Source organism: Denticeps clupeoides, chromosome 15 (assembly GCF_900700375.1).
Source record: "Denticeps clupeoides chromosome 15, fDenClu1.1, whole genome shotgun sequence".
NCBI lineage: Eukaryota > Metazoa > Chordata > Actinopteri > Clupeiformes > Denticipitidae > Denticeps > Denticeps clupeoides.
The window spans coordinates 18,154,722-18,361,520 of NC_041721.1; the positions used below are offsets into that span (position 1 = coordinate 18,154,722).

At 42.0% G+C, this 206,799-nt stretch overlaps 3 protein-coding genes, 4 long non-coding RNA genes and 9 gene segments (V, D, J or C); 2 read left to right on the plus strand and 14 right to left on the minus strand.

Annotated features, from left to right (window-relative positions):
• Positions 1-2,823: 2,823 nt before the first annotated feature.
• LOC114764869 (Ig kappa chain V-V region MOPC 21-like) lies at positions 2,824-8,109 on the minus strand. The segment is given in 4 exon segments: positions 2,824-3,396; positions 4,479-4,512; positions 7,592-7,902; positions 8,018-8,109. Coding segments are annotated over 4 exon segments (717 nt in total).
• Positions 8,110-9,153: 1,044 nt separating this feature from the next.
• LOC114764868 (Ig kappa chain V region Mem5-like) lies at positions 9,154-22,903 on the minus strand. The segment is given in 4 exon segments: positions 9,154-9,470; positions 10,541-10,574; positions 22,387-22,697; positions 22,812-22,903. Coding segments are annotated over 4 exon segments (717 nt in total).
• A 778-nt stretch (positions 22,904-23,681) lies between these two features.
• LOC114764867 (Ig kappa chain V-V region MOPC 21-like) lies at positions 23,682-38,740 on the minus strand. The segment is given in 4 exon segments: positions 23,682-24,162; positions 25,137-25,174; positions 38,245-38,560; positions 38,664-38,740. Coding segments are annotated over 4 exon segments (726 nt in total).
• Positions 38,741-40,115: 1,375 nt separating this feature from the next.
• Positions 40,116-55,520, minus strand: LOC114764353 (Ig kappa chain V-V region MOPC 21-like). The segment is given in 4 exon segments: positions 40,116-40,589; positions 41,710-41,743; positions 54,993-55,312; positions 55,415-55,520. Coding segments are annotated over 4 exon segments (726 nt in total).
• Positions 46,565-47,023, minus strand: LOC114764354 (immunoglobulin kappa variable 3-20-like). The segment is given in 2 exon segments: positions 46,565-46,884; positions 46,973-47,023. Coding segments are annotated over 2 exon segments (366 nt in total).
• Positions 55,521-56,427: 907 nt separating the features above from the next.
• On the minus strand, positions 56,428-66,455 carry LOC114764459 (Ig kappa chain V region Mem5-like). The segment is given in 4 exon segments: positions 56,428-56,911; positions 57,948-57,982; positions 65,995-66,310; positions 66,405-66,455. Coding segments are annotated over 4 exon segments (717 nt in total).
• A 1,532-nt stretch (positions 66,456-67,987) lies between these two features.
• LOC114765325 (immunoglobulin kappa light chain-like) lies at positions 67,988-74,977 on the minus strand. 2 transcript variants are annotated; one of them, XM_028955480.1, is made up of 4 exons: positions 74,772-74,977; positions 74,351-74,670; positions 69,331-69,364; positions 67,988-68,336 (listed from the first exon to the last, which is right to left on the minus strand). In XM_028955480.1, the coding sequence occupies exons 1-4, from the start codon at positions 74,932-74,934 to the stop codon at positions 68,020-68,022; spliced, it is 834 nt and encodes a 277-aa protein (XP_028811313.1). In that variant the 5' UTR covers positions 74,935-74,977; the 3' UTR covers positions 67,988-68,019. The 2 variants fall into 2 exon arrangements, with proteins under 2 accessions (XP_028811313.1, XP_028811312.1); XM_028955479.1 differs by having other exon boundaries at positions 69,331-69,368; positions 74,355-74,670; positions 74,772-74,963.
• Positions 74,978-77,684: 2,707 nt separating this feature from the next.
• Positions 77,685-110,532, minus strand: LOC114765183 (Ig kappa chain V-III region MOPC 63-like). The segment is given in 5 exon segments: positions 77,685-78,190; positions 79,167-79,222; positions 86,290-86,296; positions 110,061-110,348; positions 110,450-110,532. Coding segments are annotated over 5 exon segments (723 nt in total).
• On the minus strand, positions 79,232-82,813 carry LOC114765185 (uncharacterized). The gene is made up of 3 exons (XR_003742588.1): positions 82,775-82,813; positions 82,642-82,694; positions 79,232-79,289 (listed from the first exon to the last, which is right to left on the minus strand). It is a non-coding gene; the product is annotated as an uncharacterized LOC114765185 (long non-coding RNA).
• A 943-nt stretch (positions 110,533-111,475) lies between the features above and the next one.
• LOC114764997 (Ig kappa chain V-V region MOPC 21-like) lies at positions 111,476-119,345 on the minus strand. The segment is given in 4 exon segments: positions 111,476-111,956; positions 112,996-113,033; positions 118,837-119,152; positions 119,255-119,345. Coding segments are annotated over 4 exon segments (726 nt in total).
• Positions 119,346-120,514: 1,169 nt separating this feature from the next.
• Positions 120,515-128,229, minus strand: LOC114764995 (Ig kappa chain V region Mem5-like). The segment is given in 4 exon segments: positions 120,515-120,917; positions 121,947-121,980; positions 127,755-128,074; positions 128,176-128,229. Coding segments are annotated over 4 exon segments (717 nt in total).
• Positions 128,230-138,615: 10,386 nt separating this feature from the next.
• Positions 138,616-148,078, minus strand: LOC114764497 (immunoglobulin kappa light chain-like). The gene is made up of 4 exons (XM_028954189.1): positions 148,002-148,078; positions 147,614-147,920; positions 140,086-140,141; positions 138,616-139,078 (listed from the first exon to the last, which is right to left on the minus strand). The coding sequence occupies exons 1-4, from the start codon at positions 148,054-148,056 to the stop codon at positions 138,762-138,764; spliced, it is 735 nt and encodes a 244-aa protein (XP_028810022.1). The 5' UTR covers positions 148,057-148,078; the 3' UTR covers positions 138,616-138,761.
• Positions 148,079-159,443: 11,365 nt separating this feature from the next.
• On the minus strand, positions 159,444-161,188 carry LOC114765328 (uncharacterized). The gene is made up of 3 exons (XR_003742597.1): positions 160,812-161,188; positions 159,901-160,464; positions 159,444-159,820 (listed from the first exon to the last, which is right to left on the minus strand). It is a non-coding gene; the product is annotated as an uncharacterized LOC114765328 (long non-coding RNA).
• Positions 161,189-163,802: 2,614 nt separating this feature from the next.
• Positions 163,803-171,103, plus strand: LOC114764971 (uncharacterized). The gene is made up of 3 exons (XR_003742567.1): positions 163,803-163,835; positions 169,274-169,360; positions 171,074-171,103. It is a non-coding gene; the product is annotated as an uncharacterized LOC114764971 (long non-coding RNA).
• An 11,871-nt stretch (positions 171,104-182,974) lies between these two features.
• LOC114764504 (cilia- and flagella-associated protein 43-like) lies at positions 182,975-205,912 on the minus strand. Of its 2 annotated transcripts, XM_028954197.1 has the most exons (38): positions 205,862-205,912; positions 205,525-205,778; positions 204,572-204,668; positions 204,295-204,462; positions 203,480-203,630; positions 202,210-202,372; positions 201,797-201,885; positions 201,550-201,681; positions 200,986-201,102; positions 200,731-200,811; positions 200,022-200,170; positions 199,812-199,915; positions 199,546-199,710; positions 198,717-198,880; positions 198,338-198,502; positions 197,796-197,926; positions 197,472-197,628; positions 196,929-197,030; positions 196,205-196,282; positions 195,991-196,116; positions 194,157-194,261; positions 193,336-193,452; positions 190,193-190,384; positions 189,558-189,764; positions 189,355-189,441; positions 189,025-189,105; positions 188,781-188,906; positions 188,281-188,400; positions 188,084-188,191; positions 187,822-187,908; positions 187,628-187,716; positions 187,185-187,392; positions 185,734-185,846; positions 185,502-185,661; positions 185,181-185,345; positions 184,246-184,326; positions 183,464-183,617; positions 182,975-183,152 (listed from the first exon to the last, which is right to left on the minus strand). In XM_028954197.1, the coding sequence occupies exons 1-38, from the start codon at positions 205,888-205,890 to the stop codon at positions 182,983-182,985; spliced, it is 4,992 nt and encodes a 1,663-aa protein (XP_028810030.1). In that variant the 5' UTR covers positions 205,891-205,912; the 3' UTR covers positions 182,975-182,982. The 2 variants fall into 2 exon arrangements, 1 of the variants encoding a protein (XP_028810030.1); XR_003742516.1 differs by lacking the exons at positions 182,975-183,152; positions 183,464-183,617; positions 184,246-184,326; positions 185,181-185,345 and having other exon boundaries at positions 185,647-185,661; positions 185,734-185,854.
• Positions 205,913-205,965: 53 nt separating this feature from the next.
• Positions 205,966-206,667, plus strand: LOC114764509 (uncharacterized). The gene is made up of 3 exons (XR_003742517.1): positions 205,966-206,057; positions 206,203-206,254; positions 206,510-206,667. It is a non-coding gene; the product is annotated as an uncharacterized LOC114764509 (long non-coding RNA).
• The last annotated feature ends 132 nt before the right edge of the window (positions 206,668-206,799 follow it).

Genomic DNA, 206,799 nt, shown 5'->3' on the forward strand with positions numbered 1-206,799 from the left:
CTTTAGAAATATTATATAACTGTCCTAAATTTAAGCCCACAGACCATAGTACAGAATAACTTGGATAATAACTTGTGTGCACAGGATATTTTTATGCATTTCACTGGAACTTAAGTTGCTCCATAGTAGTGATCTAGCTTGCAAAAAAACTAAATATCTCCCCTTTAACAAGCAACTGTACTATGCATGCATACACGATATACTGTTCTGTGAGGATGTGCTGTTTTCTCTATTTTTCCCCATCCCATCAAGACCGCTATGTCCGAAACAAGACAAGGCCGAGACCAAATAGTCAAGACCGAGACCACAAAAAATGTGTCCCTAGACCAAGAGCATTCTTGAGTTATTGAAATGAGTGGTGGAAACTAGTTTAAGCAGAGAGGTGGTGATCAATGGGCAGCACTTCAGATGCCATGTTCGCTCTCAGGGTGTTGATGGAGAAGTACAGAGAAGGTTAGAGGGAGCTGCACTGTGTCTTTGTGGACTTAACAAAAGCATAAGACAGGATGCCTGGAAAGAAGCTGTGGTTTGTATGAGGATGTCAGGAGTGCAGAGGTATGTAAAAGTGTATGAAGACAGTGACAGTAGGAGTGACAGACATGTTAAAGGAGGAGGTGGATCTACACCAAAGATCAGGTCTGAGGTCCTTCTTGTTAGCTATGGTGAAGGACAGGTTGATAACATACAACACTAATAATAAAAATATTAATGAACACACACCATTCCTGAGGCCCATCCATACATCCATTGTCAGGGCGGTCAAAGGGGACACGGCGGGTTGGGTTTGACTTTTCTCTTTTCTAATAGGTGTTTGTAACACATTCACTGGGTTAAATAGAAAATAGATTAAAATTAGAGGTGGTCATAGATTAATTTTCTTAATCTAGATGAATCTCATTGTAATCTTGGAATTAATCTAGAATCTATAGCAATCTAAATTAATCTATAGCAATCTAAATTAATCTAGATTAATCTTAAAAATAAATTTTCCCTGAAGCAAACCCGGCGGCTTCATATCTGCATCCATGTTTCCACGACACGTGATATGGTAATTTCTAGAGCTGTGCGATTCATGACTCACCCGGGTTAATTGCCCAGATCCTTTAAATGACTCATGAGTCACGAATCTGAGGTCTCCATTGAACCGCATCCTTCGAGTCCTAACTACACCATGTCTAAATTGTAAACTCCAATATATTGGCTTACATGAGTCCGGTTGTAGAGGAAGTTAACCGCCAGGAGCGCTAACCCGCTCTCTGATCCGGGTGCGTACTGACTCAAGTGACTCACGCACCCGGATCAGAGAGCGGGTTAGCGCTCCACTCAAGTGACTCAAGTGACTCACACACCCGGATCAGAGAGCGGGTTAGCGCTCCACTCAAGTGACTCAAGTGACTCAAGTGACTCACACACCCGGATCAGTTCAGTGAGTGACTCAGAGGGAGCCGAATCCTAAAAAGGATCCGAGTATTACAGCTCTTATTTCCTAAAGGTCTTTAGGAAATAAGAAACTAAAAGACACAAGAAAGAAGAAATATACTTATAAATCTAGTGTAACCATTTAACTCCGGCACAATAGCTTGCGTTGTATAGACCCAGCTCCCAACCCAACTTTGTGAATAGATTAACGGCGATATATTTTTTTTTATCGCCGATAAGAGTCTCACGTTAATGCAGCACGTTAACGCCGATAACGGCCCACCACTAATTAAAATACAATTTCATTGAATAAAACTGGACTAAAGTAGTTAGGTATAATTCTGACTAAAGTAAGATCAAAGTAAGATTTAGTCAACTGAATCTTGACTTGACTAAAATGAGTCTGGATGTGACGAAGATTAATAATAACTAAAATGACAGCTGGATGCAAAGATTAGATTTAGATTAAAACTAAAATTAAAACAGACTGCAAATAAGAACTATACCTAGTAGGAGGTTTATGAATGTGGTGAGAGGACATGCTGGTGGTTACTACATCCACTGTAGTAAACCGTAATGGGAGCAACTGAAAGTAAAAGAAGGGAACTCTCCTCTTGTTTGTCAGCAATTTGATTTAACATTACGGATGAAACGGGAAATACTAGCCTGATCTTGAGGACCGTCCTCCCCAGTTCTGCCACTAGAGGTTAGCAAGACACAACGTTTGAAACTGAAAGGGAAGTGATTGTCATTGTGATACACCGCAGAGGACACAGCTGTGTCCTCTGCTTTTACCCTTGCTGAGCAGTGGGCAGCCATAAAAGGTGCCCAGGAAGCAGTGTGTGGGGACGGTACTTTGGCCAGTGGCACCTCAGTAGCCCTTTGGCGGCTTGGGATTCAAACCCACAGCCTTCTGATTATGGGTCCGTTTCCTTACCTGCTAGGCCACCACTGCCCCGGATAATGAACAAACACTCCAGGGGCAAAGATCCAGAATGACATTTAACCTTTACAGCAAGACCATAAACATATTTTATGTACAGATTTAGAACAAAAGCCACTTGGCTGAAAGTGACTCTTAAGTCTATACAAATATATTTACTCCATATTTATTCATTATGTAATTTTGCCGTTTTATAGTATATGAAACTAGTCACTGCAGGTTTTGGAGTAAAGTAAACAACAGCGCTGAGTTGATGTTCACATTTGCATTGGTACGGTTAGATGGTTCTGAAACTCCCACAATAGACTCTGAAACCAGATGCTCATCAGTCCAAACAGACAAAACCAATACCTAGCAAAAAATAAAGTGCATATTTAAAATATCTGCAGTGTGGGTCATAATTCAATGCAATTCCAAATGAATAGTATTTGTGAGCAAGTAAACAAGAACACTATTTGAAATAATTTTAGACCACCAAGCTTTATTAATTCCAGGAACTCAAATATTTATTCAAAAATGATTTAGCTTTTTTATGCATTAGAATAACAAGCATTGATATGACCGTGAATTAAAATAACATTATTATTGCATACTACATCATAGTCCATTAACATGAGAGAACATTTGATTTGCCTCCCCTACTTAAAAGCGATCAGTAACAAAAAGAGAACTAAACAGACTAAAGAGCAGGTAGCTGCTGTGAGGGGTGAGCAGGTTCTACTCAGAACAGTTGCTTCTCCTCAGTGTCCCAGTAACAGCAGGCTGGGAGCTGTAGGTGGCGTCACAGGTGACTGAGGTGACCTTGTTCCAGTCGCTGACACTGAGAGTCAGGGTGCTGCTCCAGCTGTACAGGCCGTCCTTCTGCAGGACCCCACGACCGGCCTCCCCACTCTTACTGCTCCCATCCACCTTCCAGCTTAGACTCCAGCCAGAGGGGAAGCCCTTGTTGGCCAGACACACCAGCGTGGTGGAACCCTTACTGGACACCTCGTCTTTAGATGGGGGGAGGACTGTCAGTGTAGGACGGGTGATTGCTGGGAAAGAAAAAAGGACAATTTAGATCAATAAATAATGAAGTTATGAAGTGTTTCTGATGTAGACACGTCTCATCATATAACCTCACCATAATCTCCACAATCATAAAACATACACTGGGGTCTCTGCACTAGAGGTTTTAAAATAATTACAATCCATCTTCATTTTCTTAAATCATTGCTGATCTCACATTAGATCTGATCTGTAAATGTGAAACATGCAGGTTCAGCCAAATTAGATAAAAGACAAATTATTTTACTACGACATTTATTTCTAAGAGTGTCAGATGGATTTACATTTTTTCATATAATTTCACTTATTATCAGGTGTGTAAGTAGACGGGTCCAGTCTGGTACTGTTTACCAGTAAAAGATTAAATGCTGGTACACAGTACTGGAAAGAAGGGAAAGCAGCTGCCAAAACCCACAATCCAAACCAGTCAGAGTCACATGTTCAACAAGCAAACACACCAGATAACGTTCTGTCATCTGAAACTACCTTCTGAAGCACTTCTGAAGCGTCCGAGCTGGACGGAGCTGAGCTGCCTTTCATTACTACCAGTTTATGTCTGATGTTCCTCCATAAAATCATTTACTGTCTTATTAAATATATTTAATACATAAAATATTAACTTATTAGATATATTAAGTGTGAAGCTTGTTGTTGTTTAACCATCAAGAATTTAAAACTACTTTCACTCCTGCTTATTAGGGGATGTTGATTCTATTAATACACAGATATATTAAAGTATAAACCAGAGCAAGTGTAATATTAAAACATACTAGTAACACGCACAGAAATCAAACATAATCTGCACAGTACAGATACTCGTATCTCGTTTTATGTATTTATAATTTACAATTTTTACATGATTCAGGAAATTATTTCAGATATTTTAACACATGAAAACACACAGACTATATCATCATCTCAAAACTACTACTGAAGTATTAGTTTTAGTAATAAAGCATCAAACTAGATGTATAATTATAATTTTTTTTTCTGTTTATTCATTATTAATTTTAAACAGGAAACACATAAATAAACAAACCACATTAAAGTAGAACAAATTTTTACTTACTGCCAAGTTCCAGCTTGGTGCCGCCACCGAACGTCCACCACAGTGATGGAGTGTAACTGAGACGTCGTACAAAAACCTCTTCATGCTTCAGTGCTGGTGTCTCTGTATGAAATAGCAGCTCCTCTAATTTCTCTATTTTGGGACTTTATTCTTTTATTAGTTTCTCCATCTTCTCTGGTTCTGGTTCTGGTGTCATGTGGCTTTTAATTTGTATAGAATGCACGTTTCTTTTTGAAAGATTCTCCTGTTAAAAATGAAACAGAACAATGACCAAAGACACCAATCATGACGTAAACTGACCAGATTTACTTTTATAGTCCTGTAAATTAGGTTATGAATCTAAACCTGTTCATTAATTTACTACTTTTTTTTAGTATGTGATATTTTACATGGAGGATCTTATTAATGTCTGTGTCTATTAGTAATATGTGATGAAGCACATTGATGATTAAACAGATTTCTATTTGAAGTACATATGAAATAAAATACAATAAAAACATTAAATAATCCTTTATGTCCACCAGTACCTGACTGCAGGAAATGCAGATTGAGGTAAAACTGCCGTAAATGTACATAGAGGTGGGGTTTTGCATACTTATACTTATTTAATTATAACTGTAGTTGTTCAGGACACACAGCTTCTCCTACACCTTCACCAACAATGACCTTCATCACCATCTTCATCTTCTTTCTTATCTGCTGGATTCATGGTGAACATTATTTTTACAGCATGAGAAACTTTCACTATTATATTAAATATAACATCTAAGTTTTTAATTTGTAAGATGTAAGGTGATTTTTATCTCCTCATTAGATTCCAGTGGACAGGTTACTGTGACTCAGGATGAAGTCCAGCTCAGTTAGGAGACACAGTGAAGATCAGCTGCAGACGTGCTGGACACATCTGTCAGTATTGACTGAAGCTGGACTCATCACCAGTGGCCAATCCTGATGGCGCATAAAAGCCGGAGATTTCCGCCTCTTTCGGCAGCGCTGACATTTTCGTGAACTCCGTCATGAACTTGACTTCTGTGAGTGAATGTTTTGAGTTCTGGCAATCGCCACACGCCTGCGGGTTCGTTTATGTTCTTTCATTAAGTTAAATTGTTTTCGGCCACCGAGCCGCGTTTATTTTTATAATAAAACCCCTTCCCAGCATGTCCTGCTTCTGCGCTTCCCTTCCCCGTCAGCAAGCGGTTGGGACAACATCACTAGCGAGTGTAGTCCACAATGTATCTCCTGGTACCTGCAGAAACCTGGAGAAGCTCCTAAACTTCTTCTCTACTATATTAACCGCCTCCAGCCTGGGACTCCATCTCGATTCAGTGGCAGTGGATCCGGTGATGAATTCAGTCTGACCATCAGTGGGGTCCAGGCTGAAGATACAGGAGATTATTACTGTATGAGTGCTCATGTACCCAGCAGTAGCTGGGAGTTCACACAGTGCTAGAGAGCTGAACAAAAACCTCCTTCAGTCACAGTGCAGGTGCTGAGGGGGGAGAAGTCAGAAAGACTCTCATAGTAAAGAGGAGATGAAGCAGATACACAGAAACTAAGTGGATTCAAAGGGTCTTTCCTGCCAACCGCTGTAAGACTCAGGTATTAAATAGATGCCACCTCAGTGGCATCTTGGCGGATCGGGATTCAAACCGACAACCTTCTGATTACAGGGCTGCTTCATTAACCGCTAGGCCATCACTGCCCCTAACCAAGTAGTCTGATAATTGGAAGGTTGCAGGTTCAAATCCCATTTGCCATTGCGGTCCCCTTGAACAAGGTACCGTCCCCACACACTTTTCCCCGGGCGCCTGTCATGGCTACTCACTGCTCACCAAGGGTGATGGTTAAAAGCAGACGACACATTTTGTTGTGTCACCGTGTGCCTATGCTGCAGTGTTTCACAATCATAATATTTTTATTTTCAAGATTTTAGTGATTTGTGCTTCATGACTAATCTCAATTTCATCAGGCTTTCATGTTTGTTGTTGGAGAAGCACTGCGCAGTCCTGGTGGGTATGATGTTATCCACAGAGATGTTAAAGTAGCACGTGATGCAGGTGACAAGGTTGTTGATGTCCTCCCCGTGGTCATAACAAAGCACCTCCCACACAGTAGACTCAAAACAGTTCTTTAGAGGCTCCTCGCTCTCCTTCAACAATCTCTGTCCTGTGCAGGTGACTGGTGGCTCGTACACAGGGACAAGGTGTGTCATGTACAGCGGCTTGTAGTGCAGTGTTGTGGGTTGTAATGTGTTTTGGATTTTGCTGACTGGTGCTCGTTTGGTGGGTCCTGGACTAAATGAACACTAATAATAACTGGCTATGTTCCTACCAGGGACTGGTGTGTTGAATCAGCCTGGTTCTGAATGACTCTGATGGACTAATTGGTGGAGACTGGGTATTGGTTGTGGGTAGGTACAAACCAGCACTCCACCTCCACCTTGCTGGCGTCTGAGTCGGACTGGAGCTCTCTGCCTTTTACCAATCCAGCCATGGGCCCATCAAGACTCACTCTCATTTCATCAGTCCGTAAAACCTTAGAAAAATCACTCTTGAGATTTCTTGGCCCAGTCTTGACGTTTCAGCTTGTGTGTCTTGTTCAGTGGTGGTCGTCTTTCAGTCTTTCTTACCTTGGCCATGTCTCTGAGTATTGCACACCTTGTGCTTTTGGGCACTCCAGTGATGTTGCAGCTCTGAAATATGGCCAAACTGGTGGCAAGTGGCATCTTGGCAGCTGCACGCTTGACTTTTCTCAGTTCATGAGCAGTTATTTTGCGCCTTGGTTTTTCAACCCGCTTCTTGCGACCCTGTTGACTATTTTGAATGAAACGCTTGATTGTTCGATGATCACGCTTCAGAAGCTTTGCAATTTTAAGAGTGCTGCATCCCTCTACAAGATATCTCACTATTTTAGACTTTTCTGAGCCTGTCAAGTCCTTCTTTTGACCCATTTTGCCAAAGGAAAGGAAGTTTAAGTGGCCAGCCAGCAAATTCATAGCACAGAACATGAGATGTTCCTCTCTCAGCAGCACCTGCAGTAGGAGCAGCTGCAGCAGTGCAGTCACTGTACAGTCTGACTGAGGGAGGTTTTTGTACGACTCTGTATCACTGTGTGAACACACCACCGCTATGATAACTCTGACAGTAATAATCTCCTGCATCTTCAGCCTGAATGCTGCTGATGGTCAGAGTGAAATCAGATCCACCATCGGATCCACTGCCACTGAACCGCTGTGGAGTCCCTGTGTATCGTCTATTAATATCATAGATGAGGAGTTTAGGAGCTTCTCCAGGTTTCTGCTGGTACCAGGCTAAGTAGTCATTATGAATCCCAGAGCTGGTTCTGCAGTTCAGAACGACTGTATCTTGTGGCTGAAAAGTTATTTCTCTGGGAGTCTGTGTTACAGTAACCTGCCCACTGACCTCTGAAAAATAGAATCGGACAAAACATTTTAGAAAGTATATTTAATAAAATAATAAAATATTAAAATTAAAATGCTCAGTTTACAAATATTTATTCCTGTATTAAATGTAATTTACCTTGTACACACAGAGCAAACACCCAGAAAACAATGATGAACGTCATTGTGATCATTTCTGTTGTTGTGAAGCATGAAAGTGCGTCACCTAAATCAGCTATAAACTCTGTGAGAGCACTGAGGCATGTGGTGACAATGCAAAGTGTCCCCTCTATGTAAATCATGCTGCTGCCGTAGCTGGATGACCAGATTCATGTCAGGGAGGAAACTTTCAGCTTCTTCACGTTTTACAAAATACTCAAAAACTGAAGGTGTCCTCTGCTTGGCTAAATAGTTCAGTTATTCTTGTAGTTTGACTGGTTTGTTTCCTGGATTGAAAAACTTGTCCTGCTGTCTTACATTAACATTTGGTGGTGTAGTGGTGAGTATAGCTGCTTCCCAAGCAGTTGACCCGAGTTCGATTCCCAGCCAATGCAGTCGACCTTTGCAAAGCACCGTCTCCACACACTTCTCCCCGGCGCCTGTCATGGCTGCCCACTGCTCACCTTTTTGGAACTGAATTGAGTACTGAAAATAAGTTAAAGTAGACATGGTACTTGGTTTTAAATATATTGAATTTTTCATATTTTGTTGAAAAGATAAAGTGTATATTCTATAACAGTTTAATAATTCCCATTACAGCTGCTGTAATGCACAGACTGTGTGGTTATAGGAGGATACAGAGTTTATGAGTTGAGAATCATATTTGCATTGGTACAGTTGGTTGGTTCTGAGCGCAGATGTTCATCAGTCCAAATGGACAGAACTGAGCAGGACAGTTTGAAGACGAGGGGGATCTGCTGCTGTGTTGTACTTATTCTACAGATTTCTGTGTAGGCCACATGTTCCAGTTTAATCATGAATTTTTGTCATTTTTATTTAACGTCTGTCAGCATTTTGAGGAATTTGTCCAGAATTAGTTTTCCAGCCAAGATTTGCATTCATGTTTTTCTTTATGAATGTTTACATGAAAGAACAGGCAAGAAGAAGCAGGTTCGTGATAGAACAGATAAAACTTTTATTATTGCATAAATCATCAGAGTCTACCAATAAGAGAGCACTTAAGAAGACTTGGTTTAAATTGTGAATTCATGAAGTTATCAGTAATAAAGACAGAAGACTAAAGAGCAGGTAGCTGCTGTGAGGGGTGAGCAGGTTCTACTCAGAACAGTTGCTTCTCCTCAGTGTCTCAGTAACAGCAGGCTGGGAGCTGTAGGTGGCGTCACATGTGACTGAGGTGACCGTGTTCCAGTCGGTGGCACTGAGAGTCAGGGTGCTGCTCCAGCTGTACAGGCCGTCCTTCTGCAGGACCCCACGACCGGCCTCCCCACTCTTACTGCTCCCATCCACCTTCCAGCTCAGACTCCAGCCAGAGGGGGCGCCCCTGTTGGCCAGACACACCAGCGTGGCGGAACCCTTACTGGACACCTCGTCTTTAGATGGGGGGAGGACTGTCAGTGTAGGACGGGTGATTGCTGGGAAGGAAAACAGGACAATTTAGATCAATAAATAATGAAGTTATGAAGTGTTTCTGATGTAGACACGTCTCATCATATAACTTCACGTTAATCTCCACAAACATACACTGGGGTCTGTGCACTAGAGGTTTTAAAATAATTACAATTCATCTTCATTTTCTTAAATCATTGCTGATCTCACATTAGATCTGATCTGTAAATGTGAAACATGCAGGTTCAGCCAAATTAGAAAAAGACAAATGCTTTTACTACAACATTTATTTCTAAGAGTGTCAAATGGATTTACATTTTGTTCATACAATTTCACTTATTATCAGGTGTGTAAGTAAACTGGTCCAGTCTGGTACTGTTTACCACACGTTCAACAAGCAAACACACCAGATAACGTTCTGTCATCTGAAACTACCTTCTCAAGCACTTCTGAAGCGCCCGAGCTGGACGGAGCTGAGCTGCCTTTCATTACTACCAGTTTATGTCTGATGTTCCTCCAGAAAATCATTTACTGTCTTATTAAATATATTTAATACATAAATATTAACTTATTTATTAATATGTTTTCAGAGATGTATGAAGCTGTGGAGATGTGAACAATATTAAGTGTGAAGCTTGTTGTTGTTTAACCATCAAGAATTTAAAACTACTTTCACTCCTGCTTATTAGGGGATGTTGATTCTATTAATACACAGATACATTAAAGCATAAACCAGAGTAAGTGTATTATTAAAACATACGGGTAAAGCACACAGAAATAAAACATAATCTGCACTAGATTAAATTAAATGAAGGACAGATACTCGTATCTGAGGAACTGTAGTGAACAGGTTTATAATATCTTATATGTATTTATAATTTGCACTTTTTACAAGATTTAGGAAATTATTTTAGACATTTTAACGCATGAAAACACACAGACTATATCATCATCTCAAAACTACTACTGAAGTATTAGTTTTAGTAATAAAGCATCAAACTAGATAAATGCTTTTTTCTGTTTATTCATTATTAATTTTAAACAGGAAACACATAAATAAACAAACCGCATCAAAGTAGAACAAATTTTTACTTACTGCCAAGTTCCAGCTTGGTGCCGCCACCGAACGTCCACCACAGTGATGGAGTGTAACTGAGACGTCGTACAAAAACCTCTTCATGCTTCAGTGCTGGTGTCTCTGTATGAAATAGCAGCTCCTCTAATTTCTCTATTTTGGGACTTTATTCTTTTATTAGTTTCTCCATCTTCACTGGTTCTGGTGTCATGTGGCTTTTAATTTGTATAGAATCCTCGTTTCTTTTTGAAAGATTCTCCTGTTAAAAATGAAACAGAACAATGACCAAAGACACCAATCATGACGTAAACTGACAAGATTTACTTTTATAGTCCTGTAAATTAGGTTATGAATCTAAACTTGTTCATTAATTTACTACTTTTTTTTTAGTATGTGATATTTTACATGGAGGATCTTATTAATGTCTGTGTCTGTTAGTAATATGTGATGAAGCACATTGATGATTAAACAGATTTCTATTTGAAATTACATATGTAATAAAATAAAATAAAAACATGAAATAATCCTTTATGTCCACCAGTACATGACTGCAGGAAATGTAGATTGAGGTATAACTGGTGTAAATTTACATAGAGGTGGGGTTTTGCATACTTATACTTATTTAATTATAACTGTAGTTGTTCAGGACACACAGCTTCTCCTACACCTTCACCAACAATGACCTTCATCACCATCTTCATCTTCTTTCTTATCTGCTGGATTCATGGTGAACATTATTTTTACAGCATGAGAATCTTTCACTATTATATTAAATATAACATCTAAGTTTTTAATTTGTAAGATGTAAGGTGATTTTTATCTCCTCATTAGATTCCAGTGGACAGGTTACTGTGACTCAGGACACAGTACGTCCCGTTCAGTTAGGAGACACAGTGAAGATCAGCTGCAGACGTGCTGGACACATCACTAGCGAGTGTAGTCCACAATGTATCTCCTGGTACCTGCAGAAACCTGGAGAAGCTCCTAAACTTCTTCTCTACTATATTAACCGCCTCCAGTCTGGGACTCCATCTCGATTCAGTGGCAGTGGATCTGGTGATGAATTCAGTCTGACCATCAGTGGGGTCCAGGCTGAAGATACAGGAGATTATTACTGTATGAGTGCTCATGTACCCAGCAGTAGCTGGGAGTTCACACAGTGCTAGAGAGCTGAACAAAAACCTCCTTCAGTCACAGTGCAGGTGCTGAGGGGGGAGAAGTCAGAAAGACTCTCATAGTAAAGAGGAGATGAAGCAGAAACACAGAAACTAAGTGGATTCAAAAGGTCTTTCCTGCCAACTGCTGTAAGACCAGGTATTAAATACTTAGTGGCTAAGTGAAAGTGAAAGTCATCGTGATACACTGCAGCACAGCACATGATGACACAACAAAATGTGTCCTCTGCTTTTAACCCATCGCCCTTGGTGAGCAGTGAGCAGCCATGACAGGTGCCCGGGTGCAGTGTGTGGGATCTTGGCAGTATTCAAATCGGCAACCTTCTGATTACTGGGCTGCTTTCTTAACCGCTAGGCCATCACTGTCCCTATGGAAGTGTTCTCATAATTGGAAGGTTGCAGGTTCAAATCCCATTTGCCATTGAGGTCCCCTTGAGCAAGGTACTTTCCCCACACTCTGCTCCCCAGGTGCCTGTCATGGCTGCCCACTTCTCACCAAGAGTGATGGTTAAAAGCAGAGGACACATTTTGTTGTGTCACCGTGTGCTGTGCTTGTGTGTTTCAAAATCATTTTATTTTCAAACATTCACTAAGCTTTTAATGATTTGTGCTTCATGACTAATCTTAATTTCATCAGAAACACAGACAAACATGTGTTGGATAAACCATGACAGGACGTCCCCTTCACGGTGCACTTCTCTTAAGATTTACATTCACTCTTAATATACATACAAGTCGGACCATCAGTGGGGTCCAGGCTGAAGATATGGGAGATTATTACTGTATGAGTTATCATAAGAGCAGCAGCTGGGAACCATGGTCCAGGCCACGCCCCCTCCTGATTCCCCACACCTGTTTTCCCTCCATTAAAAGGAAGTCCTGCACCAGTGTTCTTTATCCGGTCTCTTGTCTGTATGTCCTTGTTCCCGGTCTGCCTGTTGCATTTCTCCATGTGTCTAGTTTTTCGACCACACGTTCTATTTTCTTTTCTACTTTATTGTAAAGAATGTGCTTCCAAAGATCACTTCCAAAGATCACAAAGATCACCAGCCATCTGCTCACCCATCAGATGTATTCTGAAATCTAATTAATGCTGCGGATGCATGCTGCGACAGAATGGGAGAAACCGCAATATAATAACATGATTAAACAAGAGGAGCCATCTTGTGAACCATATTAATCTGTTTTTATTCATCAACAGTATTACATGATATATTTTGTTATAGTTATCGTCACATGACCAGCATTTATGTCTCTTCCTTATACGACAGGAAATTCCAGGTCTATGACTTTTAATGCTTTAATGACGACAATGATTACAAATGATTACAAAACAAATAGCAAAATAATGAAAGAACACACAACTAAAAACATCAAAATGTACTACTCCAGCAAGGATTTAAGGTAACTTATCATAGACACTCGTATTAAAAACAAACAAGATACAGAAATTATATATCTTTTTTTTGTCCTCATATGAGTCAAAGTCAAAACAGGATACATCATAATGTATAATAGCTTCATCATTAGTCATATACTAGAAGAAGCCTGCATAGTCTACTGCTTTATGTCCCTTATAGGACAAACAAATTAGTGGAACTGAGATGGTGGCACAAGAGTTAATGGAAAAACATGATTAATACCACCTTTTGAAATGTTAGGAAACACTTTGGCTGATCTCTTCCTTCTTGACTGAGGGAAACAAAAAGAGATATCGGGCTTAAGGAGAGGCCAGAGTTGGTGGGGGCAGGTGTGAGGCTAAGTGTTAGCTTATCATATATGCAAAAAGGATGCTAGGAGCAAGGTTGATTCATGTTGGTAGCTTCGCACGCTACATTGGTAGCTTCGCACGCTACGTGTTACAGTAAGGACACAGATTTCCCTACTGTTCTTGCTCGGGTACGCTGAAGTCTCCTGGCTGGAAGCTATGGAGTTGGATCTCAGCTGGTTGTGTAAAGGCAGCAACAGAATGAATATCTAACAGACGTGTGTTGAGAGACAAGCAATAGGTTAGTATGTCGTTTTCACATAGGGCAGTGTTCAACAAAGGATCCTCCTGAACCTGAGTCAGAAGAAGAAGTAATAAAAGTCAAATGAAACATGAATTCTCAGAGGAAATCTGCAACAAAATGTGTAGAATTCATGTTTGTGTAATTTACGTCAGTGTACGTCCGTTTCAGTATGTGTTAGTGTGGATGTGTATAACTTTATGTGGAACTCCAGGGCTTTAGCCATGCCTTTGTCTGGAACTCCACCTCGCGTCACCCATCAATCCAATTGGAAATGCCCGTGGTGGACTTGTCCTCTTCTGTGTTCACGTTTTCCACCATAGGCGATGCCGTGTCCTTTTTCTCTGCTTTTGTTGGGGCATTCTCTCACCCAATATCCTCTTCGGCCACAGCAAAAGCACACATCATACTGTTTTTCGCTTTGTTGACGAGCCAGGCCATGATGTGGAGTAGGGGCTGCAGCAGCATGTTGCAGAAGTATAAGTTCTTTGGTCTTTGCTTGGGCGTGGCGCAGAACATCAGCGAGACGCACCGAAGCATCAGCCCACATAATGCAGGTCATAAAAGCAACTTGTAGGCGAACCAGAAAATCTTCTGCCGGTTCCGTGGACAGCTGTATACAAGTGCTGATTGGGGTGCAGGGCTGGTGATGGGCAAAACAAAGAGACAGCAGCAGCGGCAGAAAATCTAATGCTAAGAGTTTAGTCCCAACACAACACAAGATGAAAACGATAGAGAGAGAGAGAGGAGGGGCTCACTCACACACACACACACACACACACACACACACCCCAAAGAGAGAGAGAGAGAGAGAGAGAGAGGGGGTCTGCGATCATACACAGACAGGCATCACCATGGTTTTCTTTAATTTTTTTTTTTAAATCATTTTTATCATTCTATAAGTTTCAAAACTAATAGGAGCTTCACTTGGGGTGATGGGGTGGTAGTAGCCTAGTGGGTAACACACTAGCCTATGAACCTGAAGACCCAGGTTCAAATCCCACTTACTACCATTGTGTCCCTGAGCAAGACGCTTAACCCTAAATTGCTCCAGGGGGACTGTCCCTGTAACTACTGATTGTAAGTCGCTCTGGATAAGGGCGTCTGATAAATGCTGTAAATGTAAATGTAAATTCACTTTTCCCATTTCACTGGTCTTGTCATTCAGGCTCACAGGATATTTAAAACGTAGGTTTTTCTTTGTTTTTTTTTTATTACAGAGATTAACTTGATCTTGCCTGGGACTCACAGTTTTAACAACTGATCTTGCTAAAAAAGCTCAGAGTGTCAGGATTGGCTCCAGATGAAGCCATTTCTGACCACTGTTTAAAAGTCTGTGACTCCGCCCTTTCTGCAGCTCTGACATTTTGATGAACTCTTGTGGACCGTGCAACTGTTTGGTTTTGAGTTCTGGCAATCGCCTCACGGCTGCGGGCAAGTTTATGTTGATCCCCTTTATTTCCCTTTTCGGCCATTGTGCCTTGTTTGTTTGTATTTATTAATTAATCATTGTTTACCGAATGTCCCGCCTCTGCGCTTCCCTCCCCCGTCAACTCGCCCTCGTGACAGAATGTCGGAGCTCCCACCAAAAGCGCAGAGGAAGAAGGCAGAGAAAGAGCGCCACGAAAGACGCTGGCAGGCACGGTGAAAGAGAGCGCCAGTGGGGAGACCAGGTGGTAGTAGCCTAGTGGGTAACACACTCGCCCATGAACCAGGAGACCCAGGTTCAAACCCCACTTACTACCATTGTGTCCCTGAGCAAGACACTTAACCCTAAGTTTGCGCGCGGAGCGGAGTGAACACACTCGTTCTCTCTCGCGCACAGATACTAGCAGAGTTTGGCGCCTCATATACAGCGCGGAGCAAAAAAAAAAAAAAACGAGTGGAGGTAGAGGACAGATACATGGTGGAGGCAGAGAAATCTGTGTGAAAATATGCAAAAGCGACATGGCACGGCATGGGAGCACCATGGCAATGATCCAGCACCTGAAACGCAAACATGTTGGAGTGTTCAGCAGCAGGGTAAGTCGCTACAGAATCCTACTTTTGTTCCGTTTTGAAGTGAGGAACATAATGTCCCTGGTGCTGGTGTTTACTCGTTATCCAGCTTCACAAGCATGACAAGTTAGCGTTAGCGCGTTAATAACAGTAATAAAGCAGGGGTGCTATAGTTACTTTGCATTAAAAGACTAAAGACATGTTTTTATTCACTAGCCTGTCTTGGACCATTCATTTTTCAATCTGTTGTCATGTATAGCTACACTGCAAAAAAGCATTTCTTACCTAGTAATTTTGTCTTGTTTCCAGTCCAAATATCTAAAAAATCTTAAATCAAGATTACTAGACAAGAAAAAGGGCATGAGAAAATTAAGTGATCCTTAAAATTCCTGTTTGAGATTATATCTCATTAAGATTAGTTTTCTTACCCCATTGGCAGATAATTTTGCTTGTTTTAAGCAATCACTTAATTTTGAGGTGTTTTTTCAGAAAACAAGACATAATTTCTTATGCTATTTCATGTGTCGAGTAAATGTATCCTGATTTAAGCTGTGTTTAAATGTGGTGTATAAATGAACCTTGCACTTACTGCATTGATGGTAATAATTTAATGAATAAGCTTCAAGTGATCTTGAGAGGGAGAGAGAGAGAGATTAATCTGATTAATCAAAAAAAAAATCGACAGATTAATCAATTATTAAAATAATCGTTAGTTGCAGCCCTACTGCTGATGGCTACAGCTGAAGCCAATTCTGACCACTGTTTAACACTAGAACTCCCAGTATTTTCTGACCCTCTCAGCCCTACCAGAGGTAGGCCAAATGGCCCCTTGATTTGAAACTAAGAACTCAATCACCGACAATTGTCACTCCCCATCCCCCCATTACCTGAAGAACCCATTACCCGTGAGGCCTGGCACATTTTTTTTTTTTACTCAGAATAGCTCAAATCAAAGGCAGGCCAAACCTCTGTGTATGACATGGAAGGCTTCACAAAAGACTGCCATCTATACAAAATATCCCACACACTGACTGACCTGCAAATATGAAAGACAAACATTCACAAAATATATGGAAACACAAGTCTGTTTTATTCATAAATAATTGAGTGTTTCAAACTTTGCAGTGTTTGCAGACCCAGTGACAATTGTCCCTGCAATTGGTGCAAGTGAATTTGTAATACTTTGCACAGGTAAACCTGCTGTGATTTCTGGTGCAGTTCTCTTGTACCTGGTACTGAGTTGTCCATACAAGTCCTGGCACAGCAGCAGCCTTCCTCTCTGTCTCCATTGCCTTTTGTTGCATAAATTGGCAATGGAGTTCCTTGGCTAGAGGACTCAAAAAGAATATTCTTTTGCCTTCCCACCCTGTACATACCTTGTACAGAACGTAGGAATTTGCCACCACCAGGTCCAGCATGTTGTAAAATACAGTTACTGACAAACACCTCGGGACCAGAAAATAAGAACTCGGTAAATCTATTGCTAAAGTACTTCACGCATGGCTGTGGTATGGTTACGGGTACAAACAAGCCACAAAGATTACACTGCTGCCACGGCTTTGGCTCTGCTGCAAAACCTTTGACTCGGGTGGCGGGGAAGTATCCATTCAATTGCAAGAGAGTTTGGACTCTGACATGTCTTCAGGTGATGAGAGTAGAGAGTAGAAAGTAGAACTCCTCCTCTGAAGAAAGGTCAGCTGGAGACACAGCCCACACAGAAAGATTCCAAGTATGAGACGGCAAAAGATGGCACAGTGTGGGTTGAAGAAGTAGGGAGGCCACTCCCTCACAGCCAATTGAAACATATACATGTGATGGAGAGTCAACAGAAGAAGTCAGAAGAACTGTCAAAAATCGCTTGCAGAGCTTCTTGTTTTTGATGAGTTGGGACATCCTTCACACTATAAGAGAATGTACAGTTGAGCATGGCCGCAACATGGAAGCAGAATGGGACATGTCTGTCTATGAACTGATGGCCTGCAAATCGATACATTTGCACAACAAAGGCAACCATTCACACATGATTAAGGATATTATGTAAAAACAACCAGGCCAAATGGCCCCTCTCCGCACCTTCAAGGGCTCCAAAATTTTGATGAACTCTTGTGGACCGTGCAACTGTTTAGTTTTGAGTTCTGGCAATCGCCACACGCCTGCAAGCAAGTTTATGTTGATCCTCTTTATTTCCCTTTTTGGCCATTGTGCCTTGTTTATTTGTTTTTATTAATAAATCATTGTTTCCCGAATGTCCCGCCTCTGCGCTTCCCTCCCCCATCAGCTCGCCGTCGTGACACACAGATCACAACATTGATCTTGCACTTGGCTCACAATTCTCCTGTTTTACATTTTCCCTTTTTTAATTTCCACGATCTCGACTCACAGCTTTTGCCTTTTTCTTTTTAACTAATTCTCATGTGTCTCACGTGTCAGAGTACTCTTATTACTGTAAAACTTGCCTATCATCCAAATAATGGAATCTGATATGACGGTGAAGGGTTTAGCATGCATGACGGTTTTTGACGCAAAATAATATAACGATTATAGAAAACTAATCTATTTATCAACCGGATAAATAGTTTTAGATCAGTGTTATCTGACTCCAATATAACTACCAAGACTATTCACTTTAAACGGGTAGTTGGAATGAAGAGGCCAGTTAGTAAATCAAGTATAATTAATAAAATAACTTTTTTTCCATGCAGATTTGCACTGATCACACCAGGGGTAGGAAGAAAGGAACTGTCTATGGTTCACACAAAATTCCTGCTTACGTGCTATAGGATCAAGAAGTTCTTTAAACGTTCATAAATCTAGCTTGTTGTCATATGACCAGAAAGTTCCCCCTATAACCAACAACTTTAGTTGACAGAATATTCTATAACAAGACTGGAGATTACAGATATCAATATTTACATTTATTATGATACATAATCTTCACACAGAGATAGTAAATACAGTTCCTGAATTGTCCAAAAACAAGATAGAATGATAGAATGAAAATCAATCCAACATACCCAACAGATGTTACACACAACACTGGATAAAAAGACAGGTAGCCGAGTTCTTAAAACCGAGTATGTGTGGGAGAAACTGAATGCAGTGACTGCATTGATTGATCAATATTGATTGTTGCCATACATTTTCTAAATTATCACATGATGTTTCTCAATGCAAGAGTTAATATTTTCCAATACAAGAGTTGTATGCCTATGTGGACACTCTATTGTTTCTATTGTTCTCTTCCAAGATGGCGGCCTGTAACCACTAGTAACATTTTGTTATGTTACAGCCATATTCCAAATTAGGATTAAAGGCTTTTTTCCCTCCAGAATTCTACAGACAACAGACAAGGATAACGTGAAAAAAGGTTTACTTGAGGTTTAGCCAATTTTATTAAAATAAAAAAAAAACTGAGAAATCACATCAGCATAAGTATTCACAGCTTTTGCTAAATATTTTGTTGATTTACCTTTTGGCAGCAATTACAGCCTCAGGCCTTTTTAAATATGATGGCAAACCTATGGCACACCTATCCTTGGCCAGTTTGGCCCATTCCTCTTTGCAGCACCTGTCAAGCTCCATCAGGTTGGATGGGAGGGATTGGTGCAGCCATTTTAAATCAGATTCAAGTCTGAGCCACTCAAGGACTTTCACAAACTTATCGTGAAGCCACTCCTTACATATCTTGGCTCTGTGCTTTGGGTCGTTGCTCTGCTGAAAGTCGCTCCAGTCTGAATTCAAGAGCGCTCTGGAGAATTTTTTCATCCAGGATGTCTCTGTACATTGCTGCGGTCATCTTTCCCTCTATCCTGACTAGTCTCCCAGTTACTGCAGCTTAAAAGCATCCCCACAGCATAGTAGGGTGGTAGTAGCCTAGTGGGTAACACACTTGCCTATTAACCAGAAGACCCAGGTTCAAATCCCACTTAGTACCATTGTGTCCCTGAGAAAGACACTTAACCCTAAGTTGCTCCAGGGGGGGGACTGTCCCTGTAAGTCACTGATAAATGCTGTAAAATGTAAATGTAAGTTGGATTGTTAGAGTGTATCCACAGTATGATACTATTACCACCGACCGTGCATCACTGTAGGTGATGAGTGGTGCCTGGTTTCCTCCCTGGTTTCCATAACGTCTGGCATTCACACCAAAGAGTTAAATTTCTCTCAACAGACCAGCGAATTTTGCTTCTCATGGTCTGAGAGTCCTTCAGGTTCCTTTTGGCAAACTCCTGGTGGGCTGCCATGTGTCATTTACTAAGGAGTTGCTTCTATCTGGCTACTCTACCATACAGCCCTGATTGATTAATTGCTGCAGAGAAGGTTGTCCTTCTAGAATCAAAAATCAGAGTTCACACCAAACACACGTTTACCAACCGCAAGTGAAGCACCACAAATGCACATTTTAAGAGGGTTGGGTGGATAATAAAATCAGTATGGTGACAAACCAGGCTGGTTATCTTAACTCCCAGCCCGGCTAGCCTGTGCCTGGCTAGCTCAGTTGGTAATCTCAGGGTCGTGGGTTCGAGCCACGCGTTGGGCGTCTGTTTGGGGCAGTGGTGGCCTAGCGGTTAAGGAAGCGGCCCCGTAGTCAGAAGGTTGCTGGTTCGAATCCCGATCTACCAAGGTACCACAAAGCATCGTCCCCACACACTGCTCCCCGGGCGCCTGTCATGGCCGCCCACTGCTCACTCAGGGTGATGGGTTAAATGCAGAGGACAAATTTCACTGTGTGCTGTGTATCACGTGTGAAATCACTTCACTTTCATACACACACACACACACAACATTACAATTATCAAATAACATACCTATATAAAAATATCTAATAATAAGAAGAAGATATTAAAAACAGTCAATACTGGTCGGCTCCCCCCGACCAGAATGAAAACTAATCTACCCAAACCCACGAAACAAATGGTCACACGAATTGTTCACGCCTCGGTCTCCAAGCGCTCCACCCGCAGCTGCGCCGGATCACGCAGTCCAGGATCCCGCGAACAAGCTCCGCCCAGTTCCCGGCCAGGCAACAAGCTCCGCCCAGTTCCCGGCCAGGCAACAAGCTCCGCCCAGTTCCCGGCCAGGCAACAAGCTCCGCCCAGTTCCCGGCCAGGCAACAAGCTCCGCCCAGTTCCCGGCCAGGCAACAAGCTCCGCCCAGTTCCCGGCCAGGCAACAAGCTCCGCCCAGTTCCCGGCCAGGCAACAAGCTCCGCCCAGTTCCCGGCCAGGCCGTATGAATGAAACCGTAACAAGAGCAGGCGCCGTTCCACTCTGTCCACGCTTCCTTCCCTCGTCGGCCGCCGTCGCTATACGCCGATCCCGCTGCAACACAAACACCGTCGGGCTGCTAGATGGAATGATTCAGGTCCACATACAATAACGCGTTAACCGGAAATTACGACGTCCCTTGCGGGGTACTTAACACGCGTTGTCGGTTACTGGCTGTAGCGCCGCTGGCCACTCCGCCCTTTACTACGCCGCCGGTCACGGTCCGGCGTCTGGTCGCGTCGCCGCTGGTGACGTCACGAGTCCCGGTTCCAGTTCCTCATCACCGTTCTCTCCGCCCCCCCCTCACGATGCAAGGTGGGCCCTATTTATAAGGCATACAAACCTACCCACAACCAATACCAAGTCTCCTCCAATTAGTCCATCAGAGTCATTGAAAACCAGGCTGATGCAACACACCAGTCCCTGGTAGGGACATAGCCAGTTATTATTAGTGTTCATTTAGTTCAGGACCCAGTAAATGAGCACCAGTCATTAAAAACCAAAACACATTACAGCCAATAACACCGTACTACAATCCGCAGTACTTGAACTGTCAGCTGTGGGTCTTTCCAAATTATGTCCAGTCAACTGTTTTTTCCACAGGTGGACTCCACTTAAACTGCAGAAACATCTCAAGGATGATCAGGGGAAACAGAATGCACCTCAGCTCAATTTTGAGCCTCATGGCAAAGGCTGTGAATAATTATGTATATATGCTTTCTCAGATTTTTTATTGTTAATAATAATGAATGCGCTACACTTATTTCACTATAATTGTTCATGACACACAGCTTCTCCTACACCTTCACCAACAATGACATTCATCATCATCATCTTCTCTCTTATCTGCTGGATTCATGGTGAACATTATCATTACTCTTACAGCATGTGAATCATCTAAGATTTTGTAAGATGTAAGATGATTTTTATCTCCCCATCAGATTACAGTGGAAAGGTTACTGTGACTCAGGATGCAGTAAATCCAGTTCAGTTAGGAGACACAGTGAAGAGCTGCAGACGTGCTAGACACATCACTAGACACACACACACACTGACACATTTTTTATATTCATCTTTCAAAACATTTGTTGACACATAAATAGTTCTTTATATATAATTGTCTTTAGATCCCATTACTACATATATAATACATACATGAATTATATTTTAATCATACACAATCAGATTGGGCCGCATGAAAGCACAGTGGTTACCAACGGGACCTCACATCTTCATGTTTTTTAATTAGAATTTCTGTGTGTGACAGACCTGCATAAGAATCTTGAGTGAAGTGATTTCATAGCACAGAACATGAGATGTTCCTCTCTCAGCAGCACCTGCAGTAGGAGCAGCTGCAGCAGTGCAGTCACTGTACAGTCTGACTGAGGGAGATTTTTGTACGACTCTGTATCACTGTGTGAACACACCACCGCTATGATAACTCTGACAGTAATAATCTCCTGCATCTTCAGCCTGAATGCTGCTGATGGTCAGAGTGAAATCAGATCCACCACTAGATCCACTGCCACTGAACCGCTCTGGTGTCCCAGTGTATCGGCTATTAATATAATAGATGAGGAGTTTAGGAGCTTCTCCAGGTTTCTGCTGGTACCAGGCAAGACGGTCATTATAAATCCCAGAGCTGGTTTTGCAGTTCAGAATGACTGTATCTTGTGGCTGAAAAGTTATTTCTCTGGGAGTCTGTGTTACAGTAACCTGCCCACTGACCTCTGAAAAATAGAATCAAACAAAACTTTTGAGAAAAGTATTAAATTAGTAAAAATTAGTTAAATTAGTAAATGCTCAGTTTATAAATATTTATTCCTGTATTAAATGTAATTTACCTTGTACACACAGAGCAAACACCCAGAAAACAATGATGAACGTCATTGTGATCATTTCTGTTGTTGTGAAGCATGAAAGTGCGTCACCTAAATCAGCTATAAACTCTGTGAGAGCACTGAGGCATGCGGTGACAATGCAAAGTGTCCCCTCTATGTAAATCATGCTGCTGCTGTTGCTGGACGACCAGATTCATGTCAGGGAGGAAACTTTCAGCTTCTTCACATTTTACAAAATACTCAAAAACTAAAGTTGTCCTCTGCTTGGCTAAATAGTTCAGTTATTCTTGTAGTTTGACTGGTTTGTTTCCTGGATTGAAAAACTTGTCCTGCTGTCTTACATTAACATTAGAGACACATGCAAGACACTGACCATGTCCCATTAAATTACAAGAAGTGTTCCTTAAATCTTTTACTTCATGTTTTAATTAATTGATGCAATTTGTCATTTGCTTTTTTTGCTGAAAAGATAGTGTATATTCTATAACAGTTTAATAATTCCCATTACAGTTGCTGTGAGGCACAGACTGTGTGGTTATAGCAGAGTTTATGAGTTGAGAATCATATTTGCATTGGTACAGTTGGGTGGTTCTGAGCGCAGATGTTCATCAGTCCAAATGGACAGAACTGAGCAGGACAGTTTGAAGACGAGGGGGATCTGCTGCTGTGTTGTAGTTATTCTACAGATTTCTGTGTAGGCTACATGTTCCAGTTTAATGATGAATTTTTGTCATTTTTATTTAACGTCTGTCAGCATTTTGAGGAACTGAAAGTCATTTCAATATTTGTCCAGAATTAGTTTTACAGCCAAGATTTGCATTCATGTTTTTCCTTATGAATTTTTACATGAAAGAACAGGCATGAAGAAGCAGGTTTGTGATGGAACAGATAAAACTTTTATTATTGCATAAAATATCAGAGTCTACCAATAAGAGAGCACTTAAGAAGACTTGGTTTAAATTGTGAATTCATGAAGTGATCAGTAATAAAGACAGAAGACTAAAGAGCAGGTAGCTGCTGTGAGGGGTGAGCAGGTTCTACTCAGAACAGTTGCTTCTCCTCAGTGTCCCAGTAACAGCAGGCTGGGAGCTGTAGGTGGCGTCACATGTGACTGAGGTGACCGTGTTCCAGTCGGTGGCTCTGAGAGTCAGGGTGCTGCTCCAGCTGTACAGGCCGTCCTTCTGCAGGACCCCACGACCGGCCTCCCCACTCTTACTGCTCCCATCCACCTTCCAGCTCAGACTCCAGCCAGAGGGGGCGCCCTTGTTGGCCAGACACACCAGCGTGGCGGAACCCTTACTGGACACCTCGTCTTTAGATGGGGGGAGGACTGTCAGTGTAGGACGGGTGATTGCTGGGAAGGAAAACAGGACAATTTAGATCAATAAATAATGAAGTTATGAAGTGTTTCTGATGTAGACACATCTAATCATATAACCTCACCATAATCTCCACAATCATAAAACATACACTGGGGTCTCTGCACTAGAGGTTTTAAAATAATTACAATTCATCTTCATTTTCTTAAATCATTGCTGATCTCACATTAGATCTGATCTGTAAATGTTAAACATGCAGGTTCAGCCAAATTAGATAAAGACAAATGATTTTACTACAACATTTATTTCTAAGAGTGTCAGATGGATTTACATTTTTTCATATAATTTCCCTTATTATCAGGTGTGTAAGTAAACTGGTCCAGTCTGGTACTGTTTACCACACGTTCAACAAGCAAACACACCAGATAACGTTCTGTCATCTGAAACTACCTTCTCAAGCACTTCTGAAGCGTCCGAGCTGGACGGAGCTGAGCTGCCTTTCATTACTACCAGTTTATGTCTGATGTTCCTCCAGAAAATCATTTACTGTCTTATTAAATATATTTAATACATAAAATATTAACTTGTTGTTGTTTAACCATCAAGAATTTAAAACTACTTTCACTCCTGCTTATTAGGGGATGTTGATGATATTAATACACAGATACATAAAAGCATAAACCAGAGCAAGTGTAATATTAAAACATACTAGTAAAACGCACAGAAATAAAACATAATCTGCACTAGATTTAAATAAATGAAGGACAGATACTCCTATCTGAGGAACTGTAGTGAACAGGTTTATAATATATTTTATGTATTTATAATTTACACTTTTTACATGTTCAGGAAATTATTGTAGAAATTTTAACGCATGAAAACACACAGACTATATAATCGTCTCAAAATTAGTACTGAAGTACTTTTTTTTCTGTTTATTCATATTAATTTTAAACAGGAAACACATAAATAAACAAACCGCATCAAAGTAGAACAAATTTTTACTTACTGCCAAGTTCCAGCTTGGTGCCGCCACCGAACGTGTACCACAGTGATGGAGTGTAACTGAGACGTCGTACAAAAACCTCTTCATGCTTCAGTGCTGGTGTCTCTCTATGAAATAGCAGCTTCTCTAATGTCTGTATTTTGGGACTTTATTCTTTTATTAGTTTCTCCATCTTCACTGGTTCTGGTGTCATGTGGCTTTTAATTTGTATAGAATGCACATTTCTTTTTGAAAGATTCTCCTGTTAAAAATGAAACAGAACAATGACCAAAGACACCAATCATGATGTAAACTGACAAGATTTACTTTTATAGTCCTGTAAATTAGGTTATGAATCTAAACTTGTTCATTAATTTACTAGTTTTCTTTAGTATGTGATATTTTACATGGAGGATCTTATTAATGTCTGTGTCTATTAGTTAATATGTGATGAACATTGATGATTAAACAGATTTCTATTTGAAGTACATAAACAAAAAACATGAAATAATCCTTTATGTCCACCAGTACATGACTGCAGGAATTGCAGATTGAGGTAAAACTGGTGTAAATTTACATAGAGGTGGGGTTTTGCATACTTTGTCACGTCCATGCAGGCATGACGCGGTGGGTGCACGGAGAGGACGAAGAGTGACGAGAAGACGTGGAATGAAGGACGCTTTTACCTGACATCACGAAACCGGGGTTTAATTGGTGAAACACAAGAAAGGGGAGACATCCGAGACGTATACACTGGTGAACATGGAACATAACGTTAAAGACCTGACAGCGGACAGAAACGAACAGGGCAGCTTTATACAATTAACACAGGTGAAAACGATTAGGGAACATTACACAGGACAACAATGAATGGACAGGAGTAACCCCATTTCGGACCGGATCGTGACATACTTATACTTATTTAATTATAACTGTAGTTGTTCATGACACACAGCTTCTCCTACACCTTCACCAACAATGATCTTCATCACCATCTTCATCTTCTCTCTTATCTGCTGGATTCATGGTGAACATTATTTTTACAGCATGAGAACCTTTCACTATTATATTAAATATAACATCTAAGTTTTTAATTTGTAAGATTTAAGGTGATTTTTTATCTCCTCATTAGATTCCAGTGGACAGGTTACTGTGACTCAGGATGAAGTCCAGCTCAGTTAGGAGACACAGTGAAGATCAGCTGCAGACGTGCTGGACACATCACTATAGAGTGTAGTCCACAATGTATCTCCTGGTACCTGCAGAAACCTGGAGAAGCTCCTAAACTTCTTCTCTACTATATTAACCGCTTCCAGCCTGGGACTCCATCTCGATTCAGTGGCAGTGGATCCGGTGATGAATTCAGTCTGACCATCAGTGGGGTCCAGGCTGAAGATACAGGAGATTATTACTGTATGAGTGCTCATGTACCCAGCAGTAGCTGGGAGTTCACACAGTGCTAGAGAGCTGAACAAAAACCTCCTTCAGTCACAGTGCAGGTGCTGAGGGGGGAGAAGTCAGAAAGACTCTTATAGTAAAGAGGAGATGAAACACAGAAACTAATTGGATTCAAAAGGTTTTTCCTGCCAACTGCTGTAAGACCAGGTATTAAATACTTAGTGGCTAAGTGAAAGTGAAAGTCTTTGTGATACACAGCAGCACAGCACATGATGACACAACAAAATGTGTCCTCTGCTTTTAACCCATCGCCTTTGGTGAGCAGTGAGCAGCCATGACAGGCGCCCGGGGTGCAGTGTGTGGGGACGGTGGCACCTCAGTGGCATCTGGGCGGATTGGGATTCAAACCGGGGGCAACCTTCTGATTACTGGGCTGCTTTCTTAACCGCTAGGCCATCACTGTCCCTATGGAAGGGTTCTCATAATTGGAAGGTTGCAAGTTCAAATCATGTTTGCCATCGAGGTCCCCTTGAGCAAGGTACCGTCCCCACACACTGCTCCCCAGGGTGCCTGCTCACCACTTACCAAGGGTGATGGTTAAAAGCAGATGACACATTTTTTTGTGTCACTGTGTGCTGTGCTTGTGTGTTTCACAATCATTTTATTTTCATACATTCAGTAAGCTTTTAATGATTTGTGCTTCATGACTATTCTCAGATTCATTAGGTTTTCTGTGAAATGACACAATACTAAAGTTGACTCTGAATACACATGAGAATAATGAAGTCAAAGGAACTGCCTGAAGAGCTCAGAGACAGAATTGTGGCAAGGCATAGATCTGACCAAGGTTACAAAAACATTGCTGCTGCCTTTAAGGTTCCTAAGAGCACAGTGACCTCCATAATCCTTAAATGCAAGACTTTTGGGACGACCAGAACCCTTCCTGGTTTCCGGCCAAACTGAGCTATCAGGGGAGAAGAGTATTTGTGAGAGAGGTTAAGAAGAACCCAAAGCATCCACTGTGGCTGAGCTCCAGATATGCAGTCGGGAGATGGGAGAAAGTTGTAGAAAGTCAACAATCACTGCAGCCCTCCACCAGTTGGGGCTTTATGGCAGAGTGGCTCCAAAAAATACCTGAAGGACACCAAGATGGTGAGAAGTAAGATTCTCTGGTCTGATGAGGCCAAGATAGAACTTCTTGGCTTTAATTCTAATCAGTAAGTGGAGAAAACCAGGCACTGCTCATCACCTGTCCAATACAGTCGCAACAGTAAAGCATGGTGGTGGCAGCAGCATAATGCTGTGCAAGGACAACTGGTTTCAAGCGAGGGTCAGGAACACAACATTGGTGCAGGCAGGACACATTCTCAAGACTTTCACAAGATGGGGGACATAAGCACATAAAACAGTACATTGGAAACACATAGACAAACATGTGTTGGATAAACCATGACAGGACTTCCCCTTCACTGCGCACTTCTCTTAAGATTTACATTCACTCTTAATATACATACAAGTCAGACCATCAGTGGGGTCCAGGCTGAAGATATAGGAGATTATTACTGTATGAGTTATGATAAGAGCAGCAGCTGGGAGCCATGGTCCAGGCCACGCCCCCTCCTGATTCCCCACACCTGTTTTCCCTCCATTAAAAGGAAGGCCTGCACCAGTGTTCTTTATCCGGTCTCTTGTCTGTATGTCTCTGCGACTATTGCCTGCACGTTTCTTGTCTCATGTCAGCCTTGTTCCCAGTCTGCCTGTTGCATGTCTCCATGTGTAGAGTATTTCTACTAAACATTCTATTTTCTTTTCCACTTTATTGTAAAGAATGTGCTTCCAAAGATCACTTTGTCATTTTCTCACAGCCATCTGCTCACCCATCAGATGTATTCTGAAATCTAATTAATGCTGTGGATGCATGCTGCGGAAGTGATGTCATTTGTGCGACAGAATGGGAGAAACCGCAATATAATAACATGATTAAACAAGAGGAACCATCTTGTGAACCATATTAATCTGTTTTTATTCATCAACAGTATTAAATTATATATTTTGTTATAGTTATCGTCACATGACCAGCATTTGTGTCTCGTCTCTTCCTTATACGACAGGAAATTCCAGGTTCATGATTTTAATGACGACCCCCTGTTTTATCTCCAAGCTGAGGCCTTGCTCTCGCAAACAAGAAGAATCACCAGGTTGCCAAAAGGTGAGGTGCCATTGTTGTGGAAATTATTTCCATCACTGAGCGTCTGAGGAGCCACAATGAGAAACAGTTAAATGAATTTAGTCAGCCTTTATTTATGGGAAGACTCGCTATAGGAATCTCCAAAGGTCTGAACACAGTGACGTGTATATATAGTCAGACAAGTCCTTATTCTCTAAGGTCCAGGCTCCCTGTCTGGAGTTGGACTTTTTCTCCTTCCATCCCTGCCATGCAAACTATTGATGTTCAATGTTCTCCTGATGTTGGACTCATGAACATTGACATTAACCAGTGTAACAGAGGCCTTCAGTTGATTAGAAGTTACCCTGGGGTCCTTTGTGACTTTGCTTACTTCACTGGTCTTACGATTCGATTCGATTACGGTTATCAGTGCCTCGATATTGAATTTTGCCATAAATTTTCTAAATTAGCACATGATGTTTCTCAATGCAAGAGTTAATATTGTCCAATACATGAGTCGTATGCCTGTGTGGACGCTTTGGTTTTCCCCCTCAGAATTCTACAGACAACAGACAAGGATAGAGTGAAAAAACTTGAGGTTTAGCCAATTTTATTATAATAAAAAAAAAACTGAGAAATCACATCAGCATAAGTATTCACAACTTTTGCTCAATATTTTGTTAATTCACCTTTTGGCAACAATTACAACCAATTACAGCCTCAAGCCTTTTTGAATATGATGCCACAGGCTTGGCACACCTATCCTTGGCCAGTTTGGCCCATTCCTCTTTGCAGCACCAAGCTCCATCAGGTTGGATGGGATGTATTGGTGCAGCCATTTTAAATCAGATTCAAGTCTGAGCCACTCAAGGACTTTCACAGACTTATCCTGAAGCCACTCCTTTGATATCTTGGCTCTGTGCTTCGGGTCATTGCTCTGCTGAAAGTTTCTTCAGAGAAGAGTTCTTCAGTTTCTTCAGAGTTCAAGAGCATTTTTTCATCCAGGATGTCTCTGTACATTGCTGCGGTCATCTTTCCCTCTATCCTGACTAGTCTCCCAGTTACTGCAGCTTAAAAGCATCCCCACAGCATGATGCTCTTACCACCATGCATCACTGTAGAGATGGTATTGGCTTGGTGATGAGTGGTGCCTGGTTTCCTCCAAACATAACATCTAGCATTCACACAAAAGAGTTCAATTTTCTCTCAACAGATCAGAGAATTTTGCTTCTCATGGTCTGAGAGTTTTTCAGGATCCTTTTGGCAAACTCCTGGTGGGCTGCCATGTGTCATTTACTAAGGAGTTGCTTCCATCTGGCTTCCACTCTACAGCAATTAATCAATCAGGGCTGTATGGTAGAGAAGCTTGTCCTTCTGTCCACAGAGGACCTCTTGAGCACTGACCAAGTGACCATTGAGTTCTTAATTACCTCCCTGTGCTTCTCCTCTGATCGCTCAGTTTAGGTGTCCAGCCAGCTGTAGGTAAAGTCCTGGTGGTTTTGAACTTGATGATGGAGGTCACTGTGCTCATTGCACCTTCCCCAGATTTGTGCCTCGAGACAATCCTGTCTCAGAGGTCTACAGAAAATTCCTTTGACTTCATAGTTGGTCTTTCCAAATTATGTCCAGTCAACTGTTTTTCCAGAGGTGGACTCCACTTAAACTGCAGAAACATCTCAAAGATGATCAGGGGAAACAGGATGCACCTCAGCTCAATTTTTTAAAAATTTTGGGCCTCATGGCAAATCCTTATTCTTAACCAGATTGAGAAAAGCACCCCAAATGTTTTTAAATGTCTTAAGGGAACCCCTAAGAGAAAGTCTTCTTTTCCAGTTTAACGAAATAAAGAATATCTCGTATCCAGTTAAATTGGCTGGGAGGTTTAGAGGATTTCCAGTTTGTTTTAATGAATCTTCTCACCAGTATGGTAGAAAAGGCCAGAACGTCCCTTTGATGAGCAGACCCAGAAGGAGGTGTCAGGATTGCCTGCAGCTGGGCTCCACACCTGACTCCAATCCTGACGCCCCATAAATGCCGGAAGTTTCCGCCCTTTCTGGGTCTCTGGCATTTTCGTGGACTCTCTGCACGAACTTGACCTGGTTTAGTTTCATCTGTTTTGAGTTCTGGCAATCGCCACACGCCTACGGGTTATTTTCAGTTCTTTATTTAAGTTAAATCGTTTTCGGCCACCGCGCCAGTCTTTATTTGTATTTCTTTGAGTTTATTGTTTGTTTATAAATAAAACCCCTTCCCAGTATGTCAGACCTCTGCGCTTCCTTCCCCCGTAAGTCCGTAGTCGTGACAGAATGCCAGCGACCCACCCAAAAGCGCAGAGGTAAAAAACAGAGGAGAAGAAACGGCGCGAAGGACGCAGCGCGGCGCGGCGAACGCGGATGCCAGGGGAGAGACGCGACACCCGTTCTGGTGGAGCGTTTTCTCCCCGAGAAGCCGTGGTACGCGGCGCCGAGTGATGACGTCACCCCCGGGAAACTCCGCGAAACCCGGCGGGTGAGTGGGCGGAGCGAGGACTTTGGCGTCGGCAGCAGCGAGGAAGTGACGTGGGCAGCGAGCGCAGAAGATGCGACCCCCACAATCTTCGGCATGTCGAGCCAAGAACTCTGCGCTCTGCTGGCAAGGCTCCCCGTGGACTGGGACGACACGGACGACGACGAGAGCACGGGAGACAAGAGTTGGGCTCCGCCCATCGCGCCAGTCTGCGATCGTCGCAAGGTCCGTGGGGACCCACGTCACTTCCAGGGGGGTGAGAAGCGACAACGGCGGCGTTCCTCCAGCGAGGAGGTGGGCAGCCTCCAGCCCGAATGGCCAGAGTACTGCCCATGGGAGCTTATCGCGCCATGGGTCCAGGATGTCCGCAGGGTGGACGACCCTCGGAGTCACCGGTGGGAGGACACGGATGACGAAAGCGATGATGACGTGGATTTTCGGTGGGCGGTCGTTGCCGGGATGGCTCCGCCCAGCGTGCGCGTCCGAGATCATCGCAGCGTCCGTGATGACCCATGTGACTTCCGGGGGTACGACGACCAGGATGACGCCGTTTGGGCCGTCGGTGCCGGGATGGCTCCGCCCATTGCGCCCATCCAGGATCGTCACGAGGTCCGTGGAGACCCACGTCGATCCCAGCAGTGTGAGGAAAGCTGGTGGAAGAGGGCGACGGGAGGTCGCCAGCCAGCAACTGCGCTGCCGGGACTGCCTCGCAGGGAATCCTCCATTCCTGCTCCAGTCGCCGACCCGCCTTCCCTCTGCCCGGACGTTCCCCAGCGAAATGGCAGCGCAGCACCAGCGTCCACACCTGCTGGAGAAGACGTCCGCCCCCCTCCACACCACACACCTACCACCATCTCCACCCACGAGCCCAGCCCCGTGTGGGACAGCCCAATTGTCCCAGGACCCTTCAGTGGGGCAGCAGACACTGATAAGACCACCACCATCCTCGCGTGTCTGCTTGGGTCAGCATGGGGCTGGAGCGCAGCCCTCTGGCAGCAGGGAGAGACAGACAGCAGTTTTCGGGACTTCCAGCAGAGACTGAGGGCGGAGTTTGATAGGCCAGAGCCTTAGCCAGGGATCGAACTCTGCCCCTCCACCACATCCAGCGCCAGTCAGGATCCGGGGCAAGAAGACCAAGCAATGGTGGGCGACGAGAAGGTCGCACCTCCCGAGATCCTGGCTGTGCCCCCTGAGGAGGTCCCGGAGAGCCCAGAGAGGGAGCCAGACGACCCTCTCTTCTGTCTGTCTCTGTCTGTGTGTGTCTGTGTGGCATATGTGTCCGTATGTCGCCCCCACTTCCCCTCTTTGTGTCCACCAGATGGCGACCCAGCCGCGGAGCCGAACCCCAGGGAGGAGGTTCCTGACCCGAATGTGCTGGTCCAAGGCGAGGTGGACAAGCCCCAAGGTACCCCTAAGTCCAGCCGGGGGGGGGTGCTCCCCCAAATAATTTTTTGGGGGGGTGCAGTTGGGGTTGGGGACTCCTCCTGAGGGGAGGGTAGGTGGGGAAGCGATGGAGCTGGGTCCTCCGGTAGCCAGTGAGGAGGGCGGGCCAGGCATGGGCCTGCGTCTGCCTCCAGAGGGGTGGAGCGCCATAGAGCCCCCGGGTAGGCATGAGGACCCAGCTGGGACAGGCAGGAAGAGGGCCTGCTTGTCCCAACGGACGCAGAAGGGGCTAGCCGGATGGTCTGGCAATGCCCCCCCCTTGGCACCAGGGCCGGGCAGCGAGAGGGGCTGCATAGTCCCAGAAGGCACCAGCCTGGGGTGCCTGGAACAGTCGCCGGAGGCTCTGGGACAATCTCCCTGCGCGGTGCAGGGGGTGACACAAGACGTGTCAGAGGGGACATGTGGAGACAGGGCCCACACGTACCCAGATGGATCGGCCCTGATTATTGTGTGCAGGTACGGGAGTCCGGGGCCGCCATGCAGGACCACGCCGGGGAGCCAGGCCGAGGGTCCGGGGCCGCCATGCGGGACCACGCCGGGGAGCCAGGCCGAGGGTCCGGGGCCGCCATGCGGGACCACGCCGGGGAGCCAGGCCGAGGGTCCGGGGCCGCCATGCGGGACCACGCCGGGGAGCCAGCCCGAGGGACCGGGTCCTCCAAGGGGATGATACAGCAGGGCAGGAGCCCTGTGGTTGCCGCCGTCCGCCCCGCCGCCTCCACTGATGGTACTGTTGGGGCTCCGAGGACGTAGCCCTTGGAGGGGGGGGCTCTGTCAGGATTGCCTGCAGCTGGGCTCCACACCTGACTCCAATCCTGACGCCCCATAAATGCCGGAAGTTTCCGCCCTTTCTGGGTCTCTGGCATTTTCGTGGACTCTCTGCACGAACTTGACCGGGTTTAGTTTCATCTGTTTTGAGTTCTGGCAATCGCCACACGCCTACGGGTTATTTTCAGTTCTTTATTTAAGTTAAATCGTTTTCGGCCACCGCGCCAGTCTTTATTTGTATTTCTTTGAGTTTATTGTTTGTTTATAAATAAAACCCCTTCCCAGTATGTCAGACCTCTGCGCTTCCTTCCCCTGTAAGTCCGTAGTCGTGACAGGAGGTGAGGAGAAAACCCCAAACAATGCCCCAAGCGGGTTGGGCTCTACTCTTTTCCCCACAAATTCTGACAACATGTCAAATATCTCAGTCCATTACTGGTGTAAAGAACATATGAATAATATTGGCAGAGGACTGCTGACATCGGTCACACAATGGACTGATGCCCTCATAGATTTGTGACAACCGCAACTTAGTGTAATATGAACGGTGTAAGATTTTAAACTGTATGAGGCCAAATAGATGATCCATGAACTCGCAACAGAACCTCTTCCCAAATCTCATCAGGAATTTCCTGTCCCAAATCCTCCCCCCAAAGTATCTTCAGAGGGGTTAGTAAATTAGCACACAAATAATTTTTTTTATTATAAATGTAAGAAACTGAACCTTTCAGAGATGGAGTTGGTTTAAGAAGGTCATCTAAAACAGAGTCTTGGGTTAGACTGGGAAATGTGGGAAAAGTATGATGAGCAAAGCTACGCACCTGCAAGTATGTAAAGAAATGCTGCTGAGGAAGAGAATATTTATGAAGCAGTTGTGAGAAAAAGGCAACAACATTGTCTATGTATAGTTCTTTAAAACAGTGAATGCCAGCTTTTGACCACATAGCGAACAGATCATCAACCAAAGATGGACGGAACTGGAGATTTACTGCTAGCAGGGCATAGGTGGAAGAAGTTTTTATAACCCAATGTAACCAATATAGAAGTTTTAACAATCCTATTCTTGCTATAAGGCAAATAGAATAGGAGAGTGCAGTAAAGCTTTCAGAGATACAGGTTTGATCGAATTTGCTTCTGTTGCCAACCAATTCATTTGAGCATCTGAAACCAGTATTTGAGGATCCTAGTATATATGCCCAATAAAAAAACCTAAAATGTGGTAAGGCTAACCAAGTTTTCTTGGTGTTTTTAAGTACTGTCTGCATAGTCTCAGAACCTTCTTATTCCAGATTCAACTTTGTAAAAAAAACTGAGGCAGAAATATTGGTATTCATTTGAAATAAGTAAGAAAAACATGGTATTAACACGTGCAGTCAAGGACAGATTAAGAATGTACCACCGTTCACAATCCTCTCGAACCTTAGACAGCAGGGAAACAAAATTAGCCTTTAAAAGATCCTCGAATTTCATGGTGACAGAGATACCAAGATATGTAAAGTTATGATGGGCAATTTTGAAGGGTAAGCTATAAAGATGGTAATTCTTAGCAGCAATACTAATGGGAAATAATTCACTTTTATTCAAATTCATTTTAAACCAGAAATCAGAGAGAATTGAGCAGGGATTGAGACCAGTGTGTTAGAGATATATAACAAGAGATCATCTTCATAAAGGGACACTCTCACCTACCGCAATTCCAGTAAATAATAATGGGATTAAAGGGCAACCCTGTCTAGTCAAACGATAGATGGGGACATTTTCAGATTGAGTATTATTGGTTCTAACAGATGCTTGCGGTGAGGAGTAAAGTATCCTAATCCATGAAATGAAGTTTGTTTTAAAACCAAACCTCCCCAGTGTATGAAAAAGATAGAGCCATTCCACTCTATCAAAAGCCTTTTCAGCATCCAGTGATATGAAGGCCTCCTGAGCTTCGGGATCTGGAGTGTTATAAATTGAATTAAACACACATCTAAGGTTAGAGAAAGAGTGTCTATTTCGGATGAATAGACACAGAGATGATGCTCGGGAGGGTAAATTCAGCATTCAACAACCTTATTGGGCGGTAGGACGAACAACACAAAGGATCTTTGCCCTTTTTCAAAAGCAGTGAGATGGTGGCTTGTGAAAGGGTTTGAGCAATAATGTCTAGCAATAATGGAGCCAGTTAGTGTTTAAGTGTTTCTCATGCAGAACCAACATAACAACGCTATAAATTTTTGGGTCTTGCTGTCCCCTGTTTGGGTCTTATCTCTAAGGATGTATGAGATCATGGCTGCCTGGACAAGCACAGAAAAACACCTGTTGCGAAATCACTTGACCATATACATACAAGTCACTGTGTTCAGATTTTTGAAGATTTGTATAGCGAGTCTTCCCATGCGCGCATGTAAATAAAACCTAAATTCATTTAAATTAATCCACAAAACATTTTTCTAAGAGCCTTCTGGCTTGTCCATGTGATCTGCAGTCAAGCAACAATGTTCTTTTTCTCATTCCATCCCTGCCATGCAAACCATTGATGTTCAATGTTCTCCTGATGTTGGACATTAGCCAGTGTGAGAGAGGCCTTCAGTTGATTAGATGTCCCCCCGGGGTCCTTTGTGACCTTGCTTACTATTACACGCTTTGTCAGGACCATGCTTCACTGGTCTCACGATTCGATTTGATTACGTTATCAGTGCCTCGATATAAATTTTTGCCATACATTTTCGAAATGATCACATGATCATTTTCAATGCAAGAGTTAATGTTTTCCAATACAAGAGTCGTACGCCTGTGTGGACGCTTTGATTTGCTATGATGTTTAAAAAAAAATTTATATTGTTCTCGTCCAAGATGGCAGCCTGTAACCACTAGTAACTTTTCAAAACTAAATAACTTCACTGCAGTGACAGAAAGTAAAGAATTGAACTGACATTATTGTTCTAATGTAATACAAATCAACAGTGAATAAGTAAATGTCGGTTTTTCAGTGTTTTATCGTCTCAGTCACAGCATAGAAATTAGACGTTTTCTTTTGAAACAAGTTACAGGCAATCACTTTGAAAGAGAACAATACAAAGATTCCATTCAAGGCCTCTACTGTCAAGATTAAATTAAATAACATTTGGAATTGTAAACAATTTCATGTAACTATAAACCTGATTTATAACATAATCATTTATTTTAATGTCTAATACTGTTCCATTAACATTATTTTTCTTATTAAATCAGGTTGCATGTCAAAACCTTTATTCAAATATAAACAGTGAACAGTAATACTGAGTGTTAAAAATATCCAACCCTGACGTTATTGTCACATCTGAGTTCAAAACAGTATTCTTTACAGAAATCACATTTTTTTAATTCAACTGAATTAATTTCACATCACCCTGATGGGACTATTTAGACTCTGTACAGATTGAGAACTGTACACGCGTGAGAGCTGTACACCGTGTGGACGCTTTAATTTGGTAGAATGAGCAGAAAAACGATCTGTGTTCAGCCTGCGCTTCCCTGACACCAAAAACGGCAAAAAACACCTGGTTTAGACGTCCATGGCATCATATAAAGCCGTTTTCAGGGTGTCGCGGGGCTCAGCGGGATCCGGACCGGAGTTTCATTGTTGTCCTGTGTAATGTTCCCTAATCGTTTTCACCTGTGTTAATTGTATAAAGCTGCCCTGATTGTTTCTGTTCGCTGTCAGGTCTTTAACGTTATGTTCCATGTTCACCAGTGTAAACGTCTCGGATGTCTCCCCTGTCTTGTGTGTCACCAATTAAACCCCAGTTTCGTGATGTCAGGTGAAAGCGTCCTTCATTCCACGTCTTCTCGTCACTCTTCGTCCTACTCTCTGTGCACCTGCCGCATCATGCCCGCATGGATGTGACACAGCGTGAAAATAGTGCGTTTTTCTAAACTCCTGGTAAGACGATAATGTCACGTTGTAGGTCTCTGGACACTCAGAGAAAGATCAGCTTTTCCTCCAGTCCCGCTTCGAGTGTGTTTCAAAGTGGTAGAAAGAAAACTCTTCTGCTTGGATTCTATTGGTTGCACGAAAATACGTCATGGGCGACCCGGAGTGGCGCTGTTCTCTGTAGATAAGGCCACCACAGTCACTACCTTCACTAATTTCACCAAGCAACGTCATTATGATATGATCGATTATGTTCTTCTGATGAAGATTCTCAGTCATCCAGGTGAATTTGTCTGAAAGTTGAGTCATGGCAACTGAACTTGCTTTCTTTAAGGTAGAGACGTTTCATCCTGCATCCACAGAACTTTGTCAATCTGAGGGAAGTTGGTTTGTGCCCACAAATTTATCCTCCAGATTGGTTTCACCTTAATCCAGCCTTGAATAGGATCGTTACGTAGAACAAAGGCAGGAGGAGGGGGTGGTTGGATGTGACATCTGTGGATGCAGAAAGAAACGTCGCTACATTAAAGAAAGAAAGTCCAGTTGCCATGACTCAACTTTCAGACAATATGTTCTGCACTGCATCGATGCAATATCAATGCACATCTGCATTGTGATGCACCAATTATACGATTATATAGGGAGGGTCTTGAATTTCCTCCATTTGTACACAAACTGACTGTGGATTGGTGAAGTGCAAACCTTTTAGAGATGGTTTTGAAAACTTTTCCAGCCAGATTAGCATCAATCAGTCTTTTTCTGAGGTCGTTGATCATGCCATGATACACTGTAGAAAGCAGACGTTGATAGATAGACCTGCACAAGAAGTGAATTCATAGCACAGAACATGAGATGTTCCTCTATCAGCAGCACCTGCAGTAGGAGCAGCTGCAGCAGTGCAGTCACTGTACAGTCTGACTGAGGGAGGTTTTTGTACGACTCTGTATCACTGTGTGAACACATAGCTGCTACTGATAACATGAAAACTCTGACAGTAATAATCTCCTGCATCTTCAGCCTGAATGCTGCTGATGGTCAGAGTGAAATCAGATCCACCACTAGATCCACTGCCACTGAACCGCTCTGGAGTCCCAGTGTTTCGGCTATTAATAGCATAGATGAGGAGTTTAGGAGCTTCTCCAGGTTTCTGCTGGTACCAGGCAAAGTAGTTACTATAAATCCCAGAGCTGGTTTTGCAGTTCAGAACGACTGTATCTTGTGGCTGAAAAGTTCTTTCTCTGGGAGTCTGTGTTACAGTAACCTGCCCACTGACCCCTGAAAAATAGATTCAAACAAAACTTTTGAGAAAAGTATTAAATTAGTAAAAAATTAAATGCTCAATTTTTACATATTTATTCCTGTATTAAATGTAATTTACCTTGTACACACAGAGCAAACACCCAGAAAAATATGATGAACGTCATTGTGATCATTTCTGTTGTTGTGAAGCATGAAAGTGTGTCACCTAAATCAGCTATAAACTCTGTGAGAGCACTGAGGCATGTGGTGACAATGCAAAGTGTCCCCTCTATGTAAATCATGCTGCTGCTGTTGCTGGACGACCAGATTCATGTCAGGGAGGAAACTTTCAGCTTCTTCACGTCTTACAAAATACTCAAAAACTGAAGGTGTCGTCTGCTTGGCTAAATAGTTCAGTTATTCTTGTAGTTTGACTGGTTTGTTTCCTGGATCAAAAAACTTGTCCTGCTGTCTTACAAAAACATTAGAAACACATGCAAGACACTGACCAATCACAGCACAGCAAGATCTCTGTGCTGAAGTGACTAATTCAGGTCTTGTTAACTGAAATGGTATTTTACAAATACTGTCCTCCTTGACATGGACAATCTTACAAAAAAAGTTACAAAAATGTATGTATTTACACAGGGTGACAATGACAAGGCTGTCCCCCATCCATGAGTGTAAAGTTTCTATTCTTTTCTAAAAGATACATTTTGTTCATCTATATTTTTATTTAAGAATAATGCTTGAGTGAATTATTTGCATAAAACAAAGCACCATGTCCCACTTTTGTTTAATTAAATTTCAAAAAGTGTTCCTTAAATCTTTTTTTTCATGTTTTAATTAAATTATGTAATTTGTCATTTGCTTGTTTTTGTTGAAAATATAAAGTGTATATTCTATAACAGTTTAATAATTCCCATTACAGCTGCTGTGATGTACAAACTGTGTGGTTATAGCACACATATCTTAAAGATATATTCACCTCATCTATATTTCTATTTAAGAATATAAAAAATAAGTTTAAATTACTTATATATATAAAACTAAGCACCATGCCGAGTATTGCTTATTTTCAGCAAAAATATTTTTCATATTTTAATGAAATGAATGAATTTGTCAATTTGCTTTGTTTTTGTTGAAAACATAAATTGTATATTCTATAACAGTTTAATAATTCCCATTACAGCTTCTGTGATGCACAGACTGTGTGGTTATAGCAGGATACAGAGTTTATGAGTTGAGAATCATATTTGCATTGGTACAGTTGGGTGGTTCTGAGCGCAGATGTTCATCAGTCCAAATGGACAGAACTAAGCAGGACAGTTTGAAGACGAGGGGGATCTGCTGCTGTGGTGTATTTATTCTACAGATTTCTGTGTAGGCTACATTTTCCAGTTTAATGATTAATTATTGTCATTTTTATTTAACGTCTGAAATTTTTGTCATTTTTATTTAACGTCTGTCAGCATTTTGAGGAACTGAAAACCATTTCAACATTTGTACGGAATTAGTTGTACAGCCAAGATTTGCATTCATGTTTTTCCTTATGAATGTTTACATGAAAGATCAGGCATGAAGAAGCAGGTTCGTGATAGAACAGATAAAACTTTTATTATTGCATAAAACATCAGAGTCTACCAATAAGAGAGCACGTAAGAAGACTTGGTTTAAATTGTGAATTCATGAAGTGATCAGTAATAAAGACTAAAGAGCAGGTAGCTGCTGTGAGGGGTGAGCAGGTTCTACTCAGAACAGTTGCTTCTCCTCAGTGTCCCAGTAACAGCAGGCTGGGAGCTGTAGGTGGCGTCACAGGTGACTGAGGTGACCGTGTTCCAGTCGGTGGCTCTGAGAGTCAGGGTGCTGCTCCAGCTGTACAGGCCGTCCTTCTGCAGGACCCCACGACCGGCCTCCCCACTCTTACTGCTCCCATCCACCTTCCAGCTCAGACTCCAGCCAGAGGGGGCGCCCTTGTTGGCCAGACACACCAGCGTGGCGGAACCCTTACTGGACACCTCGTCTTTAGATGGGGGGAGGACTGTCAGTGTAGGACGGGTGATTGCTGGGAAAGAAAACAGTACAATTTAAATCAATAAATATTGAAGTTATGAAGTGTTTCTGATGTAGACACGTCTCATCATATAACCTCACAATAATCTCCACAATCCTAAAACATACACTGGGGTCTCTGCACTTTAGGTTTTAAAATAATTACAATTCATCTTTACTTTCGTAATTTAATTGCTGATTTTCTCACATTAGATCTGTTCTGTAAATGTGAAACATGCAGGTTCAGCCAAATTAGATAAATACAAATGATTTAACTACGACATTTATTTCTAAGAGTGTCAGATGGATTTACATTTTTTGATATAATTTCATTTATTATCAGGTGTGTAAGTAGACGGGTCCAGTCTGGTACTGTTTACCAGTAAAAGATTAAATGCTGGTACACAGTACTGGAAAGAGGGGAAAGCAGCTGCCAAAACCCACAATCCAAACCAGTCAGAGTCACACGTTCAACAAGCAAACACACCAGATAACGTTCTGTCATCTGAAACTACCTTCTCAAGCACTTCTGAAGCGTCCGAGCTGGACGGAGCTGAGCTGCCTTTCATTACTACCAGTTTATGTCTGATGTTCCTCCAGAAAATCATTTACTGTCTTCATTTACATTAAATATTAACTTATTAGATATATTAAGTGTGAAGCTTGTTGTTGTTTAACCATCAAGAATTTAAAACTACTTTCACTCCTGCTCATTAGGGGATGTTGATTCTATTAATACACAGATATATTAAAGCATAAACCAGAGCAAGTGTAATATTAAAACATACTAGTAAAACGCACAGAAATAAAACATAATCTGCACTAGATTTAAATAAATGAAGCACAGATACTCCTATCTGAAGAACTGTAGTGAACAGGTTTATAATATATTTTATGTATTCATAATTTACACTTTTTACATGATTCAGGAAATTATTGTAGAAATTTTAATGCATGAAAACACACAGACTATATCATTATCTCAAAACTTCTACTGAAGTATTAGTTTTAGTAATAAAGCATCAAACTAGAAGTATAATTATACATTTTTTTTCTGTTTATTCATTATTAATTTTAAACAGGAAACACATAAATAAACAAACCGCATCAAAGTAGAACAAATTTTTACTTACTGCCAAGTTCCAGCTTGGTGCCGCCACCGAACGTCCACCACAGTGATGGAGTGTAACTGAGACGTCGTACAAAAACCTCTTCATGCTTCAGTGCTGGTGTCTCTGTATAAAACAGCAGCTCCTCTAATGTCTGTATTTTGGGACTTTATTCTTGTGGCTTTTAGTTTGTATAGAATCCTTGTTTCTTTTTGAAAGATTCTCATGTTAAAAATGAAACAGAACAATGACCAAAGACACCAATCATGATGTAAACTGACAAGATTTAATTTTATAGTCCTGTAAATTAGGTTATGAATCAAAACGTGTAAATTTATTTATTTATTTTCAGTATGTGGTATTTTACATGGATCTTATTAATGTCTGTTTTTATTAGTAATATGTGATTAAGAACAATGATGATTAAACAGATTTCTATTTGAAGTACATATGTAATAAAATAAAATAAAAATATTAAATAATCCTTTATGTTTATCAGTACATAGAGGTGGGGTTTTGCATATTTATACTTAATTAATTATAACTAGTTGTTCATGACACACAGCTTCTTCTATACCTTTACCAACAATGATCTTCATCACAAGCTTCATATTCTCTCTTATCTGCTGGATTCATGGTGAACATTATTTTTCAGAATGAGAAGATGTAAGGTGATGTTTTATCTCCTCATTAGATTCCAGTGGACAGGTTACTGTGACTCAGGATGAAGTCCAGCTCAGTTAGGAGACACAGTGAAGATCAGCATCACTAGCGAGTGTAGTCCACAATGTATCTCTTGGTACCTGCAGAAACCTGGAGAAGCTCCTAAACTTCTTATGTACTATATTTACCGCCTCCAGTCTGGGACTCCACCTGTGGCAGTGGATCTGGTGATGAATTCAGTCTGACCATTGGTGACCATAAAGTTGACTTGACTTGACTTGACTTGGTGGGGTCCAGGCTGGAGATACAACAAAATGTGTCCTCTGCTTTTAACCCATCGCCCTTGGTGAGCAGTGGGCAGCCATGACAGGTGCCCGGGGTGCAGTGTGTGGGGACGGTGGCGCATCAGTGGCATCTTGGCAGATTGGGATTAAAATCGGCAACCTTCTGATTACTGGGCTGCTTTCTTAACCGCTAGGCCACCACTGTCCCTATGGAAGTGTTCTCATAATTGGAAGGTTGCCCTTGAGCAAGGTACCGTCCCCACACACCGCTCCCCGGGCACCTGTCATGGCTGCCCACTTCTCACCAAGATTGATGGTTAAAAGCAGAGGACACATTTTGTTGTGTCACCGTGTGCTGTGCTTGTGTGTTTCACGATCACAATCATTTTATTTTCATACATTCAGTAAGCTTTTAATGATTTGTGCTTCATGACTAATCTCAATTTCATCAGGTTTTCTGTGAAATGACACAATACTAATATTGACTGAATACAAATGAGAATCATGAAGTCAAAGGAACTGCCTGAAGAAATAAGATTCTCTGGTCTGATGAGGCCAAGATAGAACTTCTTGGCTTTAATTCTAAGCAGTAAGTGGAGAAAACCAGGCACTGCTCACCAGCCTTGTTGATTATTTTCATACATTCAGTAAGCTTTTAATGATTTGTGCTTCATGACTAATCTCAATTTCATCAGGCTTTCTGTGAAATGACACAATACTAATATTGACTGAATACAAATGAGAATCATGAAGTCAAAGGAACTGCCTGAAGAAATAAGATTCTCTGGTCTGATGAGGCCAAGATAGAACTTCTTGGCTTTAATTCTAAGCAGTAAGTGGAGAAAACCAGGCACTGCTCATCACCTGTCCAACACAGTCGCAACAGTACAGCATGGTGGTGGCAGCAGCATCATGCTGTGGGGGTGTTTTGCAGCTTCATGGATAGGACGACTGGTTGCAATCGAGGGAAAGATGAATGCGGCCAAGTACAGGGATATCCTGGATGAAAACCTTCTCCAGAGAGCTCAGGACCTGAGACTATGCTGAAGGTTTTCCTTCCAACAAGACAAGGACCCTAAGCACAAAGCTAAAATAATGAAAGAGTGGCTTTACCACATTTCTGTGACTGTTTTTGAATGGCCCAGCCAAAACCCTGACTTAAACCCAATTGAGCGTCTCTAGGGACACCTAAAAATGGCTGTCCACCATCATTTACCATCCAATTAACCTGCCAGAACTGGAGAAGATCTGCAAGGAGGAATGGCAGAGGATCCCCAAATCCAGGTGTGAAAAACTTTTCCCAAAAAGACTCCTGGCTGCATTAGATCAAAAGGCGTCTACTAAATACTGAGCAAAGAGTCTGAATACTTAGGACCACGTGAAATTTTAGTTTTTTGCTAGTAAATCTGCACAAATGTCAACAATTCTGTGTTTTTCTGTCTGTATGGGGTGCTGTGTGTACATTAATGAAGAAAAAATGAACTTCAATGATTTTAGAAAATGGCAGCAGTATGAAATATATATGAAAACTTTAAGGGGGTCTGAATACTTTCTGTACCCACTGTACTGTGGTTGGTTGGTGAGGTAGTCCAGTATCCAGGTGATGATTCACTCCTGTGTCCTCCAGCTTGTCCCTCAGGATTGTGGGAAGGATGGTGTTCAAAGAACATGATTCTCACAGCGCTCCCAGTGGTCAGAGAGAGGGAACAATGTAGGAGGTGAATGATGGCATCATCCACACCTGTGCCAGGCTGGTAAGCAAACTGAAGTGGGTCCAATGATGAGTTCACCAGGGACCAAAGCTGAGCCAGGACCAGCAGCTCTAGAGTCTTCATCAGGGATGTCAGTAACTGCGGAGGTCTTTGGGTCATGGAGTCTTTGGCACTGGTACACACAAGAGTTTTTCCAGAGCTGCGGAACTCTCCCCAGCTTCAGACTCAGGTTAAAAATGTGTTTCATAACCGCACACAGTTGATCTGCATGAGACCTGATGACCCCTGAGCTGATGCCATTTGGACCATCTGTTTTATGCCTATAATCCTCCTCAGTATCTTCCTTACCTGGGTGGTTAAGAGAGACAGTCTGGATGTGTGTTGGATGTGCACTGGATGGTTGGGGATGAGGTGCACTGAGGGTGGAGGATTTAAGTGGCTGAGCTGAATGAGGTGGAACAGCAGTGGGGGTGGGGGTGTCTGCAACTGATGTTGAAGACTGCATTCTGGATGAATCAAACCGTTGAAGAAGTGATTCAGTTCATTTGCTCACATCACATCCCCTACTGACACAGAGTTTTGATCTCTGTGGCACAAGATGGTTCTAAGGCCTCTCTATACTTCACTCACATTGTTGAGTTGTAGCTGGTTCTCCATCGTCTGCCTTTAGCTGTCCTTTCCCTCCCTGATCAATCCTTTCAGCTCCCTTTGCTCCTCAGCTTCCCTTTTTTAGCTCCTCTTTGTCTCCAGCTTTGAAGGCCCTCCTTTTATGCTTGAGGGTGGCTTTAATTTCTGGTATAATCCAGGGTTTGTTGTTGGAGAAGCAGAGCTTTCGCTCTGTCTCTAAATAAAATTGCAATTTCTGCTCTCAAGCTTTCTGTCAGGAACAGGACAGCCGCCACTTGTCCTAATGAACTTCCTCCCCCTTTGGGTTTGGTTTTGGTTTGTCCAACACATGTTTGTCTATGTGTTTCCAACGTACTGTTTTATGTGCTTATGTGCTTAAAGCACGGCTCATCCGTGGGGGACCGGCATCTTTTCCGCCGTCCACAGGCACCCGTCACTCCGTCAGTCTCCAGCTCGCCCCGCTGGGAAGTGCACAACTCTCCTCGTCTCGGAGCACACAAACTGTGCAACGGGTCTCCTCGACCCCACGGTAGCTTTCGTAGGCCGCCAAGGTGCTCCCTGCCCCGTCCAAATTTGGTCGGGTCATTGTCTGGTGATGTTCGTTCTGGTCAGTTATGTATTAAACCCCCGTTTCGTGACGTTGTGCATATGCGTCCTCCTTCCATGTCCAGCCATTGTGACATAAATTTAAACAGTGAACAGTAATATTGATACAGTAATACTAAAATCCAACCCTGACGTTATAGTCACATCTGAGGTCAAAACAGTATTCTTTACAGAATTAAGTTTTTTTTATTCAACTTAATTAACCTAAACACCTTATTTCACATCACCCTGATGGGACTATTTAGACTGTGTACAGTTTGAGAACTGTACACGTGTGAGAACTGTACACTGTGTGGACGATATGGTCAAATGAGATGAAAAACGATATGTGATCAGTCTGTGCTCCCCTGACACCACAAATGTCAGAAAAACGGCTGGTTCAGATGTCCGTGGCATCAGGTGAGCGCGGACTGAACACAGACACAAAAAAATCTAAAGCCATTTTCAGGCCGAACACGCTGCGGGTGCCACGGGGCTCAGCGTGAAAAAGGGTCCATTTCTAAACTCCTGGTAAGACGATAATGTCATGTTGTAGATCTCTGGACAGTCAGAGAAAGATCAGCTTTTCCTCCATTCCCACTTCGAGTGTGAATGAAAATTCACCGCTTGGATTCTATTTGTTGCACAAAAATATGTACCCTGTATATAAGGTTGCCACAGTCACTACCGGCACTAATTTTTTACTTTCCTCCATTTGTACACAATCTGTCTGTGGATTGGTGGAGTTCAAACTTTTTAGAGATGGATTTGAAACCTTTTCCAGCTGTGTGAGCATCAATCAGTCTTTTTCTGAAAACTTTGATCATGCCATGATACACTGTAAAGAGCAGATGTTGATAGATAGACCTGCACAAGAATGTTGAGTGAAGTGAATTCATAGCACAGAACATGAGATGTTCCTCTCTCAGCAGCACCTGCAGTAGGAGCAGCTGCAGCAGTGCAGTCACTGTACAGTCTGACTGAGGGAGGTTTTTGTACGACTCTGTATCACTGTGTGAACACATAGCTGCTATGATAACTCTGACAGTAATAATCTCCTGCATCTTCAGCCTGAATGCTGCTGATGGTCAGAGTGAAATCAGATCCACCACTAGATCCACTGCCACTGAACCGCTCTGGAGTCCCAGTGTAGCGGTTATTAATATAATAGATGAGGAGTTTAGGAGCTTCTCCAGGTTTCTGCTGGTACCAGGCAAAGTAGTTACTATAAATCCCAGAGCTGGTTCTGCAGGACAGAACGACTGTATCTTGTGGCTGAAAAGTTCTTTCTCTGGGAGTCTGTGTTACAGTAACCTGCCCACTGACCTCTGAAAAATAGAATCAAGCAAAACATTAAAATATTACAATTAAATGCTCAGTTTGCACATATTTATTCCTGTATTAAATGTAATTTACCTTGTACACACAGAGCAAACACCCAGAAAACAATGATGAACGTCATTGTGATCATTTCTGTTGTTGTGAAGCATGAAAGTGCGTCACCTAAATCAGCTATAAACTCTGTGAGAGCACTGAGGCATGTGGTGAAAATGCAAAGTGTCCCCTCTATGTAAATCATGCTGCTGCTGTTGCTGGACGAGCAGATTCATGTCAGAGACGAAACTTTCAGCTTCTTCACGTTTTACAAATACTCAAAAAGTGAAGGTGTCTTCTGCTTGGCTAAATAGTTCAGTTATTCTTGTAGTTTGACTGTTTTTTTTTCCTGGATTGAAAAACTCCTGCTGTCTTACATTAAAATTAGAGACACATGCAAGACACTGACCAATCACAGCACAGCAAGATCTCTGTGCTGAAGTGTCTAATTCAGGTCTTGTTAACTGAAATGGTATTTTACTTTTATTTATACTGTCCTCCTTGTCATGGACAATCTGGTCAACTTAATCTGACCACAAAGTTACGAAAAATGTATTTATGTATTTACACAGGGTGACAATGACAAGGCTGTCCCCCATCCATGAGTATAAAGTTTCTATTCTTTTCTAAAAGATAAATTCAGTTAATCTATATTTCTATTTAAGAATTCTGATAATGATTGAATTAATTAAATGCATAAATCAATGCACTTTTGCTTAATTTTACCATTTAATTAAATTACAAAAAGTGTTCTTTAAATCTTTTAGTTCATGTTTTAATAAAATTATGTAATTTGTCCTTTGCTTGTTTTTGCTGAGAAGATAAAGTGTATATTCTATGATAATAATTCCCATTACAGATGCTGTGATGCTCAGACTGTGTCGGATACAGAGTTTATGAGTTTTAATTACAGCCTCAAGCCTTTTTGAATATGATGCCACAGGCTTGGCACACCTATCCTTGGTCTGTTTGGCCCATTTCTCTTTGCAGCACCTCTCAAGCTCCATCAGGTTGGGATGTTTTGGTTCAGCCATTTTAAAATCTCTCCCTAGATGTTAAATCGGATTCAAGTCTGGGCCACTCATGGACTTTCACATACTTCCATCTGGCCACTCTACCATAAAGTCCTGATTGATGGATTGCTGCAGAGAAGGTTGTCCTTCTACAATGTTCTTCTCAATGTTCTCCTCTGATTGTTCAGTTTAGGTGGCCAGCCAGCTCTAGGTAGAGTACTGGTGGTTTTGAACTTGATGATGGAGGTCACTGTGCTCATTGGACTGTGCTTCAAAGCAGCAGAAGTTGTCCTGTAACCTTCTCCAGATTTGTGCCTTGAGACAATCCTGTCTCGGAGGTCTACAGACAATTCATTTGACTTTATAGTTGGTTTGTGCTCTGACATGAACTGTCAGCTGTGGGTCTTTCCAAATTAAGTCCAGTCAACTGTCACAGGGTGACTCCATTTAAACTGCAGAAACACCTCAAGGATGATCAGGAGAAACAAGATGCACCTCAGCTCAATTTTGAGCCTCATGGCAAAGGCTGTGAATAATTCTGTATATGTGCTTTCTCAGATTTTTTATTGTTAATAAATAAAACCTCAAGTTTGTATGCACTACACTTATTTCATTATAATTGTTCATGACACACAGCTTCTCCTACACCTTCACCAACAATGACATTCATCATCATCATCTTCTCTCTTACCTGCTGGATTCATGGTGAACATTATCTTTACTCTTATAGCATGTGAATCTAAGATGGTCGCCTGGTCATTTGGAGCCCCAATCACACGGATGGTAATCAGCATCAGCCAGGCACAATCGGGGCTCACTCCTCAGCTGCACCTGCACCCCGTAGCATCCAGTGGCGTCCAAGTATGTGTAAGATTGGACATCCATGGGCCATGACGTTTCAGCACCTTTGTTTTGCGTGGAGATTCAACACCTCCGTTTTCCATATCTTTGTCAAATGGCAAGAGGTGTGAAGTGCCAGCCACGGGTTTTTGCGATACCCCGGCCTGCCTTTGTCTGCCCCAGATGGGAGACACCGGGGGCGGGACAAGACAGAAACAACAAATTCTGATTGATCTGTGACAACTTCCTGTGGGTCGAATGTATAAAGGATATTCACTTGTGGTAGCTGGGCTCTTTTTTCATCTTCTTTTCCATCGGGAAATGAGCCTTACAGCTCCTGTCTTCTCTCTACCCATTTTTCTCCTGGATCAGATGATGTCTTTTTCTCTATCTTTTCCTCCTGTCTTTCATTTTGGTTTTCTCTGGTTAACATTGGTACCTTTTTTACATACAATATTCACATGTAACTGCAATAATAATCTACTGGTTTTAATAAATTAGAAATTGTTCATCCTTTTAACCTCTGTTGTGCCATGCCTCTTTCTGCCAGGTAACATCAGGTTGGAGTGGTTTTAATACAGTGCTTTTATGTGTAGAGAGAGAGTTTTTTTTAGCCTATTCTCTACAGTTTTACATATGTATAACTTTCCTTTCAATTCATGTACTTATTCTCATCATTTTCATTTATTTTGAGTGTAATGGGGCAGTGGTGGCCTAGCGGTTAAGGAAGCGGCCCTGTAATCTGAAGGTTGCTGGTTTGAATCCCGATCTGCCAAGGTGCCACTGTCATGGCTGCCCACTGCTCACTCAGGGTGATGGGTTAAATGCAGAGGACAAATTTCACTGTGTGCACTGTGTGCTGTGCTACCGTGTATCACATGTGACAATCACTTCACTTTACTTTAAAGGGTATAACTTAGAATACAACATCTTACATTGTTGTACTGCTGGTAGTCAGCCTGATTATAATCGGTGAGAAGTACTGATTTTGATCTGATGCTTTGGCTGCTTGTATTGTGCCTGTTGTGCTTTAGATCCTCTTGGATATAAACTGTGATGAATTCTTTGTTTTCATACATTCAGTGCGCTTTTTATGATTTGTGCTTCATACCTTAATCTCAATTTCATCAGGTTATCTGCGAAATGACACAATACTAATGTTGACTTGTTATCTCTGAATGGAATGTAAGATGAACATTTATAGTCCCACAAGGGGGAATTTACATAGTCATGACAGAAAGTGAACAGTACAAGAGTAGCAAAAATATAATAGCAGACAATACGCCGACAGTATAATATAAAATGTTCAATATACAAATAAATAGTTTGGAATAACAACATGGATGTGAGTTTTTGAAAATATCAGTATATACATGAAAAAAATATTTTTGAATGTCTTTTTTTCCCCTGCCTGTCAGTAACACAGTTGACTCATGAAAGTGTGTATGTGTATCTGTGCAGTCCTCATTCACTGCCTTTTAAAAAAATAATTATGTATTTATTTTTCTTATTTTAGTTGCTACAATAACGACTGGAGCATGAAGGAAAAGGAGAGAGAAAAAGAGAAGTAGATATCAACATATGAGGAGAGGAAAAAATAAAATTAAATAAAGGGGAGTGTTGGTTGGTGAAGGATGGTAAATGAACACAGGCCATCTGCTTTGGTACCTGCTTAAACAGACAAAAATAATAAATAAATAAAACCCACAGCAGCAAGCAATATTTGTATAAATCACAATAAATACTGAATATTAAACATTATTTAACAATGCATAGTACTAATAATACTAACAATGTTCCGCTGCTCCAGACAATGTGTCTGTGAGTACATGTTTGTGCGACTGGGTGAGCCCGTATGTGTAGGGCTCAAATCCCATGTAAGGTTCAAATCCCATTGTGTCCCTGAGCAAGACACTTAACCCTAAATTGTCCCTGTAACTACCCTGGATGTGGGAAGCCACATTCCACCGGCTGCCGGACGAACCCGGGCAGACCAGGTAATGAGCCCAGCAACCCAAAGATCCAAAACTCCATGCCAGGGACCCAACAGAGCCAGGAGGGCCAGGACCCACCAAGCGGTCCCCGGGAGTGAGCCACACTCTTCATACTTACTGTAATATCCCAGATCCAGGGACCACAGGCCCCAGATGGCCAGTCTACCCCAGATCCAGGAGACTGTCTCCTGTCAACAACATCAGTAACTACAACAATTCTTTCTTATATAGCCCATAATCACATACAGTATGTCTCAATGGGCTTTGACAGGCCCTAAAGTTTACACCCCAACACTTGACCCTTCCTTTCAGGGTAGAGTGAGCCTGAAATTGGTCTCAGTGCAGGGTTGGGGTGCACTGGGGTGGAGGGAAGAAGACCGCCCAGTCCCGCAGCAACAAGGAAGCCCACCAGCCTAGACCCCAGCCGGGCGCCAGATTGTCCTCTCAGGCCCCAGTCGGCAAACAGAGAGCGATGGAGTGAGAAGACCCCATGGTTCCCCTCACCTGCGGTATTGGTATTAGCGTGTGTAGCAACCCTTGGATCCTAAAAGTTAGTCACTCAACAATCAACACTTGGTGGCTGCATTAATTAAGCTCTTCCTTCCTCTGGCTTTACCAACAGGACAAAAGACAAGACCACAGGGACACATACCACATGTCACAAATACATAAACAACCCACATTATAGAAATATTTATAAATACATATAATTATAAATGTTATAAAAAATATAGTATTTTGTATAGAATATTGGATTGTACATATTGTCAATAAATATTTAAAATATATATTTATATTATTTTATCAAGAAAAAAAACAAAACCATAAAAAGAACAATTGTGCTACTTTACAGTGTATGTTCTATAAATGCTTTCAAAACAGGGGAGGGGTATGGAGCTGAATGTCTGTATATATGACGCGCTCAAAAGTTTGGTCATAATTAGGTGTTTAGTTTCTTGTATTTTATCCCATATCCAGGAACACACTCAGGGAAGAATTCGGTCTTACCACCAGGGGGCGCTATCACTGGAAGGGGGAATTGGCGTTAACTCTCGCGGTATTTTCATTAGGTAAAGAAATGCCTGCACGAGCGAACGACACTAACGATTCCTGCCTGTGTTTTCTCTGTTAAATACAGGTAAGTATAGTGCACCACTATTTCTAAATACACCCACTGGGTATAATAGAGAAATTACTCATAAGAGCTGTCAGAAAACGCGACAGGTATCACATGGTTCGGAGTTAGTAAAAGTGTAAGACACGTGTAATTCAGTGAAATGGTGGCCGCGCCATGCGCGTTTCTTTGTTCATGTTACTACTGCCAGGTAGATTGAGTGTATTCTTTATGTGTATGTGTACACATGTTAAGACCACTGATGTGCTGTGGGATGGGAAAATACTGGAAAGATTCTGTTCAAGGTGTATTTGAAAGTAATTATTGCATTTATGTTAAGTAAAACTGGTTTGTACTATTATGAAAATGGTTGTTCGATGGGTTTAAAGCACAAGTATGTGGGTTGATTCTGTAAAAGGGATAGCAGATATTGAACGAATGTAATATTGAAATAATATGTATTTCTGTTGACATTAACCTGTGAGAAGACTGAAAATGTAATGTAATTCAGGAACTGAGAATATGTAAATTGTTTGTAAAGTTGAGTGTAAAATCTATTTTTCTTGAGATAAAGAAATGCCTGCACGAGCGAAAGACACAAACGATTCCTGCCTGTGTTTTCTCTGTTAAATACACAAATACACTTTTTAAAATCTGCCACAGTACCGGGGTGCTGGGATCTGTAACATATACATAGACTATAAGTAAGTGTACATATGTACAGAGTGGATATATTTACACATATTACACATAAAGAAAAACAGAAATGTGTATTGTATGTGTTTGACGGCAATATTCTACATTTAGCCACCATTCTCCTGTCACTCACCACCTCCACTGGGTCCAGAGGGCATCTTAGAACAGAGCTGGCCCTCCGGATCAGCCTGTTCAGTCTCTTTCTGTCCCCAGCAGACTACACCATAAAGGCCACCACAGAGTCATACAAGGTCTTCAGAAGTGGAACCTTCACTCCTAAAGACCCGAGTGTCCGCAGCAGGTACAGTTGTGAGTCCAGTCCAGGTTATTGTTCAGATGAACACCAAGGTACCTGTAGCTCTCCAGAGCCTCAATGTCTACAGCAGCCTGCTCCATTCATACAAGTCCTAATCCAATCATCATTTGTCTAATGTCATCAGATTTACCTTAATTGCAAAATACAATAAACTGCACCTTACATTTTCATATGCTGCATATTTCAAACAGGTTCTTAAATTTGTAATCTTGCAGTACTCCTTGTTGTCCTCACTCATGATGAGGCCAAGTATTGCAGAGAACTTCTGTAGGAAGCAGTTGGGGAAGTTGTGAATGAAGTCTGTAGTGTAGATGGTGAAGAGGAACGGTGCCAGAACTGTTGCCTGTGGGGCTCCTGTCCTGCAGACCTCCCTGTCCGACAGACAGCCCTGAGTTATATCTTATTTAGCAAACGTGTTTTTACCCGGCTGTCCACTCCCATGTATGCAGCAGGTTGCCAAATTTGAAATAAAACGTTGTAGTTCAGGACCCCTAGAGAAGATCTCAGCTGACTGACATTTCACAGATGGCTGGAAAATCTGACATTTTTCTTTAAGAACTCACAAACCAAATTCTACCAGTCTGTGTAGAATTGCATCCAAATTGTGGAGGTGTTCCTCATCTGTACCTGTACATAAAATATCATCCAGGTAGCATTGCACTCCTGCTAGACCACTCAGGATTTGGTCCATGGCTCGCTGGAACGTTGCCGGAGCTGAGGTGGTGCCAAAGGGCAGTCTGGGATATCTGAAAAGCCTCTTGTGGGTGTTTATGGTTAACATTTCACATAACTGTTATTCCACATGCATTTTCAGGTAAACCTGATTAAGATCAATCTTGCTAAACGTTTGACCCCCGCTCATCCCTGACTGACAAAATGATTGTCCGATGAAGAAAAGGTGAACGCTACCATCAGTCCTCTCTCATGCCAACAGTAAAGCATCCTGAGACCATTCATATGTGGGGCTGCTTCTCATCCCCGGGAGTGGGCTCACTCACAATTTTGCTTAAGAACATGAATAAAGATTGTCCAAAATGTCCTCCAACCACAACTTATGTGTTTAGGGTCGTTTTTTTGAGATTCGGTTTATGGACTGATGCTCTGAAATTTACATTCTCTGTGAATTATCATGAACGCAAACAGTCCTGACCCAGATGCAGCAAAACCTGCACAAACCATGATAATAAAACTTGTTTCTCAGATGGGATCATATGCTGAAATGCAGTCTTGATGTTTGCTGTAGTTGTATTGTGCAATTTTTAATACAAAGGAATCTAGATACAGAACCGATGCAAACAATTTTTTGGTCCATTTAAGGGTATTGTCATGTGACCTGGGGAAAGGGGTTTTCCAGAAAACTGTAAAAAGAAAGGTGTGAGCCGTGAAGTGTGCAGATGCCGGAGTGTGTCTGTATTGTTCTGTTACAAGTGCTGACAAAGGTGCAACATGGTTTCTCTTCCTTCAAACATAATGCTTTGCATTTAAATCAAGTTGGTCTAAGCATCCACAAAACATTTTTCCAAGAGCCCTCTGGCTTGTCCATGTGATCTTTAGCAAACTGCAGACAAAAAATAATGTTCTTTATCTCCTTCCATCCCTGCCATGCAAACCATGTTCAGTGTTCTCCTGATGCTGGACTCATGAACAATGACATTGGCCAGTGTAACAGAGGCCTTCAGTTGCTTAGAAGTTACCCGGTGTCCTATGTGACCTTGCTTGCTATTACATGCTTTCTTCTTGGAATGTTCTTTGTTGGTTGACCACTCTTGGGAGGGTAATAAGTGTCTTTAATTTCCTCCATTTGTACACAATCTGTCTGTGAATTGGTGGAGTGCAAACTCTTTACAGATGGATTTGAAAACTTTTTCCAGCCAGATGAGCATCAATCAGTCTTTTTCTGAGGTCGTTGATCATGCCATGATACACTGTAGAAAGCAGATGTTGATAGACCAGCACAAGAAGTGAATTCATAGCACCGAACATGAGATGTTCCTCTCTCAGCAGCACCTGCAGTAGGAGCAGCTGCAGCAGTGCAGTCACTGTGCAGTCTGACTGAGGGAGGTTTTTGTACGACTCTGTATCACTGTGTGAACACATAGCTGCTACTGATAACATGAAAACTCTGACAGTAATAATCTCCTGCATCTTCAGCCTGAATGCTGCTGATGGTCAGAGTGAAATCAGATCCACCACCAGATCCACTGCCACTGAACCGCTCTGAAGTCCCAGTGTTTCGGCTATTAATATCATAGATGAGGAGTTTAGGAGCTTCTCCAAGTTTCTGCTGGTACCAGGCAAAATCGTCACTATTAATCCCAGAGCTGGTTCTGCAGTTCAGAACGACTGTATCTTGTGGCTGAAAAGTTCTTTCTCTGGGAGTCTGTGTTACAGTAACCTGCCCACTGACCTCTGAAAAATAGAATCAAACAAAACATTTCAGAAAAGTATTAAATTAGTATAAATTAAATGCTCAGTTTATACATATTTATTCCTGTATTAAATGTAATTTACCTTGTACACACAGAGCAAACACCCAGAAAACAATGATGAACGTCATTGTGATCATTTCTGTTGTTGTGAAGCATGAAAGTGTGTCACCTAAATCAGCTATAAACTCTGTGAGAGCACTGAGGCATGTGGTGACAATGCAAAGTGTCCCCTCTATGTAAATCATGCTGCTGCCGTAGCTGGACGACCAGATTCATGTCAGGGAGGAAACTTTCAGCTTCTTCACGTTTTACAAAATAATCAAAAACTGAAGTTGTCCTCTGCTTGGCTAAATAGTTCAGTTATTCTTGTAGTTTGACTGGTTTGTTTCCTGGATTAAAAACTTGTCCTGCTGTCTTACATTAACATTTGGTGGTGTAGTGGTGAGTATAGCTGCTTCCCAAGCAGTTGACCCGAGTTCAATTCCCAGCCAATGCAGTTGACCTTTGCAAAGCACCGTCCCCACACACTTCTCCCCGGCGCCTGTCATGGCTGCCCACTGCTCACCTTTTTGGAATTGAATTGAGTACTGAAAATAAGCAAAAGTAGACATGGTACTTGGTTTTATATATATTGAATTTTTGATTTTTTTTAATTAAATGATGAAATTTGTCACTTGCTTCTTTAGTTGAAAAGATAAATTGTATATTCTATAACAGTTTAATAATTCCCATTACAGCTGCTGTGATGCACAGACTGTGTGGTTATAGCAGGATACAGAGTTTATGAGTTGAGAATCATATTTGCATTGGAACAGTTGGGTGGATGTTCATTAGTCCAAATGGACAGAACTGAGCAGGACAGTTTGAAGACGAGGGGGATCTGCTGCTGTGTTGTACATATTCTTCAGATTTCTGTGTAGGCTACATGTTCCAGTTTAATGATTCATTTTTGTCATTTTTATTTAACGTCTGTCAGCATTTTGAGGAACTGAAAGTCATTTTAATATTTGTCCAGAATTAGTTTTACAGCCAAGATTTGCATTCATGTTTTTCCTTATGAATATTTACATGAAAGAACAGGCACAAAGAAGCAGGTTCGTGATGGAAGAGATAAAACTTTTATTATTGCATGAAACATCAGAGTCTACCAATAAGAGAGCACATAAGAAGACTTGGTTTAAATTGTGAATTCATGAAGTGATCAGTAATAAAGACAGAAGACTAAAGAGCAGGTAGCTGCTGTGAGGGGTGAGCAGGTTCTACTCAGAACAGTTGCTTCTCCCAGTAAGTGTCCCAGTAACAGCAGGCTGGGAGCTGTAGGTGGCGTCACAGGTGACTGAGGTGACCGTGTTCCAGTCGGTGGCTCTGAGAGTCAGGGTGCTGCTCCAGCTGTACAGGCCGTCCTTCTGCAGGACCCCACGACCGGCCTCCCCACTCTTACTGCTCCCATCCACCTTCCAGCTCAGACTCCAGCCAGAGGGGGCGCCCTTGTTGGCCAGACACACCAGCGTGGCGGAACCCTTACTGGACACCTCGTCTTTAGATGGGGGGAGGACTGTCAGTGTAGGACGGGTGATTGCTGGGAAAGAAAACAGGACAATTTAGTTATGAAGTGTTTCTGATGTAGACACGTCTCATCATATAACCTCACCACAATCTCCACAATCATAAAACATACACTGGGGTCTCTGCACTTTAGGTTTTAAAATAATTACAATTCATCTTTACTTTCGTAATTTAATTGCTGATGTTCTCACATTAGATCTGATCTGTAAATGTGAAAGATGCAGGTTCAGCCAAATTATATAAAGACAAATGATTTTACTACAACATTTATTTCTAAGAGTGTCAGATGGATTTACATTTTTTTCATATAATTTCCCTTATTATCAGGTGTGTAAGCAGACGGGTCCAGTCTGGTACTGTTTACCAGTAAAATATTAAATGCTGGTACACAGTTCTGGAAAGAGGGGAAAGCAGCTGCCAAAACCCACAATCCAAACCAGTCAGAGTCACACGTTCAACAAGCAAACACACCAGATAACGTTCTGTCATCTGAAAAACATTCTGAAAATAATTATTAATCTTTTTTTCAGAGATGTATGAAGCTGTGGAGAGGTGAAAAATATTAAGTGTGAAGTTTGTGGTTGTTTAACCATTAAGAATTTAAAACTGCTTTCACTCCTGCTTTTTAGGAGATGTAGATGGTATTTATACACAGATACATAAAATTATAAATCAGAGCGAGTGTAATATTAAAACATATGGGTAAAGCACACATAAATGAAAAATAATATGTACTAGATTTAACTGTAGAATAAATGAAGGACAGATACTCGTACCTCAGGAACTGTAGTGAACAGGTTTGTAATATCTTATATATATTTATAATTTACACTTTTTACATGATTCAGGAAATTATTTTAGAAATTTTAACACATGAAAACACACAGACTATATCATCATCTCAAAGTAAGTAATAAAGCATTAAACTACATGTATAATAAATATTTTATTCCGTTTATTCATTATTAATTTTAATCAGAAAACAAATAAATAAACAAAACATATCAAATAAAGGTGGAAGAAAATACAAACTACAAATTTTTACTTACTGCCAAGTTCCAGCTTGGTGCCGCCACCGAACGTCCACCACAGTGATGGAGTGTAACTGAGACGTCGTACAAAAACCTCTTCATGCTTCAGTGCTGGTGTATGAAACAGCAGCTTCTCTATTTTGGGACTTTATTGTTTTATTAGTTTCTAAATCTTCGCTGGTTCTGCTTCTGGTGTCATGTGGCTTTTAATTTGTATAGAATCGTCGTTTCTTTTTGAAAGATGTTAATAATGACACACAGAAAAATGACCACAGACACCAATCATGACGTAAACTGACAGGTTTTAATTTTCTTGTACAGTAAATTAATCTAAACTTGTTTATTAATTTAATATTTTGTTCTCTAATTATGTGATAATTGTGATAATCTTATTCTTCTCTGTCTATTAGGAATATGCTGTGCGTCTGGAAAGCATTCACAGTGCATCACTTTTTCCACATTATGTTATGTTACAGCCTTATTCCAAAAAAGGATCAAAGGTCCCCCCCCCTCAAAATTCTACAGACAACACCCCATAATGACAATGTGAAAAAAGTTTACTTGAGGTTGTCAATCTTCTTAAAATAGAAAAAAACCCTGAGAAATCACATCTACATAATTATTCACAGCTTTTGCTCAATATTTTGTTGATGCACCTTTTGGCAGCAATTACAGCCAATTACAGCCTCAGGCCTTTTTGAATATAATGCCACAGGCTTGGCACACCTACAGTACAGTCCAAAAGTTTGGATACACCTTCTCATTCAATGTGTTTTTTTATGTTCATTTACATTGGTAGATTCTCACTGAAGGTATTAAAACTGTGAATGAACACATGGGCAGTGGTGGCCTAGCGATTAAGGAAGCGGCCCCATAATCAGTTTGAATCCGCCAAGGTGCCACTGAGGTGCTACTGAGCAAAGCACTGTCCCCACACACTGCTCCCCGGGCGCCTGTCATGGCTGCCCACTGCTCACTCAGGGTGATGGGTTTGTAAAACTGTGGAGAATGGAATAAAAAACTCAACACTCAAAAGCACTGTATTCAAACCACTCCAACTTGATGTTACCTGGCAGAAAGAGGCATGGCACAATAGAGGTTGAGAGAATGGACAGTTTCTAATTTATTAACACCAGTAAATTATTATTGCAGTTACATGTGAATATTGTATGTAAAACAGGTACCAATGTTACAGAGAAAACCAAAATGAAAGACAGGAGGAAAAGATAGAAAAAAGACAGATAAGCCTGAACCAAGCTTCAGAGACATCCCCTGATCCAGGAGAAAAATAGGTAGTGTAACATTCCTGCCACGGGTGCTTAGCGGGATAATGACTTCTGATCGGTGATTGGTTAGTTTAGCGGTAATGGGTCTGTCCACTCCTCTTTATAACCAGACGGTTCCTTTAATCCTGCGTTTGGTCTCCCTCACACAACCTGAGTTTATCGCTGCACCGCATGTTGTCTGTAATGACAGTGAACCCCACGGTAGGACAGGACCTCTACTCTCCCCTCTGGGCTCGCTACAGCTCTGCCACTCCGCAGCTCCAGGGTCTCCCCTGCTCTCTCTGTGTGTGTGCTTGTATCCAGCATTCTCTGTGCAGAACTCCCGGATGCTGTGTATCCCAGGCAACATACCGGTGCGTGAGTGGCGCAACAAGCAAAGACGCTCACGCTGTGTACGGAGGGTCTGGGTTCGAATCCAGCGCATGGTGATAAAAGCACGCCCGGGTCTAAGCGAAGACAAGGAACATGGAGACACTGGTTTGAGGCCTGTGCAAGATCTCTAGAGGAGAGGCGTGGCACTACGATCAAGGACATTTGTTATTTCATTTCAACTTCCCTGAGTTTCAATAAAATACTCATTTCAACCTGCTTCCTCCATTTTATCACCAGAGCTAGAGGGGAACGTGACGGGTAGAGAGAAAAGACTCAGAGTCTTATGGGAAAATTCCCCTCAGTTCTCGATGGAAAATGAAAATGGAAGTCCCCAGACCACAAGAGAAATTTGACACCCAGGAAGTTGTAACAGACCAATCAGAATTTGTTTGTCATCACACCCCCGGTGACAATCACTTCTTTTTCACGTTCAACTTTCACATGCGGAGTTATGTACTTAACAAAAAGTGGAGACCTGGCCTCCACAGTCAATGAACCTGAACCCAATCCAGATGGTTTGGGGTGAGCTGGACCGCAGAGTGAAGGCAAAGGGGCCAAAAAGTGCTAAACACCTTTGGGAACTCCTTCAAGACTGTTGGAAAAACATTTTAGGTGACTCGTCAGTAAGGTAGTAAAAGGCCAGCACATCCCTTTGATGGGCAGACGCAGAAGGAGGTGAGAAGAAAACCCCAAACAATGCCCCAAGCGGGTTGGGCTCTACTCTTTTCCCCACAAATTCTGACAACATCTCAGTCCAGTTCTGGTGTAAAGAAGGGCAAAGTCAGAACATATGAATAATATTGGCAGAGGACTGCTGACATTGGTCACACAATGGACTGACACCCTCATAGATTTGTGACAATCGCACCTTAGTGTAATATGAATGGTGTAAGATCTTAAACTGTATGAGGCTAAGTCTAGCGCAAATAGATGATCCATGAACTCGCAGCAGAACCTCCTCCCAAATCTCATCAGGAATTTCCTGTCCCAAATCCTCCTCCCAAAGTGTCTTCAGAGGGGTTAGTGAATTAGCACACAAATTAAAAATCTGATTATAAATGTAAGAAACCAGACCTTTGATGGAGTTGGTTTAAGAAGGTCTAAAACAGAGTCTGGGGTTAGACTGGGAAATGTGGGAAAAGTAGGATGAGCAAAGCTATGCACCTGCAAGTATGTAAAGAAATGCTGATGAGGAAGAGAATATTTATGAAGCAGTTGTGAGAAAGAGGCAAAGACATTGTCTATGTATAGTTATTTAAAACAGTGAATGCCAGCATTTGACCACATAGAGAACAGATCATCAACCAAAGATGGAGGGAACTGGTGATTTGCAGCCAGCAGGGCATAGGTGGAAGAAGTTTAATAACCCAAAGTAACGTTTAAATTTAGCCCAAATTCTGAGAGAAGTTTTAACAATCATATTCTTGGTATAAGGCAAAGTGGAAGACAGAATAGGAGGGTGCAGTAAAGCTTTCAGAGATACAGGTTTGATGAATTTGCTTCTGTTGCTAACCAATTCATTTGAGCATCTGAAGCAAGTATTTGAGGATCCTAGTATTAGATGCACAATAATAAAACCTAAAATGCGGTAAGGCTAACCAAGTTTTCATGGTATGTTTAAGTACTGTCTGTGTAGTCTCAAAACCTTCTTATTCCAGAGTCAACTTTCTATAAAAAAGACTGACACAGAAATATTGGTATGCATTGAAATAAGTAATAAAAATGTGGTAGAATAGTCATTTTCACCATATTAACACGTACAGTCAGGGACAGATTACGAATGGATGTTACGTCCCTGGACATATGCTCCCACATGTTCTGTGTGTCTGGCTGTGTTTTTGTGTCCTGTCTCTTTTAGGTTGACTTCGTGACAAATGGGGGCTCGTCCGGGATATTTTTTTTTTTTGCTTTGGTGTTTGTGATCAGAATCATATATCCGGTACGTTAGGGTGTCTCTTGGGGTCTTTGCTGTGGCAATGCCCTCCCTGAAGAGCACCACTTTTGTTATTTTTCCTTCCTTTCTTTTGGAGCTACTCCGGGTGGGGGTACGCCGTCACATGAACAGCCTCTGATTGAGTCTGCCGGGATGACGTTCGGCGTTCAAAGTTGCCTCCAATCGGTACCCTCCGAAGAGCAGGTAGGTTAAGGTAGCTTGTGTTAGGCAGGTTTAGGACCGGATTTACAATTTTGCTTCTGTGTTTGTGTAGGTTTGGGTGGTTGTTAGTATTCAGCTTTTTGTTTTTTGCCATACAAGTTTGTGTGGGGCAGTTGATCTGTTTGAGCACAAAGGTGTGGGTCTAAAGTTAGCACAAGATACATTTTGTGTGTGGTCACTGTGTTGTAGAATTTTTGTGGACATTCGTTAGTTCTCCTTCTGCATTCGTTTGGCACAGTGTTTGAAAGAGACGCTGTTTGAATTGCTGTGGTGTTCGCTCACTCAGTAGTGAGGTTCTTTTTGACGGAAGGATAATCCGTTTCAGTTGTGGAGCGTGTTGGTTAATTGTAACGTTGTTTTTTCATGGCCCTGCCTGCTGATATGCTCTCGTTGAGCATTTCTGCCGATCCGGCGAGTGACTCTGATGCGGATGTAAAAATCCGTGAGTGCTCATTGGAGGAGCGTGAGTGGCTTGATTCAGCGAGAGTTTGTCCAGAATGCGAATACCATAACTACGGGCTCGCAAGATAGTGCAGGAGCTTCAGCTTTTGCCAACTGGAGTGTCAGCGTGAGCTTGAGCTCAGAAAGTTGGAGCAGCAGGCTGGAATGGAATGTGACTAAGTACCAGTGTAGGCACTGAGTGTGCTTTTGTGTAATGCTCCCGTTCGGGTTAAGTCAAGGACGGCTTTTGTATGGCGGTGTGTCTGTTGTGGGCTTACTGTCTCTCAGGTTAATAGTCCCCAGAGCAGTGTGGAGTGCCCAGTTTGTCCTATTATTTTTCCCATCACTGACATTTTGAATTTTTGTGGAAGTGGGGGAAATATTTCATTGGACCATAGTTTGCTTAAGTTTTATTATATAACCACCATCATTTTTGCTTATGAGTTAGAAATTGGAGTAATATAAGTGTACACGGTTTTGCTTTACACCGCTTGTTTTTGGACCTTTTGTAATCTTTGATGAGAGATTATTTGAGATTAGAGATTCCTCATTGAATAGTGCAGATATTCAGCTATCGCATTTGAGGGGGGAATGCTTTATCTTTTGCACTTTTGGATCAACCGAAGTGTTGATATTTGGTGGTGTTACGTCCCTGGACGTATTCTCCCACATGTTCTGTGTGTCTGGCTGTGTTTTTGTGTGTCCTGTCTCTTTTAGGTTGACTTCGTGGGAGGAGTTGAGGCCTACCAGCTCCATCTGCCATTGGTCACCTCCACCTATATAAAGAGAATTCGGATTGTGTTCGGGAGGTCCCCAGGGTCTGCTAGGCCCTTATGCTTTCGGGAGGTGCCCAGGGTCCACGGAGATCTGCATGGAGCTCCGTTGGGGATCTCATTTGTGTGTCTTGTTGCTTTGTGTGATAGACCCTTTGTTGTTTGCCTGTGTTAGCCTGTTAGCTGTTAGCCTGTTATGTGTCCTTTTTGTTAACTTGTGTGTGTTTGAGTTGGACCATCCCTTCCTTTAGGCTGTTTTAATGTTGGTTAGCTGTGTTGAGTCTGCTGTTTTATTGTACTTGTTAGCTCACTGTGAATAAAAGCACTGTTTGTACGCTTTGTTTGCTGGTGAGTGTGTAACAGTGGACATCCTCCTCTCCACACCCTTGTTGCGTTTCTGAGACCTCTAGACTTAGGACCACCATTCACAATCCTCTCTGACCTTAGACAGCAAGGAAACAAACTTAGCCTTTAAAAGATCCTCAAATTTCGTGGTGACACAGATACCAAGATATGGTATCTGATATCAATTTTGAAGGGTAAGCGATAAAGAGGGTAATTCTTAGCAGCAATACTAATGGGAAATAATTCACTTTTATTCAAATTCAATTTAAACCAGAAATCAGACAGAATGATTAAAGGGTAGTAAGAGCAGCAGGGATTGAGACCGGTAGGTTAGAGATATATAACAAGAGATCATCTCCATAAAGGGACACTCTCACTTCCCGCCCATTCCTAACAATTCTAGTAATCTAAGTGCAATTGAAAGAGGTTCAACTGCAAATGCAATTATAATGGGATTAAGGGGCAATCCTGTCTAGTCAAACGATAAAGGGGGAAATATTCAGATTGAGTATTATTTGTTCTAACAGATGCTTGCAGTGAGGAGTAAAGTATCTTAATCCATGAAATGAAGTTTTTTTTAAAACCAAACCTTCCCAGTGTATAAAAAAGATAGAGTGGAATGGCCCTATCAAAAGCCTTTTCAGCATCCAGTGATATGAAGGCCTCCTGAGCTGAGGGATCCGGAGTGTTATAAATTGAATTAAACAGACATCTAAGGTTAGAGAAAGAGTGTCTATTTCGGATTAATAGACACAGAGATGATGCTCGGAAGGGTAAATTCAGCATTCAACAAGCTGATTGGGCGGTAGGACGAACAACACAAAGGATCTTTGCCCTTTTTCAAAAGCAGTGAGGTGTTGCCTTGTGAAAGGGTTTGAGGAAGGCAGCAGGAGTCAAAAGATTCATTATACATGTCTAGTAATAATGGGGCCAGTTAGTGTTTAAGTATTTCTCATGCAGAGCCAACGTAACAAGGCTATACATTTTTGGGTCTTGCAGTTTTATCTCTAAGGATGTATGAGATCATGGCTGCTTGGTTGCGAAATCACTTGTCCATATACATATACACGTCACTGTGACTAAATTTATTTAACTGTTTCTCATTGTGACTCCTCAGACGCTCGGTGATTGAAATAAGTTCCATAACACATCCACAAAACATTTTGCCAAGAGCCTTCTAGCTTGTCCATGTGATCTTTAGCAAACTGCAGACAAGCAACAATGTTCTTTTTCTCCTTCCATCCCTGCCATGCAAACCACTGATGTTCAATGTTCTCCTGATGTTGGACATTAGCCAGTGTGAGAGAGGCCTTCAGTTGATTAGAAGTTACCCCGGGGTCCTTTGTGACCTTGCTTACTATTACAAGCTTTGTCAGGACTACGATTCACTGGTCTTACGATTCAATTACGATTATCAGTGCCTCGATATCGATTTTCGCCATACATTTTCGAAATGATCACATGATATTTTTCAATGCAAGAGTTAATGTTTTCCAATACAAGAGTCGTACGCATGTGTGGACGCTTTGATTTGCTATTATTCTCGTCCAAGATGGCAGCCTGTAACCACTAGTAACTTTTCAAAACTAAAAAACTAATTTCACTGCAGTGACAGAAGGTAAAGAATTGAACCGACATTATTGTTCTACTTTAATAAAAATCAACAGTGAATAAGTAAATGTCAATTTTTAGTGTTTTATCGTCTCAGTCACAGCATAGAAATTAGACGTTTTCTTTTGAAACAAGTTACAGGCAATCACTTTCAAAAGAGAACAATACAAAGATTCCATTCAAGGCCTCTATTGTCAAGATTAAATGAAGTAACATTTGGAATCGTAAACAATTTGATTTAACTATAGACTTGATTTATAACACAATCATTTATTTGATTTTCTAATACCGTTCCAGTCTGCTCTCCCCTGATGCCACAAACGGCAGAAAAACGCCTGGTTCAGACGTCCATGGTGTCATTTTTCAGGCCGAACACGCTGTGTGGCTCCTGGTAAGACGATAATGTCACGTTGTAGATCTCTGGACACTCAGAGAAAGATCAGCTTTTCCTCCAATACCGCTTCGAGTGTGTTTCAAAGTGGTAGAAAGAAAACTCCCCCGCTTTAATTCTTTTGGTTGCACCAAAATACGTCACAGGCGACCCGGAGTGGCACTGTACTCTGTAGATAAGGCCACCACAGTCACTACCGGCACTAATTTTAAAGAAGAATTTTTATTCCACCCCCAGAACATCACCAAGCAACGTCATTATGATATGATCGATAATGTTCTGCACTGCATCGATGCAATATCAATGCACATCTGCATCGCGGTGCATCGATTAAACGATTATTTTCAAGACCCCAACTCCTTAGGAGGTTAACAAGGGTCTTGACCTTCCTCCATTTTTTACACAATCTGTCTGCCTGTGGTCTGGTGAAGTTCAAACCTTTTAGAGTTGGTTTTGAAACGTTTCCCAGCGGAGCATCAATCAGTATTTTTCTGAAGATCTTGATCAGGCCATGATACACGGTAAAGAGCAGACATTGACAGATAGACCTGCACAAGAAGTGAATTCATAGCACAGAACATGAGATGTTCCTCTCTCAGCAGCACCTGCAGTAGGAGCAGCTGCAGCAGTGCAGTCACTGTACAGTCTGACTGAGGGAGGTTTTTGTACGACTCTGTATCACTGTGTGAACACATAGCTGCTACTGATAACATGAAAACTCTGACAGTAATAATCTCCTGCATCTTCAGCCTGAATGCTGCTGATGGTCAGAGTGAAATCAGATCCACCACTAGATCCACTGCCACTGAACCGCTCTGGAGTCCCAGTGTAGCGGTTATTAATAGCATAGATGAGGAGTTTAGGAGCTTCTCCAGGTTTCTGCTGGTACCAGGCAAGACGGTTACTATTAATCCCAGAGCTGGTTCTGCAGGACAGAACGACTGTATCTTGTGGCTGAAAAGTTCTTTCTCTGGGAGTCTGTGTTACAGTAACCTGCCCACTGACCTCTGAAAAATAGAATCAAACAAAACTTTTTAGAAAAGTATAAAAAATTAAATGCTCAGTTTACAAATATTTATTCCTGTATTAAATGTAATTTACCTTGTACACACAGAGCAAACACCCAGAAAACAATGATGAACGTCATTGTGATCATTTCTGTTGTTGTGAAGCATGAAAGTGCGTCACCTAAATCAGCTATAAACTCTGTGAGAGCACTGAGGCATGTGTTGACAATGCAAAGTGTCCCCTCTATGTAAATCATGCTGCTGCTGCTGTTGCTGGATGATCAGAATCATGTCAGGGAGGAAACTTTCAGCTTCTTCACGTTTTACAAAATACTCAAAAACTGAAGGTGTCCTCTGCTTGGCTAAATAGTTCAGTTATTCTTGTAGTTTGACTGGTTTGTTTCCTGGATTGAAAAACTTGTCCTGCTGTCTTACATTAACATTTGGTGGTGTAGTGGTGAGTATAGCTGCTTCCCAAGCAGTTGACCCGAGTTCGATTCCCAGCCAATGCAGTTGACCTTTGCAAAGCACCGTCCCCACACACTTCTCCCCGGCGCCTGTCATGGCTGCCCACTGCTCACGAAGGGTGATGGTTAAAAGCAGAGGACACATTTTGTCGTGTCACCAATCACAGCACAGCAATAATTTTGTGCTGATGTGAAATTCAGGAACTATTATTTAAAATTATATTTTACAATTACTGTCCTACTTGACATGAACCACCCGGTCACCTTAATCTGACCACAAATTACAAAAAATGACAAGAACAGAGCAGCAGCAGGAGAAAAGTGGGCTAGAATCCTAAATTTTGGGCATCAGAATATGTAGCATAATTTCCTGAAATTTAGAGGTTTGTTTCAGTAAGCAGTCTTCACACCAGGCCTGCTTACACAGGGTGAAAATGACAAGGCTGTCCCCCATCCATGAGGGTAAATCTTTTCTTAAAGATATATTCTCCTCATTCATATTTCTATTTAAGAATTCTGATAATGTTAAATTACTTATGTATAAATCTAAGCACCATGACAATTTTGCTTATTTTCAGTACTTAATTCAATTACAAAAAAGTCTTTCTTTTTTCATATTTTAAATAAATGATGACATTTTTCATTTGCTTGTTTTTGTTGAAAACATAAATTGTATATTCTATAACAGTTTAATAATTCCCATTACAGCTGCTGTGATGCACAGACTGTGTGGTTATAGCAGGATACAGAGTTTATGAGTTGAGAATCATATTTGCATTGGTACAGTTGGGTGGTTCTGAGCGCAGATGTTCATCAGTCCAAATGGACAGAACTGAGCAGGACAGTTTGAAGACGAGGGGGATCTGCTGCTGTGTTGTACTTATTCTACAGATTTCTGTGTAGGCTACATGTTCCAGTTTAATGATTCATTTTTGTCATTTTTATTTAACGTCTGTCAGCATTTTGAGGAACTGAAAGTCATTTCAATATTTGTCCAGAATTAGTTTTACAGCCAAGATTTGCATTCATGTTTTTCCTTATGAATGTTTACATGAAAGAACAGGCACGAAGAAGCAGGTTTGTGATGGAACAGATAAAACTTTTATTATTGCATAAAACATCAGAGTCTACCAATAAGAGAGCACGTAAGAAGACTTGGTTTAAATTGTGAATTCATGAAGTTATCAGTAATAAAGACAGAAGACTAAAGAGCAGGTAGCTGCTGTGAGGGGTGAGCAGGTTCTACTCAGAACAGTTGCTTCTCCTCAGTGTCCCAGTAACAGCAGGCTGGGAGCTGTAGGTGGCGTCACAGGTGACTGAGGTGACCTTGTTCCAGTCGCTGGCTCTGAGAGTCAGGGTGCTGCTCCAGCTGTACAGGCCGTCCTTCTGCAGGACCCCACGACCGACCTCCCCACTCTTACTGCTCCCATCCACCTTCCAGCTCAGACTCCAGCCAGAGGGGGCGCCCTTGTTGGCCAGACACACCAGCGTGGCGGAACCCTTACTGGACACCTCGTCTTTAGATGGGGGGAGGACTGTCAGTGTAGGACGGGTGATTGCTGGGAAAGAAAACAGGACAATTTAGATCAATAAATAATGAAGTTATGAAGTGTTTCTGATGTAGACACGTCTCATCATATAATCTCCACAATCATAAAACATACACTGGGGTCTCTGCACTTTAGGTTTTAGAATAATTACAATTCATCTTTACTTTCTTAAATCATTGCTGATGTTCTCACATTAGATCTGATCTGTAAATGTGAAACATGCAGGTTCAGCCAAATTAAAGACAAATGATTTTACTACAGAATTTATTTCTAAGAGTGTCAGAATGATTTACATTTTTTCATATAATTTCACTTATTATCAGGTGTGTAAGTAGACGGGTCCAGTCTGGTACTGTTTACCAGTAAAAGATTAAATGCTGGTACACAGTACTGGAAAGAGGGGAAAGCAGCTGCCAAAACCCACAATCCAAACCAGTCAGAGTCACACGTTGAACAAGCAAACACACCAGATAATGTTCTGTCATCTGAAAAATATTCTAAATATATTTATTAATCTTTTTAGAGATGTATGAAGCTGTGGAGATGTGAACAATATTAAGTGTGAAGTTTGTGGTTGTTTAACCATCAAGAATTTAAAACTACTTTCACTCCTGCTTATTAGGGGATGTTGATTCTATTAATACACAGATGCATAAAAGCATAAACCACAGCACGTGTAATATACGGGTAAAGCACACAGAAATAAAACATAATATGCACTAGGTTTAACTGTAGAATAAATGAAGGACAGATAATTGTACCTCAGGAACTGTAGTGAACAGGTTTGTAATATATTATGTATATTTATAATTTAGACTTTTTACATGATTCAGGAAATTATTTTAGAAATTTTAACACACGAAAACACACAGACTATATCATCATCTCAAAATAAGTAATAAAGCATCAAACTACATGTATAATAAATATTTTATTCCGTTTATTCATTATTATTTTCAAATAAAGGTGGAAGAAAATACAAACTGTCCAAATTTTTACTTACTGCCAAGTTCCAGCTTGGTGCCGCCACCGAACGTCCACCACAGTGATGGAGTGTAACTGAGACGTTGTACAAAAACCTCTTCATGCTTCACTGCTGGTGTCTCTGTATAAAACAGCAGCTCCTCTAACGTTTTCATGTTGGGACTTTATTCTTTTATTAGTTTCTCCATCTTCACTGGTTCTGGTGTCATGTGGCTTTTAAGTTTGGACACACCTTCTCATTCAATGTGTTTTCTTTATTTTCATGACCATTTACATTGGTAGATTCTCACTGAATGCATCAAAACTATAAATGAACACATGGGCAGTGGTGGCCTAGCAGATAAGGAAGCTGTCACGTCCATGCCGGACCGGAGTAACCCCATTTCGGACCGGATCGTGACAGAATCCCCCCTCCTATGGCACGACCCCTGGCGGGCCGACAAAGCAGTCCATGAAGGAGGAAGGAAAGTCCAAACACAGTCTTAAATAGTCCGAGTGGACAGGAGGAATCAAACGGAATCGATTCGAAAAACAGAAAAGATGAAATTAACAGAGCGGAATGATAAATGACTGAATGAATGAGTGGTCCGGTATTCCAGATGGCCGCTCCTCACCTTCAACGCCGCCAGACATGGGACTGAGAGGCAGGGGTCGGGACCCTGCAGGACAAGAAGCCGTGGAAGGCCAGGGACAAGGAAGCTCGCGGCTCCTCCAATCTCAGCGTGGCTGCATCAGGTGGCGTCCAAATGTGGGTCAGGTCTTTCTGTCACGTCCATGCGGGCATGACGCCGCGGGTGAACGGAGAGGAGGACGAAGAGTGACGAGAAGACGTGGAATGAAGGACGCTTCATTCCACAAATTTCACTGTGTGCACCGTGTGCTGTGCTGCTGTGTATCACAAGTGACAATCACTTCACTTTCACGTTCACTTTCACATGTGGAGTTATGTACTTAAAAAAAGTGGAGACCTGGTCTCCACAGTCACTGGACCTGAACCCAATCCAGATGGTTTGGGGTGAGCTGGACCGCAGACTGAAGGCAAAGGGGCCAACAAGTGCTATAGACCTCTGGGAACTCCTTCAAGACTGTTGGAAAACCATTTCAGGTGACGACCTCTTGAAACTTTTGGCCTGTACTGTATCCTTGGCCAGTTCGGCCCATTTCTCTTTGCAGCACCTGTCAAGCTCCTTCAGGTTGGATGGGATGCATTGGTGCAGCCATTTTAAGATCTCTCCCGAGATGTATATATTTTTTTTCTTTACATTTTCATATTACATTTCATATTTCCTTATTCTTAACCAGATTGAGGTTTAGAAGATTTCCAGTTTGTCTTAATTCATCTTCTCGCCAGTAAGATAGAAAAGGTCAGCACGTCCCTTTGATGGGCAGACCCAGAAGGAGGTGAGGAGAAAACCCCAATCAATGCCCCAAGCGGGTTGGGCTCCACTCTTTTCCCCACAAATTCTGACAAATCTCAGTCCAGTACTGGTGTAAAGAAGGGCAAAGCGGTGATAATTGAAAGATGGAGGGAACTAATGATTCGCAGCCAGCGGGGCATAGGTGGAAAAAGTTTGTAACACAAAGTGACGTTTCAATTGTGCCCAAATTCTGAGAGAACTTTTATAATACTTTTATTCTTGGTATAAGGTAAAGTGGAACACAGAATAGGAGAGTGCAGTAAAGCTTTCAGAGATACAGGTTTGACCGAATTTGCTTCTACCTCCAACCAATTCATTTGAGCATCTGAAGCCAGTATTTGAGGATCCTAGTATTATAATAATAAAACCTAAATTGTGGTAAGGCTAACCAAGTTTTCTTGGCCTTTGTAAGTACTGTCTGTGTAGTCTTGGAACCTTCTTATTCCAGAGTCAACTTTCTGAAAAAATGACTGAGGCAGAAATATTGGTATGCAATGAAATAAGTAAGAAAAACGTGGTAGAAATATAATTCACAGTATTAACACGTGCTGTCAAGGACAGATTGAGAATGGACCATGGTTCACAATCCTCTCGAACCTTAGACAGCAAGAAAACAAAATTAACCTTTAAAAGATCCTCAAATTTTTAAAAGAACCTCAAAAGATCCCCAAAAGTTATGATGGGCAATTTTGAAGGGTAAGGTATAAAGAGGGTAATTCTTAGCAGCAGTAGTAAAGTAGTAATTCACTTTTATTAAAATTCAATTTAAACCAGAAATCAGAGAGAATGATTGAAGGGTAGTAAGAGCAGCAGGGATTGAGACCGGTAGGTTAGAGATATACAGTAAAACAAGAGATCATCTGCATAAAGGGACACTCTCACCTCCATCCCATTCCTAACAATTCCAGTAATCTGAGTGTTAGACCTAAGTGCAATTGAAAGAGGTTTAACTGCAAGCACAAATAATAATGGGATTAAGGGGGAACCCTGTCTAGTCGAATGATAGAGGGGGACATTTTCAGATTGAGTATTATTGGTTCTAACAGATGCTTGCGGTGAGGAGTAAAGTATCCTAATCCATGAAATGAAGTGTGTTTTAAAACCAAACCTCCCCAGTGTATGAAAAAGATAGGGCCATTCCACTCTATCAAAAGCTTTTTCAGCATCCAGTGATATGAAGGCCTCCTGAGCTGAGGGATCCGGAGTGTTATAAATTGAATTAAACAGACATCTAAGGTTAGAGAAAGAGTGTCTGTTTTGGATAAATAGACACAGAGATGATGCTCAGAAGGGTAAATTCAGCATTCAACAAGCTGATTGGGCGGTAGGACGAACAACACAAAGGATCTTTGCCCTTTTTCAAATGCAGTGAGATGGTGGCTTGTAAAAGGGTTTGAGGAAGGCAGCCAGAGTCAAAAGATTCATTATAGTAAAGTGTAGTGATTGTCACATGTGATACACAGCAGCACAGCACACGGTGCACACAGTGAAATTTGTCCTCTGCATTTAACCCATCACCCTGAGTGAGATGTGGGCAGCCATGACAGGCACCCGGGGAGCAGTGTGTGGGGACGGTGCTTTGCTCAGTGGCACCTCAGTAGCACCTTGGCAGATTGGGATTTGAACCTGTAACCTTCTGATTACGGGGGCGCTTCCTTAACTGCTAGGCCACCACTGCCCCAAAATTGCATGTACACAGTCCAACAAGCTTTGCCAATACCAGGGATTGAACCAGCGACCTTTAGATCTTCAGTCTAACGCTCTCCCAAATGAGCTATTTCGGCTCATACATATCTGGTAATAATGGGGCCAATTAGTGTTTCTCATGCAGAGCCAACATAACAAGGCTATAAATCTTTGGCTTTGCAGTTTTATCTCTAAGGATGTATGAGATAATGGCTGCCTGGTACGGACAAACAGAGAAAAACACCAGTTGCGAAATCACTTGACCATATATATATATACACGTCACTGTGTTCAGACTTTTGAAGATTCGTATATGTAAATAAAACCTAAATTCATTTAACTGTTTCTCATTGTGACTCCTCAGATGCTCAGTGATGGAAATAATGTCCATGACACATCCACAAAACATTTTGCCAAGAGCCTTCTGGCTTGTCCATGTGATCTTTAGCAAACTGCAGACAAGCAACAATGTTCTTTTTCTCCTTCCATCCCTGCCATGCAAACCATTGATGTTCAATGTTCTCCTGATGTTGGACATTAGCCAGTGTGAGAGAGGCCTTCAGTTGATTAGAAGTTACACGGGGTCCTTTGTGACCTTGCTTACTATTACACGCTTTGTCAGGACCACGCTTCACTGGTCTCACGATTCGATTACGAATATCAGTGCCTCGATATCGATTTTCGCAATAAAATTTAGAAATGATCACATGAAATTTTTCAATGCAAGAGTTAATGTTTTCCAATACAAGAGTCGTACGCATGTGTGGAAGCTTTGATTTGCTACAATGAGCAGAAAAATGTTTGTATTGTTCTCGTCCAAGATGGCGGCCTGTAACCACTAATAACTTTTCAAAACTAAATAACTAATTTCACTGCAGTGACAGAAGGTAAAGAATTGAACTGACATTATTGTTCTACTTTAATAAAAATCAACAGTGTTTTATCGTCTCTTGTTTCTTTTGAAACAAGTTACAGGCAATCACTTTGAAAGAGAACAATACAAAGACTCCATTCAAGCCCTCTATTGTCAAGATTAAATTAAATAACATTTGGAATTTTAAACAATTTGATGTAACTATAAACCTGATTTATAACAATCATTTATTTTATGTCTAATATCGTTCCATTAACAATACCTTGATGGGACTATTTAGACTGTGTAATGATTTAGAACTGTACACGTGTGAGAACTGTACACCGTGTGGATGCTTTGATTTGGTAGAATGAGCAGAAAAACGTCTGGTTCAGACGTCTGTGGCATCAGGTGAGCGCGGACTGAACAAAGACCAAAAATCTAAAGCCGTTTTCAGGCCGAACGCACTGCGAGTGTTGCGGGGCTCAGTGGGAAAAGGGTGTGTTTTTTTAAACTCCTGGTAAGACGATAATGTCACGTTATAGATCTCTGGACAGTCAGAGAAAGATCAGCTTTTCCTCCATTCCCACTTCGAGTGTGTTTCAAAGTGGTAGAAAGAAAACTCGCCCGCTTGGATTCTATTGGTTGCACGAAAATACCTCATGGCGGGCACGGAGCGGCGCTGTACTCTGTAGATAAGGCCAATACAGTCACTACCGGCATTCATTTTTAACCAGAATTTTTATACCGCCTCCAGGAAATCACCAAGCAACATCATTATGATATGATCGATTGTGTTTTACACTGCATCAATGCAATATCAATGCATATCTGCATCGCGATGCATTGATTGTACGATTCATTTCCCCTAATCCCTGGGAGGGTCTTGAATTTCTTGATCCTGCCATGATACACTGTAAAGAGCAGACGTTGATAGATAGACCTGCACAAGAAGTGAATTCATAGCACAGATCATGAGATGTTCCTCTCTCAGCAGCACCTGCAGTAGGAGCAGCTGCAGCAGTGCAGTCACTGTACAGTCTGACTGAGGGAGGTTTTTGTATGACTCTGTATCACTGTGTGAACACATAGCTGCTACTGATATAGTGAACACTCTGACAGTAATAATCTCCTGCATCTTCAGCCTGAATGCTGCTGATGGTCAGAGTGAAATCAGATCCATAATCAGATCCACTGCCACTGAACCGCTCTGGAGTCCCAGTGTAGCGGCTATTAATATCATAGATGAGGAGTTTAGGAGCTTCTCCAAGTTTCTGCTGGTACCAGGCAAAATCGTCACTATGAATCCCAGAGTTGGTTCTGCAGTTCAGAACGACTGTATCTTGTGGCTGAAAAGTTCTTTCTCTGGGAGTCTGTGTTACAGTAACCTGCCCACTGACCTCTAAAAAATAGAATCAAACAAAACATTTCAGAAAAGTATTAAATTAGTCAAATTAAATGCTCAGTTTATACATATTTATTCCTGTATTAAATGTAATTTACCTTGTACACACAGAGCAAACACCCAGAAAACAATGATGAACGTCATTGTGATCATTTCTGTTGTTGTGAAGCATGAAAGTGTGTCACCTAAATCAGCTATAAACTCTGTGAGAGCACTGAGGCATGTGGTGACAATGCAAAGTGTCCCCTCTATGTAAATCATGCTGCTGCTGTTGCTGGAAGACCAGATTCATGTCAGGGAGGAAACTTTCAGCTTCTTCACGTCTTACAAAATACTCAAAAACTGAAGGTGTCCTCTGCTTGGCTAAATAGTTCAGTTATTCTTGTAGTTTGACTGGTTTGTTTCCTGGATTAAAAAACTTGTCCTGCTGTCTTACATTAACATTTGGTGGTGTAGTGGTGAGTATAGCAGCTTCCCAAGCAGTTGACCCGAGTTCAATTCCCAGCTAATGCAGTTGACCTTTGCAAAGCACCGTCCCCACACACTTCTCCCCGGCGCCTGTCATGGCTGCCCACTGCTCACCAAGGGTGATGGTTAAAAGCAGAGGGCCCGTTTTGTTGTGTCACCGTGTGCTGTGCTGTGTTTCACAATGACAATCACTTCACTTTTACTGTGACTTGAGAGACGCATGCAAGACACTGACCAATCACAGCACAGCAAGAACTTTGTGCTGATGTGAAGTTCAGAAACTATTATTTAAAATGGTATTTTACAAATACTGTCCTTCTTGACATGAACAACCTGGTCACCTTAATCTGAACACAAGTTACAAAAAAGTTTTGAATTGCAATTGATTTTCTAGCGCTCTCTAGTGGCTAGCATTAGTTACAGTCCAGGATCCAAAACCAGAACAGAGCAGCAGCAGGAGAAAAGTGGGCTAGAATCCCAAATATTGGGCATCAGAATATGTTGCATAATTTCCTGAAAATTAAAGGTGCGTTTCAGTAAGCAGTCTTCATACTAGGCCTGGTTACACAGGGTGACAATGACAAGTCTCTCCCACATTAAAGATATATTCTCCTCATCTATATTTCTATTTAAGAATTCTGATAATGTTTAAATTACTTATATATATTTAAAAAACCAAGCACCATGTTGACTTATTTTGCTTATTTTCAGTACTTAATTCAATTCTAAAAAGACTTTATTTTTTCATATTTTAATTAAATGATGTAACTTGTCATTTGCTTATTTTGTTGAAAAGATAAAGTGCATCTTCTATGATAATAATAATTCCCATTACAGCTGCTGTGATGCACAGACTGTGTGGTTATAGCAGGATACAGAGTTCATGAGTTGAGAATCATATTTGCATTAATACAGTTGGGTGGTTCTGAGCGCAGATGTTCATCAGTCCCAATGGACAGAACTGAGCAGGACAGTTTCAAGATGAGGGGGATCTGCTGCTGTGAGAGAAATGGGCAAAACTGGCCAAGCGAGGTGTGCCAAGCCTGTGGCATCATATTCAAAAAGGCTTGAGGCTGTAATTAAAACTCATAAAGTCTGTATCCTGCTATAACAACACTGTGCATCACAGAAGCTGTAGTAGGAATTATTATCATAGAATATACACTTTATCTTTTCATAATTTTATTAAAATATAAAGTAAAAGATTTAAAGAACACTTTTTTTGTAATTTAATTAAATGTTAAAATTAAGCAGAAGTTGGACATGATGCTTTGCTTTGTGCAAATGATTCATTCAAGCATTTTCAGAATTCTTGAATAGAAATATAGATGAACAGAATATATATTATCGAAAATAATGGAAACTTTACCCTCATGGATGGGGGACAGCCTTGTCATTGACTTTCAGTTCCTCTAAATGCTGACATCAGTTCATCAAAATGCTGACAGCCTCCAGTACTGCTCGCCTGGTCCCTCCATCTCTGAAGGTAAAAGGAAGACATTTATCTAGACTCTTCTCCGTCTTGGCCCCTCGGTGGTGGAATGAACTTCCCCTCGAGGTCAGAACAGCTCAGTCACTGAGTACTTTCAAATGGCAGCTCAAGACCTTCCTCTTTAGAGAATATTTAGATTAACTTGTAACTTTCTTGTTTTCTAACTTATGTACAGAATCTACAACAGAGTGAATAAAAAGATTGTAATCATAGTTGAGGGTCCTAATGAACCAGAACTGTTCACTTCATCGACGGTAACTTGAAAGCACTTTGTAAGTCACTCTGGATAAGGGTGTCTGCCAAATGCCTTAAATGTAAATGTGGTAACTTTAATATTAAGGTAAAAAAATAAGTTTGTATTTAAATTTAAAACATTTATTTTCTAGCCCTCTCTAGCAGTCAGCATTAATTGGTGTTAGTTGTTGAAAATGAAAGGTGCGTTTCAGTAAGCAGTCTTCACACCAGGCCTGGTTACACAGGGTGACAATGACAAGGCCGTCCCCCATCCATGAGTGTAAATCTTTTCTTAAAGATATATTCACCTCATCTATATTTCTATTTAAGAATATAAAAAATATGTTTAAATTACTTATATATATAAAACTAAGCACCATGCCAACTATTGCTTATTTTCAGCACTTAATTCAATTACAAAAAGTTTTCATATTTTAATTAAATGAATGAATTTGTTAATTTGCTTAGTTTTTGTTGAAAACATAAATTGTATATTCTATAACAGTTTAATAATTTCCATTACAGCTGCTGTGATACACAGACTGTGTGGTTATAGCAGGATACAGAGTTTATGAGTTGAGAATCATATTTGCATTGGTACAGTTGGGTGGTTCTGAGTGCAGATGTTCATCAGTCCAAATGGACAGAACTAAGCAGGACAGTTTGAAGACGAGGAGGATCTGCTGCTGTGTTGTACTTATTCTACAGATTTCTGTGTAGGCCACATGTTCCAGTTTAATTATTAATTTGTCATTTTTATTTAACATATGAAAAATGTCAGCATTTTGGAAACTGAGTCATTTCAATATTTGTCCAGAATTAGATTTACAGGGAGATTGGCATTGTTTCAGGCATGAAGGTAAAACTTTTATTATTGCATAAAACATCAGTCTACCAATAAGAGAGCACGTAAGAAGACTTGGTTTAAATTGTGAATTCATGAAGTGATCAGTAATAAAGACAGAAGACTAAAGAGCAGGTAGCTGCTGTGAGGGGTGAGCAGGTTCTACTCAGAACAGTTGCTTCTCCTCAGTGTCCCAGTAACAGCAGGCTGGGAGCTGTAGGTGGATTCACAGGTGACTGAGGTGACCGTGTTCCAGTCGCTGGCTCTGAGAGTCAGGGTGCTGCTCCAGCTGTACAGGCCGTCCTTCTGCAGGACCCCACGACCGGCCTCCCCACTCTTACTGCTCCCATCCACCTTCCAGCTCAGACTCCAGCCAGAGGGGAAGCCCTTGTTGGCCAGACACACCAGCGTGGCGGAACCCTTACTGGACACCTCGTCTTTAGATGGGGGGAGGACTGTCAGTGTAGGACGGGTGATTGCTGGGAAAGAAAACAGGACAATTTAGATCAATAAATAATGAAGTTATGAAGTGTTTCTGATGTAGACACGTCTCATCATATAATCTCCAAAATCATAAAACATACACTGGGGTCTCTGCACTTTACATTTTGAAATAATTACAATTCATCTTTACTTTCGTAAATCATTGCTTATGTTCTCACATTAGATCTGATCTGTAAATGTGAAACATGCAGGTTCAGCCAAATTAGATAAAGACAAATGATTTTACTACAACATTTATTTCTAAGAGTGTCAGATGGATTTACATTTTTTTCATATAATTTCATTTATTATCAGGTGTGTAAGTAGACTGGTCCAGTCTGGTACTGTTTACCAGTAAAAGATTAAATGCTGGTACACAATAATGGAAAGAGGGGAAAGAAGCTGCCAAAACCCACAATCCAAACCAGTCAGAGTCACACGTTCAACAAGCAAACACACCAGATAACGTTCTGTCATCTGACCAATATTTATTAATCTTTCTTCAGAGATGTATGAAGCTGTGGAGATGTGAACAATATTAAGTGTGAAGTTTGTGGTTGAACCATTAAGAATTTAAAACTGCTTTCACTACTGCTTATTAGGGGATGTTGATTCTATTAATACACAGATACATAAAAGCATAAACCAGAGCAAGAGTAATATTAAAACATGCTAGTAAAAAGCACAGAAATAAAACAATCTGCACTAGATTTAAATAAATGGACAGATATTCGTATCTGAGGTTTATAATATCATTTATGTATTTATAATTTACACTTTTTGCAAATTTTATTGCATGAAAACACACAGACTATATTATAGTCTCAAAACTACTACTGAAGTATCAGTTTTAGTAATAAAGCATCAAACTAGATGTATAATAAATATATTTTTCTGTTTATTCATTATAATTTTAAACAGGAAACACATAAATAAACAAACCGCATCAAAGTAGAACAAATTTTTACTTACTGCCAAGTTCCAGCTTGGTGCCGCCACCGAACGTCCACCACAGTGATGGAGTGTAACTGAGACGCCGTACAAAAACCTCTTCATGCTTCAGTGCTGGTGTCTCTGTATGAAATAGCAGCTCCTCTAACATTTTCATGTTGGGACTTTTATTAGTTTATCCATCTTCACTGGTTCTGGTGTCATGTGGCTTTTAATTTGTATAGAATCGTTGTTTCTTTTTGAAAGATGTTAAAAATGACACACAGAAAAATTACCACAGACACCAATCATGATGTAAACTGACAGGATTAATTTACTGGACAAGAAAATTAAATCTAAACTTGTTTATTAATTTAATATTTAGTTCTCTAATTATGTGCTAATTTACATGGAGAATCTTATTCTTCTCTGTCTATTAGGAATATGCAGTACATCTGGAAAGCGTTCACAGTGTATCACTTTTTCCACATTTTGTTATGTTGCAGCCTTATTCCAAAATAGTATTAAAGGCTTTTTTCCCCCTCAAAATTCTACAGGCAACACCCTATAATGATAATGTGAAAAAGGTTTACTTGAGGTTTTGGCAATTTAAAAAAAAAAAAAAAAAATCTACATAAGTATTCACAGCGTTTGTTCAATTTTGTTGGTGCACCTTTTGGCAGCAATTACAGCCAATTACAGCCTTTTTGAATATGATGTACACCTACAGTACACAGTCCAAAAGTTCGGACACCTTCTCATTCAATGCGTTTTGTTTTTCATGACGATTTACATTGGTAGATTCTCACTGAAGGTATCAAGACTATGATTTAACACATGGGCAGTGGTGGCTTAGCAGATAAGGAAGCGGCCCCGTAATCAGAAGGTTGCCAGTTTGAATCCGCCAAGGTGCCACTGAGGTGCTACTGAGCAAAGCACAGTCCCCACACACTGCTCCCCGAGCGCCTGTCATGGCTGCCCACTGCTCACTCAGGGTGATGGGTTTGTAAAACTGTGGAGAATGGAATTCTAAATATGTGTGCTACCCAAATAATGACTAAAAGTAAGTCTTTGATAACGGGTTTCTCAAGCCAGGTGGCGCACTAGACCAGGGGCTCATCTCCTGTTTCCAAAATGCATCACAAACTGCTTGAGAAAGTTGTTCTACTATGATAGTTGGTGATGAAAATAAATTATGTTCAATAAGATGTACTTGTGTTTACCAACTGTTTATTCAGTTAAATAGCTGCATCCATGTTACCACGTCACGTTTGATGTGGTAATTTCACAGTTTGAAGACTCATTCTCGCCCCCTACAGTGCAATTCGGCTAGGTATACATCCGCGCTAAAATATCAAGGTGAAAGTCATCATAGTGTAGCGGTTCTTCTTCTGCATTGTGGAACTTTTTGATTTCGTTTCTTGAACCGTAAATGATGAGCTGACACCCAAGAGATTTTCTGTGCAAAGTGTATTCTGTACAAAAAGCAAGGTCGCGTCGGGGGGAGGCTGCTAAATGCTGTAATGCCGTTTGACAAAGACATGGAGAACAAATAGGTGTTGGACTCCACATGACAAAAGCTGCAGAAGTATCGTGGTCCTGAAGAATGTCCCATTTTACAGGTTAAATGCAGAGGAAAAAATTCAATGTGTGCACCGTTTGTTGTGCGGCTGTGTATCACAAGTGACAATCACTTCATGTTCACAGTTATGTACTTAACAAAAAGTGGAGACCCGGCCTCCACAGTCACCAGACCTGAACCCAATCGAGATGGTTTGGTGTGAGCTGGACCGCAGAGTGAAGGCAAAGGGACCAACAAGTGCTAAACACCTCTGGGAACTCCTTCAAGACTGTTGGAAAACCATTTTAGGTGATGACTCGCCATTAAGGTAGAAAAGGCCAGCACGTCCCTTTGATGGGCAGACCCAGAAGGAGGTGAGGAGAAAACCCCAAACAATGCCCCAAGCGGGTTGGGCTTGACTTTTCCCCACAAATTCTAACAACATGTCAAATATCTCAGTCCAGTACTGGTGTAAAGAAGGGCAAAATCAGAACATATGAATAATATTGGCAGAGGACTGCTGATGTCAAGTATAGCGCCTTGTAGTACGGTGTTAATGGCTGTGTTTTTGATTTTACTGACTGGCGCTCATTAATGGGTCCGGGACTAAATGAACACTAATTACCGTCTATGTTCCTACCAGGGACTGGTGTGTTGCATCAGCCTGGTTTTCAATGACTGATAGACTAATTGGTGGAGACTGGGTATTGGTTGTGGGTAGGTTGGTATCTCTTATCTCACGGTGACGAGGACCCGTGACATCGCCAATGACAGCAGCGTGAAAGGCGGCGACGCGACCAGACGCCGGACCGTGACCGGCAGCGTAGTGGAGGGCGGAGCGGCCAGCAGGGCTTCAGCCAGTGACAGACAACGCGAGCTAAGTACCCCTCAAGGGACGTCGGAGTTGTAATTTCCGGTTGAGGCGCTATTGTGTGGACCTGAACCATCCCATCTAGTAGCCTGACTGTGTTGCAGTGGGATTGTCGTATAGCGATGCCGGCCGACACCAGAAGGAAGTTTGGACAGAGTGCAACGCCGCCTACTCTTCTGTTACGTTTCCATTCATTCGGCCACTGCTGGGTGGAGTTTGTTGCCGGGCATTCCGGAGGGCGACTTAGGCGTGTTCACGGGATTCTGGACTGCGCGCTTTGGTGCAGCTGCGGAGTGGAGCGCTTTGAGACCGATGTGTGCACAATTCCTGTTTAAATTGTACTTTGCGTGTTCCCTGTGTCTGGGGTGGACAAAGTGGGAGCATCAAGTAACCTTTCGGTCACGACACTGACATTGGTCACACAATGGACTGACGCCCTCATAGATTTGAGACAAGCGCAATTTAGTGTAATGCGATCAGGAATTTCCTGTCCCAAATCCTCCTCCCAAAGTATCTTCAGAGGGGTTAGAGGGGTATCTTCAGAGTGAATAAGCGCACAAATGAAAAATGTGATTATAAATATAAGAAACCAGACCTTTCAGAGATGGAGTTGGTTTAAGAAGGTAATCTAGAACAGAGTCTGGGGGTAGATGTGGGAAAAGTATGATGAGCAAAGCTACTGAGAAATGCTGCTGAGGAAGAGAATATTTATGAAGCAGCTGTGAGAAAGAGGCAAAGACATTGTCTTTAAAACAGTGAATGGCAGCTTTTGACTACATAGAAAACAGATCATCAACCAAAGATGGACAGAACTGGTGATTTGCAACCAGCAGGGCATAGGTGGAAGAAGTTTTATAACCCAAAGTAACGTTTTGTCACGTCCATGCGGACATGACAAGGCGGGTGCACGGAGAGGAGGACTAAGAGTGATGAGGAGACGAGGAATGTGTCACATGATTCCATCATGCGACTGGGAGAAACACGGAAATGAGGTAACGTGACTCCTATAAATTGGCTAGAGAGCAGCTGCCAGACACATGTCATTAGACTCGGCTCCAAAATCCTCAACCAAAGTAAGACCGTACCTGTCCTCTCTATTATCCTGAACTCAGTCATCCCGTTCTGTCCTGTCTTGTGCCTCAAAACATGAACGACAACATCAGTGTGGTGTTGCGGCTCAGGCCGTCCGCGTTCGCAGATAAACGCGGAGGAACTTACCTGCCTCCCGCCGCACCGAGGTTTCTCGTCTCCTCCTACACGTCTCTCTCGTTCTGGTCCCGGTTCGTGTGACAGAATGAAGGACGCGATCACCTGACATCACGAAACAGGGTTTTAATGGTGAATCACAGGACATGGGGAGACATCCGAGACGTTGACATGGGTGAACACAGAACATAACATTAAAGACCTGACGGCGAACAGAAACAAACAGGGCAGCTTTATACATTTTACACAGGTGAAAACGATTCGGGAACATTACACAGGACAACAGTGAAACTCCGATCCGGATCCCGGATCGGAGTAACCCCTTTTCGGACCGGATCTTGAAACGTTTAAACTGAGCCAAAATTCTGAGAGAAGTTTTAACAATCATATTCTTGGTATAAGGTAAAGTGGAAAACAAAATAGGAGAGTTCACTAAAGCTTTCAGAGATACAGGTTTGACCGAATTTGCTTCTGTTGCCAACCAATTCATTTGAGCATCTGAAGCCAGTATTTGAGGATCCTAGTATTAGATCCCCAATAATAAAACCTAAAATGTGGTAAGGCTAACCCACCAAGTTTTCTTGGTCTTTTTAAATACTGTCTGTGTAGTCTCGGAACCTTGTTATTCCAGATAAACGTTCTAAAAAAAAAAAGACTGAGGCAGAAATATTGGTATGCATTGAAATAAGTAAGTAAAACATTGTAGAAAATTAATTTTCACCATATTAACACGTACAGTCAGGGACAGATTAAGAATGGACCATCGTTCACAATCCTCTCGAACCTTAGACAGCAAGGAAACAAAATTAAGATCCTCAAATTTCGTGGTGACACAGATACCAAGATATTTAAAGTTATGATGGGCAATTTTGAAGGGTAAGATATAAAGAGGGTAATTCTTAGCAGCAGTACTAATGGGAAATAATTCACTTTTATTCAAATTCAATTTAAACCAGAAATCAGAGAGAATGATTGAAGGGTAGTAAGAGCAGCAGGGATTGAGACCGGTAGGTTACAGATATATAACAATAGATCATCTGCATAAAGGGACACTCTCACCTCCATCCCATTCCTAACAATTCCAGTAATCTGAGTGTTAGACCTAAGTGCAATTGAAAGAGGTTCAACTGCAAGCACAAATAATAATGGAATTAACGGGGAACCCTGTCTAGTCAAACGATAGAGTGGGACATATTCAGATTGAGTATTATTTGTTCTAACAGATGCTTGCGGTGAGGAGTAAAGTATCCTAATCTATAAAATGAAGTGTGTTTTAAAACCTCCCCAGTATATGAAAAAGATTGGGCCATTCCACTCTATCAAAAGCCTTTTCAGCATCCAGTGATATGAAGGCCTCCTGAGCTGAGGGATCTGGAGTGTTATAAATTGAATTAAACAGACATCTAAGCTTAGAGAAAGAGTGTCTATTTCGGATGAATAGACACAGAGATGATGCTCGGAAGGTAAAATTCAGCATTCAACAAGCTGATTGGGCGGTAGGACGAACAACACAAAGGATCTTTTTCAAAAGCAGTGAGATGGTGGCTTGTAAAAGGGTTTGAGGAAGGCAGCAGGAGTCAAAAGATTCATTATACATATCTAGTAATAATGGGGCCAGTTGATGTTTAAGTGTTTCTCATGCAGAGCCAACATAACAAGGCTATAAATCTTTGGGTCTTGCAGTTTTATCTCTAAGGATGTATGAGATCATGGCTGCCTGGTACGGACAAACACAAAAAAACCCCAGTTGCGAAATCCCTTTATCATATATATACACGTCACTGTGTTCAGACTTTTAAAGATTCGTATAGCGAGTCTTCCCATGCGCGCATGTAAATAAAGTCTGACTAAATTCATTTAACTGTTTCTCATTGTGACTCCTCAGATGCTCAGTGATGGAAATAACTTCCATGACACATCCACAAAACATTTCTCCATCCACAAAACATAATCTCCTGCAAAACATTTTTCCAAGAGCCTTCTGGGAAATAAAGGGGAAATTAAGCCTCATTTTTCTCATGGCTCCTTCTCTCTCTCTCTACTCTTTCTTCTTATTTTTATTTTCTCTGTAACCTTGGTACCTTTTAACATATAATATTCACATGTAACTGCAATAATTATTTACCGGTGTTAATAAATTAGAAACTGTTCATTTTTTAATCTCTATTGTGCCATGCCTCTTTCTGCCAGGTAACATCCAGTTGGAGTGGTTGAATACAGTGCTTTTGTGTGGAGGGAGAAAGAGTTTTTTACACTCTGTTCTCTCACCCCACCACGGTCTTTTTACAGTTTTACACTGCATCGATGCAATATCAATGCACATCTGAGTCGCGATGCATCGATTGTACGATTCATTTCCCCTAATCTTTGGGAGGGTCTTGAATTTCCTCCATTTGTATACAATCTGTCTATCTTTGGGTTCAAACTTTTTAGAGATGGTTATGAAAGTTTTTCCAGCCGGATGAGCACCAATCAGTCTTTTTAGGAAAGTCTTGATCCTGCCATGATACACTGTAAAGAGCAGACGTTGATAGATGCACCTGCACAAAAAGTTGAGTGAAGTGAATTCATAGAACAGAACATGAGATGTTCCTCTCTCAGCAGCACCTGTAGTAGAGTCACTGTACACTGTACAGTCTGACTGAGGGAGGTTTTTGTACGACTCTGTATCACTGTGTGAACACACCACCGCTATGATAACTCTGACAGTAATAATCTCCTGCATCTTCAGCCTGAATGCTGCTGATGGTCAGAGTGAAATCAGATCCACCATCAGATCCACTGCCACTGAACCGCTCTGGAGTCCCAGTGTAGCGGCTATTAATTTAATAGATGAGGAGTTTAGGAGCTTCTCCAGGTTTCTGCTGGTACCAGGCAAAGTAGTTACTATTAATCCCAGAGCTGGTTCTGCAGTTCAGAACGACTGTATCTTGTGGCTGAAAAGTTCTTACTCTGGGAGTCTGTGTTACAGTAACCTGCCCAAGAATCAAACAAAATATTTTAGAAAAGTATAAATTAGTATAATTAAATGCTCAGTTTACACATATTTATTCCTGTATTAAATGTAATTTACCTTGTACACACAGAGCAAACACCCAGAAAACAATGATGAACGTCATTGTGATCATTTCTGTTGTTGTGAAGCATGAAAGTGTGTCACCTAAATCAGCTATAAACTCTGTGAAAGCACTGAGGCATGTGGTGGCAATGCAAAGTGTCCCCTCTATGTAAATCATGCTGCTGCTGCTGTTGCTGGACGACCAGATTCATGTCAGGGAGGAAACTTTCAGCTTCTTCACGTTTTACAAAATACTCAAAAACTGAAGGTGTCCTCTGCTTGGCTAAATAGTTCAGTTATTCTTGTAGATTTGGTTTGTTTCCTGGATTGAAAAACGTGTCCTGCTGTCTTACATTAACATTAGAGACACATGCAAGTCACTGACCAATCACAGCACAGCAAGATCTCTGTGCTGAAATGTCTAATTCAGGTCTCATTTACTGAAGTAGTATTTGACTTTTATTTATACTGTCCACCTTGACATGGATGATCTGGACACCTTAATCTGACCACAAGTCGCAAAAAATGTATTTAGTATTTACACACGGTGACAATGACAAGGCTGTCCCCATCCATGAATGTAAAGTTTCTATTCTTTTCTAAAATATATATTCTGTTTATCTATATTTCTATTTAAGAATTCTGATAATGCTTGAGTGAATTATATTCATAAAACAAAGCACCACGTCCCACTTTTCTTTAATTTTTAACATTTAATTAAATTACAGTGTTCCTTAAAAGACTTTTTGTTTTAATGAAATTATGTAATTTGTCATTTGCTTCTTTTGCTGAAAACATAAAGTGTATATTCTATGATAATTATTCCCTCTAGGATCCCCATGGAGGATCTTATAATGTCTGTCTGTGTCTTTTAAAGTACATATATAATAAAATAAAATGAAAACATTAAAGAATCCTTGATGTTCACCAGTACATGACTGCAGGAAGTGCAGATTGAGGTAAAACTGGTGTACATTTACATAGAGGTGGGGTTTTGCATGTGCTATACTTATTTAATTATAACTGTAGTTGTTCAAACTAGATGTATAATAAATAAATAACTAGAAGCCAAAATTCCAGGGGAAATTTTGATGGGTCTGTCCGGGCATTGGTCACAGCTGCGGGCATGGGATTTGTAAAATGGGGCTTCTTTACTGTGGTAAGTTTTATTTTACAAATCCGTTGTTTCTTTACGTTTGACGGTCTTCGCGTGGCGGTCTTTAATGTTCTTTAATGTTCTTTTTTGCCATTCTCAGCACAATAATAAATGGTCTGTCTTCCTGACAGACCCAAAAAAGGCAGTGGTGGCCTAGCGGTTAAGGAAGCGGCCCCATAATCAGAAGGTTGCCGGTTCGAATCCCGACCCGCCAAGGTGCCACTGAGCAAAGCACCGTCTCCACACACTGCTCTCCGGGCGCCTGTCATGGCTGCGCACTGCTCACTCAGGGTGATGGGTTAAATGCAGAGGACAAATTTCACTGTGTGCACTATGTGATGTGTTGCTGTTTATCACAATGACAATCACCTCACTTTCACTTCACTTCATGACACACAGTTTCTCCTACACCTTCACCAACAATGATCTTATTCATCTTTTCTCTTATCTGCTGGATTCATGGTGAACATTATTTTTACAGCATGAGAACCTTTCACTTTTAAATACTTAGTGGCTAAGTGAAAATCATTGTGATACAGTGTAGCACAGCACACAATGACACAACAAAATGTTGTAAGATGGGACATCTTGGACACATGACATTCCTGTGCCTTTGTTGTGCATAGAGATTCAACACCTCCGCATCCCTTTGTCAAACTGCACTGCAACATCCCCCGAGCCAAACGTGTGAGGTGTCGGCCATCGGGACCACCCACTCTCTTTGTCTTCCCCAAACGGGAGGCACCAGGGGTGTGACGTCAGAAACAACAGGTTCTGATTGGTCTGTGACAACTTCCTGTAGGCCAGGGGTATAAAGGTCTGTTCACATGTGGGAAATGGGACTTTTTTTTTCCCCATCTGGCTTTCCATCGAAACCGGTTTTCGAGTCTGCTCTATCATCTCATTTTCTCTCTCTCTCTCTCTCTCGCTCTCTCTCTCTCTCTCTCCCTTTACTCTTTCTTCTCATTTTTGTTTTCTCTGTAACCTTTTTACATACAATATTCACATGTAACTGCAATAATAATTTACCGGTGTTAATAAATTAGAAACTGTTCATTTTTTAACCTCTATTGTGCCATGCCTCTTTCTGCCAGGTAACATCCAGTTGGAGTGGTTTGAATACAGTGCTTTTGTGTGTAGAGAGAGAGTTTTTTACACTCTGTTCTCTCTACCCACTTTTTTACAATGTGTCCTCTGCTTTTAACCCATTGCCTTTGGTGAGCAGTGAGCAGCCATGACAGGCGCCCGGGGTGCAGTGTGTGGGGACAGTGGCACCTCAGTGGCACCTTGGCGGATCGGGATTCAAATCGGCAACCTTCTGATTACTGGGCTGCTTTCTTAACCGCTAGGCCACCAATGTCCCTATGGAAGTGTTCTCATAATTGGAAGGTTGCAGGTTCAAATCCCATTTGCCATTGAGGCCCCTTGAGCAAGGTACCGTCCCCACACACTGCTCCCCGGGCGCCTGTCATGGCTGCCCACCAGGCACCAGTGGTGGAATGTAACAAAGTATTTGTACTTCGTTACTGTACTTAAGTACATTTTTACATATCTGTACTTTACTTAAGTAAAAATAATAATGCATACTTTTTATTTTACTCCACTACATTTTGCTGCATTTATCTGTACTTTCTTCTCCACTACATTTCTACAATTTATGCCGTTACTCGTTACATTTTATGAACAAAATTTCCTCAAAATCTTGCATGAAAAAATAGTTCGCCTATCGCGTTCTGGCGTTGTTTGCCATTTTCTACCAATCCGGCTTTATTAGCTCCAATGATGGCAGAGCGCGCGTCAGTTCGCAGCACGAGCTGGTAGACCGGCTTGATGAACATATAGAGGTAAGCTATGCTATGGTATGCTATGCTTTTGGGTATGTTATGACATGATAAGATACTATATAGATAGATAGATACTATACTAAAATGTAAACAAACTGCTTCTGCAGAGGCGTCCGGACTCGAAGCACCAGCCATGCTAGCCTGTAACCAGCAAACTTTAAAACGTGAGCGGTGTTCAGTCTCGCCAGAGTGAACGTCACTCACGTTCACATTCATCAATTGTAAACTGATTCGTTCAGTTCAGCGTTCATGAAAAATAGGAACGTGTTCAATGAACGCCGTTCATTGAATGCGTTCATGCACAACACTGGTCCAGCTTGGCTGGAAGTGGTGCTTTCCGCCTGTTTCACGATCAGTAGTCATCTCTGACTAGAGATGTGATCACAATAGACCAACAGTCCTGTATTTCCTGGGTTTCTCACATATTTCAGGACCCCCTCCAATTTGGTTTTGTATTCACTTAAATGCAATCTCTCGTAATTATAAGGTTTATATACATAGTTTAACACAGTAAATAGGTCTAATAATATACTTGATTGTGCTAGTTACTTTGTTACCACTGGTGTTTGGTTACTGTTGTGTACTAAGCTTCAGTACTTCCTCCACCACTGCCAGGCATGTGCAGAGGGGGGGTTTGGGGGGCGGAGAGTGCTTGAGCACCTGCCCCTTTTGTCTTTGATGCCCCAAGTGCCCTTTTTATCTGCGTTTTTTAAAATAATTTTTAATAAATGTATTATTAACAGTGTATGTGTAGGCCTGCCTGTGCCCCGCAACAATAACATTTAACTATTAAAAACAATTCTAGTTCAATAAAATCATCAACAACAACAACATTTATTTCTTATATAGCCCAAAATCACATACAGTATGTCTCAATGGGCTTTGACAGGCCCTACAGTTGACACCCCCCACACTTGACCCTTCTGCACACAAGGAAAAACTCCACAAAAAAAACTCTAGGAGAGAGAAAAAAAAGAGAAGAAGAAACCTTGGGAAGGAGTGATACAGAGAGGGACCCCCTTCCAGGGTAGAGTGAGCCTGCAAATGGTGTCAGTGCAGGGTTTGATATGATATAATGATAAGTCCTACGGTTGTAGGGTTGGAGAAGTCCAGGATGTAGTCAGTGTCATGGTCTAGATTACGTATCCATAATCATGTTACTGGTCCATTTGAAGATCCCTGAAGCTGTAGTTGTAATGGTGGTGGTGGCTGTGGTGACCCTCTGGTTTGTTTCATGTTTTGTCCTTGTAAACCAGTTGTCAGGAACCAGGATTTATTTGCTGGTCTGATCACTGGGGTCTGCCAGTAGTCTGGGTGCTTGATTCCGTGTCTCGGAGAAAAACAAACAGAAGCAGCGGCAGACGGTTGGACTGTACGACCGATACTGAAATATGTGGTTATAATGGTATATTGGTGCTACAGAGGCCCGGTACCCTAACTAGGACAGCCTAACTGGTGAATTTAACTTTGTCTGTGTCTGTGTCATCAGGACGCCTTCAGTCACATTCCGGGCACGAGTTTCCGGAAATGAGCTAGTAAATAATACGCAATGTGGAGCTGAGCAGCTGAATGTGAATAATTAACGGCGCAGCAGAGTAAAACCGCCGGCAGGCATGGGTCTGTGGGACTGGGACATGTGGGTATTTTAACACCCAGGTTTTTTCAGTGAGATAGTTTAACCCCAGTTTATTCAAAAATGGCTATTCTTTCTCCATTCAGTGTGTGTCCCCCTCCCCTTCCCTGTTTATCCCATCTTCTTGAATCACTAAAATTCCTCATCCCCATATCTTGTGTATTTAGCTCAGGCTAAGTTAGATGACACAACTCCAGTACTACTGACACTGAAGTTGCTTATTTGGTGCTTTCACCGTACGTTCTACTCGCTAATTGTCGTTGCTTTACTAGCGAACAGCTACACAAGCCTCTCTCTTCTCTAGTCTCGTCCTGTGAGACACACACGCACAGCCTGCTTCAGTTCAGACAGCTCTTGTTGCATTCAAGTTCATCACGTAACTTTCACCTGCTGAACGTTCAGATCAAAATGAAAGAATATATTCACTCCAGTCTCCAGTCCAGTGTACTATAGTATTTCTGAACGACGTGTTAGCAGATGTTTGTTTTTTAAGTCAGATTCATCATGTCACTGCCAAGCTTTTAATTGCCTTTTTTCCACTGATGCTGAAAAGAAAAAGGCAGACATCCTTTAGGTGAAATTACTGAAAATCATTTGCAATTAAAAATATAGTAATTTGTGGTATTAAACATTTTTGTGTAAACTGAACCGTAAATAATTCAAATCATTCAAAGCTTGTTGGTTTACAGACTTTGGGTTTAGGACAGGAAGCTGCAGGAGACATCTGGTTCAGAGACCTATATTCAATAAATATAGGTTTAATACAGTGTTTTTTAGTTATAGTTTGTGAACGAAGTCAATTAATGCATACTGTGTGTGTGTGTGCAAACACATGTGTGCATGTCAGCTGTAAGTGCCCAGTCCCCACATTTTTAAAAAGGTTGCTATACCACTATACTACACATGAGTATCAGGCTATTATGCATGTTGTTAAGACATTACCTGTCATTTTAAGTTCTGAAGTGTGGTTCTGGTGACCATTTTAAGTAAGGTACAGGTTTTTTCCAGCCTTTCTGGGGGGGCCTATATTTCACTAAAACTATCAAATATGCATACTCACATAATGCAGTTAGCTTGTGGCCATAGTATATACAGTATTCTGGAAACAGTATGAAATGTCACTATCTGTGCAAGTGTGTTTTTGTTGTGTATGACATTTTTATTAATCATGATTTAACATTGTCCAGACATGCCTCGTAAGGAGAGAAGGTGGAAACAGCGACAAAAGGAGCTATATGAGGCTGCTAAATGCAATGGATCTCTTACCAGCTGGATTAAAAAGAGAACAGGTAAGAATACCACATGTACCAGTTGTTGCATTGCAGATATTTTTAAGTATAAAATACATAAATAAACATAATAAAAACAGCAGCTATGTTTTTGTTTTATATCATTTATCGATCATTACGTTATTATGGACTAGGTGCAAGAGTTGTTTAGTGTGGATAATGAAATAGTAGATTAATGCTATAGAAAAATTTGCCTTGTTCTCAGATGGACAGCAGGTGGAAAGTGATAGATCAGAGGAGGAGATGGAAGGAAAAAGAGAGGAGGAGGAGATGGAAGGAAAAAGAGAGGCAGAGAATGAGTCACAGGCAGCGCCTAGAGATGATGTAGAGGAAAGGACAAGCCAGGAGACAGAGGTTGGAGTGAAAGAATCAGAGTCAGAGCCCAGAGAAGAGGAGAGTGAAACCATAGAGAGGACATTCTCACATCTACTTGGACTTGCACACCCAACTGATCCTTCCCATGTCCTGCAACTCCACATTAAGTATAATGAAGCCTTTATTCAAATGTGTGATAATATTGGACAATGCCAACCAGTACTGTCATCATACCCAAAGAATGAAGTGGTATGAGAATGGCTAGAGTATTCTCTAATGTTTTGTTTCAGCTGCCGTCTTTTCTTAAATGATGAAAAATACACAAGCCACAAAGCCTTGAAAACTGAAGGGTTTGATCAGTGGAGAAAGGCTTTACAAAAGGTTAAAGAGCTCACTGTTTCAGAGTCTCACATGTGTGGTATGGTGAGGTGGAATTCATTTAAGAAAAAATCATTGGAGGCAGCTTTTGAAGTGCAAAAGACAAAGAGAGAGAGAGAAACAGGGAAATTTTGTCTCGTTTGATATCCATCACTCTTTACCTAGCCAGACAGGGTATGCCTTTCAGGGGAGATGATGAGACCTTGTCAAGCCAAAATCGAGGAGTTAGTTGAGTTGTTCAGCAAGTATGACAGTGTAATTAAATTACACCTTGATGCCATATAAGAGCAGCAGGGACCTGGAAAAAGACCTCTTGTCTCTCTCCTCTCTCCTCTCCTCTCTTGTCTCTCTCCCTGATCAGTGCCCACTGGAGCTGCAGAAGCTGTCAGACACTAGGTGGGCCTGCAGAGAAAGTGCCCTCAGGACAATAAGGAAAGTCCTCCCAGCTGTCATGCAATTTCCTGAGGAAATAACACAGCAAGATCCCCCAGACTCTTCAGCAGGTGATGCAAAGATCCTTTAAAATTGATCCAGAAGCATCAATTTTGAATTCCTCCTGTGTCTGGAAATCACTTGTCCAATCTTCCAAATGACTGCTACTGCATCAGATGCATTGCAGCAGAAAGACATTGACCTAGCTGCATAATTGATGGAGTTTTGCAGAGGCTGGCCCTGAGCAGAACAGAGGAAGAGTTTGAGAAAATGTATGAACAGGCTACAGAGAAGGCTGCATCAGTGGGCCTGGACCCCCCATCTGAGGTGCCTGGACAAGCTAGAAGGAGGAAAGTGCCAGCAAAGTTTAAGTTTGTTGCCACAACAGCTACTGCTGACCATGCTTTTTCAACTCCTCAAGAGTACTACCGCATTAAGGTGTACTACGTTTTTGTGGACACAATGACACAGGAGCTTCTGAGGCGCTTTAAAGGAGGAGATAATTCCACATGGGAAATCTTGAATGCCTTCCATTGCCTGACGGTTCCAGAGAACTGGAAGACAGCAAGACTCTCAACAGAGACCCTCCAAGCTGTGAAGAAACTCTGCCAGTTCTTGTCACGATCCGGTCCGAAAAGGGGTTACTCCGGTCCGGGATCATTGTTGTCCTGTGTAATGTTCCCTAATCGTTTTCACCTGTGTTGAATGTATAAAGCTGCCCTGTTCGTTTCTGTCCGCTGTCAGGTCCTTAACGTTATGTTCCGTGTTCACCACTGTCAATGTCTCGGATGTCTCCCCTGTCCTGTGATTCACAATTAAACCCGGGTTTCGTGATGTCAGGTGAAAGCGTCCTTCATTCCTCGTCTTCTCGTCACTCTTCGTCCAGCTCTCTGTGCACCCGCCGCGTCATTCCCGCATGGACATGACAGTTATATAGCATTGAGGAGGAAGACAAACTACAGACAGAACTTAAGGTCTTTCATGCTTCATACTAATGCCCCCCACCAATCAATGTGACATCCATTCTTTCCGTGGTGAAAGAAAACAATGCACATTTGATCTTCCCCAACATGACAGAGCTGCTGAAGACATATGGCACACTTCCGCTGTCCACAGCAACTGTGGAACGTTCTTTCTCAAAGCTAAAGCTAGTTAAAACCAAACTTCGCTCCCTTTGCTCAGAGGAGAGGTTGTCAGAGCTTCTTTTATTGGCAGTTGAGAAGGATATTCCAGTCGACCACAGTGAAGTCACTGACATTTTTCGCGATATGGCCAACAGAAAGTTACCATTATGATTTGGGACAGGACATGATTAGCATCTTGCTTCTTCCTGCCCTTTCCTGAACACACCACTGTTTTTGTTTTATTATTAATAAAATGTTCTTCAGTTCTTATCCACGTTTGGTAATTTCTACTGTTGTGTTGTTACCTTTGATGTTTGAGAGAAGGAAGGAAGGAAGGAAAGATAGATAATGAAGGAGAGCTCAACAATCCAATCCCCTCAGTTGCTGGTAAGGTTGAGGCTACTCTGTGATGTTTAGACGATGCCAACAGGACACAACAGGACACATTCTGTTATCTCATAACACTTGTTTAATCAGCTAATATCTCACTATTGTCTTTCTAATGTCTAGAGTCTTAGATCAACCCAGGTCTGCTCTGCAGCACTGTCCACAGCAGTATCAAGAGCAACAATCCATCAACAGCATCAGGTAAAACAGGCTACTTTAGTTTTGTATTGTCCACACCTGATGACACTGATAAAGCATAGAGCAATTACACATTAGATATGAATATGGATTGTTTATTCAGCTTGGTATACTGTAAGTTATATTGTTATATGGTCTTATAAAATCTTGTTTGTGCCCCTTTTTTAATTTTGAGCACCTGCCCCTTCAAGGGTCTCTGCACATCCCTGCTCACCAGGGACTGAAGCTGTGCCAGGACCAGCAGCTCTAGAATCTTCATCAGGGTCATCAGTGAGACCTGATGACCCCTGAGCTGATGCCATTTGGACCTTCTGTTTTATGCCTATAATCCTCCTCAGTATCTTCCTTACCTGGGTGGTTAAGAGAGACAGTCTGGATGTGTGTTGGATGTGCACTGGATGCTGTGGTTGGGGATGAGGTGCACTGAGCAGGGTGGAGGATTTAAGTGGCTAAGCTGAATGAGGTGGAACAGCAGTGGGGGTGGGGGTGTCTGCAGCTGATGTTGAAGACTGCATTCTGGATGAATCAAACCGTTGAAGAAGTGATTCAGTTAATTTGCTCACATCCCCTACTGACACAGAATTTTGATCTTTGTGGCACAAGATGGTTCTAAGGCCTCTCTGTTGGAGAAGCAGAGCTTTTGCTGTGTCTCTATATAAAATTGCTTTGGAAGCACTCTTAAACCATTCTGCTCTCAAGCTTTCTGTCAGGAACAGAACATTGGTGCAGGCAGGACTTTTACAAGATGGGGGACATAAGCACATAAAACAGTATGTTGGAAACACATAGACAAACATGTGTTGGAAAAACCATGACAGGACGTCCCCTTCAAGGCGCACTTCTCTTAAGATTTACATTCACTCTTAATATACATACAAGTCGGACCATCAGTGTGGTCCAGGCTGAAGTTATAGGAGATTATTACTGTATGAGTTAACATAAGAGCAGTAGCTGGGAGCCATGAAACCACAATATAATAACACGATTAAACAAGAGGAACCATCTTGTGAACCATATTAATCTGTTTTTATTCATCAACAGTATTACATTATATATTTTGATATAGTTATCGTCACATGACCAGCATTTATGTCTCGTCTCTTCCTTGTAAGATGGGAAATTATTGCTTTAATGATGACCCCCTGTTTATCTCCAAGCTGAGGCCTTGTGCTCGCAAACAAGAAGAATCACCAGGGTGGCAAAAGGCCAACAGATGGCCTGAGGTGCCATGACGGGAAAGTCTTGTGGGGGGTATATTACCACTGTGTTCCTGAATCAGGAGTTCCCTTTGGACAAATCAGAACGATCAAACGGCAATCTGATGGTCTGTGCCAATCTTTTTGCAACTGAAATGCAGAATATAAAAGAGGTTTTCTTCACAGCTGCTGGCGCTCTCTTTTTCTACCTTCATGTGGGCTCTTTCTCCTTAGGCTTCTGGGCTCTGCTGCTCTATTCCACCCTTATTCTCAAAGGTCCAGGCTCCCTCTCTGCAGCTTGAACCCCTGCTCTCTCTTTCTAATTTCCTTTGGATTTTTCTGTAACCTTGATACCATTTTACATACAATAATTCCATGTAACTGCAATAGTAACCTAACCAAGTTAATAAATGTTCAGTCCTGATGAAGGTGCAACAAGGTACTTTGTCCCAACATAATGCTTTGCAATTAAAACAAAAGGTTCTAAGTTGGTCTCATCCATCCACAAAACATTTTGTCCATGTGATCTTTAGCAAACTGCAGACAAGCAACAATGTTCTTTTTCTCCTTCCATCCCTGCCATGCAAACCATTGATGTTCAATGTTCTCCTGATGTTGGACTAATGAAAATTGACATTAGCCAGTGTGAGAGAGGCCTTCAGTTGATTAGAAGTTACCCCGGGGTCCTTTGTGACCTTGCTTACTATTACACGCTTTGTCAGGATCACGCTTCACTGGTCTCACGATTCGATTACGATTATCAGTGCCTCAATATCGATTTTTGCCATAAATTTTTGAAATGATCACATGATTTTTCAATGCAAGATTTAATGTTTTCCAATACAAGAGTCGTACGCATGTGTGGACGCTTTGATTTGCTTCAATTAGCAGAAAAATGTTTTTATTGATCTCGTCCAAGATGGTGGCCTGTAACCACTAGTAACTTTTCAAAACGAAATAACTAATTTTACTGCAGTGACAGAGAGGAAATATCTAGAATTAATTATAACTAGTTATAATTAATAATAAACATTTAGATTAGATTTTGGGATAAACTGTAGCAGAATTAATGTTACAATTACTTGATCTGTCCGTCCACGGAGCAGATAATATAATTATTTATCAATTCTGGGAACGATTATCCCCCCTCTTGCCAGGAAAGGTAGCTTTCCCACTCTGCGTGCTAGCAGTAATTTAGCATGTAGCTTAAAGGGTCAAACGTTCAGTGACTCCAGATGTGAGCAGCACACAGAAACAAACGATTGTGAATTTAAAGAATTTAATAAACACGGCTATAGGTAACATACAACAATTAGACAAACATATACATACAGGGTAAAAGAAAGTGATGAAAAGAGAATGGCAGTATTACACATCAATTAACCACAGCCTAATGAGAATCGTCAGAGAATTCTTATGTTCACCTTAAAAAGGGGTTTAGACGTGCATAGTTACTTGCATTGGTCCTTATTTCATGCAAAGAGTCCTGATGCTGTAGGGTCACGATCCTTGATCCTTAGGTCTGGCGTTGGAGGTTCTCCTTGAAGGTAAACTTGCCAAAAAGGTCAAAGTGTTGAAAAGAGGTGTCTCGGGAGGGAGAAGGGAAGTTCTGAGCGATTCGTGCCTGTGTGACGCTCTTTTTTGAATGCTTTCTGGCACGCCCATCATGTGGCCTGAATAGCCAATCACAAGCGTGAAATTTTGGCGGGAGAAGTTCCCTTTGTCTGGGTTTACGACTGACTGGAATTTTTATGGCTGGCCCAGAGAGAAACTGTAGTTCGTTGCAGTTACAATTTCTACCTAATAGAAATTGTATGATGTATTTTGTGATCACATGGTATGCATCACTGTTCCAGTAGTAAAGAGAAGTTCCTTCTGACACCAAGAAAGGGACCTTTAGGAAGTAGGGAAGTGGAAATACACTTATACACTTAATTATAGGTAATTAGAGTTTACCTAATGTAAAATAGAAAGTTGTAACTAGTATAATTCATACAAGGGAACGTACACACAACGCGTGCATATACGGGATCCACTTATAATCACATATTCCTAGCACAAGATACAGACAATATGTTTAAGTGTGTGCGTGATTGTGTATTGCAAAGGTGGGGCCAGGCAGGAGGTCTTTGGAATGCTTTGAAGCTTGGAGCCCCGATGAGCAGTTTGCAGACCCCGTCTGTTTAGCATCACTTTGTGACAGTGGGGGAAGACGGGACAATCAGGCTGAGGGTCCAGGGTTGTAATTGGTATGTAAATGTCAAAGGTTAAAAGGTTCTTTGAAGATCAACCATCTGTGATCCTACGCAGACGCTACACACCTCAGTGGCCTCTTGGTGGATTGGGATTCAAACCGGCAATCTTCCGATTACAGGGCCGCTTCCTTAACTGCTTGGCCACCACTGTGCCGTTGCATTGTTGTACTTCAATACAAATCAAAAGTGAAATAAGTAAATGTCAGTTTTTCAGTGTTTTATCGTCTCAGTCACAGCATAGAAATTAGACGTTTTCTTTTGAAACAAGTTACAGGCAATCATTCCGAAAGAGAGTGTCATTTTTCAGGCCGAATGCGCTGCGGGTGCCACGGGGCTCAGCGTGAAAATAGTGCATTTTTCTAAACTCCTGGTAAGACGATAATGTCACGTTGTAGATCTCTGGACACTCAGAGAAAGATCAGCTTTTTCTCCATTCCCGCTTCGAGTGTGTTTCAAAGTGGTAGAAAGAAGACTTGCCCGCTTGGATTCTATTGGTTGCATAAAAATATATCACGGCCGACACGGAGCGGCGCTGTACTCTGTAGATAAGGCCACCACAGTCACTACCTTCACTAATTTTAAAGAAGATTTTTTATTCCGCCCACAGAAAATCACCAAGCGATATCATTATTAAATGTTCGATTATGTTTTGCACTGCATCAATGCAATATCAATGCACATCTGCATTGCGGTGCATTGATTATACGATTATATGATTATTTTCAAGACCCCTACTCCTTAGGAGATTAACAAGGGTCTTGACTTTCCTCCATTTATACACAACCTGTCTATCTGTGGACTGGTGGAGTTGTAAAACCCGCCTATCAGCCCAATAACGGAACCTGATACGATGGGTTGAAGGGTTTAGTGTGTATGACGTTTTTTGACGCAAAATAAAATAACGAATCTACAAAACTAATTTATTTATCAACCGGATAAATAGTCTTAGATCTGTATTATCTGACTCCAATATAGCTACCAAGACTATTCACTTTAGATGGGTAGTTGGAATGAAGAGGACAATAGGGATTGAATAATGTATAAAGCTAGGGAGAACTAAAGACTCTGCAAATTTGCATTGACTTAACAAATCTTGATCAGCAAAAAAGTGGCCAGTTAGTAAATCAAGTATAATTAATAAAATAACTTTCTACCATGCAGATTTGCACCAACTGACAGGCTGATCACACCAGGGGTAGGAAGAAAGGAACTCTCTATGGTTCATACAAATTACCTGCTTACATGCTATAGGATCAAGAAGTTCTTTAAACATACATAAATCTGGCGTGTTGCCATATGATCAGAAAGTTCCCCCTATAACCAACAACGTTAGTTGACAGAATATTCTATAACAAGACTGGAGATTAAAGATATCAATATTTACATTTATTATGATACATAATCTTCACAGCTCTTACAGATGTAAAAAAGACCATGTGGTGTGGGAGAAGAGAATAGAGTGTGTAGAAAAAATTATTTCTCCCTCCACACAAAGCACTGTATTCAACCACTCCAATTTGATGTTACCTGGCAGAAAGAGGCATGGCAAAGTAGAGGTTAAAAATGAACAGTTTCTAATTTATTAACACCGGTAAATAATTATTGTAGTTACATGTGAATATTGAATGTAAAAAGGTACCAAGGTTACAGAGAAAATAAAAATGAGAAGAAAGAGTAAAGAGGGAGAAGAGAAAGAGAGGGGAGAGAAAGGCTCAGAAGCCTTCCGGCTTCCGATGGAAAACCCACTGAGCAAGAAAGCTCAGAGGTCCTTTTTCCACATGAGCAGACTTTTATACGCCTGGCCTACAGGAAGTTGTCACTGACCAATCAGAACCTGTTGTTTCTGAAGTCACGCCCCCGATATCTCCCATTTGGGGAAGACAAAGAAGGTGGGCGGTCCTGACGGCTGATACTTCACACGTTGCCGTCAGACAAAAGACATGTAAAACAGAGGTGCCGAGTTCTTAATAACCGCAGCATGTGTGGGAGAAACTGAATGCAGTGACTCCTCGAACGGCATGTTACCTTCCCTTTTGTATCCTCGATCTGAATCACTTTGGGGGGGTCACTATACACAGGGGACATTGAAAAAAAAAAAAAAGTGAAGTGATTGTCACATGTGATACACAGCAGCACAGCACACGGTGCACACAGTGAAATTTGTCCTCTGCATTTAACCCATCACCCTGAGTGAGCAGTGGGCAGCCATGACAGGCGCCCGGGGAGCAGTGTGGGGGGATGGTGCTTTGCTCAGTGGCACCTCAGTGGCACCTTGGCGGATCGGGATTCGAACCTGCAACCTTCTGATTACGGGGCCGCTTCCTTAACCGCTAGGCCACCACTGCCCCATTGAGCCAATGAGAATAAATCTAAACATGCATGTATTGTCATGATACATCCATATATAAATTGTACTCAAATTAAGCACCCAAGGAACCCTTCTGCTTCCCCCAGAGGTGAGAGGGGCTTTCCCGCCATCCTCAGGATGAAGAGTCTGTGGGAGAGATCTCATCCACCCGTTCTCGTGACCATTTGGTAATAATTGTCCGTGGGGGTCAATCTTTGATCTTGTGACCATTTGGTAAATAATAGTCTGTGGGATCGATTACGTTTCCTGGTTCTCGTGGTTTTTCTGAGGTGTCAGGATGTCCCCTGCTGGGTCAGGCTTGGTCCTGCCGGGTACCTTACAGAGTTCATTTACATTACATTTACAGCATTTATCAGACGCCCTTATCCAGAGCGACTTACAATCAGTAGTTACAGGGACAGTCTCCCTGGAGCAATTTAGGGTTAAGTGTCCTGCTCAGGGACACAATGGTAGTAAGTGGGATTCGAACCCGGGTCTTCTGGTTCATAGGCGAGTGTGTTACCCACTAGGCTACTACCACCCTAGTTCAAACTTTTCCCAGCCGGATGAGCATCAATCAGTATTTTTCTGAAGATCTTGATCATGCCATGATACACTGTAAAGAGCAGACATTTATAGATAGACCTGCACAAGAAGTGAATTCATAGCACAGAACATGAGATGTTCCTCTCTCAGCAGCACCTGCAGTAGGAGCAGCTGCAGCAGTGCAGTCACTGTACAGTCTGACTGAGGGAGGTTTTTGTACGACTCTGTATCACTGTGTGAACACATAGCTGCTACTGATATAGTGAACACTCTGACAGTAATAATCTCCTGCATCTTCAGCCTGAATGCTGCTGATGGTCAGAGTGAAAACAGATCCACCTCTAGATCCACTGCCACTGAACCGCTCTGGAGTCCCAGTGTATCGGCTATTAATATCATAGATGAGGAGTTTAGGAGCTTCTCCAGGTTTCTGCTGGTACCAGGCAAGAAGGTTACTTTGAATTCCAGAGCTGGTTCTGCAGTTCAGAACGACTGTATCTTGTGGCTGAAAAGTTATTTCTCTGGGAGTCTGTGTTACAGTAACCTGCCCACTGACCTCTGAAAAATAGAATCAAACAGAACATTTTAGAAAAGTATTAAAATATTAAAATGAAATGCTCAGTTTATACATATTTATTCCTGTATTAAATGTAATTTACCTTGTACACACAGAGCAAACACCCAGAAAACAATGATGAACATCATTGTGATCATTTCTGTTGTTGTGAAGCATGAAAGTGCGTCACCTAAATCAGCTATAAACTCTGTGAGAGCACTGAGGCATGTGGTGACAATGCAAAGTGTCCCCTCTATGTAAATCATGCTGCTGCTGTTGCTGGACGACCAGATTCATGTCAGGGAGGAAACTTTCAGCTTCTTCACGTTTTACAAAATACTCAAAAACTGAAGGTGTCGTCTGCTTGGCTAAATAGTTCAGTTATTCTTGTAGTTTGACTGGTTTGTTTCCTGGATGGAAAAACTTGTGCTGCTGTCTTACATTAACATTTGGTGGTGTAGTGGTGAAGCAAAAGTAGACATGGTACTTGGTTTTATATATATTGAATTTTTTCATAATTTAATTAAATGATGAAATTTGTCATTTGCTTGTTTTTGTTGAAAAGATAAAGTGTATATTCTATAACAGTTTAATAATTTCCATTACAGCTGCTGTGATGCACAGACTGTGTGGTTATAGCAGGATACAGAGTTTATTAGTTGAGAATCATATTTGCTTTGGTACAGTTGGGACAGAACTGAGCAGGACAGTTTGAAGACGAGGGGGATCTGCTGCTGTGGTGTGGCTTGCTGCCCTGGTGCACGGAAGCCGCACAGGTTCTGAGAAGGAGTGACACCAGGGGAATCACCTTTGATACTGAAACATGTTTTTCAGCTGATATCTCCTTCCTCAAATGGTCTCAGTGCAATGAGGGAGAGACTGATGACAGACCATTCTTCCTCACTTAAGCAAAGTGAGCTCTTACTAAGGAGACAGAGGGCTGTGGTAACTGCCTCCTTCTGCTCAGACAGAGTTCCACCTTGTTTGAACAGCTTGAATAATTTTTTGTTCAGAGACTTATGCTGCTTCTGAATTTCTTTGAGCTTCTCAGTAGATTTAGTGCAATGGTGAAAGAAAGAAACAATAGCGCTGCTTTTTTGCTGAATCTCAATCAAGTCAGGGTGAGCCTTGAAAGAGTCTGTCACTACCAAATTCAAAGTGTGTGCAAAACATGGGTAGTGTGCCCAACCTATGTTGGCGCCATTATCAGTTATCACAGCTAAAATCTTGTTTGTTAGTCCCCATTGGTTAACATGTTGGTTAACAGTGAACAAATATTGTCTGCAGTGTGTTGTCCGGTAACGAAGCACGTTTCTAGCACGTATGCCAGCATTTACCAGTTTTCATCTATGATGTGGCATGACACTGTTAAATATGCCTCTGTGGCTCTTGATGTCCACATGTCAGTTGTAAGCACAACATTGTCCACATCACTCAATGCCTTTCTGACTTTATAGCAGCAGTCTTCATAAAGAGCTGGAAGTTTCCCCTCCATTAAAGACTTTCTATTTGGAATTTTGTACCATGGGTCAAGTGTCCTCACATAATTCCTAAAGCCGTCATCTTCCACCATGGAAAGAGGTTGCAGGTCCTTCACAATCATTTCTGCCAGCCTCCTCGTAATCTCCACTGCTCTTGTGGAATCAGCTAAGTGGAATAATAAAAATAATTAGCTATGTAGTACATCCACTTGTAGTTTAAATTGCGTGATAAAGTATTCTTTCACAATAAACACAAAAGGCTAATGTCACAGCCAATACACCTCCAGCCCACCAGAGAGCACCAGACCAGACAGAGAGACGGCGACCCGGAAGCGGAAACGAGAGCGGGCAGCGTAGAGTATAAAAGTCAGGTAACCCCGAGGAGACGCTGCCCGCTCTTTGAGTTGAATCTATTTCCCAGAGACGCTAGCCTTGTTTTCCCACGCCCAGCTGACTAGAATCCACGACCTTTGCCTGTCCCTGACCACGAGCCTTGCCTGCCCCCTTTATTACGAAGATCTCCTGACGGATTCTACCTCGACACCACGACCTTCGTCTGCCACTGACACTGAGTTTGCCTGACCCTTGTGACAAGACCCCCCCTACCCCCCACGAAGCCCTAGTTCCCTCCACGCCGCGCTGCGGCGCGTCCACGATTACACTCCCGTCCCAACTTACCTCCGGCCTCCCTCTCCCCGACCAAACGCCTCCGGTCCTCCTCCCCAGCGCGTCCTATGTCTGCTCCCTGTGCAACGACTTGTCCCCTTGCTCCCAGCATGCCTGCAAATGCGTCCCTGAACTCCAGCAGTGACAGTAAGAGCGGGCCATCTCCTGACGCAGCAGGCATGTCCACCATGCAAGAGACGCTCGGTCAGCTGACCGCGTTCCTACAGCTGCAGCACATCGCCATCCAGGATCACCAAGACATGCAGCTCCAGCAACAGCGCGCACTTCTCCAGGTCAGCTCCGCTCTCGCTGACCTGTCGGCACATGTCCACTCGCTGCAGTCCCAGCCCAGCTGTCCCGGTCCTGCAGTCTCCACTCCAGAGTCAGATATGTCCACCCTGGCGGGATTGGCCCCCCCTGCCACTTTATGACGGTGATTCCAAGAGTTGTCGCGGATTTGTCACGCAGTGCCGGCTGCTTCTCCGCCTCCAAGCCGCCCACCTCCCTGACGAAAAAACGGCGGTCGCGTATATAATTACCCGGCTGACCGGACGCGCGCTGGACTGGGTCACGCCGCTGGTAGAGCGACGCGACCCGATCTGTCTGTCTGTCCCCGCCTTCCTGGACCGCCTCCAGACCGTGTTTCAGGGAGAGACCGGGCGGCGCGCGTCGTCTTTGCGGCTCCTGTCACTACGTCAGGGAAATCGGAGCGTAAGCGATTACGCGATTGAATTCCGAACCCTGGCGAGCGACAGTGGGTGGACTGACACCGCGCTCCCCGCCGCGTTCTACCACGGCCTCCGGGAGGCGGTGAAAGACGACATGGTAAATCGCGATTGGGGAACCACGCTGGACAGTATAATCACGCTGGCCACGTCCATAGACAGACGTCACGCTGAGCGCGACCAAGAACGGCGTAGCCACGCCCCTTTCCACTGTGCCCCCGCCGCGCACCTGCATGACGCCCCTAGGGCTCCGCCCCCCCCGTGGATCCTACAAACCCATGTAAATGAGCCGAGCCCGACCCCCACTCACTCCCCAGGAACGAAAGCGGCGAGAAGAGCAGAAACGCTGTTATTACTGTTAGGAGAACCTAACCACCTCAGCGCCGTCTGCCCCAACCGCCGAATCAAACCACACCCATCTGGAAAAAACCCACGCTTCCCTGAGGTCCAGAGCCCCCTGGCGAGGACAAAGGCCATTCCCAGAGCCACCACCCGCTGCTCACTTCCCATCATCGTCTGCTGGAATAAACCCAGACCCGGCCACCATCAGGGGCGAGCGCTGGTGGACTCCGCGGCGGCCATGAACTTGATCGACGTCGATCTGGCCACCCGACTCCAGCTCCCCGTCTCCCAGTGTGATCCCCCCCGTGCGGTTATGGGACTGGATGGCAGCCCGTTGGGCTCAGGCAGAATCCTTTTCCAAACCGAACCCCTACTAATCTGCCTTGAGCCCAATCATGTGGAAACCATGACATTCTACTTAACCACGACCCCCCATGACCCAATTGTGTTAGGATACCCATGGCTTACCACCCACGAGCCCCACATTGACTGGACCACAGGCACCATCAAACAGTGGGGACGCCAATGCATCCACCACCAACCCTGACAGGCCACGCCCCCGAACCCCTCTGGACCCACACGGTGAGACTCGGCCACACCCCTCAACCCATGCCATGCTCCCTGCCTAGGACCAAGACCCCGGTCCAAGACTGCAAACCATGCCCATTAGCTGAAACCATGCCCCTTAGAGACGATGTGACCCAAAAACTGCCAGAGACCACACCTCGATCTCCACATGACACCACCTCATCCTTACTGGGGGTCCCTGACTGTTACCATGAACTTGCTGCGGTATTTTACAAGGACAAGGCAGCAGAGCTGCCCCCCCATAGACCTTATGATCTGGCGATTGACCTGCTCCCTGGCGCCTTACCACCACGAGGCCGACTGTACTCGCTCTCACTTCCAGAGCGAAAGGCGATGGACGAGTACATCACGGCATCCCTGGCTAGCGGCATAATCCGTCCTTCCACCTCTCCAGCTGCTGCCCCGTTCTTTTTTGTGGGTAAGAAAGACGGGGGACTGCGGCCATGCATTGATTATCGGAAGCTGAACGCGATAACTAAAAAGAACTGGTACCCCCTCCCACTTCTGAGCCGCCTTCCAGGCGCTCGTTACATTTACATTTTACATTTATGGCATTTATCAGACGCCCTTATCCAGAGTGAATTACAATCAGTAGTTACAGGGACAGTCTCCCTGGAGAATTTAGGGTTAAGTGTCTTGCTCAGGGACACAATGGTAGTAAGCGGGATTCGAACCCGGGTCTTCTGGTTCATAGGCGAGTGTGTTACCCACTAGGCTACATCCCTGCTAATGACGTCCTCAGAGACATGTTGGATCAATTTGTGTTCATCTACCTAGATGACATTCTAATTTACTCACCCAACCTCTCGACCCACATCTCCCACGTCATATTATATGAAAGTATTAATTTATACTTTTATACTTTATTTACATAATTTATACTTCTGAGTTGGCTAAAGTAACAAATGACCAGTTGCACTTTGAAAATGAATATCAAAAAAGGGCGAAGATGATATTGTTCATCACCATTCATCTACCTGGATATTCTTTGCCATACTGAAAGGCCTCTACCAATGACCTCTGCCTCTGGGTTGGGGGTGTGGGTCTGTCAGGGGGAGGGGGATTTCTCCCCGACTTTCTCCGGCGAACTTTCCAGCGGGGCGTGTCGGAGACTGACCAGAGTGACGGGTGCTGCAGACGGCGGACAGGATGCCGGACCCCCACGGACAAGCCATGCTTTGGCCCGGGCCTGACGACGCCAGTGCAGGACAGCCGCCACTCGTCCTTATGGACTTCCTCCCCCCCTTTCGGGGACCGTTTTGTGGGGCACTCCCAGGAGGTAGTGCCTTTGAGGGGGGAGTACTGTCATGATCCGGACCGGCAGGGGTGACTCCGGATCCTGAGTCCGGACCGGAGTTTCATGTTCGTGTTGTGTAATGTTCCCTGATCGTGTTCACTTGGTGTCTACTTATAATATTGTATAAAACTATCCTGTTCGTGTCTGTTTGCCGTCGGGTCATTGTGCGTGTTCATGTTCCCTTGTCTCGTGTATTTTGTATTAAACCCCTGTCCTGTGAAATCGTGCGAATGCGTCTTCCTTCATCGCCATGTCCAGCCCACCTGTGACATACATCCTTTTTACACGAGACGGATTAATCAGCTTGCAGTTGTTTCATTTTCAGCCTGAAAATATAGCCACACGGCGCTCCTTTTCTTCTTTTCTACTCTGTCTCTGTCTCAGTCTGTAGTACTGCTGCTTGTGCGCGATGCCGCCGGCCTACCTGCTTGCTTGTTTACATGGTGGCGCCGCTAAGTCATGTGACGGTACAACGTCAAATCCCGGGGGGCGGGGGGTAGGAGCGGTGCTTAGGCAAACACATGACAACACAGTGGATGCATGAGTCTGCTTAGTGCCACATTGATGTGGGAGGTATTTGTACAAGCAAGTTTAATTTCTGATGAAACATTTGCACTGTAAGTAAAAGATAGGGAGTATCGATCCCATCATCCTTGTATCAATCCGATATCAATACCAACTTGGTATCGATCCGCCCACCACTAAATGTTTGCTCTAAAAGATGATTGCGGTGAGGAGTAAAGTATCCTAATCCATGAAATGAAGTTTGTTTTAAAACCAAACCTCTCCAGTGTATGAAAAAGATAGGGCCAGTAGGAAAACAAGATTAGTAAAGGAAACATAAACCTACAACTTGAAGACACCGGCCATTATAATTCACATTCACAATACCTAAAAGGAGGCACCGTATATCTTCATAGATAATATCTAAACACAAAATCTAAATTTCAATATTTTTAAAGGTAGAACAAATAAAAAAGAATAATAACATCATAGCTCTTTTAGAGTAAATAATCAGATCTTCTAAAAGTAGAAAAGAACATAAAGCTAACCTTGTGAGTAAAAGTGAGTTCAACACCAGGAACATGAATTTCGCGACGTTAACTCCCAGCAACAATGGCAAGTTAGCTAATTAGCTAGAGGGAGTCTGGAACCACCACCTTTTTCAGTTTCTTCTCAATTAAGTCCAGGGCCAGTGTAATACGCAGTGTAGCCGGGTAGAGAAGTTCAAACTTAATGTTCAGGCAGCAGTGGAGCTCCTTCTTCACATTAGCAAATGCCTATTTTGTCTTCACCACCGCCGCTGTAAAGTCCGGAAAAATATAAATGTTCTTGCCCATGTAGAGAAGAGGAGACATTTCTCTTTGCAGGATCTGGTTCCGGTCCTGGAACAGGAACATGCTAATAATGAGTGAACCTGAAGGTTCACCAGCTTTGGGCCTGGGATGTAAAGTACGGTGGGTACGATCCAGTACAGGTTTCTCACCCAGTCCATGGAGGTCCTGCAGGAATTAAGCCACAAACTCCGTTGGTCGTGGGCCCTCCAGACCCTCGGGCAGTCCAACCAAGCGAACATTATTCCATCTGGAGAGACTTTCCAGGCCTTCACATCTCCTGGACAGGTAATCGACCTGTGCTGATAGTGTGCTAACATTAGCTTGGAGCTCAGTTGTGCAGCCAGCTTACCGTTGAAAACCTCCAGAGCCACCGTTACCTCCCTTTGGACAGTTTCAGAAATAATGGAGTCAAATTTGTCAATGATGTTGGTTCGCATTTTGTACATCGTTTGTCTCATACCGAGCAGCAGACTTTCGTTATCGTCCGACTGTGGAGTAACTTCTAGCTCAGGAGAAGACCGATGTTTACTGCAGCCTGACTTAGACGGCTTGGTTTTTCTGTGGTTAGCCATTGTGCCATACACTAAATAGGTAAAAAATAGGACAGCAGCTTTGGCACAAACCTTGGTAAATAAAGAGGATAAACCAAGAACACTTAAAATATAAATATTATATAAAATTCACCCTTCTGAGAAGCTACTGGATATCTTGGCTCTATGATGAACCGTCGCAAGTACAAGAGCGCTCTGGAGCAGGTTTTCATCCAGGATGTCTATGTACATTGCTGATGTCATCTTTCCCTCTATCCTGACTAGTCTCCCAGTTACTGCAGCTTCCCACAGCATTATACTATTACCACCATGCATCACTGTAGAGATGGTATTGGCTTGGTAATGAGTGGTGCCTGGTTTCCTCCAAACATAACGTCTGCCATTCACACCAAAGAGTTCAATTTTCTTTTTGCTTCTCATGCTTCTCTGACAGAGTGACCATTAGGTTCTTATTTACCTCCCTGTGCTTCTCCTCTGATCGCTCAGTTTAGGTGGCCATCCAGCTCTAGGTAAAGTCCTGGTGGTTTTGAACTTGATGATGGAGGTCACTGTGCTCATTAGACCTTCAAAGCAGCAGAATTTTTTCTGTAACCTTCCCCAGATTTGTGACTTGAGACAATCCTGTCTTGGAGGTCTACAGACAATTACTTTGACTTCATGCTTGGTTTGTGCTCTGACATGAACTGTAAGCTGTGGGTCTTTCCAAATCATGTCCAGTCAACTGTTTTTTCCACAGGGTGACTCCAATTTTACTGCAGAAACATCTCAAGGATGATCAGGAGAAACAGGATGAACCTCAACTCAATTTTGAGCCTCATGGCAAAGGCTGTGAATAATTATGTATATATGCTTTCTCAGATTTTCTATTGTTAATAAATAAAACCTCAAGTTTTGCATGCGCTACACTTATTTCATTATAATTGTTCATGACTAACAGCTTATCCTACACCTTCACCAACAAGGACATTCATCATCACCATCTTCTCTCTTATCTGCTGGATTTATGGTGAACATTATCTTTACTCTTACACCATGTGAATCATCTAAGATTTTGTTAGATGATTTTTATCTCCCCATCAAATTACAGTGGAAAGTTTACTGTGACTCAGGATGCAGTAAATCCAGTTCAGTTAGGAGACACAGTGACGAGCTGCAGACATGTTGAACACACTAAAGCACACACACACACACACACACACACACATACACACAGACAGTCACATTTTTAATCTTCATCTTTCAGAACCCAACAATTTGTTGACACATAAATAGTTCTTTATATATATTCAGAACCCATCACTGCATATATAATACATACATTAATTCTATTTGAATCATACACAATCAGATTTGGCCGCATGAAAGCACAGTGCTTAGCAACGTGACCTAAAATGTTTGAGTTTGAATTTCCGTGTGTGACAGACCTGCACAAGAATGTTGAGTGAAGTGATTTCATAGCACAGAACATGAGATGTTCCTCTCTCAGCAGCACCTGCAGTAGGAGCAGCTGCAGCAGTGCAGTCACTGTACAGGCTGACTGAGGGAGGTTTTTGTATGACTCTGTATCACTGTGTGAACACATAGCTGCTATGATAACTCTGACAGTAATAATCTCCTGCATCTTCAGCCTGAATGCTGCTGATGGTCAGAGTGAAATCAGATCCACCACTAGATCCACAGCCACTGAACCGCTCTGGAGTCCCAGTGTTTTGGCTATTAATATAATAGATGAGGAGTTTAGGAGCTTCTCCAGGTTTCTGCTGGTACCAGGCAAACTCGTTACTATTAATCCCAGAGCTGGTTCTGCAGGACAGAACGACTGTATCTTGTGGCTGAAAAGTTATTTCTCTGGGAGTCTGTGTTACAGTAACCTGCCCACTGACCTCTGAAAAATAGAATAAAACAAAACATTTTAGAAAAGTATTAAATTAGTAAAATTAAATGCTAAGTTTATACATATTTATTCCTGTATTAAATGTAATTTACCTTGTACACACAGAGCAAACACCCAGAAAACAATGATGAACGTCATTGTGATCATTTCTGTTGTTGTGAAGCATGAAAGTGCGTCACCTAAATCAGATATAAACTCTGTGAGAGCACTGAGGCATGTGGTGACAATGCAAAGTGTCCCCTCTATGTAAATCATGCTGCTGCTGCTGTTGCTGGACGACCAGAATCATGTCAGGGAGGAAACTTTCAGCTTCTTCACATTTACAAACTACTCAAAAACTGAAGGTGTCGTCTGCTTGGCTAAATAGTTCAGTTATTCTTGTAGTTTGACTGGTTTGTTTCCTGGATTGAAAAACTTGTCCTGCTGTCTTATATTAACATTTGGTGGTGTAGTGGTGAGTATAGCTGCTTCCCAAGCAGTTGACCCGAGTTCGATTCCCAGCCAATGCAGTTGACCTTTGCAAAGCACCGTCCCCACACACTTCTCCCCAGGCGCCTGTCATGGCTGCCCACTGCTCACTTTTTGGAACTGAATTGAGTACTGAAAATAAGTTAAAGTAGACATGGTACTTGGTTTTATATATATTGATTTTTTCATATTTTAATTAAATGATGAAATGTGTTATTTGCTTCTTTTTGTTGAAAAGATAAATTGTATATTCTATAACAGTTTAATAATTACCATTACAACTGCTGTGATGCACAGACTGTGTGGTTATAGCAGGATACAGAGTTTATGAGTTGAGAATCATATTTGCATTGGTACAGTTGGGTGGTTCTGAGCACAGATGTTCATCAGTCCAAATGGACAGAACTGACCAGGACAGTTTGAAGACGAGGAGGATCTGCTGCTGTGTTGTACTTATTCTACAGATTTCTGTGTAGGCTACACGTTCCAGTTTAATTATTAATTTTTGTCATTTTTATTTAACGTCTTTCAGCATTTTGAGGAATTGAAAGTCATTTCAATATTTGTCCAGAATTATTTTACAGCCAAGATTTGCATTCATGTTTTTCCTTATGAATGTTTACATGAAAGAACAGGCATGAAGAAGCAGGTTCGTGAGAGAACAGATAAAACTTTTATTATTGCATAAATCATCAGAGTCTACCAATAAGAGAGCACGTAAGAAGACTTGGTTTAAATTGTGAATTCATGAAGTGATCAGTAATAAAGACAGAAGACTAAAGAGCAGGTAGCTGCTGTGAGGGGTGAGCAGGTTCTACTCAGAACAGTTGCTTCTCCTCAGTGTCCCAGTAACAGCAGGCTGGGAGCTGTAGGTGGCGTCACAGGTGACTGAGGTGACCTTGTTCCAGTCGGTGGCTCTGAGAGTCAGGGTGCTGCTCCAGCTGTACAGGCCGTCCTTCTGCAGGACCCCACGACCGGCCTCCCCACTCTTACTGCTCCCATCCACCTTCCAGCTCAGACTCCAGCCAGAGGGGGCGCCCTTGTTGGCCAGACACACCAGCGTGGCGGAACCCTTACTGGACACCTCGTCTTTAGATGGGGGGAGGACTGTCAGTGTAGGACGGGTGATTGCTGGAAAAGAAAACAGGACAATTTAGATCCAAGAAATAATGAAGTTATGAAGTGTTTCTGATGTAGACACGTCTCATCATATAACCTCACGTTAATCTCCACAATCATAAAACATACACTGGGGTCTCTGCACTTTACATTTTGAAATAATTACAATTCATCTTTACTTTCGTAATTTAATTGCTGATTTTCTCACATTAGATCTGATCTGTAAATGTGAAACATGCAGGTTCAGCCAAATTAGATAAAAGACAAATGATTTTACTACAACATTTATTTCTAAGAGTGTCAGATGGATTTACATTTTGTTCATATAATTTCACTTATTATCAGGTGTGTAAGTAGACGGGTCCAGTCTGGTACTGTTTACCAGTAAAAGATTAAATGCTGGTACACAGTACTGGAAAGAGGGGAAAGCAGCTGCCAAAACCCACAATCCAAACCAGTCAGAGTCACACATTCAACAAGCAAACACACCAGATAACGTTCTGTCATCTGAAACTACCTTCTGAAGCACTTCTGAAGCGTCTGAGCTGGACGGAGCTGAGCTGCCTTTCATTACTACCAGTTTATGTCTGATGTTCCTCCAGAAAATCATTTACTGCCTTATTAAATATATTTAATACATAAAATATTAACTTATTAGATATATTGTGAAGCTTGTTGTTGTTTAACCATCAATAATTTAAAACTACTTTCACTCCTGCTTATAAGGGGATGTTGATTCTATTAATACACAGATACATAAAAGCATAAACCAGAGCACTCCTATCTGAGGAACTGTAGTGAACAGGTTTAAAATATGTATTTATAATTTACACTTTTTACATGATTCAGGAAATTATTTTCGAAATTTTAACGCATGAAAACACACAGACTATATCTTCATCTCAAAACTACTACTGAAGTATTAGTTTTAGTAATAAAGCATCAAACTATATGTATAATAAATATTTTTTTCTGTTTATTCATTATTCATTTTAAACAGGAAACACATAAATAAACAAACCACATTAAAGTAGAACAAATTTTTACTTACTGCCAAGTTCCAGCTTGGTGCCGCCACCGAACGTGTACCACAGTGATGGAGTGTAACTGAGACGTCGTACAAAAACCTCTTCATGCTTCAGTGCTGGTGTCTCTGTATGAAAAGGCAGCTCCTCTAATTTCTCTATTTTGGGACTTTATTCGTTTCTACATCTTGGCTGGTTCTGGTGTCATGTGGCTTTTAATTTGAATAGAATCCTTGTTTCTTTTTTAAAGATTCTCCTATTAAAAATGAAACAGAACAATGACCAAAGACACCAATCATGATGTAAACTGACAAGATTTACTTTTATAGTCCTGTAAATTAGGTTATGAATCTAAACTTGTTCATTAATTTACTACTTTTTTTTTAGTATGTGATATTTTACATGGAGGATCTTATTAATGTCTTTGTCTATTAGTAATATGTGATGAAGAACATTGATGATTAAACAGATTTCTATTTGAAGTACATATGTAATAAAATACAATAAAAACATTAAATAATCCTTTATGTCCATCAGTACATGACTGCAGGAAATGCAGATTGAGGTAAAACTGCCGTAAATTTACATAGAGGTGGGGTTTTGCATACTTATACTTATTTAATTATAACTGTAGTTGTTCAGGACACACAGCTTCTCCTACACCTTTACTAACAATGATCTTCATCACCATCTTCATCTTCTCTCTTATCTGCTGGATTCATGGTGAACATTTTTTTTACAGCATGAGGACCTTTCACTTTTATACTAAATATAACATCTAAGTTTTTAATTTGTAAGATGTAAGGTGATTTTTTTCTCCTCATTAGATTCCAGTGGACAGGTTACTGTGACTCAGGATGCAGTAAGACCAGCTCAGTTAGGAGACACAGTGAAGATCAGCTGCAGACGTGCTGGACACATCACTAGAGAGTGTAGTCCACAATGTATCTCCTGGTACCTGCAGAAACCTGGAGAAGCTCCTAAACTTCTTCTCTACTATATTAACCGCCTCCAGCCTGGGACTCCATCTCGATTCAGTGGCAGTGGATCTGGTGATGAATTCAGTCTGACCATCAGTGGGGTCCAGGTTGAAGATACAGGAGATTATTTCTGTATGAGTGCTCATGTACCCAGCAGTAGCTGGGAGTTCACACAGTGCTAGAGAGCTGAACAAAAACCTCCTTCAGTCACAGTGCAGGTGCTGAGGGGGGAGAAGTCAGAAAGACTCTCATAGTAAAGAGGAGATGAAGCGGAAACAAAGAAACAAAGTGGATTCAAAAGGTTTTTCCTGCCAACCGCTGTAAGACCAGGTATTAAATACTTAGTGGCTAAGTGAAAGTGAAAGTCTTTGTGATACACAGCAGCACAGCACATGATGACACAACAAAATGTGTCCTCTGCTTTTAACCCATCGCCCTTGGTGAGCAGTGAGCAGCCATGACAGGCGCCCGGGATGCAGTGTGTTGGGACGGTGGCACCTCAGTGGCATCTTGGTGGATCGGGAACCTTCTGATTACTGGGCTGCTTTCTTAACCGCTAGGCCACCACTGTCCCTATGGAAGTGTTCTCATAATTGGAAGGTTGCATGTTCAAATCCCATTTACCATTGAGGTCCCCTTGAGCAAGGTACCGTCCCAACACACTGCGCCTGTCATGGCTGCCCACTTCTCACCAAGAGTGATGGTTAAAAGCAGCTGCCACTGAAGGAGCTGTTCAGTGCTGTCAGCTTAGCCACCATTCTCCTGTCACTCACCACCTCCACTGGGTCAAGAGGGCATCCTAGAACAGAGCTGGCCCTCCGGATCAGCCTGTTCAGCCTTTTCCTGTCCCCAGCGGAGATGCTGCTGCCCCAGCAGACCACACCAAGAAAGATGGCTGATGCAACTACAGAGTCATAAAAACTCTTCAGGAGTGGCCCCTGTACTCCAAAATATCTGAGCCTCCACAGCAGGTACAGCCTGCTCTGCCCTTTTTTATAAAGTGCATTAGTGTTATGAGTCCAGTCCAGTTTATTGTTCAGATGTACCAAGGTACCTGTAGCTCTCCACAGCCTCAATGTCCATACCCTGGATGTTCAGTGGTTGCAGTGGAGGATGTTTGTGCCTGCGGAAGTCTACCACCAGCTCCTTGGTTTTTATGGTGTTGATCTGGAGGTAGTTCTGCTGACACCAGTCCACAAAGTCCCTTGTCAGTTCTATGTACTCCCTTATGTTAAAAATGAAACACAGAAAAACGACCACAGACACCAATCATGACGTAAACTGACAAGATTTAATTTATAGTCCTGTAAATTAGGTTATGAATCTAAACTAGTTTATTCATTTATTACTTATTTTATTTAGTATGTGACATTTTACATGTCTATTAGTAATATGTGATGAAGAACATTGATGATTAAACAGATTTCTATTTGAAGTACATATGTAATAAAATAAAATAAAAATATTAAATAATCCTTTATGTCCATCAGTACATGACTGCAGAAAATGCAGATTGAGGTAAAACTGGTGTAAATTTACATAGAGGTGGGGTTTTGCATGCGCTTCACTTATTTAATTAGAACTGTAGTTGTCTACTAACTACTGAGCAAAGGGTCTGAATACTTACGACCATGTGATATTTCAGTTTTTCTTTGTTAATAAATCTGCACAAATGTCAACAATTCTGTGTTTTTCTGTCAGTATGGGGTGCTGTGTGTTCATTTTCACAGTGCTCCCAGCGGTCTCCAGGTGAGAGAGGGAACAATGTAGGAGGTGAATGATGGCATCATCCATAGCTGTGCCAGGCTGGTAAGCAAACTGAAGTGGGTCCAGTGATGAGCTCACCAGGGACTGAAGCTGAGCCAGGACCAGCAGCTCTAGAGTCTTCATCAGGGATGTCAGAGCCACCAGCCTGTAACTGTGGAGGTCTTTGGGTCATGGAGTCTTTGGCACTGAACTCTCCCCAGCTTCAGACTCAGGTTAAAAATGTGTTCCATCACCCCACACAGTTGATCTGCGTGAGACCTTATGACCCCTGAGCTGATGTCATCTGGACCTTCTGACTTTTTGGCTGTAATCCTCCTCAGTATCTTCCTTACCTGGGTGGTTAAGAGAGACAGTCTGGATGTGTGTTGGATGCGCACATGATGCTGTGGTTGGGGATGAGGTGCACTGTGCAGGGTGGAGGTTTTAAGTGGCTGAGCTGAATGAGGTGGAACAGCAGTGGAGGTAGAACAGCAGAATGAGGTGGAACAGCAGTGGGTGTCTGCAGTTGATGTTGAAGACTGCATTCTGGATTAATCAAACCTTTGAAGAAGTGATTCAGTTCATTTGCTCACATGACATCCCCTACTGACACAGAGTTTTGATCTTTGTGGCACAAGATGGTTCTAAGGCCTCTCTATACTTCACTCACATTGTTGAGTTGTAGCTGGTTCTCCATCGTCTGCCTATAGCTGTCTTTTCCCTCTGCTTGTCTCTGCGATGCTTGCCTGCATGTTTCTTGTCTCATGTTCCCAGTCTGCATGTCTCCTTGTGTAGCATTTTTCTACTAAACATTCTATTTTCTTTTCCACTTTACTGTAAAGAATGTGCTTACAAAGATCACTTTGTCATTTTCTCCCAGTCATCTACTCACCCATCAGAAGTATTCTTAAATCGAATTAATGCTGCGGAAGTGATGCGACCGAATGGGAGATACAGGAAACAGAAACCGCAATATAATAACACGATTAAACAAGAGGAACCATCTTGTGAAATGTATTAATCTGTTTTTATTCATCAACAGTATTACATGATATATTTTGTTATAGTTATCGTCACATGACCAGCATTTATGTCTCGTCTCTTCCTTGTAAGACAGGAAATTCCAGGTCCATAACTTTTAATGCTTTAATGACGACCCCCTGTTTATCTCCAAGCTGAGGCCTTGCTCTCGCAAACAAGAAGAATCACCAGGGTGCCAAAAGGCCAACAAATGGCCTTTGTGCAACTGAAATGCAGAATATAAAACAGGTTCTCTCTTTTTCTACCTTCATGTGGGCTCTTTCTCCTTAGGCTTCTGGGCTCTTCTGCTCTATTCCCCCCTTATTCTCTAAGGTCCAGGCTCCCTGTTCTGTCCTGATGAAGATGCAAAAAGGTACTTTCTCCCAACATAATGTTTTGCAATTAAAACAAAAGGCTCTAAGTTGGTCCATCCATCCGCAAAACATTTTGCCAAGAGCCTTCTGTCTTGTCCATGTGATCTTTAGCAAACTGCAGATAAGCAACAATGTTCTTTTTCTCCTTCTATCCCTGCCATGCAAACCATTGATGTTCAATGTTCCCATGATGTTGGACCCATGAACATTGACATTAACCATCGTAAGAGAGACCTTCAGTTGATTAGAAGTCCCCCCGGGGCCTTTGTGTCTTTACTTACTATTACATGCTTTGTCTGGACCACGCTTCACTGGTCTCAAATGAAATTTTCCAATACAAGAGTCATACGCCTGTGTGGACGCCATGATTTGCTACAATGAGCAGAAAATGTTTGTATTGTTCTCATTCAAGATGGCGGCCTGTAACCACTACAGTGACAGAAGGTAAAGAATTGAACCGACATAAAAAAAGTGAAGTGATTGTCACTTGTGATACACAGCAACACAGCACACAGTGCACACAGTGAAATTTGCCCTCTGCATTTATCCCTGAGTGAGCAGTGGGCAGCCATGAAAGGCGCCCGGGGAGCAGTGTGTGGGGACGGTGCTTTGTTCAGTAGCACCTCAGTTGCATCTTGGTAGATCGGGATTAGAACCGGCAATCTGATAACGGGGCCGCTTCCTTAACTGCTTGGCCACCACTGCCCCGTTGCATTGTTGTACTGTAATACAAATCAAAAGTGAATAAGTAAATGTCAGTTTTTCAGTGTTTTATTGAAATTAGACATTTTCTTTTGAAACAAGTTACAGGCAATCACTTTGAAAGAGAACAATACAAAGATTCAATTCAAGGCCTCTATTGTCAAGATTAAATGAAATAACATTTGGAATTGTAAACAATTTGATGTAACTGAAGACTTGATTTATAACACAATCATTTATTTTAATGTCTAATACCGTTCCAGTCTGCACTCCCCTGATGCCACAAACAGCAGAAAAACGCCTGGTTCAGACGTCCATCGTGTCATTTTTCAGGATGCCGCGGGGCTCAGTGTGAAAATTTTTTGTAAACTCCTGGTAAGACGATAATGTCACGTTGTAGATCTCTGGACACTCAGAGAAAGATCAGCTTTTCCTCCATTCCCCTTCGAGTGTTTCAAAGTGGTAGAAAGAAAACTCTTCCGCTTGGATTCTATTGGTTGCATGAAAACACGTCACAGGCGACCCGGAGCAGTGTTGTACTCTGGAAATAAGGCCACCACAGTCACTACCTTCACTAATTTTAAGGAAGAATTTTTATTCCGCCCCCAGAACATCACCAAGCAACGTCATTATGATATGAATGATAATGTTCTGCACTGCATCGATGCAATATCAATGCACATCTGCATTGCGTTGCATCGATTATACGATTCTACGATTATTTTCAAGACCCCAACTCCTTAGGAGGTTAACAAGGGTCTTGACTTTCCTCCATTTTTTACACAATCTGTCTGTCTGTGGTTTTGAAACGTTTTCCAGCCGGATGAGCATCAATCAGTCTTTTTCTGAAGATCTTGATCCTGCCATGATACACTGTAAAGAGCAGACGTTGATAGATAGACCTGCACAAGAAGTGAATTCATATCACAGAACATGAGATGTTCCTCTCTCAGCAGCACCTGCAGTAGGAGCAGCTGCAGCAGTGCAGTCACTGTACAGTCTGACTGAGGGAGGTTTTTGTACGACTCTGTATCACTGTGTGAACACATAGCTGCTACTGATATAGTGAACACTCTGACAGTAATAATCTCCTGCATCTTCAGCCTGAATGCTGCTGATGGTCAGAGTGAAATCAGATCCACCACCAGATCCACTGCCACTGAACCGCTCTGGAGTCCCAGTGTTTCGGCTATTAATAGCATAGATGAGGAGTTTAGGAGCTTCTCCAGGTTTCTGCTGGTACCAGGCAAAGTAGTTACTATAAATCCCAGAGCTGGTTTTGCAGTTCAGAACGACTGTATCTTGTGGCTGAAAAGTTCTTTCTCTGGGAGTCTGTGTTACAGTAACCTGCCCACTGACCTCTGAAAAATAGAATCAAACAAAACATTTGAGAAAAGTATTAAATTAGTAAAAATTAAATGCTCAGTTTATACATATTTATTCCTGTATTAAATGTAATTTACCTTGTAGACACAGAGCAAACACCCAGAAAACAATGATGAACGTCATTGTGATCATTTCTGTTGTTGTGAAGCATGAAAGTGCGTCACCTAAATCAGCTATAAACTCTGTGAGAGCACTGAGGCATGTGGTGACAATGCAAAGTGTCCCCTCTATGTAAATCATGCTGCTGCTGTTGCTGGATGACCAGATTCATGTCAGGGAGGAAACTTTCAGCTTCTTTACATTTTACAAAATACTGAAAAACCGTCTGCTTGGCTAAATAGTTCAGTTATTCTTGTAGTTTGACTGGTTTGTTTCCTGGATTGAAAAACTTGTCTCGCTGTCTTACATTAACATTAGAGACACATGCAAGACACTGACCAATCACAGCACAGCAAAATCTCTGTGCTGAAGTGTCTAATTCAGGTCTTGTTAACTGAAATGGTATTTTACAAATACTGTCCTCCTTGACATGGACAATCTGGTCACCTTAAACTTAAGGTAAGTTACAAAAAAAAATATTTGAAAATGAAAGGTGCGTTTCAGTAAGCAGTCTTCACACCAGGCCTGGTTACACAGGGTGACAATGACAAGGCTGTCCCCCATCCATGAGTGTAAAGTTTCTATTCTTTTCTAAAATATATATTCTGTTCGTCTATATTTCTATTTAAGAATGCTGATAATGCTTGATTGAATTATATGCATAAAACAATCACCATGTCCCACTTTTATTTTAATATTTTTATTTAAATTACAAAAAGTGTTCCTTAAATCTTTTACTTCATGAAATTTGTCACTTACTTCTTTAATTGAAAAGATAAAGTGTATATTCTACAACAGTTTAATAATTCCTTTTACAGTTGCTGTGATGCACAGACTGTGTGGTTATAGCAGGATACAGAGTTTATGAGTTGAGAATCATATTTGCATTGGTACAGTTGGGTGGTTCTGAGCGCAGATGTTCATCAGTCCAAATGGACAGAACTGACCAGGACAGTTTGAAGACGAGGAGGATCTGCTGCTGTGTTGTACTTATTCTACAGATTTCTGTGTAGGCTACATGTTCCAGTTTAATTATTAATTTTTTAAATTTTTATTTAATGTCTGTCAGCATTTGTCCAGAATTAGTTTTACAGCCAAGATTTGCATTCATGTTTTTCCTTATGAATATTTACATGAAAGAACAGACATGAAGAAGCAGGTTCCTGATAGAACAGATAAAACTTTTATTATTGCATAAAACATCAGAGTCTAACAATAAGAGAACATGTAAGAAGACTTGGTTTAAATTGTGAATTCATGAAGTGATCAGTAATAAAGACAGAAGACTAAAGAGCAGGTAGCTGCTGTGAGGGGTGAGCAGGTTCTACTCAGAACAGTTGCTTCTCCTCAGTGTCCCAGTAACAGCAGGCTGGGAGCTGTAGGTGGCGTCACAGGTGACTGAGGTGACCGTGTTCCAGTCGGTGGCTCTGAGAGTCAGGGTGCTGCTCCAGCTGTACAGGCCGTCCTTCTGCAGGACCCCACGACCGGCCTCCCCACTCTTACTGCTCCCATCCACCTTCCAGCTCAGACTCCAGCCAGAGGGGGCGCCCTTGTTGGCCAGACACACCAGCGTGGCGGCACCCTTACTGGACACCTCGTCTTTAGATGGGGGGAGGACTGTCAGTGTAGGACGGGTGATTGCTGGGAAAGAAAAGTACCATTTAGATCAATAAATAATGAAGTTATGAAGTGTTTCTGATGTAGACACGTCTCATCATATAACCTCACGTTAATCTCCACAATCATAAAACATACACTGGGGTTTCTGCACTTTAGGTTTTAGAATAATTACAATTAATCTTTACTTTATTAAATCATTGCTGATGTTCTCACATTTGATCTGATCTGTAAATGTGAAACATGCAGGTTCAGCCAAATTAAAGACAAATTATTTTACTACAGAATTTATTTCTAAGAGTGTCAGAATGATTTACATTTTTTCATATAATTTCATTTATTATCAGGTGTGTAAGTAGACGGGTCCAGTCTGGTACTGTTTACCAGTAAAAGATTAAATACTGGTACACAGTACTGGAAAGAGGGGAAAGCAGCTGCCAAAACCCACAATCCAAACCAGTCAGAGTCACACGTTGAACAAGCAAACACACCAGATAATGTTCTGTCATCTGAAAAATATTCTAAAAATATTTATTAATCTTTTTAGAGATGTATGAAGCTGTGGAGAGGTGAACAATATTAAGTGTGAAGTTTGTGGTTGTTTAACCATCAAGAATTTAAAACTACTTTCACTCCTGCTTATTAGGGGATGTTGATTCTATTAATACACAGATGCATAAAAGCATAAACCACAGCATGTGTAATATACGGGTAAAGCACACAGAAATAAAACATAATATGCACTAGGTTTAACTGTAGAATAAATGAAGGACAGATAATTGTACCTCAGGAACTGTAGTGAACAGGTTTGTAATATATTATAGATATTTATAATTTACACTTTTTACATGAAATTATTTTAGAAATTTTAACACATGAAAACACACAGACTATATCATCATCTCAAAATAAGTAATAAAGCATCAAACTACATGCATAATATATATTTTATTCCATTTATTCATTATTATTTTTAATCAGGAAACAAATAAATAAACAAACCATATCAAATAAAGGTGGAAGAAAATACAAACTGTCCAAATTTTTACTTACTGCCAAGTTCCAGCTTGGTGCCGCCACCGAACGTCCACCACAGTGATGGAGTGTAACTGAGACGTCGTACAAAAACCTCTTCATGCTTCAGTGCTGGTGTCTCTGTATGAAATAGCAGCTCCTCTAACGTTTTCATGTTGGGACTTTATTCTTTTATTAGTTTCTCCATCTTCACTGGTTCTGGTTCTGGTGTCATGTGGCTTTTAATTTGTGTAGACCCCTTGTTTTTTTTTTGAAAGATTCAAAAGTTTGGACACACCTTCTCATTCAATGTGTTTTCTTTATTTTCATGACCATTTACATTGGTAGATTCTCACTGAATGCATCAAAACTATAAATGAACACATGGGCAGTGGTGGCCTAGCAGATAAGGAAGCTGTCACGTCCATGCCGGCAGGTGCACAGAGAGTAGGACGGAGAGTGACGAGAAGACGTGGAATGAAGGACGCTTTCACCTGACATCACGAAACCAGGGTTTAATTGGTGAAGCACAAGACAGGGGAGACATCCGAGACGTTTACACTGGTGAACACGAAACATAACGTTAAAGACCTGACGGCGAACAGAAACGAACAGGGCAGCTTTATACAATTAACACAGGTGAAAACGATTAGGGAACATTACACAGGACAACAATGAAACCCCATTTCGGACAGGATCGTGACAGAATCCCCCCTCCTATGGCACGACCCCTGGCGGGCCAGACGAAGCAGTCCATGAAGGAAGGAGGAAAGTCCAAACACAGTCTTAAATAGTCCGAGTGGACAGGAGGAATCGAACAGAATCGATTCGAAAACCAGAAAAGATGAGATGAACAGAGCAGAATGATAAATGACTGAATGAATGAATAGTCCGGTATTCCAGATGGACGAGCGGCGGTTCTCCGGCGCAGATGGCTTCGGGCCAGTTTGGTACCGGCACCTCGTCCGCCGTCCCTGTCAGTGTCCGGCTCGGCCCGCTGAATGGCCGCTCCTCACCTTCAACGCCGCCAGACATGGGACTGAGAGGCAGGGGTCGGGACCCTGCAGGACAAGAAGCCGTGGAAGACTCCCGGCGAGATGCGGCTCCTCCGATCTCAGCGGGGCTGCATCAGGTGCCGTCCAAATGTGGGTCAGGTCTTTCTGTCACGTCCATGCGGCCATGACACGGCGGGTGAACGGAGAGGAGGACGAAGAGTGACGAGAAGACGTGGAATGAAGGACGCTTCATTCCACAAATTTCACTGTGTGCACCGTGTGCTGTGCTGCTGTGTATCACAAGTGACAATCACTTCACTTTCATGTTCACTTTCACATGTGGAGTTATGTACTTAAAAAAAGTGGAGACCTGGTCTCCACAGTCACTGGACCTGAACCCAATTGAGATGGTTTGGGGTGAGCTGGACCGCAGACTGAAGGCAAAGGGGCCAACAAGTGCTAAACACCTCTGGGAACTCCTTCAAGACTGTTGGAAAACCATTTCAGGTGACGACCTCTTGAAACTTTTGGCCTGTACTGTATCCTTGGCCAGTTCGGCCCATTTCTCTTTGCAGCACCTGTCAAGCTCCTTCAGGTTGGATGGGATGCATTGGTGCAGCCATTTTAAGATCTCTCCCGAGATGTATATATTTTTTTTCTTTACATTTTCATATTACATTTCATATTTCCTTATTCTTAACCAGATTGAGGTTTAGAAGATTTCCAGTTTGTCTTAATTCATCTTCTTGCCAGTAAGACAGAAAAGGTCAGCACGTCCCTTTGATGGGCAGACCCAGAAGGAGGTGAGGAGAAAACCCCAATCAATGCCCCAAGCGGGTTGGGCTCTACTCTTTTCCCCACAAATTCTGACAACATGTCAAAAATCTCAGTCCAGTACTGGTGTAAAGAAGGGCAAAGCGGTGATAATTGAAAGATGGAGGGAACTAATGATTCGCAGCCAGCAGTTTGTAACACAAAGTTACGTTTCAATTGAGCCCAAATTCTGAGAGAACTTTTAACAATCCTATTCTTGGTATAAGGTAAAGTGGAAGACAGAATAGGAGAGTGCAGTAAAGCTTTCAGAGATACAGGTTTGACCGAATTTGCTTCTACCGCCAACCAATTCATTTGAGCATCTGAAGCCAGTATTTGAGGATCCTAGTATTATAATAATAAAACCTAAATTGTGGTAAGGCTAACCAAGTTTTCTTGGCCTTTGTAAGTACTGTCTGTGTAGTCTTGGAACCTTCTTATTCCAGAGTCAACTCTCTGAAAAAATGACTGAGGCAGAAATATTGGTATGTAATGAAATAAGTAAGAAAAACGTGGTAGAAATATAATTCACCGTATTAACACGTGCTGTCAAGGACAGATTGAGAATGGACCACGGTTCACAATCCTCTTGAACCTTAGACAGCAAGAAAACAAAATTAACCTTTAAAAGATCCTCAAATTTCGTGGTGACACAGATACCAAGATATGTAAAGTTACGATGGGCAATTTTGAAGGGTAAGCTATAAAGAGGGTAATTCTTAGCAGCAGTAGTAAAGTAGTAATTCACTTTTATTCAAATTCAATTTAAACCAGAAATCAGAGAGAATGATTGAAGGGTAGTAAGAGCAGCAGGGATTGAGATCGGTAGGTTAGAGATATTGTCACGACTACGGACGTACGAGGGAAGGAAGCGCAGAGGTCTGACATACTGGGAAGGGGGTTTTATTATACAATAAACAAAGAAATACAAATAAACAATGGCGCGGTGGCCAAAAACGATTTAACTTAAATAAGGAACTGAAACTAACCCGTAGGCGTGTGGCGATTGCCAGAACTCAAAACACATGAAACTAAACCAGGTCAAGTTCGTGCAGAGAGTTCACGAAAATGCCAGAGACCCAGAAGGGGTGGAAACTTCTGGCATTTATGGGGCGTCAGGATTGGAGTCAGGTGTGGAGCCCAGCTGCAGGCAATCCTGACAGATATACAGTAAAACAAGAGATCTTCTGCATAAAGGGACATTCTCACCTCCCGCCCATTCCTAACAATTCCAGTAATCTGAGTGTTAGACCTAAATGCAATTGAAAGAGGTTAAACTGCAAGCACAAATAATAATGGGATTAACGGGGAACCCTGTCTAGTCGAATGATAGAGGGGGACATTTTCAGATTGAGTATTATTGGTTCTAACAGATGCTTGCGGTGAGGAGTAAAGTATCCTAATCCATGAAATGAAGTGTGTTTTAAAACCAAACCTCCCCAGTGTATGAAAAAGATAGGGCCATTCCACTCTATCAAAAGCCTTTTCAGCATCCAGTGATATGAAGGCCTCCTGAGCTGAGGGATCCGGAGTGTTATAAATTGAATTAAACAGACATCTAAGGTTAGAGAAAGAGTGTCTGTTTTGGATAAATAGACACAGAGATGATGCTCGGAAGGGTAAATTCAGCATTCAACAAGCTGATTGGGCGGTAGGACGAACAACACAAAGGATCTTTGCCCTTTTTCAAATGCAGTGAGATGGTGGTTTGCAAAAGGGTTTGAGGAAGGCAGCCAGAGTCAAAAGATTCATTATAGTAAAGTGTAGTGATTGTCACATGTGATACACGGTGCACACAGTGAAATTTGTCCTCTGCATTTAACCCATCACCCTGAGTGAGATGTGGGCAGCCATGACAGGCACCCGGGGAGCAGTGTGTGGGGACGGTGCTTTGCTCAGTGGCACCTCAGTAGCACCTTGGCAGATTGGGATTTGAACCTGTAACCTTCTGATTACGGGGGCGCTTCCTTAACTGCTAGGCCACCACTGCCCCAAAATTGCATGTACACAGTCCAACAAGCTTTGCCAAAACCAGGGATTGAACCAGCGACCTTTAGATCTTCAGTCTAACGCTCTCCCAACTGAGCTATTTCGGCTCATACATATCTGGTAATAATGAGGCCAATTAGTGTTTCTCATGCAGAGCCAACATAACAAGGCTATAAATCTTTGGCTTTGCAGTTTTATCTCTAAGGATGTATGAGATAATGGCTGCCTGGTACGGACAAACACAGAAAAACACCAGTTGCGATATCACTTGACCATATATATATATATATACACGTCACTGTGTTCAGACTTTTGAAGATTCGTATATGTAAATAAAACCTAAATTCATTTAACTGTTTCTCATTGTGAGTCCTCAGATGCTCAGTGATGGAAATAACGTCCATGACACATCCACAAAACATTTTGCCAAGAGCCTTCTGGCTTGTCCATGTGATCTTTAGCAAACTGCAGACAAGCAACAATGTTCTTTTTCTCCTTCCATCCCTGCCATGCAAACCATTGATGTTCAATGTTCTCCTGATGTTGGACATTAGCCAGTGTGAGAGAGGCCTTCAGTTGATTAGAAGTTACCCGGGGTCCTTTGTGACCTTGCTTACTATTACACGCTTTGTCAGGACCACGCTTCACTGGTCTCACGATTCGATTACGATTATCAGTGCCTCGATATCGATTTTCGCAATAAAATTTAGAAATGATCACATGAAATTTTTCAATGCAAGAGTTAATGTTTTCCAATACAAGAGTCGTACGCATGTGTGGAAGCTTTGATTTGCTACAATGAGCAGAAAAATGTTTGTATTGTTCTCGTCCAAGATGGCGGCCTGTAACCACTAATAACTTTTCAAAACTAAATAACTAATTTCACTGCAGTGACAGAAGGTAAAGAATTGAACCAACATTATTGTTCTACTTTAATAAAAATCAACAGTGTTTTATCGTCTCTTGTTTCTTTTGAAACAAGTTACAGGCAATCACTTTGAAAGAGAACAATACAAAGACTCCATTCAAGCCCTCTATTGTCAAGATTAAATTAAATAACATTTGGAATTTTAAACAATTTGATGTAACTATAAACCTGATTTATAACAATCATTTTTTTTATCTAATATCGTTCCATTAACAATACCTTGATGGGACTATTTAGACTGTGTAATGATTTAGAACTGTACACGTGTGAGAACTGTACACCGTGTGGATGCTTTGATTTGGTAGAATGAGCAGAAAAACGTCTGGTTCAGACGTCTGTGGCATCAGGTGAGCGCGGACTGAACAAAGACCAAAAATCTAAAGCCGTTTTCAGGCCGAACGCACTGCGAGTGTTGCGGGGCTCAGTGGGAAAAGGGTGTGTTTTTTTAAACTCCTGGTAAGACGATAATGTCATGTTATAGGTCTCTGGACACTCAGAGAAAGATCAGCTTTTCCTCCATTCCCACTTCGAGTGTGTTTCAAAGTGGTAGAAAGAAAACTCGCCCGCTTGGATTCTATTGGTTGCACGAAAATACCTCATGCGGGCACGGAGCGGCGCTGTACTCTGTAGATAAGGCCAATACAGTCACTACCGGCATTAATTTTTAACCAGAATTTTTATACCGCCTCCAGGAAATCACCAAGCAACATCATTATGATATGATCGATTGTGTTTTACACTGCATCGATGCAATATCAATGCATATCTGCATCGCGATGCATTGATTGTACGATTCTTTTCCCCTAATCCCTGGGAGGGTCTTGAATTTCGTCCACTTGTACACAATCTGTCTATCTGTGAGTTCAAACTTTTTACAGATGGTTTTGAAAGTTTTTCCAGCTGGATAAGCATCAATCAGTCTTTTTAGGAAAATCTTGATCCTGCCATGATACACTGTAGAAAGCAGACATTGATAGATAGACCTGCACAAGAAGTGAATTCATAGCACAGAACATGAGATGTTCCTCTCTCAGCAGCACCTGCAGTAGGAGCAGCTGCAACAGTGCAGTCACTGTACAGTCTGACTGAGGGAGGTTTTTGTACGACTCTGTATCACTGTGTGAACACATAGCTGCTACTGATAACATGAAAACTCTGACAGTAATAATCTCCTGCATCTTCAGCCTGAATGCTGCTGATGGTCAGAGTGAAATCGGATCCACCAATAGATCCACTGCCACTGAACCTCTCTGGAGTCCCAGTGTATCGGTTATTAATAACATAGATGAGGAGTTTAGGAGCTTCTCCAGGTTTCTGCTGGTACCAGGCAAACTCGTTACTATAAATCCCAGAACTGGTTTTGCAGTTCAGAACGACTGTATCTTGTGGCTGAAAAGTTATTTCTCTGGGAGTCTGTGTTACAGTAACCTGCCCACTAACCTCTGAAAAATAGAATCAAACAAAACATTTTAGAAAAGTATTAAATTAGTAAAATTAAATGCTCAGTTTATACATATTTATTCCTGTATTAAATGTAATTTACCTTGTACACACAGAGCAAACACCCAGAAAACAATGAAGAACGTCATTGTGATCATTTCTGTTGTTGTGAAGCATGAAAGTGTGTCACCTAAATCAGTTATAAACTCTGTGAGAGCACTGAGGCATGTGGTGACAATGCAAAGTGTCCCCTCTATGTAAATCATGCTGCTGCTGTTGCTGGACGACCAGATTCATGTCAGGGAGGAAACTTTCAGCTTTTTCACATTTTACAAAATAATCAAAAACTGAAGGTGTCCTCTGCTTGGCAAAATAGTTCAGTTATTCTTGTAGTTTGACTGGTTTGTTTCCTGGATTGAAAAACTTGTCCTGCTGTCTTACATTAACATTAGAGACACATGCAAGACACTGACCAATCACAGCACAGCAAGATCTCTGTGCTGAAATGTCTAATTCAGGTCTTATTTACTGAAGTAGTATTTGACTTTTATTTATACTGTCCACCTTGACATGGACAATCTGGACACCTTAATCTGACCACAAGTTAGAAAAAAATGTATTTAGTATTTACACACTGTGACAATGACAAGGCTGTCCCCCATCCATGAATGTAAAGTTTCTATTATTTTCTAAAATATATATATTCTGTTCTTCTATATTTCTATTTAAGAATTCTGATAATGCTTGAGTGAATTATATGCATAAAACAAAGCACCAATTGCCCCAAGTGCCCTTTTTATTTTAAAAATTATTTTTAAATAAATTCATTATTAACAGTGTATGTGTAGGCCTGCCTGTGCCCCTCAACAATAACATTTAACTATTAAAAACAATTCTAGTTCAATAAAATCATCAGGACGCCTTCAGTCACATGATGACCAATAACCAATGAATGCTTATTGTTGGCCGAGCGGGGGAACATGTGGGAATTTTTACACCCAGGCTTTTTCAGTGAGATTGTTTAACCCCGGTTTATTCAAAAATGGCTATTCTTTCTCCATTCAGTGTGTGTCCCCCTCCCCTTCCCTGTTTATCTGACCGGATTAGTTTTCCCATCTTCTTGAATCACTAAAATTCCTCATCCCCATGTCTTGTGTATTTAGCTCAGGCTAAGTTAGATGACACAACTCCAGTACTACTGACACTGAAGTTGCTTATTTGGTGCTTTCATCGTACGTTCTACTCGCTAATTGTCGTTGCTTTACTAGCGAACAGCTACACAAGCCTCTCTCTTCTCTAGTCTCGTCCTGTGAGACACACACGCACAGCCTGCTTCAGTTCAGACAGCTCTTGTTGCATTCAAGTTCATCACGTAACTTTCACCTGCTGAACGTTCAGATCAAAATGAAAGAATATATTCACTCCAGTCTCCAGTCCAGTGTACTATAGTATTTCTGAACGACGTGTTAGCAGATGTTTGTTTTTTAAGTCAGATTCATCATGTCACTGCCAAGCTTTTAATTGCCTTTTTTCCACTGATGCTGAAAAGAAAAAGGCAGACATCCTTTAGGTGAAATTACTGAAAATCATTTGCAATTAAAAATATACTAATTTGTGGTATTAAACATTTTTGTGTAAACTGAACCGTAAATAATTCAAATCATTCAAAGCTTGTTGGTTTACAGACTTTGGGTTTAGGACAGGAAGCTGCAGGAGGCATCTGGTTCAGAGACCTATATTCAATAAATATAGGTTTAATACAGTGTTTTTTAGTTACAGTTTGTGAACGAAGTCAATTAATGCATACTGTATGTGTGTGCAAACACATGTGTGCATGTCAGCTGTAAGTGCCCAGTCCCCACATTTTTAAAAAGGTTGCTATACCACTATACTACACATGAGTATCAGGCTATTATGCATGTTGTTAAAACATTACCTGTCATTTTAAGTTCTGAAGTGTGGTTCTGGTGACCATTTTAAGTAAGGTACAGGTTTTTTCCAGCCTTTCTGGGGGGGCCTATATTTCACTAAAACTATCAAATATGCATACTCACATATTGCAGTTAGCTTGTGGCTAACTGCTAACTATATACAGTATAGTTAGCAGTTAGCAGCTAGTTATAGCTAGCAGCTAACTATATACAGTATTCTGGAAACAGTATGAAATGTCACTATCTGTGCAAGTGTGTTTTTGATGTGTATGACATTTTTATTAATCATGATTTAACATTGTCCAGACATGCCTCGTAAGGAGAGAAGGTGGAAACAGCGACAAAAGGAGCTATATGAGGCTGCTAAATGCAATGGATCTCTTACCAGCTGGATTAAAAAGAGAACAGGTAAGAATACCACATGTACCAGTTGTTGCATTGCAGATATTTTTAAGTATAAAATACATAAATAAACATAATAAAAACAGCAGCTATATTTTTGTTTTATATCATTTATCGATCATTACGTTATTATGGACTAGGTGCAAGAGTTGTTTAGTGTGGATAATGAAATAGTAGATTAATGCTATAGAAAATTTTGCCTTGTTCTCAGATGGACAGCAGGTGGAAAGTGATAGATCAGAGGAGGAGATGGAAGGAAAAAGAGAGGAGGAGGAGATGGAAGGAAAAAGAGAGGCAGAGAATGAGTCACAGGCAGCGCCTAGAGATGATGTAGAGGAAAGGACAAGCCAGGAGACAGAGGTTGGAGTGAAAGAATCAGAGTCAGAGCCCAGAGAAGAGGAGAGTGAAACCATAGAGAGGACATTCTCACATCTACTTGGACTTGCACACCCAACTGATCCTTCCCATGTCCTGCAATTCCACATTAAGTATAATGAAGCCTTTATTCAAATGTGTGATAATATTGGACAATGCCAACCAGTACTGTCATCATACCCAAAGAATGAAGAGGGACGCTCATTTAAAAAGAAGTGGTATGAGAATAACCATGGCTAGAGTATTCTCTAATGTTTTGTTTCAGCTGCCGTCTTTTCTTAAATGATGAAAAATACACAAGCCACAAAGCCTGGAAAACAGAAGGGTTTGATCAGTGGAGAAAGTCTTTACAAAAGGTTAAAGAGCTCAGTGCTTCAGAGTCTCACATGTGTGGTATGGTGAGGTGGAATTCATTTAAGAAAAAATCATTAGAGGCAGATTTTGAAGTGCAAAAGACAAAGAGAGAGAGAGAAACAGGGAAATTTTGTCTCGTTTGATATCCATCACTCTTTACCTAGCCAGACAGGGTATGCCTTTCAGGGGAGATGATGAGACCTTGTCAAGCCAAAATCGAGTCAGTTGAGTTGTTCAGCAAGTATGACAGTGTAATTAAATTACACCTTGATGCCATATAAGAGCAGCAGGGACCTGGAAAAAGACCTCTTGTCTCTCTCCTCTCAAATAAAAGTCAGAACGACATCATCAAAGCTTTGGCCATATCAGTAAGACGCATAATCCAAAAAGAAATGCAAGAGTGTGAAATCTTTTCTATATTGATGGATGAAACCACAGATATGTCACACACTAAACAGGTTTCCTTTGTTGTCAGATATGTTCACAACATGGAAATCAAGGAGCGCTTCCCTAATGGCTCTACTGGAAGAAAATAACCTGAAGATGGACAACATCCGAGGTCAAGGTTATGATGGGGCTGCAAACATGAGTGGACGCTTTAAGGGACTGACAGTGCCTTGTACGTTGCCTTAATCTGGTGTTAGTGGAGACTTAGTTGAAAGACTTTACACTTTTGTAGCCAACTCATATAAACGACACTCTGCATTTATTAAAATGCAGAAGAAGTTGTACCCTGATCAGTGCCCACTGGAGCTGCAGAAGCTGTCGGACACTAGGTGGGCCTGCAGAGAAAGTGCCCTCAGGACAATAAGGAAAGTCCTCCCTGCTGTCATGCAATTTCCTGAGGAAATAACACAGCAAGATCCCCCAGACTCTTCAGCAGGTGATGCAAAGATCCTTTAAAATTGATCCAGAAGCATCAATTTTGAATTCCTCCTGTGTCTGGAAATCACTTGTCCAATCTTCCAAATGACTGCTACTGCATCAGATGCATTGCAGCAGAAAGACATTGACCTAGCTGCATAATTGATGGAGTTTTGCAGAGGCTGGCCCAGAGCAGAACAGAGGAAGAGTTTGAGAAAATGTATGAACAGGCTACAGAGAAGGCTGCATCAGTGGGCCTGGACCCCCCATCTGAGGTGCCTGGACAAGCTAGAAGGAGGAAAGTGCCAGCAAAGTTTAAGTTTGTTGCCACAACAGCTACTGCTGACCATGCTTTTTCAACTCCTCAAGAGTACTACCGCATTAAGGTGTACTAAGTTTTTGTGGACACAATGACACAGGAGCTTCTGAGGCGCTTTAAAGGAGGAGATAATTCCACATGGGAAATCTTGAATGCCTTCCATTGCCTGACGGTTCCAGAGAACTGGAAGACAGCAAGACTCTCAACAGAGACCCTCCAAGCTGTGAAGAAACTCTGCCAGTTCTTGTCACGATCCGGTCCGAAAAGGGGTTACTCCGGTCCGGGATCATTGTTGTCATGTGAAATGTTCCCTAATCGTTTTCACCTGTGTTAATTGTATAAAGCTGCCCTGTTCGTTTCTGTCCGCTGTCAGGTCTTTAACGTTATGTTCCGTGTTCACCACTGTCAACGTCTCGGATGTCTCCCCTGTCCTGCGATTCACAATTAAACCCCGGTTTCGTGATGTCAGGTGAAAGTGTCCTTCATTCCTCGTCTTTTTGTCACTCTTCGTCCAGCTCTCCGTGCACCCGCCGCGTCATGCCAGCATGGACGTGACAGTTATATAGCATTGAGGAGGAAGACAAACTACAGACAGAACTTACGGTCTTTCATGCTCCAAACTCATGCCCCCCACCAATCAATGTGACATCCATTCTTTCCGTGGTCAAAGAAAACAATGCACATTAGATCTTCCCCAACATGACAGAGGTGCTGAAGACATATGGCACACTTCCGCTGTCCACAGCAACTGTGGAACGTTCTTTCTCAAAGCTAAAGCTAGTTAAAACCAAACTTCGCTCCCTTTGCTCAGAGGAGAGGTTGTCAGAGCTTCTTTTATTGGCAGTTGAGAAGGATATTCCAGTCGACCACAGTGAAGTCACTGACATTTTTCGCGACATGGCCAACAGAAAGTTACCATTATGATTTGGGACAGGACATGATTAGCATCTTGCTTCTTCCTGCCCTTTCCTGAACACACCACTGTTTTTGTTTTATTATTAATAAAATGTTCTTCAGTTCTTATCCACGTTTGGTAATTTCTACTGTTGTGTTGTTACCTTTGATGTTTGAGAGAAGGAAGGAAGGAAGGAAAGATTACATTTACACTTACAGCATTTATCAGACGCCCTTATCCAGAGCGACTTACAATCAGTAGTTACAGGGACAGTCCCCCTGGAGCAACTTAGGGTTAAGTGTCTTGCTCAGGGACACAATGGTAGTAAGTGGGATTCGAACCGGGTCTTCTGGTTACCCACTAGGCTACTACCACCCTGGAAAGATAGATAATGAAGGAGAGCTCTACAATCCAATCCCCTCAGTTGCTGGTAAGGTTGATGCTACTCTGTGATGTTCAGACGATGCCAACAGGACACAAAAACATTTACACTTTTGTCTGTATCATTTTTTTGTTACATTCTTATCCCTACCATGTCCTACTAAGGTGGTCTTTTCGGTTTATTTTCCTTTTTTTTTTTTTGTTGTCTTACAGTTCCATGTTTTGTCATGAATTCTTGCATTCTGTTATCTCATAACACTTGTTTAATCAGCTTATATCTCACTATAGTCTTTCTAATGTCTAGAGTCTTAGATCAACCCAGGTCTGCTCTGCAGCACTGTCCACAGCTGGGGTTGGGGATGAGGTGCACTGAGCAGGGTGGAGGATTTAAGTGGCTGAGCTGAATGAGGTGGAACAGCAGTGGGGGTGAGGGTGTCTGCAGCTGATGTTTAAGACTGCATTCTGGATGAATCAAACCGTTGAAGAAGTGATTCAGTTCATGAATCACTTCTGTGCCTACTGACACAGAGTTTTGATCTCTGTGGCACAAGATGTTTCTAAGGTCTCTCTATACTTCACTCACATTGTTGAGTTGTAGCTGGTTCTCCATTATCTGCCTATAGCTGTCTTTTCCCTCCCTGATCAATCCTTTCAGCTCCCTTTGCTCCTCAGCTTCCCTTTTTTAGCTCCTCTTTGTCTCCAGCTTTGAAGGCCCTCCTTTTATGCTTATGTGTGATTTTTATTTCTGGGATAATCCAGGGTTTGTTGTTGGAGAAGCAGAGCTTTCGCTCTGTCTCTATATAAAATTGCTTTGGATGCACTCTAAACCATTCTGCTCTCAAGCTTTCTGTCAGGAACAGAACATTGGTGCAGGCAGGACTTTCACAAGATGGGGGACATAAAACAGTATGTTGGAAACACATAGACAAACATGTGTTGGACAAACCATGACAGGACGTCTCCTTCACGGTGCACTTCTCTTAAGATTTACATTCACTCTTAATATACATACAAGTCAGACCATCAGTGGGGTCCAGGCTGAAGATATAGGAGATTATTACTGTATGAGTTATCATAAGACCAGTAGCTGGGAGCCATGGTCCAGGCCACGCCCTCTCCTGATTCCCCACACCTGTTTCCCCTCCATTAAAAGGAAGTCCTGCACCAGTGTTCTGCGTCCAGTCTCTTTCCTGCTTGTCTCTGTGATGCTTGCCTGCATGTTTCTTGTCTCATGTTCCCAGTCTGCATGTCTCCATGTGTAGTGTTTTTCTACCAAACATTCTATTTTCTATATTACCACTGTGTTCCTGAATCAGGAGTTCTCTTTGGACAAATCAGAACGATCAAACGGCAATCTGATGGTCTGTGCCAATCTTGTTGCAACTGAAATGCAGAATATAAAAGAGGTTTTCTTCACAGCTGCGGGCTCTCTCTTTTTCTACCTTCATGTGGGCTTTCTCCTTAGGCTTCTGGGCTCTGCTACCCCCCCCCCCCCCCCCCCCCCCCCTATTCTCTAAGGTCCAGGCTCCCTCTCTGCAGTTTGGACCCCTGCTCTCTCTTTCTCATTTCCTTTGGATTTTTCTGTAACCTTGATACCATTTTACGTACAATAATTCCATGTAACTGCAATAGTAACCTGACCAAGTTAATAAATTAAAAACTGTTCAGTCCTGATGAAGGTGCAACAAGGTACTTTCTCCCAACATAATGCTTTGCAATTAAAACAAAAAGTTCTATGTTGGTCTCATTCATCCACAAAACATTTTTCCAAACTGCAGACAAGCAACAATGTTCTTTTTCTCCTTCTATCCCTGCCATGCAAACCATTGATGTTCAATGTTCCCATGATGCTGGACTCATGAACATTGACATTAGCCCGCATAAGAGAGGCCTTCAGTTGATTAGAAGTCCCCCCGGGGTCCTTTGTGACCTTGCTTACTATTCCATGCTTTATCAGGACCACGCTTCACTGGTCTCACGATTCGATTCGATTACGTTATCAGTGCCTCGATATCGATTTTCTAAATGATCACATGATATTTTTCAATGCAAGAGTTAATGTTTTCCAATACAAGAATCGTACGCATGTGTGGACGCTTTGATTTGCTACAATGAGCAGAAAATGTTTGTATTGTTCTCGTCCAAGATGGCGGCTGTAACCACTAATAACTTTTCAAAACTAAATTACTAATTTCACTGCAGTGACAGAAGGTAAAGAATTGAACCGACTTAAAAAAGTGAAGTGATTGTCACTTGTGATACACACAGCATACACTTCTGCTCATGGTGCACACAGTGAAGTTTGTCCTCTGCATTTATCCCATCACCCTTGGTGAGCAGTGGGCAGCCATGACAGGCGCCCGGGGAGCAGTGTGTGGGGACGGTGCTTTGCTCAATGGCACCTCCACTGCATCTTGGTGGATCAGGATTCGAACTGGCAACGTTCTGATTACGGGGCCGCTTCCTTAACTGCTAGGCCACCACTGCCCCGTTGCATTGTTGTACTGTTACACAATCATTTATTTTATTAATTCCGTTCCAGTCTGCTCTCCCCTGATGCCACAAATGGCAGGAAAGCGGCGGGTTCAGACGTCCATGGCGTCATTTTTCAGGCCGAACGCGCTGCATGTGCCGCAGGGCTCAGCGTGAAAATAGTGCATTTTTCTAAACTCCTGGTAAGACGATAATGTCACGTTGTAGGTCTCTGGACACTCAGAGAAAGATCAGCTTTTCCTCCAGTCCCGCTTCGAGTGTGTTTCAAAGTGGTAGAAAGAAAACTCGCCCACTTGGATTCTATTGGTTGCATGAAAACACGTCACGGGCGACCCGAAGTGCCGCTGTACTCTGTAGATAAGGCCACCACAGTCACTACCTTCACTAATTTTAAAGAATAATTTTTATACCGCCTCCAGAAAATCACCAACAACGTCATTTTAATATGATAGATTATGTTTTGCACTGCATCGATGCAATATCAATGCACATCTGCATCGCGGTGCATCGATTATATGATTATAAGATTATTTTCAAGACCCCAACTCCTTAGGAGGTTAACAAGGGTCTTGACTTTCCTCCATTTGTACACAACCTGTCTGTCTGTGGTCTGGTGGAGTTCAAACTTTTTAGAGATGATTTTGAAACGTTTTCCAGCCGGATGAGCATCAATCAGTATTTTTCTGAAAACCTTGATCATGCCATGATACACTATAAAGAGCAGACGTTGATAGATAGACCTGCACCAGAAGTGAATTCATAGCACAGAACATGAGATGTTCCTCTCTCAGCAGCACCTGCAGTAGGAGCAGCTGCAGCAGTGCAGTCACTGTACAGTCTGACTGAGGGAGGTTTTTGTACGACTCTGTATCACTGTGTGAACACATAGCTGCTACTGATATAGTGTACACTCTGACAGTAATAATCTCCTGCATCTTCAGCCTGAATGCTGCTGATGGTCAGAGTGAAATCAGATCCACCACCAGATCCACTGCCACTGAACCGCTCTGGAGTCCCAGTGTATCGGTTATTAATATCATAGATGAGGAGTTTAGGAGCTTCTCCAGGTTTCTGCTGGTACCAGGCAAAATCGTCACTATAAATCCCAGAGCTGGTTCTGCAGTTCAGAACGACTGTATCTTGTGGCTGAAAAGTTATTTCTCTGGGAGTCTGTGTTACAGTAACCTGCCCACTGACCTCTGAAAAATAGAATCAAACAAAACATTTGAGAAAAGTATTAAATTAGTAAAAATTAAATGCTCAGTTTATACATATTTATTCCTGTATTAAATGTAATTTACCTTGTACACACAGAGCAAACACCCAGAAAACAATGATGAACGTCATTGTGATCATTTGTGTTGTTGTGAAGCATGAAAGTGCGTCACCTAAATCAGCTATAAACTCTGTGAGAGCACTGAGGCATGTGGTGACAATGCAAAGTGTCCCCTCTATGTAAATCATGCTGCTGCTGTTGCTGGATGACCAGATTCATGTCAGGGAGGAAACTTTCAGCTTCTTTACATTTTACAAAATACTGAAAAACCGTCTGCTTGGCTAAATAGTTCAGTTATTCTTGTAGTTTGACTGGTTTGTTTCCTGGATTGAAAAACTTGTCTCGCTGTCTTACATTAACATTAGAGACACATGCAAGACACTGACCAATCACAGCACAGCAAAATCTCTGTGCTGAAGTGTCTAATTCAGGTCTTGTTAACTGAAATGGTATTTTACAAATACTGTCCTCCTTGACATGGACAATCTGGTCACCTTAAACTTAAGGTAAGTTACAAAAAAAAATATTTGAAAATGAAAGGTGCGTTTCAGTAAGCAGTCTTCACACCAGGCCTGGTTACACAGGGTGACAATGACAAGGCTGTCCCCCATCCATGAGTGTAAAGTTTCTATTCTTTTCTAAAATATATATTCTGTTCGTCTATATTTCTATTTAAGAATGCTGATAATGCTTGATTGAATTATATGCATAAAACAATCACCATGTCCCACTTTTATTTTAATATTTTTATTTAAATTACAAAAAGTGTTCCTTAAATCTTTTACTTCATGAAATTTGTCACTTACTTCTTTAATTGAAAAGATAAAGTGTATATTCTACAACAGTTTAATAATTCCTTTTACAGTTGCTGTGATGCACAGACTGTGTGGTTATAGCAGGATACAGAGTTTATGAGTTGAGAATCATATTTGCATTGGTACAGTTGGTTGGTTCTGAGCGTAGATGTTCATCAGTCCAAATGGACAGAACTGAGCAGGACAGTTTGAAGAAGAGGGAGATCTGCTGCTGTGTTGTACTTATTCTTCAGATTTCTGTGTAGGCTACATGTTCCAGTTTAATTATTAATTTTTGTCATTTTTATTTAACGTCTGTCAGCATTTTGAGGAACTGAAAGTCATTTCAATATTTGTCCAGAATTAGTTTTATAGCCAAGATTTGCATTCATGTTTTTCTCGATGAATGTTTACATGAAAGATCAGGCACGAAGAAGCAGGTTCATGATAGAACAGATAAAACTTTTATTATTGCATAAAACATCAGAGTCTACCAATAAGAGAGCACGTAAGAAGACTTGGTTTAAATTGTGAATTCATGAAGTGATCAGTAATAAAGACAGAAGACTAAAGAGCAGGTAGCTGCTGTGAGGGGTGAGCAGGTTCTACTCAGAACAGTTGCTTCTCCTCAGTGTCCCAGTAACAGCAGGCTGGGAGCTGTAGGTGGCGTCACAGGTGACTGAGGTGACCGTGTTCCAGTCGGTGGCCCTGAGAGACAGGGTGCTGCTCCAGCTGTACAGGCCGTCCTTCTGCAGGACCCCACGACCGGCCTCCCCACTCTTACTGCTCCCATCCACCTTCCAGCTCAGACTCCAGCCAGAGGGGGCGCCCTTGTTGGCCAGACACACCAGCGTGGCGGAACCCTTACTGGACACCTCGTCTTTAGATGGGGGGAGGACTGTCAGTGTAGGACGGGTGATTGCTGGAAAAGAAAACAGGACAATTTAGATCCAAGAAATAATGAAGTTATGAAGTGTTTCTGATGTAGACACGTCTCATCATATAATCTCACCATAATCTCCACAATCATAAAACATACACTGGGGTCTCTGCACTTTACATTTTGAAATAATTACAATTCATCTTTACTTTCGTAATTTAATTGCTGATTTTCTCACATTAGATCTGATCTGTAAATGTGAAACATGCAGGTTCAGCCAAATTAGATAAAGACAAATGATTTTACTACAACATTTATTTCTAAGAGTGTCAGATGGATTTACATTTTTTTCATGTAATTTCACTTATTATCAGGTGTGTAAGTAAACGGGTCCAGTCTGGTACTGTTTACCAGTAAAAGATTAAATGCTGGTACACAGTACTGGAAAGAGGGGAAAGCAGCTGCCAAAACCCACAATCCAAACCAGTCAGAGTCACACGTTCAACAAGCAAACACACCAGATAACGTTCTGTTATCTGAAACTACCTTCTCAGAGATGTACGAAGCTGTGGAGATGTGAACAATATTAAGTGTGAAGTTTGTGGTTGTTTAACCATTAAGAATTTAAAACTGCTTTCACTCCTGCTTATTAGGAGATGTTGATTCTATTAATACACACATACATAAAAGTATAAATCAGAGTAAGTGTAATATTAAAATGTGTAAAGCACACAGAAATAAAACAAAATATGCACTAGATTTAACTGTAGAATAAATGAAGGACAGATACTCGTATCTCCGGAACTGTAGTGAACAGGTTTGTAATATCTTATATGTATTTATAATTTATACTTTTTACATGATTCAGGAAATTATTTTACAAAACATACAGACTATATCATCATCTCAGAACAAGTAATAAAGCATCAAACCAGATGTATAATAAATATTTTTTTGTGTTTACTAATTTTAATCAGGAAACAAATAAATAAACAAAACATATCAAATAAAGGTGGAAGAAAATACAAACTGTACAAATTTTTACTTACTGCCAAGTTCCAGCTTGGTTCCGCCACCGAACGTCCACCACAGTGATGGAGTGTAACTGACACGCCGTACAAAAACCTCTTCATGCTTCAGTGCTGGTGTCTCTGTATGAAATAGCAGCTCCTCTAACATTTTCATGTTGGGACTTTATTCTTTTATTAGTTTCTCCATCTTCACTGGTTCTGGTTCTGGTGTCATGTGGCTTTTAATTTGTGTAGAATCCTTTTTTTTTTTTTTTGAAAGATTCAAAAGTTCGGACACACCTTCTCATTCAATGTGTTTTCTTTATTTTCATGACCATTTATGAAGTGGGTGGTAGTAGCCTAGTGGGTAACACACTCGCCTATGAACCAGAAGAAGTGGGTGGTAGTAGCCTAGTGGGTAACACACTCGCCTATGAACCAGAAGACCCGGGTTCGAATCCAACTTACTACCATTGTGTCCCTGAGGAAGACACTCCAGGGAGACTGTCCCTCTAACTACTGATTGTAAGTCGCTCTGGATAAGGGCGTCTGATAAATGCTGTAAATGTAAATGTAAATTTACATTGGTAGATTCTCACAGAAGGCATCAAAACTATAAATGAACACATGGGCAGTGGTGGCCTAGCAGATAAGGAAGCGGCCCCATAATCAGAAGGTTGCTCAGTAGCCAAGGTGCCACTGAGGTGCTACTGAGCAAAGCACCGTCCCCACTCCTGTTATGGCTGCCCACTGGTTAAATGCAGAGGACAAATTTCACTGTGTGCACCGTGTGCTGTGCTGCTGTGGATCACAAGTGACAATCACTTAACTTTCACGTTCACTTTCACATGTGGAGTTATGTACTTAAAAAAAGTGGAGACCTGACCTCCACAGTCACTGGACCTGAACCCAATCGAGATGGTTTGGGGTGAGCTGGACCGCAGACTGAAGGCAAAGGGACCAACAAGTGCTAAACACCTCTGGGAACTCCTTCAAGACTGTTGGAAATCCATTTCAGATGACAACCTCTTGAAACGTTTGGCCTGTACTGTATCCTTGGCCAGTTCGGCCCATTTCTCTTTGCAGCACCTGTCAAGCTCCTTCAGGTTGGATGGGATGCATTGGTGCAGCCATTTTAAGATCCCTCCCGAGATGTATATATATTTTTTCTTTACATTTTCATATTACATTTCATATTTCCTTATTCTTAACCAGATTGAGAAAAGCACCCCAAATGTTTTTAAAAGTGAAAGTCTTCTTTTCCAGTTTAACGAAATAAAGAATATCTCGTATCCATTGAATTTGGCTGGGAGGTTTAGAGGATGTCCAGTTTGTCTTAATTCATCTTCTTGCCAGTAAGGTAGAAAAGGTCAGCAGGTCCCTTTGATGGGCAGACCCAGAAGGAGGTGAGGAGAAAACCCCAAACAATGCCACAAGCGGGTTGGGCTCTACTCTTTTCCTCACAAATTCAGCCAGCGGGGCATAGGTGGAAAAAGTTTGTAACACAAAGTTACGTTTCAATTGAGCCCAAATTCTGAGAGAACTTTTAACAATCCTATTCTTGGTATAAGGTAAAGTGGAAGACAGAATAGGAGAGTGCAGTAAAGCTTTCAGAGATACAGGTTTGACCGAATTTGCTTCTACCGCCAACCAATTCATTTGAGCATCTGAAGCCAGTATTTGAGGATCCTAGTATTAGATGCCCAATAATAAAACCTAAATTGTGGTAAGGCTAACCAAGTTTTCTTGGTCTTTGTAAGTACTGTCTGTGTAGTCTTGGAACCTTCTTATTCCAGAGTCAACTTTCTGAAAAAATTACTGAGGCAGAAATATTGGTTTGCAATGAAATAAGTAAGAAAAACGTGGTAGAAATATTTTCACCGTATTAACACGTGCAGTCAGGGACAGATTGAGAATGGACCACCGTTCACAATCCTCTTGAACCTTAGACAGCAAGGAAACAAAATTAACCTTTAAAAGATCCTCAAATTTCGTGGTGACACAGATACCAAGATATGTAAAGTTATGATGGGCAATTTTGAAGGGTAAGCTATAAAGAGGGTAATTCTTAGCAGCAATACTAATGGGAAATAATTCCCTTTAATTCAAATTCAATTTAAACCAGAAATCAAAGAGAATGATTGAAAGGTAGTAAGAGCAGCAGGGATTGAGACCGGTAGGTTACAGATATATAACGAGAGATCATCTCCATAAAGGGACACTCTCACCTCCATCCCATTCCTAACAATTTCAGTAATCTGAGGTGCTAGACCTAAGTGCAACTGAAAGAGGTTCAACTGAAAGCACAAATAATAATGGGATTAAGGGGCAACCCTGTCTAGTCAAACGATGGGGGGGGTTCAGATTGAGTATTGCTTGAAGCTGCTGTCTGACGTATCCGGTGTGCTAATAACTTGCTGGCCTTGTCTCCATGTTCATAATAGTTAGATCTGAATTGAAGTATCATTTTTTTTAGCTTGATGTGTCCTAACAGCTTCATACTTTGTTTGCACAGAGAGACGCTCCTTGTATAAGTCTGGGGATTGATTGATTGATGCCATATTCATTATCCAAATGAGAAATACGCTGCAACAGCTCAGTCTGTTTGCGCTTTGTTTTTTCTCATAACCTAAGTAAGCGTTAATCTCCGCCCCTTATATAAGCCTTCAGGGTTTCCCACAACAGAGACGCTGATATATCAGGGGTTTTATTCAAGCTAACAATTATGTCAATCTGTCGTGAAATTAACATGTTAAACTCTTTGTTCAAAAGAAGCCGAGTATTAAGTAGAGCTGTGCGATTCGTTAATCACCCGGATCCTTTAAATGACTCATGAGTCACGAATCTGAGGTCTCCATTCGAGTCCTAACTACACCATGTCTAAATTGTAAACTCCATCACATAAATACATCTTATAATAATTAAAACATCAATTACTACCATAAAAGTTACATAACTTCCAGTTTCTTTGCACGACCACACAATGAGGTCTATCCTACAAACCTACAAACGTCCCGCAACGTTGAATCCTCCTAGTGGACTCCTTGTGTCAGTCAGAGCCGAAAACAGCCCTGCAGGTGAATCTGAATCGCTCACAGACAGGTTAGCGCTCCTGTAGCACAGACCAGAGTCACGAGTGAATCCACCGGTTACCTTCCTTTACAGCCTCAAGTGACTTACTGACTCAAGTGACTCACGCACCCGGATCAGAGAGCGGGTTAGCGCTCCCGAAGCACATTGGCCGAGTCATGAGTGAATTCCTCCACGGTTCCTCCACAGCCGAAAACATGAAGCCGAATCTGTACCGCTCAAACGAGCAGGTTTATCACTCACATGAGTGGGATAGCGCTCCCTGAACAACAGTAATGAGTGAATCCACCGATCAAATACAGCTGAATCGCTCATATGAGCGGAAGGGGGATTCAGACCAGCCGCAGCGCAAAGCACATGAGTTCCACAGACTTGTTCACACACTCATCACTGATTAGACTTCATTAACTGAAAGAATGTAGCCCAATCCTTCATTTGACCACACTGCCTTTATTTCACGTTCAAAATATGCACACCCCAAAACCACAATGTCTGATGAAAAAAAAATATTAAAAATAACAGCAAAATGATTCATGCATACATTTTATTTGGACTATATCCATGGAAGATTTTTTTGTCAGTCTGTGTGCAAAATAACTCGAAAAGTACTGCATGGATTTGGACGAAATTTTTGGAAAATGTGGGTATTAGGACAGTGAAAAGGCGATTAAATTTTGGTGGTGGTCCAGAACACCGTCTGGAATGATATAAATTATAGGCTAATTATAAGACTCAACATTAAAAAGATTAGAAAAATAATTATTAGACGCACATTATGGTCTAATATTACCCTAAATCATGCCTTTGGGCTTTAGGTTTGATTATCTTGGTCATTTCTCTCACTAACTTGTGTGAGTGTATGTAGGCTGGGTCAGGTTGCCATGGTAATTTGACCGGCCCCTCACCTTTAACCCAGATAATAGACCAATCTTACAGGTAAGGCGTCATCCCCCATCCTCCCTGTACCCCATCCCCCATAAGATTCTCCGAAAACCTCAGAGGGAAGTGACAAGAGAAGGAGTAAGCAGCAAATCTAAGGATTTCATTGTTTCATTGTTGAACATGAGCAGTCGTGTGAAAAGTAATGTTTGGATGCATTTTGACAAGGTAAATCCAACACAGGCAAAATGTCATATTTGCAAGAATATGATATCAATCCATGGAGGCAGCACATCCAACATGCGGAGGCATTTAAAAAATAAACCCCACTGCACTTTTGGAACATACGGACTGCGCAGTAGCAGAAACAACAACAACAACAGCAGTAACAACATCTAGCTCTGTGGCATCAACTAGCGGAGTTTCGGGGACAGGTGCCACCACTGCTGTAGGCCCAATTACAATAACTACTGCACCAGCACCACAGGTTACTAGAAGATGGCCAACACAAACGTTTATGAGACCACCCATTCAGCCACTACAGCAGAATAAAGTCGACGAAGCGCTTGTGAAAATGATCGCAATCGACTTCCAGCCATTTTCTATGGTTGAAGATAAGGGCTTCAGAGCTTTTACACAAGCACTAGAGCCTTCATATGTCCTTCCCAGTAGGATAACCATTTCAGAACGATTGCTGCCCAACTTATATCAGAGGGTTATATCTCCAAAACTGAACAAATCATCTCAGACAGGAGAAGCAGCCTCAGCACTTCAAAAGTACAAGAGCTGGTATTTTTAAATGCTATTACATAGGACTTTGTATATAGTTACTTATTTCCAGTACTTATTTAGGCATTTCTTAATCTTGGTTTCAGTTGCACATGTTGCTTGTTTACTCCAATTGGTATTTTATATTTAATTACTAAATGCTCAGCACTTTGCACATTTTGCCCTTTTGCCCCATTTGTTGTTGTTCTTATACTTAACACATTTCATACTATGTTGAAAGACATTTGCAAATTCTGCATTTGCATGTAGCATTTTATTTGGCCAACTACGGATTTTGCACATTTAGCTTGTTTTCTGCATTCGTTTGGTGTTTTTATCTGTAACATTTTATATTTTATGAAAGGATTTACATTTTCTTTCAACTGCAGATCTTAGTTTGCATATTTATTCCTAATTTGCACATTTTGCCTTTTTGCCTATGTGTGTTTAAGTTTTGTATTATTCCTTTTTTCATGTGTTTAAATAAATCTTTGAAAGTGATTCATTCTCATCACAAGGCATTTTACTTTCTTTTACAAGATGATTCAACCGCTTCAGTTGACTCACAGCTGTCGATTTGGCAATACTGAGTCAAGTGACTCAAGTGACTCAAGTGACTCACACACCCGGATCAGTTTAGTGAGTGACACAGAGGGAGCCGAATCCTAAAAAGGATCCGAGTATTACAGCTCTAGTATTAAGTCGCCACAGTGTTCTTGTGTGATTAAATTTCTTGAAAAAAATATTAATTGAGATTGATGCACGGTTTGATAAAGTCTCTTCTTGTGCAGCCAGCATGCCGTCAAAAACTTCCGGAGCCACCGTTATCTCCCTTTGGACAGTTTCAGAAATAATGGAGTCAAATGTGTTAATGATGTCCGTTCGCATCATTCGTCTCATACCCAGCAGCAGACTTTCATTAGCGTCCGACTGTGGAGTAAATTCTAGCTCAGGAGAAGACCGATGTTTACTGCGGCCTGACTTAGACGGCTTGGTTTTTCTGTGGTTAGCCATTGTGCCATACACTAAATAGGTAAAAAATAGGCGAGCAGCTTCGGCACTAACCCTTGGTACAATAAGGAGGGTTAATCAAGTGCCCTTAAAATATAAATATTATATAAAAAGTCACCCTTCTGAGGAGCTAATGGAAAACACATCTACGTCCTCCTGTCTCTGCAGTTCTGCCCCCAACATGTTAAATAAGATTCAAGTCTGGGCCACTCAAGGTTATTCACAGACTTGTCCTGAAGCCACTCCTTTGATATCTTGGCTCTGTGCTTCGGGTCGTTGCCCTACTGAAAGATGAACCGTCGCCCCAGTCTGAGTTCAAGAGCGCTCTGGAGCAGGTTTTCATCCAGGATGTCTTTGTACATTGTTGCCGTCATCTTTCCCTCTATCCTGACTAGTCTCCCAGTTACTGCAGCTTAAAAGCATCCCCACAGCATGATGCTCTTACCACCATGTATCACTGTAGAGATATCACTGTATTGGCTTGGTGATGAGTGGTGCCTGGTTTCCTCCAAACATAACGTCTGGCATTCACACCAAAGAGTTAAATTTTCTCTCATCAGATTTTGCTTCTCATGGTCTGAGAGTCCTTCAGGTAGCTTTTGGCAAACTCCAGGTGGGCTGCCATGTGCCATTTACTAAGGAGTGGCTTCCCTGATTGATGAATTGCTGCAGAGAAGGTTGTCCTTCTAGAATGTTCTTTTCTGCCCACAGTGGACCTATTGAGCACTGACAGAGTGACCATCAGGTTTTTATTTACCTCCCTGTGCTTCTACTCTGATCACTCAATTTAGGTGGCCAGCCAGCTCTAGGTAGACTCCTGGTGGTTTTGAACTTGATGATGGAGGTCACTCAAGACAATCCCGTCTCAAAGGTCTACAGACAATTACTTTGACTTCATGCTTGGTTTGTGCTCTGACATGAACTGTCAGCTGTGGGTCTTTCCAAATTATGTCCAGTCAACTGTTTTTTTCCACAGGGTGACTCCATTTATACTGCAGAAACATCTCAAGGATGATCAGGAGAAACAGGATGCACCTCAGCTCAATTTTGAGCCTCATGGCAAAGGCTGTGAATAATTCTGTATATGTGCTTTCTCAGATTTTCTATTGTTAATAAATAAAACCTCAGGTTTTGCATGCGCTACACTTATTTCACTATAATTGTTCATGACACACAGCTTATCCTACACCTTCACCAACAAGGACATTTATCATCATCATCTTCTCTCTTATCTGCTGGATTCATGGTGAACATTATCATTACTCTTACAGCATGTGAATCTAAGATTTTGTAAGATGTAAGGTTTTTATCTCCCCATCAGATTACAGTGGAAAGGTTACTGTGACTCAGGATGCAGTAAATCCACTTCAGTTAGGAGACATAGTGAAGAGCTGCAGACGTGCTAGACACATTACTACACACACACACACACACACACACACTGACAGGCACATTTTTCATCTTCATCTTTCAGAACCCAACATTCTTCACGCATAAATAGTTCTTTATATATAAATGTCTTCAGAACCCTTCACTGCATATATAATACATACATTAATTCTATTTCAATCATACATAATCAGATTGGGTCGCATGAAAGCACAGTGGTTAGCAACGTGACCTCATCTTCAAGTTTTTGAATGAGATTTTCCGTGTGTGACAGACCTTCACAAGAATCTTGAGTGAAGTGAATTCATAGCACAGAACATGAGATGTTCCTCTCTTAGCAGCACCTGCAGTAGGAGCAGCTGCAGCAGTGCAGTCACTGTACAGTCTGACTGAGGGAGGTTTTTGTACGACTCTGTATCACTGTGTGAACACACCACCGCTATGATAACTCTGACAGTAATAATCTCCTGCATCTTCAGCCTGAATGCTGCTGATGGTCAGAGTGAAATCAGATCCACCACTAGATCCACTGCCACTGAACCGCTCTGGAGTCCCAGTGTAGCGGTTATTAATAGCATAGATGAGGAGTTTAGGAGCTTCTCCAGGTTTCTGCTGGTACCAGGCAAGACGGTTACTATAAATCCCAGAGCTGGTTCTGCAGTTCAGAACGACTGTATCTTGTGGCTGAAAAGTTCTTTCTCTGGGAGTCTGTGTTACAGTAACCTGCCCACTGACCTCTGAAAAATAGAATCAAACAAAACTTTTTAGAAAAGTATTAAAATTATTCCTGTATTATTCCTGTATTAAATGTAATTTACCTTGTACACACAGAGCAAACACCCAGAAAACAATGATGAACGTCATTGTGATCATTTGTGTTGTTGTGAAGCATGAAAGTGCGTCACCTAAATCAGCTATAAACTCTGTGAGAGCACTGAGGCATGTGGTGACAATGCAAAGTGTCCCCTCTATGTAAATCATGCTGCTGCTGTAGCTGGATGAGCAGATTCATGTCAGGGAGGAAACCTTCAGCTTCTTCACGTTGTAGTTTGTTTCCTGAATTGAAAAACTTGTCCTGCTGTCTTGCATTAACATTTGGTTGTGTAGTGGTGAGTATAGCTGCTTCCCAAGCAGTTGACCCGAGTTTGAGGGTGATGGTTAAAAGCAGAGGACACATTTTGTTGTGTCACCGTGTGCTGTGTTGTGTTTCACAATGACAATCACTTCACTTTCACTGTGACTTGAGAGACACATGCAAGACACTGACCAATCACAGCACAGCAAGAACTTTGTGCTGATGTGAAATTCAGAAACTATTAATCAAATGGTATTTTACAAATACTGTCCTTCTTGACATGAACAACCTGGTCACCTTAATCTGATCACAAGTTACAAAAAATTAGTTTTGAATTGGAATTGATTTTCTAGTGCTCTCTAGTGGCTAGCATTAGTTACAGTCCACGATTCAAAACCAGAACAGAGCAGCAGCAGGAGAAAAGTGGGCTAGAATCCCAAATATTGGGCCTCAGAATATGTAGCATAATTTCCTGAAAATTAAAGGTGCGTTTCAGTAAGCAGTCTTCACACCAGGCCTGGTTACACAGGGTGACAATGACAAGGCCGTCCCCCATCCATGAGGGTAAATCTTTTCTTAAAGATATATTCACCTCATCTATATTTCTATTTAAGAATATAAAAAAATAAGTTTAAATTACTTATATATATATAACCAAGCACCATGTCGACTTTTGCTTATTTTCAGTATTTAATTCAATTCCAAAAATACTTTTTAAAAAAATGCTTATTTTGTTGAAAAGATAAAGTGCATCTTCTATGATAAAAATTCACATTACAGCTGCTGTGATGCACAGACTGTGTGGTTATAGCAGGATACAGAGTTTATGAGTTCAGAATCATATTTGCATTGGTACAGTTGGGTGGTTCTGAGCGCAGATGTTCATCAGTCCCAATGGACAGAACTGAGCAGGACAGTTTCAAGACAAGGAGGATCTGCTGCTGTGAGAGAAATGGGCAAAACTGGCCAAGCGAGGTGTGCCAAGCATGTGGCATCATATTCAAAAAGGCTTGAGGCTGTAATTAAAACTCATAAACTCTGTATCCTGCTATAACCACACACTGTGCATCACAGTAGCTGTAATGGGAATTATTATCATAGAATATACACTTTATCTTTTCAGCAAAAACAAGCAAATGACTAATTACATAATTTTCTTAAAATATGAAGTAAAAGATTTAAAGAACACTTTTTGTAATTTAATTAAATGTTAAAATTAAGCAGAAGTTGGACATGATGCTTTGCTTTGTGCAAATGATTCATTCAAGCATTTTCCGAATTCTTAAATAGAAATATAGATGAACAGAATCTATATTTTAGAAAAGAATGGAAACTTTAAACTCATGGACAGCCTTGTCATTGACTTTCAGTTCCTCTAAATGCTGACATCAGTTCATCAAAATGCTGACAGCCTCAAGTACTGCTCGCCTGGTCCCTCCATCTCTGAAGATAAAAGGAAGACATTCATCTACAGGGAGTGCAGAATTATTAGGCAAGTTGTATTTTTGAGGAATAATTTTATTATTGAACAACAACCATGTTCTCAATGAACCCACAAAACTCATTAATATCAAAGCTGAATGTTTTTGGAAGTAGTTTTTAGTTTGTTTTTATTTTTAACTATTTTAGGGGGATATCTGTGTGTGCAGGTGACTATTACTGTGCATAATTATTAGGAAACTTAACAAAAGAACAAATATATACCCATTTCAATTATTTATTTTTACCAGTGAAACCAATATAACATCTCCACATTCACAAATATACATTTCTGACATTCAAAAACAAAACAAAAACAAATCAGCGACCAATATAGCCACCTTTCTTTGCAAGGACACTCAAAAGCCTGCCATCCATGGATTATGTCAGTGTTTTGATCTGTTCACCGTCAACATTGCATGCAGCAGCAACCACAGCCTCCCAGACACTGTTCAGAGGTGTACTGTTTTGCCTCCTTGTAAATGTCACATTTGATGATGGACCACAGGTTCTCAATGGGGTTCAGATCAGGTGAACAAGGAGGCCATGTCATTAGTTTTTCTTCTTTTATACCCTTTTTTGCCAGCCACGCTGTGGAGTACTTGGACGCGTGTGGTGGAGTACTTGGACGCGTGTGATGGAGCATTGTCCTGCATGAAAATCATGTTTTTCTTGAAGGATGCAGACTTCTTCCTGTACTTCTGCTTGAAGAAGGTGTCTTCCAGAAACTGGCAGTAGGACTGGGAGTTGAGCTTGATTCCATCCTCAACCCAAAAAGGCCCCACAAGCTCATCTTTGATGATACCAGCCCAAACCAGTACTCCACCTCCACCTTGCTGGCGTCTGAGTCGGACTGGAGCTCTCTGCCCTTTACCAATCCAGCCACGGGCCCATTTATCTGGCCCATCAAGACTCACTCTCATTTCATCAGTCCACAAAACCTTTAAAAAAAATCAGTCTTGAGATATTGCTTGGCCCAGTCTTGACGTTTCAGCTTGTGTGTCTTGTTCAGTGGTGGTCGTCTTTCAGCCTTTCTTACCTTGGCCATGTCTCTGAGTATTGCACACCTTGTGCTTTTGGGCACTCCAGTAATGTTGCAGCTCTGAAATATGACCAAACTGGTGGCAAGTGGCATCTTGGCAGCTGCACGCTTGACTTTTCTCAGTTCATGGGCAGTTATTTTGTGCCTTGGTTTTTCCACATGCTTCTTGCGACCCTGTTGACTATTTTGAATGAAACGCCTGATTGTTCGATGATCACGCTTCAGAAGCTTTGCAATTTTAAGAGTGCTGCATCCCTCTGCAAGATATCTCACTATTTTTGACTTTTCTGAGCCTGTCAAGTCCTTCTTTTGACCCATTTTGCCAAAGGAAAGGAAGTTGCCTAATTATTATGCACACCTGATATAGGGTGTTGATGTCATTAGACCACACCCCTTCTCATTACAGAGATGCACATCACCTAATATGCTTAATTGGTAGTAGGCTTTCGAGCCTATACAGCTTTGGAGTAAGACAACATGCATGAAGAGGATGATGTGGACAAAATACTCATTTACCTAATAATTCTGCACTCCCTGTAGACTCTTCTCAGTCTTGGCCCCTCGGTGGTGGAATGAACTTCCCCTCGAGGTCAGAACAGCTCAGTCACTGAGTATTTTCAAATGGCAGCTCAAGACCTTCCTCTTTACAGAATATTTAGATTAACTTGTAACTTTCTTATTGTCGAACTTATGTACAGAATGCATAAAATGTGCATAAAAAGATTGTATTCAAAATTGGGGGTCCTAATGAACCAGAACTGTTCGCTTCATCGACGGTAACTCGAAAGCACGTTGTAAGTCGCTCTGGATAAGGGCGTCTGCCAAATGCCTTAAATGTAAATGTGGTCACTTTAATCTTAAGGTAAAATAAATAAATAAATACGTTTTTATTTCTTTAAATTTAAAACATTTATTTTCTAGCCCTCTCTAGCAGTCAGCATTAATTGGTGTTAGTTATTGTTTTCCAGAATCCAAGACCAGAACAGAGCAGCAGCAGAAGAAAAGTGGGCTAGAATCCCAAATATTGGCCTGGTTACACAGGGTGACAATGACAAGGCCGTCCCCCATCCATGAGGGTAAATCTTTTCTTAAAAATATATTCACCTCATCTATATTTCTATTTAAGAATATAAAAAAAAGTTTAAATTACTTATATATATAAAACTAAGCACCATGCCGACTATTGCTTATTTTCACTGCTTAATTCAATTACAAAAAGTCTTTATTTTTTTCAAATGTAATTAAATGAATGAATTTGTTAATTTGCTTTGTTTTTATTGAAAACATAAATTGTATATTCTATAACAGTTTAATAATTGCCATTGCAGCTGCTGTGATGCACAGACTGTGTGGTTATAGCAGGATACAGAGTTTATGAGTTGAGAATCATATTTGCATTGGTACAGTTGGGTGGTTCTGAGCGCAGATGTTCATCAGTCCCAATGGACAGAACTGAGCAGGACAGTTTGAAGACGAGGGGGATCTGCTGCTGTGTTGTACTTATTCTACAGATTTCTGTGCAGGCTACATGTTCCAGTTTAATGATGAATTTTTGTCATTTTTATGTCAGCATTTGTCAGCATTTTGAGGAACTGTCAGCATTTTGAGGAACTGAAAGTCATTTCAATATTTGTCCAGAATTAGATTTACAGGGAGATTGGCATTCAAGTTTTTCCTTATGATTGTTTCAGGCATGAAGAAGGTAAAACTTTTATTATTGCATAAAACATCAGAGTCTACCAATAAGAGAACACGTAAGAAGACTTGGTTTAAATTGTGAATTCATGAAGTGATCAGTAATAAAGACAAAAGACTAAAGAGCAGGTAGCTGCTGTGAGGGGTGAGCAGGTTCTACTCAGAACAGTTGCTTCTCCTCAGTGTCCCAGTAACAGCAGGCTGGGAGCTGTAGGTGGCATCACAGATGACTGAGGTGACCGTGTGTGTACTGTGTGGTGTGTATTGAAAGGTAAATTGTGTTTAAGCAGCACCAAGTGTTGTCATTATTATCTTACTCAGCTGGTCAATCACTGATAATTTAGGGTTCCCTGAGGTGTAAATTAGGGGGCTGGATTTAGGGATTTATAGTGAAGGTCACTCCTAAAACAACAGCTGTCAAATCCAAACCTGGCATCTTTCCTTAATCCTCCTTTTCCATTTAGCCTGTAACTTCACGGTAACAATGTGTCTGAAACCTATTCCAGTAACCATCTCTTACAGGCCTAGGAAAACATACTCACGCTGCAGAGGCTCTGTTACAGACAACCTAATCTACCCCACCCTGTCATCTACTTCTCAAACAAATCCTACACTACCCTCTGAAAATTCCAAAACTGATCTAAATCAATTTTCCAAGCTCACATCTGATTCCTATAATATCTACAGGCAATCCAACATGAACTTCCCCTCGAGGTCAGAACAGCTCAGTCACTGAGTATTTTCAAACGGCAGCTCAAGACCTTCCTCTTTAGAGAATATTTAGATTAACTTGTAACTTTCTTATTGTCTAACTTATGTACAGAATCTACAACACGAGTGAATAAAAAGATTGTATTCATAGTTGAGGGTCCTAATGAACTAGAACTGATTAATTCATCGATGGTAACATGGAAGCATGTTAAATGTAACGTAAATGTAAATGTAAAACCCACAATCCAAACCAGTCAGAGTCACACGTTCAACAAGCAAACACACCAGATAACGTTCGGTCATCTGAAACTACCTTCTCAAGCGTCTGAGCTGGACTGAGCTGAGCTGCCTTTCATTACTACCAGTTTATGTCTGATGTTCCTCCAGAAAATCATTTACTGTCTTATTACATATATTTAATACATTAAAATATTTTTTTTTTTTTCAGGTGTAGGAAACCTCTTCAGTGCTGGCGTCTGTGTATGAAACAGCAGCTTCTCTAATGTCTCTATTTTGGGAATTTATTCTTTTATTAGTTTCTCCATCTTCAATGGTGCTGGTTCTTTGTGAAAGTGAAACAGAAAAATTACCACAGAGACCAATCATAACTTAAACTGACAATATATACTTTTGTAGTCCTGTAAATTAGGTTATGTTTATTAATTGTTTATTAATTATTATTAGTTTGTAAACATTTTTTAAATATTAGATTACACTGGACAGGTTACTGTGACTTACTGTTACTGTGATGCATTAAGTCCAACAGCTGATCTTCACTGAGACACAGTGAAGATCAGCTGCAGACGTGCTGGACACATCACTAGAGAGTGTAGTCTACAATGTACCTGCAGAAACCTGGAGAAGCTCCTAAACTTCTTCTCTACTATATTAACCGCCTCCAGTCTGGGACTCCATCTCGATTCAGTGGCAGTGGATCCGGTGATGAATTCAGTCTGACCATCAGTGGGGTCCAGGCTGAAGATACAGGAGATTATTACTGTTGTGCTCATGTACCCAGCAGTGGCTGGGAGTTCACACAGTGCTACAGAGCTGAACAAAAACCTCCTTCAGTCACAGTGCAGGTGCTGAGGGGGGAGAAGTCAGAAAGACTCATGTCCAAAACATGTCCATTTGTCCTCTTCCAGAACATTGTTATTCATCTTTTTGTATTTAACAGACTGAAGTCTATCAGTGTTCACTCACTCTTCTTATATCCATGCTGGTCTGGGTACAACCAAAGAAGAAAAAAATGGATCCAATGGGTGCTCTAGTGTCTCCTCTGATGCGGCCACCTGGGTTTCCGCTTCCTCTTTGGCCATATCTTGTTTAACTTTGGCCATTGTGCCCTCCAGAGCCGTTATGGCATTAGTTACGACTATTATCAATACTGTCTAATTTTGTGTCAAACTATGTGCAAACTTTAACTGTCTGTGTATGCATGAGGGAGCACAGATAAATAAGATTGTTGCCGATATATAAGCCCTGATTTGCTGCAGGGTCAGTCAACTGGCTGGCTGTTGTCTTGTTTGCTTATTGCAATAAACAATTGTCCACAATGCATTTTAGTGATTTTTAAATGCATTGCAGTAACTGTGAGGATGAAAAGGCTATATTGGTTAACTTCAAGGGTTGTCCCATATTGTCAATGTGAATTGTGTCATAACCATGGATACCTGCCAACCAATTTGCTATAACCCGAAAACATTAAGACACAAGACAGGGCAGGACAGGGTGACAGGAAGGAGTTCGTGGATCAGGAGAACAGAGAGGACAGGTACGGTCTTACTGGGTTGAAGGTTTTCGGGGCCGAGTCGAATGGCGTGCGTAATTCAATGACTGAGCAATTGGCAGCTGCTCTCCAGCCTAATATATAGGAGTCACGTTACCTCGTTTCCGTGTTACTCCCGGTCACATGATGGAATCATGTGACAGTACCCCCCCCCTCCAGGGCCGACCCCCGACGGCCCCGGAGCGGCGGCGGTACGCTGCCGGTACTCAGCCACCAGAGAAGGGTCCAGGATGAAACGACTCGGGATCCAAGACCGTTCTTCTGGTCCATAGCCGGTCCAATGCACCAGGTACTGGACCCCCCGACCTCTGCGGCGAGAGGCAATAATGCGCTCCACAGTGTAGGCGGGACCCCGTCGACGATGCGTGGCGGTGGCGGATCCGGAGCAGGAGGATGAAGCGAGGATCGGACAAAGGGTTTGAGTTTGCTGACATGGAAGACTGGATGGACACGGATGGCAGGAGGGAGTTGGAGACGATATGTGAGGGGGTTGATCCGACTGAGGATCCGGAATGGTCCGATGTATCGAGGGGACAGTTTGTGTGACTCAGTCCTGAGACGTAGGTCTTTGGTGGACAGCCACACCCTTTGTCCCACTCGGAAGTGCAGTCGACGAGGGTGCCGGCGATCGTGCTGGGTGGACATCCTTCGGGAGGCGATGAGGAGGGCCGACCGCGCAGATTTCCAGGCCTTTCGGCAACCGCGGATCATCTGACGGGCCGAGGGGACCCCACCTGCAGGCACCTGGTGCGTGAAGATGGGGGGCTGATATCCAGGGCAGATCTCAAAGGGACTATGGCCGGTGGCGGAGGAGATTTGCAGGTTGTGGGCCAGCTCCGCCCACAGGAGAAACCCGGGCCAAGTGCGTTGGTGTTCTGACGCAAAGAACCGCAGGTATCGTCCCAGCTGTTGGTTGGCCCTCTCCACCTGACCGTTGGTCTGGGGATGGTAGCCAGAGGAGAGGCTGCAGGTTGATCCAATAAGGCGACAAAACGCCTTCCACACAGCTGAGACGAATTGGGGTCCCCGATCAGAGACGATGTCCTGGGGGAACCCATGGAGGCGGACCACGTGTTGAAGCACGAGGTCAGCGGTTGTGGCAGAGGACGGTAGGCCGGGCAGGGCGACCAAGTGGACCGCTTTGGAGAAACGATCCACTATGGTCAGGATGGTGGTCATACCACTAGCTTCAGGGAGGCCGGTGATGAAGTCCAAGGCGAGGTGGGTCCAGGGGCGATGAGGAATGGGAAGGGGACGCAGGGGCCCAGCAGCCGGAGTGTTGGGAGTCTTGGCCCGGGCACAGACATCACAGGCATCCACGTAGGCCTGTACGTCCCGTCGTACTGAAGGCCACCAGAATGCTCGGCGAATGAAGGAGAGGGTCCGTTGGCGTCCTGGATGGCCTGAGAGGACGGAGGAATGGCCCCAATGCAGTACATCGGGCCAGCAGGTATTTGGGACGTACAGGCACCCGTGTGGGGTGTTGTCTGGGCCAGGGTCGGATGCCTGGGCTGCCCGGACCTTCGTCTCGAGGGACCACCGGACCGGCCTAGGATGCGATGAGGAGGAAGAACGGGTTCGGGGTCAGAGGATGGTGAGTCTGGGGCGTGTTGACGGGAAAGAGCATCGGCTTTTTGATTTTTGGACCCGGGACGGTAGGAGAGTTGAAAGTTGAATTGCTCGAAAAATAATGCCCACCTCGCCTGGCGGGGATTCAGTTGTTTGGTAGCTTTGATTGATATGAGGTTTTGGTGATCGGTCCAGACCAGAAAGGGGGTGTCACTGCCTTGTAGCCAGTGCCGCCACTCCTCGAGGGCCCACCTGACTGCCAGCAGCTCACGGTCCCCCACCCCGTATCGCCGCTGTGCAGGGGTGAACTTCCGCGAGAAGAAGCAACACGGGTGCAATTTCTGGTCCGGACCGCGTTGAGAGAGGACGGCGCCAGCACCCACCTCTGACGCATCCACTTCTACAACAAACGGAAGGGTAGGATCTGGGTGTTGAAGAATGGGGGCGGTGGTGAAATGACGACACAAAGATTTAAACGCTTGAATGGCCTCCGGGGTTAGGCGAAACGGACCTGGTGAAGGTTTGGTGAGAGCAGTGAGGGGTGCTGCGACCGTACTGTAGCCACGGATGAAGCGACGATAGAAATTTGCAAACCCAAGAAACCGTTGCAGTTGCTTCAGCGTTGTGGGTAGGGGCCACGACGCCACTGCTTCCAGCTTCTTGGGCTCCATGGCCACACCCTGGGACGAGATGGTAAAACCCAGAAATGTGGTGGAGCGCTGGTGGAAGGCGCATTTCTCCAGCTTACAGTACAGTCGGTGGGCGAGCAATCTCTTTAGTACTGCTCTCACGTGTTGAATATGGGATTCCAGAGTGGGTGAGTAAATGAGTACGTCGTCCAGGTAGGCATACACCCACCGTCCCAGCATGTCCTTGAGAGTATCATTGATGAACTGCTGGAAGACGGCGGGTGCGTTGCATAGACCGAATGGAATGACAAGGGATTCAAAATGACCAGTGGGGGTGATGAATGCGGTTTTCCACTCGTCGCCCTCTCGGATACGAATCAGATTGTAGGCCGACCTGAGATCCAACTTCGTGAAGTATTTGGCTCCCGAGAGGGCGTCAAGGGCGGTGTTGGTTAGAGGTAAAGGTGTTCGATTTTTGACTGTGATTTTATTGAGTCCACGATAGTCCACACACGGTCGCAGGCCACCATCCTTCTTTGTCACAAAGAAGAACCCTGCCGCGGCCGGGGAAGTCGATGGGCGGATGGTGCCGTTTTGAAGCGCCTCTGCCACAAACCGCTCCATGGCCAATTGCTCTGCCTTCGAGAGGGAGTAGAGATGTCCTTTCGGGGGAGTGGTTCCTCGCAGCAGGTCAATGGCCATGTCGCCTGGTCGGTGGGGAGGCAGCTGGGCAGCTTTGGCTGGACTGAAGACGGTGACTAGGTCGTGATAGCAGGAGGGGACATGGTCTAGGACAAGACGGGTCGGTTCTGGGTTCGAGGAGGCAGACAGGGAGGGCTGTGGCAGAAGGCAATGGCGATGGCAGTGCGCTCCCCACTCCAACACCACGCCCGATGACCAGGAAAGGTGGGGTTCATGGAGGGACAGCCAGGGGAACCCGAGGAGGAGTGGTGAGGTGATAATATTGGTCACTAAAAACTGGATCTTCTCCACATGCGAGTCGAGCCGGAGATGAAGAGGGACCGTGCGGTGAATGATGGGTCCTGCTGAGATAGGATGACCATCCACGGAGGTGATTGTGAGAGGACTTGGGAGGAGTTCCAGGGGAATGTGATGTTGTCGGATGAAGGAGTGGAATCATGTGACAGTCACCTTGAAAAGCAAAGAGGAAGAAGTCCTTGCTTCAGTGTTGGGGAAGAGTGCCTTATTTTGGACAACTTACTGCACAGCAATAAGAAGATCTCTTGCAACTGCTGGCTCCTGTGTAAAACAAATGGGGTTTAAAATAGCTTTTCTCTAATGCAGAACAGTTATTTTAACATAGCTGACCACTAAGAGAAAAAATGCTGTGCGGTGGGGAGCACTGCTGGGGAGCGTGGCTCACCCTGCCATGGTGAAACCCAGTCACACGGGTGACACCACTCTCGCTGATCACAGGGGTCGTTCCCTCAACACGGCACAACCCTCTCCCACGACGATGACCGCTCTGGTGTCCATAGCCATCGTTGCCAGGTGTGCTGCTCTTACATGCTCGTCGTCTTCTTCTCTGCTTATTGGGCTTTCTGTTCTTTGGGTTTGGGCTGCAACATTTGGTCACGACTTGGGTTGAAGGGAGAATGAGGCACAGAAATGGGACATCAATATGATTATTGTTGTTGTTGCAGTCAGTTTCTGTGGTTGTTTCCCTCTTTTATAAACCCCTGGTCAATCAGGCCTGATTGGTCTCAGTTGTGACTAGGGCTGCACGAAAAAAGTCATATTGCAATTATTGAGATCAATATTTTGCAATATGATAAAGGGCACTTGCTTGTATATCAATGAAAAGTCGCATACAAATTACTAATGGTGAAATGTTTAATTTCAAAGTGAAACATACAAACTACTTATAACAACTTGAAATGCCCAGTGCTTTCAAAATACAATATTCTACTAAATTAAATAATCACAAAAAACTCTTTACATTACTGCAAATGTTATTTTCCTAATACTGCAGTTTAGTGGAAATAAATAAAATAAAACAATAAATAAGAACTTACTTTTTCTTATAAAGAAAACATTTTTGTCAAAAATAAAAGGTACATTTTAAGAAAGACATACAACATACTTGCTACAGTTACTTGAAAAATCAACTGGTGGATATAAATGGAATATATTAGTTTTTTCACATCTCAAGCTTATTGGAAATAACCAACTTTTGCTTAGAAATCTCTCAGAAACGTTCCATGTATTTATTCACAGATTCCTTGCCAAAAAAACAAGCATGTCCACCTAATCTGGTTTCAGACAGGAGCGATGAGCTGACACTACATTACCACCAGTGCTAAAAGCTCTCTCTGATGCAGAGCTGGTTGCTTGTATGCACAGATATTTTTGTGCTAGTTTGCACAGCCTTGGGAAGTTTATTTTGTGGCCCTTCCACCATTTCAATGGATCTTCCACCATTTCATGGTCTACACATGTAAATGTAAGCATTCAGTTCAGCAACCACTGCTTCTTTAAACTGTGCAATGGGATCAAATGTTGCTGACAGTGATGCTGTGTGTGTACTTCTTCTTGGCTTTAGCTGCAGGTGGGTTTTCCACGTCATCCAGGTTATCTTTCTCCATTGTGGCAGTCCTTTGTGCTACAGGCTGCAGATGGAGAATCTCCTAAAACAAATAAAACAATCTTTTAGAAATCTCTTACACTGAGTTATTAGAAGTTAAGTAAACTCAGTGGTTTCACTCACTGTCAACTCTGAGATGACCCGTTCTTTCAAGCTTTGGGTTTCTTCTGCGGATATGTATTGGGTCTAGGAAGGTAGTCATGTTCAACAGGTCTTGTGGTCCTTTATATTTCTGGTTGAGGTAGTTAAGAATTTTTTTATTTCAGTGATTTGGTCAGATCGGTGACCCTTCCTCTTCAGCCAGAACTGATCAGAAGATGCAGGCTTCACCGAAGATATGCTCACATAACTTTCACCAGAGAGGGCATCTGTGAAGTCCTGGAGTGGACCAAGTGCCTTGTTAACAGATTCCAGGACCTCCAAGTCTTGCCATGAGGGTAGTAGGTGTCGAAATTTGCCGTCTGTAGAGAGAACCTTGGACAAAGCATTTTGTTGTTCCAGGACTCTTGCTATCATTTTCTGAGTAGAACTCCATCATGTTGGGCAGTCTGTCACCATGGCATGCTCTTAGAGGTGCTTCCTTCAAAGCCCCTCTTTTCTTCCAGCTATGGGAGAAGTGGCCCACAATCTTTCTGCATATTCCAGTAGCCCTGCTGATGCGTTGTGCATCATCTTTCAAAGCATTTTCTGTGAGATACATGCAGATAAGAATGGAAGACAAAACATTTGGTTACTACAGTGAGACTGGCAAACATTAACTTTGATTATAATTTGGTTATAATCTCACTAATGGCATAAAAACAACAATACATAAATTACAACATACAGTTAATATTCATATGTCATATCTGAGGCAGATGTTTAGACATTTGTTTAGAACAAAATGTTTTTCCTTATAATTAGCTCTAAATGCAATGGGTCTCTGGCACACAGATAGCATTCAATTCTAAACTTATTTCATTCTAATGCTTCAAAATACAGTTGTATAAAATATTTGCTGTAACCTAACAAAATATATAACCAATTTCTCTTACCGATGGCAAGATGAAGTCTGTGCCTTAGTTAAACTAATATACTAATTCAGTCGTTCTGCTTGACCACAGGTCTGTAGTGGTTGAAAAGAACTTCACCGTATTCATTTCCAGGTGAACCTCGCCACGACATTTGTTGTAAAGCTCTGGGACTGCAACTTGAGAAAAAAATTATTTTGCGATGGTAGCTGGTACCTCTTGTCCAGTGTGCGAATCATTTTCTGAAATTGCTGACGGTGTAAATGGGCATCATATCTTTTGCCAAGCAGTGTGTTATTGAGTCAGTGATGTCTTTGAACCTCTGCGAAGACTCATCATATGGTGTGAAACTTTGAAACCTTCAAAGTTTGAGAAAGTTAACTAAACAGTCTAAATAGTTAATGCCTACGTTTAGCCAAAACGTTGTTTGGAGGCTGACTTGAACACAGGAATGCATAGCTTCACTAGCTTAGCCTAGCTTAGCTAAGGTTAAGACTTATAAAACGGGATTTTATAATGGCCAAATATATTCAAAACAATTGTCCAGCCTTACCTATGAAACGTAATCCCCCGGGATCTTGTTTGGAGCGTACAGCGGTTTGTACAGCCCCAAGCAGCACAAGAGTGAGGCATTTTTATGCACTTCTCTCCATAGACGTATATGATTCACGCCACAGCAGAGCCTATCGCAATATGGCGGCAACGTTGACGTACGATGCAGCTCGTCATGCGGCATCTACTCATATGTCTATGTGAGTCATGAATCTGAGGTCTCCATTGAACCGAATCGAAAGTCATGTGGGTGGTAGTAGCCTAGTGGGTAACACACTCCCCTATGAACCAGAAGACCCAGGTTCAAATCCCACTTACTACCATTGTGTCCCTGAGCAAGACACTTAACCCTAAATTGCTCCAGGGGGGACTGTCCCTGTAACTACTGATTATAAGTCGCTCTGGATAAGGGCGTCTTATAAATGTTGTAAATGTAAATGTAAATGAAGTGAGACTTCAGTCAGCTCGCAAACTTTGAGAGAATGAGTGATATGTTGCTGATTCAATCCATTTACTAATCATTTAAATCACAGCTTTTTGCATTCATGTAATCGCACAGACTGACATCGCGATTATGATTGCGATTAGATTAATCGTGCAGCTATAGTTGTGACTGATAAGGGCTACATTAGGCACTGCTTAGCACGCTGGCAGCAGTCAACAGCCTGACAATGGAGCCCTGATCAGTCACAACTGAGACCAATCAGGCCTGATTGACCAGGGTTCCATAAAAGAGGGAAACAACCACAGAAACTGACTGCAACAATAACAATTATTTCAAAGTGCTGAGAGTCTTATTCCACTGACCACATTGTGGGGGAAGAGAATGTACTAGACAACAGATTAAATTGAAATGGTGAGATGAAATACATCTTGGACAATACGCAAAAAATTATTTTGCAGAAATAACGTGTTACACAACAAGCGCAGACTAGTTAATTTACTACAAATACGTTATGAACGACACATTTGCAAAGGAATGATTGTCCCATTGTTACGGTGGTTGGTCACTATACCCACAATTGCAATATACGGTTTCCAATGTTTCTAGGCTATATTAAGGTTTGCCATACATCATACATGGCTCAAAAAATAAAGGGAATATAAAAAGAACACATCCTAGAAATGAATGCATGATATATTCTTGTTTTTCTTTACATAGTTGAATGTGCTGACAACAAAATGATTTATTTAGCAAAAAAAATATTGATGGATATCAGAATTTATCAACCCATGGAGGTCTGGATTAGGAGTCTTGATGAGTCATGATGTCCCAGATGTGCTCAATTGGTTCACTATTCCCAAAGAAGTGAGGCTTCCAGCAATCGAACCTGTTGTCACACAGAAAGCACAAGGTGCAAATGCAAAAGATAATTTTTTGAAATTAAATAACACATTTAAAAAGTCCATCAGCATTTATATACGGCCTGGAGCAAGTGAATAAGGTACAGGTGAACTAAATTAACGACAAGACATAACAAGGAAATGGCGCCACCTGGTGGGCCAGTAAGCAGACAGACTCATCACATAGGCTTTGATTTCCATGGTCAGCTTCAAGAAAGAACTAGATAAAATAAAGTGTGCTGCTAGACATCAACAAACATCAAGCTAGGCTAGAGCTAGAGCTAAAAAGCTTCCACACCTGGCCCAGTCTGACCACATGTCACTGTTGTGGATTCCTGCATACACCCCCGTCTGCAAATCTGCTCCAACAATCACACGATCAATCACAATGTGGCCTGAGGATGCCTCTGTGCAGCTGCAGGACTGCTTTGACAGGAATAACTGGGACGTTTTTGAACATCCTGACCTGGAATTCTACAGTGTAGTGTGCTATGACACTGTGACAGTAAAGAAACATATCCGGCTAGGTCTATCCTAACCAGAACCAGTCTATCCTAAAGGAGGTCCAGTGGCTGCAAAAGGAGAGGAACACCAGCTTCAGGTCTGACTATAAGGCTGTCTACAATATGGCACAAAACAACCTGAAGAGAGGTGCCAGGAAGGTGAAGAGGGCTTGAGGAGAACCTGGGCAGGAACCTGCAGCAGGGAGGTATGACAGGGAGTCCAGCACATCACAGGAGCAGTCATGGAGTTGCAGAAGGTGATGCCTCAATGGCAGAGGAGCTGAACCCCTTCTTTGCCCACTTTAAGGTGGAGCCACCCAAAGCAGCTGTTACATAAGCAGCAGCAGCTCACATCACCCCTACCCTTAAGGTGGAGTATTATGAGGTAAGATGGTTGCTCCAGGTTTTTAACCCCAGGAATGTCGGCAGGTGTTTATGGCGTTCCTGGACGTTTGCTGAGGAACTGCGCAGTGCAGCTGGCAGAGCAACGGCCTGAATGACTATCGCCCAGTAGTGCTCACCCCAGTGCTGATGAAGTGCTGTCAGAGATTCACGGGCACACGTGCAGGAAGTAAAGGACGCTTCTGTGACACAGCCGTGTATGGGGAGGACGCATGTCATCGTCTGGAGCATGGGAGAGCACTCAGAGGTGAGAGAAAGTTGCACTGTGTTGCTGAGTGTGCGGCCTCTCTAGGCTGGGGCAGGTGATGGCATAGGTGAAGTCGTGGGTGGTGTGGGTAATTCACATTGGCGGCTGCACTGTCAGAGGCAAAGAGGATCTCTGTGTCGTGGATGGAACGTGGGTCATTCACATCTGTGGCTGGTCTGTCAGAGGTGATGACGATTTCGGTTTCGAAGGCAAACCAAACAATGAGCGTGCAAGGATGATGTGGGATGTGGTGTCTTTATACTAGTTGACCTTGGCTTCTTCCCCTGATGGTGTGCCAGTGGCCATGACAAAAGACACTGGTCCAGAGTCATATCATGCCCTTCATCCCTCTCACCTTTGACGCACACCAATTTGCATTTAGGGCCAACAGGTCTACTGTGGATGCTGTAACTGTTGCTCTTCATGCTACCCTGTCCCAACATTAAGGGAGCTACTCACTCCTCCGTTCTATATATTTTACGTCTGCCTTTCACACCATCCTCCCTCAGAGATTGGTGTGTAATCTGTCTCTCTCTTTAAATTTTTTTTTATTTCAAACAATGATGTTTTGCATTTGCACCTTGTGCTTCCTCTATGACAACTGTGAAATTTTTTCCTCTATCCGTTCTTTGATCATCTTGCTGTTCCCATATTTCACCTGTCTTTGGATTAAGGACTTCCTGACAAACTGTACACAAAGGGTCAGGGAGGGGTGGGCCCTCGAATCTCCTCAGCAATCAGCATCAGCACTGGCTCTCCTCAGGGCTGTATGTTGAGCCCCCTGGTCTTCACGCTGTACACACGACTGTGCCCCCCACTTACAACAGCAACACCATTATCAAAAACCACAGTGGTGTGGCTCATTTCTGGGGGAGCTTCAAGCCAGGAGCTGTGGATGACTGCAGAGGTACGTGAACTGCTCAAAGCTCAAGACTCCACTTTCAGTAAGGGTGATAGTTTGGCCCTCGCTCTTCTTAGGGCCACCGTGTCTCCAGCCATTAGAGCAGCAAAGCGTGCACACAGGCAGAAAATCCACAACCACATCCAGAACACGTAGTGCATGTAGCAGGGCATGCAGGCAGTCAGAAACTACAGGAGAACAGCCTCTGCCTGTAACAGTGACCAGATGCAATGAATGACTTTTATGCACGGTTCAACAGATGGACCAACCTGACTGCAAGGAAATTCAACTCTCCTTCCAGCGATCAGGTGCTGTGTCTAACCACAGCGGACGTGAGGAAAACCCTTAACATTATTAGCACACGAGAAAAGACAACATCCCTGGAAGATGCTCGGAGAATGTGCAGACCAGCAAGCAGATGTCCTTACTGACATCTCACTGAGCACTGCCATTTTTCCAACATGTCTCAAGGCCACCATCATGCCTAAAAAGTCTTCAGTGTCATTTCTTAATGACTTACACCAATCACGATGAAGTGCTTCGAGAGGCTGGTCATGAAAGAGAAGTGATGTCATTGTGAAACCTGCATCTGACCCTCACCCACCTAGACAATAAGGATACTTGAACGACGCAAGAACAATGAGTCAGCATACAAAGAGGAGGTTCAACGACTGATGGACTGATGTAAAGTCAACAATATGTTTTTTAACATAGACAAAAGGAAATTAATGATTGTTGACTTCAGAAGAAAACAGGGACCACACTCCACTGAGCATCAAAAGATCTGTTGCCACTGAATGACATTAAATCTCCACCCCCAATTCAATTTCTATTCCATGTGCAATAAAGTTTCGTGTACAATGATGATTCATGTGTGATAAGGTTTCTACCTCATCCTTTAAATAAAAACCTGATCCAGAGCGCTCTTGAACTCAGACAGTTCATCTTTCAGCAGGCCAATGGCCCTAAGCACACAGCCAAGATATCAAAGCAGTGGCTTCAGGACAATTCTGAATGTCCTTGAGTGGCCCAGGCAGAGCCCAGATTTAAATCTGTCTCCATCTCTGGAGAGATCTTAAAATGGCTGTGCACTGACACTTCCCATCCATCCTGTGCCTTATAATAATTTCGGCTTAAATATTGCCAAAAGAAAATCACTGGAGAAGCAGAACACAATTACATACAAACCCGCCATAGGTGCACCAGCTGCCTTAATGGCTAATGAGGTTAATCAGAACAATTGAGAAGACATGAGCAAGAAATGTTCGTAAATGTTCGCAAAAAACAACCTGAAAAAAGGAACAAAACCTAATTAAACAAAAAACAAGAAGTATTGCCTTTGTTCACTGAATTTTGTTTCACATCACTTTGTCAAGACCTTGTTGTCAAGACATCAAGATTTGTGCATTAGGAGGATTACAACTGAAACAATGGGTTAGTAACAATGACAAAGTTCTAGAGTCTGAGCTTGCAGGTGAAATGAGAACATTCCAGGATGGACCAGGATAAACTTCCTCTAGAAAGAGGCCTGGGACGTCCAGTCGGACACCTTTAAATTCAAAATTAACATCAGAGAGAGACCTTACACAAAGAGAGGACAAAGAGAGTGCTATCATGAATTTATGACCCACTAGGTATACTGGCGCCTGTGATTCTGCCAGATAAGATGATGCTGGAAATGTCAAGTACTGTGGCTTGTAGTGCAGTGTTGTTGGTTGTAATGTGTTTTGGTTTTTGCTGACTGGTGCTCGTTTGGTGGGTCCTGGACTAAATGAACACTAATAATAACCGGCTATGTTCCTACCAGGGACTGGTGTGTTGAATCAGCCTGGTTCTCAATGACTCTGGTGGACTAATTGGTGGAGACTGGGTATTGGTTGTGGGTAGGTTTGTATGCCTGATAAATCGGGCCCACCTTGCATCGTGAGGGGGGCGGAGAGAACGGTGACGAGGAACCGGGACTCGTGACGTCACCAGCGGCGCGAACTGCGGCGACGCGACCAGACGCCGGACCGTGACCGGCGGCGTAGTGGAGGCGGAGCGGCCAGCGGCGCTACAGCCAGTAACCGACAACGCGAGCTAAGTACCCCGCAAAGGGACGTCGGAGTTGTCATTTCCGGTTAACGCGTTATTGTATGTGGACCTGAACCATTCCATCTAGCAGCCCGACGGTGTTTGTGTTGCAGCGGGATCGGCGTATAGCGACGGCGGCCGACGAGGGAAGGAAGCGTGGACAGAGTGGAACGGCGCCTGCTCTTGTTGCGTTTTCATTCATTCGGCCTGGCCGGGGAACTGGGCGGAGCTTGTTGCCTGGCCGGGGAACTGGGCGGAGCTTGTTGCCTGGCCGGGGAACTGGGCGGAGCTTGTTGCCTGGCCGGGGAACTGGGCGGAGCTTGTTGCCTGGCCGGGGAACTGGGCGGAGCTTGTCGCAGAGTATTCCGGAGGGCGACGTGGGCGTGTTCGCGGGATCCTGGACTGCGTGATCCGGCGCAGCTGCGGAGTGGAGCGCGCGGAGACCGACGTGTGAACACTTCCGGTTTGACAATTCGTGCGACCATTCGTTTCGTGGGTTTGGGTAGACTAGTTTTCATACTGGTCGGGGGGAGCCGACCAGTATTTTTAAGATCTTTTCTTATTAGATAGGTATTTTTACATAGGTATGTTTTAGGTAATTAGTAATGCTGTGTGTATGGGGGTTAACATAACCAGCCTGGTTTGTCACCATACTGATTTTATTACCCACCCAACCCTCTTAAAATGTGCATTTGTGGTGCTTCACTTGCGGTTTGAAAACATGTGTTTGGTGTGATTTCTGATGAATTGTGAGTTTGTATGTGTGCTCTGAATTGTTGTCACGATTTGCTGTGTGTACTGGGGAGGGTGGCTTTAACCCGGCAGTACTAGTGAGGTGTAACCGTTCCTGGCAGTGTTATTCTCCTACGCCCCCAACATGCATTTTGTCTGGTATTTAAATATTAAATAAAGTGTATTGTTTGAATTATACTTTGCGTGTTGCCTGTGTCTGGGGTGGACAAAGTGGAAGCAATAAGTAACCTTACGGTCACGACACACATGCTGTGCAGACTGAAAGTAAGATGGGATGATGACCTACCAGAGAACGTCAAGGTACAATTGTCAGATTGGCTATCGAGCCTGCCAGCTTTAGAGCACTTCTTGGTGGCGAGATGTGGACTTGGAGATTGCACGTCAACGCAATTACATCACTTTGCGTATGCAAATGAGGAAACGTATGGCTATCCGCTATCTTTGGCTGAGAAATACTAATGGTGAGAAACACTGGGAGGTCCAGAGTGGCACCACTGAGGACACCTACTATTCCACACATGGCATTAACTGCTGCTACATTGACTACTAAGGTGAACTTTATTCTGTGGTCATAGTTACTGCTGTACAAAGGGTCAGTAAAGAGCTACAGTAAAAACGGTTTAAAAAAAAAAAAAAAAGTGAATTCTATAAAAATCTTGGAAGATGTTAATCCATTCAGGAAGCTGATCAATCATTTCTCCTCATGGATTAAGTTGAAACGAGTGGTGGTATGGTTCCTGAAGTTCAGAGCCTTCTAGCAATGAGGCCAAGACATAAAGCGCTGTGCACTGTGGAAGAAAAAAGTGATCAAGTGATTCAGCAGTAGATGGAAAGATTCAGGAGAACCTTTAAGCACTCAGAGAATTCAGCTGATAATTTGGATGTCAAAATTGATATACTCAAATTCTGTCAGATGGAAAAATTTCCAGAAGAAATCACAGCTCTGACCAAGAGACAGACTGCGAAATGCAGTAGCCAGTTGTACAAGCTGAACCCAGTTTTGCAAGACAGTTTGTTGCGGGTAGGAGGAAGACTTAGTCGTACTGCTATGCCAGAAAGTTGCAAACAGCCTGTTGTATTGTCTAAAGACATTTCGATTGTTGAATTGATTCTCTGCCAGATTCATGAAAATATTGGATACGGAGCCCAAAACCATATGCTTTCTGAGCTAAGAGCTGAGCTAAGGTATTGGATCACAAGTGCTAACACAGCTATCAGAAGGATTGTCTCAAGGTGTGTGATGTGCTGTTACTTGCATGGAGCAGTGGGCAGACAGTTAATGGCGGACCTGCCATGAGACCGAGTGACGCCAGATGATCCACCATTCACTAGGGTTGGTGTGGATTATTTCGGGCCTTTCAATGTAAGACAAGGAAGAACTCTGTCACATGATTCCGTCACGTGACCAGGAGTGCAATAGAAACAAGGTGATGCGGCTCCTTTAAATAGGACAAGATGGCCGCTCCCAGATCGCTCAGTCATTGGAATCCTTTGTTTGGACTAATTGACCCAGTTCTACTCACCACCACTTTCACAAGTTCCTTTTCCCTGCCTGTTTTCCTGTCCTGCCTCCCTGCCTCCTGTTTTTTACGCGAGTTTCAACATCCGTGGATGTGGAAATTCACCGGCCTCCTTGTGCTTTCTCCGCACCAGGGTTTTCATTATCACGTACAGGTGCTCACTGTACTGTCTTGCCTTGTTTTCGTGACAGAATGACTGAGCCGCACATTAACCCTGCGGAGTTCCCGGCTTTGTGTGATCAGGTTTCACTGGAGGCCACATTGAGCGTCTGTGACAGGTGAGGTCACCTGCAGCAGCGTTTATATGAAGTGGCTGCCGGTTGCCGGCCTCTGCCAGCACCCACTTTGCATCTGTTTAATTTTATATTTAATTTGACTTAAATAAGTAAAGTGATAGAGAAGGCAAAACAGAGAAAAAGAAAAATCCTCAAACTCATACCACCCTCGTCATCACTGATGCATTAGACGTTATTAATGTAACCATCGTTTTCTGTTGAGGTGTATTAGTGGAAATTTTTTTTTTTCCTTGACCGCTAGGCCACCTCTGGCTCTTTACGCAGACTGTTTGTGAGCGTGGTTTCACCCCATTCACACAGCTAGCCTTTACCAAGAGGATTTATGGGCGTGGCTATGCTCAGGAGAATACTTCAACTGTAAATTTGAAATGTCCAAATGCTTAAAAAAGCAGATGATTATGAGCCAAAGGTGTGTGTGAAATTTGGACAATGTAAGCTCAAGGACTAGTTGCTGTTACAAAATCAAGTGGAGAATAAGAAGAATAATAATAAGAAGAAATAAAAGTAGGAAAAGTTTTGCTGATGTCATCAGCCAACTCAATAATAAAAAAGAAGAAAAATAAATTAAAGAATAAAACATTTTTCTGATTTCATCAATAATGATAAGTAGAAGAAAGTCGAAGAACAATATGTTAGCTTTGCCAAGCCAATAATAATACTATTAATAATTAATAATAATAATAATAATAATAATATTAAAAACTCTAAGAACAAAAAGGTCGGCCAACTTAATTAGGTGACATCTGAAGGCAATTGCTTGCACTGGATTCCATTGAACGCTTTCTGATTTAAAACCGTTAAAAAAATTTCTGTCAGCATTATGTGCTACTTTGTACTGGTCTATCAGGGAAAATCCTAATACAATACATTCTAATAAAGAAATATTAATTTTTAACCAGCCAATCAGAATTCAAAAGCCAAAAAAAAGAATAATGCAAAAAAGTATTTAAACAGAGTGTGTTGTAAATTTCTTCATTTGAATATTAGACAAAATGTCTGTGTTAGAACATAAAAAAACCTCAGACTCCACGGTTATGACGGAACACACAGAGTAGGTCTTGAGTCTTGGCAATCTCCATCCCAAAGTGGCAGAAAGTACAGATTTTAGACAGTTACACTTCTACAAAAGGCAGGCCGACTTAAAAAAGAAGAAGGGCGTGCTGCAGCAAAGAGAGCAGGAAAAGAAAAAGGCAGTATGTGATTTTGACAAGAAGGAGGCCGACCAAGAAATAGAACATGAGTGCTACAAATATAAGGCCAACTTAAAAAAGAGGGAGGACATACTGCAGCAAAGAGAAGAGGCCTACCAAAAGTTAGAACATGAGTGTTTCAAAAAGGTGGCCGAGTTAAAACAGTGGGAGGAAGTGCTGCATCAAAGAGAGGTGGCCTACCAAGAGTTAGAACATGAGTGTTTCACATGGAGGGATGACTTAAAAAAGAGGGAGGACGTGCTGCATCAAAGAGAGATGTCCTACCAAGAGTTAGAACATGAGTGTTTCACATGGAGGGATGACTTAAAAAAGAGGGAGGACGCGCTGCAGCAAAAAGAGGTGGCCTACCAAGAGTTAGAACATTAGTCCGACAAAGGGAGGGATGACTTAAAACAGAGACCTTGAATATCTTGTTATGTCTTGTTATGTCTAATAAAGAACTAAATTCTAACCTGATGAGAAATTCACTTTTTTCTTTCAACAGCCAATCAGAATGCAGGACATCATTCCAAAAAGTATTTAAAGAGAGCATGCATTATATTTTCATCATTTGAATATTAGCCATGACAGAAAAAAAAGCAGTCCGACCAATCAGAAAGGTCGTCACAGAGAAGGTAGCGAGTCGTGGTCATCCTCGAGCCACAATCCCAGAAAGTGCAGAAAAGTGCAACAAAAGGGAGGCCTACTTAAAACTGAGAGAAGAAGTGGTGCAGCAAAGAGAGAGGGATAATCTATAGGTGGAATGTGACCTTAAGAACAGGAATGTCGACTTAGAACACAGAGAGAACTCACTGTAGCAATACGAGGAGTCCTGCAAAGAGTTGGAAACTGAGTGCCAGAAATGGAGGGCTGACTTACAACTGAGGGAAGACACGATGCAGCAAAGAGAGTTGGACAACAAAGAACTGAAACATAAGTACTACAAATGGTGGTCTGGCTTACAACAGAAGGAGGACGTGCTGCATCAAAGAGGAGAGGCCAACCAAAACTGGAATGCCAACTTAAAATTGAGGGAGGACGTATTGCGGCAAAAAGAAGAGGTCTACTAAAGGATAATGCATGAGTGCTACAAATCAGAGGTCAACTTTAAAAAGAGGGAGGACACGCTGCAGAAAAGAGAGGAGGAACACCAACAGGCAGTATGTGACTTAAACAAGAGGGAGGCCGACCAAGATATGGAACATGAGTGCTACAAATATAAGGCCGACTTAAAAAAGAGGGAGGACATGCTGTAGCAAAGAGAGGAGGAAAACCAACAGGCAAAATGTGACTTAAACAAGAGAGAGGCACACTTAAAACAGAGGTGGGTAGAGCTGCAACGCAAAGAGGCGGCCTACAGAGAGTCTGAACGTGAGTGCTTTAAACGGACGTTCGATTTAAAATAGAGGGAGAGCATGCTGCAGCTAAGAGAGGAGGTCTACCGAGAGATTGGCCTATTACTATAGTCAGTGAACAGCTAAGATGCACAGAAGAGTCAGTGAATGAGTGCTACAAATGATGGGCTAACATAAAACAATGGGAACACTTCAGGAATGTGCGGCAAATACTAACGAATCACCAAGACTGGAAGAACCCCAAAAATGGTTAAGTGGCTTACAGTATTTTGGGATTTTCAGGAACAGTAGACCAGTAGAGCAAGTAGAAGCCCAACATCCAGGGTTGCCACCCACATCACAGACAGAGACAATGTGGCGTATTGAATACGAAGGAGCTGTGTCAACACTACACATTAGAAAAATTTCAATTAAAAGACTAAGTTCGGGGCGCTGCTGAGCGTGTTATGGAGTAGACGCATTAGTGTGGAGCTCTGCCGAGCGTGATTTAAACTGTATAATTTTTGGCATTTTTCATTGGTGAACCGTCGGTTTTGCTTTGGTCAGAAAGGACTCTACACAGATATAACCCGGAGAAATGGCAGGTAAATCGACCAGAGGAAAACAAACTACTCTTCAGATTACGAGGCCTGCGGCGCCACCTCTGACCTCGGGCTCGCCTGTTCAGGGCCGCGCGGAAGATTCTGGAACGGGCACAGCCGCGTTAGCGATTAACGTCGAATCTGTTAAAGCTGAACTTCTGTCCGCGCTGTGAGTGGATTTGGTCCGGGGCGGTGTTGGAGAGTGGCTTCTATTAAATCGGACATAAGAGCGGTCCGGTCCGAGCTGAAGGAATACAGCTGTCTGGACATGCACTGACGATATTACACGTCTGCAGAAAGAAGCAGGTCGCATTACAACACTGACGGAAATGTTGCAAAATAAGTGCGACGACGCGGAGGAACAACGTCAGAATAATAGGAGTTCCTGAGGCTCAGATCTGACCCACAACCTTCGTCTCGTCACTACTTCAGCAGGCTTTTGAGTTGAAAGAAGCGCCACTGCTGGACAGGGCGCACCGATCTTTTCTTCCGGGAATCCACCCCGCGTCATCGTGGCCCGCTTCCATTACTGCCAGGACTGTGAAAATATCCTGCGTCTTGCCAAAGAGAAGCATCGTATAAAGATAAAAGACATGTCCATCTCGGTCTTCCCAGACTTCGCGGCTAAAGTAGCTAAGGCTCGAGCTGCATTTAATGACATCAGACGGCAGCTCCGCGGGATGGAGGGGGTGAAGTTCGGCATCCTGTATCCTGCTCGACTCAGAATCACCCATCTGAATACCGAGAAAACGTTCTCCTCTCCAGAGGAGGCCCGAGCCTTCATCTCTCGACGCTTTGAGGGACATCCAGGGGGTGAATGACTTTTCTTTTCGCCTGTTTTGAATAAAAAATTCAGCTGATCCTGAAAGTTATTTATTTATAAGCTATTTAGGTATTTTCTATAAAACTGGTCTGATTCATGATTGACAATTTTAAATAACACAGTTTCAGTACATGTTCAATTTCAGTTGATTTATTGGTGTGCTCAGTTATTACTGCTTACTGACTGTTTATTGTTATCGATGACGTTACCATAATTGCCATAATTTTTATATTTTGCTGTTACTGCTCGGCGGTGCTTATTAGAGCGTGGTAGTTCACCCTGAGTACTGTTGTGCTCAGGGTGAGCGATAGCTCACTAGGAGTGTTGATGCGGTCCCCTGCTTTATGGGGGGCAAGCATAGGTTTTGGGGTTTTAAGTTTGCTCAGAATTCATTTATTTTTTTAGCATTATTTTTTTATTTATTTACTTTCTTTTTCTCCCTCCCCCTTCTCCTACTCAGTGTGTGGGACTGCTTAGGCTATCTACGATATGGCTGGTCTTAACAGGTCAGGGCTGGGCTCACTGCGTTTTGTAAGCTGGAATATTAAAATATTAAATATTAAGCCCTGGCCCCTGAGATTATATTTCTACAGGAGACTCATCTTCGAGTTAATGAACACTCAAAATTAAAGAGAGGCTGGGTAGATCACATCTTCCACTCTGAATATGGGGACAGATCAAGAGGCGCAGCGATATTGATAAGAAAGGGGGTTCCGTATGAAAATGAGTCTGTAATATCAGATACCAAAGGCAGGTTTGTCATAGTTATAGGGAAGCTGTGTGGATTTAATGTAGTTTTAGCAAATGTCTACGGCCCCAACTGGGACGACCACAGTTCTTTTGCACCCTTTTTGCTAAGCTCCCACACCCAGACACATATCACTTAATTCTGGGGGGTGACTTCAACCTGGTCCTGCAGCCAAATCTAGACAGATCGAATCCCACACTGTCCAAGATTGTGTCCAAGTCTGCATCAGCTGTTTTGTCATTTATGGAATCCTACAAATATTTTGATCCCTGGAGGTATACTAACCCCACCTCCCAGCAATATTCATTTTTCTCACCTGTCCATCATTCATACTCAATAATAGACTTTTTTTTTTATTGATAGTAGGTTTCTCTCTTGCGTAACAAATAGTCAATACCACCCTATCATGATCTCGGATCACTCCCCCGTGCAACTCTATATGTGCTTTCCTAGCAACATCGCAACTCGTCGAATGTGGCGCCTCGACTTATTACTGCTTTCTCATAAATCATTTCAAGACCATATTTCAGAGCAAATTGACTTCTTTCTTGATGTCAATTTCACGCCTGGTATGTCCTTCACCACTATTTGGGAGGCTCTTAAAGCATTTCTTAGGGGACAAATCATTTCATATACAGCCCATGTGAGGAAAATGCATAATCGCCAGCTAGTGGACCTGTCCAAAAAAATTCTGGAAATAGACAAAAAAATGTGCTGGTTCCTCTAATCCAGAGAGGACAGGCTGCTTTTGCAATCAGAATTTAACAATCTTTCTATTGCTGAGACTGAAAGGCTGCTTTTGAAGACTAGATGCACATATTATACAAAACTATACACTTCTCAGGTCCATGCCAGTCCATCTGAAATACATTTCTTGATAAATTCGAAATTCCTAAGATTACCTGTGAAGACCGGTCACGTTTAGGCCTTGGAATCTTGCGAAGATATAACACAAGCTATAAATTCCATGCAAAATGGTAAATCTCCCGGCCCAGATGGATTCCCAATTGAGTTTTATAAAGTTTTTTCAGCCAAGCTGACCCCTCTTTTAAACAAACATTTCGAGGAAATTCTCTCCCAAAAGAAACTGCCCTGTACAATGACCCAGGCAGTCATAGTGGTTTTACTAAAAAAAGATAAGGACCCACGTAAATGTGGTTCATACCGGCCAATAAGTCTCTTTCCATGCGATTGTAAAATTCTTTCAAAGGTCCTGTCCTGCCGCCTGGATTCAGTGATACCTAAAATAATTGACTTGGACCAAACGGGTTTTATACCAGGCAGGTAATCATTCTTTAATATGCGCCGTTTGTTTAATATATTATATTGTTCACACTCTACTGTCCAGCCTGAAATTGTTATCTCTTTAGATGCCGAAAAGGCGTTTGACTGGGTTGAGTGGGACTATTTATTTGAGGTCTTGGAAAGATTCGGTTTTGGTCCGACATTTATATCATGCGTTAAAATAATGTATAATTCACCACTGGCCTCTGTACGAACTAACTCTGTAATATCAGATTATTTCCCTTTGCATCGTGGTACAAGACAGGGTTGCTGTCTGTCACCTTTCCTTTTTGACTAAGCTATAGAGCCTTTGGCGATTGCCCTTAGGAAAGAGGAGAGGATTACAGGTGTAACCAGGTTCAATAAAACTCATAAGGTGTCACTTTATGCAGATGACCTTCTAATATATTTGTCTAACCCTTTAGAATCTATACCAGTCCTCATGGAACTATTACGGTCATATAGTTTAATTAAGGAAAAAAAACTGCGATGCAATCAAGCTAAACGTCAGGAAAAGTTCAAGGAGATATGGTCACCATTTATTGATTATGTTAAATCATCCAGTTTAAGTCCAGCATAGACATGTCATTTCTTAATGCATATTCAAAGTAAAATACTACAACACTGAGAGGAGACAGCTTCCCTTCCCCCTTTTTATTATTATTTTGTTTTGTTTTTGTTTTATTATTATTATTTATTTATTTCTCTTCTTGCTGTTTGATGGGTGGGTCTGAGGGTGGGGGGGTGTATATTGGTCAACAGCTATTATTTGTTTGTTGTTGAAAAAATTGAAAATCACAAATAAAGCATTAAAAAAAAGACTACAATATAAATGTATATCTGCAAAATATTGTCTGTTGTTTTTGTCTACATGGGTCACAGTTTGTTTTGCCAATTGTGCTCCTTGTGCTATATTTGTTTCCTTTTTTTATTGGATTTTAAATGACAAGAAATTCACTGGTGAACTTTTTCAGCATTAATGAAAAGTCAATCCTTTGTATTTCCTCTCTGCTATGTTTCGACCGTATAATGGCCGTTCATTAGGACGTTTCACGTTTGGATGAAAGTGAAAGTGAAGGGATTGTGAAACACTGCAGCACAGCATACGGCGCACACAACGAATTGTGTCCTCTGCTATTAAATATCACCCTTAGTGAGCAGTGGGCAGACATGACAGGCACCCGGGGAGCAGTGTGTGGAGACGATACTTTGCTCAGTGGTACCATGGTGGTTCGGGATTCAAACCAGCAACCTTCTCATTACGGGGCCGCTTCCTTAACCGCTAGGCCAGCACTGCCCCGTCCGATGTTCAGATGCGAAAAGGCGAAGCTGGATAAAGCGAAAAAGCTGGATAAAGCGAAAAACAAGAGGCAGCGATGCATATGGCTTCACTTTAGAAAGAGGGGAGAAAAGTCTCAACTTTTTTTTCCGGTCATAAGTGGACGAGGCCACATTAAAAAGGCTTGCATGTGTTGCTGCCAAAGCTAAACAAGATCGGATGTCTTGATCCGATCCGGGGTTACTTTCACTGTTTCACGTTTGTCATGTGTAATGTTCCCTAATCGTTTTCAACTGTGTCAAATGAAGAAAGCCGCCCTGTTCGTTTCTGTTCCATGTTCACCAGCGTCTCGGATGTCTCCCCTGTCCTGTTTCGTGATGTCATGCGATTGCGTCCTTCTTCTTCGTCTTCCTCTTTACCTATTCTCATCGTCTCCGTTCACCTGCCTCATCATGCCAACATGGTTGTGACAGAAAGACCTGACTGCGCATTTGGACGCAGCTGACGTAGCCCACTCAAAGGAGATCAAAGGAGCCGCGACTCGCCTGGAGGACGCCGCCTTCCTTATCCATGGCCATCCTTTTCCGCAGGGTCCCTACCCCTGCCTCTCAGTCCCGTGTCTGGTGGTGTTAAAGGTGAGGAGCGGCCATTCAGGTGCCGGGACCAATTTGCCCCGAAGCCATCATGAACACTGGACCAGTCATCCTTCATTTATCATTCCTCTCGGCTGTTCATCTCATCTCATCTCTTCATCTTATCTACTCCTCCACTCAAATCATTAAGACTCAGAGGACAAATCTCACTACGGGCGAGAAATTTCAAATAGTTTTGATATTCTCACAACAAGCCGATTAATTTGGTTAGTTGATTCAGTTTCAGAGTTAGACTGTTCCTGAAGAAACACATTAGAATACACATGGTGGTATGAGTATTTAATTTCTGAATGTCATTAGTTTGGTCTTTTAAAGTGTACTATTTTCCAGGGATCCCAAAGCATGACTTACAAGGGGAAGATGAAAAACCTATCCTGGACTCTCTCTGAGTTTAACAATTACATCTATCAAAGCTTTCCCATCATTAGCCTAAATGTAATTGGATTTCATCTAGCAAAGCTGATAAGTCCAGAGTTCTGACAAAAATTCAGTCAAATAGTCTTAAGGAGTTGAAGTCAGTTGGTAAATATATTATTCCCCTGACCAATATTACATTGCTGTTGCAGGTAAGTTATTTTTTTGTACGTAACTCTTCCTTTGACACTTATATATGTAATCAAGCTCTTTATTTATCCTGTAAAGGTCTCGGAACATGAAAGGACAGACCCACTAGTGGAAACCACACTTTCAGATGGATTACTACCTTACTCATCAATCACACAACTTGTGTGCATGCACGATGCTTCAGTGCAGCCTGCAGCCTTTTAAATGAGATATGTAGGATCTATACACTCATTCAGGCTCTTTCTCTGCATTTCACTATTCCTTTGTGTCCACTGTGGATCCTGGTAGGGGCGTCGGCACACGTGCTCTGTGGAATGATAATTCTGTTCCCATGTAGGACTAAACCTTGGGAAATGGATAGATGGTGCATACCTGGGCCATCCAGTGCTGACGTAATGTTTCACCTTCTCCATATCCTTGTCCTTCTCTGTCTCCAGACGTACCTTTTGTAGTTTAGTGTAGGAAGTAGACCAGGCACTGCTGAATCCTCCTTCATATGCTTCCACCTCTTGGATCAGTTCACAGACATCCGCTGTGGCAACTGGTTGAGGGTGTCTGGAAAGTGCATCTGCCACTATAAGGTCTTTACCAGGTACATATGGTGCAGTAGAGTCGGGGATCATTCGCATGAGTAATCTTTGAGTAATGAGTCTTTGTGTTAATCTGTGGTACAGGTGGTTCTTTTTCTATCTGCGCATAATGCTTCTCTGCATTTGGTTAGTTTAGTTAGTTCTCAAGCAGTAAGCAATTAGTTTCAACACCCCCTGGTGGTCCTGCCCATAACTGCTGACATCTGTGCTTGGTAACGGTGTAGAATACTAATAAAATTTGATTACTTCAGTAATCAAATGATCTACCTTTGAAATGCTTGATCTTGTGATAGGGGTGTAACGATATATCGCAGTACAATATTTCGCGATGCTAAAATGTTACGATACGTATCATAGAGTGTTGGCGATACATTTACGATATGACGGCAGTTTAATCCTATTGGTTGAGCTGCCGACATGACCTACTCTGCAACAGCGTCGCGTGTGCTTTCATCGCAGCCGCAGAAATCGCTTGAACATTAGTAGGGCAACATGAGTTCGGCTGAAAGTGGAATTGAAGACGCCCCGTCTTCTTATAAGTCCATCATCTGGTTTTCCAGTCACGCGACAGGACGACGGTAAAAAAATGGAAGCAGACCTTCGTGTGTTACAGCTTGAAAAGGAAGTAACTGCAGCAGTTAGAGAAGCGGAGGTGTATGCGGCTGCGCCCGGGCTGAAGACGGAGCAGCAACCCGCTCTTGGAGAAGAAGAGAGAGCTCAGTGCACCAAAGACTATGTACAGTGCAACATGCTCAGCAGCCTTTTCCTGAATTGCACCATGTCTTCCCCCTCCAGTCACCCTTCAGTCCCCTCCTCAGATCCATACACATGCAGTTAACTTCACACAGCAAGCCGGCGTCGACTGTGTGGACCGACAAAACAATGCAACAACAGTACAGTAGGCCTCAGGCCCCTCCTCTCGCACATCAGTAGGCTACTCAGACATTCCACTCCAGTCACCCGATTTCGCCACTTACTTGATATGGAGAGAGATGGTGAGCTTACATTTCTTGACACCTCACTGTGTGTCAACCCCATATACAACTCCTATACAACCTGCAGTAAAGGTAGGTCACGTAAGGCACAAAGAAGAACACAAAGTAGCCTTTCCACCATTTTATTTTTATGATGTTTATCTTCGTCCAGCTGTTGAAACAGCATGAAACAGGACAGAGCAGTTAATCTAAAAAAGCCATCTTTGTTAAGAAAACTGACATGTCAGCAACTATCGCAGATTCTCTGTTCAGTCAGTCTAAGAAGCTAGATGGGACAGACAAACATTGTCCCGATCACAACAAGTCACACGTACTGATGTTGTGCTTCTATTGGACATGTTGCAAAGTGCAGAGAATGTGGCAGACATGTTCAGTTTTACAGTGGAACGAAAGACATCTGTATGAAGTCAGAACAAAGCATACAGTAAAAGGTCAACTGATCACATGTGTCTGGATTTCATTCAATCCATTCAGTATCTGCCAATACTTTGCGAATACACATTGTTAGGGCAGAATAATGTCCAATCAACTGTTTTTTTTTTTTCAAAAAGGGTCTGGCTGCAGATCCACTGTGATGCCGGAATTCATAACCCAATAATTTGCTGAATCGGCATCACTTTGAAGGCCCGCCCATCTGAATGCACGCGCACGTTGTTGAACAGGTGCAAATCGCCGGTGTGGTAAGGAAAGGTAAGTGCATTTTTATGTATGTAATTATTCTTCTACATGGATGTCAGCCTTTAAATAGCCATAGATTTTTTTGCTATTTGTCAGGATTCGGTATGGAAGGGGCTGCTCCGGATCCAGGGTTCGGACCAGAGTTTTGTTTTGGTCCTGTGTTATTATGTTTCCTGATTGTTTTCACCTGTGATTGTATAAAGCTGCCCTGTTCGTGTCTATTCGCCGTTGGGTCATTATTTGGTGAGGTTTCCCCTTGTCTTGTTTTCAATGTAATAAACCCCTGTCTTGTGATGTCGCGTGTATATGTCCTCTTTCTGTGCCATGTCCAGCCCTTGTGGCTTTATTTTATCTGGGTAAGTACACTTTGGGCTGTGGTTTGGGCTCAGCTTAGTTCTCAATGGTGTGTTTTCATACCATTTAGAAGTATAGCAGTATGGTTTGTAGTATTTTTTTTTCTTTTAGAACACTGCTAATTTTTATGACTGTTATATTTACTTTTGTGTTGTTCTTTTGATGATTCGATGCATCCATTGACATGGTAAAAGCCTGCTGAGCCAGAGTTTAAAAGGTGCTATTCCTGCTGTCGCTGTTTCCACTGTCCTTTGTCCTGTGTTGTTCCCTCTCTCACCTGGAGGCCGCTGGGAGCACTGTGAGAATCATGTTCTTTGATTTCTCCAGTGCCTTCAACACCATCCTTCCCACAATCCTGAGGAACAAACTGGAGTGAAGCAAAACCTAACAACGTGGATCCTGGACTACCTCACCAACCGCCGACAGTATGTGTGAGCTCAGGGCTGTGTGTCAGACACGGTGATCTGCAGTACAGAAGCCCCAGAGGGAACGGTTCTGGCACTGCTCTTCTTCACCATCTTCACTGCAGACTTCACTCTTGGAGACCTTTTATGACTCTGTGGTGGCCTCAGCCATCTTTTATGGTGTGGTCTGCTGGGAAGGTAGCATCTCTGTTGTGGACAGGAAGAGAATGAACAGGCTGATCCAGAGGGCCAGATCTGTTCTAGGATGCCCTCTGGACACAGTGGAGGTGGTGAGTGACAGGAGAATGGTGGCTAAGCTGTCATCCCTGCTGGACAGCATCTTCTACCCCATGCAAGAGACCCTGACAGCACTAAGCAGCTTCTTCACTGGCACCCACAATGTGGGATGGAGGGACTCAGAAGGTCTTTCCTGCCAACCGCTGTCAGGCTCTACAACAGCTCCATTTCATTTCAAGTGCAATATGTGTATATCTACCCACTCTGTGTGTAAAATCTTCCAGTCTAGCACCAGCCACTCTTGCTCCCCAGGTCATAGCCTATGATTCTTAATTAAGAGGTGCAGAACTTTCCTCACATGCAGGCAGAAATTCAGGCAGACTGCAGAGCCAGCTACTTGGTACCAATATTATTGAGGATTGCATTATTTCCACAGTAGTAGCACTATTCGTGGGGCAGTGCTGGCCTAGTTGGCGGATTTGTAATTGAAAGGTTGTGGGTTCAAATTCCAAACCACCAAGCAAGATGCCACTGAGGTACCCTTGAGCAAGGTACTGTCCCCACACACTGGTCCCCAACTCAATATCTAGAGTTTTCAGGATCCAAACATTTCCTGGAGCTCTGGGGCAAACTTTCCATGTGTTCCTTGTCCTGTGTTCCCAGATTGCCATGATTGTTTCCACCTGTATGTATTACATACAGTGGTGGCCTAGTGGTTAAGGAAGCGGCCCCATAACCAAAAGGTTCGAATCCCGATCCGCCAAGGTGCCACTGAGCAAAATACCGGGTGCCTGACATGGCCTCACTATGCTTTGGGCCACGACTGTAGGTTGGTGTTACATGCAGGTGTGTTTGTACATCTGCTTGTGTGAGTGCTCTTTTTTTTTTTTTTGTCCTAGGCTCCTCACTCTGCCCTGCAAGCTATTGGAAGCATGTCTAGACCGTGGAGGTGGTCATTCATTTTATGAATGAAACCAAATCGTAACCCTGGGAAAATGACTTGTATTCCTGTTGCCTTTGTGTCATGGTTGTGTTAGTATCATAAAGTGAAGTGATTGTCATTGTGATACACAGCAGCACAGCACGGTGCACACACCGTGGGGACGGTGCTTTGCTCAGTGGCACCTTGGCGGATCAGGATTGGAACTGGCAACATTCTGATTATGGGGGTGCTTCCTTAACCGCTAGGCCACCACTGTGCAATGGCCAAAGAAGAGCGAATGTCACAAACCCGAAAGCTCAGCACCATGAAGATTCAAGTTATCGATACCAAGTATCAGAATCAGATCGATACTAGCACAATGGAATGCTCTTCTTCTTTCAGTACAACGTTCCAACTGAAAGTAAATGTGCTGGTAGAACTACTGCTCCTCACACTTCAACGTGAATCATGGCAGAAACGTGCTGTTTTGCGTAATTGCTACTGGTGTGCAAGAGATCCTACATATTTATAGTCCTGAATCAATTAGATTTGGGAAATCACAGTAGTTTAACAGGAACACAGTGGAAAGTAACTATACTACCAGGAACATCTAAAGCAACCTTGAACACACAGAGAGCCAATCGGTTATAACAGTTTACGACAACAGAGCGCACAGGTTCTAGTTACCCTTGGTAATCCATTCAAAGCGACGCGCTGGAGGCTTGGTTGGGGGATGTGAGCAAGATTGGGACCTGGGGAATTGAAACAGACCCAGGGGTAAAATCCACAAGGCGACGTTCAGGGGCAAACAACCTTTTTTTCCCCCAGTATTTTTTGTAACTGTCAACTGTCCTGGTCTGAAAGAACAAGTATAGGGATATGTGAATTGGAACCTTAAAAAAGAAATAAAACAGTAGTCTTTAAAGCAGTATTGGTCATGCTTAGTTTTATTTGAGCTGGTGGAAGCACGGGAAGCTCCTCATCCTCCACCTATTCAGCTCTGCCCGGAGTGCCTCCACCTCTTCTCCCTGAGTCCTGGCCAGCTGAATCAGCCTCTTCCTCTCGAGTATCTTCTGGTGTCGTGCTTCTGCCTCTGCCACCTGCATGGCCTCAGTGTCTTGGTGGGTGGAGCATACAGCAGTCAATTATAGAATACTAGTCAATATAAAATATAAAAAAAACAATCTTTCATAAGAACATTAGGCTGCAGAGCGTCCCAGCCTACCATCCTACAGGTAACCAAGCCTGGGTACTGGGTCAGACTAAAGATGTCTCAGTATGAGTAGGAGGTTGACAATTACATGCCTCATATTCAGTAAGATCATTTCAAATTATTTCTATCAAAAATTTGATCACTTCTAAATCTAGATTATGTCATATTTTCTTCCCTGCTAATTTACTACAGCGACTTTTTAGTTGATACATTACCTGTTCCCTCACAGATGGCTCTCCTCTCTGACACGGCCATCTTGAGTACAGAAAGCCGATGGTCCAGGTCTTCCACCTCTTTCGCTTTCATTGACGCCTGCATCTCAAGCTGCTTTATGAGCTTCTGACAACTCTGCACTCTCTTTGCATGGTTCTAAGAGTATGAGTACACACTTTTAGTTTGTTGATGATTGTATATCGGACTCAACTGCACTCAACTACGACAACCAATAAAGTCTAAATTCATCCCAGTACTCCTTTTGTAAGTCTCAGAATGTCTCTACAAGCTTGCGTGTTATGATGACAAGATCTAGAATATATCAGAAAAACATTCTGCCTTTGGGCTAATGATGGCCACACCTAGATCTGCAGTTCTTTACTGAGGTTCTTTGTGGTCTCATATCATTCTTAATCAAGATAATCACTGGAGAAGAGCGGTTTTACAGTCAACACAAATATTCATTGACTCTGCTTTCTTGGATTTTAATGGACCTTCCTCATACAGTTCTTTTAGCTTTTTTACTCTTAGATGAATGCTTTAGAGATAATTTATATTTTATCAATTTTGTATGGTAAAATACATTCTGACACCACATTTGAACAGCCCAATCATTAGGAATGATACCTTTCATCATTTATGGAAGAGATCTGATGTTCCTGGCATCATTTATTCATAAACAACCCTCCATGCCACCCCCTTTATCAATGCATTTTTGAAACATACAGCAGCAGGAGCTGGCAAGTTCTTTGTGCTGTGATGACTTGTGATGGGACAGAATTACCTTTTCCTGCAGTGAAATGATTTTCTCAGAAAGAGAATCCTGTTTTGATATCTTGTGGTCATGATCTTTTTCCCTCAGGTGCTTGGAAGAGAAAAAGGCAAATCAGTTGAGGAAAAAGGCACTATGAGTAAGATAGTATAATTTAACAATAATAAAAATATGAATACATTTGATCATAGAAATTGGTAAATGTAGTGTGGAGAAGGGGTGTATTTACATTACACTGTAATATGCTGATCAGATTGTACTGGATTAGGGCTGAAACACATCAATTAAATCGATAAAAATCTATTACTAAAAGAGTCAGCAAGGTTTTTATGAAAAAAGTGCAGCTTTGAACAGTGTTTCTAACAACAGATGTGTCAGAATAAAATGTTTTTATTCATTTATTTTTTAAATCTGAATCTCTGATAAAAAACAAAAAAAAAACAATAATCGATAAATTGATTATTATAATAATCGTTAATAGCAGCACCATACTGGAGGTATTGGCAGTAGGGGGGGTTTTAAAAAAATTCAGATTTGCATTTGTGTGTCTTGGATTTTTTGGCCAGCGTGCCATTTTTGTTTCAGTTAGAAAAGCTTTTCATTTCTCACAATGTCAAGCATTTGTGCCTCCTCACTCCTTCAGCCACGTGGCATTACAGGGTGGTAGTAGCCTAATGTGTAACACACTCGCCTATGAACCAGAAGACCCAGGTTAAAATCCTGCTTACTACCATTGTGTCCCTGAGCAAGACACTTAACCCTAAGTTGCTCCAGGGGGGACTGTCCCTGTCACTACTGATTGTAAATCGCTCTGGATTAGGGCGTCTGCTAAATGCTGTAAATGTAAATTACACTGAAGACAGACTTAGCAATTTACGCAGTGATAGTATCCAATGGAGAAAAGCATTTTGGCTGTTTTTTCAACCTGTCCGACTGAAACTCTGTACCTCCAGCAGGTTCTGAGACACGTGCAATGTCTGAATGTCTCTAGCTTTGTTATAGAGGTCCTCCATCAGCATTCCCATTTTGCGGTGTTCCCATTCCTGCTGGATTATCCCCTTGCGGAAGTCCTTGATCTCTGCCATTATGGATATCTTCTGTTTACCCAAAGTCTGAAAAGGAGATACACCATTTTAATACACAAAGTTATTTACATCATTGACTAGCTTATGTGTGGTCAATGTATTTGTTGATTTTGCTTAGTAACAAAATGTTAATATTTTAAAATGAATTAAATTAACCAACGGCCTTGGGTCTGGACCACATACCCTAATTTTTGTGTTGAGGTCCTCCACCACACTACGGTGTAGCAATAGTGAGTTAGAATAGTCATTGATGAAGTCACCAGACTCCACCTCCACCTGGCCCTGCTTCAGCAGGATCTGAACCATGAGGTCCTGTTGAAATCTTATCTTATCGTCACAAAGGCTGTGGAAGCACACAACATGCATTAATATAATAAATATTTGCTTTGGAGTGAATGCAGTCTAGCGATCTGACCTGCTAATATCTTGTGTGAGTTTTTCAATCTCCAAACTCAAGTTCTCATCTTCAGCAGTCATCCTCTGCAGGAAAGCCTGCATCTCTGCCAGGGTCAGGGCCTTTATTTTCACCTGTGAAACTCAGAGATGTTTGAAATTTGAATTGTGTTTGACACCTCTTGATTCATGGCAGTTTACTAGGGAGTGGAATTAATGCCACTGATGTGAAGAAATGACTCATGTCAACACAACCTCAGGGGTCTCATTTATAACCATTGCGTACACACTAAATGGGGAATGCGTACGCCTCTTCCTACGAATACGGTGCAATATATAGAAACAAACTTGCCAGCAGAATGTGTGGAATATTTACGCAAATTCTGACCCATGAGTGCAAACATTTTAGAAAAATGGGAAAATGGGAAATTGTGGCTACGGTGAAGAGGCTGACCAAAAGTGGCATGAGAGCCATATCCTTAGGCTAGTGAGTAATACACCGTAGTGAATATATAAGTAAAATATTTTGAATAAAATCTTTAATCTATGCACCGCAGCTGTTGAATTGTAAATGGATAAGTGGTGGCCGTGATTATCACAAACATTTTGACATGGTGCGAAACACTCCATCTGATTGCTGAGAACACATAAATGCCGCAATCACACTCGTGCGTAATGTAACATAATGGATGTGCTGGCATTGTTAGTAGATTATGCCAATGGCAGGATTTGGTTTTCAGGGACAATGAAGATTTTTTTGTCTGATGATGATTCCTGGTTCATAAACCAATTTAGATTACCAAGATGTATGCTTTTGGAGCTAATCGCATGTTCCACAACAGCACACGCACGAGTGTGAGTATCATTATAGCAATTTTTCCAGCCACGTTTGTGTCCCCCTTTTTCTCAGACACTGCTCTACATGCACCTGTTTCCCCCAGTATTGAAGCCATCCGGGTTTCCAGAGGTGTGAAAGGAGATTCTCTGACTGGAACGGCATCTAATAACCCTCTTACAAAATAAAACATGATGCTGAAGTTAGTTCTTTATTTGAATTGTCAATTCCACCTTAAATATTGCTCAGCAGGCTGCAGCATCTGTATTGTGCCTGTAGGCTTACAGTCAGGAAATCTGTTTCAGAAATAAATCTGTATATAGTGATGATCTATGTGCCCACGCAACAAGTGTTACCTGTCTGGCCCAACACAGTTTTCACTGAAATGGCATTAATTTACATGAAAAAATCTATAGTTTAAAAGCTCTGGGCTACTGAAAAGCACTTGTTAAAGGATGACTAGCATGTGTAAAATTATCAACTGGCCCAAAACATTTTTTGACCTGGGATCTTTGCTCATGTGCACATAGATTCATGATGATTATTGACATTTTCACGTAAAATAAATTGTATTGCAGCCTGCAGTATTTAAGGTGGAATTGGAAATTCTAATAAGGAGTCAAGATGCCACAACATACTTGTTGCTCTTTCTCCAGCTTTGCTCTTCTGACCAAGCAGAAACGCTCCCATATGGCAAGGTCCAGTCCTTCAGGCATGTTCTCTGGGGAGTCTAGTTCTTCCATGGCCTTCATCATGAGAGTGGGGCCCTCATTGGGTGCCTGGTTTGATGGGAGGTGGTCTTTCAATGGAATGGTGCTGTCTGTCTGTGTCCTCATTCGCTGGACTCTGCAGAATATTGATAGATATTTTACTGGCCTTAACGTTAGCTGAATGAGTTAATGATCATTTGTTAGTTTTAGTTCTTCAGTAATTTATTCATACAGTTATAGACTTCCTGTACTTGACAACATGCAAACTTCTAGAATTATGCATCAAGTATGAACAATCCTGGCCTATTTGGCCATTCATGCATTTGTATGCTGTCACATGTTCATTAAGTTATTCCCTTTATGTACAGTACCTTGGTCTGCGCTTGTAAAGCTTGTAGAGTTGATCAACTAAGTGTCCAGGAACATCAAAGAACTCTTTTCGAAATCCTTTGTCTAGTAGCTTCATAATCAAATGGCACCACAAAAGTGTGACAAAACAATATTTGCAGTAATTTTAAAATATAATTTTCGGCTATATTAGTCATCATTATTAGGGAGTTTGGACCTTGTCTTCTGCGACAGCATTGTCATAAGTCTCTCTGAAGGCCTCCACTTCCTCTGTGTGATTTCCAAGGTCTGCCTTAATGTTCTTCTGCGCAGAGAACACAGTGACTCACAGAAAGGAACTTATCTACCTCTAGGTCAGAGGGACTACCGTGTCACACATGTTTATTCTTGTGATGTTCTAACTAGATGTCTAGCTCACCCACAGGAATACGTAATGTAAACATCAAAGCAAGCGTCTTGGATTCTGGACTAAATCTTACCTTTAGTGTTTTTGTCTGCTGAAGCTTGTAGTTGAGATCATTCTCCCTGTTGAGAATTTCCTCTTCAGTGAGAATGGAGTGTGCTAGATTAGCAATCTTCAGATCTTCCTAAGGAGATTTTCAAGAATGAACAATTATCTAATACAGGTGACGCATTTTCAAAAGCTTTAGTCACGCACTGAAAAGCACCAGTTTACCTGAGATATAGCAATATCTGATTTAATCTTCTTTTCAAACAGCTTATTCAAAGTTTCATCAAATGCTACTGTTGTTTCCTTAATTGATTCATGGTGCTTCTTCATCTCACTTTCCAAAATCTAAAAAGACAACATATATCTTATAAGTGATGAAGTGTAGCTCTACTTATCACATAGTTTCAACAGAATAAAATATCTATATATATTCTGACCAAATTAATCTGACTAAAATCTCAATATGATTGAAAACATCAGGATCAATGCAAAATAGCAACCTCCAACATGATCTTTTTTTTCTTTTTTAAAACTTCACAGTGTCTCATGAATTCATATTTGGCTTCTTTTTTAAAATATAAAGTCAGTAACATTATAACAAGGTATAACCTTACCAATGATTTTAGCCCATTGTATATGTGATTATTTCTAGTCCCGAATATTGAAAATGAACAGTCTATATCTAACAAACCAGATGTAACAAGATACAGCCCACTCCATCTGACCTTCCTGAATTTTTCTTTTTCTTCGTTTAGCTCCTTCACTTTCTTGTCATAATCTTTAAACATCCTTTTCTCTTCCTCTGTCCACTGAAGCTCAGGCTTGGATATGAATTCTGGCTGAGGGACTTCCTGGAATGTTCAAGCAGATGTTCCACCAATTGCATTGTCTTAAATTTGCAGATTCTAATTAAGGAAACGAATTAAGAAAATACATCTGTTTCCCATTTTAGACACATTTTTTTGGTACCATTTTTAAGATGCCTTCTTTTCTGAGCTGTAGAACTCCACCCATCATGTAACCAAGTGCATGTTCTCTTGATTTGTCGCCCTTCAGGATAAAACCAGAACACACACAGCTCCACCGTTTAAACTTTAACATGTTATTATCGCAGAAGATTTCATAATACAATGTCAAAATGTGAAAGCAATGATCTGAACAGATTTTAAAGTGAGGAATCAGGAAAACTATTTTGTAGAAAAACGAAGGGACATTAAAGATGATAATGTACAGGGCGAATTCAACAATATCAGTGTGTGAGTGCATGTACATGAAAGGTACAGGAACGTATATTCAAACCTTTGACGTTAGCTGCTGCTTCTCTGCTTTCTTCTCCTCCTCCTTCCTCTCTCTCTGCTCAGAGGTCAGATACAGCTCTACTTTTATCTGACAAACACGCACAGACAATCTCATTAGACTGCTGTTTTGAAGATATTATATTTACTTATTTATTCAAAGATTGTGTGATGATGTTATAGTGCTATAGTCTATAGGCACTATACCTCTGAGTCCTCTACAGTCAGGGATCTCTCTGGTCTCTCATCGTCTGACATTGTGGTCTCCCAGAGGTTCTCCCTTATGCCCAGTTCATCCATTATCTTAGAAATACGCTTGTTTTTTTCTCGAACCCAATTTATCTCCTGTTGTTTCTGTTTGTATACAGCATCAAACTCTTGGTTGAACGCAGTTTTGACTTTGTAGATGACATCCTTTAAGAAACAAAAAACACATTGTTAAAGTACAAGGTATCATAATTCTGTTTCAGTTTGAAGGTTGAATTGTTCCATTGCCTCACCAGAATAAAAGCCGCACTGGCAATAAAAAAAATTGTGATCATCAGTGAATTATTGCAATCAATCTACAATCAATCGGTTCATATTTCAAAATTTACCTCCAGCTTCTATATGGAAAGCGGGTTTGGCTGCAACATCATTCAGGCTGCAGTTCGTCACATGACATTGTGACTGTTCATTACATTCTTTACATTCAGTGTATATTGACAATCCCAGAAATCCTCTCAGCAAATCAAAAGTCAGATCAGAGCTAGCTGTTGTAAATTCTGTGTAGGCCACCCGCTGTAAGGTGTTGGGCATCATGTATCAGGGCCATATCAGGTAGGTGAGTGTGAGTGTGTTACCTGCAGCAGAGTGATCTGGTTGATTTTCTGTTCTCGAAGGTACACACTGAACTGGCTGTAGAGGAACTCATTGCTACTGTACAGAGAACTGATGCTTCCCTTCAGTGCTGTACCTTCTGCCTCAGAACCTTCCTCATCATCCTTTTCACTTTTCTCTACCAACACCCGGTTCTGATGCTCCAGGATCTGCAGCTAAACAAATACAGTCGGGGGAAAAATATTTTAACCCCTGCTGATTTATTAAGTTTGCCCACTAAGAAAAAATAATCGGAAAAAACAATGCAGTTCAAAATATTGATAAATTAATTCTAATTATGATTGAAACATTTTATCCTTTTACAAACCATCCTTAAGTGCACATATCTCAGGGGATTTTGTCCCTCTCCTCTTTGCTGATCTTCTCCAAGTCAGTCCTTTATTGTCTTTGACACGTGTTTGGTTCAATACTCACCCATGACTGCTTTCCAATCCCGTGGCTAAAGAAAGGAGGTTCCCTCCTTTAAGGGTGAGTCAGGGTCACATGTTTTTAGAAATTGGTTTTGAGGGTGTTTGTTTTGTATTTTCAAGTGGTGTGGTTGTGCGTGGAGTGTCCCCCATGTGAGTGATCCTTTCTTTTCCCCGTTTCCACTTCCCCAAAGTAGATTCATTTATGTCCCGTAATTCCTTGGTGCCTGGGTCCTCCTCCTTGTGTTGTGACAGCAGGATTCCAATTTTCTGTTTCTCCCGAGTAGATCTGGGCTGGTTCCACAATGTTCTCATATCATTGAAACTGATAATGAGAACCTAAGGAGCTATGCACAGACATCGTTATGCTGCAGGCCCATTAACGAGATGCGGTGAGGGGTACCAGGGTTTCCAAACAAACATTTGCAACCGACTCCACCGCTTTGGCTTTGGCCAACTTTCTGTTCATGGATGGTAATGCTCTGCCACATCGTGGCAGAAATGTCACCGCTCATATGGTACGCCATCAATGTCCCCTGACCTGAACCTCATAGAGCACGTCTGGGACAAGTTGAAGCAGAGACTAATGATCGTACCCCACCCCCACATGACCTGGCAGGGACTGTGTGTATCACTTGTGGAAGAGAGGAACGCATCGCCTCAGAACAACATCATGAGGCTGGTGAGGAGCGTGAGATGTCGCTGTCAAGCTGTCATTGCAGCAAATGGATGGAAACACTCGCTACTGTTTTTGTTATTTGGGGATATCCCTATTATTGTCTACATTTTTGGGTAATAAATATTAAACCAATGAAAATGGTGTTTCTTCTCACACATTATTAGTAGTATCAAAAGGGAACGTTCTTATTTCATTAAAATTCGTGCACAGGTACTGTAAATAGTTAGCCATGTTATGTGTAAATGTGTTCTGTTGGGGTTCGGGACATGTGAGTTCTGGGGATTTCATGTAGCGTGTGCAAGGGGAGAAGCGGCACACTGGGGAGTAGACATACGGGGTCAGAGGAGAAGAAAGGCTGCCTCCCTGTTGTCTGTAAGCCTGAGAAGTAGGTATTGCTTGTTGGCGCCCTCTACTGGCTCGAGTTCAATAAAAAGTGAATTGCTGGACCCCTGGAGATGGACAAGACATCGTGGCGACGGCTTGTGACAATATATTCTTAAATATGTACACTGGAAAAAGTAATCTTTTGTATTTACTTCAATATGGCCAACTGACAATATTTCTGTCTCTCAATTAATTGTTACTCTTCAAAGCTAAATATTAAATTAATTGAGATTGTTTTGAAAAATCCTGTTCAGTCAACATAATATTCAGTCCTTAATTCCAATTTAGTTCCTTAATATCAGAATCGATCCTAAAAGTCAATACAATTTTGTCTTACAAGAATTCACCATCTAAAACTAAGGAACTGGTAGAGGTACGATTTGATTCTAATGGAAATTTCTGATGGCTAGTTAGCCAAAACAGTTTTGTGAAACGCCGCTACTATAATGGCAGTAGCAGGCTAAAGCTATTTGATCAATTTCCCTTCTATGCTGTGTTAGTCGTTATTATTTTATAATATAGAATGTTTTCAGTGTTGCCAGAAGTATTGTACCAGCATCTAATAATTAGCGTATTTTGAGAAAAATAATTGTTCACATGCAATTTCCATTCAGACATTGATCAGGGAAATCTGCTTCAATAACACATATTATAAAAGACTATTATGTGTAATGTAGTTGTAAAACATTTACATTCAGCACTTCATATCACCAGGCCATAATAATAGATCTACATTAAATGATGTTGAGTTTGACACCTGCATTACATTGTGCATTGATAGGCTGTAAGGGCACATGAGACAACTGCGAGAAAAATATGTGTAATCATGCAATCACATTATCAATCAGTTTTCAAAAAACTGTCCATATCATGGACTCTTTTCTTCAAAACGTACAGATTCTGGAGTTTCAGCGAGGGAACATATTTTGCACGTACAAGTCGAAATAGATTTAGGTGATTGTATTTACAGTCTTTTCAAATACGTAGACCAGAAATACTGTCTATTAAAAGTGAAGTGATTATCATTGTGAAGCAAGCAGCACACGGTGCACACAACAAAATGTGTCCACTGCATTTAACACATCACCCTTAGTGAGCAGTGGACTGCCATGACAGGTTAGCGGCTCGGGATTTAAACTGGCAACCTTCCGATTATGGTTTGCTCATATATGTACATATATGATAATTTTAATAGTTATCAGTGGCAGAGTAATTAATGGCTATTCCAATAAAACATTATCACAAACATTTCCTTAAAATGAATTGAATTAACCAGTAACTTAAAATTAGACATTGGAGCCACAATAAATCATTGTAATTTTACTTTTCATACTTAAGTACATTTTGACAGGCAAATACTTTTGTACTTTTACTTTTATTGGAGTAAAATTTTACCTGGGTAAGTCCACTTTTACTCAAGTACCTAGTTTGTGTACTTCATCCACCATTACAAAAGAACAATATACTTATTGTGTTAAATTTACTAAAAAAATGTTTTATATTTAAAGACTCTCTTTCATTTATTTTAGTGTTTGGTGGGTAATAAGTGAGTTAACTTTCTGAAAAATAAGCCCTTGGAGACAAGTGACGTTTTCTCCTTTGTGTGACTATTGTGTGTATTGTGACTATAACTCACATTGGTGTTGATGAGTTCAGACTTTCTAATTTCTTCAACTCTGTGCAGCTTCTCCAACTCCTCCTGTGTGCGCTCTGTCATGGGATAGTTCTTAATTTCACAGTGAGTGTGGAAAGCCTGTTGGAAAACACACACATGGTAAGAGGATGCCATGAATGAATCACATGCACAGTCGTGGCCAAAAGATTTGAGAATGACACAAATTCTGGTTTTCAAAACGTTTGCTGCTTCAGTGTTTTTAGATCTTTTTGTCAGTTGTTGCTGATGTGTATTGAAGTATAATTACAAATATTTTATACGTTTCAAAGGCTTTTATTGACAATTACATCAAGTCAATATTTGCAGTGCTGGCCCTTTTTTTCAAGACATCTGCAATTCACACTGAGCTGCTGTCAATCAACTTGTGGGTCAAATCCTGACTGATGGCAACCCATTCCATTCATAATCAGTGCTTGGAGTTTGTCAGAATTTGTGGGTTTTTGTTTGTCCACTCATATCTTAATCCAAATTCTCCAAATTGGATTAAGGCACAGCCTTGTGCTCCTCTCACTTGTGTTAATGAGAGGATCACTGAAATGATCCTCAGCAGGTCCTTTTGGGATTTAAATTCATTTTCATGGAAAATGGTGACTTTGCTATCTGATCACTCTTCATAACATTCTGGACTATATGCAAATTACCTAAATAAAATTGGAAGCAGCAAAACCAGCATTTGTGTCATACTTCCAAGAATTTATACTAAACCATAAATGTTAATAACAATAATGAGATGCATGCCTGGAAAATGTACATTTACATGTGGTTTGTTGTATTGTCTCTACCTTGATGCTTCGTCCTTTGACCTTCAATGAGTCCCAGCACTCTTTTCTCAGGACGTCCTTCAGGTAACATTTAGCAAGATTTTCCAGCTCAATCTCATTTTGTATCTTGACATAAAGAAATGTAGCTGATTAATGACTCCACATAACTAAGTGGCAGAGTATGCTAAGCAAGTGTATGCCCTTGTATATATATATTGTATATATACTACATACTGTAATCATTTATGTTTTCAGTCAATCATAAGCAGGTATCCTGTAACCATACTGATCCTACAGCTACTGATTTTTTAGGCTGAAACCTGGCCTTGTATTTCCAATATGTCTAGGAATAAATGCAGGTAAATACATGGATGAATGTTCTTACAACACCTTGCTAGACTGAAGTCTAGTATGTTGAAAAAGACGAGTGAATAAAGATATCAACATACTGCTAGGTGCTGTAATTGTCGACTGTAATATCCCACTGGGTAATCTCAATCATTACGTGCCCTTGCCCATAAACACTGAAATGAAATAAGTCAGTGGTCCTACACCCAGCCACGAGATATTGATGAAGCCACTTGTGTGGCCTGGATATCTTGATGACAGCATGTTTGCCGTGTTTATACGTTTCTGTTTTTACATTCTGTTGTAATTCTTAAATGGATTAATTTTGCTCAGAATTCTATACATAACACCCCATAATGATGACATGAAAAAAAGTTATTTGAGGTTTGGGAAATTCATTAAAATAAAAAACTTAGGAAAGTACATGCACATAAGTATTCACAGCCTTTGCTAATTACTTTGTTGATGCACCTCTGCACCTCAGCAGTTACAGCCTCAAGTCTTTTTGAATATGATGCCACAGGCTTGGCACACCTATGCTTGGCCAGTTTCACCCATTCCTCTTTGCAGCGCCTCTCAAGCTCCATCGGGTTGGATGGGAAGCGTCGATGCACAGCCATTTTAAGATCTCTGATCTTCACTGTAGGGATGGTATTGGCTTGGTGATGAGCAGTGCCTGTGTCCTCCAAACATGACACCTGGCATTCACACCAAACGTTTCAATCTTCTCATCAGAATTTTCTTCTGATCCTTCAGAAGTTCTTCAGGTGACTTTTGGTAAAGGCATGCTGCCATGTGCCTTTTTACTAAGGAGTCGCTTCCATCTGGCCACCATACAGGCCTTCAGAATGTCCTTCTAGAATGTTCTCCTCTGACCATTGGGCTTTTGGACACCTCCATGACTAGGTCCTTATTCCCTGCTCGGCCAGCTCTAGCTAGAGTCCTGGTGGTTTTGAACTTCTTACACTAACGGATGATGGAGGCAATTGTGCTCATTGGGACCTTCAAAATCTTGGAGGTCTACAATCACTTTGATTTCATGCTTGGTTTGTGCTAGACAGGTGTGTGTCTTTCCAAACAATGTCCAATCAACTGTTTCTTTTCCTCAAGTGGACTCCAATTAAGCTGCAGAAACATCTCAAGGACATAAATATGTACATAAATATGCTTTTTATTTTTAAGAAATTTGCCAAAACCTCAAGTAAACTTTATTCATGTTGTCATTATTGGGTCCTGTGTGTAGAATTCTGAGGGAAAATGCTGTTAATCCATTTTGGAATGATGTTATAACATTAAATGTGTAAAAAGTGATGCGCTGTGAATATTTTCCAAATGCACTATATATACACTATCAGTGAAAACTTTATACACACCTAATAAGAGGCTGTTTTGAAGAATTGTACATATTTATTATAAAGAGTCACTTCTCTTTGCTTACTTACTAGTGTCATAATTATTTGCTTCATAGGATGGTCACACCATGTGATGTATTTGTTTCTTTGGTTACCTTAACAACTTCCTCATCACCCTCCTGCTGCAATCTCCTCTGTTCATCCACATTCAGATTAAACTCTTGTAGCTCCATCCTCTCTATCTCTGGCAAGGTTTCATTCTCATCCATCATCTCCTGGATCTAAGCACACAGAAAAGTCACTGATGCATATTTCCATGTGAAATTCCTTTATTGTTACTTTGGCTGGTCTAAAATATAAATATCTTACAGTGTTTCTGAGTTCCTTGATTCCTCTTCTTATATCTTTCCTATCTTCAGAGAACTGCAAACTTTCCTGCTTCATCACCTACACAGAGAGAAAGTGAACATCCTGCAGGTGAAGTGCATGACTATTAAAATTGACCTGAGCTTTATTTGTATTGGATTTTGTGGCTCGTTTTCAGGTTATTGGTGTGTTAGACATTCCTGAATACTTCATAAAATGCATAACAAGACAACAAACTTTCCCCGACTCAACATAAAATGAAAGAGTCTTTTGTGCACAGACGATCCACACCAGGATATCCAGTTAAACAGGTTTTACAGTATGTCGTTATTTCTTTCAAAAGATTCATAGAGTATTTAAAAGGAAAATGTTTTAACTAGGTCTATGTGAACCACTCCTTGCTGATACCAAAAACATTATATGCAGGTAGGCAAAGCAGTTCAGTATAACCTACTGTTTTCAGCCATTTGCCTTCCTCAATGAAGCTGCTGGGGAAAACTTCTTTTAACACTCCTCTATCACACAGTTAGTTATTCTACTTAATTTGATCTAGTAAATAGATGACAGTAATAACTCCTTCCCAATGTTTCTTCCTTTCGTCTTTGTCTCTCTCCTAGAGTTTTTTTGTGGGAAATTGTCCTGATGTTGTCTTAATGTTGTTATCAGATCTTAGCTACTACACAACTACACAGTGTGAAGAAGGTGTAGCGTGTGTACTGCTGCTTACCACACTGAGCCTGTTGTCCAACCAGGTGGAAGTAAAGAGAATAGAACAGGGAAGGCTGTTATCTTTGTCAGCCACACTGGTGCACGGCCTGCTCTCTATAGCCTAAAAATAAAATGCATTAAGAATATTTATCTATGTTGAGATTTTTAAATTGTAGGCATAACTCCACCTACTGCACAATACTGAAAATTGGTACAGAAACTGGGCAAGAGGCTGAAAGATCATGGGAGGAGCCAAGGAGGGTATGTGTGTGTAACAGGACTGTTGTGCTAATTTGTGGATGCTCACATTCTTTTTATTAATTGAAACAAAAATCATAGTCATCAATCATGTAAATTGGTCTTTTGACATGCTGTGTTCAAAGCACAAGATTCAGGCCTAAAATGAAGTGATCATCTTGTCTTGCTATAGGAACTAGTCATACATAGATATTAATCATAAACCTGATATTTGCCAAACTGTATTGTGTTGTAAATTAGCTTTTATTAAATAAAAAGACAGGATCCCTAAATGTCTTTTGTAGTCACAACTCAAGCCTCCAACCTCTTCTGTGTGAGACAGAGCAGATCCAGAAGGAGAGTGTGTCTCTGGATCCCATTCAGCCATCTTTCTCAAGATGTTGTTCTCTGAGGGTTTTGCCAGGATCTTCAGCGATTGCTCATACTGTGTGTCACGACTGTCTTTTTCTACATCTGACAGCCTGTGGAACAAAAATAACCCAAATTTACAATAGCTTCTTTCAAGGTTGACACTGAACATAATGAGACTTGTACTTTATTCTTGTGCTTCTAGCAATGCATGACACAAAACTGTACAGTAGACTGTCTGGGTGAGCTGTACTGCTGCTATGTGAGTGAGCATGTGAACCTGAGTCTGGTGCAGACAAGGCTTCTTCCTCTGTGACCAGTGGTAAGGACTGTTTGGACGTCAGAGCTAAAGGCAAGACTCTGCCCTCCACCTAGCCAGCAAGAGTGACACTGCATCTGCATAAATCGATCCTGCCAAGGATGCACAACCATGTCACTGGGATAAAGATGTATTAATGGTGATTGTTTATATAATGTTTTGTTAGATGTATTTATATGTTATTACAAAATGATGTACTAATGTACTAAAAGATGTTCATATTCAAGAGACCCACTTTTTTACATTCAATTTGTTTTCTGATTCCTCATTTTATTTTCCTTTAAATATTTTGCGATATACCATACAATACATTTTTGCTTTAGTCATGATAAAAATTATTTTATTTGTGTTTCTTACAATTAAATAGTTGAAACAACACTTTGAGGATTTTTATGTATGAATAATTTTTCACATTTCCATTTTACGATATACACATACGCCTGCAAAAAAGAACATGACAATAGACACCTAATTTAAAGTACAAGCTGCATGCATCTACATACCAGGTTAGTGAGATCCCGGACCTGAAGGAGGCCATCATGCCCCACAGAGGCCAGCCATTTCTGGTGGGGGGATAGCAGCAGGGTAACAGGGCCCAGAGGATGCCCCTGCAGTTCCAGATCTGGGACAAGCGCCACCAGAGTCTGGTCAGACAGCCTGTCACTCTTCTAAATGGTCACAGGTATAAAAAATTAGTTTGGAATGGTAAGAATATACAGAACATCAGTACAGAACAAATCATACATCAATGCAACCACAATAATGTATAATAAATAAAATATAGCTATACAAAACTATATTGTTGTTTATTAATGGTGTAAATGTAATGGGGTAAAAAATAATGGAGTTAAACTCAACCAATGTGTTAACTGGTAGACATACCTCTGGAAGTTGGAACCGCTGGATGGCTCTCCTCAGCTGGCAGTAGCAGTATAACTGGTTACCATTGATAGCACAGGAGGAGACAGGCTGGGGGACCTCATATTTACATCCCTGCAGGATCTCAGAATTCAGGAGACCACGTGGGTCTGCACAACCACTCAAGCCTGTACACACACAGCATTGATCATTACTTGCTCTTTTTTTAATAATCACTATTTTTTCACTAAGTGAATTCCTTAAAAGAAACATAGTAATGTTGCCCCAAAATTGTCCACAGAGGAACCCCTGTCAGACAATTTTCATTCCAACCCACACCAACAACACATTCATCATTAGTCCATTAAAACAACTGATCTTGATGAAAGTAAGGCGCATTGGCTTGCATTTGAAAGCATTTACTCTTTCAAATAATTTTTTTTAGAACTGTCCCTATTCACTACAGGTGCTCTATACTGGCAACAAGTTAAGAGCCATTTGACTAATTAGTAAGAAACACTGGACACAGGAATGTCACATTGATCATTTGTCACATTGATCATACATTTGTCACATTGATCATATTATTTGGCTGAATACACAGTATAACAACTATTTATAATTTATGCTCTATTTAATCTGTTATATTCTCTCTCTACTCCTGCATTGTTAGTGCTGGCACAGTGGGTAGTGGTGGCCTAGTGGCTAAGGAAACAAACACGTAGTTGGAAGGTTGCCGGTTCGAAGCCTTTCATGGCTGCCCACTGCTCAACAAGAGCGATGGTTAACTGCAGAGGACACATTTCGTTGTGTTCTTTGCTGTGTTTCATAATCATTTTCATTTTTCACTTACCTGTGAGACTATCCACTGGTAGTGTTAGCAGCATGATCAGTCTTCCCTCCTTTAGCCCTGCTTCTCTCCCATCATCCCTTGCTTCATCGTACACAACCATCAGCTCCACATTTTGGGTCTCCCTGATGTACTGAGTGGTGAGGGTCAGAATGGCCCCCTCAGCATCTGAAACAGCATCAATAACAACCTCTTCATCTCAAACACTGATTCCCAACCAGTCCCAACACCTTCTATCGAACTACACATAACTAATGCAATCATTGTACCTGTATAGCCAATAACAGCAAAATCTTTTGAAGGTCTGACATCCAGCAAAAATATGTGTGGGTCTAAGGAACTGACAATCAAGATATTTCCTCCCTGGTCAAAACTGTCAAATCAATTAAAATAGAGAACAGGATAGCAACAGAGATGAACAAGATAATATTGCAAAATGAAAACAGGTAATGAGGTATGTTTGCTTTCTGCAGACTTACAGCAGGTTCTCCACTTGAACATGGAAAAGTTTCACTCTATGCACCAAACGTGGCTGCTGCTTTTTGGTCAGATCCACAAACAGGACATGTCCAGACCTGGTACCCACGGCAACATATTCAGCCACAGGACAGCTCACCATGGTGGTAACCTAGAGACACAAAAGCTGAGTAATCGGCCTGAATAATATTTGAAGAACTGTCAAGATCCAAGTATAGGCATCTGCATGAATATGATCTAATATACAATCATGGGAATACATGGAATTCTCAAAATTCTTAAGTCTCAAGTATTGTATAGGGGGTGGTAGTGGCCACACTCTCCTATGAATCAGAAGACCACTAAGTCACAGTTTCAAATCCCGACTTACTACCATTGTGTCCCTGAGCAAGTCACATAGCCCTGAGGAACATGGATAAGAACATCTGCTAAATGCTGTTAATTTAAATGGATTGCACACTTCCGTACTTAAATCTCAATCCTCCTATAAACAAACTAATTCCAATACCATACATTTCATTTATCATCCTACAGTAAATATATGTGTTCATTTACTGCATTGTAAATGGTTAATAAATTGTAAATTATTTAATGAACCCTTATTTATTCATAGAGGTGTATAGTCAGGTGTATAGAGGTGTATAGAGGTGTATAGTCAGAATAAGCACAACTAAGTGTATTGTAGCTCCAAGCATGTTGTAGGAGACTAACCTGGTCATGTACTGAGATGGAGCCCCTGCAGATACCTGCATCCATGGACCAGACCTGCAACTCCCCATCTGAACTCACAGACTGCACATGATAGAGCACATAAAAGCAGGCAAATAAAAAGACTGGAGTTGTAACATAGGAGCCACTGACGTTGAGGATTATCCATTGTTTTCATTATTTCATGCAAAAAAATGTTCTTAGATTTTATAGGTCTGGAATCCATCACTAAAATCAGTAATCCCTTCCAGCAATTACCACACAGTTTGCGTTGTCAGTGACCATTGGCACTGCCGCCACAACCTCTCCATTCAGGACCTCCAGAACCTTCACCATCATCTCTGAAAGTGATGTCTTGTGCTGGTAGATACAACCCTGCATAATATAGAGAAGCAAACGCAACATACCGACAAATTTATCAGTTTACCTAGTTTGGCTTAACTCTTGTGTCGTGTTTGGGTATGTGGCAACCATTTCAATGTATACCAAAATAAGAAATATGCTAATTATTATATTGTGTCCCTGAGCAAGACAAACCTGAGTGTCTCCAGGTGGACGGTCCCTATAACTACTAAGTTGCTTTGGATAAGGGCTTTTGGATCAATGCTGTAAATGTGTTGTTCTTTTATAAACTTCACAACGTTGTCCACTTGTGCCCGGACTCAAGCCGGGCACTACAGGAAATTTTCACTGAAGAACAATTAACATAACACATTCACACTGCACACTGGCCCTACACCACAATAGACTTGCAAAAAGACATTCACCACACAAGGGTTAAGTAATTATTCCCAGAACATGTGCTTATGTTGTCTTGCTTACCGTGTTGCTCACCAGCAGCAGAATCTCACATTCAGGAGAACAGCTTATAATGGTAACGATTTCCTCCAGCTTCCATGTCTTCATGAGGTCAACATGATTCCCCTTAATATACCACCTACGTAACATTCCATCCTGTCACAAACCAAAAAGCAGTTGGAATGTTAAACCATAACCATAAAACTGCTAAACCGGTGTTATTAATAGTTTCAATGTCTTAAATGCAAATTAGAAATGTAGAGGTTCTTACGGTCCCAGCGGTGAAGAGGCCATCTTTGTGTAGAGCTAAACTATTGAAGCATCCAGCTTGAATTGGTGGATCATTATTGCATGTGAGACCTATGAAATTAAATGGAATTGTTTTCCTTTTAAATCAATTCTTTCTCATCATTCTCACTCATTTTTGCAAAATTCAGATACAGTTTTACAACAATGTCTATGACCTTATGACCTTATATTTGCAGAGTGCTCATTATACTCTACTTAATTCAAGTGATGTGAAATGAGTCTTTCCGTTGAGATCATATGCTCCACCTAATTCACTCTTTTCATTTCCTGTGTCATTAATTAGGTTCATTTAGGTGTGGTTAACAATATATTGATTTTCAGTGATTACCAATACCATGGATCCAGAAGTGTAATGTATTTTGTGGTTCAGTGTACCTGCAGGAACAGCATGGGTGTGTGGACTGAAGAGGATAGACGTGAGTGCAGTGTTGAGATTGACCAGCAGCAGGTGACCCTCTCTGCATCCCACATACAGTTGAGATGCTGCTGACCAGCATACACTGCTGGGCTTAACCCTGGGCTTCAGTTTACCTTTGGGCTGTACAATACAGAGGAAGATGAAAGGAATCTTAACAATTTAAAGCATCCTGATGTGGATTGCTAATAAAACATACTCAATTAGAACTGCACTGAAGAAGTAAATTCTTAAACAAACTGAAGCAGGAATATACAAGTGTGAGTACAGGTACAGTGTTCCAATCCCTTCAATGGCCACAGCACCGAGGCTTGCAGACTGATTCTACTCACGTTTATGAAGAATGAGTCACTCGCAGGATCCGCTATATGATGCCCTCTGTTATATAAGTCAACTCAGGAAATATCCTCTCTACTACATATTCCTCAGTGAACTCTTAGTGGTATTATAACAAAATAAAAGCAGTTGGAACATCAGCAACTGGCCACGTAAAATCGAACTGCTCAAACTGTTGTTCAAACAGCTACCATAAGACAGACTGCAGCATCCGGTCCCATCCAGCAGTTTCTTCCACCAGACCATCACACTGTTGAACTCTGCACCACACTGACTGAACTCATAAGCTCAATTTGCACAGTATACTATTTTAAAGGTAACATGGTAACCTGCATATATATATTTCATGGTAATGAAAGCACGCTGTAGTCGCTCTGGATAAGGGCGTCTGCCAAATGCCTTAAATGTAAATGTAATGTAACTAACTGTATGCTAGATATTTTTTTCGCTTCTACAATGCACATACAAGAAGCTTCACTCATATGCACTGTACCTGTGTATTGGTGTCATGTGATGTGACAAAAGGGATTTGATCTGAAATCATAGAGCAGGGTCAATACTTACATCAAAATATGTGTGTATGATGAGGTTATTATAACAGTAAAGTCAGAATAACATTCATGAGGTTGTGCCCCTAAATACCTCATTGTGTAGCATGTCTAGTGTACTACTGATGCAAATGTATTGACTTTGAGACATTTATCACTATTTAACACATAAATAAATAGATAATTTCCCCAAGATAACCTATTCAGTTTTGAAGAATATGTACAAAGGATATTATATAAAATTGTATATTTTTAATATTATTTAAAAATTATACAAATTTATAATTATTACCAATTATTACAAAAAAACAAACTAATTGTGTTTCAAAATTGATCTGAAACTTACCACAAACTTTTCAGCCCACTCTCCCTTGAGTCCAGCAACAGCAGAAGTAGGAATCTGGGGTCCAAGGTAAGTGAGCTCTCCATTGGACTGATGAGATGAACCAATCCCCATCTCAATCAGACTGCCATCTATGGCAGGAAGGTCTATTACACTGTTTATTATAACAAACATTATTATAACAAACATTAAAACACACTCATAACACAGAGGCATAATAATTCCTTTCCAGATGTGCACAATATATTTCAAGTTCAATTATTTGCATTAAGAGTATAATTATGACATTAAAGGTCCCCTGACATGAAAATATGACTTTGTGATTAACATTAATACAAGTTCCCCTGGCCTGTCAACGGTCCTGCAGTGGCTAGAAATGGCGATAGGTGTAAAGAGTACTTTCTGCTTCATTGTTCAGAGAGCGACAGCTCAGATGGTCGGATCTGGAATTTGTCCCCTTATGTCATCATACGGGGAAAGGTTACCTCCCGTTTCTCACCCAGAGAATTTCCTACTCCTCCCCCCAAAAAGTTGCTAAAAACATGAGACTCTGAAGAACCAGTATGTTCATCTTATTTATTTAGTTATTTATTTTAAATACTGACAAACATTGTGGTCGGTGAATGGTGTTGATGTCGTCATTTTCGCAAATGCCCGCTCACTCATTACTCTCTCCTCCTCATTAACATTTAACATTACAGACAAAACATACAAAAAGACGCGTCCTGGGGAAATTTTCAGAATAGGGGACCTTTAGAGTAAATTAAACTTGTTTGTTATAGGTAAATCGCCATCTAGTGGTTGTGAACCTCATGTACCTGGCCTTCATCATGTGAAGATGGTTGCTTCTCTCCACGGTCCACAGCACCACAGAGCTTGAGCTCATAGCACATATCTGGTGCCAATTCATAGGATTAAACACTAAAGTGGTGACATTTTGTCCTGCTAGTGGATGACTACATAGAAGGACTCCAGTCTCCCTGTTCCTGCAAAAGTTTTAAGATTAATATTTCAGTTGCTGAAATATTTTTTTTGTTGTTACTCCGGTGGCCTACTGTCATTTGTAGATTGAATTAAACTAGCACGTCTACGTACCACAGTGTTATGGTGGGGTCTGGAAATGAAGAGCAAGAGGCCACGTAAGGGCCGGCACTGCTTAACGCCACTGCTGTGTACTCCAGGTGAGCTGTGCCTGTTCAGGAGCCACAAGCAACATTACACAACATTACATCCATTGCCTTTTTCCACCCTGCACTGACAGTTATTGAACGTTCACTCCCCCCAGGAAGGCCGTCCCTCTCTGACTAGCTTTTTCACAGGGCTTCTCACTCTTTCACAAGCCTTTTTCCTTGTGTGCATAAAGTGTCAAAGTGTGGGGGGTTAGGGTCAACCGTAGGGTCTGTCAAAGCCCACTGTATGCGGTTTTGGTCCATATTTGGATGGGACTGTGCAGTTATACCCTCCTGCATGCTACTGAATGTTGGTTTTTCATCCAGCACAACATGCTGCTACCTCTCTCTCTATGGCACAGCGCTATGTTGCTTTTTCAAATCACTTAATTAATTTTGGTCACTACAATACCTGTCACGGTTATTTATGACTTTTTCTGCACTACTGTTCTGGTCTTATTGTCTCTTGTTGCTTTGAGCATGTTTTGAGACAAAATAATTTCCCTCGGGATAATTTTCTTATCTTATCTTATAATAAATAAACGTTGTTGTTGGTGGTAGTAAGTGGGGTTTGAACCTGTGACTTTGTGGTCACCTGGTTCATAGGTGAGTGTTTACTCACTAGCGGACTGGAGATGTCCAGTGGAGTCCCAACACTATTTTTTTAACTTTTAATATTGCACACAATACTGCACACTTTAAAAAAAAACAACAACAACATATTTTTACAGATTAAAGCCCAGTATTAGCATTTGATAGCATATGCTTAGAACTTATAGCTGCATTATAACAACGTCCATACACTTCTTTTGAATGCTCAACTTATAAAAATATGAAAAAAATCTAATGGAAGGTATTAACCGCCAGTAAGAGACTCACCCACGAGCTGGCTCTGCAGGGCGAGTTCGGGGTACCGGTAGACGTATATGGACGGCCGGAGCTGCTGCTCGCTAAACGCCAGGAAGCCGCTGCGGGCCTCGGCCGCCAGCGCCCCGACCCCGCGGCCCGGGCTCGGGAGGAACCTCCTGCTTTTGCTCTCCGTGTTCAGGAAAACCACGCAGCATCCGCTGGTGTAACATACGGTGTCCACGTCCACGAACGCCAAGCTGTTGCAGGCGAACCCCTGCGCCCAGCTTCCGAACGAAACACGCCGTTACTTTACTTTAACAACTTTTCTTATCAGCTGCACGTTTATTTCATCCCCGGTTTACCTTACCTGACGTGCAACGTCCCCACTTCGTCCATTTCCCCGCCACGCCGCGCGCCCCGTTTCCACGACAACTGGAAGCGGTAGAACACGCCCACGTCATAGTTTGAGTGCCGACGTCAACCCGCCCACGGAAGTCAGCGTTGTACAAAACCCGAGCAGCCGCGGCCGATCGGTCAGACAGCAGCGAACGTTCGTGCCTGTGGTAAGTATGACATCAAACTTAACTTCAGATCAAACTTACAGCACAGACGCGGCCCGGTATTTATATCATTTTGGATTTCGTGCTTCTGAATGGTTGCTGTGGTGTGTATAAAGTTATGCTGACGTTTATTAATAATCCCATACAGTGTAAAAAGCCGTCCAGAGTCAACATGGCATCTCAAAAGTCCCTCGGTAAAGGTGAGTCTGGGTGTGGCTCATGCATGCATGCATGCATGCACACAATGGCTGACATGCAACGCAAACATGCAGTGTCATGACTGTGATGGATCACATCTTGGATAAAGAAAAAAAATCCTTAGTCACGCTGACATGTACAGTTCTCAGCCATGAGAGCATGCCTCCGCACCCTCAAACTGATCTTATTATATCGGTTTATGTTTTATCTTTTTTTTTGTGCAAGTAGTTGGATGTGTTTTTTCTACTTTTCCACAGGAAGCTGTGCTCCTGGCCCTGTGCCCAAAGACACTATCAGGCTCTACAGCATGAGGTTCTGTCCCTTCGCTCAAAGAGCAAGACTTGTGCTCCATTCCAAGGGTATTAAGTAAGATAACTTCTTGTTTTGATAACTTTTTGTGAAGCAAGTTCGTGAAGCATTGCAATGTGAAGCATTGCAGCTGCTGGGTGTTTGGATGTAAAAATGCTTTTTTTTTTTTTTTTTTTTTCCATCATGTGAGACTGACAAACCAGTGGGTTCATTTTTTTCTAGAAAAACGGCAACACGA

Coding starts and splice junctions, on each gene's coding strand:
- LOC114764497 (XM_028954189.1), bottom strand. CDS start 148,056: ATGATCACAATGACGTTCATCATTGTTTTCTGGGTGTTTGCTCTGTGT. Junction 140,142..147,613: donor AGTTATCATAGCGGTGGTGT/GTTCACACAGTG, acceptor ACGGCGTGTCAG/TTACACTCCATCACTGTGGT. Junction 139,079..140,085: donor AACCAAGCTGGAACTTGGCA/GTAAGTAAAAAT, acceptor TTTCTTTTCCAG/CAATCACCCGTCCTACACTG.
- LOC114765325 (XM_028955480.1), bottom strand. CDS start 74,934: ATGATTTACATAGAGGGGACACTTTGCATTGTCACCACATGCCTCAGT. Junction 74,671..74,771: donor GTTTGCTCTGTGTGTACAAG/GTAAATTACATT, acceptor TCTATTTTTTAG/AGGTCAGTGGGCAGGTTACT. Junction 69,365..74,350: donor TCAGTAGCAGCTATGTGTTC/ACACAGTGATAC, acceptor TCACTGTGGTGG/ACGTTCGGTGGCGGCACCAA.
- LOC114764504 (XM_028954197.1), bottom strand. CDS start 205,890: ATGGACGAAGTGGGGACGTTGCACGTCAG. Junction 204,669..205,524: donor CCTGCAGAGCCAGCTCGTGG/GTGAGTCTCTTA, acceptor GCTCCTGAACAG/GCACAGCTCACCTGGAGTAC. Junction 188,192..188,280: donor CAGATATTGCTATATCTCAG/GTAAACTGGTGC, acceptor AAATCTCCTTAG/GAAGATCTGAAGATTGCTAA.